Source organism: Lepisma saccharinum, chromosome 3 (genome assembly GCF_977018435.1).
Source record: "Lepisma saccharinum chromosome 3, izLepSacc3.1, whole genome shotgun sequence".
Taxonomy (NCBI): domain Eukaryota; kingdom Metazoa; phylum Arthropoda; class Insecta; order Zygentoma; family Lepismatidae; genus Lepisma; species Lepisma saccharinum.
In genome coordinates, this window is record NC_139231.1 from 86,127,307 (window position 1) to 86,402,467 (window position 275,161).

At 37.1% G+C, this 275,161-nt stretch overlaps 3 protein-coding genes across 4 annotated transcripts; 2 read left to right on the forward strand and 1 right to left on the reverse strand.

Annotated features, from left to right (window-relative positions):
• Positions 1-1,522: 1,522 nt before the first annotated feature.
• Positions 1,523-38,206, forward strand: LOC145985213 (uncharacterized). Its single transcript, XM_083118957.1, has 8 exons — positions 1,523-1,583; positions 2,067-2,110; positions 10,000-10,124; positions 12,013-12,162; positions 14,098-14,244; positions 16,631-16,828; positions 27,526-27,740; positions 37,030-38,206. Exons 3-8 carry the CDS (start codon positions 10,004-10,006, stop codon positions 37,186-37,188), a joined length of 990 nt encoding a protein of 329 aa, XP_082975083.1. The 5' UTR covers positions 1,523-1,583; positions 2,067-2,110; positions 10,000-10,003; the 3' UTR covers positions 37,189-38,206.
• Positions 38,207-38,338: 132 nt separating this feature from the next.
• On the reverse strand, positions 38,339-96,974 carry LOC145985214 (putative tubulin polyglutamylase ttll-15). Of its 2 annotated transcripts, none has more exons than XM_083118958.1 (11): positions 96,865-96,974; positions 89,881-89,951; positions 87,253-87,483; positions 85,111-85,266; positions 83,749-83,868; positions 79,928-80,157; positions 77,290-77,453; positions 68,132-68,307; positions 67,486-67,616; positions 66,481-66,694; positions 38,339-46,202 (listed from the first exon to the last, which is right to left on the reverse strand). In XM_083118958.1, the coding sequence occupies exons 2-11, from the start codon at positions 89,938-89,940 to the stop codon at positions 46,089-46,091; spliced, it is 1,596 nt and encodes a 531-aa protein (XP_082975084.1). In that variant the 5' UTR covers positions 89,941-89,951; positions 96,865-96,974; the 3' UTR covers positions 38,339-46,088. The 2 variants fall into 2 exon arrangements, with proteins under 2 accessions (XP_082975084.1, XP_082975085.1); XM_083118959.1 differs by lacking the exon at positions 96,865-96,974 and adding an exon at positions 96,753-96,806.
• A 670-nt stretch (positions 96,975-97,644) lies between these two features.
• Atg2 (Autophagy-related 2) lies at positions 97,645-240,563 on the forward strand. Its single transcript, XM_083118960.1, has 37 exons — positions 97,645-97,936; positions 133,992-134,160; positions 135,081-135,227; positions 137,318-137,420; positions 140,333-140,540; positions 145,516-145,713; positions 148,513-148,625; positions 156,884-157,035; positions 161,629-161,785; positions 167,295-167,383; positions 168,595-168,868; positions 175,980-176,136; positions 177,832-177,989; positions 180,286-180,418; positions 181,101-181,201; positions 182,618-182,801; positions 185,743-185,843; positions 186,888-187,090; positions 191,784-191,940; positions 193,977-194,146; positions 194,470-194,645; positions 197,119-197,269; positions 197,972-198,171; positions 198,935-199,122; positions 199,950-200,479; positions 201,210-201,430; positions 202,393-202,649; positions 204,211-204,319; positions 209,011-209,142; positions 209,737-209,904; positions 222,109-222,271; positions 223,867-224,077; positions 224,444-224,596; positions 226,978-227,099; positions 229,405-229,559; positions 234,353-234,499; positions 239,816-240,563. The coding sequence occupies exons 1-37, from the start codon at positions 97,769-97,771 to the stop codon at positions 240,044-240,046; spliced, it is 6,456 nt and encodes a 2,151-aa protein (XP_082975086.1). The 5' UTR covers positions 97,645-97,768; the 3' UTR covers positions 240,047-240,563.
• Positions 240,564-275,161: the final 34,598 nt, after the last annotated feature.

A 275,161-nucleotide genomic window follows, 5' to 3' on the forward strand; every position in this document is an offset into this window, starting at 1 on the left:
ATAAAGTTTATAATGCGTGACCTCTCACAAAGAAAACTATACATTTCGAGAGTTGCAGATCCATTTATTCTTTGGATTAAATGGTAGAATATAAAAATATAACCTGGTTTCTCTATTATACACTAAATTTCTTTTCGATCAAATATTTAATTCTACAAAGGATGTAAAATTAATTACAAACTATACACTATTTAAATGAGATATTTGTAGGATTTCGGGGGGGGGGGGGCTTCAGCCCCTTAGCCCTCCCCCTGGCTACGTGCCTGACTTCCTACCCTAAAACCAGCAACACAGTCATTTACAACAGCTGTCACATGGCATACAACTTCATGCTTATTGCTCTCAGAAGTATTTGAATAGCACTGTATTCCATAAATTAACATTTTGAAATTTCCTTTAATTTTATTTTACCATTACCACTCAACAGCCATGATAATTCTATGTCTAGAAAATGATGTATTTACAAATTAAGCAATACGTATTAGGAATAATTCTTACCATGAACAATGTGTATGAATATGAATTAACATTTTTGCATCATGAGTGCAGTTCGAAAAAAGGCAGAACAGATTAGAAGGAATTAAAGGATTAGAAGAAATGGACTGTTCGAACTAAATCAGGATGCCTGGGAATCTTGAATCATTCTTGTAAAACTAAAATTACCAAATACTGAAGACTGCAGCAGACTTCTCTCTCCACAACAACCCATTAATTTTTGCAAGAACAAAATGGAAATTCTTGCAAAGTCTGACAAATCATCAATGTTATTTTCGTAGATTTTTGCAGGTTCACATTAAAACGTGTAATGGTTCAAGATAAGACATGGCACCTTTACCTGTCCCCCTTGAGTATGGGCTTGATATACTTTACATGCTTACAATATGGTATGGAGCAGTAATAATTTCTTGCCCCTTACGTGCTCACATAAATACTATGGGTGGCGATATATTTTGTATATCATCTGGTAGAGTTTTCCATGTTGAAGTAAATTTGTTTAAGAGTATGTCATGTCGAATATTTGTGGTCTTAACACGAGGTGCAAACAACAACACTATATTTAAATAAATATTTATTCTATTTTGTTATTAACCTTCATGGGCATACCAAATGGGGGCAGGTGTGGGGGTTAGAATTCCCCTTCCCTTAGGCCATGTTATTTTAATGGCACAGCAGAATTTATCAATCATTGCACCCTTTTGTGGGACTTTCAATTCATCCTGTACCAAAGTTGTTGCTTGAGAATAAGAACCCCACTTTTTTCCCTTTACATTTTTCGTTTGGTTGAATCCCTCCCATAGAAAATTCCTGCACACCTTGACCAAAAATAATCTTTGAAGTTCGGGAAAATTTTTACCCATAAGCATTATGCTGTGTGACCTCTCAAATAAAAATATATTTCGTTGCATTGAGAATCCTGCAAAACATACACACAAGTTTTCCACACTATGTGGCAATTTTTTCATTTGTAGAAGAATGTGATTGGTAGTTACAAGCAACACACAAAAAAGAGAATATATATTATTGTGAAGCACACAATAAGAACATCCTTTGAACTAAAATTCAATATAAAACAAACAAAGCAGGTATGATGAACATTCAGTCTTATTTCTTCCTTGCAGTAACATCTCAGGTGTAGTAAATAAAGAACAATCTATGGAAAGAATTAACATTTCTTTTTACTATTCTCCATAACATTACTGTATTATATTAATTTGTACAGTATGGAGTATTTCACATAAATAAAAGTTTGCCTATATTTTAAAACAGTATATTCATTATAACAATAATCTTCAAAGAATATTAGCAAATAAAAAATATCAGATGGTGGGCATTGCTATAATGTAATCATGTGCAATCATGATTCATCTAAACGGGTCAGGCCATAATTCAGAAATACTTTAGTACCCTTTGTGAGACTGAGTTTCTTGTATTATTTATTTGAATTACAGTGGTAAAGAGACTACATCAATTTTGCTCGTAAAATATCAGGAACTTAGGACCAAAGATTCTTTAAAAAATTGTTCTTTATCCTTGAATGAGGTGGTTAATTATGTCTTTTGTTTTAGGGACAGAGACAGGCTTTTCTATTTCCATCTGGAGCCAAAACACAGTATGTGTAAAATTGTTACGGAAATATAATATTAAAATAACTTTCATTGTATATCAATTGTGACTACTATATTCATAAAATATTACACTTGATCTTACCATTAATACAATTGAATATATTTTCAATTGCAAATTTTCATTATGGAAAATTATGAAAATTAGTACATTTGGTACTTCATCTGGTATGACCTGTAAGCAGTGCCGGATCTACAAGCTGCAAAACCCCACAGTGCACGGGGGGGGGGGGGGGGGGGCTCAGCCATTGACATAGTAGAGGTTCGTGTATGCGTATGTAAAAAAAAAAAAACACAGTTACTCAGGGGTACAGAAACAAATACAATATATACAGGTAAAGTTAAAGTTCCCTGTGCACATACAGAGGTTGTTCGCTTTATATCCGACCATTTCCGATTCGGTGCTCCCACCTGGCGTATCATGCTGGAACTATGGGTCTGCTGGCGGGAGCAGTGTTGTGTCTGACCTTGTAGGTGCGTGAGTGTTGGTAGTGAATGTTATCAAATGGTGCCGAAAATTAACCGGTATTGGGAGGGTTACGTAATGGCCCTTTTCCATGCTAAGTTTTCATACGTACGCATTGTGAAACAGTGTCGGGAGAATGGGTTAAAACTCGGGGTGACTACTATGAAAGCTATTGTGGCCCATTACACACAACAAGCTCTCCTTGCGAAACATTCACCCACGAAAACCACCAGGAGAAGGGCTGCAAGCAAAGTGTCACCCGTAGTGCGAAGGGGGATCCGTCGATTGGTGTGCCAAGAAAATCCCCCGACTCAACATGATATGGCCCATAGATTTCACATCACACCGTCAACTGTGAACAAAACAATTTGCAAGCGCCTCAGGTTGAAGTGTGTGCGGAAGGTCCATGTACACCACCTTCTACCGCATCACATTGCCAAACGTAAGACGAACTGCAGGAACCTGGCGGGTTCCAAATGGAAGAAAGTTGTCACAATGGATGAATCATATGTCCGTCTCACTGCTGGTGGTCACATTCGGGCGATCACATACCGTGACATTGATGGCAAGGGGCGCAGCAGTTTTGTTCGTCAGTGCAGGGAAAGTTTCCCTTGTGGCTTTCTGGTTGTGACGTTATTCGAATATGAGGGTAAGTTGATGATACGCAAGGTGGACAGAAACGTGAAGGTGAATGCCAGATACTTCCAAGACTCCATTCTCACACCTATCTATCAGAGAGACATCCCACAATTGTATGGAATGGACACAAACCAGGTGATGATCCATATGGACAAGGCTTCGAGTCATACTGCCAGAACATCACTACGTTTTTATCAGGAAATGGCAGATGAATTAGGAATTCATGTCATTCCGTTTGAAGACATTCCTGTGAAAAGCCCAGATGGCAGTCCAATGGATTTTTGCGCATTTGGACTGTTGAAACGACGTCTTCAACATCGCCGCCCGCTATGGTCTATGGAAAGCTTGCAGGGAGGAGTGGGACAGAATTAGCATGCCTGTCCTGCGCCGGAGCTGGCTGCAATGGAAACTGCGATGCCGGGCAATAGTCCACAATGCTGGGGGTCCAATAGAACATGATCGGTGGTGGCGGCGTGGTATTTCTTAAGGTGAGTACCCGTCAAAAATGGTCAGATATAAAGCGAACAACCTTCTGTAGCAACGTGCCATGATAATGATATGATATGATTTATTTGCATCCAAGGACTAGAATTATGTACCAGTAGGTTCATCTGTAGTATAGGACATGTCAAATAGACGTACATGATAATAAATTTTGGTAATTTTAACATAAGATACACACATATACATTGGTGTATTATAAGCCTTGCATATAAAGATATTATACTTGACAATTTTAGTTCGATGTGCAACAGCAAGCTCTGCATACATCAAGTTCTGCATGTATGGTAACTAACCATACCTTTTAACATTTATTCTGGTTACACATACACAAGACCTGGAGTCCTTCACATTCTGTCCAATAGATATGTCTGTATGCATTCAAAAGATGAGTGTTGCCTCTGTATATTCTTGTATGCTGTAAAATGAATGTTTAATTAGCATGGTTTTGATTTCATTTTTAAACCTTTCAACTTTTGGTTCGTGTCTTAACTCTCTGGGCAACTTTGTTATACAGGTCAACTGCTGAGTTTTTAGGTCCCTTCTTGTAGAGGCATGTCTTTATTCAAATTTTATCTTTATTTCTTGTGTTCAGGCTACGGATATCTTCATTGGTTTCAAAAGTACAAATATTTTGTTCGATGTATACCAGACATTCATAGATATACAAACAGGGTAATGTCAGCAAGCGGAAGTTACAGAAGAGATTTCTGCACGAATATATTTCCCATTGACCGCTGCCACAATTCGAAGTGCTCTCTTTTGTAATTTAAACAGTATGGAGCTATGTGCCTTGTTTTCCCAGCTCATGATTCCATACCTTATTACTGATTCAAAGTTTGCTACATAGAGACTTCTGACAGACCAAAAGCTGGTAATGTTTACTATTACATGCAGTGCAAAACAGACCTTATTTACCAGGTGTATAAGCTTAAATCTGCTGTTTGCTCATAGATGGCGTTACTGAGCGTATGAAGCTACCATGGGCACGCCATACCTGGTGTTTGTATGAGTTGGACATCTGCCAACATGAATCAGTGCACATCGTCAGCACGTGCAGACAACAACAGACAGTGTTCCTGTGGTAAGCATGTCTAGTTTTGTGCCAGAAAAAGAGCATATGCGGGAAGCTCTGCTTTTCTGCTTTCATTTGAAGAAATTGGCTGCCGAATCGCATTGAATGCTTGTGGAGGCCTATGGTGACAGTGCTGTATCGGAAACAACGTGCAGGGATTGGTTTAGTCAGTTTAAAGATGGCAATTTTGACCTGAGCGACAAGAAGCGTGAAAATCGGCCCAGGAAGGTTGAGGACCATCAATTGCAGGCTCTTTTGGACGAGGATGATACGCAAATGCAAAAGATGCTTGCCGAGCAATTGGGTGTTACTCAAGCAGCCATTTCCATGCGTCTACGTGCCATGGGAAAGGTTTAAAAGATCGGAAAATGGGTGCCGCATGAGAATTTGAATTTGAAATTAAAATTTTGGGTGCGTCAGCACTAAAGCTATTGTGCACCCATCACATTATACGGGGTCCAGCCCCTTATCGTTACACATAACAACTCTAACGTTGCAGAACTAAAATCATAAAATATTAAAATCTTCTGACTTTCGTTAAAAGCTTAGGCTGTAAAGGAGCACTCAGCACAAAGAAGGACAAAACACAGGACAACACAAACAAAATTATACTGGCCATGGGGCCAGTCGCCAGAGCTTCGTTAGTCTGCAGTCCAGGGTGTACTATGTGGAAGTGAGGTTGACTATTGGGTGCACTACGTTGAAGGAGCACCCCTTACACCCCAGGTGCTGCATGAATTGACCGATCGGCAGCTGGAGAGACGCCAAAACACATGCAAAATCTTGCTTGCCAGACAAAAAAGAAAATCTTTCCTGCATCAGATTGTGACTGGCGATGAAAAGTGGATATATTTCGAGAATCCTAAAAGCAAGAAATAGTGGGTTGATCCCGGCCAACCATCAACATCTTCCTCGAGACCAAATCGCTTCGGCCGGAAGACGATGCTGTGTGTTTGGTGGGATCAACAGGGTATCGTCTACTTTGAGCTGTTGAAACCTGGTGAAATTGTCACTGCCCACTGCTACCACCAACAACTGATCAAATTGCACCGTGCTCTGTGTGACAAAAGGCCGGATTATCAACAAAGACATGACAAGCTGATTTTCCTCCACGACAACGCCCCATCGCACACGTCAAGACTGGTCCAAAACTACTTGGAGACACGCAACTGGGAGGTGCTACTCCATCCCATCTATTCACCAGACCTGGCCCCTTCCGACTACCATCTGTTTTCGTCGATGGGCCACGCCCTCGCTCAGCAGCACTTCAATTCGTATGCAGACGTCCGAAAATGGCTTGATGAGTGGTTTGCCTCGAAAGAGGACCTTTTTTTGGCGTGGTATCCACAAATTGCCCGAGAGGTGGGCAAAATGTGTAGCTCGCGAGGGCAAGTACTTTGAATAAATTTCTTGTTGCTTTCTATTAACAAACCATGTGTTTTTCTGACTACAAAACAGCAGATTTTTGTTGAAGCATGTCGATGTGGTTTGAGAATTTCAAATGTTCATCTAAAACAATACCCAGAAATGTAGTTTCTTTTGTGTGCATTAAGTCTGTATTTTGGGACTTAACATTAATATTTAAGTGTGTTTAAGGCTGTGAAATTTATGTAATTTGTTTTGCTTGTATTTAGAATTAAATTATTTCCTTGAAACCAGCTATCAAGCTTTAGCAATGTGTTGTTTACTTTATTTTTTAAGGCATGCTCACAGTGATCTGTTAATATAATGTTTGTGTCATCTGCATACAGTATAGCCTGTGCCTCATCCAAAAGTTTTGGCATTTAGTTTACATAGAGCAGGAATAGGAAAGGTCCAAGTATACTGCCTTGGGGAACTCCACAATTTATTTTTTGAACTGGAGATTGATTATATATTGTATTTCGATCAGCATTTAAGTAACATATTTCTACAAATTGTTTCATTTCATGGAGATATGATCTAAACCATTTATGTGTTATTCCTCGTATGCCATAATTTTCTAGTTTGTTTAGGAGCATTTTGTGATTGACTGAGTCAAAGGCTTTTGTCAGGTCACAGAAAATCCCAAGTGTGTGTTTGCAGTTGTCAAGTGATTCACCCCAGTAGCGGCTCGTGCCTAAAATAACAGGTGAAGAAGTATATTTATAGGCAATGAAAACAAATAGTAAGTGCCAGTGTCCCCCCCCCCCCAATTTAAAACGTCTTTTTTGTCTTCATCCGTCCATCTGGAAAATGGTGTCTGCAACAAATTACACACTAAGTCATTTACTGGGTTCATTGTAGAAACCACAGCTCAACACATGAACACAACACACGATAGGAAACGCGAAACACACACGCGGAACAAGATCTCGCGAGAACGCGAAGATTTTGCCACAAGCACTGGATGCGATGTTTTCTCTGACGAGAGAACTGCTTCATCTAGAAGGCAACACCCGTTCAAGGCCAACGCTAGGTGACGTCACCGTTGCCATGACAACCGGCTAAGTTTTCCGCAACCTAGCGGTGTTTGCTCTTGGGTTGGGACGAACTCAATACGTGCGTAGCGCCGAGCGGCGTGTTATTTGAGTATTATCGTGTGCGTTCTGCTGGGAAATAGTTTAATTTAACAAGCAAATGAAAAATGTCAATATTAATTTGAAAATTAGGTGAAAACATCTGCACTTGTTGCACTTGGCCAGCCGCCACTGATTCACCCACTTGTTCAATGAGATCAATCAGGGCTGAATTTATGCTTTTTTGCTTTGTGAAACCATGTTGTGTCATGTTGGGTCATTATTTACTTTACTTTCTGCATGAAGTAATTTTATTTTTCTGCTAGATATTTTTATTCCATTTGTTATCCAAAATTTTTCTTTATTTCTTATATTTACTTGTTTTACAGGAAAGCATTCATTGTGGAGTAGGCAAATTTGATTTAGGAGGACATTGAATTTCTTATTTGTGCAGGGTAGTTGATAAATGGCATCCCACCTTTATTCCCCTAGTTTCTGCATGAATATATCAATTGACATTTGTGTATAGTCTTTTTTGTATTTTTTGACTCAGTTATTTTCTTGTTTCTACACTCTAGTGATAGAAATTGTGCTTCATGATCAGAATGATGTACACTTACATTTTTACACTGGTATTGTTTTTGCTTCTCTGTGGATGATCATGTGGTCAATTAATGAAACTGAGTTTGGTGTTATTCGTGTAGGTGAGTTGATAACTTGTTTGAGGCCATATGTGTTTAGTGTCGTCACAAAGTGTACCTTACGCCCTGTGTCTTTTAGGAAGTCAATATTCACATCCCCACATATTATAATTTCTGATTCTAGTGTTATTAGTTCATCCAAAAGCATTGTAAGTTTTTGTATAAAAGTTGCATAATCTCCATCTGGTGTTCTATAGCAACAGATAACCAAGATTTTGAGGTCAAGGAGATGTATGATGCTGAATTCAAAGTGTTTTTCAATTGGTTGTACTTTTTTTGGGATAATTTCTTTCACTCTTACACCTTGTTTAACAAATATGCTGGTACCTCTGTGCCTAATCATTGATCTACTGGAGAAGCTTATTAATTGATAATTGTAAATTTGTGCAAATTTGATTTCATCCTTTGAGAGCCAGTGCTCCATAATGCATAGAACATGTACCATTTCAGTTTCTTCTTTTATGAGAAGATACAAATTTAGCATTTTACCTGATATACCCAGAACATTTAAATGATATACATTTACACAGTTTCTATAATTATTGTCCTTTACATAGTAACTATCTCTTATTGGTGGAATTTTGTTCTCATTTGTGCCACCTATATTATTTACCATAAAAAATTGTCACTGTACTTTTTGGGCATACATTTCTTCCTGATTGCTACTCGGGGAGTTTTTTTCCATTGGACTTTCACTGTACACTGTACACTGCGTGCCTCACATATTTTCGATGTCGGCCATCTTGGAGGTGATGTGATCAGCACCAGGCTGAGGCTGCCTGTACTCCCCCCCCCCCAAGATTTGTAGATCCAGCACTGTCTCTACACACAATACTCATCAAGTTATTAAGGTGTTTTCCACTGCAGCTTTAATCAACAAAAGGTAGAAAACTATATCTCTGAATGGTGATAGGAAGAGCTGCAGCAGTGTGCAAATTAACGAGGGGATTCCCCCACCCCCAATTAATATTCTTGCTGAAAGGAAATTATTTTTATCCCTGCCAGGGATGTTTTTATCCCCCTCCAAGAAAATGGAATTGAAAGCAGAGTACACCATTTCTTAACTATGTAACAAACATAATTGAAAAATCACCCATGTCCATTAATGATTCAGTCATCAAAGATTTTAGTGCCAAGAAGGACACCATTCTGCAAACGATCAACCTCACTGAACCGAGAATTAAGTTTTCATGTCATAGTGCTGATATTTTACATGTATTAAAGTGTTCACAAGAAACTTGTAGGTAGGTTAGATGGACGTTAAATTTGAGCTTAGCAATAGAAATTTGGTCAAATTTTCAGTGTTACTAGATCGATAGCTCTTTTTATGTATGAGTTTGGATTTTCTTAGAATGTAAATATAGTAACTGTTCCTAAATTACACGTAAATGTTATTATTTACCTAGGTTAGAACCAATGTTATAAGGTATTTAGAAGCGCAAGGCAATAGTTTAGTTTACTGACTAGTAACACATATACAAATTTTCATACCCAAAAAAGTCCTGATTAGCCTATCTGTGCATAAAATGGACTAAAGAAAAACAAACGTTGCATACGCAATGAAGACACAAATACGCCACTGAGTGGCCATCCCCCAAAAGCAAAAGTTTAATTCGCACATTCAGCAAAAAAATATTTGTTCTTGTGTCACATTAATTGGTCACTCGGACTGTGATTTTTCCATTGTTTGATGCTTACAAACTGAGTTTTCAGCCTAAATAATGAAAACAGGATTATCAAGATCAGCAATGTATGCGTGATGAAGTCTGACATTGATCAACATTTATGTTAATTTGGCAAAATTTGGAAGGAACTTGGTGAGCTACACCTGACTATGTTAGTGAACAAAATTGTTAGTGAAGTTCTCTCTATTATCTCTGTAAAGGAGACTAAATATGTTAAATTAAATTTGTATAGAGCAAAACATTCTCATTGAAACAATGCAATATCTTGTTACAGTTACTATAGTTAAAAATATGAATTCTCTTATCTTCAGAAAGGATTCAATTTCTTCTAGGAAGATGTCAAACGGAGAAGGAAGCAGATTGCCATCAATGGGGCATAAGAAATCTTCTGTAAATGGCTCATTGAAGAAGAATAGTTCAGCACGGAAACAAAGTGTATCATCACAAGAACCAACAGGTAATACGTTTAAAAAAAAATCATAAATTTCAGCTTAAATAATGAAAGCAGGATTATCAAGATCAGCACGCAAGTGTGACAAAGTATCTGGCACTGATCAACATTTTATCAAAATTTGTCAAATGTTAATTTGGCAAAATTTGGAAGGGACTTGGTGAGCTTATATCTTACTCCCTCTGTCCCATAATTATTGTCCGGTACACCTTTGTTTGTTGTCTAATAATAATTGCCGGATATTCAAACTGTGACACTGGTGTATACAGAAGAAGAACATGAAACACGGGAATGAGTCATTCAACTTTATTACTCAAGGATCAGTACAAATTGTGCTTTCCATCTGCCTCTTCGTCTGTCATTCCTGTACTACCATTTTGGCATACCGGACTATAATTATGGGACAGAGTGAACAATTCATTAGCAAAGTTCTCTCTATCATTTCTGTAAAGGAGATTTAAACTTTTTAAATTAAAAATTTGTATACGAGGTGACACACACACACACACACACACACACACACACACAGACAAAAAAAACGTGCTGAACTCATAAGTTCTGGTACTTACCGCATTAGTGCCTGTTGTAGCCATCATCTTCGAAGTAGTTCCCTTCAGCAATCACACACTTACGTATTCACTGCTGCCACTGTTGGTAACAATACTGGAAGTCATTTCCTGCGAGTTCATGTAGTAGGTCTGCCGTTTTCGACTTGACTTCTTCAACTGAGTCAAAACGTGTTCCCTTGAGGCCAGACTTTAGTTTCCGGAGGAGGGGGAGGAATTTGTCGCATGGTACCAGATCCAGTGAGTAGGGGGGGATGTTCCATGAGAGTAATATATTTACTCGACAAAAATTGCTTGACACGACACAGCCTTATGAGCCTGTGCGTTATCCTGGTGTACAATCCATCCATTTTTCCACAGTTGAGGCCTCTTTCTCCTCACTTTTTTGCAAAGTCTGGTCAAAACCTCAATGTAGTAGTGCTGATTGAATGTACTCCCAGTACGAACCCACTCAAACATTACAATTCCATGAATGTCAAATAACACAAGCAGCATTGCATTAAATTTTGAGCGTGACATGTGTGCTTTTTTTGGTCTTGGGGAACCAGGGCACTTCCACTGCATGGTAAAAATCCATGTTTCGTCGATGGTGATTACGGATTCCAACAAGTCTGGTTCATTTTCGATGCGTTGTAATATGTCTGCACACAATTCTTAAAGGCAATCTTTCTGTTCCTGTGACATATTTTTTGGCACAACCTTGGCACAGATTTTCCTCATGTTTAATTCCTCTGTGATAATCCACCGAACAGATTCCCTGTCCAAGTTCACTAGTTCAGCCACTGGACGCACACTCAATCTTCGGTCACTTCTCGTACTCTGTTGATGTTTGTGTCAGTACCTGAAAACTGTGGTCTTCCTGAACGATCATTGTCTACAATACTTTCCGTCCCCTCCGAGAAACATTTTTATGCCACTGAAAGACTTGTACTCTGGACATACAAGTATCACCATATACCTTGGTTAGCATCCGGAATGTTTCCGTTGGCGAGTTTTTAAGTTTCACAAGAAACTTTATGTTAATACTTTGTTCCACTTTCAAACTAGCCATTTTCCGCCACAGCATGGTTACACGTGTTCATGGAATGACACCTCACTCGGAACTGCTAAGGTTGGGTGAGTCCACACTTCATGCAGACGGAGGAGAGGTATGGTGCTTCAACACAACACTAACCAATTTACTGCAACTGCTTCCATTTATGAAATATAAATTCAGTACTTTTTCTTTTGTCAGACCTTATACAGTGAAATATTCTCATTGAAACAACACAATAGCTTGTTACAATCGACTAGATAATACCTAAAGATATGTATTCTCTTACCCGTAGAAAGGATTCCGGAGATTGATTCTAGCAAAATGTCAACTGGAGAAGGAAGCAGATTGTCATCCATGGGGCATAAGAAATCTTCTGTAAAAGACTCATTGCAGAAGAATGGTTCAGCACAGAAACAAAGTGTATCATCACAAGAATCAACAGGTAATTCATTTAAAAAACTCCATAAATTTCAGCCTAAATAATGAAAGCAGGATTATCAATATCAGCAAAGTATGTGTGACAAAGTTTGATCAATATTTTATGTTCATTTGGCAAAATTTGGAAGGAGCTTGGCGAGCTTATATTTTAATATGCTAGAGAACAGATCATTGGTGAAGTTCTCTCTATCATCTCTAAATTATTTCAGTGGCGTTCCCTCCATGGGAACAGAGGAAACAGGATGTTCCCTCTTACTGATTGACCCTTGTAGCTATTTAAATTATCTATATTAACATAATAAGATGCTTCTTTCTTGCAAAATCAACATTTCCAAAAGTAACGCTGAAGAAAATCTTTCACAGTGGCTGGTCGTTTGTTTACTTCACCTACCCTCATAGCATAGACAGCCTCATCTTTCCACCCTCTACTTCCCGACATCGAGTATTTCCGACCATGCACAAAGGTAAACGATCCCCACGGTCCCACACAAGATGAACTTACTAGCTGTTCCCTCCGAGAAATATAGCAGATTCCCTTTTCTTAGAGTTTCTTGTTATGTGCTGATACTTTTGATTGTAGTAAGCCCATAATTTCCTAATCTCGTTACCAACTAGTGTCCGACATTCATAATGAACTGGAAAAATCTTCTACAGTTAAAGCGCTTTCTTAATTGCTTTAAGTTACCTTGGCTAAATGCTGCAAATTAAGCTTCCAAGGGAACAGCTCCAGTCCACCTGTTCCACCAGCCCCAAGACCAAAGTTTCGATGCACGCAGCAGCAGGACAAGAAATTGAATGTTGCAAGTGTTGTATGATCGACTGGCTGAAGACGAAAGCTTTTAGTTCATTGAACTTTTCAGAAAAGACAGCAAACCAACACTTATCCTAACTGAATTAAAAACTAAAATGAAATCGTACACAAGGCATTTTCATATGAGTTACAACTCTGTAAAATGATTAACTGGATATTCTTCCAGTGGCAAATTATATTGTTGTCCTTGTTTGTTCCTGAGAAGGGAGTTTGGAACAGTTCAGGATTTGTCACATTAACAACTTCTACAAATCTAGCGTGTGTCATGAAAAAACTCAGCCATCTGTATGCCATTATTGGATTTAGGATGTTTGAATTACAAGAATACTCTACTCTTTGAAAAAAAGTCAACTTAATCTACGAATAAAGAGATGAAACAAGTTTCGACAAAACATATTTTTCTCTATCACTTATAAATTGCTTTTATTAAATTTTTCTTTGTTGCGAATCAGGTGGCCGCGGTGGCTCAGTCGGTAAAGCATCTGACTACCATGCTAAAGGTCCCGGGTTCGTTCCCCGGCCGGTTCAAATCCGGGAACTTTTCTAACGGTGGAAGCGGCCCCGGCACCCAGCCAGCGTCGAATAACATGGGTACCTAGGGGAAACCCTGGGGGGTAAAGGTGGTCAGGGGCATGATGCTGATCACATCACCCCCACTCACGACCGGATCAAGAAAGTGTGGGGCGTTACCCCCACACCCCCTATACGCCTTCATGGCGTGGTGCTATGCACAGGGGAACACTTTACCTTTTTACCTTTTGCGAATCAACGATTTTGTTTTTAACGTTTTCTTCATATTATATCATATTTGTTTTTAAGATATTATTGTCACATAATTTTAACGTGCCTCACGTTTGTCACTTCTGACAATTTGTAATATATGTATTGTATATTTATTTTGGTTCATTTCAATAAGGGTTTGAAATATACTTGGTTTACTGTATTATATTAAGACACCCACAGGGGGGGAGAGGGGAGTACAGATGCAGGTGACCTGTTCCACCTGCCTGATTTAGAACTGCACGTCACTGAATTATTTGTATAGTGAAATATTCTCATTGAAACAACACAATAACTTGTTACAGTTGACTATATAATAGCTAAAAATGTGTATTCTCTTATCTTCAGAAAGGATTCAGGATATTGCTTCGAGCAAGATGTCAACTGGAGAAGGAAGATTGTCATCCATGAGGAGTAAGTATTCTTCTGCAAAGGACTCATTTCAGAAGAATGGTTCAGTAGAGAAACAGAGTGTATCATCACAAATATCAACAGGTAATGCATTTAAAAACCTTCATAGTACATATTTTAGTGGAAACTTGAATATATATTCCTGTACTTTTTAAAAATTAAAAAAAAATGTTCTTAGTGAGAAAATATTGTGTGGTTGGGAGACGATAATAAATATAAAATGCACAGTACACAGTTGACTGAAATAAATTAACATGTTCTGAACGAAAGTCATCTCGTTAAAAATTTTATAAAATTAAAAGAAACGATAGATAAGAAATGTTGAATAAGCTAAGTCTTTCAACACATTCAGGGAAATAGAAATTGAAGGTGATTTCAAAGAAGTATGATTGAACATTGTAGAAGACAACACGTTAAGTCATTACATAACGTTCAATTTCCAAAGAAGTACATGATTTCAAATGTGTAGTTGTTCATCAATAATGTGTCCTGCACCATGGCCATGAGGTCTAGGCATCAGACTTAGGGTTTGGGATGCATGCTGGTTCGAGTCTCCTAGGGGAGGAAGTGTAATAACTTTTCTCCTGAGATTTTGTTTCAGCCTGTGTATGGGAGCAGTAGCCACACACCAATGTTAGAAATTTGGGGAGCTATGAATGAGTAGCATAACCTGGTCATGGAAACCTAGAACAATGACTGGGGGTTCATCGTCCTGACCACATGGCACACCGTAACTATTAACAGTTGGATGTTAGCCCACCTCTGCTTAGGTATGTGGGAATGGGGCCAGCAGTCGGTAGGTAAGCCATGCCCTCAAGTGCTGATGCTCTGAAGGTTTTATATTCAGTGGACTCTTTTTAATTCAAACTCCATGGGAACACACACACAAATCGAATTAACAAAAAACATAAATCATTAAAGATTATTTCAAGGGAAATAATCTTCTGTTCCAATTAAAAAGAGTTCACTGTGTGTGTGTGTGTGTGTGTATGTGTATTCTATGTGATCAAAAGTATCCGGACACACAGCGAAATATGTGTTTATCGAAGAGGGCGACACAGTGCTGCCATCTACCGCATGGAACACATGGTCAGCGATCTCAGTAGTCTGCAGGCAGGGCAAGACAGTAATATGGTATGGTCTGAGGAACTCACAGACTTTCAATGTGGTCAGGTGATTGGGTGTCACTTGTGTAAGAAGTCTGTGCACAAGATTTCCACCCTCCTAAATATCCGTAGGTCCACTGTTTCTGATGTTATAGTGAAGTGGAAACGTAAAGGTATGTGTACAACCCAAAAGTGTACAGGCCGACCTCCCATGTTGACCTCTAGAGACAGTCGAGTGTTGAAGAGGGGCATACAGTGTAATCGTCAATCATCCATTGCCACCATCACACAGGAATTCCAAACTGCATCAGGATCTACTCCCAGCACCATGACTGTTTGGCACGAGGTGCGGCAACTTGGTTTCCATGGCCGAGCAGCTGCCCATAAAACAAACATCACACACGCAAATGCTAAACTCCGCCTCATGTGGTGCAAGGAGCATTGAAACTGGACCATAGAACACCCTTGTGTGGAGAGATGAACCATGGTACATGTGGCGATCCGATGGTAGGGTGTGGCGAATGCCTGGTGAACATTATCTACCAGCCTGTATAGTGCCAACAGTGAAATTTGGGGATAGTGGGGTTACAGTGTGGTCATGTTTCTCCTAGAGGGGGGGCTTGCCCCCCTTGTTGCTTTATGTGGCAATGTCACGGCACAAGATTATGTTGACATTTTAACCTCTTTCATGCTACCTACCATCGAAGACCAGTTCGGGGATGACCATTGTCTCTTTCAACACGACCGAGCTCACTGCAGGATTGTGGGGGAGTGGTTTGATGACAACGTCCCACTAATGGACTGGCCTGTGCCGAGTCCAGATTTGAATCTCATAGAACATCTCTGGAATGTTTTGGAACGCCGACTTCGACCCACATCGATACGTCTTCTCATTTCGGCACTCGAGAGGAATGGGCTGCCATTCACTAGGAAACCTTCCGCCACCTGATTGAAAGTATGCCTGCGAGAGTGAAGGCTGTCATCAAGGCTAAGGGTGGGCCAACACTGTATTGACTGCCAGTGTTCCCGATGGAGGGTGGCCCAAACTTGTACTTCATTTTCAGGTGGGTGTTTGGATACTTCTGATTACATAGAGTAAATATGTACAGACATTTATGGGTTATGTATGATAGTATTTAATACAGAATATGAAGAATAATCACATTCATATTAAAATTAATATTTATTTAGTGTCTTCAAAAGACACAATGTATTGTACTTTAATTGTTGTAATGTTGGCTCTTGGAAAAGATGTGTGTACAGTATATTGAAGTGCTGAACATATTTAAAAAATCCAGTCATTTAAGAAATGCTTCATACTAACCAATTATTATATCAGATATATTACTTCTAATTAATTACAGGGGAAACACTCCCACATGGAAGTTCCTTTACAGACAGCATTTTAGGAAAGCCAAGTTTAGAGATGAAAAAAAGTTTTCCATTTGAGAGGTCTTCTGAAGAGGCTGGTTTATCCACACCAGAAGAGGTCCTACGTGGACAATCTTCTGAACAGGCTTATTTATCCCCAAGGTCAAGTACATCATCAGAAGTGCCACAAGGTCAGTTCCAAAGTAGTGAAACTCGATGAAAATAATTTTGTGTGTCAGCGATTCCCAACTTGATCTAAGCCAAGACTACGTAACTCCATCAAAAAGAAAAAAGTGAAACTGATTGATTTCTTTGACATTCCTTTCCTGCCTCTGTTGGCTAATCGCGAAGATCAGGATGAGTAATAATATGATAGGACACTCACAAAGAACACCCATGCCCAGTTGGGATTTGAAACTGCGACCCTTAGTATCATAGCATGCTGTGCTAACAACTCTGCCATGGATGTTGACAAAAACAAATAAATAAAAAGTTAAATAAGTAGCATAAATTCTGAGGTGAGTAGATTCAAATTTTGAATGTAGCAGAAAGTTTGTGTTTGTAATTACCATAAACATACTTGAAATCCAAAATATATTTTAAGTCCACACTGAAGGGTACAAGCATCAAAGAACATTAATAAGAATAGCTTTCATCATCCTGTTTAAGAATAGATATTTATGAGAAAAATTATACTTACTGTGCGTTAACGTAACTTATGGTGCATAACTGAATGAGTGTGTGTGTGTGTGTGTGTATGTATAAAAACAGTTTGCCTTAAATTCTGCCAGTCAACCTAATATCACTGAAACTGTGATGATACTGCATCAGAGAAAAATCAAGCAAACTGAGCAGAAGAACCATTCCTCGAAGTATGCATCCCATAAATATTTACAGTGATCAAATATAATTTTATATTACATCACTACAACACTTCATACTCAGTAAATAACAAAGTCTTGATCATCTAAGAAAAAAGAAATAAAGAGGAGTGGCCAGGATATAAACTAAAACTCTTCATTCTTGACAAAAAAAAGGATAATTGTGTGAACCTCTTACTACTGATGAAAAACTATTTACACCACCTTAATCTTTGTGGTAACAACCATGTGCTGGTGTTCCGAACGATATTTCACCACAAATCAAGGAAAAGATGCACTTTGCAGAATTGTCTGGTATTCTGCAAGTTATCATTACTGAAATTTTGCCTAATATGAGAAATTTGCCTGTTTGTGTTCAAATGTGAGGACGATTCTCTCCAGGTGAAGCAAAACCTGCTGAGTGTTTCAAACTGCACATAAATGTCTCTTTTTACAATATGATTTATTACTGGCTGATACATTCTAACTTCATGGAATGTAAGAGAATGAAAACTTTTACAAAAGCACTTTCATTTAGTAAGAAGACTTATTTCGAAGTTGGATACTCTCAGTTGGCTCTGAAGTGCTTATGACAATAAAAATAATACATTGTCATAACAACATTTGAAAATGGTTAGGCTAAGTTCAAAGTTCCACATTTGTGCAATATTTATAATAATTTAGTTATATGATTGCTCAAAATTTTATTCATATAATGCAATTAAGTGTCTGAAATTATTATTTAAACTAATTTTATTAAATATGATGTTTAAAAAAGCCAATTTGTATATCATGACAAAATTATCAAATTGTGCAATATTTTGAATTCATATTCATAACAGTTATTTTTGACTGGCAATATGAAAAACAAATATCTTCAATCATGTGTGTTCTTTCAGACAAGAAAGATATGATTCATTCAAATTTATAATTAAATTTATTGAAATTGTGTACATTTGCATCAGGCGCGGTTGGCCCTATAGCGCACAGGATCAGTGAACCCCCAGTAATATACAATAATCACCTCGAGAATGAACAATAAACAATGTCTTTACATTTCCACATTATTTCGCTAAAAATTCTACACAATAAGTCATGTATTTGTGCCCGTAATACGGCGAACTCTTTTGCTGAGAAGAAGAAACCGCGAATCGGCCGCCCTGATACAGACCCTCAGTTGAACCTCCACAGGACAGCTCTTGCCATTGTGAAAGCTTCGCGCGGGAGCAGAAGCTCGAGGAGGGTATAGGACAAAATACATGGAAGATGAGATTGCAGAACCTATGTCGACACCCAACGGTCATGCGCAGTTCGTTCTCTCGCAGAAGGCGCGGGACAAGGCTCCGATCTCGCTGCTTCCTCCCTTCCAGTGTTGCTGTGTGCGGTTCAAGTTTGAAGCGCACACATTACATATTCAATATTCTCTTTGTATCATTTTTGCACCGAACTTCTTGGAATAAATGCAAGATTGTGGCAGAGATGGATGAGTGGAAACAAATAAAAGCTGGAATTAGATGCGATGAATTAAAATAAAGGAGATACATTACCAAAATAGCTCGTGCATGCATTCAGAGGTTTTTCCTTAAAGGTGGAAACACTTCGGGTTCGCGAAAGAGAAAGAATGGCACGAAGACGTGACTCGTTGTCGCTCGGTGTCAATCGTCTCAAGTTTGTTAGTTTTTGAAGTGCTTGGATACTTGTTGGAAAGTATTAAGTGATGCTGCGAGTGAAGCGAGGGATGGACTTTACCTAGGTTATGTCATTTGATGCATTGTAGGCGTTGCTGTCTGCGCAGGTAAGAAATGACCGATAGAAATGCACATAATTAACTTAAAATAAACTTCCTTGTCCACTAAAAAAAAGCGTGTGCTGGTCGACCAGCCCCAAATTTGAACAAAGCTGTCGCGTATCAATGAAAAGGGTCTCAGGTTTGATTTCTATAATGCACATGCCATTAGTTGCCATTTCCCTTTAATAAATGTAGGACCAGTTCTGATTAATCGGCATGGACGTCCGGAAGGGGAAAAGGGGGCCGCCCCCCATGGAAATCGAAAGTAAACCAAAAATTATATATTACACGCATATAATTTAATGTCAGTCACAATAATTTTTGGTAATTATTATAAAAGCGTTGCAGCAACTTCAGACTGAAAGAGTGTTTTTTGCTCCTCCTGGGGAAAAAAAATATATTACCTGCCCCTACTTGAGGACGTCCATGACATTCCAAGAAAACTCAACTTTTTTCATAAAGGCACAATTTATTGTAGTTTCAGCCCTAAATTTATTCGCACACCCCTAATACAAAACCTTATACTCCCAGGTAAAAAAAATTCTGGACAAATCTTTTAAGCCCTCCCCCATCCTTTTGTTAGGCGAAGGAAGTCTATTTTGCGGAAACTGAATATATGTCACATGACTTCAGTGAACCCCCGGGTAAATAATGCACGAGCCAAGCCTGATTTGCATTGGCATCAAGGTTTATATACAAAGGTCAACTCTTTAAAATTGTTCAATGTATAATATGATGTCATACTTGGTATTTTGTATCAACATTCAAAAAATTGTAATTGTAATCATGAGATAAGTATATTGTGATATACATAGTAAAATAGCTGTAACAGAGCAAATATGTACATTTACTACACAAACATTCAAGCTGTTAAGCATTTATGGACAAAAATATAAAACAAAAAACAATTGTAGATAACACATACTAAAAAATCTGGTTTGCACTAGTTGCTCTAATACTAGTTGTCTGTGACTTTTGAGGAATCCCATGAGGGATGGAAGATAAGTAAAAATGTGGCTATTCGTGAAGGATTGATATTTGTATAAATCTTGATATTTTGAAAGATTATACTTTGCAAGTTAATCTTTAATAGTTTGTTTAAACTATAAAGAGACATCTTGTTCATAACAGAATCTTGAAAATGCTTTTATAATGGCATAATCTTTAAAAAAAAGATTTGGAACTTGTGAAAAGTGCCAAGTTTAAAAATTGGAAGCAGGAAATTATTATCTGCTTGCATCTGCATTATCAAGCTAGTAGATGAATAACGCATTACCTGAAATGAATGTTTTGAGAAATAAGACAAAGTGAGAGAAATATCTTCTGCAATTTTGGATGTGAATTAACCATATGTGGAGTTTTAAAAATTGAAGAATGGAAGCCATCTTGTAAACCTGGTTGAAGAAATTGACATATTGAGTATACTCAGATGTAGAACTGATGCATGCCAAAATATAAGAAAAAGACTTACTCTACCTCACAAGGAGATAATAAAGAAATATTTTCTTCATATAAATAACATTTATATGTTATAAATGTTCTTGTAAACAAATGCATAATTTGATGCTCTTGTAACTTTTATTTCTAGTTTTTTATCAATATAATAATTCTAAAAATATTTATTATTGTTTGAACATAAACACTATTCACCAGCATATGTAAGCTGGTATTCCTTTTCAACATATATCCTTAGCTTCCTACTGAGCTATAACATTGATTTTGAATTTTTGACAGGTATATACATAAAATGATGTGCCAATCAATACTTCATATATAACCGAGGACATTTATCAAAGTGATTGATTAGCTGGGAGAGATTAGACTGAATTGTCTTCTCGATATTTAGTCTCACTTTCTTCTCTTTTCATCACGTTCCATCGTCACATATGCTATGTTGCCAAATTCACAGGACTTTGAATTTTTTCAGGGCAGTCAAATAAAGTGTTACAAAGTGTACATAACCTGTGTGTTCATTGTATTCCAAAGGTGATGTCATCTTAATTTCGACTGTTAATAACATCAAAATTGTACAATACGTTCACTCTCAGGATTTGACATACAATGCCATGTCTACATCTATATCTATCTATATATAAATGTGAATGAAAGGAAGGAGGGCCAAAAGGGCTACTTAGCAAATAAGAAGGAACCAGGAAAAACCACCAGAGACTGGAAAAATTTTAAATTTTCGTGGCCACGGGGTGCATCATCCGACATGGAAAAAAATTGGCATAATTGGAAGTGAATATTCGACCTGCAAAGTTGTCAGGTCCAGACTGAATGGAGGAAGAAGAGAGAGGAAGTTATAAAACTGATGGGCCAAGATAATGACTGTTGCTAGGAAGAAAAAAGAAAGGTGGAAATAATGTAGAGCAATTAATTATACTATGAGGAAGGAAATAGTATATGAGAGGCAGCAAGTAGCTGAATTAATGTTAAAATATGAAGGAAGACAAAATTAGGACTACAAAAATTGAAATGTAGACTTGGCAGAGAAGATAGCTATAGAAACCAAGAAAAGGTAGTAGAGAGGTTGAGGAAATGGGAGTGATTGAGGGGATAAATTGAGTGTGTTGAAATAATTCAAAAGGCCAGAAATAACAAGGTTCCTCAGAACTACTTGATAACCTAGAACTAAAACAGAAATATGAATAAAAGAAGCAAGAGGTTTGCAAGAAAGTAGTGTATATACTAATGAGATGATGTGAAAATCTGGAACCTTTGCAGAATGATGGGACTGTTTCAACCGGGAGAGTGGCCAAACAAGGAGAGATGATTTCAAAAGGAAGGCGAAGAAGCAGAATCTCTACTCTTCGAGTTCTTGTTCTACAATTTCCTCTAATTCATATGAACTGAAATTAGGAAAATGACAAACTCCTGAAAGAGAACTAAGAATTGCAAGTATGAAGAATGGAAAAAAGATGAGATGTCTTGTGACTACCCAAATACAAATTGTTTCTACAAATCCTTTAGCATGTTTGGTTATAACACTCCTTATAAGTTCTCTGCTGCAAGATATTTAAAAGAACTGATAATGTACCTACATCTAATGAACATCCCTATATTTTATAGATTACAGATATTGCCCTCTCTCATGGTTGGAATGGTTAGGCATTGTTTGTTGTAAATGGGAAGTGGTGAAAAACTTTCGAACATTTCTGCACTGCCTTGAGAAAGCATTATGCCTCTACTGAGGCCAAGCAAGGGGAAATGCTGACACTGAAGAACAAAAGATATTCCAGTGGCCTGTCACTTAAAAATATTGCTGGGAAACATAATGGGTCATATTGTAATCCTGTGGATAGTGTACGTGGTTATACAACCTTAGTGACAATGAAGTTCGACCAGTCACAAATATAGGAGTGCGTTGTGAAAGAAGGAGAACACATGCATATGCTGAACATATTTTATTCAGCAGGCTACAAGGAAACCGTGGTGTGGGAATAGTGCTAGGACCACGTGTGAAACATAAAGTTATAGCAGTGCGTTATGTGGATGACAGGATTATAATGGTGAAACTTCAAGGAAAGAAGAAAGACTTAGTGTTAATTCAAGTGTATATGCCACATAGTGGGTTGTCAGAAGAAGAAGTGGAGGAAAACTATGAGAAGATAGAGGAATTGATGGAAAAAGAGAGAAAGGGTTCGTGCATTATCGTAATGGGTGATTGGAATGCTGTAGTAGGAGAAATGCAGGATGGAAGTACAGTAGGAAGATATGGATTAGGCGAGAGAAATGAGAGAGGGGAAAGCCTGGTAAATTTCTGTAAAAGAAACTCCCTAATTGTTGGAAACACACTGTTCCAACAACATAAGAGAAGGAGGTACACCTGGATATGTCCAAGAGATTGTAAAAGATACCAGATAGATTACATACTGGTACAAGAAAGATTTCGAAATTGTTTGAAAAATGCGAAGACATTGCCAGGAGCTGACATTAATTCAGACCACATCTTGCTAATAGGAGAAATCAATGTTACATTGAAGAAGATAACCCAAAACCAGGTGAGCAAGAAACCCCACTTAGAGAAGCTAAGGGAAGAAGACGAAAGACAAAAATTTGCAGAACATTTCCAAGGAAACTATAATAAGTTTAAAGCTAGTTGTAACAATAAGGATGAGATGTGGGATGGAATAAAAAGCTGCTTACAGAAGGCAGTGGATGAAACAATAGGCTACAGGGAAAGGAAAAGTGCAAAGAAACCATGGATTACTGAAAGTATGCTGGAAAAAATGGAAGAATGTAAATACAGAAGAGGGAAGACATAATTACAAGATACTGAATAACCAGCTAAGAAGAGAAACTGACAGGGCAAAAGAACAATGGATGAAACAAAAATGTGAAGAAATTGAAGAACTGGAAAAAAGAGGAAGGTATGACTTGATGTATCGTGAAGTAAACTGCTTGGGCTTCCAAAAGAAGAAATGGAAAACAATGTGGATGATAGAAGACGAGGAAGGATGTGAAATCACAGACAAAAAAGGAATATCGAATGTGTGGGGAAAGTACGTTGAAGAGATCTACCAGAAAGAGAATCGCCCAGACAGTCTGAATGTAGAAAATGAAGACGACGTGCCTGACGATGAGAAAGGATACTATATCCTGAATGAAGAATTTGAGCAAGCACTCAAAGAAATGAGGAATGGGAAAGCAACGGGCACTGATGAAATTCCTGTTGAACTTATCAAATGCCTGGGAGATGGAAAAAGAGAAATACTGCACTTATGCAATGAAATCTATGAGAAAGGGGATTGGCCACAAGATTTCACGGAGACTGTTTTGGTACCTCTGCAGAAGAAAAGCAATGCCAGAAAATGTTTTGAGTACAGGACAATCAGTTTGATATCTCACTCGGCAAAAATTCTTCTAAGAATTCTGAACAGACGCCTATACTCGAAGGTCAGTGGCGAGTTAGAGGAAGAACAGTTTGGTTTCAGGAAAGGAAGAGGTACAAGGGATGCAATTGGTTTACTGAGGACCATTGGGGAAAGATATTTAGAAAAAGGAAAGGAGGTGTTTGTAGTATTTGTAGACCTGGAGAAAGCCTTTGATAGAGTGAATTGGGTTAAACTTTTAGAAATTCTGAAGAAAATTGGTGTAGATTGGAAAGAGAGAAGACTTCTAAGCAACTTATATATGAATCAACGAGTTAAAGTGAGAACAGGAGACGAAATGACAGAAGGCTGTGAAATTGGAAGAGGAGTACGACAAGGATGCTGCCTATCGCCTACTTTGTTTAATATTTATTTAGAAGATATAGTGAAAACTTGTTTCCAGGGCACAGGAGGTGTCAAATTAGGAGGAAGAAGAATAAACTGCATAAGATTTGCTGATGACATGGCATTATTCGCTGAGGATGAAATAACCATAAATAGTATGTTAGAAGAGTTAAACAGCAGCTGTGAGCAGTATGGGATGAAGATTAATGTAAAGAAGACAAAGGCAATGGTTATAGGATGGAAACCAAGGAATATTAATGTGAGAGCAAACAGTGAAAGAATCCAGCAAGTGGATAGCTTCAAGTACCTCGGATGCACTATAAGCAGTGACATAAGCTGCAACCAAGAAGTGAAAATGAGAATCGCAATAGCAAAAGAAGCTTTCAATAGAAGAAAAAATGTTTTTTGTGGACCCATGGACATAGGTCTAAGGAAGAGATTAGTGAAATGTTTTGTGTGGAGTGTAGCACTATATGGTGCAGAAACCTGGACGTTGAGAAGAAATGAAGAGAAACGACTCGAAGCTTTTGAAATGTGGACATGGCGAAAAATGGAGAGTGTAAAATGGACGGACAAGGTAAGAAACGAAGCCGTACTGAAAAGAGTTGGTGAAAAAAGATCTATACTGGAGACCATCAAGAAGAGGAAAAGAAACTGGTTAGGACACTGTCTAAGAAGAAACTGCCTGCTAAGAGATGCCTTGGAGGGAATGGTTGAAGGAAGAAAAGTCCGTGGAAGAAAGAGATATCAGCTTATGGATGATATTAAATTAACTGGGTCGTATGCTATTACGAAGCGTAAGGCAGAGAACAGGGAAAGCTGGAGATTGCAGTGAAAAACCTGCCAATTAGGCAGAAAACAATGAATGAATGAAAAACATGGAACAAAGGAAAACATAAATTTCCGCTGCAACGCAGCAATGTATGGTGTCCACACAAAATAAAACATTTTCGTCCATCTACACGTGACATTGAAGTTCGACCACTGTTAGAGGGGATCCTGTTTACCATGGTGTGACGCCGCCCCGTCGGCGAATAACTATGGCAATGTGTCGGGGCATGCTGCGGACGAGTCGTTCAAGGTATTCCACATCGATGCAGTGCCATTCCTCCTGCAGGCAGGCAATAAGAGCAGCCACTGTCGTGGGTCCCCTCTGTTGCACACGTCGCTTAAAAACACGCCACACATTCTCAATGGGCGAGAGGTCGGGACTCCATGGTGGCCATGGCAGAGTTCGCACGTGATGGCGAGTCAACCATTCTCTTGTCAGCCGCGCTGTATGAGGTCTGGCATTGTCGTGTTGAAAGATGAGACGCCACCTGTGGAACAGGTGCCTTTGCACTGTGGGAAGATGCCGCTCCAGTATGCGTGTATAGGCGTGTGCATTCACAATGCCCTCACAGACGTGTAGTGGGCCAACCCCAGATGCCGTCATGCATCCCCATACCATCACTGACGCAGGTTTCTGTACCCGACGTGCATAACATTTTGCTTCATTCTGTTCCTCCTTCCGACAAATGACTGTTTTCCGTATTTTCCCGTACACAACAATGAAAATGGATTCGTCCGTCCACAAAACCCTGTTCCACTGCCGAAATGTCCATCCCCGGTACATTCATGCCCACCGTAGTCGATTGCCTTTGTTCAACATGGAAAGGAAGGGTTTACGTTTCGCCTTGTACACTCGGTAACCGCATCGCTGTAGGTAACGGCGAATGGTTCTGGTTGACACTTCAATGAGAAAGCGTTCTCGAGTCCACAGTCGTAATTCGGCCACAGAAACATGATTGTTGGTCTGGATATAGTGCCTAAATATCCGTAGGTCACGCACGCTCAGCAGGCGTTTTCGACCGGGGTCCTTACCTGGCTCTGTAGTACCCGTATTTTGGTGGTGTTTGATGATGCAGTGGACGGTTGACTTGGGTAAGTTCAGTTGGCACCCTATTTCCCGTTCACTGAGTCCATCCTGTTGCAAGTCCACCACTCTTCTCCTCACGGTGTTGTCAATAGGTTTACCCCTTGCCATGGTGATGATGCACTGCTGTTCCTCGGTGCACAGCACGCGCTTATATACGGCGGACTCCCTTATCGTGTCCGTGACGTCATGCTTCCGTCGAATGCACCATTATCTGGACTTTTCCGTATGGGTCTGGTGCCTGGTCGAAGTTCAATGTCACGCATATAGTTCCCCGTTTTTGTTCTTTACGTGACCTTGGGTGCAACATGCTGGGATCACGATTCTTGCCTGCTCACACGCCTCCTCTTACACACATGCGTCACTTCTGCGGGTCACCCATTCCACCGCCTATGCCTCTGTGCATTTAATCACGTATTCCTTTCTGGTCGAACTTCATTGTCACCAAGGTTGTAATTCAACTTACTCTCCGAGTTTATCAGTTGGTACTTACACGCGATCCACTCAACATCGACCAACTTACCAGTTTTTTAGGAAGGTATGAAGCCCTGGAGCAACTGGGAGGCTGGAGAGGAAAAAGTCCAAAATTCAAGGAGACCAAACCAAGCTAAAGTCAGGTAATTGATGTACTCCAGAAATCATACCAATTCCAAGGAGGTGCCTGGAGATAATTGAAGATATGCTAAAGAGAACTTTAATATGAATGCCCGTCATTGTAACATCCATTGAAGGGAAGAAAACAGAGTCTGGATCTTCAGAAGAATGCACTACGAAGGATCACAGCAGCTCTCCAGAGAAGATAGAAAAACATCATTCAGAAGTAGTAGTTTGTATGAGGATAAAAATTTCTCACCACACTATAATAGCTGGAATCAATTGGAGAAGGAAGGAAAGTGCTACGCTGTCCAAAAGTTTTGACAGTGAAGAAACTAATGTTAAACAATTGGATCTTCCTAATTGGTGAAATTGTACACCTTTCTACACTCCATGAAATATATGATTGAATTAATTTTGAAGATATATTTTGGGATACTGTAATGTAATTATCAAGATATGCTTTTACATTATGTACCCAAAAATTAATAACAACATATATTTGTTGCAGGTGCAGGACAAGACAGTGAATACCTGAAGAAGCACGTGGGGATTCCTCTAACATTGGCTTTAGCTGAAGTATGTGTTAAGAAACCAAAAGATCCCATACACTACTTGGCAGCTTGGTTGATGAAATGGAGGTGGAATGAACAAACAAGGGATGCTAAATTAAATGACATAGAGGAATTAAGATTAGAACGCACAAGGATGTTGGAGGAGGAACTAGTAAGTACATAAGCATATTTTACAACATACACACACACACACACACACACACAACACAGAGAGGAGGAGGGGGATAGATATATGGGATAAGACTAGTATATATATATATATATATATATAAATATATAAATATATAAAAGAAGGAAATAGGTTTAACACACACAATATGAAAATTTGATGTCACATCTTTCAGTTTATCTTGGTAATATTGCTAGGCTGTTCCTATTGTCTGATGAGTGTTTCCTAATTTTATATATTCACTAGCTGATTACCTGCCATTGCCCAGGTATTTAATGAATTCTAACTATAGCGTAAAATGTAATTAAGTTTATTTACAGGTATTTAAAAGCATAAGTAGAGTATACAAAATATAAAGTAATATCTTTTACAAATTCACTATAATATAAATTTAACAAAAATTTATGAACAACATTTTCAGGTACACCTCAAGGAGCAAGAATAAATAAATTGAACGGCATTGGGAGTGTCACTTCTCATCTTAGTGACCCCGAAAACTATGTATGGATTCCACACTAATATTGGTCGTTTTATGTGTCACCACCTTCCCACCCCCACTCGTAGGGGTGTTTTGGAGTTGAACGGCATTGTGAGTGTCACTATTCACCTTAGCAACCCCGAAAAACCTGGATTTCACACTAATATCAGTCGTTTTACATGTCACCCCCTTCCCACCCCCACTCCTAGGGATGTCTCTGAGTTGAACGGCATTGAGAGTGTCACTATTCATCTTAGTGACCCCAAAAACTATTGATTCCACACTAATATCGGTCGTTCCTTATTATTTTCACGTCACCCCCTTCCCCCCCTGCTGGGGGTGCCAGGGGTGTCTTGGAGTAGAACTGCATTGGGAGTGTCACTAACTTAGAAACTCCGAAAACTATTGATTCCACACTAATGTCAGTCATTTTACTTCTCACCCCTAAGTGTACCAGGGCTGTCTTGGAGTTGAACGGCATTGAGAGTATCACTCTTCATCTTATTGACCCCAAAAACTATGGATTCCACACTAATTTCGGTAGTTTTTGATTATTTATTCATGCCACCCCCTTCTCACCACCACCCCTAGGGGTGCCAGGTGTGCCTTGGAGTTGAACGGCATTGGGAGTGTCACTATTCATCTTAGCAACCCCAAAAACTATAGATTCCACACTAATATCGGTTGTTTTCAATTATTTTTACATGTCACCCCTTCCCATCCCCCCCTCCCCAGTGGTGCCAGGAGTGTCTTGGAGTTGAATGGCATTGGAAGTGTCACTATTAATCTTAGCGACCCCAAGAAATATGGATACCACACTAATATCAGTTGTTTTACATGTCAGCCCCTTCCCACCCCCACTCCTAGGGGTGTCAGGTTTTTTTTTGGAGTTGAACAGAATTGGGAAAGTCACTATTCATCTTAGCGACCCCGAAAACTATTGATTCCACACTAATATCGGTCATTTTCGATTATTTTTATATATCACCCCCCTTCCCACCCCCCACCTCTAGACAAGCCAGGGGTGTCATGGAGTTGAACGGCATTAGGAGTGTCACTCTTCGTCTTAGCGACCCCGAATACTATGGATTCCACACAAATATTGGTCCTTTTACATGTCACCTCTTCCCACCCCCCCTCCTAGGGGTGCCAGGAGTGTTTTGGGAGTTGAACGGCATTGGGAGTGTTACTATTCATCTTACCGACCCAGAAAACTAAAGATTACACTATAACATTGGTCATTTTACATGTCACCCCCTTCCCACCCCCTCCCGCAGGGGTGTCTTGGAATTGAATGGCATTGGGAGTGTCACTATTCATCTTAGCAACCCAGAAAACTATTGATTCCACACTAATATCGGTTGTTTTTGATTATTTTTACATGTCACCCCCATTCTTAGGTGTCTCAAGGGCATTTTGGAGTTGAACGGCATTGGGAGTGTCACTATTCCTCTTATCGACCCCGAAAACTATGGATTCCACACTTATATTGGTAATTTTAGATTGTTTTTACATGTCACCGCCTTCCCAGTCCCACCCCTAGAGGTGCCAGGGGTGTCTTGGAGTTGAATGGCATTGGGAGTGTCCCTATTCATCTTAGTGACCCTGAAAACTGTGGATTCCACACTAATATCGGTCGTTTTCGATTATTTCTACATCACACCTTCCCACCCCCAACCCTAGGGGTGCCAGGGGTGTCTTACCCCCACAGCATTTCTTTCCAGATTGTAAGTCATGTGTGTACCAAGTTTGGTCATCATGAATGTCACCAATTAGCTTAGCGACTCCAAAAACTATGGACTCGACACTAATCTTGGTCATTTTTGTCATTTTAATTTTCACTCCCCATCCCGATACATGATGAACGTGAAGTTGAACTGCATTAGGAGTGTCACTATTAGTCTTAGAGACTCCAAAATCTATGGATTCCACACTAATATCGGTCGTTTTAGATTATTATTACATGCCACCCCCTCCCCACCCCCAGGGGTATCTTACTCCCACAGTATTTCTTTCGAGATTGCGAGTGATACGTGTTCCAAGTTTGGTTGAAATCGCTCCAGGCATTTGAGAGTTATGCTGGAACACACATACACACATACATCCATTTTTATATATTAGAAGATTAGGGATGGGTCGATATGAAATTTTTGCTTAATAGAATTTGGCTATATCTCTCATTATTGATAAAGTACTGATTAACCTTTAGTATATGGGAAGTAAAGGTGTTTTACCAACACATGTAAACTGCTTTGGACAGCCTTACCAGCACTATGTAGCTGCCAGCAATGAACATGCTATTTGTTCAAAACTACATATGATATTTCAGTTCTGTCTTTTTTGTTCATTTGTATGCACATGAAGATATGACATACTCGAATTACATTGAAACTCCACTACTCACAAAAAGTTTGGAATATTGTTGTATTAGGCATTAGGTGATAGAGGTACAGCCTTGGAATGCAACAACACATGGTATCTGTCTGTCTGCTGGACGTTCTTGTGTTTTTGCCGACATATGCCACTGTGCCTATCACCTATTGCCTAATATAACAATATTCCAAACTTTTTGTGAGGAGTATATTATTAACAACCACAATTTGAAAATGTCTTTGTTTTCCCTGACAGAATTATGGTAGATCTTCAACCACAGCTTTTGCTGATATATTTCACTTTTACATATAATAAGAACAAAAGAATGCTTTAACAACTTACAGCAATTAAGGAACGAGCGAGAAATGCCAATTTTTGCTGAGAATTTAAACTTTCTAAAATGTTGCATATTCCCCCACCCCTTTTATTTTTCAAAATTGGTGGATGGGCATTACATGTCATCAAAGAGTGATCTTTTGTCATGCTTCCCTGCAAATTTGGTCCACCCATTATCCACAGAACCAAACCAAACAAGGAGAGTTGATTGTTCCAATGTACTAAAAATTATGACGTAAATAAATGAACGCCAATTAAAAATTAGAAAGATGTTAATGTACTAACATTTATGTATGTAACTGATGCCGGAATGTTTAAAATTTATACTCTTTAATTAACAATTATTTGTTAACTCTGAAAGATGTATCCAGTACCTTTTAGATAATTTGTCAAAGCTTACTTATGTACAAATTACACATTTTAATGTAACCCGCAGTTGTAAGAACATTCCTAAGCACAATGCATAGTATGCAGAAGAGTAACATGTTTTTTACAATACACGAATGGCGTCAAAAGGGGGATATGTATGTTACGATTGTTACGTACCCAATAGGACCAAGTAATGTGAATAGTTTGCCAAAGACGAATAGAGATGGCAGCACCAGGCGTGCAAGGTTAAGAATTGACATAATATATGTGAATAACTTTATAAATAAGAACAAAGCAAATTGGAAAGATGAAAAAGAATAGAATATATTATAAGAAGACAAAGAATAAATATGAAAGAAGTAAATTAATATATATATCTTATAAATCAAATCAATGATCACATGTAAGTTAATATGAAAATTAAGGAAGTCAAAGCACTGATACAAGTTTGTGTCTTTGAACAGATATTGCATCTGTATGATTGATTTACCATTCCTATAGGGGAAATTTTGTTTACATCAGTGGCGAGCGCGTTCTGATCGACGCCCCACAGCACTTTTTGGTTGCGCAGTTTAACTGTAGCACCTACTTGGATGCGCATGTCAATCGGCTGCACCAAGTATACACTCTGTTGTACCTAGTTAGTGGTGGCGCGTTCCAATTGCAGCCCCAAGGGAGGATATTAGTATTATTCCCAAAGCTTGGAGGAAAAAGTTAGAAAAGGATAAAGGAATTCGTAAAATAGTCAAAACCTAAATAAATTGAAATCCAGAGGGAAGTTCTCAAAGAAGATAAGAAGGAAGTCCCGATCCAGAACGTCCATTAAGAGGGAAGTCCATATCCTCCATATTAAGAAGGAAGTCTAGATCCAGACCGTCCATTGAGAAGGAAGTTCCGATCCAGGCCGTCCATCAAGAAGGAAGTCCCAACCCAGAACGTCCATTAAGAGGGAAGTCCAGACTGTCCATTGAGAAGGAAGTTTCGATCCAGATCTGCCCATTACAATGAAGGAAGAAGATTGAGATGAAAATTGACTGTAAACGAGAAAATTATAGAAGAATGTAGCTTATCATGTAAAATTCTTACTCCATGTATCCTGTGTTTAAATAATATATTCGCTTAAACGTCTCCATTGGAAGGCATCCTGTCTGGTTTCGTTGTCTACAAAGAACCCTACCCTGTAGATAAGCTAGCTGAGTTTTAAGTTTAAGGTTTATGTACCTTTGCACCAAATGAAGGTAGCATAAATAAATGGCGCCCAACTTTAGGGGCTAGAGAATTAGGAACCAGACAGTGAAGAGAGAAAGAATAATTGAAAATGGAGGAAAAGGATAAAGATGGAAATGAGAATGGAGAAGCTACAATGAAGGAGGACGGAGAAAAAAGGGAAACTTTCATTTGTTGCGGAGAGGAAGGAAACAAGGAAGAAATTATTTTCTGTGTCACATGTAAGGAAATGAAACATTGGACGTGCGAAGGAATAAGAAAGGAGAAATACATAGCAATAAGTAAAAGGGAAGAAGATTATACATGTAAGGAATGCAAGAAGGAAAAGCTAAAAGAAAAGCAGAAGAAGACAGAAGAAATAAACTTGATGGAAATGTTCCAAAAGCTGTCAATGCAGATAAATGAAAATAACAGAGAACTGAAGAAGATTGAAGAAGTAAAAGAAAAGTTGGAAGAAAATAACAGAGAAGTAAAAGAAAAGTTAGAAGAAAATAACAAGGAGGTGAAAGAAAGGCTCGATGAAAATAGTAGAAAATTAGAAGAAGTAAGAAATGAAAGCAAGAAAATGTACGAGAAAATAACCGAGACATGTGAAGAAAATAGAAGATCATTGGAAAAGAAGATAGAAGAAACAACATTGCTAATTGAAAACAAAAGCTTGGATATAAATAGGACGATCGAGGAAGAAGTTTCAAAACTTAGAGAGGAGAATATACACAGAACCAACAGTATGGAAAGAAAAATTGTTCAAAATAAATCGCAAATAGAAGCAGTATCTTCCAGAATAGAAGAAAATGAAAACAAGATAGAATTAGCCGTTTCAAGAACAGAAGAAAATGACAGCAAGACAGAAGTAGATGTTTCCAGAATAGAAGAAAACGAAAACGAGATAGAAGAAGCGAAGGTCCTGATAGAAGATAGAAGTTGGAATATGAAAGAAGAAAGGTCCAATGACGAGCATGACAGCAAGACAGAAGAAGTAGCTATAAAGTTACGAGAAGAAAACACTCAGGAACTTAAAGAGGTCAAACAAGAGGAAGATGAGAAAATAGAAGAAGAAGAAAGAGGAATAGAAAGAGATGAAAAATTTAGTTGTCAATATAATGATGAAGAAATCCATGTCAAAATGAAGATGAAAGAAGAAAGTTCCAGTGACGAGTCTCTGACGGAGGAAGAAAAGAAGCATACACATAACCGAAGATGTAAACAAAGAAGGAAGAAAAGTAAAATGAGATTTAGATATATTCACGTAAAGACATGGAAGAAGAAGAAGAGAAAGAAATTAAAAATAGAAAAGAACCTGAAGAAAGTTAAGAATATGCAAAGAAGGGTCGACATAGATCGAATGGATTTTGATTCTACTTCGCCAAAGAGAAGGAAGAAGAAGACGAGACGGAAAAGACAAGGAGAGCATGCATTTGATGAAGATGTAGAATAGAAGAAGTTTTGGCAGAAACTAGATTTGAAGAAGAGAGAAATGAAAGTAATTTCTTTATTAGAAGAAAGTTGGAAGAGGAGGAAGAAGGATCTTGAGAAGAATAGAAAAAAAGAAGAAAGAGAAGAAAAAGAGGAAGAGAAAAAGAAAACAAGATAGTGACAAGCAACGGGTATCTGGAAGAATCGGAAAGAACAAATAAAACTGACTAGTGCAAAGTAAGGAGATGTTTTGATTTACAGACTGGCAAGCGTTTCTAGAATTATTAAAGTTGTATGAAAAGTTCCAGTTCACCAGAAGAAAAATTCTTGGAATTATTAGTTTGGACAAATAGTAATGATCTATTTGAAAAAAGAAAATTTTAGTTCTTTAATGTTAGTTCCTGTAAAAAGATATACGTATATATATGATAGTCATCGTTGGAGGAAAATCTATTCTGCAAGTGATATATTAAGAAAGAATGATAACTGCTAATTTATGTCACCACTCGATTGAACAATGAGACTGATAGTGAAAGATCAAACCTGTAAAAGAAGAGATGCCAAAGAAAGTAATATGGAAAATGGATGTAAACTTTTCAATTGTACGAACAGAAGAGAAAGAAGAGAACAGTTAGGCACAGAAGGAAGTTAATCATGAAGAAAACTCTCAGGGAAAGGAGAAGAAAATATGAAAGAAGATCGAATAGTATCAGTAAAACATATTCTTTGTAAGCCTAGACGATTAAAAGTCATCGTGTATTTAGAAAAGTGCAAATGAAACTGGTTGTAATCCCAGAAGTTAAAGAAGAATCGGTTGTATTCCGAGAATCGGTCGTAATCCCAGAAAATAAATATATCTAGATACATGCTGATATGAAATTAGGCTGATGTGAAGAATTATTGTAGCTGATGGAAACACTTAGATGGTCAACTTAGAGAAGAGAGAGAGTTCTTTGAAACGGAAAAATCTGAGCTAACTGATAATCTGTAGAGAGATTGCTGAAAGAAGAAAAGTGAAACGAAAATTACTTTTTGGCAGGACATCGTCAGGCAAAGACTATATTGAAGAAATTAGACGAGCAGACTTGCAGGAGATGAACAATTGAAGAATTATATTTGGTATTTAAAAATAACTTGAGAGGTCACTAATATTTCCGGAACGGTCATAAGATATCTAGAAACGAAAATAGAAAGAAGACAGTAATAGAGAGATGAGGAAAAATGCTGCATGCCAGGAGATATAATTGCACAGAGAAAGTGAAAAGGAATGTAAGCAGTAGAAATGAGAGCCAATGAGAAGAGTCCAATGAGATGTAGTGAAAGTGGAAAAATTTATAAATTTACAAATGAATTTTCCAATATATAAATTTTTCATCCTCAACGGGGGGAATATTGTGTTACGTACCCAATAGGACCAAGTAATGTGAATAGTTTGCCAAAGACGAATAGAGATGGCAGCACCAGGCGTGCAAGGTTAAGAATTGACATAATATATGTGAATAACTTTATAAATAAGAACAAAGCAAATTGGAAAGATGAAAAAGAATAGAATATATTATAAGAAGACAAAGAATAAATATGAAAGAAGTAAATTAATATATATATCTTATAAATCAAATCAATGATCACATGTAAGTTAATATGAAAATTAAGGAAGTCAAAGCACTGATACAAGTTTGTGTCTTTGAACAGATATTGCATCTGTATGATTGATTTACCATTCCTATAGGGGAAATTTTGTTTACATCAGTGGCGAGCGCGTTCTGATCGACGCCCCACAGCACTTTTTGGTTGCGCAGTTTAACTGTAGCACCTACTTGGATGCGCATGTCAATCGGCTGCACCAAGTATACACTCTGTTGTACCTAGTTAGTGGTGGCGCGTTCCAATTGCAGCCCCAAGGGAGGATATTAGTATTATTCCCAAAGCTTGGAGGAAAAAGTTAGAAAAGGATAAAGGAATTCGTAAAATAGTCAAAACCTAAATAAATTGAAATCCAGAGGGAAGTTCTCAAAGAAGATAAGAAGGAAGTCCCGATCCAGAACGTCCATTAAGAGGGAAGTCCATATCCTCCATATTAAGAAGGAAGTCTAGATCCAGACCGTCCATTGAGAAGGAAGTTCCGATCCAGGCCGTCCATCAAGAAGGAAGTCCCAACCCAGAACGTCCATTAAGAGGGAAGTCCAGACTGTCCATTGAGAAGGAAGTTTCGATCCAGATCTGCCCATTACAATGAAGGAAGAAGATTGAGATGAAAATTGACTGTAAACGAGAAAATTATAGAAGAATGTAGCTTATCATGTAAAATTCTTACTCCATGTATCCTGTGTTTAAATAATATATTCGCTTAAACGTCTCCATTGGAAGGCATCCTGTCTGGTTTCGTTGTCTACAAAGAACCCTACCCTGTAGATAAGCTAGCTGAGTTTTAAGTTTAAGGTTTATGTACCTTTGCACCAAATGAAGGTAGCACGATACACAAATCAACTTGCGAGAATGTTTGTTTCAAGCGTCAACTTCAGGTTACAATTACTTGAGAACTATTTGATGTATTATAATGTAACAAACGCCATTCTTAATGATTTTTTTTGCCGTACTTTCAAATGAGCTGAAAATAAAATTGGTTTCTATTAAAAAAAAAAAAAAACTAAGGTGGTGCTGAAAATCGTCCTTCCTTACGTAGTTGAACGTACCTATATATCTGCGAAAACAGTTTTTCAATATTTATTGTTGTTCACGAAATATTTTCGGTGGTAATTTTAGGTGACTCACCTGGTATAGGTGTATAGTTTCTTTTCGAATGCACTGTATAATTTTCTCTCATTACAAGGTTTTTGTGGGTAAAAAAATGCCTTATTTTAAAATGTTCATATAATTTACATTTTCTTATTAAAAATTGAAATTATGAAATTGCGTGATGGAGAATTTTGAAGGTCATTTTCGCATTCTGCACCCCAAAATACATTAGAAACAGTCAATAACTTAATGGGGGCAAAAATCGTGTTCCCTAGTGTAATTAGATGAAAGAATACACACAATAACTTGCTTACTTGGCTATTTTTTCTCATATAGGCCAAAGCAGCAGCAGCAGCAAGTGAGCATGTGGAAGAGGAAGCAGCAGAAGAAGAAGCTGAAGAGGAGGAGGTGGAGGAAGAAGAAGAAGAAGGTGAAGATGAAGGAGAAGAGGTTTTACTGCCTGAAGCTTCAGAAGAAGTAGTACTTTCACCATAAATCAAAGCTACTTCTAACAAATCTGATTAATTAGTTTTACAAGAGTTCTTTTTACAGTAATGTTTGTCCTATGCAAACCCTAGATTCCAACTAACCCCACTTTTTGCTGAACCGGTAATATGACATTTTCTAGATGTTTTGATCATAAAAGTAGTAATCTTTTTCATTTAACATTTAGGCCTAATATTTATTCAATATGTAAAATTACAAATTAAGCTCACTTCTAAAAGACATATATCATCATTGAAATCAAATGTTAATAAATAAATAATAAATAATTATTAGCTATGAGCTTCTCTCTGCAAGATCATAAGATCTTGATTTTCTTGAGACTTCCTTACTTACATTAAAAGTTTGTATCATGAACATCAACAAAGAATTCTTATTTTACCATCCAAGTGAGGCAATTCTTAGAAATGTCTATTTCCTTGCAATTTGGAATTTTTTTTTGATTCATATTGCCACTAAAGTTCGTTCATTGTTGAATGATCCTCCTGAGAGTGTAACTTCTACATGTACCAAATTATTGTTATGTAGAGTGATGGTAAATATTCTGTTGTTGCGACAATACTTCATTACTGTGCAGGGAAGCAATATTGATAAGTTTCTGAACTGACAGTTTGAAAATTTTATACCATTAAACATCATTAAATAAAAAAAAGTTCTTAATCAACAAGTAGTTTTCATTTGTTGTATTTCTTTAATATTTTCTATCACTTTTTCCCACTTTTGACTAATTGCAATGATGAGGACAAATGGTGATTACCTGAAATTGATGAGAGAAAACTTACAAAGGAAAGTCCAGGCCAGGACTCGAACCTGGAAGTTTTGTTGGCGACATCACGAGTAGACCATTCATTACAATCAGGACTAACATTATGCAAATAGTTGACATGTTCATATAAATAAGATATAAATTAGTCTTAAATTGCCATTGTAGCTACAAGATGAACACTGTATAATATGTCATGAGCTTTTGTATGTACTATGTGTTAAATATCTTACTCAACCAGTTACTTAAGACCATAATTTGTCATAACATAATTGGCTAGATAAGTTAAAAGGATTATAGCTTAATTATAAAATTTATTATTTTTACAGTGAAAACATACAAAAATATTAAAAGTTTAAAACAATACAAAAGTGTCTATTTACAAACTCAACAATTAAAGCATTTGTGAAATAAATTAGAACAGTTATACAGTGTACAAATACAATGAGTTTTCAATATATATTTAAGTACTAAGTATGAAATGTTGCTGAATAATATGCAGATTATTTACACGTTTAGACTGGTAGTGAAAGCAACATTTCTTATATCCTGAGTAAAGTAAAAAGAAAACACACACAAAATTTAAATGTGATAAAACACTGGGAAACCATTCAAACAAGTTGGAAAGATTGAAGTACATTTTTTACAAAATTTGCAAGATTTACTTCTGCTCACAATTGTAAGTGAATGAGTTTGCGTACAAATAGATAAATATGGAAATATTGATATACTGAAAGAAATAATAGAAAATAATAGCTGCAAATATATTTGAGATCCTTAGAAACAACATGAACAATTATACCAGCAATCACTTTAATTTTTATTGTAAATCAGTACAGTGTCATTAAAAAGGAAGTGGCAGATTACAAATCATTATTATAGACACAAGGTGAAAGATACAAACATGTGCTATGCATCACTGAGGATGGTAAGAATCAAAGTTTTAATAACCCATGTAGAAGATCCATTGGATCCCCATGGTGGAGCTGAAGATGGTGCAAGAAACAAAACACAAGGAGACGCTGTTGTGCGTGATGGAGTTTGCTATGTAGAAAATCTGTCAGATGCTACATGACAGTGCTGGAGATGGTGTAAGCAACATGGCAACTCCCTAGGAGAAGTCGTTCTGCATGCTGGAGTTCATCATTCCATAGGGAAGTGTAATATGCATTCTGAGCTCAATTCAACAAGCAGGCACCATCCCATAGGCAAATTTGTGGAAAATGGTTAAATCTGCAAAGAGAGAAGTCCTGCTTGTCTATGCCATCCAGACAGGAACAATGAGCATATTTGTGAGTTTGCAGTAGTGTGTGGTGTGGTGTCATGTAGTGGTGTGGCACTTAATAAAAGTGCATTGAAAGAGGTGAAGGTGGGAAATACATTTCACATTTCTTGGTGTGGTTTGGAGTGTCTGGGTGATGAACTTGAGAAGTAGGGTGGTGGTTTTGGATTTCAATTTCCACTAAGATCACTTACAGGGTTGCTACGATATTTTTTATTATGAAATTCCCTGACATTTCCAGGTTTTCCAGTCCAAAAATTATTTCTTTCCAGACATATTTATCATAATAATTTTTGCTTTTGAACGTCGTGTTTTTCAATTTAATATATAGGTCTGTTAATTAATATGAATACTCACTTTCACCACTTTTTTGAATTCAAATTTCATTCTACATGCACAAAAACATGTGAAAATTCGAAGAATAATGTAAAATTACAATCGGCATCAAACGTGTTGGATGCTATAATCACCTGCATCTAAGCTTTAGGCTAAGGTAACAGAAGTAGGTATATTAAGAGGCATATTTTTAAAGTAAGTTCAGTTTTGCAATTAGGCTGCTGTAGGGTTGCACTCGCCGTTTTGCATATGCACGCTGAGGACCTGCATCTATGGCCTTGCCACAGACGGCAGTACGCAACTGTTCGCCCGAGTAGATTGTGTCCCGCGGAGTGTGAGCTACGGGCTGTCATTCGTTTTCTAAGTGCAAGAGACGTGAAAGTGGCCGAAATCCATCAGCAGATTGCAGAAGTGTATGGAGACAATGTTATGAGCGATAGCATGGTAGGAAGATGGGTGAAGGCATTTAAAGATGGCCGTACAAACATGCACAATGAGGAACGAAGTGGGTGACCGTTCGTCATTAACAATGACCTGGTGCAGCAAGTTGATGAAAAAGTGCACGAAAAGAGACGCTTTATGATTTCATCTTTCTCTATAGAGTTTTCGGAAGTGTCACGCAGAGTTCTGTATGAAATTGTGACAGTACGTTAAACGCAGATGACGATGTGAAAATGGCCGTGCAACAGTGGTTATCACATCAGGTGGTCAATTTCTATGAAGATGGCATTCAGAAGCTGGTCGTATGATACGATAAGTGCCTTAATGTAGGTGGAAATTATGTTGAAAAGTAGATGAAGGCCCGGGCTTTCATGTAAAAATAAAATTATTTCAACATGTGTCCTTGTCTTTATGTAATATCAAAATGGAACTTAGTTTAAAAATATGCCTCGTATTTCACGATAACGCATGTTTGTGATAAAAAACAACAGAAAAAGTTCATAAACAACATAATCTATATGAACTATACAAAATGTTTAACTTCTAGCAGATTTGCTACATAATTTCTACATGTAACAAAAAATTCTCCAGATGCTGTGCACTTATAAACTGTGATGAGTTTTTTCTTGCGAGATCGCAATTACGCGTATCTGAATATTACGCAATACAAAACACGTCACTGCTCTGCCCCAGCTTCTGCGAGCTGGTACGCTCCACGTCCTTTACTTGTTTGTGACGTAATAAGAAACAAGAAGTCACCAATAGAGGGCATTGCTGCACCCCCTCAGTTGATCTTTCCTCCTCCGAGAGAAAGTGAAATCACTGACCGGCTGACGCGTATACATGATACACACACTAGTCAGCGCTTCCTGCGCTTGTGTTCGTCAAGGGGGGATTGTTGGGCACGCATACAAATTGAACTTGAATTCTGCGTTGTGCAAGATATCGTGTAGGGATGTTATCTGCGACGAGATGAAGCTGGTTGAGAACTTTCCGAAGTAACGATAGAGGCATTTTTGGGACGTTTGACTTTTTGCATTAATTAGACTGTTTGCAAGAGAGTGGCAGTCTGAAAGTGAATCGCCAAGCATGTGTCATAGCTCTTTTTGAGATGATACTTTGATACTTTCATTGATATTTTGTGAATGTGATCACCAGTGGTATTTTCTGTATTATGAGTAATTTTGTTAGGTCATGTCCTTTACAAATCATTGTAGTTTATCTGTATAGATAGTGCATGACAAAAATTTGGCTGCAGGAAATTTAGTTGCACGTGCACTCCAGGCCATCAAATGCTGAAAAATTTACAGCCCTCAAAAGAGATCCAATAACATCCTCTCATGATTTGACGGAAAAAATTATCTGGATATTTCAAAATTGTAATAAATTTAATTTTAAAAAATTACAACTCTGTCATTGTCTCATTACCGGTGAAAGGAGCATCACAACTCTGAATGTAAATATAATTAACATAATCATGTCCACAAAAATGGATTTGAGTAATTGGGTAGGGCGATAGCACTTCTTCTGGACATGAGGCTCAGGTGCACATCCATAAATCCAGACCACCAGCCGTCACTTACTCAGGGAACTTCATTTTCATGCATGACGGGGCACCACTGCACTTCCACAGGAATATCTGAAGTTATGTTAACATTCCAGGATGCTGGATTGAAAGATGTGGGCACCATAACCTCCTGCATTGTTGGGGGCTGCCCAGGTCTCCTAACATCACTTCACACAATTTTTTATCTCTGGGGGTATTTAGACACTGTTTACATCCCAACTCTACCTGCAAATCTCAATGAGCTGAAGCATTGAATTGTTGTGGCTTTGGAGTCTAACTGTAGACCAGTTGAAGCTGTGTGGTACATTTTGATATTTTGTCACCTCACACATGGTGCTCATATTGAGTGCATAAAACTTTGACTCTTACTCTCTCTGGTGATGCATAGCACATGTTTGTATCTTTTACCATGTGTCCAGAATTAAGATTTGTAATCTGCTCCTCCTTTTCGAATAACCTTGTGTATGTAGACTGATTGGTATGTTTTTGCTTGAACTGTTAAGTATTACATAGAACATAACTCATGCCAAGTGCCAACATTTTTATATAAGAGTATTCACTTTTGGCATATACCTGTATTTTGACATCTGGCTTTTGCTACATCATGTGGGTTCACCAGGAGGACAGACAAATTTTAAAGACTAAAAATCATAGTAAGGGTGAAATGTTAAAATAAATAAAATTAGTTAAGTTAAAACCATTGAACTATATATAACTGGAAGGGCTGCTTTACGGTGCAAAAGTGAAGCCATTCTCTTGTTTAGTTAGCCAGGGAAGTGTGGAAGAAATGCTGAAGCAGACGAATTTTTCTATGGCGGCAAATGGATTTTTACGACTGATTATTTTTTAAATGAAAGCCATAATTTATGAGAAAACATTACAATGAGTACGTCACTATTGTCAAGCACGACGGAATTTAAGATTAAAATAACGATATCAATGTATTTTTTAAGAATTTGGTAAAAGTTGATTAACATTGTTAATTCCGCAGCTGTTGTTCACATCATGTTATAACTTGTCATAATATTATTGTTGATATCAGAGAGACACTCTGAACATGATTGGGTTCAAACCATCGAAGTAATATTGGGAAGAAAAGGAAAGTAATTATAATGCATGGATCCATATTTATTTATTTATAAATGTGACACTACATGCAAATGTCCACCCATTGTGTCTTCGAGCTGACAGCATCAAACTAATGAGAACTGTGCAAATGTATGAAATGAAAATAATTAAAAAGTACGGAATAGATTGAAAAGTACACATATAGGTACAGAAACTTCGATTTTACTCTGTATTGAGTGAGACTAAATTTTGTTTTTGTCATAAATGTATATATTTTGGACACATTAATTCTTCCTTTTACCACACGTAAAATTGCATTGTAAATCCGAATTATAATTTTTGATAGTATGCAATAATAATAATACTCTCATTGATTAAGGTAATATTATTAGGTTCTAACATATATTTATAAGATATGAAAAATTCCAATTGATTATTACAAAGTTTAATCACTTGCAACAGTGTATGAAACACGTGACTGTAAACACATTTGAAAGCTTTTGCTACATATAACATTTAATTACCATCGTCAACTTTTAATAAATACATCTAGGCATATTTTAAGAATGACACATACCCCAAAAAAAGTAGACACCCAGGCAATTATCTACACGATTTGTACATCCAAATGGTGAACATGACTGTACCATGTTCAACCCACTTAAGACTGGATAAATTGTTTGAAACAACACGTGCCAACTATTAATAGCGAAGAAACACTTAAAAAGACATTCATTTACAGCACTGAATGCATAAATATGGTTAAATTATGTTTCTTTTAGCCCTATACGAAAGCAAAAAGGAGAGTAAATACACATTAGCTTATGGAATTAACCACGTTTCCTTCCAAACTTCTCTGGAGGAACTAATCGCAAACGTGGCTTCACTTTTTGTCGCCGATCAGTGTTTGCAGCGAGCTTTGCAGTTATATATAGTTCAATGGTTATAACCAACAAGGAGTAGCCCAGTCAAACTGCCAGCCAGACATGGTGTAAACATCCTGAGGGGGCAATTCTTTCTTGGTTTTAACTTATTTAATTTTACTTATTTTAACTTTTCACCCTATGTTTTTAGTCTTTAAATCTTGTCTGATGAAGCCATATGATGCAGTGAAAGCTAGTGGTGAAAATAAAGGAACTTGCCAAAAGTTAATATTCTACTATATTAATGTTCACATCTGATTATTTGATACAATTCACTCTCTTTAGGTTTAGGATTTAAAAAAATATATATATATATGATTTCAATATAAATAAAACAAGCATGAGAAGTTTATGTAGCAATGTTTTAGCTTATAAAACTTTCACTTGTTTTGTCCATACTTAAATAAAAGTGTTAGCGATAGTAACAAGCACTATGAAGAATTTAGAAACAAAACTTGGACATATATATTAAACGTTATAAATTAATACTTGATGAGGAAATACTGAAAAACAATTTAAACCTCAAGTTGTTGCCCACTTGTTACATGCTGCATATTTATACTACACGATTAACTGCAAAGAAGATGAGAGAAGGAGTGGAACCATGTACTATACCAGCACTCAACTGGAGTAACCAAGGAAAACAATGAAAAACTTCCGTTAGTATGATTGGCCATGGAGTTTGAACACATGACCAATCTAGTGTTTCTTGTAATTAGCTGCCTTTTTAAGGATTCCCATTCTGGTACACCAAAAATTGCAGTAAACTGGCATTGCTTAATGTTCGAAGAAAATTACTGCACTGTAACTGTTCCATATCAAACTACCACACTTTTAACTTCTTATTACAAAAATAAACACAAAATCCATTATTGATTAATTGATGTAGTTTAATTTACTTCGCGTTTTGTGCCTCTTGGCTAATTTGCGAAGATGGGGATGAGTGATGAAATTGATGAATGAACATTCACAAACAACCAAGTCTGAGCGGGATTCGAACCTGGGACCCTTGGCGTAACAGCACGATGTGCTAATCACTCGGCCACAGGGTCCGGCATAAACTCCATTATTATTTACGAAATAAGTTTGTTATTTTGGCCCATTGATTTTGGTGACACTGCTGCCATTCACAGAAAAGGCTGTTTTGAGCATGGTTTAGTGTGAATTATGAAAATGATAATTTTCATGTCACTTCATTATATGTCACTTGTTTCAAGTCCTTTTTTGTAAATTTATTTTCTTTAAAACTGGTTGCCAAAACCGATGGGCATTGACAGCCTATTATGAAAGATCTTACAAGATCTCACCAGATTTTCCTGAAAATATTTAATATATTCCCTTATAGTTCATTCTGTAGTTACAAATGACTCTCAATGCATAACTTATTTGTAACTAATATTACTACATATAAATAAACATATTCTTGTATTAATCATACATCAGTGAACAGATATTACAATTAGTTCCCACAAAATCCATTTTAACCAAACAATTTTGTGTAAGTTCCATGAAAGCATTCATCCACTTTTTGCATATCTCACAGGGTACCCTCGGCCTCCAGTATCAGTGATCACCATTATATGGCTGATATTGGTACATAATGTTATGGGCACAACTTCATTTTCTATATAATTGCCTGCTAATAAGTACTGAAATGTTAGGGGAAAATTCTGTCTAAATCAGGGATCAAACTTTAATCTCTGTTATGCCATGCCAATCCTTCACCACTGAGCTACTAAGGCAACTTCTGGCTGCTGACAATGTCCACAACTCTATTTTACTTATTTCTTACAAAATTCCAAAGAGCAAATTTTGCCTGAACCATAATTTCCACAGTAATTTATATATCTATATTATTTATATTTTAGTTATATATTTTATATCATGTGTGTAATAGGCTTCTTCATGCAGTTAGTTCAATTGAATTATTTCCATTAATTGCATGTACAATGAAGTCCAATAGCAATAAGAAGTTGTAGTGTACCTGGAAATGGACACTTATGAAAACTTACACAGATCTAAATTGTGGGAAGTCAGAAATTGGCTCAATGGGAAAGCATTGGCATGGAACACCAATGACCCAGGGCTGATCCTTGGTGAAGCACATATTTCACACAACTTATCAGTTAGTTACATTTTTTCTGTGTGCCATACACTGTTTCATATATCTAGTTTAGATGATACGGAATGTCAAATTTGAAAATAAGATCCATCAGCAATTGAGTGTTAAAACATTCACAAAATGAAATGTCATCAGAAGTAATATTTAAGGCAGGAATTGCCCACAATTAGTGTCAAATAAAAATCTTCAACACAAGTTGATAATAATATTAGGAAACAGGTGCATTATTTGTGCTCTCTATCATGTCAGTGAGTGCAACAGAACTACTAACCTCATGGAAATTTCAATTTACACACAACAAAAACAAATGAAAGGATATGTGAAGATACTCCAAATCATTCACTTGGATGTTTATCTGCCCATATATGCAAATATTGCTAATGAGTAGATCATGAACACCATGACACATCCATAAGGCACTTTCCTTGAAACCACCTGATCATAAACTGGTTTTTTGGAGACAAACCTTCATGGTGAACAGTCCTATTAGCTTTACTTTGAACCTATACACGAAGAAAAAAAAGATTCTATTAAAACTTAAACCAAATTATTAGCAAGTAGTGTGTGTTTCTGTTATTTCAAGTAGAGGGAATGCCAACTAGGAAAGTGATTAGCAGAGACGTTCTAGCCAAGCGTGAGAAGCAGTTGAGACCTTCTGTCAATTCTTCACCTTTGTTTATTGTCGAGGAGGAAAAGCCACAGTTCTTGGGAGCTAGTTTGCCATTTATGTGGTGATACATTGGTCAAGATACTGGCGACAGTGTGCCCTTTCTCCAATCTTACGGCAGAATCCACAACAGCATTCTTAGTTGGCATTCCACACATTGTATTTTACTAAAATATCACCTGACACCATATGTTCTCATGCAAAACCACAACACATCATCATCATAATAATTTTTATATTTTCCTCATACTTTGTAAGTTTCACAATACATTAACATGGACGTCCGCAGTATTTTTTCCAGGGAGGGGCAAGGAAGGTATATTTTTCCAGGGGGGCCAACATGGCATATTTTCCCCAATAATAGTGTTCATCCCTCAAAAAAACATTGCTTAATTGAATTTATCATGTTCGTGCAATAATTAACACACATTATTGTGGCTGAAATTAAATTATATGTGTGAAATATGTAATTTTTGGTTGACTTTCGTTTTCCAGGTGGGGGGGGGGGCACGGCCCCCCTTCCGGACGCCCATGTACATTAACCACACACACTGACCTAATTTCAAGGTGAAACAGACATTTTGAGAGGACAAAGCCTGTTTTACTTGGGTGATATGTTCTGTTATCTTATGCTGCACTTAAGTCTGTTATTACATACTTCATGTAGCTTCTTACAGTGTTGAGATCACTGGAGATCAAATCTTAGATTGCTAATATTAAAGGTGAGAGTGATAACCACGTGATTACGTGGAAGGCTCAACCTCCAGTAAAAAAAATTAAGACCAGTTGCTTAGCTTAGTCAGGCAATCCATTTAAAGTATGGATGGGACAGTTTAATCTGTACTCTATCTAAAGTAGGGATAGGACAGATTAATCTGTATCGGGCAATATAGGTGTATCGGTTTATCGGTAAAATTACCGATTATTTTACTGATCTGATATATCCGTAAATATCTTACAATTTAGAGCAAAATTCTGCCATTTTGTTATAATTTTTATGGAAAACTTCCATGTCCTACTTTTAAAAAAAGTAAATGTCTAAATATGCAACTTCTTTTGCACTGCAGTCACCTCAAAACATGCGTTTATTAAGAAGGTCAATGATCTATTGAGGTTCCTCAAGGAACATTTGGAATGTTATATTGGATCGGTAGAATATCGGTTATCGGTAAATTTTACACTGGAACTTTATCTGTATCAGCCAAAATTTCATATCAGCCCATCCCTAATTTAAAGTATTTTAAAAAAATGTATTTTTATCATTTGCAGTTTACCAGATTAAACTATTAATTCAAGTTAGGTAATTTCATAAACTCAGATTTCTTGGTAATTCTTTCATTATACCGCTGGTTGTGAGGCAACCTAAAACATGCTTTGACTTTGTCTCATGATATGACCTAATTCATTCTCTTAACTTTAGAACAGAGAACTTGCTGGTCACTGTATCCCCATGCTAAATAATTAATTTAAAAAAAAAAAAAAACAACTACCTAATGAAAGTAGAAAGACATGGACATATGAAGGAGAAGCACAAGAAATGGGGCTAACACCCGCCCCCCCATCAACCTTGGATGATAAAAAAATTACAAACTTTCTTGTTATTAAAGTTGTAGTTTGAAATTGGAATATGCATGATTAATATTTGTCAGAAATTACTGTAAACCTGATAATTCTCTGACCTGGCTGTTGTGACATTGCCAGCAGAATTTGAATTACTGATAATTTTACAGGTCCGATATATATATATCTTTAAATAGTCTGTAACTAAGGGCAAAAAAGAACAATTTGTTGTTATTTTTATGAATAGACATATAATTCATGTGCTATAGTTACATACAATAAGTGTCTCAATAAGCAGTTTCTTTTTCAAATTCAAAACCATTGCTCCCACCTGGTTTCTTACAGTTATGGAACCACTTGTGTTCAAGGAACATTGCAATTTTATACTGAATCCGTAGATAATTAGTGCTGGTGAATTTTGTATCAATACCTTATCAGTATCTGTAAAAAAATCTTACTGGTCTACCCTCCTACAAATTAAAAATAGCAAATGAAACTCGTATAAAATGTGAGGATGCATTCTAAAGAGATAATAAACGAGGGTCACTATTTATATTTTGAGCCTTGGCAACACTGATTGAAGTTAGGTGCGATTTGACGTTTGCATGGAATCGTCTGCCATTATTGACCATAACGTACTTCAAATGTTTTGTCAATAGCTTCATTTGTGTTGTTTATGTTGCCTTGGAGATTGCGCGACAACAATAAAATGGAATTAACTCGTGAACATTTTCGTGCGATGATTTTTTTACGATTTTCGACGTGGATTATCAAGACAAGAGTGCATCGATCAACTTACTTCCACATTTGGCGATAAAGTCCCATCCTTTGCCACTGTGAAACGCTGGTATAACGAATTTAATCGTGGCCGCCATTCGCTCACTGACGAGATTCGCGAAGGTCGTCCAAAATCAGTTGTTGTTCAAGAAAACATTGATGATGTGCAAAACCTAATACTGCAAGATCGTCATGTGACATACTGTGAGATTGAGGCAACCATAGGCATTAGTTCCACCAGCATATATAAAATATTACATGATCATTTAGCTGTGAGAAAGGTATGTTCTCGTTGGATCCCACACAATTTGACAAAAACTCAAAAATACGCTCGCGTCAATTGGTGCAAACAAATGCTCAATAAATACAATCGTGGAGCTTCAAAATACGTATATAAGATTGTAACAGGTGACGAATCATGGATATATGCATATGAGTCGGAACGTAAACAGCAGTCGACTGTATGGGTGTTTCAAGATGAACCCAATCCAACAAAAGTTGTTCGCGCTCGAAGCACATCGCAACAAATGGTCGCCTGTTTTTTCAGGAAAACTGGTCATGTGGCAACTGTGCCTTTAGAGGAACGTAGAACGGTCAACTCTGAATGGTACACAACAATTTGTTTGCCAGAGGTCTTCGGTCAAATACGGAAAACAAACAAACACCGTCGGTTCATTCTTCATCAAGACAATGCCAGCTGTCACACATCTCGTCTAACAACCAACTTTATGAACAGTCAAAAAATCGAATTGATGGGTCATCCGCCGTACAGTTCTGATTTGGCACCCAATGACTTCTTCTTGTTCCCGAATGTCAAGAATAAATTTCGTGGACAACGATTTTCGTCGGCGGAAGACGCCGTTGATGCGTTCAAAAACCATATTTTGGAGGTGTCTCAAGAAGATTGGAAAAACTGCTTTGACAAATGGTTCGAACGAATGCAAAAGTTTATTGATCATAAAGGAGAATACTTCGAAAAACAATAAAGCAGTTTTCAATGCCAAATTCCTGTTTTTTCATTGTTAGGCTCAAAATATAAATAGTGACCCTCGTATATAGTTTTTTTTATAGTACTGGGTAAATTTAAAATTGATAATGATAATTACAGAAAAAGTAAACCAGTAAAAACATGAACATGTGACATGCACACCCCCTCCTGCTTCCCCATACCACTAGAAAATGCTAAAAATGCACAAATGAGAATCAGGCTACAGTACGTGCTTTACGCTGTGCCACTGCACGTGTCACACATTTACGTTTTTTTACTTGTTTACTTTGCCTGTAATTATCCTCATGAATTCTTAATTTACCCACTGAATGTATTGGGATGGCATACAATATTCAGGCCAAGCATGTCTCATTTTCAGCTACCAATAAGGTTCGTACCAGTGTACAGCCTCAACAGTGGACAGAAGGTGCAAAGTAGTGAAAATTCAAGCACGTTAGATTGAAAGTCACATATTTCCAACAACTTTTCTCCCTTTCCATTTTTCACTATGTGCACTAATAACAGAGTGGCATATGGGACCAGACTTTTGAATCATCATATATTTCTAATAACTATGAATTTAAGGATCAGCTTCATGTAGGTGAATTTAAAAAAATATTGTGTTTATATTGTATTTAATTTCTGTTAGACTTTTACTAATGAATAGAAATGTCTGTTTTGAAATTCCAGGATTTTTTCAGGTTTGTCCAGGTCTATTTATATTATTTTCCAGGTCTATATTTTTAAAACAAAGAAAAGTTGTTATTGTTAATAACCCCTATTAGAAGGCCAGTTGAGAAAAAATTGCAGTAACTAACAAAAGCAAGCTTCAGTTCTCACGTTTAACTGTCATGTAATTCATATCCCTTGGTAGTAGTATATGTTTTACATTTTGTTTTTACTACAAAACTTCCAAAAATTATTAATTTAAATTCTAAGCAATGTTAATTTATATAATTACATGTTACTGCATATTCTTCTTGGATGGGGAATGGCCAGTTACTTTATTTTTACAAAATGTACTTTGCGCTTGTACAATAATTCTGTAAGTAACAAAAACAGTGTGTTCAGATTGGAGTTCTTTGAGTACAACATTTTCTAGTATAACTTTCTTCCTTTCCTTGACATTTAAAAATATTACCAGCAGCTATAAATGAAAACATATCTTCTCATATCTAATAGAAATAAGAAATCAGGCTAGACTTAGGTGGTTAAATAACTCTGATGATACAAATCTAAACAATTATAATAGAATAAAGCGAGAAGTTAACCCCACATTTCGAAGTAAAAAAAGAGATTACTTGAAAAGCAAAATTAACGAAATTGAAACAAACAGCAAAAACAAAAATATCAGAGATTTATATAAAGGTGTAAATGAATTTAGAAAGGGGTGGCAACCTAATGTAAACTTGATAAAAGATAAAAAACTGTGATTTTCTAGCTGACCCAAGCGATATTCTAAATAGATGGAAGAACTACTGTAATGACCTTTTAAATGTCCATGTAGGAGATAAATCAGAAGTAAATGAAGTACACACAGCAGAACCTTTAGTTCCAGAACCTAACTTGACTGAAGTTAAAGATGCTATTAAAAGGCTAAAGAATAACAAAGCACCTGGCATTGATTTAATACCAGCTGAGTTAATTAAATATGGTGGAAATTCATTAATATGTCAAATTCATAAATTAATTTGTTTAATATGGAATAAAGAAGAAATCCCTCAACGGTGGAAAGAATCCATAATTGTTCCTGTGTTTAAAAAAGGTGATAAAATGAACTGCAATAATTACCGTGGAATTTCTCTACTCTCAACAACATATAAAATATTATCTAACATTCTTTTTAACAAGACTAACCCCATATGCTAATGAAATTATAGATGATTATCAATGTGGATTTAAACGTAACAGATCAACTACAGATCAAATTTTTCACATTAGACAGACACTTGAAAAAAGTGGGAATATAATCAAAATGTCCATCAGCTATTCATGGATTTTAAAAAAGCATATGATTCGGTCAAAAGACATACACTATATAATATATTAGTAGAGTTTGGAATACCTAAGAAGCTTGTTAGTATGATAAAAGTATGCACCAGTGAAACAGAAAGTAAAATTCGTGTGGGTATTAATGTGTCTGACAAATTTACAATTCATGATGGGTTAAAACAAGATGCATTATCTCCATTGCTCTTTAATTTTGCCTTAGAATATGCTGTTAAAAAGGTAAAAGAAACTAACAAAGGACTAAAATTAAACGGTGTGACTCAGTTGTTAGCATATGCAGATGATGTAGACTTATTAGGGGAGAATAATGCTAAAATATTTTTCAAAACTGCTGAAGAGGTAGGTTTGGAAGTTAACAAAGAGAAAACTAAATATATGCTTACAGGTTGAAACCAAGTAATAGGTAATAATCAAAATCTAATTATTGATAACAACTCATTTGAACTAGTTTCCAAATTGTAATATTAACAAGTGAAAATTATATTAAAGAGGAAATAAAAAGGAGGCTTAATTCAGGAAATGCATGTTACTTCTCTCTTTATAAACTTTTGTCTTCTCGTTTAATATCTAAGAAACTAAAAGTTAAAATATACAAAACAGTAATTTTGCCTGTAGTATTATATGGGTGTGAAACTTGGTCCCTTACATTGAAAGAGGAACATAAACTGAGAGTATTTGAAAATAAGATCCTTAGGAAAATGGTTGGACCTAAAAGGGATGAGGAGACAGGTGAGTGGAGAAGGTTACATAATTTAGAACTACATAATTTGTATTCATGTCCAGATATTATTAGAATAATTAAATCAAGAAGACTTAGGTGGGTAGGCCATGTGGCACGAATGGGAGAGAAAAGAGGAGTTTACAGGATTCTTGCTGGGAAACCTGATGGTAAGAGACCTGTAGGAAGGCCAAGACGAAGATGGAGGGACAACGTTGAGATAGACCTAAAGGAAATCGGTAGGGATGGAAAAGAGTATATAGATCTGGCTCAGGATAATGACAGATGGAAGGCCTGTGTTGCTGCAGCCATGAACCTTCAGGTTTAAGAAGGCTAGAGAGTTAGTTAATGTTCTCATACATGTTCACACACTGTGTAAGGCAAATAACAAATTGCAGAACAAAACCTAATAATCTTGATTCTTATACTTTAGAGTTCAACGTGGCTTTTAACTTTTCTTTTCTGCAACTGCTTCAGCTTCAGCATCAACCAGCAGCCTTTTCCTTCTTATTTTCTCTTTAAGGCTTTTCTTCTCTTGAGATTCTCTTGCCCGGTTTGCCCAACGCATGTTAAATTTTAAAGAAGTGTTAAATCAAGTTACCGATACATTAGCACATCAAGGCATTTCTCTAACCTTCGTTAAGGCTAACAGACCTCTAATGTTGTTGTTAAATCTAAAGGCACTGCTTGGCTTCATTAGCATGCTTAACAGCACGTTGTGTTGTCAGAAATAAGATGGCGGAATTGCGTGTGCCAGCTGTTGTGTTGAAAGGTTACCCCAAACCGATTTGAACACATTATTTGCATACCATCGCAAAACGTACACTAGTTCGATTTATTTCTACAGCAAAAATAATTTTCCCATTTCGTATTTCATATTATAAATTCATACTAAACTGAAATTTAATGAAAATCAGAAATCACATGTAAGTTAAATGAGAAATATTGTACTTTTTAAAGTTTTGTCAATAATGGCATCGTGATCATCACACATTATTCAAATTTTATTAATCTTGCCTGTCAGGCCAAAAATATATGCTTATATAGTTATATTACACGAACTTGATTATTTTAAATGCATATTTGGCTTTCACCTTCAATGCACTGTAACCTTAAACATAAAATATCACATGACTTTTTAAAATGATGTAACCTCCTTTTACATATTTGTATAAGGTAAAGTTATTCACCAAAATATTCTGTGTCGTCGTCCACGCTGTTTTCCAGTAGATCACATAGAAACTGGAGAAAATCGTGGTTTGTTTGTGTCTGCTTATTCCAATTTTATGTTGTTTTTTTTTAACTGAAAAATGTCAGAAGACGTAAGAGGTAAAATTAAAATGAAGCTACTGGACAGTGAAATGGGTAATGCACATCCTGTACTCTCATGTAATGTAAAATAAATCTGTGACATTACACAATGTAGCCCGCAACCTTTCAAAGTAGTAGGGTATTGTTCTTTCGAACTTTTCAAATTATTATCCACCTACTCCAATTAACATAATGAAAAAAATGATTTTGCAGTGAAGAGAATGCTCGACACAAATGTTCATCATTCTATATTCTGAATCACAGTGTGTTCAACCATGAGCAGCTAGCGACAGTTGTAGCAACCTAGAGATAAATGCTAAAATCACCAAACCTGAACTGCCTAACCTAACCTTGATTGATTTAGTTTATTTTACTTCACGTTTTGTGCCTCTAGGCTAATTTGCGAAGATGGGGATGAGTGATGTGCTAACCACTCGGCCACAGGGTCGGGCTAACCTAACCAAGTAAAGAAATAAAGAAAACCTGCCTAACCTATTTATATTTAGCTTGTAGCTGTACTTTAGTACTGTACAATAAAACATGTTATTTAATATAATGGGAGTCTTAATGTAATCACAAAATCAAAACAATTATTATGCATCATACTGAAAGTGGGCTGACTAATAACGGTGCAAATGGAAATTAAATCGTATTTGTAACAAACTGAAAGAGCACTTAAAAATTGGAAAAAAAATAATCAACCGAATAATTACGAACGACTACTATCTCATCACACGCATACACATATGTGTTTCATTAAGAAAAAAGCTTGGTCCTAAGCAGTTTCAGGTATGTAGTTTCGTGCATGGATATTGTAACATTCTGACATTGTGCAGTGACATAAAGCACACTACCATACATTCGGAAATTATTCCTTTTACGTACAAGTGGTAATGATATTTTCTAACAGTGCACTTGTTTTTTTTTTTCACCAGTTATGATAAATCATATACAGGATCAAATATAATACAAGAATATCATATTAATCAACTGTTCCACGTACAAGGTACATTTTCTGAATACCATTTCATCACATAATGAATAACCAAACATAATGTAAACTACCGTACTACACATTAAGAAAAAAAGCTTCAGATCCTAAGGAGTTTCAGGTGTTGTAGTTTCGTGCATGGACATTGCAAGAGTGTACACACTACCAACCATTCGAAAATTATTCCTTTTACATATTGTTACTGTCTAACAGTGCACTTGTTTCTACTTTACCAGTTATGATAAATCAAATATAATATAAAATATCATATTAATCAACCGTTCCATGTACAAGCTACATTTTCTGAATGACTACCATTTCATCACATAATGAATAACCCAACATACTGTAAAGTGCGTACTACACATGTATGTTTCATTAAGAAAAAAAGCTTCAGCCTTGGCTGGATGTTTGAAGGAATCGCGATTTCGAGCGTGTCGTTAGTTCCTTTCCTAACAATACTAACAATGGTACGAAGAAGTGCGAGGGAGGCGTTGGCATCGCTGTCTATGAATTTCCCTCTGTCCCTATCAGACAAATCCCATCTTCGCTGCCGACTTTCTGTAACTGGTCTCACTTATCGCACCAAATCCAAACCCCTTCTTGGTCTAGCCCCGTATTTCATCTTCTGTGCTTACGTCAGAAGATAAAATACGGTGCGTGAACAATATGGTGTTCGAATTTGGTGCGATTAACCATACCCTTACGGCAAGTTGGCCCCACGGCTACAGCGCCTTGTACCGCAGCTTTTACGATCTGGGAAGGGAAGAAAGGGGAGGGGGGAATGGCAGATGTGCCTGAAAATGTTTTCTTTCAGCTGAACCAAGCACATCGCAGATCGGCAGAAACTCACGGGGACAAGTTTCCCGTAATTACTCACGCGTCCCTCCTTTCCTCTCCCAGAAGCAACCCTCTTTCCTTTTCACGTGCTACTGTGACATAAGAAGTAAGGACTGAAAATTTTTTAATATGAATGAAATGAAAGCTCAATTGATCACGGTAAATAGAGATAAATGTAATAAATTGCATTAAATTAATTATAATCTTGGCAAAAAAAATTGAAGCACGTATCTCCATAAATCGGCAAAGAAAATGTTTAACTGCCTTTTTTTACGAGTATGAAAAAATCCCAACAATATTCCTAATTAATCATTTTAACTGTATTTCTATATTCGACATCCGGTGGAGGCACATAGTGGCTGGGATCCCACTATAAACTGTACGTCCAGTCCCGATCAGCCTTACTGTGCATAAAGTGGGCTTAAACACCAAATCAATCAATCAAATCAATCAAAATGAAATGAAATATTTAAATTAAGAGTAAAAATATTATTAATAAATATAATTCCAATGCTACTCGTTTAAGAACACTATACGTATTTGTAGAATCATTGTTAATTCCATACAATAATTATTTTATTCATTAGATTTTTACATGTTGTTTCAACCTCCGTGACGGAGTGATTAGCGCAGCCGGGTTCGAATACCGGCAAGAGCATGGATGTTCTTTGCGAGTGTGTCATATCATCAATCGTCCTTATCTTTGTGATTAGCCGAAAGTGACAGAAAAGCGAAGTAGGCCTAATATAAACCAATATTGGAGGGGAGAGTCGGGCGATCACATTAACTCTTATGCTAATTGTTCCGCAACACTCCACCCTTACCGGGCCGCTTCTGGCAGGAAAAACCCAAATAAACAACTAAATAGGCTCGTTAGTCCTGGGTTCCCATCCCGTTCCTCACCAGAGCGCTCAGAACCAAAGAATCAATCACAGGCAAGAACTTACTGAAATTAATGTTGCAGGGTGATTGCTGAAAACTCGCAGAAATGGGCTTTATACATTTATTTACAATTTAACAAAACAAGGCTCGGATTCTTCCAATAATTCTCTAAGTTACATTATTTACATTCCTCTAACGTGAGCCCCACGGCAGAACTGCCAAGTGGAAAGCTGAGCATCGGCAGAACTGCCTCGGGATGCTTTTTCTCATGGGAGTCCACTGGAGCCCGAAGATCGCTCTCCCTTCTGCTATCCAGTTCCTAAACTCACTCCCCTGTCCTCTGTCACAGGCCATATTTATACTTCCTCCCGCGTCGCATGGGGGAGGGCTGAAAGTTCAACCCTTATTGGCTCTTATAAGCTACACAGAACCATGGAAGGAACCCAAGCATACAAAATCATACACAATCACAAAATAGAAACAAAAAAAACAAATACTGTTTGTAACATAATTGATAATTTACTTTTATAACACATCTTGAGGATCAGTGTTGAATTTATGCAAATGCAGAGAAGGAGGAAGGGGGCCCCAATACTTTCTTTCTGAATATTTTAATGTTTTCTTTAAAGTGTATTCACACGAAATTACACAAATATTCGAAACTAATGACAAGCCAGTCTTCACTATCAGTATCACTGGACATTTTAGCTAAATGAAAATTGCAATAATAATATGTAAGGCGGCCACTATTGCCGCTCAACTGAAAGAACTGGGGATCGGAACAGTTTGAGTGAAAGAAGCTTGTGCGATGGTGAGTAAGCAACTTTCCCCTATTGCAAGGGGAGTCAAGTCAACAAAAAGAGAAAGTTCACTGTGCTTGTTTCACGTGAAACGGAAAATTGCTGGAAAACGAAGGTTTCATGTGCTTCCTTTGAACTAGTTTGGATAACGATAACAATAGAGGAGGGACTTCCAGATGAAATAGTGGTAACGCCTTGTAATCAAGGGATCCTGTGTTCGATACATAGTAGAGGGACACAGTAGTTTGAATCCAATTTGAAACTGTAGGTCCAGCCCCGACTGATCTATCCGTGCATAGTGCAGAACGTAGACAAAAACTCAAAAATATTACCACGGCACAAAAGTTCTCTCCGATATTTCTGTCTCTTTTAGAGAAGGTTGGCCGCCAGCATTGACTCCCTTTATCCTGATACGGCATCCGGAGTTGCAGCCCAAATAGTTCCAAATGAACACACGTTAGAGATTCCCTATATCCACCACCTGGAGGATACACCGGACAAGGGCAGGAAACATATGCATCTAGGCAAAGAAGCTAATACATCTTAGCTTTCTTCTCATTTTTATAAACACATACAATGTTTGTAATTAATGGATCTGTGAACAGCTAAATAAAACTTTCTCGTACAAGATCCGAAAAAACCTCAAAAATATTTATTTAAAAAAGAAACAAATTCCTGATATCATTATTGATATATATTTACACACACACATATATATATTCATTCATTCATACAATTTTTTTCTGCCCTTGGGCAGGTCTTTCCTTGCAACCTCCATGCTGTTCGATGTTCAGTTGCAAGTTTTCTAGGGAAAAATAGTTGCGGTAGTTTCCCATTACTTTCCGCATCCCACTCTCTCTTTTGCATCTTAGAAAGATCTAAGATCCCAGGGGGCCCTAGCAAGGAGGTGAGGAGAGTGGATTTAACTTCATTGGGCCCTCCAGACTTCACCGAAAGCATTGAAGTCTTAATACCGCAGGTAAATTTTTTGCTGGGATGAATGCAGGGCTATGTGTGTAAGTGTGTACACACGTGTTGATTTTCTTTGAACTAAAAATAGAACATATTATACAAGGAAAAGAATATTTTATTCTTTACTTTGAGTTTCAATAAATTCATATAAATTGGTACGAATGTTTGAAACATTCCCGCCTGAAAAGATTCTGCGAATTCTGGACTTTCGAAGTATTTATAATTATATGAAGTAAAAAAAATAATAAAATGTCAAAATAGAATCTCTGTCCCTTCTTTTCTACATTTTATTCAATTCGATTACTGCGTATATTTATTCCCATTATTGTGCTTAAAGTAAATATATAGAAACAAAAGTAAAGCGTTTTAATCACAGAATAATTGAACGACATAACTTGACTTCTTCCTTCGGATCAGACGCATAAACTGCCGTAATTTGTGTGACTAATAATCTTGACGATTCATTGCTTCGACTTCCAAAACTGTCTGTTTTGTTTTTTGAAAGGAGCCACTGAAGTAATGCAGTTCCCTGATTTCATAAAGGTCTGTCTCTGCCTGAACAACACAAACCCCGATGCCAAGAAAAGATAAGCTTACGAACTGGCAGGTGAAACCTATCCCCCCCCTCCTCTGGTGCTAAGTTGGGCACTTCCCGCAGACGCGAGAAATGCACGAGGAGGGTTGCGTGTTGAAAAACGACAGCAGCGCTGCAAGCGGAAAATCCTTGAACTTTCAGAAGGCGTGGGAACTAAATACCTGTATAAAATTATATAATTTCTAGTGAAAATATTGTGCAAACACTTGGAATTATCTATATAAATTCAAGACACTAAGATCCACAATACTGAACCTAAACGGTATAGAATTTTAAAACTCTTCTAACACCCCATTTAAAGCTGCTTTTCAGATCCCATTAATGCTGCTTTACTATTTTTTGTATGCTAAACTAGAACCCCAAATTGATTTTTTAGAATCTACATCACTTCGTGTATTCTACTAGAAAAGCCTTGCAGAGTATCACCGAAATTGGAAGCATATTATAGGAGATTTTGTCACTAGAAGGAGAAGCAGTTTTCAGCTGTTGAGAGAAACATCCAGCCGAGGCTTAAGGTCCTAAGCAGTTTCGTGCATGACGGACATTATAAGAAGAGTGTACATTTTTGTTTGTAAAACACACTACCATCCATTCGGAAATTATTCCTCGTACATACGTAAAAGTGTTAAGGATACTGTCTAACAGTGTACTTGTCCTTTTCTTTTACCATTTATGAAAAATCAAATATAAAATATTGTATTGTATATATATTAGGGATGGGGCCGATTAATCAGTACTCTATCGGTATCGGCCGATATAGGCATATCGGTTTATCGGTAATATTACAGATTATTTTACCGATCTGATATATCGATAAATATCTTATAATTTAGTGCAAAATTCTGCCACTTTGTTTTAATTTTTATGGATAATCTCCATGCCCTTCATTCTAAAAAAAAGTAAATGTCTAAATATTCAACTTCTTTTGCACTGCAATCACCTTGAAACACACATTTATTAAGGAGATCAATGATCATTTCAGGTTCTTCAAGGACCATTTCTAATTTTATATCGGATCAGTAGAATATCGGTTATCGGTATCGGTAAATTTTATATTGGTACTTTATCGGTATCGGCCAAAATTTCATATCGGCCCATCCCTAATATATATATATACAGGGTGATTCTAAAGGTAGGGTACAAACGAAAACCACAGATACCTCCCATGAAATAGAGACGAAAGTGCCCCTTCCACTTTGCCGAGAGATGCCTCCGTGAGGAGCTAGACAACGCCGAAAACGTGTGAAAATGAACTTCACACCGCTGTACAACCAGTACCAGTGAAGATAGAAAGGCAGAACAAAAGAAGTCAAAAGTAACACCAAAGTCATCCATCCGAAAAACACCAGGCGGCAACGCATGCGCATGGGGTTCCACAAAGGAAATAGGAGTGTCCTGCAAGACAAGTGAAGGGAAAGGGTAGCGATCGACAACGGTAGGGACAAAAGATGCAATGAAGCATGAAGTAATAATTGCACAGCGGGAAACAAACACCATGACTGAAGCAGTGCAGTCGAGAAAAGTAGTGCGGGGTTGCAGAACCACGGGAGGACGACGTAGGACGAAGAAACACACCGAGAATGCAAGCAAAGTGGTCCGTGACACTCGACAGGCAACAGACGCGTACATGCTTCGTTCGGGGCAGAAATGGCGGCACTGGCGGTGCAGCGCATGGGGAGTCCCCAAACACAGTGGGGAGACACCGCAGCAAAACAGAAAGAGGACCGGACGGGAAATGGTACCTGCCAAGGAGACAACAAATGCGGGACAAGGGATTTCCCATAGCAGCACCGAGGTGATGTCACACAGAGACATTTCTTGTCATCCCGCATTTGTTGTCTCCTTGGCAGGTACCATTTCCCGTCCGGTCCTCTTTCTGTTTTGCTGTGGTGTCTCCCCACTGTGTTTGGGGACTCCCCATGCATTGCACCGCCAGTGCCACCATTTCTGCCCCGAACAAACCATGTACGCGTCTGTTGCCTGTCTAGTGTCACGGACCACTTTGCTTGCATTCTCGGTGTGTTTCTTCGTCCTATGTCATCCTCCCGTGGTTCTGCAACCCCGCACTACTTTTCTCGACTGCACTGCTTCAGTCATGGTGTTTGTTTCCCGCTGTGCAATTATTACTTCATGCTTCATTGCATCTTTTGTCCCTACCGTTGTCGATCGCTACCCTTTCCCTTCACTTGTCTTGCAGGACACTCCTATTTCCTTTGTGGAACCCCATGCGCATGCGTTGCCGCCTGGTGTTTTTCGGATGGGCGACTTTGGTGTTCCTTCTGACTTCTTTTGTTCCGCCTTTCTATCTTCACTGGTACTGGTTGTACAGCGGTGTGAAGTTCATTTTCACACGTTTTCGGCGTTGTCTAGCTCCTCACGGAGGCATCTCTCGGCAAAGTGGAAGGGGCACTTTCGTCTCTATTTCATGGGAGGTATCTGTGGTTTTCGTTTGTACCCTACCTTTAGAATCACCCTGTATATATATATATATATATATGATAAAAGGAAGGAGGGCCACAGGGGTAAATAAAAAGTGAAAGAGGAGAGAGGAAACACTCACCGGACAAAGAAAAAATTCAAATTTTCGTGATGGTATATCACATCTTCAGGAGTAGAGAGACGTTGTATAATTAAGTGACTAGAGGGAAGAGTAAGCATGACCTGCAGTGTTGCCAGGTCCCGAAGGAAAAAAGTGTTGACAGTACCACAAAAAAATTTTTCTTTTAGTTCTTTCGCCTGGCTTGTCGAAAACTGTGAGTGGTGGGGGGGGGGGGGTTGGGAAAAGGTGGTGGTGAGGGTGAGGATAGGGGATGAGGGGCATTACTGGGTGGCCTTGTTCAGGCCTGGAGGTGTGGTTGGACGTCCACTCCTTGCCCCAATCCACCAACACCTCAATACGTAGAAGATGGGAGAGGGCCTACATATCGACCATATCATTCTCTTTGTTAAATCAGGCAGAATTCTTTGTTCTTTCACTACGTTCCTAAGTAGATTATCAGAAACCTTCAGTTCATCACATATATTTTTTCTTGACCAAGTGGTAGCAGTAAAACTGATGATTCTGACCTTTTCAACATTAGTTTTTGTTAATTTACATTTTTCTTTGTATAATTTACATAATATGATTGTACTGGCCATGCAAAGGATTGTCACACTTGCCTTCCATTTCTTCAGTTCTAATACTTTGTGAAAAGCAACTTTCCAGTTTCCTTTGCACTCCTTGTATGATGTGAATAGTTTTTCGAGGAAAAGCACTTTATTGTTTTTCTGCAATCAGCCTCCTCAGTTTTGAAACAGGAGATACATCAAAAACAGAACAGACTTCATGCATTTCCTTTAGTTTTTCTTGTGTTGGCACAAATACATCATTTCCATCTTGGCATTTAAGTGAGTCACTTTCTCCAGATATGAAAATTTTACTCCAACATGTCAGGCATATTGATTTAACTGGGGCTTACTTGATACTTTTTTGCCTTACCATATGATGCAAATTGATTTTAAAAATTCCCTTACTTAAAGAAAAAGTTAAGTGGTACTTCTGAAGATCACAACATATTTTACATACCATATAAAAAACTATTTTCAATGGTATTTGCATATTGTCTCTAAGCCATCCACCTGTAGTCTTGACCCAAGAAGTGTTTTATCATTTTCACTGAATTCGTTAAGATTAATTAGGTCTTTGGGAACCTTACCAAAGTGTATTTATGACAGTCCTCTCCAGTTAAAAATTCTACAGAACACTACATTTCCTGTCACAGATAACGAACATTCACAAGTCTCAATGTACTCTCGGCACATTAGGTAAAGGAAGAATGACAGCAGAGATTGTACATGCACAGATCAATTCCAGGCTTGCCTCACATCCCATCAAAACATGTCTCTGAATCTTCTGCTGTGCATGACTCACATCTATTTCAACGAAGGTCTTTTCTTGGAAGAAAAAAAAAGTGGAAAATAAAGGAAACAAAAGATAATATATTCTACCAGCTTTGACATTCCAAAATAAATAGCCTACTTTCAATGGAGTGCTAAGGAGGGATTTGTGGGGGTCATAACCCAATACCTTTGGCCTAGTATTCCATAAACAATTACGTCAAAGGCAGGATAATGTGGCAAAATCAGGGCTGTATACTAAAAAAGTATATGTAACCCCCCTCCCCTCCCTTTCGAAATTCCTGGGCATGCCACTGCCTATCTTAAGCTGCATGTACTGCTACATTGATAAAAATATGGGGGAAGCTCAGTTTTGGAGCTGACAATACCAACTGGTCGGTGGGTAACTAATAAATCAAACCTTTTGCAATGAAATTTCGCAGATTTTCAATTGTCATACCTTGTAATTTCAATTTCTGGTAAGTCAAGTGTTAAAACCTTATGTTACTATATTTTCTGAGCCTTTATTTAACCCAAATTTAAAAAAGAAAAAGAAAAGACTTCATTATTCTAAGTATGAAATGTAGTTTAACCTTACTTTGCAACGTCAGAAATTAGGTGACATACGTTACCTCATATTGACCGAAACGAGTTGAATCTAAAAGTTCAGATTTTTACTGTGAGTTAGGTTCATGAAGGGGTTCCTATGTGCCAAATTTCAGAATTTTTAAAGGGGACCCATCTGAGATATTTAACCCCGAAAACTGTCAAAATTCAATGAACGGCCATGTTTGAGCCCATGCTGTAAAAAAGGGGTGCATTTCTAAGCACTGATATTTTATTTACAGACACCCTGCAGGTAGGTCTACACATGAAAAAAAAAATCAATCCTTAGACTAAACCCCTTCATTAAAAAAATCGGGCTTAAATATGCAATTTTTTAACTATTGTTACCCCATTTTCCATCAAAATTTTCGTACTTACGATGCAATTTCAAGCAAAACATACCTGAATATCATGGGAAGTATACTTCATTAGCTACAAAATGAATTTTGTTTCAGGTCTCTAGCTTTAATGGTTTTTGAGATATTAAGGTTTCTGTATACTGCTACATGAGCAAAAAAAGCCATGCGCCATGTTGGAAAAATGGCTGCATCAGGAGAACTAAAGACAATAAATTTTTTTGAACATTGGTTTTGATATCTAGAAACACGTACAAACGTATGTACTAAAAATGAATTTTTTCAAAAATGGTCATGCAACCACCATTGGATGGTTTGGCATGGAATGGCCCAGCTGCAGAAAATCCAAGATCAACTAACCTAACTGGTTTTAAGATTTCCTTATCATAAACATCTAATGAGGAAACTCTTTGATGTAGCTGCACCCTTTAAAATATCTCCTTTTACGAAGTGGCTTAACAAACTCCGTATCAAGGTGTTTAAGTCATTCCAAAGAAATGGAAGCAGTGGACTGTATGTTTAGTACTTTACGAGGAATTCTTCTAGCTCCACAGATATAGAAGAAAGGAACCCCAATCTCGCAGGTAAAAGTACGTCACTGATGTGGGTCTTGACTTTACTAAAGTTTGATGTTCCAGGTGGTTTTGTTTTCACTGCATTGACATAAATTTTTAAGGCAGGAATCATGAGCATTGCACAATTAATCACTCTTGAATTTTCCACCCACCTATTGGAGCAGAACTTAAAAGGAAATGCCGGTGTTCTTGAGGCTGTAATGAAGTCTGCCCTTCTAGATGGAAGTCCTTGAATAAGTAGTACAATGATCTCAAAAACTCCATTACTTTCCAACCAGCTTTTTTGTGCGCAGTCTTGAAAGCCCCATTAACAATATGCAACGAGCATGTTTCTGTTTCCAAGAGCTGTGGACCATCACCAAATTCTCCACTCAGAAAGGTCTTCAAGTAGCTGAGAAATTTCAATTTAACACTGGGGCCATCAAGAGAAACTTGTGGTAACTTAGAATAATCGAGACCCTTTTCCTTCAAAGTGTTTAAAAATGCATTCAGCAAATCTTGAGCAGTACAATGACCAAGAAAAACTGATGTTAAATATCGCTTCAACACTTCGCAGTGACAGACTATGCTCAGGTATCCCCGTGGTCGCCATCCACGTACTCACAAAACATAAGCCCCTAAGTGAAGTGGACATATGTAGTGAAAATGGTAACTTTGAGTAATATCCAGGCTTCTGGTTAAATTCCAGGCTTTTTCCAGGTTATCCAGGTACAAAAGTAGATTCCAGGCTAATTTCAAGTTTTCCAGGTCAGTTGATACCCTGTAGAGGCACATATTTTTGGTAAATAAAAGAGCAAAATATCGGTACAAAAAGAGAGTCAATTTCGGTTCAAAAGTGGTAAATAAAATAAAATTTCGGTGTTATAGCGGTGAAAAATTGGATCAAAAGCAGTATATAAAATTACATTTTGGTTTTAAACTTTTGAATATAATCCAAAATTTGATTAAAAAACTGCACTTATTACACAAAATAAACATACCCCTTCCAATAGCACAAATATGTATTTACCAGAGTATTAAGTATATTTTTGTATAAAGGAGTCCATTTTTGTTTCTCGAATATTCACAGCAGAATTAATCAATTTTCCGTGAATTGCATAACTCACAGGATAATTCAAACTTCAGAAAGTGTTACATCGGTTAATAAACTCTAAATTTCGTGTTTATGAGTCTATTTCGCATTTTGCAGTTCATTTCACATCATTTCGTGACAAAACAGGGTAGGAAAATGCACCTCACACCTTTCAGAAACATGAAATAATTAACATTACAATGGGCTATTTTACATTCTGTGTTTTCGTCAAAAACAAAATATGCATGCCTTTCTGTTGAGTGCAAGTTCTTCAGTATGCCGAAGTGAGGAGGAAAGAATAAAACTAGATTGAAGTCACAAGCAAAAATGTGTAATTCACGAACTCAACATGATATGCATAAACAACTTACATTATAATACAGACACTACACGTCCTTTCTTTATCACGAAGGGTGATGCAGATTTGCAGCATACATGATGAAAACGAGACAACAGAGCACCGTTAGATAACATATAGTAATAAGGTCTGGCACACACTGCTGACACAGATCAGGTCTGGCATATATTTTTAGTCAGTATACGACACTCTCTATTAATGAATTATAGGAATTTGTCTATCAAAATATGTCATCATGCATTACCTAACCTACCATACATTAACCTAACCTAAATCTAACATAACTCTGGATCCCATTGGCATACAATTTTAAAATTTTGTTTAGTAATGGAGCAATATGCATGTATGACAATTTTTTAAAAGAAATTACAAGACCCGTTTTTGAGAAAATGGCTACCAAAATTTTCTTTACACCACCTTCAATTGTTTCTTTACCCTGACATACACATGCAATACTTTGTGTGAAAGAGCCATTCAAGACTTTCAAATGCCATTTGAATCACTTCTATAGCCCTGGTTGCCGAAATACTGCAATTTAAAGTTAACAAGATGTTGAAAAAAAATTGTCAAATACACACATTTTGCACCCCTGTAATTTCGGAAATACAAAAGATATGGATCTGCAACTTTGGATATTTCCCTACCTCAGGTGGGCCTTTCAGTATGCCAAATTTCAAATGAACCAAAAAATTTAAGGTTGAGGACCTTCTTCATTGGACATGGAATGAGCCATATTTGGAAAAAAGTAAATGCTTAGTTGGAGCCTTCAGAACTCCTTCATGAGTATTGTCTACTATTCACTAGTCAATACTGAGTCTGTTACTTACTATAGATGGAGGGAAGATCCTCTTGCAATTCTGTTTATTTACGTGTTCCCTGTATGCCATTTTTAGGATATCTATCCACTCTGGAGTTAAGCAAGGTCTGCACAATTGGCAATCTGCAGACTTGCAATTATTTGTACATGTACCACCTGCACATACATCGGCAAATGACACTACGTTTCTCAGGGCAACCTCCATGTCATCTTCATCTGCAGGCCTGAAAAAATAAAATGAAAATACAACTAAGCTAAAAATTACAAAAATTGAATTAAGTTCTTACATTTTCAGCAGCACAAATTCTATATATTAGGATTTGATTGATTTGCTTTATTTTACTTCCCTTTTTGTGCCACTTTTGGCTAATTTGCGAAGATGGGGATGAGTGATGAAATTGATAAATGGACATTCACAAACATCCATACCCAGGCCAGGATTCAAACCTGGGACTCCTGGCATCATAGCACGATGTGCTAACCATTCTGCCAAAGGGGCCAGCTCTATATGTTAGGAAGACATACTATTTGCTAAAATATAAATTCAGATGGAAATCTGCATGCAAAACAATTCTCTCTCCCCTCCTCCCTCCCAACCTCAATTCTGTGGTTATTTAGTATTAATCTGTATATGATGATGGTATTGGTATATTAGTGAAAATGCTGATAACTTACTATTCCAGTATTTCTATAACAGTCATTTAAATTTAAAACTTGAAAATTCTGAACTCAATCACTTCTCAATTTAATACTTTGGGAAGAAAAAACATTACCATGTTTCTTTGTATCACATAAATGACTTAACACTTATTCCAGTTAAAATGAATACTGTTGGCCTTCATGGCAGAATGGTGAGTATAATCCAAAGCCAAGGTTTGCCTTCTTCATAAGGCATTGATGTTTATCACCTCTTCTATTTTACAGATTCATCATTCATTTTCATAGTTGCATTTAACTTTGAGGAAATAGTTAAGCATTAAAATAATAGATAATAAATTGCGAATGCAGCTCTTACCTGGGCTTCAAATTATCAGAATGGACCCTTTGACCTAGGCCAACAAGGCTGAGAAGATTGAATATCACTTGTTCATAGAGTAATTTGTTGGGTGGAAAATGGCCTGAAGATAAATTTGGAGACATGTTGGCCTGGAAGAAACAAAAGTATCAACAACAGAGGGGAAATAGCAATTCTTAGAAGCAAAACATAATATTGTACAAGACCCTGAAATGCCACTACTGCGATTGCAATTGAGGAAGAAATGACTCATCATGATCTGAACTTCAGCAAATATTATCCCGATGTTCAGGAATAAGGATCTCAAAATGCTTGTGTATTAAAAGTACTTAATTATCAAAATTTTCTGTACCACAAGTATCAGAAATATCTGGGAAATAGCACTTCCCATTTCAAAAATGCAATAACAATCACTTCAGTTTGTAGAATTTGCAATTTTGTCTGAACAATTTTCACTTGGAAATATGATTTTTTTTTCTGATCCTGACCAAAATATTCCTGTCCTGCACACCCGCAATAAAATATACTTAAAAAGATAACTTGTATTCATAAAGATGATACATTTTTTTAAAGTATTGATTTATATTGTTTATAAGACCTGCCCCATTATTAATACAAACATAAAGCTGATTAGAATGAATCTTACCTCCATCACGTGAACATTTAGTTCCTCATCAATCACAAAATCAACTCGAACCATCTCGAAGAAATTTCTTGTTGATTTGTATGGAGAAGCAGCTTCGATTAGTTGATTCTCTTTACTGAGATACATGTCTCTTATAGCTTCGTTAACTCCTTCCCACACTTTTGAAGGATCTCTTCCTACAGGAATACAATATGTGTATTATCCATCCACACATGTATACATAAAAGACCACTAGAATGGATTATCACATAAAGAAAAGCTGATAAACATATATTTGTTTTACCCAGCGGCTTCAACAATTTTTTCCTTGATTCAACAGCAATAAATAGTATTTCCAAAGTGGCTATAATGGAGAAATGGTTGATTGATTTGGTTTATTTTACTTTGCTTTTCTGCCACTTTTGGCTAATTGCAAAGATGAGGAAAAGTGATGATATGATGAAATTGATCAACAGACACTCAAAAAGAACACTCATGCCCATGCCTGGATTCAAACCCAGGACCCTGGCATTGTAGCATGCTCTGCTAACCACTCTGTCACAGAGGTTGGCACATGGAGCAATGATTTCAATATTTTGTATGTATGGAATAATTAATCTATCAATATCAGTGTATTGATTTATCATTAAAATTTGCAATAATTTCACCAATCCAATAATAGCCGATAACTTGATGGGCTATGATATATATACATTTATATTCATAAAAACAATTACAAAAGGGCAGAACCATGTACTCTTGATACAAGATATTTACAATATCAGATCAGGCTACTATGACGATGGTGTCATATTTCCAGTTATTGAAGATTGTTCCTAAATTTGTAGATGCAACCAAGATGGAAAACAATAACGGGAAGAAAAGAAAGAGAGACTGAAAACAAGTGGGAAAAGTGGAAGGAAAGTGTGTTATGAACAAAAGTAAATTAATTACATTTAGTGAGTAAAGTTGCCGTTAGAGGGCAGAGAGATGCAGGTTCTTTGGAGTTTTGTGGTGGTGATACTCGAAACTGCCAACAGATGGATCTCGTGGATAATGCAGAAACAATGGTAAATTTCTCGTTTGCCGTTCCCGGTGTTAAAAATACATGATTTTCAATGTTAATTCATGCAATTAGTCATTATCATCGTGATAAATTAACGATAACATCTTACGTTGTTAATCTCATTATTATCATGAATGTTGCAATTACAGTAGTGGTCAAAACGGTGTATGTGATATTTCGTTCAGACTGACCATGTCTTACAAATTGTACATGGGTCCACGTATGCATTTGGAATGTCAATAATTTATACCTGCAATAAGTGTTGGAGAATTGGTGTTTTGTTTATGTAAGAATGTGTAAAAGGATTTTATCTTACACGTATAAGTGTGAAATGTAAAATTTCAGTTCTTAATATGTTGAAGTAGGGGGTGTGCTGGTGGAAACTAGGCACGTGAAGGGGGAAGCGGGCTAACAACATGGCAGGAGCTGGGACAAAGGTGGAAGGCAGTCCGGAAAGCTGTTGAAGCAACTGGAAAGAATCTTTAAACATCTACTTCAAGAAAGCATGGAAATGCACCTTAATGTAGTTCATCGTGATAGCAAATAAGTGAAGTCCAAACTACATATCTTCATGATATGCTCACTTGCAGGGAAACTGTTACCAAAGGAATGCCGGCATAAAAAGCAGGTTAGCTATGGACGCCGATCCGAGGTAAGAACTTTTGCATTTTTCAGTAATGAAATGTGCAGCCAAGGAATTATCTTACCTTAAAGTAGATCTACTATTCATGCATTAAAAACTTAAACATTGTATCAATGGGCAACGATTATCGATAGTAGCTATGCATAGTCGACATGCATGTGCAGTATTGTTTCGTTTTGGGTACCCATGTGGACTACACATGTTCTCATAAGCAAGATAGTTGTGAATATACTCAAAACGCGTACAATCACTTGAAAGTTTCTTGGTGATTATTGCTACATTCCATGAGGTGTTCTGGTTTGTTTAAACTATATTCGACGAAGTTGCAAGACAAGAATACTGTACAGTCGACGTAAAGCAAGTCTGAAAATAAATGTGCACAATACACATAGAGGTACCTCACGTTGTATAAACTCAATGTAAATTTGGTATACAATCGAATTTTGAATAGTTTGATAGATATAAAATCTTCCACTATTTGTCTGTATATTCCGGTTAGGAATGTATTGCGTTGTTGGATGACAAAGGTCATGTAGCTGTCAGAAAATTATAACGCAAGCAAAGGTAAAAATACCGGTGCATACATTAGCATTTCATAATTATTAGTGTGCTGTGTAAAAATCCCATATTGTTGAAAGTATAGAATTTCAAAAGAAATGCAAATTGTATGAAAAGCACAGACATTTCAGCATAATCTTCTGTATGATAAACTTTCTTGAAATGTTCATGTATTAGGGTGAATGCACACTTACTGAGGATGTCATGAGTGATAAAAATAAATTGTGAGTTTGGTTGTACCATTTGAAAGGGAGAGGAATATAACAAAGATGTGTTGGAAATATGGAGAAATGATTGTATTTCATGCTAAATCTTAATAAACCAGTGGATTGCATTTTTGAGTTACATTCTCCCTATTAAACAATGGCTGCTAGGTAGTTATAACGTAAGTAATTCTGTACTAATCATGTCAGTCTCTCTTTCAGTGCGGAAAACGTAGGTGTGCAGATTGGATAAATGAATGTAACTGCTAAGTGGTTTTAATTTGATAACCTTACTCAGAAACTTTCATAAGATTCTAACTTACAGTAAAGCATGATCAGTAGAGACTGGATGTTAGGCAAAATGCCTATTCTTTCCTGTTAGAGATATGATGAAAACGAATGTTGCGAAGGCCTGGAGGGAGAGATTAGCTTCATTTAAAGGCAATTTAATTTTGCCTATTTCATACGATATTGCCTATATTATTTCATAAATGCCAGATATTGCCTATTTTAGGCATTTTCTTTAAAATTGGGACATGTCTGAACTCGGTGCATAAAATTTCCTGTTCCCAGCATTAATTTCCGATGCTTACAAGAAATTTAAAAATAACAGTTTACAGTAGAAAGCTGAATGGCCTGCTCAAGGTTAAGCTCCACACCAATTCATTAGAAGAATGACACCAAGGGGTGATTGGCCTCTCCCCCTTGCACTACCCTGGGCTGGCTATCTGAGTTGCATTCCACAGGTGCACGTAGTCTGGAGAAAGCTCTTCAAAGGATCATTGTAGTTTTCTCTCACGTGGTTTGTGGTGGAATTTTGTGTGTATTTGTGATTTTTACTCGTAGAAACGCTCAAGGAAGCATCTTCTCTGAGAACCAAATTGAGCAACTATGTGAAAGAATTCGGGTCCAGTGTGTTTACAACTGATGGATCGGTGTTATATTGTAAGTTATGTGAAAAGTCTGTGAAATGCAAGAAAAAATATTACGTTACGCAACACTTAGAAACTGATAAACACAAATTGGTTTCTATTGAGAAGCAAAAGTCATGCGAGGTAAAACAGTCACTAATTACATCATACGCTATTTCTCCTAGGCAGTCTCAGTTTTCTGCAGATTTGTGTAAGGCATTTATAGAGGCAGACTTTCCTTTGTGGAAATTGCAGAATGCCTCTTTAAGGGGATTCCTATTGAAGTACACAGGTGAACATGTACTGAATGAGTCAACACTGCTTAAAAATTACGTCGAAGGGCATTAGACGGATGTCATTGAAAGAATTAGGGAGGAAGTTAGGGGGGAAAAATATGGGTATCTATTGATGAAACAACCGATGCTATGGGAAGGTTTCTTGCTAATGTTGTAATTGGTGTACAATGTAGAGCCCAAAATATTTCTTCTTTCATGTGAGCAACTGGAAAAACTTATAGTACAGCAATTGCTCAGTTCTTCACTTCGGCACTAAATTTGTTGGCTGGATGGTGTTAAGCATGAAGATGTGCTTTTGTTTGTAACAGATGCAGCGCCATATATGAAAAAAGCAGCAACGGCCATTAAAGTTATTTTCCCCGCTATGCTGCATATAACATGTCTCGCGCATGCTCTCCATCGAGTTGCAGAGGAAATTCGTGTTTCATTTCCCAAAATTGACTCTTTAATTTCCAATGCTAAGCAAATATTCCTCAAAGCACCATCCCGGGTTCTTTTGTTTAAAGAAACAGCCCCTGAACAGCCAATACTAACTAAGCCCCGGGACAGGTTAAGTTTGCAGCAACTTTTAGCATGTACCAGGTGGTTATAATTAAAGTGACGGTGTTCAGAGTGGTACAGCACGGGCTGTAATGAGAGTAGCAGTCTGAAACTTCAAAGATATGCTAATGAAACAATGCGCTCGCGAATTATGAAAAAAAAAAAAAAAAATAGTTCCAATTCTCACCACCAGGGTAAAAAATGGCGCTGTAAGCAGTCAAAACGTGGAATTTTCCGTAACTCTGACGTCAAAGTCTGTGACATTGCCTAACCATTGTGTGAGCTCCCTGGTTGTGGTTGGTGACGCTTGTTGCTTTTTCCTTTAGTAATGTTCATGTAATTCGAATAGTGAAATTGTAGCGATATTTTATTACAAAGAGTATTGTTTTCTGCGATTTATAGTGTTTTTCCTGTAACTATATCAAGTTTTGACTGCTTACAGTGCCATTTTTTACCCTGGTGGCGAGAATTGGAACTTTTTTTTTTTTTGCATAATTCGCGAGCGCATTGCTTCATTAGCATATCTACGAAGTTTCAGACTGCTACTCTCATTACAGCCCGTGCTGTACCACTCGGAACACCGTCACTTTAATTATAACCACCCGATATAAACACAAACGTGCGTGCAGAAAATAATTCCGCTGCAGTACTGTCGATTTTCTCACTGTCTACGATATGAACATCTCTGCGGTTGAGGCAAGACTGGTACGGAAGATTCTTAGCACCGTTCTCGTGTGGATTAATACATTAAACCTGCTGCAAACTTAATCTGTCGCGGGGCTTAGATGGATATCTGCTGCAGTATATTACGTGGCCAACTATCAGAAGGTGGCTGAAGTAATTAATTCCCTATCTGAAGATGATGCAACATCAATTCACGTAACACAGCGTCTTTTGAAAAAATTATTCAAATTTGCCAGACACTATAACATTACTGGAAGAGAGAAGTGAAACACTGATAAATTCTATGGACCGTTTTCATTCTGCAGTTGACCAAATTTGTGCTGTACCAGGTGCTAAAGGTCAGGCTGTTCGTGAGAAATGTCAGCGACTTATTGCAGCTTGGACAAATTAAGGGCAATTCAACAAGTTCTGAAAGGTGAAAATATACAAACTGAGTTAGATCCACATGTTCTTGCATGCTTTAAGTATGTTCCAGTAACATCTGTGGAGGTTGAAAGATCTTTTTCAATTCTAAAAAACGTGTTGTCCGATTGCAGACATAACTTGTCGGTTGATCACCTGAAGAAATACCTTGTTGTGATGTGCAACTGCAATTAGTGCTTCTTATTCAGAGACTGCCAAACCGTACAGTACAAACTTGAAATGCATTTAAACAGTTTCTTAGTTCGAACTGCTATGTAGAATATATAGTGTAAATTTTTTAACTGAAATAACCCTGTGTGCAGTGATAAAGTGTATATTTAAATAATTTGTGTACTGGTTGGAACTAGCCAACAATTTCTTTTTTCAGACTATTGTGTGTAGCCATTATACAATGGAAAATTTTGGGCTGATGAGCTCCTGGTTTACTTTAAGCAACTATAAAGAATGTACAGGTATGTTTCTATATTTTTTAAACACCTATTTCTTTTTGTATGTCTATCTTCATTATTTTGAGTTAAATTTTATTGCCTATTTGTATTTTAATGCCTATTTTGAAAATTATAAGTGCTTATTTGCCTGCCTATTTTATATGTTTTCAGTGCCTAAACATCCGGTCTCTAATGATCAGACATGTATTTCATACAAAGTGAAAATAAAAAAAAGGGGGAACAATTTATTGTAGTTAAAACCTTCACACCATGTTTGATAGTTCACCATGCTCAATTGGATGGTACTGGGTAGGTTTGTAAACTACCTGGCATGTTCCGGTGATACAGGGTGTTCACTAAACTCGGCGACCAAATTTAACATTTTATTTATTCATCATTTTAAACCTTGTAAGGGAGAATTCTTTATTTTTCTCTAGTTGTAAAGTAGCTCTGTGAATCTCCAAAGAATGGAAGCCAGCGCCACCACACGGTTATTACACGAAGTTTGAGTTGGCTCCAGAGAAGTATTGATCTGAGGAAGTTTTGGCCGGGAATACGTGTAACTTTTAGGATTGGGCATCCATGCCAGGGGCGGACCGTGATACTATGATGATCAGAAGACCTTAAATTTCAATTTATTGAGAAAATGAAGTATTATCACACACCATTAAGGTAATGAACATGAAACAGTTCATTTGTGGCCGCGGTGGCTCAGTCGATAACGCGTCTGACTACCATGCTAAAGGTTCTGGGTTCGATCCCTGGTCGGTTCAAATCCGGGAACTTTTCTACCATTGGAAGCGGCCCCGGTGCCCACCCAGCGTCGAATGACATGGGTACCTGGGGGGAAACCCTGAGGGGTCAGGGGTGTGATGCTTATCACACTCATGACCGGATCAAGAAAGTGTGGGGCATTACCCCCCACACCCCTATACGGCTTCATGGCATGGTGCTAAGCACAGGGGAGCACTTTACCATTTTTTTTTTTTTACATGAAACAGTTTAAAACTCCGCAGACAAAAAAATAGCACCTCTGAAGTGGAATGTCCCTAAAAGCTTAAGATGTCTGCATGAGACTGAGTGACAAGTACAGTTCGGTCTGGCATGGACTTCACGATGTTCCATATTTAGCCTGATATAACATGATCTACTACTCCATTTTGCACAAAGGCAAATTCTGGTCATCCAGTAGCTCAATGTAGCATTTATAGTTCAAATGCATTGTCACATTAAACAAAGGAGCAATTTCCACGTAATCGAGTCATCTTCGGACTAACAGAGCCACTTCCAGCTTGAACACCTTGCACACAGGTCTCATGCCATGATGCATCAAATAACTGGGATGAGTCACCAGCAAGGCTCATCTGACGAGATAACTAATTTTCAGTTATAGACAAACCATTGTTGATGTCTCCACATTCACCGTAATCATGCAGCTTTGAGAGGAGCCATTCGAAAGGGCATCTTCTCTGAGGTACCCTGCTCCAAATGTTCATGGATTGCAGTCCCCATTGGAGTGTTGATGTCTCCACATTCACCGTAATCATGCAGCTTTGAGAGGAGCCATTCGAAAGGGCATCTTCTCTGAGGTACCCTGCTCCAAATGTTCATGGATTGCAGTCCCCATTGGAGTGTTCTTTCTGAGAGGGTACCCATGATCCCAGTTGACCAAGATGTTTACCACTGTTGGCAGACATGTATGACAGTACATTCTGACACATCCACATATCTGGCAACTTTCTTTAGGTTATGTCCTGCAACATGGCCAGACTCTATTTGCCACTTGGTAATTCCTGCTATCTAACCCACTGTCCCAGAGCAACCAACAGACATACTACACACCACCCCTGTTCCTCATTCTATGAATCTCATGGCTTACAACATGGATATTTACTGGTCAATGTTCATCTGTTGTAGTTCATGATATCTTACACCAGGATGTGCCTCATTTCTTGCCTGGTGAGCCTATATTTAGGTGCAGTTTGGGATGGTGGAGAGAAGAGAATGAACTTATTATTTTATGTGACACATATTTCAGTTCATCAAGCACCACGTGAATTGTGTTAATTTGCATAAGGTAATCAAGAGGAACAATCAAAATTGGAAGAAATAAAATATGATTTGAATTTAAATTTATAGATCTCTTCCTACTTAGTCTTTGTGCCTACAAGATATACTATTTTGCACTCGTCCGGAAGGACACAATGACATAATTCTTCAATGGTTTAACCAATACAGTCAACTGATCCTACAAAAATTATAACCATTAATCGCAGAAGCTGACATCTCCTTAACCAATGCATGTACACAGATAATCCTTATAGTTACAATTGTTACAATTACAATGTTACAATTTATTCTTCTATTTGACAAGTTATCTTTGAATATTAAATGGAGAGAACAAGAGTTATTGATTTAAGTCCACTTTATGCACATATAGGTTAATCGGGAATGAACAGACATTTTAAAGTGGGATCTGAACCACTGTGCAATGTGCCTCCACCTGGAATTGAACCGGGACCCCTGGATTACAAGGTGATGACAGGAGAGAACAAGAATATTCAAAAATACTGAATATAGACACTTCTGCAATGGCGACATTTGCACAGACTGAAACTTGAGTGGAGAATCTTCATTCCAACACATGAGGTGCATTTCAAAAGAAAGCAACACACATGAGGTGCATTTCAAAAGAAAGGGCCGGTTATTTACCAAAAGTGACTGGCAACAGTGATCGGATTGAATGGGAACTTTCTGATCACTCCCTGTTAATCCGGACCTTACACCTAGTGACTATCACATCTTCCTGCACCTCAAAAAGTGACTTGCATGTCAATGATTTGCAAAAAACTGAGATGTTGAAAATGGCAGTGTTGGAGTGGCTGAACTCCCAGGTGGCAAACTTCTATGCAGGGGGTATATATAAAAAAAAATTCAATGGTACCAAAATTCCTTGGAAAATTATGGTGACCAAGTTGAGAAATGAAGTAGAGTAGATATGTATGTGTTTGTAACCACATATAAAGTGTTGCTACACTTCTTTCTTATTTGATATAACCAATTGGCCCTTAATTTTGAAATGCAGCTTGTACTTACCTGAAGAATTGGATTTCATTTCTCGTCTCCATTCACCCACTTATCTGGACTGGACCTACAGTTTAAAGTGTGATCCAACCCATTGTGCTATGTACCTCCACCAGGATTCAAACCTGAGATACTTTCATTACACAGTCATTGGGGAGGCACAAAAGGATTTAAACAGGCAGATAGCAATATGAACATACACCAATGAAAGAAGGCAATGCACCTAGTTAGGGAAATAGAACCACCACCACATGCACCACAACAGAGCTCCTATAATCAAGGTTAATAATATTATCAACAGTGAGTTAGGCCAAACTGTCCATTCATGCACACATAATTTTACCTTGAGATCTGACAAAGGCATTGAAAGATTCTTTCATGCTGAATTGAAGGTCCACGTAATATTTCTCCAATGAAGGAACTTTCCAGATGGGAAGATAGTCATCTCCTACCACATACTTATCTAAATTGTCAGGGTCAAAGGGATTGTATTTCTCAGGGCAAAACCTACAAGACATTAACTATAGTCACACACTCAGATGACAACACATGACACTCAACAACTATGATGCTATCGGCATCCTATTCAAATATGGATAACTAAGGATACAGAACGAATCAGGCTATCACCCAGTTGAATGAGGAAAAGACTAAAAATAGGGTGAGCAATTAATCAGTCACACAAAAAAAGAAGAAAAAAAGAAATTTACTTGATGTAATTGGCAACTATATGGATGGAAAATTAATTAAATTTGTATAATTTTCTGCATATACATAATATTTATTTACAAATCAATGTTCACACTTTCTCTGTACTGATTTTCATTTAATTATCAGCGCTATTTTTTTTTTTGCAATCATGATGACTAGGAACAGATCTCTTGCACTTTGACTATTTTATCTCTTTGCAGTAAAACATAGGTTTTAAGTTTTAAACTTGCTCATACTGTTTGGAGCCTAATGGTTTCAGAGGAGGGAGGGGCGAATACCCCTGAGCTCAGCACTCCAACCCCATACCACTTACCCTATAGACAAGAAGTTTCACCCTCAATATACATTTTAAGCGTTACATTTAAAGATATACTAAACATGTCTTGCAACCCCCTCCCCCCCTTGCGCTGAAGTTTTTCCATCCCATCTTTTCAGACGTTACTGAAAGTTTGTCCTTCTTGCATGTTTTTCGGAAATATGAATTCATGGACAACGAAAAGAATGGCACACAGTCTATTGATAACAGAACACTGGAGAAATAGAAAATTCCCTAAGCTATGTGGTACATTTGTTTCATTGGCATATTTACGATTCTTTTTCAGGGGCTATTATTTTGGCAGTCTACACCCTTCACGATTGCACAGCTCTAACATTCAAAGTGTAAAGACTTTTTCCAACTTGTAAATTTAAGGCTGGATCATTTTCTATTTTTTTTTCCTGCCTTGGATATAAATTGTAATGTTAGCAAATTGATAACTGTGAACATGATTAAAGAAAACTGAAATTACAAGCACGTTAGTGCTTATTTTATAATGCCTATTTAAGTATCTTCATAATTTTTGGTGCCTATTTTCCTGTCTATTTCAGAAATTTTCAATGCCTATAAATCTGCCCCCTAATGATAACATCAAAAATTTTCCAGAAGTTCTTGTAAGCAGTTAAAATGGCATGTTAAACACATTTTTCATGCATATTTAATCTTCAAAGTGATAGTTTATTACTCACAAATTTTACATTTTGCACATATTCAGTAGAAGATACAGTGGAAATCCTAAACTTCTGTTATGCGAGTTCAAGGTATTTGATAACATTTTGACAAGAAAGTATAAACTTTGTGTAGTGGTGTAGTTGAGGGCAATTTAAAAAAAAAACAAAGACAAAAGATTAGGTATAGCATCCTTTACCTGGAGTTGACCTTACTTTCTTCAGTGTCATTTGTTGATGCAGTTGAATGAGCATTAACAAAATTAAATCTGAGAATTAAATTATGGTCTATGAGAGAACATTTCAGTTCAAGGAACATGGTTTATATTAGGGCTGAGCTGATACTGATGTACTGGTTGGAATTTAATCACCGATGCCGGTCGATACTTTTCTTTAGTCTGAATATCTTACGAAGTCTGCAAAAATGCCACTTGGCTATTTTGTAAAGTCTGAATATCCTGGAAATTACGCAAAATGCATAATAATTTAATTATTTTTAAACAGTATTGTGGCAAGAATGAATTAGGTGATTAAGTGATCTTCTCACATGAAATTATGAATATTTCAAAGCAATGGTATAGTTCCATTAGAATGCTAACATAGTAAAATTAATAAACATTCTGAACAACTTCAAACTTTTACAATTTTTCAAGTATCGATATCGGAGAGAATCAGTAAGAGTACTGGCACTCGTATCAGTATCAGTTCCACTCTAGTTTATATTTTAGCAATGCAAAATGGTGTCATTTTAAAATACCTGTAAGGAGAGGGGGAAGTACATGTACTGTATATTAGAATATTAATGTGAATACGAAACCATAAACTATAATATGTTCTCACACTGTGAATTTTAGGATCTTACTACTGGAACAGTTATATTGCTTGTAAATGTAATTAATTATGTATAGTATTAAATATGAATTGAACATTAAAAAATTGCAGTTAACATGACACAACGAACAATAATCTAGAATATATATTGCGTACAATGTTATTACCTCAAATTGATTGCACGTACTATAAAATAGGGATTACTGTGATGGGAAACATTGTTTCTGATAAATGCAATTCCGATATATGAGTATTTAGTGTACAAACATTTAATTAAAACATGACTTGTATCTTGCAGCAAGATGATTTAGGTTAAATAATAAATGTATTTGACATTAACTGTGTCTTATAGGTTTTTGGGCACATAGTTGATTTTCTACAAATATTCAACTGTCTCAAACATTCAATCACTCCCAACTATCTGAGGAATAACAGAAATGGAAGAAATATTTTACCTGAAAAGAACATCAGCTTCATAGACATAAACTCGAAGAGGATCTATTGAAGTCAACACTGTATAGATTCCAATATCAAACTTGTAACCATCAACCAAAAATGGATTGCTGATGTATTCCTGCACGAAACTTCCTTCAGACTCAAGATCCAAATCCCCTACTTTATGTATGTGGATGCCACGGTGGTTGTTGCTTTTTTGCACAAACATTATTCCTGGATGTATTTTGGCCTGTAAAGATGATACATGCAGATAACAGGATGCTCAGCTTTAAAAACAAAACAAATGCCTAAAATTCATAGTCAGAACGATTCATTTTGAAGGTAAAGTGACTTTATTAATGTATGTTATAGCATTTGGAATAAAGATAGGATCATATTACTGCACTGTCTACACTCAGTTGGTGGACATTCTTATTTCCACTGTCTTGCAGCACTGGGAGATGCGGAGTGTAGGAGTGTAGGTTGAAAGTTTGAAGCACATGTGTGCTTCCTCTTGCTGCCTGGTATCTTTTGGAGTACAGGTGGGATGCACTTGTTTCTCTTCTCCTTCATGTTCTTGTTGAAGCAAACTTTTGGGCAGAGATGGCCTATGGTGTTAAGGTGCTGTGCAAGTCTAGACATTTGTTGTTTCCTTCTTGGAATCACTTAAGTGTTCCTCTATTATACTTTGCACTGTTCGACTGGTTTGAAGTTCCAGTCTGGAATTTTGGTTCGAGTGCCACTATGATATTGAATTTTTTCAGTGCCTTGGACAGCTCACCAAATAGTGTGGGAATGCAATCCATCTGGGTTTGAATTCTTGTTTTGGTCATCTCTGTGCCATGGTATGACTAATCAAGGATTGGGCATACATTCCCAAATACTAACAAAACACCACACTACTCCACTCAAGTGCAAGGCTCATTGCTACCATGGCCAAAATGCCATGGGAAACCATTTTGTTTACTAGTGATACTAGCGGAAATTAAGATTAGTGCACAAAAACCAAATGAAAGCCAAACTTCAAGTAAAAGCTGCAATTCATGGCAAAATAAGTTATTATCAACATGCCAAAGCCATTTTTCATGCATGAGCACCATGTGCTATAATTTACTTATTAGACGACACTTTAATTTATTTACGTATTTTCAAGATAACATTTGTGTAGGTGCAGAATAACCCCTTATCTTGAAAATACCATCCATTTAACACAGTTAGCATTAAAGGTTCATAAAAAAATCCAAAATCGATGTTTTTTGGTAAAAACACTCAAGAACTGAAAAAAAATCTCCATCCTAGTCTGCCACCTGGTGGCCAGACTTGGAACTACTTGATCCAAGCTACCGGTGACTTCAGTCAGCCAATGGGAAGCTTCCCAGGCTATGATGTCATGAGGAAGGTAGCAAATTCCTTTGTTATGTGTGAGGTCAGCCCTCACGCTTCTCTTCTGTGTTAGTCTCTGACCAGCGAAGGTCTTGACCAAAAAACATGATGTTGTTAAGATACGTGAGTGGGCACAATGGGACCGAACATACTATTTAACTGCTGTAATAGTAAAGTATAGTCCCTCGAGTCCCTAGTATGGGCCAAAAGAACAGATAGCATTAGGAAAAGCTATCTAGACCCAAAATCAGGACTCGGGCATGGAGGAAATTGCTCAAAACTGAAAATGTGCAGTTTGCGATCACTGTTTTTCTCGGGTATGGCCACGTGGCTATGTTAGCAGGACTATCAGTTGCAGAGCTAAGGGAATCCACTTCAATCCAAGCTCGTAGGAGCCATCCACCACCTACGATATCCTCTACAGTCAGGAGAGCTTGCAGGGCATCCAGGAGCATCTTTGTGTAGTACCGCTAAAATCTGTCCCCCCCCAAAACGAGCCATCTCCGAACATAGTGTGTGCGTGTGCAACAAAGGCCCTAAATAAGTTATAAAGTGTCCATATCTATACATTGCTGATTCCAGTTGTTGTAAGTATCAACATGTTGTTTTTATGCAAGTGCTGTGAATGTAAAAGTGCATATATGTTTGTTCGGGCCTATATTATGTCCAAATGTCTTATGTCCTAGTTGGCCAATAAATATGTCGGTCCAATGAAAGAAATCTAGTTTCATTCCTGAGTACGTAATTCTGCTAAGTTCTCCTCCACTACCGGATATTCAGGCTGAAACTTCTTTTAGACACCAGCGGGTCTACTCTGGAATACACGCTGCTAATCTGGGAACACCACACATCGCACATGGGAGATGTGTGGCTGCGTATAGTAGGCTAGGAGTTGCATTTTTAGGTACCTTTGCATTTTTGTGGTTACTGAAGTAGGTGACCGAACTGATCAAGTTCAAAAATAAAAGTACAGCTCCCCAAACCCATCGCAATAGGTGTTGGAACTCTGATTTTGTCACAAGAACAAAAACAACAACATGGAAGCAATATGGAATATTTTCCATATATATAAATCTTTATCATATCAATTCAATGCATCTTAAATATTATTTTTTCATACTATGGGAATGAGAGATGCAGTAATAGATAATTAAGGTACTCCCGTTTTCCGTGAAGCTGTTTTACATTATTTCTATTAATTTCGGTAGCTACTGCCACCATCCTCGTTGGAATTCATTGTGTTGTTGCTTGGCACGTTTCTGTTGTTTTTTCCTAAATTGCCGCTAGGTGTGCTGTTGTGGCCTGTATGTCTACTACATCCAACCAACTTTAAAAGCCCTCCGCACCTACAACATCCAAATAGCACACAAACCAAACTCCAAAATAGCTCACCAACTAAACAAACATAAACGGTACTTCCTCTGCCCCCTCAACAATCCAGGCGTCTATGATGCTGAATGAGAGTGCAAGGCTCATTACATCGGCAGAGCCATCAGTGAGATAATTCAGCAGCACCTATCAAATGCAAAAACTGCCCAACCCACCACCAGACTTGCCAACCATATCAAATTCCACAACCATAAAATTGAGAAAGTACATGTCAAATACAAAGCACACACTCACATAGACACAAAAATCAAAGAAACACACGCCATCATGCACTACAACCATGAACTGAACAGGCACACCACGCCTGGCTTCCGTTACTGCTGTAATTAACACCGGTCAACAGTAGACGACATATACGCAGACATACAGGCAACAGCAGCACACCTAGCGGCGATTTAGAAAAAAAACAACAACAGAAAAGCACCAAGCAACAACACAAGGAATTTCAACGAGGATCGTGGCAGTGGCTATTAAAATTAATAGAAACTAATGTAAAACAGCTTCGCGTAAACCGTGAGTACCTTAATTATTAAACATTATATTTGTAATAACTTGCCTGCAAAACCTAAGAAAATGCATATGTAGAAAGATTACAGGGGAACTGATTGATACCCATGTACCTGAAATTTTAAGAAACAACAGTTTTCTGGAAATGCTGCAAAAACATGCAATTTTTAACACTGTACAACAAAAACTCAATATGCTGACCAAGGCAGAAAATTTATTTTATTTTAAAACGTAACTAAACGTAACGTTTCAATCTTCTAACAAGGTCTTCTTCAGACTCTGTACCCAGTTTCTGCCTTGGTCAGCATATTGAGTTTTTCATATCATGGAAACAAGGCTTAATGGTGTTATAATTGTACAACAAAAGCAGATTTTGTGATCTAAATAGTAGCTATTTTAATGTTGTAATTATCACTCAAAGAAATGAAAACTTCATGTTTTACTAGCAATGAAATACTTATGTATTATCTTCATAATTATTCTGAACTAACTATTTCAACTGGCAGTGTGAGATCAAACCTAGGTCTTCGTGTGACTTAGGAGACAGGATTCAATTACTTACATATTCTAAGAGTTTATCTTTGTCCTGAGGAATTTTGAATGCTCGTGGAATGTACCTCGACTCTGTAGTGGCCAAGCTCACTTTGTTCGTCACATAGCCAGATCCTGGAAAATGGTTCACCTAAAAAGACAATACCTTCAGACAATAAGTACAAATGTGCCAAGGTTAACACGCTACAGTATTTATATGCTGTTTGCATTCTTGTTGACAAAATTCTTTGGACTTGTCTGTGTTACTACATGGGTAGCTTTACCAACTTTGAGTTACTCAAATAAAATAGTTATTTCTTTGAAAACAATTTTTATATTTTACTGATATTTCAAAACTGCATATTTTATATTTTTTCAAGAGATACAATTCCAACAACTGAACAATATTTAAAATGTTTAGAAAATATTTATTCTGGAGACAACAATAGTTCTTGTAAGCAGTTATCACACAAAAAAAAACATTAAAACAATTATGCATTCATGTCCAATTATAATTTCAATTTCCTTCTTATTCTCTCTTCTATCACTCCACTTGCAGGAATGGACTACATGTATCAGGATTGGTTCATCCTTTAAATTCACTCAATGCTTATATTTCCTTTGTGTATATTTATTTATTGTACTCATTAAAATAATTAACCTGAAAAAAGATGATTATTATGGAACTGCAAAATGTGAGATCACAAATGATAATGTTTATTTTAGGTGGTTGCAAAGGAAGGGAGGTTCACTTTCTATATTTTGACAAGAAATATGGGAAATATACTCTTTCACAAAATTACAGTTTATTTGCAAAGCTGACACCATCCTGAGCTAGGCAAACTCCAGTATAAATGGTTAATTCTGTGGCAAAGTTCTGGATAAAAATAGACATTTTATAAAACATGCAATTCACATGGACGAATATGTCTATTAGGGTGTATATTTATATTTTAATAATGCCAAAATGTAATTTTATATGCTGAATTCGAACTCATAATTCTGATTATTATTTACAAGTATGCTTCACTAAGTGTTATATAACTTGGGACACAAATTTATGGTAAATAAAAATTGACGAAAGCAATAAAAAATGCTAGATCTGTGGTATATAATAATGGTTAAAAACGACTGCTGTATTTTGTGTATTCTGATCTAATAAAAAATACTCACTTTGTGAAAAACAAACAAACAGGCATTTCAAGTTACCTCATGAATAAAACGTGTGCATATTTCATCACTGGGGATGAAATTATTTGCAGGATCCAAAAAAATTACATCAGTTTTCCACATTTTGTGTTTTCACAGATTCCCTATGTATAATATATGGACAATGAACCTATTAATGAATACCTACATGAAGAAACAGACGAAAAAAGCAATTTAGGATTACCTTCTGGTGAGGCAGTAAGTTTTTTAGCATAGACTGCAATTGCCGAAATGGATAATCATGTGCCCAGAGAACATCCCATGCTGAATTAGTTGAGCCTCGAGCATATCCTAGTCTCTCAAATACAGCAAAGACATGCTTTAGGTATCCAGAGTCCAGCTAGAAACGGGAAAAGAAATATTACATTATTTCAAATTCAAAATCAACTTCTTCATGTACATACTATTTTAACTTTTTTAGTGTACACATCTTTGACTTTTGTGCATTACTGTTACTATATTATTTCAGACAACACATTGAAATTTGCAGGTTCTCAAGCTTAACAGTACTTTACTGCTTGGAAGCCATTTATATATTTCATCACTTCATTACTATTAATAATAATCCATGGCGCAACAGCTCATTGAGGGGCCAGGTCTACCTACCAACTGCAGGCCTCACTCCCACCTGCTACTCACTCACTCACCCAAGGTGGGAAATTTCCTGCTGACTGGTGACACCTCGGTTTGTTGATAAATATTGTTCATAATATCTGTTACCTTCAGATGTCAAAAGTTCCATAATTTGTTCATCAAAATACAGTGTAAAAACATCCAGCGGAGTGGAGTTGGCTGAGATGTTACGAACTTTCAGTCCCGGATAGCCTTGAAACTATGGGACTGTAGGCCCCACACTGCCCGCTGCCATGTCTCTGGAAGAAATTCTTTATCCTCTGAATTGCTTGATTCATTTCCACTCGAGTCACTAACACGTTCACCTTATGAGGTCTGATACGGTCAGTTCTCTTCCATAATCATTCCGAGCACTACGATAGTAACAACCAATTACACTTTCACCCTCTGGAACAATTTCATGATGAATAATGTCTTTGCTATCATTAAAAAACACAACATTGTCTTCACCCTTGGCTTTGAGAGCTGCATTTTCTTGCCTCTTGGTAAATTTAGTGACTTCCATTCAGTGATTTGTTAGTTCGTACAAGGACCGTAGTAGTATAAATGCTCTGTTTTGTCCTCCACAACAATAGAATTCAAGAAATGTTTATTCCAGCAAGCAGTTTTCAGAATGTCCTTCATGAAACTTGATGTTCACTCGCTGCTCCATAGCTATTATGTGAAGACATCCTTGCACCTCCTTCACGACATGGCAGCATAATTCCCAGCATGCCTATCGCAAGTTCATGAGGTGTTGCCAGGTTGTGGATTATGGACCACACTACATCAGGAACACATTACTTCAGAGATAGAATGTACATGTGGGACAATATAAAATCATTCTCATTACTTAATTGTCGGTCCTCGTACGTGCACGACATTAGTGCAACGCCTCTGTGAACTGAAATGAAGCATCCTTTTAAAAATAAAAAGGACAGTCAGCTGGAAAAATTACACAATTTATTTTAGCCCTGATCCTATCTCTTACCCCCCCCCCCCCTTTCATGTTCCTTCCAAAAGAGGAGTGGTTGTCTTCTGAAGCAAGAATTATGCAAAGTCCATTTCACCCGCTGAAAAGTTATCGCAGCAAACACTTTTGACAACAATGCCCCCTCCCCCTCTGCCCATGACCTGCTTCGGCATGTTGAGAAGGAAAACATTAGACAAACAATTTCCTCATAGGTCTTTCCTGCAAGGCACGAGATTGTAAACAACCATTGTAACCAAGCATTTACAACAGTGCCAACTCACTTCTGTGAGCTTTGTCATTCGATGCCTCTTTTACTGCGCCGACAAAGAGGAGGTGTAAATTTCGCAGCTGTTGCTGACGTCATTAAGGAGCTGAAGAGCACCAGCATCGCTGTCGATGCATATTGAAACATGGTTTCAAGTTCCAGCCATTTCGAGGCATGAGCACCGAAAGTGAACAGGGTTGCAAGGCGACAAAAAAATGTTCAGTTCCATCAGTCAGCATATGACCGATCGGGACTGTGGCCAAAAATGCCATCGGTCAACATATGACCGATAGGGACTGTAAAGGTTACATATATGCAACAATATTCTTTGAATATTTTTCTGTGCCATTTTGATACCTCCTTTCTTGTTATTCATCTTTGGATTTGGCTACCACTGGAGGTTTGACAAATGCAACTAACATTAAACAAATCACAAGAACAAAACCAACTTCCCCATAAACAAACCTCCGACTTACCCTTTTCCCATATGGTACAAAAACAGGCTTTCTTTCTTGTTCTGATCCAACTCCAGCCCGATCTACAATATCCAAATGCATCACATGTTCCTTCTGCATCTGATGAAACTCGTAAATGTTGACGAGTGTAAGAAGCCCTCCAACCACCAGAACTGCTATAATTACTGCTGTTGTATTCACATTCTTCATGGTACTCATGGTGAAGCCTGAAGACTCTGCTGCATACTTTTCCTAAAGGAGAAGTATATGAAAAAAAAAAACCCGAAAGGCACACAATACTGGAGTCATGCCAAAAAGAAATGCAGAACATTATAACTAGCAAAACTTGACTTTTTCTTCTCAATTTTTTGTTAGCACAGCGCACTTTCATGCCAGGGGTACCGGGTTCGAATCACAACCTGGGCATCACCAATCTCAACAACAACAATCTCATCATATCACCGCTCATCCTCATCTTTGCCGAAAGTGGAACAGAAGCAAAATAAAATAAACTAAATCAATCATTTTTAATTTTTCTGCATTATTGATGTCTGCCATATTATATTTGCCTCGGTCACTAACATACAGTAATAAAAATCTTGCGAATGAAACTTTCATTCTTATTGTCTGCAAGCTACAGTGCCTTTCACAGCTGAGGTGGCCGTGGAGTGGCGGCTAGAAAGACGGTCAGTGAGAGCACGTCTGCCAGCAAACTGGATGGAACATTTGTGTAACTGGAACTGCTAGCTATGTAATGAAATAAGCTCATACAATTACACTGAAAGTTACAATTAAAAAGAGCACATACCTTGTTACAAGAGGTGTTGGAGATGTCCTCCTGCTTCCTCTCATTTACGGCATTTTTTTAAAGGAAATTTTCACTCTCAGTTCCTCTTCCGAAATTGCTTCAATTTCTCTCCTGATATTTTCTTTAAATTCTTCTAATGTGTGGCTTCAGGTTTAAAAGCTTGGTAACTTGCCACACAGATGTCATGAAAATGCTTCTTGTGCAATTTGCCAGAGGAATTTTTGAGGAATATGTTCCAATCGTGCTCCAACGTCGTCTAGTTTCCCTTCAGTAAGCACGCACCTTTTTTACCCTACGCTTTTTATCAAGAACAGACCCTGTTTCCCTAAATTTGTTCACAAGTATCCGAACACTGTCTCTGGGTGAAACAGGAACATCTGGGAATTTTGCTAAAATATGCCTTCTGACTTCCCTACAAGAATTCGTAATGATGGAAGAGTCGTATATAAAAATTTGTTTTAAAATGTATGAATAGCGTGGCAATATTAGACTGCAGAAAAGCACAAGCAATATGTAAATAAAACAAAACAATCTAAAACACTTGTTAACACCTTACAACTTCACAGACACTTATAAACTGGACACCGGCTATCTGGATACTGAAGCACTGACGCGTCCAGTGTCAAGGTCAGTGCACAGTTGTGGGTATAAATGCCGGCAGATGCCCTCTTACTTCCCGACGTGCTAGCCGCAGACTGTATAAATCTTAACAAACATTTAGTGTATACAGACACCAGCAAAGACAAATGAAAACATCAAAATTACAGCATGGAGAAAGAATAAAGGCATCTATTATCAAAACTTGCAAAAATCTTTTGAGACAGCATTTATGAAAATGCTTAAAAAAGTCCAATGTTTGGCACACTCATGGAAAATTAATGTTACTTATATCTATGAAGATTGTGGTTACAAGGACCATTTGCAAACACTTATATGTCCTATCAACCTATTGTAATTATTAACACTGAAATCTGTTAACATTAATCCTGTAAGGAAATGTTCATTTGTGAGACTTAAAGAGAATCATGGGGTGCTGAATACCAGAAACAAAAATGCACTTTTGAAATACTAATGAAATACAACTTCATAATTGTAATATAAATTAAAGTTACTAACATGTATAATAACGTAGGTTATTAATACACAGGCAATACTATGTCTCATAAATTTCTTACTACACGGAACAATGGCATGTGTCACATATTATCTTCCAAACCCACCTTTTGCATTTTACATTGAAAATACATGGCATTTCTGAAACAGTGTTCAACTGAAGGATAACCGGTGATAGAATCTGGTCCTAAAGAAAACACTGAAATGACTAGTCTCTTCAAGTTTGTTTCTAAGGAAGCTTTCAAACCGAAGTGACAAGCGATTTGAGGTATATCACTGAAGTAACAAGAGACAAACGACAGGACTCTCTTGCAGTCTGTAGAAAACCATTCAATGTGTACGCACCACTATTGATCAAGGTGCAAGGTGATTCGATGAATGCTGTTGAGAAAATTGTCCAATGCAAGCAGTATGCAAGCAACACGTGCATATTGCCATGTTGCTTCGGTACGAAAGGTTGCTTTTACTTCTGAAGGTTTGTTTCCAAGTGACACCTGTCGCTTTCTGTGTGTTGCTTGTCACTTTTGTCTGAAAGCTCCCTTATTGAGTTCACCGTAAGAACTACTCAATGTTGTATGTTCAGTTCATATATGATCCTGCATCTACACACATTTTTTTGGTTAAAATAAAATGTTGTTAGTTTTATTCTCACCTATACGACGTACCTTTGATAAAAAGCACTGCATATATTAAATCTACTATTACTTATTATAAGTAATGTAACATACCTTAATTTCTATATGTGATGGATGATTCTGCTTCCGATTTAATGTCCACCTCTGCATCATTCAAATGCATTCTGCAAAAAAAAAAATAATAATAATAATGGATCAGTTGCTTTTAATATCCATATTCAAAACTCTGAATCATGTAAAAAAAATAATATAAAAAAAATAATATACACACAAATAATATTTTGAGGTGTCACCTAAATAACAAGAAAACAAGGGGGAATGTAAAAATATAAACTGATACCAGACATGTAATGTTCTGCAGGGAGAACAACAACTAATATACGTAAATATACACTTTTATATTTTCCTCATAAACAATAGTTGAGCAGTTTTCTGAAATTTTCAGAAGTGCACAAATATTCAATGAGTTACGAGGCGATCAAAGATGTCCTGTTTGCTTACAAATTTGGAGAACAAAATGAGAAAAGTTCACTTCTCCATGCGATGCCCTTTATGCTTGTTCAGGGGCGGCACCAAGGGCTGTGAAGGGGTGGTTGTGCACCTCTTAATTTTCTTCCACACCCCCTATTCAAAACCTTTTCAACCAAAAATGCTAATAACTCTTGCAATGCCATATTATGTCATGTTGTCACATTGAGTGTACAAGGTTAGATATTAAATTAAGAAATACTGCTATTATTGTTTACAACAGACAAGCCTTAATCTTATTCTGAGAGAGAAGCTGCATTTACTTTTCTCAACTGGCGGCAGTCTCTACAAAGATCAGCGGCCATAGTCTTTCTTACCAAGGCAGAAATTTATTTTATTATAGAACATAAATTAAACGTAACGTTTCAACCTTCTAGCAAGGTCTTCTTCAGACTATGTACCAAGTACAAATGTAACAAGGTACAAGAACAGGACGATATATCTACACAAAATTACTCCCCTCCAGACAATTAGAAAGTTACATTCTAGCAGGTGGCTTTCTCTTGTCAACTTTACTTTCACCTGAAAGTGAATGTGGTTGTACTCTTTATCTCATGCTCTATTTCCTTCATTCTTCTTCTCTCCTCTTTCTCTCTTGTCCTTCTTGTTCCTTCAGGTGAAAGTAAAGTTGACAAGGGAAAGCCACCTGCTAGAATGTAACTTTTTAATAGTCTGGAGGGGAGTAATTTTGTGTAGATATATCGTCCTGTTCTTGTACCTTGTTACATTTATACTTGGTACATAGTCTGAAGAAGACCTTGCTAGAAGGTTGAAACGTAACGTTTAATTTATGTTTTATAATAAAATAAATTTCTGCCTTGGTCAGCATATTGAATTTTTTCCTATAGATCAGTGTGAGGAGTTTTTTTTTTTTTTGTAGCAGTAGTTTCGTATTATTGATATGAAACAGTTTTATTTCTCGCCTACTTGTTCTCCTGATTTCCTTCACCTTGCACTCCAACAAAAATTACAGTTGGTTTCAAGATATCATCAGGTCGCACTCGCGAAATTATAAATTATTTAACACAAGTTGTATCCTGATGGGTCACTTTTGTTAATACCGTACCATAGGCGGGAATCGTAGCAGGCTACATATGGTTACATGTCTATAGTGCGCGTCAAATCTCCTGCATATGGCGATAGCCAATAGCAGCGCACTGCAGCGGTGCCATGTCGAAATCTCACACGGAAAGAGACAGCGTGGTCGAGCGAAACGCCTTGTCACGGAGAGCACGGAACATTAGATAATATAACATATAATAAACATAATGGGAGAAAAGAACATACCTGATTAGGGACTGCACAATTCTTTCAATATTCTCAAGGTGGAAGTTGTAGAGCCTTTGTAAGATATTTTGTCCCGTAAAGAGTACGTTATCTTTTTGGTAGTAGAAAATTCGCCACAATCGTAAATTTCAAAGACTGTTCTACGAACTACGTCTTTTTTCAAAGTCATCTAAATTTGTCGTTCTTTTCGGTATATTAATGTGCTTTCTAGTCTAGGTTATTGAAACATTGGAGCAGGCCCCGATCCACATTGTTTTGCCCCCGAACATATCCGAGAAACGGTAGCTTGATTCACACCACACGCTTGAGCTGTTAGAGCTTGGCACTTCTTAAAGTCAATTTTACTTCTTTGTTCGTCACTCGAACACTTTTTTTTTTTTAAAAAAAATGTACACCTGAAAAATCACCTGTCGTGCCTGGCTTCGTACAACACTGTATTTTTCCCTCTTCTCTCGCCATCACTACCACTTGGTTTACTCAACGACATGCTGCACACACCCACTAAACACATGAAAAAAAAACGAACAATGACGGTATCCTCTTCGTCAACTTCTTCTGCCATCACTGGGAACGAACGTGCCCTGTTCCCTTAGCTAATCGGAAAGTTTCAGAATGCAACAGGAACGAAGGGAGAGCAAAAAGGATACAATGCAAATACGTTTATAATAACATTGCTTCTACAGAGGGAACGGTATAAGCTACAATCACGCTTGTTTTTCGTACATACTCGCAAATTCATTATCTTTCCATCTGTTGAACTACTGACACTTGAAATAATCTATTTATATCCGAGCGCCAGGTACACGATTTAGTAGCGAGGTGAAACAGCTTCTGAACTAGGCAACGCTGCACGTCCGTGATTCGCTGGTGCTGTTCAGTCGTTCAAGGTCATATGCAGGAGATTTGACGCGCACTCTAGCAAGCATACCATTTCATACATTTCTCAAAGACTTTTACGAAGAGACCCAAAATTCATGAAATTCGTTGTCGAGAACAGCGTGGCAGAATGAGATTTTTAGGGAACTACTATGCAGTTTAAGTTTTGTCCACGCATATGATAGAGAGTGGGGAACAAAGTAACGTAACATTTTCAGAATAGTGAAGCAGTCTAAAAAGTGAATTGATGATTACATGAAAGTGACTACAAGATTTCGTATTATGTGCATGTGTTATTTTCATTTTCAAATAGCAGAACTCGAGGTTGCATAGTGAACTTTTTTCACCCAACGCATACAAGTTGAACACTCAGCACTTGTCATATGAATAACGTATTTAACATTTAAATAATAACTGATTTTTGCACCTTATTGATTGTATTGCAAAGATTTTTTTAAAAAATGTGTTTTAGAAGGCAAGGATTCTTCTTGGATTCCACCACAAAGTTCAAGAAGACTGTAACTTATGCCTGAATTTTTAGTCTATGACCACTTTATTGGAGTGGATGACACAATATATGCCACTGGCCTGCCTTGAAAACAAGATTTCTTCCTTTCAAATTCCAATCATGTGGTTGTTTTGGCAAAATTAAGCAAGTCACTATATCCCTTAAATTCAGTGGCATACTGCCATAGGTGCCTATTAAAAGTTGATTGGTTGATGTAGTGACTAAAGGATGCATCATGTTTCAATTTTTCTATATTTTGAACATCACACCTCCCAAATTTCATTCCGCAGCCCCGGTGCCGCCACTGTGCTTGTTCTGATTAACCCTGCATTAGGCACATAATTTTCTGCAACATACTTAGCCATGTGGGCAACACCTGTCATTCAACTCTTCACTATCTTTAAAGTATGAAATACACCGTGAACTGTGCTGCACATTCTTTCTTTGTCTTTCTTCTAAGCTCAGCTGCATTTTTCTGCTGCACTTCTAAGTGACATAAGGTGCATGCTTGGGTAACAGTTATCACCCATGTCCCTACATATGTAACAACTGAAGCAATGTCAGGTTCGGTCTATCAATATTGTTTGCCGCTTGCCTCAGAAGGTCTGGTCATAAGGCCCCTTTTTGGCAGGTTGAGGTGGTTGTAAAACTGTGGCATCATAGGGATGAAAAGTCGCTGGGGAAGTTTGGCATGCGTTAGTTTTATCAAGGGAAATGTTTTTCTGTGTTCTTTCCTTGGTCTTGTATTTGTGTATTTCCAGTTATTTCATATGCAATTCAGATTATGTCGTCTCACTGTGATGTAAGTGCATGTCCGCACTATATCAAGAAAACAAAAAATACTATAATATTTTTTACCATATATTTCCATCCCGATGAAAAAGTTCCGAAAAATTGGTTATCAATAAGACAACATTTCAGGTTGCTAATATCTTTTACCGGAATGTTAGGAACATGATTTACAATCCGAATTAATAGGACGTGGGCACCGTACTTACATTAATAATTCCAGTTACACGTAAGCAGGTCAGTGATGATAACAGTGTTCTTGCAACACGTGTGAAGTAGGGATGGCCAAATCCGGATTATTTACTACGGAGTATATGATTGTGAAATGAAGGAGAGACAAACTTGAAATACAGCAAAGAAACAGATTTGTTAATAAATTCTACTTCAAAAATGAAAAAATTGATATAGACCTCTCTCACCGTAATTCTGATTACCCCAGAAATCTGGTAGTAAAATGTCCTAATTGAGATTTTAAATTTTCTTGGATCCAGATATTTTTTGCCATCCATAGTGTAAAAGCAAGATGTGTTAGGAAGAAGATTCTGTCTGCCCTGAGTAAGTGTCTGTAACCTCGAGAACAAAAATCTTGATCATTCGTTTGTTCATTAGAAAATGAAACAATCGTAAACACAAAATGGGGGGAGGGGGGCAAGGACAATTTACTTTCTCTTGTTAGACAATGCTTAGCATTAACAGGCCATATTGCAGGGGCAAAAGTATTGCAAAAATTGGGGGATCTCCTCCCTACTGTTTGTAAAGCAAGAACATTGTTTTCCGAATTCTATATTTGGATGGCAGGATTCAAAAAATGAAAAGGAGAAATACCATGAAGCAAACAAAATGGCTCCAGTGCTGCTCTTCTTACTGTTTATCTGACATTAACCATGGAAAAACTTACGCTTTTGCTTAGCCTACTTACTCTTTTTCTATGCACAATTGCATCCATGTAAGTTGTGTTGCCATGCTCTTCAATATGAATTTTCCTCCTTAAAACAAGAGCGTTGCATGCTTTACAATGCTGGAAATACCAGACACTCGGAGAAGTTTCATCCTGATGACATCACAGAAACCCTGTCAGGATTGGAAACAGGGACTGTAAAAAAGCCATTATGACCAGGCCTTCAAGAGCAGGGGAAACTAGAGGTCGACGGATCTTGGTCACTTTCTTCACTTACATGTTCTCCTCTTCCAAAATAACCCTACCCTATGTAACATCTGAATCTGCTAGGTGCTTCGTCTTTAGAGCCGTTGATATTTCTCCTGTTAATATTTAGGGCTGTGGATGCAACTGATGTTAACTTTATATTATTACATTGTTTCGATATGCAACAGAACAACACAGCTAAGCTTAGAACACAGCAAAGCTTAGAACAAAGACACAGAAAGAACATTCAGCTATACAAAAGTGAAGTTTAGTTCAGTGTTGAATCTTGCAATAAATGTCGATGAGTGACAGTGGACCCAAATGTGCCTAATGGAGGGTTGGCTGTTCCTTTGTTTCTCATAATAAGGTTGGTGTACATTCAATTTTGTGAGCCACTGTGCACGTAACATTATTGATATTAATCTATATTTCTTCTCTTTGCGGAAATAATTATAAGGTTTTATTCACATGTATGAAAAAGATGTCAGTTGCTGAAAATTCTGTCTACTGTTTTCAGTAGATTTATCTGTGTTTGGAAACATCTACTGTGTTCCGATTTTCAAAGAGATATAACAAGAAATTGTTAATCAGGAGGAATGAAACATTATATTTACAGCCATGTTGAGATACACACACTATATACAATATATTACATGTAATATTGAAGAAAATATTGCACTTGTAGTTCCTCTCTCATGTAGATGTACTGAAGGTGTTCAGTAGGAAACCATTTGGTATTAGTTGTATAAGCCGGAGACACATTAAACTCGTTTATTTTCAAATAAAAATCATTGCTACTTACCTCATATGGATAGCAGAACATTTTTCAAGCTGGGGATCACTTTTTTTTCCATGAAAATAGCGTTATTTTTAACATTAAAATCATTTATTGGTCGTTGCTAATTCAGCGAGCAAATTTTGACTCACGTTGTCTATCATCAGCTGATATGCAGTATCGCTCACACGTCATCTTGTAAAACTACCGCGTGGTTGCTACGCTGACAGGGGGTTACATAATCGAACGCACGGAACATTTGATTCACATAGTCGACGGTAATGGCAGCACGAGATATCGTACAAAGGAGATGCATGAATGACGAAAAATATATTACTTACAGGCCAAATAAGTTGCACGATTCGAAAAAACAATTTCCCTGGCTTCAGAAAGTCCTCAAGAACGCAATTCCGTAAGTACTTTCTCGTCTTTTCTTCTGCAAATTTGAAGAAATCCGTCTCCGACTTATACAACTGTTACCAACCATTTTGTAGTTCCTCTCTCATGTAGATGTACTGAAGTTGTTCAGTAGGAAACCATTAAGTTTCAGTAATTTCCCTGGTGTCGTCCATGGCATAGTGGTTAGCACATTGCGCTATGACGACAGGGATCCCATGTTTGAATCCCGGCCTGGATGTTTGTGAATGTCCATTCCTCAATTTCATCATATCATCAGTCATCCCCATCTTCACAATTGGCCAAAAGTGGCACAAAAGCGAAGTATAATAAAGGAAATCAATCAGTAGATTTCCGAGAACCACAGTAGGGTACAGTTGAGTTGGGAGAATATTCTCTCCACAAAACATAGTATTTGTTACACATCATACAGGTGGGAATATAAATAAGTATAATATAGAAACTTAGGACATGTGATAAAAATCATCATAGTGTTAGTGTCAAATAACATATTTTATATTTGATGACAATATTTATAATTAAGTTTTTTATGGTATGGATGAGTGCTAAGAATTGGAAAATAGCATGAAGTGGCACATAAATAAACAGTCACATTATACCACATTTATTATCTCCCAAGAAATTAAATGCTGCCACTTTACCCTGCGAAAATACATGTTACATGAACAACATTTGCACACAAATAACACAATAGTAATCAGAGAAAAAAGAATCAGTAACAGTAATGTCAAAGTAAAAATATCGTACACGTACTTTTCTCATTTTTCACGTTTCAAACACGCTGGTTCCATACAACCCAACACTCACAATGCAGTTAAGTCCTAGGATATGGTCGCACCATAACTATTTTTTGGATCAGAACATTTGAATGTACCATCTTGTTATACCTTCATTCATCGGGTGAGGTTCAGATTATAATCTTTTTTTCACGTTAATGCCAAATGCAGGTGTAGAAATATAAGAATTCATCATCTCGTGAAACCGCGACCTCATCATACAGGAGGAAAAGTGTAAAATAGATGGATAGGTTGGGAAACATGGACTGCGCTCTCGTTAAACTGTTGCGTATCTTGCTACAGAAAAAAATCCTAATGTTATGAAGCTGTTGGTCTGACTAGATGAAACAGTCATTGCTACGACAATTCCTCTTCCATTATATGACAGTGCCCAATGATTAAATAGATATATAATATTTAATACATATATATATAATGTTGCAACTTTGGCATCCTTTCCGATAACATAACAGAGAAGATATGATTGGAACAAGAATTCGGCTAAATTCTTATTTGGTATCACTGATTTGTTTACATTTTACAGTTAATTATAATTTATACCTCGCGAAAGGTTCAGGATGTAGTTATGACCGAGTACCTGGTGTTAATTTTGTGATATGAATTTAATCCTTTCTTGCAAATTTCGTATAAAATTCCAAATTATGTCCGTAATCGTCAACAGAAAATACACAGTTTCTTAGAATGTGCGTTGTGGTACAATATATGCAAACACGATTTACATATTAGATTCACCAAGATTCAGAAACAGATGTGAGGGGAAATAAACAGTAATGTGAAAGACGTAGTTGAGAGGTGTATAATTGTGGTTAATGTTACTTTATTTATCAATAGGAAGTGCGAGAGATACTTAATTTGTAACCATGCCTTGGTATCTGCCATGGTCAGAGAGCATCAAAAAGCGAGCTTCTAGATATTTGCTTCAACGATATTTGGGACAGTTCCTAAAGGAAAAATTGACCTTGGGTCAGCTGGAAGTGGATCTATACAATGGAACAGGAACGGTTTCTGACGTTACTCTTGACATTCAAGTAAGTGCCTCGTTACAAAACAGCTTTGTACTAATTACTTCTATATTGGACATGTTTAATATTAATTCCCTCTTCTTATCTTACCTAATATTGGAAGGCAAAGTAATTATTTTCCTTCATTGGGAATGCTATTGTCAGATGTCCAGTATGTGAACACTTTGTTCTATTCTATTGTTTCATTACTCTTATCAAACAATACCGTACCGAAAATTCAAAATATTGTTTACTTATTCATTCAACAAAATTCCAGCCTGAACTGAAAAGAGTTAGTTACATAAATGTAATTGATAACTGCCGTAAAAAAAATCAATGTTGACTTTCGTGAGAATGTTATTGAAATCGAATATTGGTAACATTATCGTATGGGTAAAACTGATTCCTTCAAATTTCCTTCAAATTTACAGGAGAAAGTACTTACGGAAATCATTTTCTTGAGCGTTTTGGAAGTTCCTGAATGTAGATTTGATCCATTTTAATGTGAATGCGTGTTGTTTTCTGCGAAAATCTCTGTCCGACACGCTGTTTCTGCTCACGCCATTTGCTTTTTGCATGAGAGTGCAATGTTCCGTGTGTTAAGACGATGCAACCCCGTAGCCAGTGTTTCAGCCTCGCCGTGTTTTCACTAGAACCACCTGTCGAGTTCGGAACAAGCCATTTTTCCCGAATGGGTGTCACTTATTGCACAACATTGTAGCAACATTGTGTTCCGACGTCACAGGAGAGAGCTGTTTTTATAATTTTTCTTTGTATTTATGCTAATGGAACCTAACCTAACAGGCCTAACCTAACCACGTAGGCATTCCTCGTCTGACGTCAATATTCAAGGTTGCAAGGAAGAGAATTACGAAAGAAAGATGGTTCCGACCCGAATGGGTGTCACTTATCGCACAACACTGTAGCAACATTGGGTTCTGACGTCACAGGAAAGATCTTTTTCATGTTAGGCAATACAAAGGTAACACGTCTCTTAGCGAAAATATTATTTTTTCTTTGTATCTATGCTAATGGAACCTAACCTAACAGGCCTAACCTAACCACATAGGCATTCCTCGTCTGACGTCAATATTCAAGGTTGCAAGATGGTTGTGCGTAAAGGAAGAGCATTAACCAATTTCGAAAGAAAGATGGTTCCGACCCGAATGGGTGTCACTTATCGCACAACATCCTAGCAACATTGTGTTCTGACGTCACAGGAAAGACCTTTTTCATGTTAGGCAATACAAAGGTAACACGTCTCTTAGCGAAAATATTATTTTTTCTTTGTATTTATGCTAATGGAACCTAACCTAACAGGTCTAACCTAACCGCATAGGCATTCCTCGTCTGCCGTCAATATTCAAGGTTGCAAGAGTGTTGTGCGTAAAGGAAGAGCATTAACGAATTGCGAAAGAAAGATGGTTCCGAATTGCTGTGTATGGACAATGAACGTGGTAAATCGCAAGGTTATTTTACAAGTTCTACACGTAAATGTGACATATTAGCATTATTTCAAATAGGGGCACGAAAGTAGATATTTTCCGGTGAACGAGGTTGCACCACTGCATAAACGACAAAACACTCTCAGAATGCCCCCTAAACCAGTATGCTATCACGGCCATAATGTGTTACAGATTCGAAACAACAAGTAACAGTAAGTACTCGTAAATAGAGAAAATAAACATTATCTTAGTTAGAAATGCATTATTTCGCCTTAAGAAATGTTCCGCAACGCGTTAGCAATGTAAAGAAGTCCGAAATATATGATTCGTAGGTGTTTCACCCATACGATAATAGTACCCGAATATTTTCATACAAGTAACAAAGAGGATAGCAACGTATATATACTGGAGAAGTACTAAACATTTTTTATATTTCCCTCTGTCTGATTGGATTATCTTTCATTTTTGTGTTGAACCGTTGGAGGTTTGTAGCACAATGTTAATTGTTAGTATGGTTTTTTCTCGCCAGAACTGAATTTAAAAATATGTTTTCATAGACACCTGTCAACATCTGTGTTAAAAGGTGTTTTAATTGTTTTAAGTCCACACATAATTCTATATTTTCTGTTTCACTATGCATAAATGCCAAAGTTGTGCCAGGATCTTGTGTATTAATATGAAATTTTGCTTTTTATTTTATGTTGCCCAGGATTTTCCATTCATAATATACACACACACGACCTAATATTTGTGAAAGATGACAATTGAAAAATTACTTTAGATCGAATTAAACCAGTTGGTAACAGTTTCATACATCGGAGACACATTTAAATCGGATATTTTGTCTTTCTCGTGGTTAGTACTTACCAATTATGTATTGCGGAACATAGTGGAAGGTGCCATTATGCTTTTTGCACGAAAACAAACACTTTTTTCTGCTAAAATAAACCATTTTCCTTAATGCTACGGAAAGCACGTCATGGTGCGATATCGCTTGCTTTCCGAATGATAACGCTTTTGTTTTCAAATATCAATGTTTCCAACTCTATTGTGCATGAAAGTTGTAAAAAACCGGGGGTCATGTCTGGAAATTGTACATTTTCATGAAACATTGTTCGTTAGCCCCAAAAAGCATCCACGGGTAGCCCCACAAACCATCCACGGGTAGCCCCACAAACCATCCACGGGTAGCCCCACGAACCATTCACACGAGGTTAGGTTAGGCCTGTTAGGTTAGGTTCCATTAGCACTAATTTCAGCCCTAAATTCATCGAAAAACCATTTTCCTTTCTCGACAAAAAACCGCACGTTTCTCGAAGAAAAAAAACCGCGCGATTCTCGAAGAAAAAAAATGCACGTTTCTCGAAAAAAATCACGCGTTTGGAAACCCTGATTCCACTAGCGAGATCGCGTGACTTCCGACGCTAGAGCCATCTGCAGGTACATCTTGGAAACAATGACATGATGTTGTCGATTTTCACAAAATGCGCAATATTATTACATGAAAAGTGATTATTTATTGTTCTGCTGCATTGTACGATGAAGTTTTAGGAAGAATATATATCGTCGAAGGTTGTAAACCTTGGAAAAACTTATTTCCGTAAGTAGTTTCTTGTGTAAAATTGAAGAAATGTGTCTCCGATGTATGAAACTGTTACCAAACCAGTTTGCTTCACAATAATTAGCGGTAATTGTTGCCAGAGACTTCAGTTAAAATGAGATTGTGTTCTTGTATTACTCACATTTTGGCCCAAGTTTCGTTTGTTTAATTCCGAACTAATCATGACACATTTTTTATATTGTGGCCGAATCCATCTCCAGACAGGCAGAGGGGTGGGAACCATTGTCACTAATTTTCCTGAAATTTTAATATGTGAAACTGTGAGAGAATCTCAGAAATACGTTTTTCTTATTTTTTTAAAAAAAAAGATAATTGGTAAATTTTCCGTATCCGGAAAACTGATTTCTTAAAACTTACAGGAGAAATTACTTACCGAATGCAGTTTCCTTAGATGTGTGGAAGTTCGGGGAAGAGTTTTCTCGCATCGTTCATTGAATTTTGCCGGTAAATCATGTATTTTATGATATAGATGTGTGACCGATGCACGAAAGCTGTTGCATCCATTTCCTTCCAGCCGGATGTTGCCTGTGTGTGATGATGTAATCACATTCAATCCCGGTCAGTGTTTCCAAACACGTGTTTTTGTAACTGAATAAGGTACGTTTCCGCAAATGGTTTGTGGGGCTATGTGTCAATGGTTCGTTGGGTTATGTGATAATGGTGTGTGGGGCTATGTATTTTTTTTTTTCTAAAACAATTTTTAACTACTCTAACCTAAACATGACCCAACCTAACCTTACCGGAAATGGTTCGTGGGGCTATGCGTCAATGGTTTGTGGGGCTATGTACAGGTATTTTTGAGTGGAGTGGGCTGTAAACACTGCATGCTGACTACGGTAGTGAAACTGTGACCGCCATGTAGCGTGTTACCGATGGGAGAAAGAAACTAACAAAACTTACTTCATCCGTCGACAATATAGATTATTTCCGTGAAAAAAGTGAAATCGCACCTTCAGCAATGTTTCTCAATGCAGAATACGTAAGTAGGAATGTGGAAATTGACATAAATAGTGAGTTTCAGGCGTTTTCCGGATACGGAAAATTTACCAAATAATATTCACTAGATAGTGAAAATTGACCGTTCATAGTTGACCGTGCGGCACCAATCTGGTATGTCAAATTTTTTAAATTGCAATATCTTCTCAACAAGTGAAGTATTTGTGTTTCTACATATTATAAGCAAACAATATCTCCAAAACCAACATTGGAACAGCAATTATGTTTGTCTGAAAAATTCTAAAAATATTACAGGATTTGTATATCTATGGGTACTACATATCGTGAAAAGGGGAGCATGCTTTTTTTTTTAAAATCAATTTTCCGACAAATTTGGAAGCGTGGAAATGTTACATTAACCCTTATAAATTGTTTTATGCAATATATATTATGCATCCATGCTATAAGACACTGTTTGCTGAAGCAATTAAAAAAAGCAGTTCTAATATAACAAAGACAGCCCATTATAAGCACTGAACAGTTGCTGAATAGATCTAGTTTGGAATGAACTGTTGCTGATGCACCAACAGGGACAGGAGGATCGATTGTCTTTAGAATATCATGCAACTGGATAGAACATGTGTGATGAGCTTGCTGTTTTTTGCCATGAGGCAGCATGAAGTTAACAGTAACTTCCTGTAACTCATTGCTGACCTGTGTAATTTCTGCCACCCACCATTCACCTTCATACACACAGGCCACAAACATTCCTGTATTTAAGCTTTGTAGATCATGCAGTTTAACAGCTGTTATATCCTCACTGTTGCCAAATGAAACATAGTCCATGATGCTTCCATCTGTTCTTGAAATGGAGAGCTTGTTTCCATCATAAGCCCACACATGAGATTTTTGGATTCCTTTCACTGGTCCAATTGTTTTCCAATCTTCCGCATCATCTTTGCATAAAAGTTTCAACCTGATTGCAGTAGTGTACTTTGTAATGGTTTGGACAATGTGCACTCTGTATGGCCTGTATTACAGGCTTAGATAGATTGTGTTTAGTGGCATGATGTTTCATTATACCTCTGACCCCATCACATGGCCCTTTTCCATGTCCAGTTGCACTAAATATCCATTCTGAGGGAGCTGATGATTTGAAAGTTCATAAAGTTGAAATCGGTTTTTAAAGCAGCCCTATCTGAGATTATGCTAGTTCTTGTTGGTTTAACACCAAGGTTTTCTTTGATCTTCTGAAGTGCTAATAAAGCATGAGAAGAATCGTGTCCTGTGTCATCACTAATAATTGCAAAACTTGTTGTCTCATTATTGAAATAGGTTACTGTTGTAAAAATCGATATTAGGTCATTCTGCCTGTGGTAGCCCTGTACTTCTCCTGGTAGAACAACAGACCAATCACAGTGAATGACTAAATGTTGGGCAGATGTTTTTGATTTGTCTTTAGTACGGGACATGTGTTTTCTTTGCACATTTTTCATATGAATATCGATTACGGCCTTGGGAAATTCTTGAAGAAAATAATCAATTGCCACTGTCTTTTTTTTTTACAAGTTGACAGCCTTTCCCTGGTTGCGTAGCTTACTTCATCATTCTCTTCTGATGCTTCTTCAAGATGTAAGGTTTGTAGAGTTACTCCACCCTGACCTGGACATTTGTGACATTCTTGTAATAAGCATGGTTCACTCTCCATAGGGGACACAACTAATGATAACACCTTACTCAAAAGACTGTCCGAACAATCATTTTCTTGCAACAGGTTTTTCGGGGTAAGTACACAGAGATTGAAGTTTGAACAGTACACACACACACACACACACTCACACTCACTCAACCCACTCTCTCTCTCTCTCCCCTCTCCCTCTCTCCTCCCTCTCTCCCCTCTCTCTCTATCTCTATCTCACTCAATCACTTATGATGCAAATGGAAAAGAAATTATTCTACCTATCTTTATTTCTGGATACTCATTTTTAACCTTTAGACGGCAGAGCAGGTTTACGAAAGTAACCCCGTTCTGTTCTAGGCTTCTAGGTGGGAATTTTAAATTCGAACACTCTTTGGAGGAAAATTGTTATAACTCTGGCACTATGGGAGCAATCTACTTCGTATAACTTTTATTTTGCAGCTAGAACATCAGCGCATGCAACCATGTACAATTTAGAACGCCGGACCGAGGAAGGTGGCTTGGGGGACATGACTCCTGAATTTCAATAAAAAAAACATAAAAATCTGGAGTTTGCCCCCTCTTCTCCTGCTATTTTGTGGAGAGGGTGCGAACTTTAGTATTCTTTTCAAATATGGACATTTCCAAAGAGAATGAAACATGTTTCATGTTCCTGGGTGCCATACAAGTTGAATAATAAGCCAAAATGTGAAGCACTGTTTTTTACGAAAAATAGGTACAGTAGAGCGTCGATTATCCGAACGTCGGTCAACCGAACGACCGCTTAACCGAACTGTGTACTCGCTCACTTTCAGATATCTGTAATGAAAAAAGTACGTGACTTAGCTGCTCGTAAGCGTGTAGGCTTGCTTAGACAGACCAAAATAAAGGATTTTTTTAAACGTTAATTTTGTGTACTGTGTGTATTGTTCATGCAAAATGCGTATGTAATATGTACATATTTTTGTTTAATAAACTGTACCACATACTATATATTCCTACTAAAGTTGCCTTTGTACGTTACTTTGTAATACATACTTAAAGAGATGCCTGTTTTTATGAATAAATTTACTGTACAGTACTTCTTTTTGGCAAATAAACATGTACAGTTCGATTATCCGAACAAACCAGTTTTCCGAACACCCATGTCCCCCAATTACTTCGGATAATCGACGCTCTACTGTAATTTGCATATTGCTCAGAAAATTGTTATAACTCTGCCACTATGGGAGCAATCTACTTCAGATAAGTTTCGTTTTGCAGCTAAAACATCAGAGCATGCAACCATGTACAATTCAGAATTCCGAACCAAGGAAGGGTTTGGGGGGTGCAACCCCCGAATTTCAATGGAAAAGACATGAAAATCTGGAGCTTGCCCCCTCTTCTCCCGCTATTTTGGGGAGAAGGCTCAATCCTTGTTTCCAAAGAGAATGAAACATGTTTCATGTTCCTGGGTGCCATGCAAGTTCAATAATAAGCCAAAATGTGAAACTGTTTTTTACGAAAAATAGGTAATTTGCATATTGCTCAGAAAATTGTTATAACTCTTGACACTATGGGAGCAATCTACTTCGGATAAGTCTTGTTTTGCAGCTAAAACATCAGAGCATGCAATCGTGTACAATTCAGAATGCCGAACCGAGGGGGAGGGGGGGAGGGTGATGCACTCCCCGAATTTCAATGGAAAAAGAACCATAAAAATCTTTAGTTTGCCCTTTCTTCCCCTGCTATTTTGAAGAGAAGGTGCAAACCTTAGTATTATTTTCAAAGAATGGACGTTTCTCAAGAGAATGAAACATGTTTCATGTTCCTGGGTGCCATACAAGTTGAATAATGAGCCAAAATGTGAAACTCTTTTCGGAAGTGTGGCATGGGTATGTTGCGAGAGAGATTTCCCAGGCTTGCTCCTGACCTGTGTCACAGTTTCCACCCAAACATAAGAGTATGAAGGTCCAAAAAGCACATCCATTTCATAATCAGCACCATGATACCATATGGTATCATTGGGCCAGTACAACCTTAATCATCGGGCCATTAAAGGTTAAAAAAGGCTGTATGTTTCACTAATACTCCTTGCCATATAGAGTTTTATTTTTGGAATTCTTTGACCATTTTGTAGCACAGTGACAGTATCCTTTTTATTAGCACTCTGCCTTGTACAGTCCCATTTATCATCTGTGTAAAATGATACTGCTGTCTGTATGTCTTTGTCCATAATGGGATGTCCACAGTAGGGGTCTGGAATGCCAAAAATTCCTTTCTCTGCCACCAGTCTTCGTGATTTTTCAATCATGTATTTGGTAGAATTTGGGATGTGTTCTAATATCTGCTGTTTAGTAACAGATCTGGGAAGAATAGAGATAACTTGAACCTTTTGGTTGTAAGTTGTGCATGACTCAACAGCTGTATTTATATTTTTTAACCATAATTCACAACACTCACATTCTGGAATAACATTATATTCTGCCAAAGGGGAGGTCGATTCAGCTTGAAAAATTCTGGACAGACTCCTTCCAGTTGACACATCTACCGCTGTTACAAGCTCTTTTCATTTTCTTTTTATGAGGGGAGAGTGAAAAGTTTTGAGCCTCACATGGAAGGAGTGATGCTAGGTAGTTAAGATTTTGGAGTATGTAAGGTTTGAGTTTTAGGACACACTGTGCGAACTTTTATGTAATTCAAATGTTTTCTTCTTTTGTCAGGTTGAAAATGAATGAAGTGTCAGAGAAGAGAGTAACCGACAGGTCTGTGATTCGGTACGTCTGTCGGCAAGGCCTCACTGCACAGGCTGCTTTGGTTGAGTGTGGCTTCACCGCACTTCCCCATCCACCTTATTCCCCCAACCTGCCCAGTCAGATTTTCATCTTTTCCCTGCTATGAAGAATTCACTTTGAGAACGTCACTTCCACACGGATGAAGGCGGTCATTCAGTGGTGTGAGACTCAGGACAAATCATTCTACCAGATGACTGTAAAAAAATTGCAGCACAGAATGCATAAGTGCATTGATCTGGGGAGGGGGTGATTATAGAGATTATGTTGAGAAATCATAATGAGAAACTGTAGCTCAAATACTCCTTCCCTGTGAGGCTCAAAACTTTTCACTCTCCCCTCGTACATATGATTGTGGATTGCCTTTCAGGTAACCATGCTTTCTAACAGGTGACACTCCAACTGCTGATGCTGTTGTATTTAGCTGCTGCAACTCTTCATTTTCAGAGACAAAGGGTGTGCTACTGCCATTTTCAGTTGCAACAGTAGTAGGTGGCTCGTATTCTTCATTATATAATCTATTGTAGCATTTGGAGGACAAGTGATGGTTTGGATTCACTCCATCATTTGGAAACCTCAGAAAACACATCACTTAGATCACCAACCACAATGAAGTCTGGTCTTTTGCTTGTTTTGTAACACACTTTCTTGTGCACATTTAAGTCTGTTCTGTCCCCATTGTGAAGCCAATTTTTCCTCTCAGCAGACTGGTTACAACAACTTATGAATTGGGATCCTATGTAAGCACTACGGCCTGGATTCTTAGGTTTTAACCTATTTTATTCCTTACTTGGTAATGCCACTATTCTAACATATATTTTCGTTGTAGCCATTTCTTAATGAAATACATGAACCCTATAGGTCCGAAAAACGGCTAAACGCAGATAAGATCCTAAAAAAGGCAAAATTGAACTTTTCAGCTAAATAAATGTAAAAAAATAAAAAATGTTGAAACCTTGTTTTGTTTCATCAGTGTGAAGACATTTTTAACTGTACGGCAATATGAAAACATATTCTCTGTCCCCCCATCACTCTCTCTCTCTCACCCACACACACACACAAGAGGGAATGGAAATGAGAGAAGGGAAAGGGCATGAGAAAAAAAGGGGAAGCAAAGTTGGTATTACAAAAGAAATAGCTTAACAATGACACGTTTTAATTTTTTCTGAAATTTCATTGTTGTTGTAATCCAACAGATTCCCGTTTAAGATTGTAAATGTAAGAGAAGCATTTACAGTTTAGAATAGAGAAGAGAACAGAGCTACAGTGCAGAAGGAATAACTTGGCAGTGACGTCATCTCCCACCTTCACCTCTCCTTCCAGAAGCGAATGCTCATTCGCTAGAGTGAACGACAAGGTGAGGTGCAAACCAATCGAAATCATTCCGAGAGGGGTGATGCAGGCGTGCAAACCCCCACACTGCTACATTAGTCTAACAAACCGCAGCTACGAGCGAGGGATTGTAGGCTATTTTGTTTCTTTGTTAGGGAGTTTTTTTTTGCTGGTTTTGTCATTGTTGTACAATGAGCAGTGGCGTAAAGAAAGGTAAGCCCTTGCACTGCGATGCAAGAGAAATAGTTTTCAATGTGTATAAGTACTTTGATTGCGATGAAAACAAAACCACAGCTGTCCACAGAACATCCGTGGCGACAGGTGTCAGTGAAAGATTTTAAAGACAATCAACAACAATGTCAACTCTGCATCGAAAACCTCATAACAACAAGAGAGAAAGTTGTAGCTTCTTCATCCTGCCACACTAAGGAATTTGATAGAGGTGGTTTATGTTACCCCTCGGATCACCTCCTGCAGCTTGTAAGATACCTCGAACAAGCCTTCACATCTTATTTGTCAACACACAGACTCCACAGTAGCATCATCAATGATATTATGTCTGTCTTCAAACGTCAACATGCAGGATATGTAGGGTGTACCAATCATAGAGAAACTGTCACCGCAAAACTGGTCAAATTTTACTTTGTAATGAGACTTCGGTTCTATGTAAAATCGTAGCGTTCCTCTGAACGCGGGGATCTTAAATAGGGATGTAACTTGCCCCTCCCGATTAGTACTTGTTGATGGTAGAGACAGCCCTGAATGGGCAGGTACAAATATCTAACTGTTCATTAAAATAGACTCATGATTCGTTTTTAGACTGAAGTGAGCAATGCAAATGGCAGAATGGGTGTAGACTAGCTTACCCTGTTCGGTTTAGAAATAAGACCAGTAACTCCTGCTTCTCCGATGATTCCAGATAATAAGACCTCGTGTCGCTCTCATGCGCACCTATTTAAACCTTCGCTTGGCCTCTCGTCACCTCTTGCCAAAGGCCAGTGTTCTTACCATTTCCTGTAGAAAGCTTATCCTACACATTTCTGAGCAGGAGCTGACAAGGTCTGCCAGGGTCAATATTTCTTAATCGAACAGGGCATGGTACGAAATCACTGAACAAATCAACCAATGCACAGGCAGATAAAATGAAATACTTAAAACTAAGACGTTTCAAATGAACTTCCGATGTTACCATTGTAGTAGCTCGTATAATCAATCTCTTTCATTCAATGAGCAACAGTACCTACAAATTACTTCCAAAAAGAAATTTTAAGCGAGAAATGCAGGCTCGACCGGGACTCGAGCCTGGGGGTCTGGCATACCGTGCCATTGCTCTTACCACTGAGCTACCGAGCCGGCCTGGCCTCGCCTGACTTTTCGCTATCGCTGTATTACCTGCGTGGATTCAGGTAATACAGCGATAGCGAAAAGTCAGGCGAGGCCAGGCTGGCTCGGTAGCTCAGTGGTAAGAGCAATGGCACGGTATGCCAGAGACCCGGGTTCCAGTCCTGGTCGAGCCTATACTTTTCACTGAAAATTTCTACGTAGTACATCTCCTGTATGTGCCTAATGTACAATACTTCCAAAAAGTTTTAACAATTTTAATTCACATAATTCCTTATAGTTTTTCTTGTATGTATTGCTTCCATTCTAGAATTATTTCTCTTGTAGTCTTCGGTTATTACAAGCATAAAATTAAATTACTTAAAAAAAATTATAAATAAAAAATAATGTGATCAAAATTTTTATCTGAAATAAAAATAAAACAGACTGCTTGTTTTTCACAGTTAAGTTGCTATATTTCAACAATGTAATGTTGACAACATCCATTGTATAAGATACTGATAATGTGCGAATTACTCACAATTAAATATAAACTAAAGGCTAAAAGATTAAAAATCAGCAACTTACGTGTGTGAGTATGAGATTTTTCGTACTACGTTTCGGAGGTTACACTACCTCCTTCTTCAGGTTGAAACGATGTTATTCAGACACCTGACATGGTGCCTCGTCGTGAAAGTGATGGTTAAGGATTTAGGTTAAAATGTTGCATGAAGGACACTTTCTAAAAAAGAATATAAATTACACATCTAAAACCGCGCAATACTATAAAAAACAAAAGAACGTCCAAGGCTGAAGTCGGCGAACTGCCGACCAGTGCTCGGGGTAGGCGAATGCACGGTGTCAGCCCATACCTGGAGAAAGAAAACTTCCCCTCCTCAATCCTTCCAAACTGGGGCTCGGGAGTCACCAATCCAAGGTGAAATCGACTTCCACCTCGGCGGCTTTCCTAACCTCAGGAGTAACATGGAAGTTACACGCACATTATCAGTATGTTATTGATCTCCGATACGGGGAGGAAAGTGCGCAAATTTGAAAAGTTGAGGATTAAGCTTAATAAGACCCTAATTAGGATAGGTTTCCTTAAGCATTGTAGGAAGAAGGGTTTTTTACCGAGTTTTTTAAAGTGGGGGTACCAACCCCTTAGTTTTAAAGGGCTGGATCAAAAGAGGGAAATACAGTTTAAAATGCTGGGGAAATGCATAAGGGAGGCTTATGCACAGGTGGATAGGCTCAACTCTGAATGTTACAGGTTACATTTGGAAATAGGAGGACGATTAGACCAGGTAACATGGGGGCGCATTGAGGAACGTCATTCTAGAACAGTCGAACAGGCGAAAGTAAGAGATATCGAAACAATTAGGAGAAAATTAATTAAATTGGGAATTAACGAGGGAGTTAAGGAGGGAGAGAATAGGCACAGAAAAGGGGATGAAAATAAAGCCAATATTTTAAATCTAACAAAACTTCAACCCCCTAAGGCCTTAGCGGAGATTATGAAAATGGGGCATAAGTTTGCCATTAGGGATGAAAACTTCGAAAAAGAGGAATTCGTCATAGCGGCGGAGAAAATAGTAGGAAAATTAGACGAAAAAGAAGATAAATCCAATGTCAGGGTAAAAATTCGTGACATTATAGATGAACAAATGCACCTAAGCATAAGGGAACAAGGCCTACCCGTTACCAATCATAGGGCACCAAAGGGGAAAACGGAAAGTAAGCTTAGGGGGAGTCTTCGTAATGTGAAAAAATGGTTTAAACAAAGTGACGTGTATTTGGTTAGATCGGATAAGGAAAACAAGATGGTTATTATCGGGAAAGAGGAATACCATAGTAAGTTGGAAGATAGCTTTAGAAGTAATGACTACGAAGAAATCAAAGTTAACCCCATTAGTAAAATCAAACGAGAAATCAGAAAAGGCATTGAAACCAGTTTTACCTTGGGAAGCGCGGAAAAAAAGAAATTACTTAAGGGGGTTAAGGAAGGGAATATTCCTACGGCCTTTGGGATACCTAAGACCCATAAGGAAGGGATACCCCTCAGACCCATCATCCCCATGTATGCACATCCGGGATATGGTTTAGCTAAAGAAATGATTAAGAGGATGGGAAAAATGAATATGGACACTCCGTATAGCGTCAAAAACTCTCTTATGGTCAAAGAAACTATTGAGAAACTCACCATAGAAGAACGGGACGTAATCTGTAGTTTCGACGTTATTAATCTGTACCCCAGTGTCCCCCGGGACAAAGCTGGAGATTGTTTGTATAGATGGTTGATTGACCAAAACGTTGAAATCTTGGTCGCCTGGGAGTATGTCCGGTGGTTTTTTCTCATTACGGGGTACAATTACTTCTACGTTAACGATAAAATCTTCCGACAAAAAGAAGGGTTGGCCATGGGCAATCCCATCTCTGGCCTTGTGGCCAACATCTTCATGCACTACGTCGAAAAAGCCGCTATGGAGCATGTAGGGGGGAGGGGGGGGTAAAATATTATGGGAGATACGTGGATGACATCCTCATCATAGGGAATGAAATCAAACTTGACAGCATTTTCGACCAATTGGGGAAGCAGGACCCCAGAATTGGGTTTACTAGAGAAGATATGGCCAACGGAAAGATCCACTTTCTTGACTTGTGCCTTACTAAAACCGGACAACGGATCGTAACCGGGGTCTTTCATAAACCGTTAGCTGGAGAGCTGTACCTCCATAAGAGATCCCAACATTCGAATAGGACTAAATTAAATGTTTTTCTTAACTTTTTCATTCGCGCCGAAAGACTGTGCAATGACGAAAAAGAGAAAGAGAAAGAAGGAGAATGGATAAGGAAGGTGGGGGTAAAGAATGGGTATACTATCCGCGACCTGGAAAAAGTAGCTAGGAAAGCAAAAAAGATTGTTAGACAAGAAACATCGCAAAATGACAAAGAGGAGGAAAAAACTGAGGTAGGAAACGGTGAAAAGAACACATATTTTGTCGGGATTCCGTATTTTAAGGGTGTCTCCGAGAAAATTGAAAAGTCCGTGAGGGGTTACGGGATAAAATGTGGGGTAAGAGCACCCCGGAGTATTGAAAAACACTTTACGTCTTATAAGAAAGGGAGGGGGGATAGGCGCAATAACCCTGAAGAGCGGAAGGGAGTGTACAGGATAGTGTGTGAATGCGGAAAGGAATATGTGGGACAGACCGGGAGAAGTATGCAAATTAGGTGGGGAGAGCATGATAAGGACGTAAAGGAGGGCATACCCAAAACAGGATTATCTGAACACATATTGGTTAACCGACATAAGATTGCTAAAAGGGAAGTTATTAGGGAGGTTAACAATAAATTGGACAGAAATGTATATGAAGCTGCCTATATATGCGTGAAAAATTGGAACAAACTTAATAGGGACGATGGGAATTTAGAAGACGGCTGGGTTAATTTCTTTAAAAAATGGGATAAAGCCGCAGTGAATAGGGACGAGATGGGCTTCCGTGTTACTCCTGAGGTTAGGAAAGCCGCCGAGGTGGAAGTCGATTTCACCTTGGATTGGTGACTCCCGAGCCCCAGTTTGGAAGGATTGAGGAGGGGAAGTTTTCTTTCTCCAGGTATGGGCTGACACCGTGCATTCGCCTACCCCGAGCACTGGTCGGCAGTTCGCCGACTTCAGCCTTGGACGTTCTTTTGTTTTTTATAGTATTGCGCGGTTTTAGATGTGTAATTTATATTCTTTTTTAGAAAGTGTCCTTCATGCAACATTTTAACCTAAATCCTTAACCATCACTTTCACGACGAGGCACCATGTCAGGTGTCTGAATAACATCGTTTCAACCTGAAGAAGGAGGTAGTGTAACCTCCGAAACGTAGTACGAAAAATCTCATACTCACACACGTAAGTTGCTGATTTTTAATCTTTTAGCCTTTAGTTTATCCATTGTATAAGGAATTTTCTTTTCTATTTTAAAAATTCTTAACCATTGTTATAACTGTATCTTTAGTCAAACTAAAAATAAATGTCTGATGAAGGGAGCGTGTGTTCTCCTGAAACGTCACAACGAAAAACTGTGTTTTTATGCTTGTAATAACCGTAGACTACAAGAGAAATAATCATTCCTTATTAATCTGAATGTAGGAGAGTGTAAAACATATCTGAATGTAGGAGAGTATAAAAAAATATGGCAAGTTTTTTAAAAATGAACCCAAGACAAAGTACAATCACATGTCGTGCCTTTAGTTATCTAGCTTGCTGTATGTTTCATTCTGACAGATATTCTTAGTGTATAAGATAAAAAATCACTATTTACTTCATGCTGGACAATATTGAGTAACTTAGTATTAACTGTACAACCACAAGAATAAAATTTTATGTTAAATGTATAATTTGGGAAGCAATCTCCCCATGTAAAAAATACTAACAACCAAGCATTACATGTTAAATTACACAGGTTTTCAGTTAGGTGTGTAATGGCCTTATATATACTGTATGTTTTCAGTTAAGTGTTAATGACATTATGTACATGTTTTCAGTTAAGTGTGCAATGACATTATGCATGTATATATAAATATACACACACACAAGCTTACGCCGAGATAAACATACCCATTTATATCAATTGTGTGTATGGAAGAGAGAGAGAGAGTGTACTTTTCATGGTTACTAGAAAGCCCATAGCTGTACTTGCACTTAAAAATACTCCCTTATTTCAGCAGCCATACTTCTCCTAAACTTGAAGGAAGTCCAGAAACAAAACAAGTTCACTCATAGAAAGAAAAGCCTCATTCCATCTCACTGTTTTATTGCATTGATGGGTATGGAACAGGGTTTATGTACCAAAGATATAAAATAGATAGTTGCACATATACTTCCACACTGAGATTCGATTTTGTTCTTGTACAGGGAAAGTGCTTTGAGAACATTGTTGCCAAATAATTGGAATGCTAAGCCTGTGTGCATCTTCTCATAGCAGTTTCAATTTGCATTAGATTTATGCGATGAATACTTCTAAAGTGCAGAGCAATTAGTCATGTAACATTAGCCCAGTCTAGTTGGCTGCACTTTTTGACACTTGGTGCAGTGCAGGTGTATCCAGTGTCAGGTTGGTGTAAGGGTGGTCCAAGGATATGACGTTCAACCTACATATGTGGTGTTCAAGTTCAGAATATTCAACAAATGCCTGTCTGCTGCTTTAAACAGTCATTTATTTGACCATACACCAAACATACACCGGTCCGGAAGGTAGTGCAGACACCAAATACACTACTTGACTCCAAATCAACGAACTAGGCGACTCGGTGTTGCACCTTGCAACCAAATTGACGCTTCGGTGCAAAAAGAGTCAAAAAGTGCAGCCAACTAGACGGGGCTATTGTGTCTGTTTATCTTGGTGTAAGCTTGAAAAAGTCCTGGGAAAACAGGATGAAACCTCGCAGAAAAAACACTAGCCACTGGAAATAACTATACATCTACAAGAGTGATTATGCGAACCTTTACTAAGAACATAGATGTAAAAGGTATTTTAAATATTATCCATATGATTCGCATCAGCGTGCAATATATGTCAATGGCATATTCTATCTCTGAATGGTTAATTTATGTACAGGTTTTGAAGTTAATTACACATATTATTCTAGATGTTTACTGGAGAAATGAGGAAGGTAAAATATTTCAAAGTAATTGTTGTATGTTAAATGTGACATTCCAAATAGAACAGTAACAGTACTTATTTCATCTTGAGTGTCATGTCCTGGTGTCTCTTTATTTTGTGAAATTCCTGTTCTGCATGGTACTGTGTGATATGTGGATATGGTTGAAGATAATAATTTCTCCTCTAAAATGCATTTCATTACTCGAAAGTACTTGTAAATGTCTCTTATCATTTTCTAAGCAGTGACTTTGCTTCACTTGGACCTGGAAGACACCATTAAACCAATAGACTATATTATATAGTTGTATCCAAATCCTGATGCATGTGCAAGTTTTGCAATAATGTTTTCAGCATTATTAATATATAAAGAAAAAAAACAACATGATGACGTTATCAAACTGCAGAGTTAAAGAAGCAAGATATCAACTAAAGTGTATATTATATTTTCTCACACTACCATGATGGAATTTGTGATAGCTTGTAAGAAATATTGAAAAGTTACATGCACAATGTCATTCATTATGTTGTCTCTATGTATATATGTGTAAAATAACATTATTTGTTGAAAAAAAGGCTTGTTTTAAATTCCCATATATATTACAAAGTGTTTAAGTTTAAATATATACACTAAAGCCGCAACTATTTTCACTACGTGGTGAGAATAGCATATAAGGCTATTTTCATCAGAAAAAGTAATAGCATAACCATAACATTGTATTTTATCATAATTTATTACATTCATTGGTAGTATTGGGGGCCCTCCCGATGGCATAGCAGTAATGTAAACAAGGGGTACCAGGTTCGATACCTGGTGGAGGCACATAGCGGTTTGGATCCCACTTTAAACTGTAGGTCCAGTCCAGATTAGCCTTTCTGTACATAAAGTGGACTTAAAATATCATTGGCAGTATTACTGGAGTTACTACTGAGACAATTTAAAATTACAAATTTGTGTGACAGCTATTGTCACCAGGTGGTGAGAATAGCAGAAGTCTTGAAGACCAGATATTACATGATCAGGTATTGGGAAGTATTTACAAAAATAATTTTAATGTTTTAATGCTAACAACCCTTAACCTAATAAGAAAAGCATTTAGGGGAACGACTTAAGATGACTGGACCCCTCTCTGATTTTCTTCATATTTGGCATACTCACTAATTGAGGCCTCCTAATCACGATTCTGAAGTTAAAAGTTGTCGGAAACATCTAGAAATTGCAAAATAAGCTAAAATACGGTGTTAGTTTTCGGAATGGAAACCGTCGATTTTCGCGATATTTTTTGATTAACAAGCAAATAAATATATTCCTGGTACTACCACGACACCAAATTTTAACTGTTTGCCTAACCTAACCACACGTCAATGGTTCGTGGGGCTAGCATCAATGGTTCACAATTATTTTGCAATTTCTAGTTCCTGATACTACCACGACACAAAATTTTAACTATGTTCGCCTAACCTAACCACACGTCAATGGTTCGTGGGGCTAGCGTCAATGGTTCGCAATTATTTTGCAATTTTTAGACGTTTCCGAAAAATTTTATCATCACATTCGTCATTAGCAGGCCTCAATTAGTAAGTATGCTATATATGAAGAAAATCGGAGAGGGGTCCGGTCATCTTAAGTCATACCAATTTAGGAATGTAATACCCCTCTATACTTATGTAATGCTACATTACCAGCACTAATGTGCACAGAAAATGTACTTGTTGTCCATATGAAAATAAATGCACTGCGTTTCAAGATTGATAATAGCATGCATCAACAACTAAAGAATGCACACATACATGTAGTAGGCCAGGTTGAAGATCATGTACATGCGCGGTTTAAAAATCTGGTGAAAATAGTTTGCAAGCTAACTTCACCACCTAGTGAAAATAGTCATTCCGATTTAATAGACCAGCCAGCATAGCATGTAACTGGTATCCATATAGTTTGCAGGAAATTAATATATTTATATAACTGACTGTGTACTTCCTTGTATGTGTATAACAATTTGGTTATAATCTCACCCAGTGTACTCACTGCAAGCAGCAATTAGATCTACAATATCTGGATGATAAGGCAACAATCTTGACAATATTATCAAGGCAACCTTTGCATCTTTAAAGTACAAGCATTCATTCCTATCAGGGATCAAGACCAGAACCCTTCATTACAAAAAAATATTATACAGTCCACTTTTATGATGAAAATATTGTTGGTTTTCATGGGTTATTTATTTTTAATTTTTGGGGAGATTCAAAAAGTGCAATATAAAATTCAGAACAATAACAACAATAAGAACATAGTTATACAAATAGTTTGCTTTTGCAAACTGTAATTGACTTCATTATATATCCGAGAATGTAGTTTTAGAAATTTGTGCTATTATTATATGATCATACGATGTTAAACCGGCCAGCAATTGCACTGCCTGTAAATCGTTCATAAATGCTTTCCCATAAAAAAAATTAAAAAAAAATAATCCAATGAAATAAATAAAAAATGAATAAATACAACTAACTAACTAACTCTCTAGCCTTCTTAAACCCGAAGGTTCATGGCTGCAGCAACATAGGCCTTCCATCTTTCCCTATCTTGAGCAAGTTCTATATACTCTTTTCCATCCCTACCGATTTCCCTTAGGTCCATCTCAACGTTGTCCCTCCATCTTCGTCTTGGCCTTCCTACAGGTCTCTTACCATCAGGTTTCCCAACAAGAATCCTGTAAACTCCTCTTTCCTCTCTTTCCTCTCCCATTCGTGCCACATGGCCTGCCCACCTAAGTCTTCTTGATTTAATTATTCTAATAATATCTGGACATGAATACAAATTATGTAGTTCTAAATTATGTAACCTTCTCCACTCACCTGTCTCCTCATCCCTTTTAGGTCCAAAGATTTTCCTAAGGATCTTATTTTCAAATACTCTCAATTTATGTTCCTCTTTCAATGTAAGGGACCAAGTTTCACATCCATATAATACTACAGGCAAAATTACTGTTTTGTATTTTTTAACTTTTAGTTTCTTAGATATTAAACGAGAAGACAAAAGTTTATGAAGAGAGAAGTAACATGCATTTCCTGAATTAAGCCTACTTTTTATTTCCTCTTTAATATAATTTTCATTTGTTAATATTACTCCTAAGTATTTGAATTTGGAAACTGGTTCAAACGAGTTGTTATCAATAATTAGATTTTGATTATTACCTAACACTTGGTTTCGGCTTGTAAGCATATATTTAGTTTTCTCTTTGTTAACTTCCAAACCTATCTCTTTAGCAGTTTTGAAAAATATTTTAGCATTATTCTTAATTGTATTCACATCATCCCCCAGTAAGTCTACATCATCTGCATATGCTAACAACTGAGTCACACCATTTAATTTTAGTCCTTCTTTAGTTTCTATTACCTTCCTTACAGCATATTCTAAAGCAAAATTAAAGAGCAATGGAGATAATGCATCTCCTTGTTTTAACCCATCATGAATTGTAAATTTGTCAGACATATTAATACCCAAACGAATTTTACTTTCTGTTTCACTGGTGCATATTTTTATCATACTAACAAGCTTCTTAGGTATTCCAAACTCTACTAAAATATTATATAATTTATCTCTTTTGACCGAATCATATGCTTTTTTTAAATCAATGAATAGCTGATGGACATTTTGATTATATTCCCACTTTTTTTCAAGTGTCTGTCTGATGTTGAAAATTTGATCTGTAGTTGATCTGTTACGTTTAAATCCACATTGATAATCACCTATAATTTCATTAGCATATGGTGTTAGTCTTGTTTAAAGAATGTTAGATAATATTTTATATGTTGTTGAGAGTAGAGAAATTCCACGATAATTATTGCAGTTCATTTTATCACCTTTTTTAAACACAGGAACAATTATGGATTCTTTCCACTGTTGAGGGATTTCTTCTTTATTCCATATTAAACAAATTAATTTATGAATTTGACATATTAATGAATTTCCACCATATTTAATTAACTCAGCTGGTATTAAATCAATGCCAGGTGCTTTGTTATTCTTTAGCCTTTTAATAGCATCTTTAACTTCAGTCAAGTTAGGTTCTGGAACTAAAGGTTCTGCTGTGTGGACTTCATTTACTTCTGATTTATCTCCTACATGGACATTTAAAAGGTCATTAAAGTAGTTCTTCCATCTATTTAGAATATCGCTTGTGTCAGCTAGAAAATCACAGTCTTTATCTTTTATCAAGTTTACTTTAGGTTGCCACCCCTTTCTAAACTCATTTACACCTTTATATAAATCTCTGATATTTTTATTTTTGCGGTTTGTTTCAATTTCGTTAATTTTGCTTTTCAAGTAATCTTTTTTTTTACTTCTAAACGTGCAGTTAACTTCTCGCTTTATTCTATTATAATTGTTTAGATTTGTATCATCAGAGTTATTTAACCACCTAAGTGTAGCCTGATTTCTTATTTCTATTAGATTATGACATTCATTATCAAACCATGGCTTACTTTTTCTCGGTTTATGGTATCCTATACTTTCTTTAGCTGCTGATTCTATTGCATTACGTATGTGCTCCCAATTCTTATTTACGTCTGTTTCATTTATATTTCCATCATCATTTAAATCCTGCAAACCATCAAATCTATTTGACAGTTTAATTTGGTAATCTTTCTTAATTCTTTCATCAGTAAACTTTCCTGTATCAAATTTTATAACTTTTAGATTTTGTTGCTTATGATTTATCACTGAGAGTCTTTCTCTTAATTTAGCAATTACTAAATAATGGTCACTGGCACAGTCAGCACCTCTATGTGTACGAACGTCAATTATACTAGTATGCCTTCTCTTATCAATGAGAATATGATCTATGTGATTATGAGTTTTACCATCTGGAGAAGACCAGGTATATTTATGGATATCTTTATGTTTAAAAGTGGTACTTTTCACAATTAAATTCTTTGAGGTTGCAAAAGTAATCAATCTTATACCATTATCATTACTTAATTCATGAAGACTTTCTTTACCAATCGTGGGTTTAAATGTCTCTTCTGTGCCAATCTGTGCATTACAGTCACCTAACAGAATTTTCATATCATACTGAGAAAATTTATCAAAGACCTTTTCTAACTCTGTATAAAAATCATCTTTAGTATTATCATCTTTATCTTCCGTTGGTGCATGTATGTTTATTAAAATAATTTTACACCACCTACCCTGTAAAACTGCATATGATATCCTATCATTAATAAATTCTACTGTTTTAAGAGCCGAGATAATTCTATTATTTATGAAAAAGCCTGTTTCAAAATTATGATTTTCAGTACCACCATAGAAAAAAGTATAATTTTTAGTTTTACAATTCCCTTCTCCTGGCCACCTAACTTCCTGGACAGCTACTACATCTAATTTATACTTAACTATCTCATTAACTGTACACTGAAATGCCCCAGGCCGGTAAAGGCTCAGAACATTCCAGGTGCCTAATTTAATATCCTTATTCCTAATGTAGATCTTATCCTTAGTCCAGGGACCTCCCAAAGTAGTCCCCACCCGGAGATCCGAACGGGGGACTATTTTACCTCCGGAATATTTTACCTTGGGAACATCCATGGCCTTATATTGCTGTTTCTTGACATTTTTTTTTTACAGTGCAGAGTTGTCAGCTCTACGCCTAACCTCCAATATGAATGGAGGAACTACTACACAAGACAAACATAAACACATTAGACAGCACAATTACTACACAAGATGAACTCAAACACATTAGACAGCACAACTACTACACAAGACACACATAAACACATCACAACTATAACAATATCAACAATGTGTACATACAAGAAAAACTATTGTGTTTCCATGTTGCGAATTGGACACTTTTTTTCATCTCTCACTGTTTTAATTTCGAAAACTTCATCATTGAGGATCATAAGTGGCATAAAGTACCATCATCATCTTTATTTAAATGAAGTATTGCAGTCCTAATGAATGGAGCCTGAAAACTTGTAAAGTGACTTTCATAATGGGATTTTTGTAGTGTTCAGTACACTATTTGGAGTTTGGAATTACATAATATAAATGGTTATGAGATTATGATGCCTGCATTACCTCAAATTCATGATGGGGTGAAAATAAATATATTTAAAGGGTGGTTGAATATTTCTATAATACTTAATGAAAATCACAAGAAAAGAATAGTCACCAAAAAGACATTCTCATAATTTGTAAAAAATTAAATTCAAGCACAGTATTTTATTATGGTGTGTTTTGCACTCACTCATTATTTCAATCAAATAAACATGGGTCTTCTTCAGGCAGCACCAGAAAATTCTTCAGGTACAGCCAAATGATCATGACAGATCATATTCTAGTTCTTCGATCTTGAACTACATAACTTGAAATGAAGAAATTTCTGTTTCCCTGAAGAAGACCAATGTTTATTTGGTGAACACAAAACACACTGCAATAAGATATGTTGTTTCAATTTCAGTTTTACAAATTTGTGACAAATAAGGTAACATGGATGATTGTGAAGAACTTTAGATAAAAATTAACAATTCAACTTACTCAAGGGTAAAATATGCAAATATTGATGCTCAATCAAGGATAGACTCTGACAAGCAACTTAGCTGATAGTTATTTCAACTCCTCTGTATGATTAAAACTATTCCTGCTTGAATTAATATTATGTTTCCGTACCTGAGATCCTTCCAGTTTTTGGTTGAGAAAACTAAGAAGAACTGAAATGGCTTCCATATTCATTCCTTCATACTCCAAATCTTTTGGAATATCCCTTGAATCTTTTGATTTTGATTTGATATTGGTACTATCAATTCTTCGTAACAGTTCTTTGGCATACACATTAATAAATTAATTGTGTGTGTTTGAATACAACAGTGGACTTATGTTAATTTGCGGTTTATTTTCATCAAGTACATGGTAGACATTTTACAGCCAAGTCACGAGTAAAAATGCACAGTCCTTAACACCAATGTTCTACTTACCAATCGACACGAATATAAAGCAATTTGTTGATAGAGATGACAAGGTACATCCTAATCGGCTATTTAAACTAAATTGAATATGAAATTAAATTCTTACGAATATCTGCATTTCGGGAAAATGACTTCATAATATGTACGCCACGAAACATTTTTTCTCCTTCATGACACTATTTCAATTTTATTAGTATACAAAAATAAACTTGTGTACACAATCCAACGTTTGACGTCCAGCCTCACATGCGATATGTTGATGCTCATGTTGCGTTGCACATAAAACGTATTTATGTTACTTTTCTATGTAAATTAATGCCATTTCGTGACTGCAAATCACTCCACAAATATAACTGTTTCCATCAATTCACTTACCGCCTTTCTAGAGAAACAAATCTACACAATAGATTCCAAAAACTAACTAAGCCGCATTACTTTCATAACAAAATTAGCACCGGGGTCGATCGCACTGCCATCTACTTGTCGTCGTCTCGGGGAACCAGTTTCTTGGGTCGTTTTCCACACTACGTTATTCAAGGCGCTGTACCGCCGGTCTTTCATTTACATGGATGAAAGTTCGTGAACACACACCTCACAGTCCCCAAAGTTTGGCTGGATTACAAAGATTTGTGGGTGGGTGTAAAAGTGCCAACAGGAAAGGTCCCAGGTTTATTATTGTGCATGCCGGTGGTGAAAGTGAATTTGTGGAGGGGACGAAGTTAGTGTTCCTTTCAAAAACAACTTCTGGGGACTATCATGGGGAGATGAACACTAACAATTTTATGGTGTGGTTCAAAGAACAGCTTCTTCCCAATCTTCCCCCAAACTCTGTTATTGTGTGTGACAATACTCCGTACCACAACAAGGTAGTGGAAAAAATCCCAACATCAAACAGCAGGAAGGATGAAATGAAGTCGTGGCTGTCATCTCACAATATTCCGCATCCAGAAGATTTGCTGAAAGCCAAATTATATGAAATAATTAAAAATAAATAAACATAAAATAAACATCTTGCAGTGCTAACATTAAATTGAAAATTGGTAGTTTGCACCACGATCCTTACTGCTCATACTCTTACTCATGCCATGGTTCCTTTCATAGTAGCTGGCAACGCTGACTTAGCAGGGAGTGACGTCACTGCCAGGTTATTCCTTCTCGGCTGTAGTCCAAGTTATTTCTGCTGCAACATGCGTAAAGTAAAAGCTGCAAAAAGTAATTTACTTCGACAATGGATTGTTAACGATTCCCATTTTTTCAACATATGATAAGGACATCTTTTGTCAAGTGTGTCTCTTGCATTCATAAAATCCAACTTTGCTGACTTTCCTGCTACCATTGAACACCTGGAAGGTTCATCACTTCCAATAAACGAAGTAATGAACATCATTGAAACACTTTCAAAGAAGGAAGTACCAGGGGTATTGGGCAGTGTACTCTCTTCAAAGGTCTCTAAAGTCCTGGAATGAAATCCTGGATATGTGAAGATGAAGGACATATCTGCGGCTCTCCAAGGATAACAAATAAGTGGAGAATTACCATGGGGACCTAAAGAACTTGCATCTATGAAATATGCACCAATCACTTCATGTTGTGTGGAATGAACTTTTCTCAATACAAAAATGTGTTCAGAGACAATAGAAAATCTTTCACAACAGATAATGTGGGATTGTACATGGTTGTTCATTGCAGCACTTGATCTTAAAAAAGTGACAATTTCGTTTTGTATGCTAACCTTTATTATTTTCCTGTAGTTTACGGTTATTACAAGCATAAGAAAACCGTTTTTCGTTGTGATGTTTCAGGAGAACAGACTGTCCCTTCATCAAAGTCATTGATGACTTTGAATTACCTGATGATATTTGGGATTTATAATTTTAAAAAGAAAAATAATGTGTTGAAATTTCTTTTGTCTGAAATAAAAATAAAACAGACTGCTTCTTTTCACAGTTAAGTTGCTATAGTACAACAATGTAATATTGACAATATCCATTATATAAGGGATTCTTTTTGTTTAAAAAAATTGCTAACCATTGTTATAACTGTATCTTTAGTCAAAATGAAAATAAATGTCTGATGAAGTGAGCGTGTGTTCTCCTGAAACGTCACAACAAAAAACTCTTTTCTTGTACTTGTAATAACCGTAAACTACAGGAAAATAATTCTACAATGCAAGCAATGCATACATATAAGAAAATGCTAACCTTTAACTTGGTATTTTATAAACTGGAACTTTGAGTTTTTATTATTTTCTGTATTTTCTAAAAACTGTGCTTTTTGTATGCTTTAAGTTTAGTAAACATGTAATATGTGAAGGAAAATGTGTTTGGAGTATTGATTCTCATGTAAATGGAAAAATTTGTAATTGATTTCAATAAAAATACGGGTAGGGAAAAAATCCTAAAAAGGGCTAAATCATCTCTTCGTAAAAGCGTAATATTATATCTATAAAATCCTAAAATTCCGGGCCCTAGTAATCACCTACAATGAGTAATCCTTGCACAAATGCTTTCAAGTACTGCTCTTTTTGTTTGCCTGTTGAATTCCATGTGTCCTCCCTTTTATATGCTAGACCAAACATCCTGAATTATCTGAAGAATTCAAGGTGGTTCTGTTACAATCTGGAATTATCTGGAAGGTTCCAGGCAGTTCTAGAAGATTCTGTTACATTCTGGAATTATCTAGAAGGTTCCAAACAGTTCTAGAAGGTTCTGTTACATTCTGTAAGTTTCCAGAACATTTCCATTGTTCCAAATTTGTGCAAAAATGGATTTAGAAAAGAAAATCATTAAAAATTCGAGAAGCAAGATGGCGTGCTCTCTTTTTCAGGATATGTAGTACCCTTAGATATACAACTCCTGTATAATTTTAGAATTTTTAAGATTGGTGTTTTTGAGATAAACATTTTTTGAAGAAAAATTGTTTATTTTTTAATTGCTGTTCCAATGTTGGTTTTGGATATAGTATTTGTTTATAATATGTAAAAACACAAATGGCTGCTGCACGGTCAACTTTGAACAGCTATATCTCGAGTGAAAATTAAAAAAAAAAATACTTATTTCTCAGATTTTCTCTGTTTCACATATTAAAATTTCAGGAAAATCAGAGACAATGATTTCTCCATTTTAATTTTCACTGCCTGTCTGAGATGGATTCGGCCTTGTTCGATTTCTATTCATGTCTATTAATGCATACTGCAGAGTCTTGGTGTTTACTTACTGCTTGTTTTCTGGAGCATAATTTTTTCCCTCTGTACACGTATTTGTTTGCTAGCAGAAGCCATTAATGTACTGTTGCCTTGGATACGGACTGCTGCTGGTACTATGTCACTTAATGTGAGGTGCAAGAGGGCAGATGGTTTCAAGCACAGTGGTGTATTCTCCCAGGTTACCTGGTACCAACTTTTTAAATATATTTGTATTCAAATTGCTGGAAAATTTGAAGTTGTCAAACTTCTGTTTTTGTTTTACTTGCGTGCCTGCATGGGTCTTTTATTTCTATGATATCTAATGAGTATATAATAAATAAGAATTGTTACAGTAAACCAGGTCAAATTTTCAGAATACACCACTGCAGCATGAAACCTCCATGAGTCTTACATGAAAATTACCGGAACTATGTGTCTGAGATGTCCTCCTCCGTGGCCTTGTGGTCTAAGCGCTGTGCTTTGTACTCCGAGAGCAGGATGACATGGGTTCGAGTATCCCTGTGTTCAGTCTGGATTCTCAGCCTTGGTATAGGACCGGTGGCAACCCACCATCGTGAGGAAATTGGGGAGCTACGAGTGAGTAGCATAACCCAGTCTCGGAAATCTCCTATAACGGCTGGGGATTCGACATGCTGACCCCACTCACCCCATTACCAGTTGAAGATCTACACACCTCTAGGTAGGATTGTGGAAGGAGACTGGCAGTTGGGAGGTCGGCCTAGGCCCTTCAAGGGCTGTCGAACCACAGGTTATTATTTTGTGTCTGAGACAATTGTAAACTAGGAATGTTAGCTCATTTTTCAGGAAACTTCAGGCTTTTATTTCATCCTTAATACAGTCAGAAGTTTGATAAATCTTTTTAAGTGATAGATCCAGTGGAATTTTCTGTTAAAGTAATCATTCTAACTATCATATTAAAAATGAATGGAAACAATTATTATAACTGCTGAACTGGATTCGAGTGGAAACACACCATCTTCTTATTCAGCATTGCATATACTACTTTGGTCATCTGTAGGTTCTCTGGTAAGAAGGGTAGTCAAAGTCTGTCAGTACAGTTTGATAAAATGAGGATGAGAGTTTTAGGGGCCCTCATTCCGCATTTAATTCCATATTCTTTTACTATTTTTTCTGATAACCCACGAAAATAAGGGATGCCTATGAATCTAAAATTTTCTTTCTTCTCCTTTCCATTACCTGTCTCTTTTTCGGTGTCATTTTGCAATTTATTCTTTTCTGAGTTTTTTCAACATTTTTCCTTAGTTCTTTTCTCATTTCTCGCTCTTTATACCCATTCTTCTTGCCTATTCTTATTGTCCAATTAATTTCCTTGTTCAAATTGCTTTGTTGTTACATAGCCTAAGGGCTCTAACGAAAAAGTTTTGAAAAATGTTATTTTTCGTTCATCTGGGGTGTGCCGATTCTTTATTAATGTATAACTCGCCTGCTAAGGCCTTATGATGAACGCCGGTTTCTATCCTCTTTCTTTCTTTTCTTGTGAATCGAAAGGTATAAGAAGCCAATTTTACCATTTTTCATTTCTTCTTTAGTGAATTTTATCCTATCATCTTGTTCTCCCAATATGTCAAATAGTCTCGTTAACTCCTTAGCTTCCCCAATAACCAAAATACCATCGACATATCTGCCGTTATATTTAATTTCCCTTCCCATTAGGCTTAATGTGGCTTTTTCAATGTAATGCATAAAGATACTGAGATCGTACCTGATATGGGGTTCCCCATTGCTAAGCCTTCCTTTGGAATATAAATTCTCCCATTGCAACGAAAATAGTTATAATCTGTACAAAGATTAAACCACCTAACATATTCCCAAGCTACAACTACATCTATTCCCTTGTCCATCATCCACCTTTGCAGGAAATCAGCTGCTTTGTCCCTTGGTACGCTGGGGTATAGATTTTCATCATCGAAACTCATTATCCGATCGTTATCATTGATTTCAAGTTTTTCTATTTCTCTTCCAAAGAGTTCTTTATGCTATATTCTGTTTTTTCCCTTATATTCTTGATTTTACGGACGAGTACTTTGGCTAGTCCATACCCTGGGTGTGGCTACATGGGAATAATAGGCCTAAGTGGAATTCCCTCTTTGTGCATTTTGGGAATTCCGAATGGAATACGAATTTCCCCCTTCGTACACCCTTCGATCAACACTTTCCTTTCACACCTTGACAATGTGATACTAGTCTCAATTCCCTTCTTTATTTCCTTCCAAATTTTGTTAATTGGATTTTTCTCTACGATTTTAAAGTCATTACTACAGAAGCAATCTTCTAATTTCTTTTTATAATCTTCTTTGTTCATCAGTACTACCTTGTTTTCTTTATCAGATCTAATTATATGAATGTCATTATCGTTAACCCATTTTTTAACGTTATTTGACTTCTTTTTATCTGCCCTCTGTTTCTTTTCTTTTTCATTTTTCTTCCCTTGTTTCCTTCCTACTTTAACGTTTTCTTTCCTAATCTGGTGTTGGATGATTTCATGCAGTTTGTATCTTACTTCTTTCTTGTCTTCCCTATCATCGATCATCGCCACTATCCCTTCGGCAGCTATAACGAATTCTTCCTTTTCAGTATGATTATCCTCTATCGCATACTTTCGTCCTTTCTTCAAAATCTCCTTCAACTCATTAGAGGGTTCCTTTCCCGTTAAATTTAATATGCAATCTTCCACTTCCCTTTGTTTGCCTTCCTCCGTTATACCCTTATTTTCATTCCCTTTCTGATAACCTCTCGCTATTTTCTTAAGTCTTTTTAGTTTATTTTGGACTTTCGTTCTTTGTTGGTTTTTTTACGAATTCAACGAATTTCTGGTGCCTTTCTTCTAACCTGTTCCACGTCACTCCATCAAATTTGCAGCTTAGCTCTAAATGGAGTTGCAAACATTCCCTATTCAATCTATCTATTGTCCCGTATGCTTCCCTTATACATTCGTTAATCATTTTAACTTGAAGTTTCTTTTTCTTTTCCTCCCCTCTGATTCCCAGTGGTTTATATCCCCATTTAAGAAAGTTTGGAATAATTCCCCATTTCTTACATTCTTTGAGAAACCAAATCCTATTTATGGTGTTATTGATCTTAATCCTTTTCTTCTGGAATTCTCACACTTTTTCTCCTGTACTACAATAGACGTTCATATTTACTATGTGCGAATTACTCACAAGATTAACAATATAAAGCAAATATGAACGTATACTTTCCATGTATGTTCGAGTTAACTCGGGTTAATAATTATGGAGGTTTTTTTAATAGTTTTGTGACTTTATTTGACACCAAAAATTGAATTTCATTACTGTTCCTTAATTGTCGTTATCGGGACATTACAAACACACAATAAAAAAAAATGTGTAAAATAGGGGCCATTTTTGGGAAAATAATGTGTCAGGCAAGTGGTTAAGTGAGATTCAAAGGTGGTGGTTAACTAAAATGTAGTGACCTCCTCACATACATGTATAAGGACATGAATTACCTTAATTACTTGGTCTGCAAAGTTTGTTCTTGGTCTGGAAAAGTTGGAGAATTTTGTTTTTGTGAAATTGTAGACACCCTGGTTTTTCCCACACCGTAGATAGTTGGATAGCCCCATTCTTACATAGCACTTCCATTTAGATTGCATACAATCAGGCACATATCCAGGAATTCATTTCGGGGGTGGGGGGGGGGACTGAACACCATCTATTTAAGGGGTATAGATAGAACCTCACAATTGTATGTTTAAGGCCAGTGGTGGCGATTGGGTTCCAAAACAGGAGAGCGTAAGGGGGGGGGGGGGGTTTGCAAGAAAAGTTTACTTTCTCTTGGTAGACATGGCTTAGCATTAAGATGACACAATGTGGAGGCAAAAAATGGGGAGCAACTGTCCCCTAAATCATCGCCACTGTTTAAGGCTGCCATTTTTATCAGAACGTGAAATCAAAACATTTTTTACCACTCGACTCTTCTGTTTCCATGCAGTAACATTGTGTGCCGGAACCATCTGACTATGTGTCAGATGTTTATCCATTTATTCTCATCAGGAATCAAAACAACTTTGATGTCTGAGTGTTTTCACGAAGCTGGTACACATGTATGGGATGGACAATCCAGTAGATTCAAACTGTGGGCTGCGAACTAGACACAGACAGTTCTCGAATATTTCTCACCGATTTGAGCCTGAACACCACTAATGTGTCTTGTCCTCTCATGTTTGCAGTTCTTCACTAATGTGTCTTGTCCTCCCATGTTTGCAGTTCTTATAAATAAATAAAAACCCACCAAATTGTTCATATTCAGGCCAAAGCACTCCACAAGTGTTCAAAATTGTGTCACCTCAGTCTTGTCATGTATCGGCACGAAACAAAGGAAGTCTTCTCGAATACAGTGGAGCACGAAACAATTAATGCTCAGTGAAAACCCTTCCATTCCCAACACATCTAGTGTTTTGTCTCCCAATATGATCAAATGCTTACTCATTTATCTCCAGTGACGTGCCCAAGAGAGGGTTGGCATGGTCATAAGCCCATTTGACCAAGTAGGATATTCCTTAAAAAAGAATGTCAAAGACAGGAAAAGACGGCAAAATGAGGACTGACCACAAAAAATTGTATGCATAACCCCTCTCCCTTCCAAAAACCCTGGGCACACCACTCTTTATCTCGGACACATTTTTTTAAAATCAACTCACCAGATGTTTTTATAATTTCGTATTGGAGACTTAAGTAAGATACATTCTTCCTGCAGGTTTGGATGTTATCCTTTAGGGTGCTGTCGCCTGCCTTCGCATCTAACCTTAACAAAGCCCTAATTTTCCATCCTTGTGACTTGGATCTTCAAGGCTTAGGAAGGTTTCAGACCGAAGGGACACACAATACATGTCATTTGGAATGAGCCAATCAACAGCAATGTTTCACACCGTAGCGACACGAAAGGCTGCGCTAACCTATGTTCGACTTGTGAAAACCTCAGGCGACACGGTGTGAAAACTCCCTTAGTAGGCCACCGTCATTGTCACCTCGAAGCGGCAGCTCGTGTTGACCACCATAAGAATATTGTCTCTTCAGTCGGTGGGAATGCCCCTCAGTTTTCTTCTTTATTTTCTGTGCTTGTTCGTTATACAGGCAAATCTTACAATTTGACATACACAGGACATTTTAACGAAAAATCACTCGAAGTCAAGGGTGGCTCTGTGGGACAGTATGCCAGAGCCCTGATTTGGGTCCTGGTAGACCCTGCAATTTACTCTAATATGTCTACATATGCAATATCTTGCGTTCTCTTCTCGACATTTATAAAATTTTCGGCTGTCCCTTCATATTAGTTAAGTGTTTGAGTTCAAACCCAGCAGGCTTAAATAAAAGTATGTTTTTATGCCATGAAATTCTCAGACTGCATACACGAAATTTGGTCCGGGCACAACTAAATCATCACTCAAAATTTTGATTTTCAGTTGATCTGTGCAGCTTATTTCTTTTTTAATAAACCGCTCCAATACCAGGTACTGCGGAAATATTCACTTTAGAGAGAGAGAGACCTTCGGTCTCTTCTGCCCTTGACTCAAAATAGCACTCCACTGAGGCTCCGGAAGTTCCGCTGTCGTCAATGTCTTCAGCCTTGGACCCGAACTGGAACTATAGTGGAACCACTAGGAACGAAACCTGCGCAGACCCGTGACTCCTGTGCACTGTACTCCCATGTGGAGGGGAGGGTGAGAGTGGACCATGCTTTCTTATGGCCCGAGCTGAAGGGAGGAAGGGAAAGCTACGTGGGGACTTTTCGTCCAAGGTTTTTTACCTTGTGTTCGCTCTATAGCAGTAGACTTCGTTACTTTATGGTATTTAGTCCTTTTCATTTTCGAATCACTAGATTTTATAAAGCTACCAATGGACACTTACTGATCACTAATCGACTGTATGAACTGTCACACTTATCTCATTAACCGATTCCTTGTACAGATCAACCAGGAAATTGAATCTGCATATTTATATCCTCATTATATTCTAGAACATTTCGTATATAAAACTATTCGCTAATTTGACCAGTAGTTCGACTCCGTCTCTTGTTCAAGAACGTTCCCTGTCACGCTTTCCAGAAATTAAAAATTACAACGAATTGTCCTACATGTGGTGCTAGCACTACCTTTGTTGTGCAGCTTCCAAATGCTGACAAGTCTTTACGTAGTGCTCAAGTTCGCTGCGACAATGCCGAAAGAGCAAGAAACGTTTACATGCAATATTATCAACAACAGGGTTATAGAACATTCTCCGTCTTGACTTGATAATTATTTCTCTCCTTAAATTATCGTCACATTATTTAAGAACACAAAAAACTAATTTTATGTAGTATAAACTGAAAAATTTCCTGGGGGGCCTCCAGCCACGTGATCCCCATTTTGGATCTATTAACAATATCAAGGTTATAGAACATTCTCCATCTTTTCTTGATAATTATTTCTCTCAAATTATCATCACATTATTCAAGAAGCCAAAAACCTAATTTTATATAGCAGAAACAGAAAAGTTTCGTGAAGGGGGCTCGAGCCCCCTGATCCCTATCTTGGATACGTACTATTAACAATAACAAGGTTATAGAACAATCTCAGTCTTGCCTCGATAATTATTTATCTCCTTAAATTATCGTCACATTATTCAAGAAACCAAAAAAATAATTTTATCTAGTGTAAAGTGAAAAATTTCCTTGTGGGAGAGGGGCTCGATCCTTCCTCATCCTCACCTTGGATATGTACTATTAACAATAACAAGGTTATGGAACAATCTCCGTCTTGCCAGGATAATTATTTATCTCCTTAAATTATCATCACATTATTGAAGAAGCCAAAAATGTAATTGTATCTAGTGTAAACTGAAAAATTTCATTTGGGATGGGTTGAGTCCCCTGTACCCACCTTGGATATGTGCTTTTACCGATAACAGGGTTACAGAACATTTTCCATATTGCCTCGATAATTATTTATATCCTTAGATTATCGTCACATTATTTTATTTCACCCCACAAGCAACCAAAAACCTCATTTTAGCTAGTGTAAACTGATTTTTTTTGGGGGGGGGCTTCAGCCCCCTAACCTCCCAACTTGGATACGTGCCTGCATACAATCTTAACTTCATATGGTTTCAAATGCTCTTGAATGTTGTTATGTATACTGTTTCCACCTTACTTTTGAAGGCACTTTGCTGCTTCCCTAATACAGTACAATTACTTAATTTATACCAAACTGTTATTTCTGAACATTTTCCTTATTATGCTATTTTCAAATGTTAAGAGTATATATTATATTTCTTGGTAAGAGTACATAGCACTAGCACTAATATTTATCTGAATGTTAATAATGGTAGTTCTTTATTAGCATGCAATGTTAGTTGGACATTATACATTGTCTAGTGCGTCTAATTTGACTTTTTTTTCACACTTCTCTCACCACTACCTTTCAATATTGTGTGCTATATAATTATTATTATTTTACTATTATTCACCTATTATAAGAATAAAGTTAATGTAAACAATGGCATATAACTTTTTTACTTTTATAATATTATGTCACTGGATATGAAATTAAGATCTTTATACTTCTACAACTGGAATTTTGTCAAGTTTATGAACTTGTTCTTTTCCTCTTCTCTTGCCTGAAAATGATTAATTGGGTACTTTATTTATAACCCTCCATTGGTATACGTGTTTCAGAGTAACGCAGTTGTTATATGGGTGAGCGTGGTTCTCACATAAGAATTCAGTGTTTTTTTGGCATTTTCTCAAATTGTTTTACGTTTATCACGTTAAAAATAGTTTATAAATCTATATTGCCTAACTTATATCACTTAACATGTTAAAATATACCTTATTTATTACATAATAAGAAAATGATATTCTTTTATTGTTTACTGATTACCTAATGTGAGAGACAATTTATCATGAAGAACACAACTACATTTATAATTTTATTTGGAATTTACTTTTGATGTTAACTAATTTGCACAACATTAGTAATAAATTCAATAATTTATTACGTGTTGAGAGAGATGAACATTGCTACTCCATAGTTTCATCCCACCCAATATATTGAGGGAGCCAGCCCCCGTAACTGAGTGGTTAGCACATTGTGCTACGATGCCAGGGGTCCCGGGTTCGAATCCCTGCCTGGGCATGGGTGTTTATGAGTGTCCATTCATCAATTTCACCATATCATCACGCATACCCTTCTTTGCAATTAGCCATAAAATTTTCAGAAAAGCGAAGTAAAATAAACCAAATCAGGTAGATTGAGGGAAAAGTACAAGTCAAAATTGGCTCATCGTCACAAGTAGATTGATCTGTGTTGCTATTTTTTTTTTTTTCAATTTTTCATAACTCCTCAACAACATTATCATCTCTGCCTGGAGAATCAAACACCGAGCCCAGGTCTTCTCTTTTTGTCATCACTCGGTTCAGCAAGCATTGCTCGGAACTGCCGTTGTTCATTCCTAACGAAAATCAGGTTTCAAAGTTCATTTAGCGAGAAATAATGACAAGTGAATCATCAAGTCAAATAAAATAATTATCAGAGAATCAAAACAGAAAGCAGTGATGCAACACGAATTCAGTGCACATAGAATAAAATATTCATGAGAAAAATGGTTACGTGGTTGGTGTAAGTGAGTGTGTGGCTCTCACAAAACACAGACTGTCATCAAAATGACATGTCTGCGCAGACAGAGAACAATGCCAGAACCTATAACTGGTGTCATCTGGTCATAGACATTCCAAAATACAGCTATCCTAGAACTGAAAGTGATACCATTATCTGGGCCTGAAAAACTTACAATTATGTCCCAGGGTGAGCGCCGTGCTCACACATATACCAATGGAGGGTTAATCTGTATCTAATTATATCCATTTGGCGGTTATGCAGGGGGAGAAGTAATTCACTCTAATAAGTTCACGTTTCATTTTTCCGTGAAGTTTTTGTTTGCTATCGATTTCGCCACCTGTCTGGTAACTTCGACAGGCGTGTAATCAGTGCCTAACAAAGCTACCAGACAGGTGTGATTGATCGCAAACAAGAACTGCACGGAAAAATGAAACTTGAACTTATTAGAGTGAATTTGTTTTTAATGTCTTTACTTGTTATTTTTGTTGAAATGCTTCTCTTTTTTTCCAATTACAGGCTCTAAATGAGTTAGGAGAGCAGCAGAACCTGCCCTTGGAGTTTGTTGATGGATACATCTCACAGATTTATGTTTACATCCCCTGGTCATCATTACTGAAGGAATCAAGTTATGTGGAAGTTTCAGGATTAAACCTAACTGTTCAGCCTAAGCAGAGGGCTGACAATGGTAATGCATTTTTAACATTCATGTCATGAAAGGGGCCTGTGCTCCTCCAATTGTTTTGTTTATTTTACAAGCTGCACAGGAGGAAAAATAAAGCATATTTAGAATACTGGAAACAGTGTGGGGTTTTCCATTTTTTAAGAAAAAATGCAAACCACTGGGTCTCATTTTTTCAGGTTATGCCTAAAATATATGCTTTAAAAATGAAATACCAGTTTTTCCCCCTCAGTAATATAACTGACCACTCAGTTTGTATTGTTTTATTTGACTGAAGCAGAAACTGTTTAATATTGCATGCCTTATTAGTACTTGAATAGAAAAAGTTCCAGTCTTATTTAGCCTATCTTACCAAAGAGTGGATTTTATTATAACAAGAGGGGTAGGAGGAGATGATAATATAATGAAATTTAAAATTAACAAGTTTTGAATGCAGATAGATTATGCACATAGCAATGTCGTCTTTCTAGATCTCTAGGTTAATCACACCAATGAAATAAATGATGGGACATGCGCAAACATTTAACTCAGATCCCACTTTAAACTGTTCGTCCAATCCCAATTAACTTGCTTGTGCGTAAAGTGGAATTTAAACAAAAACTCAGATTTAAACTCAAACCCAGGACCTTCAGCATCATAGCATGCTAAGCTAACAATTGTTGGCACACAAATGCATGAAAGTATATGGGATGGAAAAATTGTTGTGTGCAAAAGACGCAGTAAGTAATCAGTAAGCCCTTCTGCGTGTGTTTCTAGACATGCATAGAATTCAAATGATGTGAATAATGATGCCATAAGAATGCAGCAATCGTAAGTTAGTTCAAAAAATGAAATTAGCATTATATTTTTAGCTTTTATTTCTCTGTTTTCAGACACTTAGGATTTTTTCTTCCTGTAGACTAACTGTCCTTCATATTTAATTGCAGGGGCCTCTATGTTTGAGTCCATGTGGAATAGCATGACCACTAGCATGCAACTAGCAGAGGAGTGTTTGAAGCAAAGTGATGGGAAAGATGCTGACAACCCGCAACCTCTGGAAGGATTGGAGTTATTTGCTCAGACTATAGATTCTGGTAGGTTTGTGTTCTGGATTCTACAGAATATAGATGATAGATTGCATGGTTTTACTTTGTCCCAGATTTTTCGCCATTACTGCCCAGTTTTCTGTTATATCTAAGCTTATTAAATGCAGTTGCAGTTGGGACACCTCATTTAGACAATAGAAACAGAGATACAAGATCTCCAAACTCGGACAGGTTTTTAAAAGTTTTTCTTTCTTTGCTTTTGCTGTGTTTGTGTTGTGTATCAGAAAATACAAGTCTGAACTTTACCATCAATACTGGTTCACTAACCTTCTTACTTAGGATATGTAAAGAAACTGTGAATTTAGATATTCACTTTACTAAACTAGGGCATATGAATGTTTGATTTTGAGTTTTTGTTTTAAGTCAACTATGCACAGATAGGCTAATTGGTACTGGACCTACTGTCCAATGGACGATCTGAACCACTATGCAGCTCCACTGGGTATCTAATCTGTGACCCCTTGATTACAAGATGCCATCACTATTGCTATACCATTGGCAAGGTATAATAAATGTTTATAAACATAAAAATAATAACAAAATGGCAGAATTTTGCACTATATTACATGCTTGTAATAGATACATGGCAAGTAAAATAGAATGAAAAATCTTTGCACATTTATTATGACATAATTACTTATGATATTGTAATGCCCTGGACATTACACTGTGATTCTTTGTTGTTTAGTTGAAATGTTGTGTTTGTTCACTTTTTAATTTGGCAAATATTAATGACGTCATAGACAACTAGTGTGAGATGGACAGATAAACTACTCTTGATGTACCTGGACCTGGCAACATTTAAAAAACTGAGAGATTGATCAACAAGCTAAAATCACGATAGCAACGGGGGAATAGTGGCAGAAAAATGTCGAAAGAATTATAATATGTGGTTTAAAGTTCATTTGATAGCTGTAAGTGTGCGTTTTCAAAAACATACCTTACATTAAGGTGAAGTAGTAAGTTTTCATTTCCACGCCTTGTGATCGCTGGAGTCTTTTCACACGACATGAGGGGTGAAGGGAAAATTCTAGGTTAGACTGAAAGGTATGTAACAATATAAAACAGACAAGGTATCAATATAAAGAAAAACTTTAGAGGTTTTACTTACTTGACTTACATTACAAAGATTCCATGTGGTAACCATGTGTCATGCAGAAAATATCCAAAAAATAATATTGCTCTTGACTACAGTTTCGAAGGCACTAACAAATTGCTGTTGTAACTCTGGCAGATATTTCGCAAGGGGTGTAACATACACAGCATCCTTCACATATCCTCAAAGAATAAGTCACAAGGAGAAAGGTTAGATGACTTTAGTGGCCAATTGTGAAATGCCAGATGATCTCCAGCTGCATGGCTAATTTTGTTCTTTAATAAACACGTCATTATTCCCCGTATAAAATTACCAGCATTTCTGCTTACTTCTACCACATCAGCGAGTTTTGTTTACCTGATGACATAAGAAGAAAAGGGAAGGGGATTTCCCAATAGGAGGAAACAGGTATACATCAGTAAGGCAGGGTCAGTGCTGCATTTTCATGCAAGACACCTAATGATAATGATGTATACTAATGTCCAAAATTAAAGCAACAAACGGAAATTCTTTCCCGTGTGTCCATTTTACCACATAATACAATCAGGTGATAGTAATATTTATGATGTCATAGACAACTGGTTTAAGATAGAAAATAAACTAACCTTAATGTGCCAGGATTTATCAACAAAAAAATCACGATAGCAACTTGGCAAATTTATCAAAAAAAAAATCACACGAGGAAAGTATTTCTGTTTGTTGCTTTAATATTGGACACTAGTGTAGGTGCAGTTATTTAAAACCCAAGTCTTTTAGCCTTTTAACCACTTTTTATTTTGTTTCTTCCTTAATGTGGTTTCTGGACACTCCTGAGGAAGGATCTGGCAACAGATCTGAAATAGTATAGGATTTATTAACCACATTTAAATAGAGACTTATACTTTGTTCAAAAAAATTGCATGCTCATTTATGTAATAATGTACAAATAGAAATTTTCAGTTTACTATGGACCTTTTCTTTCTTTATTTTTTTATTATTACAGTTTTGAGCAGAGTGAAGGTGAAATTTGTGAATATCGTGATTCGTGTGGAACATGTACCGAAAGAAAGTAGCTCCGGAGTTGCAGTTGAGTTTCGCATTAAGAGGTGAGTGTCCCTTGCAAGCCTTCCTTGGAATATCTATGTACCGATTTCAACAAAGTGGATATTAACTTTGATTCGTTCATTATAGCAGTTGTGTTTCAGATCGTTAATGTTCATTTTTGGAACATACATGCATGTTTTGTGAGTTTTCTATGTATCATGTGGCTTACTCAGGAGGCTGGGCTAAAAACATGATAAAAGGTAGATATCATTAAGAAGACCAAAATGGTGGTTGTAGATTGTAATGTTTTCCTTGGTTGCAAGAGGATTGCACATGGACTGGGCCCCAAAATGAACCCGAGGAAACGTACGATCGAAGAGCACAGTTACAAAATTGATATTGCCTTAGGGTTGCCGCACCAAAACATTGACATGTATGTACATATAATTATTATTTTTCTACACCTTATACCTATCGTACTGTATCCTCAAATAATACTTGTGAAAACGTAAAACTCATTTTTACACAATCCACATTTAGTACATGAATAAGCGTAAAATACAGGCAATTTATCATGTATAGATTTTGCAGACAATTACTACAGATAAAAATCGTTGGTGCTTCATGCCCGCATACAATTGTAAATTTTGTAACGAACATGAAATAGTATCAAGAATCAAATTGCTCAATTGTAAAATCTCAACTTGACATTTAAAATATACCATTTAATTCTGACTTGTAATATTTAGATCCTCAAGGTGTCAGGTTCGTCCATTCTAGAATTGTTTTAAAAGATTAGAACAAGGGAGTGGGAAAAGGAAAAAAAATGCTCTTGTTAACTTGTCGTAAAAATCTTGAAGCATTTATTTTACTTCCTTTCAATGCTTCAATTAAGTAACTCTATTTTTGCTTTCACCATTCACACATCTAGATTCTCTAACGTTAGTGATTTATTATCTGGATAATTCGCACACATCCAATTTCTGGGACAGTTTACATATTTCGTGATACAGTGACTATCACATGTGACTGGTAATGTAGGGGACCAAAGTTTGATTTCTTTTCGCCACTGAATAGCATGTTCACGACCACGTTAAAGAAATAGTATCTAAAGGTGCACTCATAAAACACAGTTTTAACATACTTTATCCTGTCCATTGACATCCAGATGCACCATTTCATCATCATGCATCAACGGTTTAATAGGACGGTCAAATCCAGGTGTACGCACTTTCCAGGTACACCTGTCTGCTATCTCGCAATCTTGTTGGCATGGAATGGAGATGATGAAGACAGCGTAGTAAAATGCGTGTTGCAGGCACTTTGAAAACCAATCCGAGGCAGCTGATGAAACAATAGAATAATTTAGAGTGCTTTTCTTGGTCCATAGTTATCACTTGGTATCTGGAAAAACGTTGATTGACTGCGACTGGAAGAAGTGTTTGGCATCTCGTTGCAGGCAATGAATAGAGAGTGTGTGAGTTGCTGCTCGAAGAGTTGTATGTCAGTTACCGGCAGTAGAGGGCGTGATAAGAAAATACTACCTCTGCACTCTATCGGTAATTTCGAGAACGTTTAAAAATACCCTTGAAGGAGGGCAAGAGGAAAAATTACTGAAGGGAATGGTAATGATAATTATTTAAGAGTTTTGGGGAAAATTATGTTTACGCATATCATCGATGTTACAAGATGTTAAAAACAAGATAATAGTTGCCCTGTCATGACATTCATTATTACTTTTATGGCTGTCAACTGGTAACCATGAAACCTGGTTCAATTTCCATCATGAGTGATCTCGAGTGGGAATTTTGCCAACATTATCTTTGCATATGGCTCACCCAGCCTCTAATCGAAGTGTATGGGGAGGCAGCCCTGGAAGGTAAAGGGAGTCAGAGTGTAGTGCAGATGACATCACCTCCAATATTAGCCCCAAGGTGATATGGCATTGGTATTGGTGGGAATCTGTAAGAGTATCCACAGTGGAAGTTTGATGTCTGACTGAGAACCAAAAATATGTAAGTTTGCTACCTAGATCTTGCACCTTGATCCCTACCACTTTTCCTCAAACAGAAACAAACCAAGCAAATTGCTTGTCTAGGATTATGTATACAGAACCGGTGCATACCGACACATTCCTCAGGGCCAGCATACTGATAGTAAAGAAGAAATGTGAATAAAAAGATCAGCAAAGAATGGTTAAAAACAGCTTAATAGCATGTAAAATGTAAAAGTGGTGTTGATCGTAGGAAGACTGAAGACTATCTGCTGAATTAACAACTACTATGTTGGTTCTTTTGTGTGCTGAAGGCAAACGATTCCTATCAATGACTATGCATGTATTATATATATATAAATGATGTACATTATTTACATATACATTGGGGATTTGTTCATTAAGATTATCCAAGGTCTTTAGGAGATTTTGCCCAGTCTTGGATGACAGATCAGAAGAATACCAGTCAATCAAGTCAGGTGTTTCTTCCTTCCTCTCGTGAATCAAAATCTGCACATAGATTTTCCTTTACAGCTGAGATGACCAACCACTCCTGGTCTTAACCTTTGTAATACAGACCTTACAAGCGATTGCTTTCATCTCTCGTCCTAGCACTCTTGATTTTGCCCCACCTGGCAATCTGATGGACTACAGTCTCCACTGCAACTACTCTGGTTCAGCATTGAACCTGACCAACTCATTGTCCCCCCTCACACTTTCTGGGAAGCTTAAGTACTTTCTATTTCAAGCAATGAGTGAACCACCACTCATTTTAAATTTCTAAGCAATGGTCTCCCAATGGAAAGTTATCTGAGTAAAACATACAAGAAAATATATATGTAACACTAAAAACATTAATCACTTACCATTGTACAAATAAAGAAACAAAAAAAAAGAAACACACAAGTACTCTAATACAGTGTGGGAATCAGTTCAAAGTTGTATCTGCTCATGCTTAATTAATTTGTTTCCCTTCAATAGCATGGGCTACTGTGATGAGGCTGGGTCAGATGTTAATGTAAGCATTGGAGAGGAGCAGCAGCCCAACGTGTATGAAGTTGCAGCCTTCACAACAAAGAAGCTGTACATAGAAGGAATGACAGCGTACACAGACGAATTTCCATCTAGGGCAAGAACCTTCTCCAAATCTGTCATTTCTGGTTCCAGCAGCTCGTCTCCAGAATCAAAGGTTAGGAGGGTTAATGATGATGTGTTTTAATTCTAGTTTCATGGTGTAAATTTTTTAGAAGTGTTTACAGTTACCCCCATCATTGAGCCAGTGACATAAAATTTAGCATCTAATCATATCTGCGAAAAAACTTTCCTCAATTTAGTGAATAGTAGCTTCTGCGTTGCATAATCTTTAGTGCACTCATCTTTGCGTAAATCATATCAAGTTTGATACCTGCTGGGTTTGTTTGATTGATTGATTTGGTGTTTCAAGTCCACTTTATGCACAGTAAGGCTAATTGAAATTACCTACAGTTTAAAGTGGGATCCGAAGCACTATGTGCCTGAACTGGGAATCGAACCTGGGATCCCTTGATTACAAGGCTACGACACTACCACTGTGCCATAAGGGAGGCCCTGGTACCTGCTGGGAACTCCAAAATTTCAGTGTAGACTCACCATCATATGGACAGTTGGAGAGCTTCTTGACAGCAATGCTGACTCTGGTCTTGAAAACACAAAGTAGTAGCAATGGGATGTGATGTGCTGATCCACCCAAGCACCATGGGGCTAGGGGTTTGATTAGAACAGGAAATTAGGTGTTGAACAAAGTGTAGAGCATAAGGTAAACACTCACCTCAGTGTATCCATGGAATACAATCCTCACCAAGTTCACTTGGTTTCCTCAGGGTGAACATGTTGATAGTTGAAATAGAAATGTGAATAAAAATTTTCACCAAGGGATCATTAAAAAACTGCTTAAAAGCAGGTAAGATGTAAAAGTGGTGTTGATCGTTGGAAGGCTGAAGACTATTTGCTGAATTATAAGGAAGGTGGCATGTTATGTTAAAGGAGCATGATTGCCAGATGTTCAGTTCTCAATGTCGTGAGTTTGTTCTAAATATGTTGATGTACATTTGTGTTGTTTAGATATTCAGAATGTTTACCAGACAGCACTCAGGTTTCCAGCTTGATAATTACAATATTTGACTTTCCTGTGTCAATATGTGCTTTGCTTTGCTTCAGGGGTGCCCACGGGGGGGATTATGGTGCAGGTTCGCCATCGAGATTTTGGGGGGCATTTTTTCCCTTCAAATAATATAAAATTTAACATTTATATCTTTTCCAACATATATATAAAAATTTTACACCTTAAATGCACCATATTTAATCCATTAGATGAAGAAGTGAAAGTGTTTAGGGCATTATCGAAGGGGCGGGGGGAGGGGGGTATCAAACTCCTATATATTAGGCCTTAATTGACACATGGGGCCCGACCCTGTGGCCGAGTGGTTAGCACATCGCGCTGCGACGCCAAGGGTCCCGGGTTCGAATCCCGGTCGGGCTTGGTTGTTTGTGAATGTCCATTCATCATTTCATCACTCATCCCCATCTTCGCAAATTAGCCAAGAGGCACAAAACGCGAAGTAAAATAAACTAAATCAAATCAAATCAAATTGACACATGGGTTCTGAGGGGGATTCTGAATTAAACTTTGGGGGGGACAGTATCCAACTCCAGGTCTGAGATTATGGCGGGTATTTTAGTTAGAGGGAATTTGAGCATTAAATTGAGGGGTATCCAATTCTTGTGTATTACTATTGTCTTAGACTGTTGTGGAAATTCTGGTGTGGAGACTGAGAATTAATTTTTTGGAGGATGCAATATCCACTCTTCAATATCAACAGTAAGTCTAAAATTGGCATGAAAATTTTAGTGGTAGGATTGAGTATTAAATTTAAAGGGGAGATAAGAAGCTCTTGATAAAGTGTTAAATCTTAGATTGTTAAGGAATTTCTGTAGTTGAGAGAGAGTTTGAACATTAAATTTTGGAGACTGTATTTAGCGATATGGTATCCACACGTTTTCGGCTCCGAAAGTGCAAAAAGAGAAGCTGGAAAAGAGTAAATATCGTGGCATCCTAAGAAAGTATTGACACCCCATTAATATTCTTGAAAGGGATTACGATATGGTTTGAGGGCACAAATGATATGATTTGGGGGGACCCATGACATGTTTTTTTTTGGGGGGGATGGGCACCCCTGCTTTGCTTTACACAATATGTAGGTATAATTTTGATGACTCTATGTTAAATGATATGCTGTGTAATTTGCAGGAAATATTATTTTATCCAAAATTAGATATTTATCTTTATTTAACCACAGTTTATATTATCATTGCACTTCATGGCAGATAATATGTAGAGATGTTTACCACAGGCATCTAGTACAGTTGTAAGGAATCATTTTCCTGCAAAGTCCAAAACTGAGATGCATGTGTCAGCAATATGAACCTCTTCAACATTGTCTGTCTGGAGATGGATTTCCATAAGCTGCTGCCAGTAGTTCTAGCTCAATTCCTGAGCATGTTGAGTTGTCATCTCTCGATCTGGAGACCAAATTTTCCAGGTTTGGGTACTTGCCTGGTCATGGGCACTTTGGTGCCCTTATGCTAGGCCCCAGGTTTTGTAACCAAGGGGTCCCAGTTTTCATCCCTGGTGAAAGCACATTACAGTCGTTTGGGTCCTGCTTTAAACAATAGATCTAGTCCCGACTAGCCTATGTGATTGTAAAGTGGACTTAAAACAATTCCTGAACTAGTATATGTTATTGTCAGGCCATGCTTAATATTTGCACTATGCTAGTATATTGTTGGAGCCACAGTATCTAGCATATGGGCACCAACATCAGTAAACTCACCCACCATTGGCCAGTGAATAACTAACTAATTAACGCTCGAGCCTTCTTAAACCCGAAGGTTTATGGCTGCAGCAACACAAGCCATCCATCTGTCCCTATCCTGGGCAAGATCAATCCAATCTTTTCCATCCTTACTGATTTCCTTTAGGTCCATCACAACGTTATCCCTTTATCTTCATCTTGGCCTTCCTACAGGTCTCTTACCCTTCCTACAGGTGTTTTACCCCTCCTACAGGTCTCTTACCATCAGGTTTCCCAACAAGAATCCTGTAAACTCTTCTTTCTTCTCCCATTCGTGCCACATGACCTGTCCACCTAAGTCTGCTTGATTTAATTATTCTAATAATATCGGGACATGAATACAAATTGTGCAGTTCTAAATTATGTAACCTTCGCCACTTATCTGTCTCCTCATCCTTTTAGGTTCAAATATTTATATATATATATAAACTACGAGGTGTGACACAAAAGAAACGGGATTGTACATAGAATTCAGTCTACTTGCAGAATTAGTTCTCCGCAATGTTATCACCTTCAAAGTAGTCCCTTTCGACATTCACACACTTCTGCATTCGATGCTGCCATTGTTGGTAACATTTTTGAAGGTCAGTTTCAGTAAGGTTCTTCAGGAGCTTTTCCGTTTTTACCTTAACATCTTCAACTGAGGAAAAATGGGTTCCCTTAATGCCAAATTTAACCCTTGGAAATAAAAAAGAGTCACATGTGGCTAAGTCTGGGGAATAAGGAGGATGCTCCATCACAGTAATGTTTTTGCTGGTCCGAAACTGCTTGACAGATATCGCCTTGTGAGCGGGTGCATTGTCTTGATGCAAAATCCATCCATCACTCCACAACTGGGGCCTTTTTTCCTAATTTTTTTCATGAAGTATTTTCAGTACCTCAATGTAGAAGTGCTGATTTACAGTTTGACCACTGGGAACTCACTCAATCATTACAATTCCACGAATGTCAAAAAAGACATGAACATTGCCTTGAATTTTGAACGTTTTGTTCCGTAATCACAGTTCTTATGCACCCTGTACGTTCATTGCCAACCACTCTGTCCCTTCCCTCCAAACACGCATGTCCTAGACAAGGTATCATCCCTATAAGCCTCACTTAACATTTGGAATGTTTATGTTGCCGATTTCTTAAGTTTCACAAGGAATTTGATGTTGATTCTTTGTTCACTTTTCACACTAGACTTTTTTTCGGCACAACACGGTTGCAGGTGTTCACTCAATGATGCATACTCCCAACTGGCGAGACCGGGTGAGTCCAAACTTGGAGCACAGGTAGACTAGGGGTGTCACGTGATGTCACCAAAACTGTTGTTGCCAACACCTTTTTGTTTTTCACTTATGCAATCAATCCCATTTTTTTTTTGGTGTCACACCTCGTATGTATATTATATATATGACACTAGGTGATTTGTTCATTACCATTATCCAAGGTCTTCAGAAATCACCCAATCTCGTATGACATCCAGTTGGCCAGTGAATATACTTCTGTGATTGGATGATATCGTGAGTGGTTTCACAATGTAAAAACAAATTTGTCAGTAACAAATGTTGAGAATTTTGAGTGATATCTAACTAGAACAACCAGCCCAATGATTAGCACTAGGGGTGTGTGCGGGATCCCGAAAAAATTTCCCATCCCGACTTCGGGGAATGACTTTCCAACTTTTCAGGATCCCGAACAGTCTGGAAATACCGAATGGTCATTTTTAAAGTCGTTAATTCTCGACGTTTTCTGCATTGTAAGTGTGGAAATTATCGGAAATTGTAAGTTTTTATTCCAGAAATGCAAAAACAATAACTTAAGGTGAAAATGACATAGAATTCGAGATTTCCAGAGTGCAAAATTTCGAGCATTTCCAGTCCTGAAAATTTCCCGACTTTCTTGGGAAATTGCAAGTTTTTCCCATCCCAAATGTCTGGATGTAAGAGATGTCCCATCCCGATCCCATCCCAACCAAACAAAATCTGTCCTGCACACCTCTAATTAGCACTAATTTACTGAATACATTTTTTTCCTTCGCTCCCTGCTCAAGTCTCTGAAGTAGGAAATTCTAGTTCACCATCACTTTAGAACTGATATCTGAATAAATGTCTGATGAAGGGAGCGTGCATTCTCCTGAAATGTCACAACGAAAAACTGTGTTTTTATGCTTGTAATAACCATAGACTACAAGAGAAATAATTTTAGAACTGGACATGGGAAACTCTCACAACTGTGTTCAATAGTATTTTGCCAATACACTTTGTTTGAAATTCTGTTTCTTTCTTCCAGAACTCTGATGGCAACTATGGCACTGCCCCCGTAACTCCAACATCGTCAGGAGTGGGTTTTTTCACTCAGGACAATGTGACTGATAGTTCTCCATCAAATGTCTCCATGACTCCAGATCCAATCTTGTTTGGGAAGTTTGCTGGCAGGCAGGAGGTCAGATTTAAAATGAAGCAGAATGAGGGGATTCCAGGCCCTAAGGTAATATTTTGTTTTTCAGGAGATGAGAGAAGAAAATTTTATCTCTACTAGACATCCTGAAGGTGAATTTTCATGTAGCTGTTATTTATGTAATAACATGTAATAGATATCTGACAGTCTCTGTAAAATTTTTCATTTTTCATTAATTTTACACCAGTGTTGTGTGGAAAAATAGATTTTATGATTTAAAAGACAGCTATTTTAGAATAAAAATTGCAGGCCCGACCAGGACTCTACCCTGCATGTGTCACATACCGTGCCCTTCTTCTACCAACTGAACTACCAAGTTATTGACAGTGGTATGCCAGAGACTTGGGTTCGAGTCCTATTGAAGCCTGTATTTTTTGCTTAAATTTCTATGTTTATACATCTGCATGTGCCAAATTTTAAAGCTGTATTTGAAATCTGATTATCTCTTGTGAAATTATGAATTTTTGAAAACTATGCTAAATTGGTATGGATTATTTCTGATGGAATACTTCTGTATTCAAATTTATAAATATTTCCTAATGTGTTAGTTGTTAGAATAGTGAAGAGTTGATGTTGGTAAGAGTATTGGCATCGGATTCATCATTGTTGTCATGATTAATCAAAATGTAGCAAATTCAAAGAGGTGACATACCAGAAATATTATTGGTTTGTCTATTTGGTTATTAAATACATATATTTTCTGTTGTTTAAAAGTTAAGTCATAATAACAAGAATAAATTATGATGAGATGAAATAAATGAAGGAGCAGATACGATGATGTTATATTTTGTGGGACTCAAACAGCTTCAGGCAGCAAGATCATGAATCAAGCACTTAGTATTTATATTTCTAATCACTATGACGATAAACCAGGTGTTATGTCATATCTTACTGTGATTTAGGAAAATGTATAATATCACAAAATTTATTAATTTCTTATATTTCTAGTGTCAATTAACAGTCTAATTATAATCACAATGGCCTCTATTAGTGATAAGAATTGTGCTATTTTTTCTGATCCAGTGTATCAGTATCATTTTTTAAAAGATGTACATATTGCTTTGGAAATAACTTGCAAGTATTTTAATCTTTAGTATATTTTATTCCCAAATCAGGTTATATTATGCAAAAATGCTTTCTTTCACAAAATGCACTGTAACCACGTTATATGTTACCATATACAGGGTGTCTGACTTAAACTTCCAATAAAAGAGAAATTCATAACTTGAGATGTATTTGAGATATTTCTACAGAGTTTAGTTCTGCAAAAAGAGTAACTCAAAATGTTTTTTTACATACCTAGTATGTTTCAATATGTGCACTGTTTGTGGCACGACAGACATCTAATCTGTATTCTATCTCTCTCTCTCCACGTGTTGTTCAGCAGTGCAGGTGTGACATTGTTGATAGCTGCATGAATGCGATGCCGCAGATCACGTAGATCATGAACTGGTGTTCGATACACTTGATTTTTTACAAATCCCCAAAGGAAAAAATCAAGCATCATAATGTCTAGGCTTCTAGGGTGCCAAGAAATTCAATGGCTACCTCTACCAATCCAATGCCCAGGAAATTCACGGTTCAAAAAATCTCTGACAATTCCTGCATAATGACACGGCGTGCCATCTTGCTGGAATATCACATCACGAGTAAGTTGTGGCACAACGTACAAATCCTACATATCCAGGTAATTTGCTCCATTAACGGTACTGTTCTTCAACAATGCACACCAGACATTCACTTTTGGAGAGTCACGTTCGTGTTCTTTCACTACACGGAGTGGTTCCTTTCCCCAGATGCGACAGTTGTGTTTATTCACCTTCCCGGAAGTGTGGAACATACACTCATCTGAAAAACAAAGCAAATCAAGGTATGCCTTGTTTTCATCAATTTTAGCAAGAATTTCTTCCGCGAATGCTTTCTGCAGCAACTTGTCCTGAGGTTCGAGTTTCTTACAACGCTGCAATTTGTATGCCCGTAGGTGAAACCATTTATGGAGAACATCATGTACTGTCGAATTAGGTACCTGTAATTCCCTACTTGCTCATCAGATGGACTTCCTAGGGCTTCGTTGGAAGGACGTGTGAATTTCTTCAACACTAGCCTCTGAAATTGCACGCTTTGTGTGGTGGCCCGACATTGACTGCACACTGCCGGTTTCCCGAAGGCGTTTGTCCCATTTCTTGATGGCTTTAAACATGGGAACATTGTCAGTTGGTCGTAATTGATACTCACGCCGAAAGCAACGTTGTACAAGTGTTACAGACTTCAGCTCGGTGAAAGCAAGCACACAGAAAACCTTCTGGTGTGGAGTCCACATTGCTAATGGCGCGTTTGTGCTCGCCGCAAACAATGCATTGGCGTGATTTCGCAAACAATGCGGTTATGAGCATGCGTAAGTGCAGAGCATCCACACAGAAAAAAACATTTTGAGTTACTCTGTTTGTAGAACTAAACTCTGTAGAAATATCTCAAATACATCTCAAGTTATGAATTTTTCTTTTATTGGACGTTTAAGCCGGACACACTGTATAGCATGAAAATATTAGTTACATGTTTAATGTTTCAGTCTCGATTATTATTATAATTTTACTGGTGTGACATTAATGTTGTATACATTTTATTTTATGTCAATTTATATATTATGCTCACACTCCTAGCCCTAGTGTTAATATTAGGTCTTGGGTTGTGTGCAAGTGATTTTTTTCTAATAATGTATGTTGTGCTTAGGTTACTGGTACTCATTTTCTGACTCTGTGAATTGATTATAAGTCTGATTTGATTTGCTGTATAAATTCTACATCATTTACATTTTTTTTTTCTCTGCAGGTTGACATTGAAGTGAACTGTGGCTCTCTGACAACATTCCTTTCACCTCGACAGCTCCATGTGCTAATTGAATTAATGAATGGATTGGCAAGTCCGGACATGGAAGATACCAGGTAATGCTAGAGTGTGTAGTTTTTGAGCAGGAAAGTTCTGTGGTATATGATGAAAGATATTTATTTTACAATTCTTGTATAACTTCCATAATAATGTGGTTGAAAAGTTTTTTGTGTGTTTATGTAGTTTGTAGTTTATTTGAATATTCAGGAATTTAGAATTTATAATAATTTAGAGGTACATCCATGAATTTCTGCTGAATATTTAGAATATTTTATAACTGTCTATTTGCCATAGATTTTTCAACATGTGTCCGAACAAGTCACATACACAAGGAGAGGTGGCCATGGAGCGGTGGCTAGCTCGCTAGCCAACATCCGCATAACTGGAACTGCTAGCTATGTAATGAAATAAGCTTGTACAATTAGATTGACAGTTACAATTAAAATGAGCATATACCTTGTTACAAGAGGTGTTGGAAATGATGTCCTCCTGCATCCACACATTTATGGCATATTTATGGGAAATTTTCTCTTAACATGTATCGGTTCCTCTTCCGAAATTGCTTCAATTTCTCTCCCGATATTTCCTTTCAATTCTTCTAATGTATGGTTTCAGGTTTAAAAGCTTGGTAGCTCGCCACACAGATATCATTAAAAAGTCTGTTTCTTGTGCAAGGCACAGGAGGGATTTATGAGGAGTATGTTCCAATCGTGCTCCGTTGTCATCTAGTTTCTCTTCAGTAAGCACATGCCATTTTACTCTTTGCTTCTTATCAAGAACAGACCCCTATTTCCCTAAAATTGTTCACAAGTGTCTGAACACTATCTCTGTGTGAGACAGAAACATCTGGGAATTCTGCTCCAAAACGCATTCTAACTTTCCTACAAGAATTCGTAATGATGTAAGAGTCGTACATAAAAATTTGTTGTTTCAAATTGTACGACAAGCATGGCATTATTAGACTGCAGAAAAGCTCCAGTAATATGTAAACTAAAACAAAAGAATCTGGATACTGAAGCACTGGCATCCATTGGCAAGTCAGCATACAGCTGTGGGTTTAAATGCCAGCATGGCACCTCGGCCGTGAAAGGCACTAGGAATATTTTTAATAAAATTTCTGTTAGTGTATGTTATCCTTTGAGTCATGAATAGCAATCCAGTTTAACATTGAATCATAACCAGCTGTCCCACATAAAGTTTGTATTTTTTAATTTGATTCAAGAACTTAAAATAATTATAGATATATGGTACATTAAGTAAGGTTTTTTTTTAAGTTAAAGAAAATGTAATGGAACCTCACTACATAAAAACGTAAAGGTAAGGTAATCTCCGGGCATACAGCACCATACCATGAAAGCACTTTTAGGGGATGTGGAAGTAGGTCCCCACACATTCTCGATCTATGCCACTTTGGAGGTGATGTGAACAGCACCATGCTTCTGGCAACATTGCAGTGTGACTCTAGGTGACCATTCAATATCAGTCAAAATTGCGCTACTTTCGTTGGTAATGCAAAACATTTCTTGCACTGGGAGATTTCATTTTGCAACTTTATTCAGTCATGCATAGTTAAGATAAATGATTGTGCTGTAGTTCGGAGTCACGAGGGAATATACCGTATTGGCCCGAATATAAGCTGCCCCCGAATATAAGCCGCATCCTAAGATTTGAAGGAGCGAAAAGAAAAAAAGATGATACCCAAATATAAGCCGAGGGAAGAAAAGAAAATTGGTCTCTTTAAAGATCTTCTCGTTGAAAGTGCATTTTTCAGTTTTGGCTCAGCAGCAACCCAACGTCGCACATTAGATTTGTCAGGTCCATATTTCCTTCCAGCGCCCCTGTTGCTTGTGGCTTTAGCGTAACAACATAACTACGCGTTATTCCCAGGTTTGATGATGCTTTCTTCTCCACACAATCGTTCATATTGGCGACAAAACTGTAGATCCACTTCAGGAGAAATGTATAAGACTAGAGAAGAACGAACACAATCTTAATAAAATCAAAGAGTACGTTATCAAGAATGCCGACAGTTTTTACATTGCTCAGTTAGAAACAACAATGCAAACACTTTCACTGGCAGAATAAGCCGAATTGTGGCAATTAGAAACAACAATGCAAACACTTTCACTGGCAGAATGAGCCGAATTGTGGCAATTAGAAACGGTGAATATTATTTAATATTTTCTAGCAATGTTAAAATCACTACAACATACATACAATACTTATGACTCCCTTGTGATTGTAGGTGAAAACGTAATCTCTGCCAAAATCACGCAACTACAATTGGAACACAAAAATGTTTCTTGCACAACAATACCAATGTTGCTTCTACCTTGTGTAAGTAAGTAGGCATACACTTGACCTCTGTCAGAACTGCATCACTTTACATGAGAATGCAAAGCATTTCTTGCATGACAAATATTGATGTTACAACTCCCATGTGACTGTAGGTGCACACTTGATCACTGCCAAAATCAATTCACTTTGCTCAGTGAAGCAGAACATTCCCATAGAATGTGAAAATACATGGAAAACATTTATTTACATGTGGTTCTATGGAGCTGTTGGAATTGTTTCATGTATAACCTACACCATAGTTTTCTTTTGATATAAAGTTTTGATAAACATGCACATTATATATGAGTAAACATTAGGGTCAAGCAGATTCCTCCATTTGCCTATACCAATACTGATACCCTGACCGATTCATACCGATACAAATAGTTGTATAGTTCCAAGATAAAAGAGCAAAGGCTAGTACTGAGTCATACTAACTCATCACATCACAAGGCACGAATCTAGAAATGTATTTGTGGGAGGCTGTCTGAAAAGATAATAAAAGGAATAATGTAAATATTTATAATTAATATATTGAAGTGTGACTCAATTTAAGCTAGGAAATCTTAGAGTCACAAGGGGTGTAACTAATTATGCAAATGCGAGAGGTTTCATTTCTTACGATGTTGATTTGCCTTATTTTGTTAAGAAGAATGACAGCTGATTTCTCTCCACACTTACCCAGATCCGACCGTGTTGTTAACCCGTTGAAAGTCCTTGGTTCGAGGTGTATTGCACCTTAAGTTATCCGCACCTCAAATTCACACTATCCTGCACTCACTGTACTACCTTTTTTTAATACCGACCGAGACTGAGTTTTACCATGCAGGATGTTTTATACTCATTCCATAACCTTTGTTCTTGCCTCTCAATGACTGGACAAAGCCTCTATCCTGTATGGAAAATCCGCACAATGCCTTGTAATGCAAGTTCTGAGACTTTGTTCATTACTTGGCTAGATATACTCATCCCTTGGGGCAGTTAGTTATAATGGTAGAATCCAAGATTATTGATAGAAATGGCTGTAATATCCTTGGATCTTTCAGTAAGTTCTATTTGAACAGCTCTTGAGGTCTAAAACTGTGTAATATTTCTTCTCTGCTAATTCTGACAGTATCGTATTGATATCTGGTGATTGTAAAGATAACGGGAGGATATTAACATTGAGCTGTCTTAAATCAGATACGACCCTAAGAGAGCCATCTGGTTTCTTTACTAAAAGTACTGGGTGGCGATAAGGACTACCCTTACAGTGGCTGATTTCTCCTTGTTCTAAAAGCTTGTTAATTTATTTTTTCATTGAATCCCGTAGGTGGATCGGTACTGGATAGTTTTGTGTGAATGTTGGTTCTTTTGTCTTAAGTTTGATGTCATATTTTAAAATGTTAGTTTTTGTAAGTTTGTCACCTGGCCAAGATACAACGTCTGCGTATGTGTGAACGAGCCTAAGAATTTTTTCTTGTTTTTCCGGTGGGAGGTCAGGATTAATTTGGAATAAAGAAGGGTCAAATTTTTGTTGGCTTTCACTGAGTTTCTGATCTACAGCACTTTTTTCTTGACAAGTATATGAATGGGTAACATTGTTACCTGTTTCATTCCAAACTGAAGTTAGGTCAGTTCAAATTTCACAAAGTGAAATGTCACCAATGGAAGTGTGTTGCTCTAACTTTACTACTGTTTCATTTGGGTTAATTACTTTAATCACAGGGGATTCAGGATTTATTGTAGCATTCGGGATGGTAATGTCATGTTTACTCATGAATTCATTTGAAAGGTGTGAAAAGCAAATTTTGTCTTTTTACAGATGAGGGGGGGTAGGGGAGCAACATCAAACAAATGTGCATACGAGTATGCGGTAGAAGCTGAACAGTTTCTTTAAATGTAGCTTGTGTGCAAACACTCTGTTATCTTCTTTCTTGTTGTTGAGATATTCCATTTTGGAATGTGACCAAAATGATATAAAGTGAGAGTGTTGTTGTTCAGTGAAATATCACACTTTTGTGATTTTTAAAAGTCATTACCAAGGATAGGTGGTAAGTTTGTTGATTCTATAACCCAGAAGGGGTGTGAAAACTTGTGTATGCCTATAAAAAGAGGGATGACTACAATTTTGGAAATGGTCAGTTTCGAACCAGTGACCCTTTGTATGTGAGAATTTACTGTGTATGATTTTACATGAGGGGGAATTAAATGCAGTGGAATCAGGCTGATCTGGGACCCTATGTCTACAAGGAGATCAATATTTTCATGTTTTACCCTTGCATTAACAAAGTATAGTCCATTTTTTTTCAATAATAGGAACTTGAGTACATTTTCCTTCATTAGTAACTTCGTTCCAACAAATTACTATGTTTAGGCATTTAAATTAGACTGTCTATTAGGATTATAAAAGCATATAGGTGCAGCGTGATTATTCTTACCGCAGTAAATACAGTATGGTGCATTATTGTGCCCCCTTGAATTGGTTCCACGAAAATTTCGTCTTTAACCACTTCGTGAGAAACCAGGAGAGTTACCTCGGAAATTCCCTCGAAGTTTCATGTGTGCGATTAGCCCTATAATTGTAGCTGGGAGGAGTTTGATGTACCTTCCCCTCACTTTGAAAGTTATTTTCGGGGTTATGAGAGTTATTACCCTTGTTGTTAGTTTGTGCATTTTTTGCAAAATCGAGAACGCTGGTACAAAAGGAAAATACCACATCAGGCGAAGATAATTTACAGTTGCTCAGTTGAGAAGTCAAAGCATCCATTGGATTCGGATTGTTGCCGCTAGGCATCTCTGTTACTGTAGAAGAATTTGGAAGCGCAGATGCTGGCGCCACACAGTGACCATTCGGGAAAGTACTTGGGAGGTTTTGTTGCATGTAAACTGCTTGACTTGAAAGGGGGGAGGGGAGCGGGAGCTGGTGTTGTATAGGTTTGCATGTATACAGGCTGAGTCAGAGGGAGGAGTGGGGGGAGGAATTTGCTGGAAATTGTTCTGTGGACTGAATGTAGCAGCGGGTGAAGTCAAACCTGGGAATGCTGACATGTGCATTGTTTGTGTGGCACTGGGAAAAGTTGAAGGAGATGTAGAGTACAAGGACTGCAGATATTTAGCATGATTGAATGCTCGCTCTAATTCATTCAGCTCTTCCGTCCTTCGTGTCTGAATAAGGGATTCTTGTCTGTTAAAGATTTAAAGGTGGGCAATGAGATCCTCAGTTTTGGCAAATGTTTTATTGGATAGGCAGGCAATATATTTCGATCTTAATCCTGATATAATGTAAGACATAATCTGATCCTCTGTGGCCTGGGGGAACTGTTGTAAAACCATTTGCTTCTTAAAAATAACATAAGTGTAAGTCGGTTCAGTCAATGTTTGTTTACGTTCAAGCAACATTTGAACCGGCTGACTTGGCATGTAAGCACACTTGAAAAGGTTACTTATTTCTCTTTTGATCTGGTCATAGGTCGAAGTGTTGAAGTTTTATCTAGTCCGTATGTCTTGGAAGAAAGTCAACGCAATGTCAGACAAAAATATGGGTAGCATTTCTATTTTCTTATCTTCATTCCAGTTTAAGGCTGTCGCTATACTCGTAAGTTTGGCAGAAAAGTTGTCTACGTCACTAGGATTTTGACCACTGAAGGGGCTGGGGTAAAGGGCTTGTGGAATGGTAACCAACATTGTAGGGCTGAGGTTAATTTGTCTTACTTCTGGAGTACTGGTGAGAGGGATGAGTGGTTTACGGGATCTTTTAGGAGTTGTAAGTTCTTGTAAAAATTGGGGATATGCAATTTGTGCTGTTCGTGAGCGAGTTACATGGGGAGAAAATTCAGGGGGGGGGTTAGGGGTTGGGTGGGGGTTCAGTAAAAGCAGAAGCTAGTTCTAATAAGTGATCTAGAGATTGGTGAAGGTCATCATGTAAATTGAGTTGCGAACTATTCATGCATGTTGATTTTTTTAGTTTCCAATTTCAAAACACAAAGGAGAGAAAGAAAAAAATAAGGGGGTTTTAATACAAAGAAAAACACTTGCGCCAAACAAACTTCAGACTATTTATTGTAGTTTCGGGATTTTATGATCACCATGAAGTGGTGTTGGGGGATTTGTTAATAAAGAAACAGTAAAAAGTTGTATAGGGAGGGACGTAAAAATTTTAGTATTATGTACGGGAGGGTACAAAAGTTACACTAAATTCCACATTTCCATCATGAAGTCGTTAGAGAGCTATTTAAAAGCCTAAGCGGTAACTGCATCTCAGCCATGAAATGGTTGTTGGGGGATTGAAATTTATTGGTAATTTGTAATGGAGTGTACAAAATTACGATTTAGCCCAAAGCATCTCCACCTTGAAGTGTGACTTAATTTAAGCTAGGGAATCTTAGAGTCACAAGGGATGTAACTAATTATGCAAATGCGAGAGGTTTCATTTCTTACTATGTTGATTTTCCTTATTTTGTTAAGAAGAGGAATGACAAAGCTGATTTCTCTCCACACTTACCTAGATCTGACTGTGTTGTTAACCTGTGGAAAGTCCTTGGTTCGAGGTGCAACTTACTGAGGTGTCGCACATTTTAAGTTATCCACGTCTCGAATTCGCACTATCCTGAGCTCACTGTACTCAACCTTTTTTAATACAAACTGAGACTGAGTTTTACCGTGCAGGATGTTTTATACTCATTCTATAACCTTTGTTCTTACCTCTCAACGACAGGACAAAACCTCTATCCTGTATGGAAAATCCCCACAGGAAATGAGGCTGGAATTACATAGACAGTGGTATGCGGCTTGAAATAACAAAGCTATTCTCTGTGGAATGCGACATTGTCAATGAGTGGTCGGATGGTTGGTTAGAAGTGGAGAGATGAAAAAGTATAACTTTTACAGATTCGGCCATGCATCTCTCTTCAATATTAATATAATATATAGTTCTATTCATAATAATATGTAAATTAATTAATATTGTTGTTACATGAATAGTAGTAAAAATATGCTATAAAATTAGAGATATAACAGCAAATATTCATCATGTAGTTTACGTGTAATTAAGATCGCTAGCATTTGTATAAAAACAATTGTCCTGGCAAGGAAATTAATGTCAAAAGAGTAAAAAACTTAATATTTATTGAGGAAAAAGAATGATGTTAGGTCCAGTTCATGAAAAGTAAAGACCCTGATTAATATTTTATGCATATTATTATAAGAAGAAATTGGTGAATCCATTTCCTGCTTGAACGTAGACTAAACAAAGCTAATTTCTGCATTAGCGTCCTGTGATTAATGTCCACCTATCTTACCCACATGAGTTTTCTAGCAAGAATTGGTAATGAATGGTTTCTTTTATTTCCACAAAGCAGTTACATGCTTTCACAGTCATATTTGGGTTCAGCTTTCACGTTTACCCCTGCCTTTGATCTTTTCATCTGCTTCCCAATAGGGTGGGGCGTTTATTTCGCGTTTCTAGGAAAATGTATGGAACTACTTTTGCTGGCCTCCCAATTTGTCACAAGGAAGGGTGAATGAGCCTTTGAAAAGGACACAAGTGTTCAGAGGAGTTGTTGCTCCTTGCTGCTTTTCTAGCCACCTAAAATCATTGGTATCAATGGAAAAAGTTCAACCGAAACTTAGCGATACCCCTGGTATCGGCCAATACCGATGCATCAGTATCAGTATCAGTTCAGCCCTAGTAAAGATGGTACATTTTATTATTTAAGCCTAAAACACAAAAATAATAGATTTCCACTGTACTTTTAATTTTTTTAAGCACAAAAATTTGTTGAAATTTGCAAAAAGGACCTCAAATTACATTTTATGCCAAATTTGCATTATTTTGTGAAGTTAAATGAATAACAAATGTGTTCAGAACATGTTATTGCTCATACATAAACACTCTTTTGCAGCAATTAACATTTTTTTATTTTATCACATTTTCAAAAAAATCAAGGTCCCTACCAATTAGTTTCTGAATTTAGAAACAAACATTTCTTGTTTTCAGTAATGTTGCACCTCGTTCACGATGTTCTGAAAAGCCAATGCAGCCATCAGATTTTCACAGAGTAGAACAAGAACTACAGCAGCAACTCCATCCTGCAACTCTGCATACAAAAGGATTGCAGTATGCTGAAGGGTGGTCTTCTGCTCCTCTAGGTATGTAATGTAATCTTATTGTTAACCTTTTACCACTGTTCCATTCCTAACATTTCGACAGATGTGATTGACTTAAATGGATTGGTAGTACTAGAGAGTTTAAGTTGAGTGAACTAGCATATGTGATATGTATACTGTAGGACTGAGCTGATTCCCATAAGATTATGGTAATCTTACTGGTTTTCAGCAATACAGATGCTTCAACATTGTAACAAGTAGTTGTTCAGAATATGAAGTAATACCAACATAAAACTATATTATAACTATATGCATGTACTAGAGTTTTGCTTTAAAATATCAAAAAAAGTTGCAATTATTATACTAATGAAAATTGAGAAAGGTTGAATAATAATAATAAAAAAAACTTTTCTCATGTTTAAAGTTTCTCAAATATTGTAATTTTTTTCCTGTCCTGAACCTGCCTGCCTTCACCTGGAAACTTTGGTGGTGAGATGAATTAATCACTTACAGTGCTGAACCATGGAGGCATCATACACCTTATGCATGTTAAACTGTCTTGTTTAAAGTATGCAAATGTATTTTATGTGAAGAGGAGGTGTTAGGTTCTATAGTTCTACATATACAGGGAATGGACAAAAATATGGAAACACCTGCAGAAATGCACATTACCTTTATTAATATCGAGTAGGACCACCTTTGGCATGCAGAATGGCCTGCAGTCAACGTGGAATGGACAAATACAGGTCGCGTATGATTGTCAAAGGGATGTGGTATCATTCTTCCTCCAAAGCAACTGCAAGTTGTAGAGACGATGGTGGTGGGTAGCGGGCTTGCACCTTGGTCTCCAAAACCGACTACAGGGGCTCAATAATATTGAGGTTTGGCGATTGTGGAGGCCATGGCAGATGTGACACTTCATCTTCGTGCTCATCAAAGCAGTCCTGGACGATGTGATGAGCTGTATGAACAGGGGCTGTGTCATCTTGAAACACGGCATCACCATCTGGGAACAAAGTTTGCACCATGAGATACAGCTGGTCACTCAAAATGGTTACGTAGTCCCTGGCAGTGACATGTCCATGCAGGGTGATGATGGGTACGTCAGAATACCAGTAGATGGCTGCCCAAATCATCACTGAACCACTGCCATGCTTCACTCTCGGTAACAGACAGTCTGTATCGTATGCTTGTGCTGGCGTTCTCCATACGTACACTCGGCCAGCAGTTGGATCCGACCAGATTACAGTCTTCCACTGCTCCATTGTCCAGTTTTTATGGGCATTGCACCACTGTCTCCATCTAGCAGCATGGTCAACAGTCACGAGTGGTTTGGGAATTGCAGATCTGCAGGGGCATGCATATTTCGTTTTTGACGAAAAAACGAAATTTGAAAAAACACATTGTAGTGTTAATTTTTCATGTTTTTGAAAGGTGTGAGATGCATTTTGTGACCATGTTTTGTCACGAAATAATGCGAAATGAACTGCAAAAAGCGAAATTAACTCTTAAACACGAAATTTAGGGTTTATTCACCGACGCAGCACCTTCTGAGGTCTGAATTATCCTGAGAGTTATGCAATTCCCGGAAAATTGATTAATTCTGCTGTTAATGTTGGAGAAACAAAAAGTGACTCCTTTACACAGAAATAAACTTTACTCGGATAACTACATAAATGTGCTGTTAGAAGTGAAATGTTAATTCTGTGGATTAAGTGTAGTTTTTAAATCAAATTTAGGATTATATTCACAATTTTAAAACCAAAATGTCTTTTTATATACCACTTTTTATCCAATTTTTCACCACTATAACATCGATATTTTATTTTATTTACCACTTTTGAACCGGAAATTGACTAAGTTTTTATACCGAAATTTTGCTTTTTTATTTACCAAAAATATGTGCCTCTACAGATCTGCCATGAATACCCTGCTTATGGAGTTCTCTTCTGACTGTTTTGACGCTAACAGGGTTTGTAAGCACTGTATTCAGCTCAGCAGTGACTTTTGGAGCCGTGGTGATCTTCTGCTTGGTCACAATCACGCAACACACACTTGCATCCACGCTGGTGCTTCGCTGATGCAATTTTTCCGGAAGTCTCTTAGGCAGTCATGATCTTCGAGACTGTGCCTCTTGATACACCAAACAATTCCGCTACTTTCGTCACGGAAGCTTCCACCATACGCGCACCCACAATTTGCCCTCTTTGCAACTCTTGTCAGCTCAGACATGATTCATGATAACCTGCACGGACAGCTCGCTGAACTGTAACTGGCCCATTTGTCAGGTTGGCCAGAGTGTATACCTCGCAGGAAGTGCCAGTGACCAGAGCACTACCTACCATTCAGATGCAAATCGTGTTTGAAATGGCTACCTGTTTTATACCAAGTGTTTCCATATTTTTGTCCAACCCCTGTATGTTATAAATATGGAGACCACATGGTCGTAGTTCAAGTGACTACATAATTATTTCTTGATAAACTTGCTGCAAAGAAACTACTATCACATTTGCAATGTGCCAGGTTGAATAATAGTCATACAGAGTTAAAGCAACATTACAACTAGTAAATTAATTGAGTGTCTTGCCTCTAAAACTAAAAATAATGACAATTCTCTGTTAGTCTCTTCTTCACATCGTGTGGGAGAGAAGTCCAGAAATTAAATATAATTTTGTGAATGACCAGTGAAATTTTGGAAACTCAAAACAATTTTAATGTAGTTAGCCTTCTCCTCTATATTGTGGTTCCACAGGCACCTTAACTAAATGTGTACCTCTAGGAAGTACTCCTATTCATCTCTGAGTCAGAACCCAAAACATACAGCCTGCCATGCCACAATACCATACAGATGCTTTGTTCTTACATCATTGCGTGAATAATTTTGTTGGCCTCTGGTGTATCAAACTGACACAATGAAAAGGAAATATTCCAAACTGATGATTCTGCTTGTCCATTGTGAGCGCCAGTTTTATCTAATCATCATCATTCATCCATATCCTTCCGATTGGCTTACTTACACTGATACTTGAACATGTAGCAACTTCAAGTAGTTCACAATATTTATAAATATTAGGGTTGATGCAAAAATAATGGCCGATTGTAAACAGCAACTTTGAAATGCTATAACTTGGTTCAAACTTACTGTAATTAAACAAAATAAAGACCATTATAATCAACACACTTTTGCCAATAAGAAAGAAGTTTGTTTATTCTGGTAGCATAAAATTCAGGGCTTCTGGAGTTGACAAACTCTCGTAAGGCATTTTCAGCAGCATCCTGGTCGTTGAAGCATTTTTCTCGTAGGAAGTTGTCTAGATAGTTGAAGAAGTGGTAGTCGGTTGGTGAGAGGTCCAGTGAGTATTGTGGGCGAGGCAGAGTTCCATAGTCCAATTTGTTCTGCTTCTGTAGGATTGGTTGTGTGATGTGCGGTCTGGCATTGTCATGTCGAAGGTTGGGCCTTTTTTGTTGACTAATGACAGACACAGACATTTAAGTTTGCAGTGCATTTCATCGATTTCTTGACATTAATTCTCTGCTGTGATCATTTCGTCGAGATTCAGATAGTTGTAGTGGATAGCACCGGCAGCAGACCACCAGTCACCATGACCTTCTTTCAATGCAATTTTGTTCAATTCGTGCCTCATGATCTCATGCCACTTGTAGAGTTTTTTCACCTTCCTAATTTTCTTCAAATAGTGAACAGTAGTCAATTGATAACCTCTCCTGTTGTTTTGAGCGGGCCAGCTTCAATTATAGCCTTCATATGTTTGTTGTGAACTTCCAATGGACACCCACTACCCTCCTCATCTTCGAGACTCATATGGCCGGTAAGGAATTTTTCGAACCTCCTGCGCACTGTATGCTCGAAAACTCTTCCCTCACACCACCAACTTTGAACTCGTGAAGCAAAAAGATACGCATTTCTTTCTTTGACAGCGTCATTGTAAATAGCCTAGATTTGAGGTAATTCAAGCATTAGGAAAATTATTTTACAGTAGATCGATTAAGCAATAAATAAGCTTTAAAATTGTATATAACGTACAATATAATCAATGAGATATATTAGAAAAAAATATTTGCAAAAACAAAGTGAAACAATTTGGCCATTATTTTTGCATCAACCTGATAATAACATGTAAGTATTCCATTTGAACCACACCATATCAGTTTACCTTTTTGTACTTTTAAATATTCATCATTTCACACATAAGAAAACTAATATAATCACAAAATACATTTTTTAATGCAGTATGTGTGCAAAATTTAATGGAAAATTCACATGATTTCCCAGATATTTATATTCTAAGAAAATATATTGTGTGGCATTTTGCAGATCTCACAGGACATCAAAGCTGATAAAGTATCAGGTGGTATTGCTGATTAAATTCCAACTGATACTTTCCAATATTGATACCTGTGGTATCAGTCGATGCAGATGTTTTGGTATTTTAATCAGCTCAGCTAAAATTTTAACACCTGATGCATAACAGTTTTTTAGTATGTTTTTTTAACTCTGTCATTCTTTTTTCATGACCTCATATTAACTTACCTCTCAGTATTGGTATATTGGTAGTTCAAATACACACAGGAGTATCAAGCTTCTTGTAACACATACTACTAATCGAAATGTTACAGATTCCACAGAGGAGAGTGACGAAGAATTTCTCCCCATGCAGAGTAGAACTGGACTTGCTGATAGTGTAGCTTCTGAGTGTGCCAGCATGGAAGCGTCTGTGGCATCATCTCTGAGTGACAGTGGTACGAAGTCTTCTTGCTCAGGGACTACTCACAGGTACATAAAATATGCAAAGCAACTTATTTTTCTTTAATGTAATGAAGCTGTGAAATCAGATGATCACAGTTATTAATAAGAACTTTGGTTGTTTTAGTGGCTGAACTTCTTTAATTTACTTGTATTTTGATGTACTAATTATACATCTTTCTCAAGCAAGAAATGTTGAGCAAATTGATGAAGTTTGCCCACTAAAGAAACAAAAAGTTCTTATTATCAACAAAAGTGATTAGTATTCATTGATAATTCAAAACTCTCATTGTGCAGAGATCAAAGCATAAGGCTTTAACCATGTGATTTTCTTATTTTTAAAAGCTAATTTGTAACATGGCTAATGGGTGAAATAGGTCTTTCAAATATCGGAGCTGGCTTTGTGACCAAGCATGTGAAGTAGTTGACTTTACTTTTAAGTCTCGCCACCTAAGTTCCTGGGTTTGAATATCTACCTGTAGTAGGTATGGTAGAATTAGGATATGACTCAGAAGTAATTACTACAGAAATGATCTTTTGAGGTGTTGTTCATCTATTTCAGGGCAACTATTAAAAGAATGTCAAATCTAGAAACATGAGGTACAGTAAAGGGATGTAATAGATCTTGTCATGAACATTATGCAAAATACTTTTTTACCACAAAACTTTATTATGGAACTGTATGGTGTACACTTTTAGAAGGAACGTGAGTTCAGCCAATATGCAGCCAGTGCTATTGTGCTGTTTCCAAACTAAGTGCTAGCAGAAGGGAAAATGAGAATTCATTGTGTCCAATATTGAACTATTTTTATAATGCATACACAGTATATGTGAATACAGTGAAATAATACAGTGAATATTTCTACACAGCATGCAGCATGTAAGAACACAAGCTAACTCAGACCTGCAATGTTGGAGAACGTCCACGACAATGAAGGTCATTGTGTATATTGAGACGAATTTAACACCCATTGTTTTCCCAAGACATAACAAAATGTCTTAGCCCATCTTATGATGAATTTTAAAGTGGCGAGTTTTATGAAAACTTCTTCCGTGCAAGAAGAGTACAGGACACTGCATTTAACTTGCGTGCCACAGTTTCCTAACTGTACAACATCGCACTCCTGCCATTGGCTGGTTGCCAAGGACATGCTCTGCATGGCCCCACTTGATATCCCTTCTAAAACCATGCACCATATACATGGTACGTTTCGATATGTGAAGACAAAAATGGAATCTAAAAATTAAATTGTAGAAATATTAAAGTGAAAGAATTTTGCAGAAACTTATCTGCTGGCACTTTGCAACATGAATACTTTAAAATGTTTTAGTGCTTGTGAAAATACAAAGCATGTCCAGAAAGTAAGTCCTGTTTGCAATTTATGCCGCAGTGTGAAGATATTATCTGAAGTGGACCTGTTGTGACGAGAGCCACACTTATAATTTCCTATGATCTCTGCATAGAGTTCCAGTCTTTTTGCAAATACCTTTGAGAACACTTTGTATATTAGAGGAATAACAACACTTCCATAATGGAGCATCTACCTGATGAGAGTACGATGAATTTGGAAGATAGCAGTGTAATCAGCAACCCAATACGTTGTGACGATTATGTCACATAGTCATAATGTATGGCATTTATTTAACTTTCTTTTGGCAGAGATTAATCTTAAAATTTGCAAGAAGTCATACATTTCATCTTTTGGCATATTTTGCAGCATACAAATCAGAAAATTTTGTTTAAATTCGTGTCATGAATTTGGAGATATATAAATATGAACCCTTATGTTTAATTAATACATTCACAGCATTAAATAGCTGTGGTGAAAAATCTCAAGAATTCATGTTTTGATCAAATATCTCCTATGATCATTACTTACGGAATACTTTTTTTGAAGATTTACATCATTCTTAGATCAATACAACTTATTTTTATTAATACAGATAATTTTTTGTATATTAAAGGTGCTTACGTTAGCTTGTTTCCATTCTAAATTCAGTATATGATGATTGCAAGTGGTGCAAACTCGTTATAAGAAATAAAATATATTGTGATGTCATACTTGATGAGTTTTATACAGAATTTATTTTCTAAGATATACAAATTAAACACATGTTGATTTATGTCACAAAATTAATGTTTATTAATATTTTGATTTTCAAACAGTTATATCCAAGTTTACATTCAAAACGATTCTTCTAACATTTCAAATGTCCAGTCTGTGAATATGTTTTCAAGGTACTGGACCTGGCACACCTACGGACATCTCTGCGATCATGGTATCTAAAAAGATGCTTGCTCTGGGCGCAAGCGATTTTTTTTTAGGTCACATGTAATGTAATAACCATGTGAAAGTCCGTAATATTTAAAAAAGATAAATTCTTAATCTTCAAGGATCATGCCATAGTGTTTTCATTCAGTTTCCACAGCTGCAGACATAGTAAAGTATGATCTTTTGGTATATGTCAGATTCCTTGTATGGGAATGTCCATATTTATAATTAAAGAAGATATATCAGGAATCATCAGTACACAACTCTTGTCTGTTTGTGAAAATTTAGGAATTTCGTGTCCGGTTGATTTTGGAAGATGAGAAAGTGCAACAATATTGACGTTACAAACATTACTAGCATCAATGTTCGTGAATTGGTGCATCACTACTAAACATACAGGTTATGTTGATCTTGAGTTGGGATGCATCCTCCATAAGTTTTAATTGTGCAGTCTGAGATACTATATATTTCTTTATGAACTATACTTGTTTATATAAGACGTAATCGAATTACTAAAGATATATCCGCGAAACTTACTTGTAAATGTTCCATCAGATCTGTCAACGAGTGTATACAACAGCACTTAGCGGATGCAAAAAAATCCCAACCCACTACTGGACTAGCAAGGCACCTCAAGTTCAACAAACACAGGATCCAAAAAGTTTTAGGCATACATCACATACCCTAATCAACACCAAACTCAAAGAGACTCATGCAATTATGCACTTTCCGCACGAGCTGAATATCGACAGCGGGCAGGCTCATCATGTTTGGCTCCCGCTATTACAACAGCTGAAACTCATCGCTTGCAGCAGACAAAATGGCTACACCAGCAATCCTAGCGGTAGTCGAGGAAACAACAAGAGGAAGCTGAAGTCGACCTAACAGTAAAGCATTGAGTTCCCAAGTGGATGGTGGCAGAGGCCACCGAAATTAACCTTTTGGAGCCCAAGGCCATTTTCACAGGTAACCCCCTTGGTGCCTGAGCCGATTTTGAGCAAAATGCAGAGTTTCAATTAAATGAGTGTAGATCGGAGGCTAATTGCCCTAGAGAGATGAATGATATACCGTTGTACGCGATGTGGAATGAACCAGAGATTCAGACTATATAAAATTTATGCAAATTCGGCATATATGTGGTGGGAGGGGAGAACCCCCAAAATTCCAAAATTTTGGAAAACATTGGGGACCCCCCCCCCCCTCCAAGGAAAAAGTACATGACAGTGTCGACATGCACATGGAAATTATCACTGGCATGTAAGGAACACAAAAATATTTGCATTATTATTGTATGACCAATGTAACGCAAATTGTACCCCCAAAGGGAAAGGTCAGCATGCCACTGATTCAAATTTCAAAATGCAGCGTTACCTTGAACTGACTGTAGCTCAGAGGCTAATTGCCCTAGAGAGATGAATGATATACCATTGTACATGGAATGAATCACAGATTCAGACGATATAAAATTTATGCACATTAGGCATATATATGGAGGGGGAGGGGGAATCCCCCATAAAATCATTTTTTTTACAAATTGGTGCCCATTTTAGACATTTTGTCTTCATTTTTAACCGGTTTCCTGGATTTTCTTCCAACTTCAAGCAAGCGACGTCGAACAGTTGATGCATCAATGCTGATCCCAGTAGAAAGCAAATCATGTTGCAGGTCCACACTTGTTTTGTATGGGTGAATTTTACTGTTTCTTAGCAGTAACGTGTCAGTTCTAGGCATTGTTTTACGTTTTTTAGCACACTTTCCTTTTCATTTTGGAGATAAACTACCAGTTGCCCTGTAGTTTCTAATAATTTTTGACACCGCTGATTTCCCAACACCAGCCACTTCAGCGATTTGCCGCACAGTCATGGATGTGTTCTCACTCAATGTAATAATTCTAGAACGTTTTCTGGGTGTTATATCCATACTGAAAACACGTAGGAACACGGAGCACAACAAAAGCGTGTTTACTACAGCCAAGCACTCACAGAAGTCTGTTGGTTAACAATTGGCATTGCACCACAACGACAATAATGAAACAACAAAAATGCTTCAAACCTTGCAATTGTTGTAAACATGATCAAGTACGCATCAAAAAGTTATCTGATACTACTAGTATGAGTGTATGTTACGTATTTATTCGATTATCTCACATAAAGAGTAAAAAACTGATTTTTCTCTCTTTGTCCGCATTAATTTGCACAGCACTATACAACCTTGACAAAGCATCTCGATCGAGATGATCGGGCACCAAAAGGTTAATAGAACATTTACAAGTACGTTTCGCGGATATATCTTTAGTAACTCGCTTACGTCTTATATTATCAACTGTGTTGTTTATTCCCCTCAACATGAATATACTTGTTAGTTCATAACTCACTTTTTTATTGAATAATTCAGGCTGATATATTAAGATTATCTGATAAAAATCAATATGACTCATGATACTGTACCCATCTAAAGTAAATGTTTTATTCAAAGTATTAATATTAATTCAGATAGTTTAGTATGCAGCACACATCACAATATCCCAATTGTTGTGTTACTTTACTGCGTCAAATATATCGAGGCTAATTCTTAATCACACTCATTCAAATAATAAGTATTAGTGTGCTCATTCCAAATTTAAGTGACTAAACTGTCTCTTGTAAAATCAAGCCACGTTCGTAATAATGTGTGACTTCTATTAACACATGGAGATGGTTAATAAACTAGCAGACAATAGTATTTCATCTTTCAGAGATAAGATTGCCATGGGTCCAAATCCACTGAAGGCTTGCCTCACAATATGGGGAAAGTACTAATCATATCGAAGTGTTTGAATTGATTGAGAAGTTCAAAAATAGCCGAAAGGAGGAGCAGGATGCCCAATCACATCCACTACTGACAACACTGAGCAAGTGTGTGCCGTAATTCTGACAAAACTGACAAGTGACTACCCATGAAGTGGCAAGTCACCTACACGTTAGTCCCCCATATTGTGATGTAAGTCTTTGGTGGATTTTGGTCCCTAGTACACTTTCAGACCACCAAAGATGGATAACTACTTGCTGTTCTTCTTTTGGTGTAAATGGAGAGTGGCTGGCCATGTTTACCCTGCAACAACAAGAAAGGAAATATGTGAGTGTCTCTTCATCAGTTTCATCTGATCATCACTTAATCTCTTTGCAATTAACCAAAAAGTGACACTGTATAACAAAAATGCAAATACATTTAAAAAATCTGTGTAATTTTTTGCCTTTTAAAATTTATAACATTTCTATATCTTATAGGTCTACTGGTGCAGGTGTAGTTGGCTTACCTCCTCTTGAGTCTCCATTTCAACAGACTATTCCTAGCCAGAAAAGAAAGAAGTCCAAAGGTAATTATTAATAACATGTTATAATTAATAGCATCATTCAAATCTGACAAAAGCTTACTTTTTTTAATGTAAAATCTACAGCGAGTTTTTCCGTTGCTTGTGCCAAGTGTCGGTGGCCAGATGGCAACTCCCGTCAAATTGTGTGTGATGTCTCAAATATGGAAACTGCTAGCTTCGAAATGACTTCAATTTCTCAGAATTACAGTTAGAATTAAAATGAAAATAAGCATGTACCTTGTCACAAGAGATGCTGGAAATGTTGTCCTCGAGAATCCAAACATTTTTAGGAAATTCTCGTTTGCATGCAACAGTTCAGCTTCTGAAATTGCTTCAGTTTCTCTCCTGATATTCTCCTTCAGTTCTTCTAATGTGTGTGGGTTTTTTGCATAGACTTTATTTTTGTTGTAATGTGTACGTATGTGTATTAAAACTATAGCAAAACACAAATAACATTTTGAACACTAAACACTTAATAAACACTTTATGAAACAATAGAAAATCAGAAGAACACTTGTAACATGTAAACACTTTAAAAATACGACTGAAATGAAATTGTGAAGTTACTGAAATGGAATGGGGTTAAGAGATTCACAAATTATGTGCAAAGCCATGTGTTTCAGTTGCTGCTCTGGTGCCGCGAGCTGTTAAGTGCCCTTTATGAGTGTCTTGTTACCAAAGCTCCACGAAATTTCCTAAAAACATGCCAGAAATGTGTGGATGCATGAGGACAATATTTCCAATATCCCATGTGACGAAGGCACGTGCTTATTTTGATTGTAATTGTAATTCTGAGAATTTGAAGTCATTTCAAAGCTAGTGGTTTCCATAGTGGAGATATCACATGCGATTTGAAGGGAGTTGCCATCTGACCGGCCACCAAGCAGGCTGCCAACAGGTGGCACAAGCGAGGGGAAAAATACACTGTGGAATGGTTCCTGTAAAAAAAGCTGTGGACTTTCTCCCACTTTCTTGTCCTTGTTCCTTCCCCCACCCCTTCTCAGTTAACTAGCAGTAAAAATATTAGATGAGGCAACAAACTTAAAAGGAATAGAAACCTTGAAATAAGGGCATTTTGATATGTAGATTTTTGAATATCTGTATTTAATGTCTAGTCATTGTACAAGAATATTCGAGAATTAGCTTTTAAAATTATATGCCAATGTTATATTGGTGTGATGAATTAATCGGTGCCTCTTTTTCTCTAACACCAGCTAATACATCTTCATTGGATGACCCATCAGCAGAAGTCACCCACTTCCAAGTGAGGTTCAGTAGCATGGCTGTTGTGCTTCTCCACGATGACATACTCACTCTGTCTGTCGAGAGTGATGGAGGGTTAGCAAAGTCTTCCATCCAGGAAATGAAAACCACCGCCAATAATTTTTTTCAAGAGCTGGGCCACTTTGCAGTCTCGGGTTACGGGAACAAGAATTTTGATACTGCTAAGGAAATTTTCCTCAAGTCTTGTCACCTCAATCATATAAGGTAGGTTTATGAAGTGGAGTTGTTTATATCTAAACTGGGACTGAACTGATACCACTCAGATCAGATACTGATAACAATGCTGATACTCTTACTGATATCAATAAATGGAAATTGATACAATTAAAAGTAGTTTAAAAATATTTGTTATTTTTAAACTATAGTTTATATTCATGATTGGGAAAAGAGAGACGCGGTAGTATATAAATACGGAGAAACTAGTACTCACTTTTATCCGCGAAGCTGTTTTTTCTTCTTTTTCGATTAATTTCAGTGGCCACTGCCACCACCAACGAGGATGGTGGCAGTGGCCACTGAAATTAATCGAAAAAGAAGAAAAAACAGCTTCGCGGATAAAAGTGAGTACTAGTTTCTCCGTATTTATAGTTTATAATTGGAACTATACCATATCAAAATAATAGAGTTTTGCTTCACTATTTCACAAAAGTTAAATATTTAATCCAAAATTAATTCCTACTCACAATGCTATTTCCAGGTAACTAAAATTATGCATTGTGCATTTTTTCAAGGACATTTAGATTCCACAAAAGTTTAGATTCCACAAAAGTGTCATGTGGCATTATTATAGACCCTACGAGATCTCCTTACTCTGGAAAAGTATTAGTCGGCATAGGTGATTAAGTTTGAATGGATACTTTGTGGTTCCAGTACCGCTAGTATTTGTGGTAGCGTCATTGCCTTGTAATCAAGGAGTACCGAGTTCGATACCTGGTGGAGGCACCAGTGGTTCGGATCCCACTTTAAACTGTAGGTCCAGGCCCGAATAGCCTTAATGTGTATAAAGTGGACTTAAAACAGCACCTCAAACCAAAAACCAAACCACTAGTATTTGCCAAGACTGATTGAATGGATACTTTGTGGATCCAGTACCACTAGTATTTGCCAAGATTGATACATCAGCATTGGCATCAGCTCAGCCCTACTATGAACATAACATTCCTTGTACGTTATACTTGAATATATTCTCAATGTTTCGAAGTTTCAAACATGCAACTTTGTCAAGAGCTACATTGGTTATATAAGTAAACAATATATACAGGTGTAACAAACTGTATCATAGAGATAATAATGAAGCCTTTTCCTGTATCTAAAGATATCCATTTGGCAGTTACGTGGAGAGAGGTAATTCACTCTAATAAGCTTATGATTAATTTTTCCATGTAGTTTTTGTTCACAATTGATTTTGCCACCTATCAGGTAGCTCCGTCAGGGATGTACTATCTTGCCGAGGGTGGTGTAGTTCCTTTTTCTTCCACTTGCATTCATGGTGGTGCTAGTTGATGCAGATCTTTTACTTTCTGCTCCTCAAGCGTACTTACATTTGCCAGTGTAGTGTTGTGACTAATACACACATTTAGAAAGATAATTTTTCAATGATTTTTTTTGACACTTTGCTACCAACCCCTGATATACATGATCTGCATTGTTCATACAGTGTCCTCTTCCATTTGTATATTTCGAATTTTTGTCCCAATCTGCGTTCTTGTGAAAAAAAATTAGTTTTCATTATTTTTCCTTCAAGGTTACATATAATACACAGCTAGGTTTTTCTATAAGTCATTCGCCGCCTTTCAGAATAGGCCTTGCACAATAAAGTAGTTGGTTAGGATCTGAAAAATACAGTTGTGTTTCACGTGCATCAGATTATAATTTTTAATGTTGTGACTAATTGTACTTTAAAACCACAGATTAAAGCAATAATTGTGGGCAACAAGGGAACCTCAAAGTATGCTTCAACCAAAGTGCTTTTTTAGGTTAGTTTAGGTTAGGATGTTAGGTGGAGGAAAAGTAAGTTTACCACAATTAATTATTTAATTCCTTGCCAAAGATTTCAGTTGAAAATAAAATTGTATTTTTGCATTGACCATACTTTTTATTAAGCGTACTTGTTAGGAAATTTAACAGGGTGTCTACCAGTCTGGAAAACCTGGAAAAGTCAGGGAATTTTATTTTTCTGGAAAAGTCAGGGAAATTTACTATTTTTCTGGAAAAAAATTGTATTTTTGTTTCTGGGCCATACCAAAGCTAGTGACTTGCTCCTGGCATTTCAGGGAGGTGTAAAAGGTATCAATTTGAAAAATATAATGCAATATCCATGGATGGACCAACAGTTAACTGGAAATTTCTCACCTTTTTCAATTAAAACATGGCTATTATGAGCCAGAAAGTACAACGTTGCTGGAAATAGGAAGCTGCAGACTTGATGTTCTTCATGGTGCTTTCAAAGCATCTTTTTAGAGTTCTGGTTGGAACATAGTGGTATTCTTAAGAGCAGTGTACAATTTATTTAAAAATGTTCCAGCTCGGAGAGCAGATTTCACAAGAATTACAGGATCAAAAGTTTTGCCAAAAGAGTTTTGTCCAATTTGGTGGTTAGACAATGAAAGTGTGGTGAAAAAAGCACTACCATTTACCATTTCTGAAAACCTTTGCTGACAGATTTGCTGACGGAGTTTCTGGTACCAAGGAACAACCAAGGTGTGAAAACTTTAAAACTATTAAGTCGCAAGTGAGCAATCCTCTGTTACCAGTCAGGCTAGCTTTCTTTCAGGCCATTGCAGCGGATATAGAAAGAACCCTCTCTTGCAAAGTTTCAGTCTGATTCACCAATGGTGCCTTTCCTTTATGAACATTTGCTCAAGCTACTGAAGTCCCTTATGTCCGGGTTTATACAGAAGTCCCTTCTGCTTGAAGCTGTAAGTTCTGAAGATCTTTTGAAACTAAATCTAACTTATCCAGAATGTGTGTGTTCTGTAAAAGAAGTTGACATTGGATTTGCAACTCGAGCAGCATTTAGATCTGTGAAACTATCTGACGTTCAGATGTTACATTTTCGTGAAGATTGTCTGAAAATATTACAATGTTTGTGTAAGAAGATATGTATGAAATCACCATTGAAATATAGGCTCACCTATGGTGCAGCATGTCTCTCTCCAGCATCTGTTTTGGATCGAAAAGTAGGTGAAGACCAAGTAAATGTGGCATTACAAGTCCTAGTTGAAGAGCGCTATTTTTCTGGTCCTGCTGCAGATGATATAAAACTGTTCTATACTGACTTATGTAGTAATGACAGTGTGATTGCAAGAATGAAAAATTTTGACATTGCTGTTGATCGGCTGGATCAGATGTGGATGACAGTTCTTGAAGACTGTAACAACGCTGCCTTTATACTGTTTGTCCAGAAGATTTTAATGTTTTCACATGGAAATACTTCTGTTGAGCGTAGTTTCTCTGTAAATAAGCAATGCCTTGTGGATAATCTTGATGAGGACTCACTTATTGCCCAACAATGTATACATGATGCAATTGTAAGTTATTTAGGGGTTAAAAATGTCCCTATAACAAAATCTTTAATTCATGCAGCAAGAAATGCAAGTGGAAAGTAGAAGGAAGCACTGAAAAGGAAGCATGATACAACAGAAACTCAGAAGACTCATTTAGAAGATAGGAAAAGAAGTATGGCAGAACTGAAGAACTGAGTACAAAGAAAGCTAAAATCCTCGAGAGATCTACAAAGGAAATCCAAGAAGCTGATGAAAAGATGAAAGCATTAAAGAAGAAAATAGTGTAGTTGTGTTTTTTCGAGTAATGTGTTCTTTTGAAACTTTCACATGTTAATGAATGCCAATTCTACATATATGTTAGAAAAACATTTCAAGTATTCAAATTGTGCATTTATTTTAAAGGAAGAAAACTATTATACAAAATTGCATTCAGTTTATAAACTTATATATTATTTTTCTTATGACTACTGAATTGTTATGGAAATAAATTAACTCCAAAAAATTGGTAAAACTATTATTTTATAATGTGTGAGTGGATCGGATGGCTATAAGGGGTAAAGGGAGGCCATCAATAATTTCACATAATGTGATAATGAAAGCTTGCTAGTATATTGGTAAATTCCCATACATATACAGGCACAAGAGGATAAAGTATGCTTTGTGGTGAAAAGATTAATCTGATCTACTACAGTTTACGGTTTTAAACTTGAGTGTGAATTTTCATCTAAGTGCTCTCATTTTCTTACATATATCATCTTTGATGGGTGCCAGAACTTTGGGGTTGGGGCAAGGACAGTTATTTTTTTCTTGGTAGATAAGGGATAGCATTAAGAGACCATACTGTTGGGGCAATAAGTAGGGGGACAATTCTCCCCCACACACTCCCCTAATCGCTGCTACTGTTCATACATGGTCATGTACATTAATTGCCCTAATAACTTGGTCTGGAAAACCTGGAAAAGTCAGTTATGCTAGCAAATGCATTTAAAATATGATTTATATGTAAGTTATAATAGGGGTTTAATATTTTATTTTATGGAGTTATTTAAATATTGCTTCATAATTAGGATTCATGAAACAAGGAAGGAGCAAAAATAAACATAAAAATTGATTGAAAAATATAACAAAAGTGGCAAAAAAATAATGAAAATGACCTAAAAGCCAAAAAGGCTGGAAAATACAAAATAAAAATAATGTTTTCTTCTAACTAATGGAAAACTGACTACTGTCAGTTTTAGCATTGTCTTCAAGGCCCAGATGAAAATATGATTTTTCATCACTTCCTAGCCGTAGAGGTAACCTTTAGCACTTGCTGTTTCTTATTAAGTACACAATCAAAACTCATAATTAATATCCACAGTCTACTTTTAGACTGAAAACTCTGTTCAAAGTAACTAACAGTTGGGCTGAAAAGTTCGTAGGCTAACATAGTAAAAAATATTTTTTTGACAAAATTCGATTTTATTATTCAATATAGTTGCCTTCGAGGGCGATACAACAATTATAGTGGTCATACAATTTTTCGATGCCATTGTTATAGTACGATTTCTCTTTAGCCTCAAAATAGGCCTCAGTTTCGGCGATTACCTCTTCATCAGTGCTAAATTTCTTTCCAGCGAGCATTCTTTTAAGGTCTGCAAATAGGAAAAAGTCACTGGGGGCCAGATCTGAAGAATATGGTGGATGGGGAAGCAATTCGTAGTCTAATTCATATAATTTTGCCATCGTTTTCATTGATTTGTGACACGGTGCATTGTCTTGATGAAACAGCACTTTTTTGCACAGCTTTCGCATGTTCAAATATTCATGCACAATATGTCCAACACGTTCCTTTGATATTTTTAAAGTCTCAGCTATCTCGATCAATTTCACTTTACGATCATTTAAAATTATTTTGTGGACTTTTTTGATGTTTTCGTCGGTAACAGCCTCTTTGGGGCGTCCACTGCGTGCATCGTCTTCGATGCTCATTTCGCCTCGTTTAAATTTAGCAAACCACTTCTCAACGGTTGATTTTCCTGGTGCAGAGTCCGAATAATGTATATCAAGCCAAGCCTTGGCTTCAACAGTATTTTTTTTCGCCAAAAAGCAATGCTTTATTAACACACGAAATTCTTTTTTATCCATTTTTTCACAATAACAAAAGCTGCTTCACTCACAATGGTATATCTCACGAACTAATTATCCGGCAGCTGTGAAATTTATACACGTATCTTTTGAAGGTTAGTACTAAGTAAAAATCACATGGATTTAATTCTAGTAACGCCATCTATGAGTCAGCCTACGAACTTTTCAGCCCAACTGTTACTTATCACATTTCTAATTCTTGTGACCATACAGGCTATACATAGGACTGTACAGGACCATATATACAGGGTGACCCCCCAAAAGGGTAACTGAAAGTATTAAATCTTATTAAATCTTTCACTGCTGAAGCCATGACCATCCTGTGACAATACACTCTGTACTGAATAAATTATTAATTGAGTTTAATAATCCATGGCTCTACAGCCCGTAAGGGCTTTGGCCTATCTCCCAACTGCCAGCCTCCCTCCCACAGTCCTACCTAGAGGTGTGGAGTTCTTCAACTGGTAATGGGGTGACGTGCGGTCAGCATGTCGAATCCCCAGCCGTTAAAGGAGATTTTTTATGACCGGGTTACCCTACTCACTCGTAGCTCCCCAATTTCCTCACAATGGTGGGTTGCCACCAGTCCTATACACAGGCCGAAAACTCAGAGACTAAACCCAGGTGGACTCAAACCCATGCCATCCCACAGTCTGAGCCCAAAGCACAGCCGTAGACCGCATGGCCACGGAGGAGGACATTAATTGAGTTTAATTTAATATAATTCTTACCTCAGATGGTGTGTGAAGATCAAACAATATCCAGTTGTTATGAATATGACTTTATCTCGAAAATTAATAAGAACAGGCAAAATATTAATTTTACCCTTTTACCTTTGTACATCAGCATTATCTGAATCTTCACTGTCAGAACTAAATAATTGATCAAAATCTGAATGCTCATCACTTGATTCATTTGTGTTAGTATCATTGGTAGGTGCCATCTTTGACATCCCTAGGATTCCTCTAATCGCATGGTTAGTAAGGTGCATATCAACAATTGTGCTGTCACTAACATTATTTGAAACCCATTTACTGAACAACAGTTACCTTATGTTGTTTTAATTTTGTAAGTTTGGTTGTTTTCCAAGCTGAGCCTTGTGAATTCCCTGTTTACTGGGCAAGTCATTGCAGAGATTTCCTTGAAGTTTTATGTAATCTTACTCCATTTTCAAGTTTCCCCTCGGGAAGCATACAGTGATTTATTTGCAGCTTCTTATTGAGGATAGATTATGTTTTCTTAAATGTATTAACAAAGTGACGCACAGTATTTTTGTGTGTAGCAGGAACACCAAGGAATTCCCTTAAAATTGCCTCCTCACTCGTCTAAATCATTTTTTCAAATAAGAATTGTACATAAAAATTCTTACATAGCAGGCGCACAGACATAGAGGTGCCTCATTCCAACAACATGGAATCTGTTCTTAGTAACAATGACAATTCGAACTGAAAATTCTTTTTAGCACATTTGCTCTTTTCGTTCACTGTTTGTGAATGTTTCAACAACCAGAATTAGCTCTGTGGTGTGTTCTGCCATGTGCTTACCAAGGAGAAATGGATGAATGGCTTGGAAAGCAACCAAGTGTGCTATGCACAGGAGTTGGGGGTTATTTTCCTTCTTTGGTGCCACCTTTTATTAAGCATAATTGAGTGTGAATAGTTTCAAGTACTTTTCGTTTATAGGCTTCTGGCAGCCCCTGTGACAATAGAAGGCAATGAAAAGACAACAGCTGTCATCAGTTCAATTTGTGGAAGTGTTACCACAGCAAGCCTTGAGCTATTGGAGTGTCTTGTGGAAATGAAGACACCTACTCAGAAAGCTACTGTAGAATATGTTGAAGTAAGTATTCTTATTTAATTGAGCATGTATGCTCTCTGGTGTGGTGTAACTAACCATATTGAATTTGTAGAATCATTCCTGGTTCACCATTGTGATATTAGAATACAAGTCCCAGGGAGACATAAGAAATTTGGCATTGACATTGAGTTATTGAAAATACACTGAAATTTCTACATTTTGTACCCTTTATTAAAAAGAACTTTGCATAACTCAAATTTTACTGTTATTTTGGTCCTGAGCCACCAAGGGGTTGTAAATCATTGGAATTTTATGTTGTGTTTTAATTAGGGTTGAGTCCATATCATAGGCATATTGAGAATTTTTTTCTGGGGAATCACAGCATGTGCTGTAAGTGTGAGTGAGTGAGCGAGTGTGTGTGTGTGTGCGCGAGTGCATGCATGCGTGCTTGAATGAGTGAGTGTGTGCGTGCATCGTGCGTGCTTGTTTGTTTGTTACATGCACATTTAAGTTCTCTGTAAATGACAGTCATAAGGATTAAAAAAAAGCAGGAGAGGAGAACATTCAATTTCTCTTTTTAAGTTCCCATATAATCAATCCTTTTCTTATTTAGCATAGAAAATATGTAAAAATATGAGTATCATAGCATTGATTCAATTGTGAGTGGATGCCACATTTTTATCCCGATAAAATTTCGAACAACACATTGATTATTTTATAACAGATAAAGTATCACAAACTTGTTTTCATCATCAGACCCAATGGAATTAGAAGAACTTGTGTTATAAAGTACATAGTTTGCTGAATCAACATCACAATGATTAATTGTTTTGTTGACAAAGTGGACAATGTCACAGTTGCTAGATCTTCTGGTTTTATAACCTGATTGTGTTTTGTCAACAACAAACAAGTAATCGTCACACATCTGATTCAGCGAACTATTTAATCTAGAGGTTTTTTCTTTGTACACCATTGAGTCTGATGATGCAAATGATAAGTTTGTGAAATGTTAGTTGTTATAAAATAATCAATGTTGTGTTTATAAATATGTTGTGAATAATAATTTAATATTTAATTTAAGTTATTCCATATCTTTGTGGTATTTTTGGTTGGTTCGTAGTCAGGTGATGTTGTTTTTGCTCGAGCACCAAGTTAACGAAATATGGAAATATTAAATATTCTTCATCACTGTAAATCCATGAAATTTAACACAACATATCATGGTTGTTATTCTTGCAGCAGGGAGATGCAAACTGAAGACAGTATTAGAATTGTGTAATTTTGTTTGTGCAAACAGATTTAAGAGAAAACATATGGAAGGAATACTTTCATATCTTTTCTGATTCCTGTTGACAACTTTTTCACGTTACGATTGATAAAATATAATAACACAGTCACTTACACAGACTCGGAAGTTAAAAATGAATGAATTTATTTCACATGATAGCCTCCATGAGGTGCAAGGAGTATCTTCTTTTAGTATAGCCTTTTTTTAAAACCATGTGTGCATCTCTCTGTCAGTAACTACGTTGTTTTGTTTTATTAGTCTTAACACATATCCCTGAACCAAGTCCTGAGGATGGCACTCGTCAGTAGTGCTGATACATTCACAGTAACAACAAACCATCAAAGGTACCCAAAGAATTCCTCTTGCATACAACGACTGTGGTTGCATGGGAAATAAGTAAGAACTAAAAGAGAATACTATTGATACTTCTGTTTCTATCACCCTTGCAGCTGTTAAAATTCAAGAGGAGCTCAGACAATGAAAATGCATCTCTCGGTTCATTTCCTCTTAATTGCCCACCTGATCTGAAGATGCGCTTTCAGTATTCTGAGAAAGCGGTTCGTCACGGCCACACTTTGAGATACAGTCACCCACGCACTGATATAAGGTATGCCTGTAGTTGTTCTCTCTTTAAAGGTTTTTTCATGTTATGTTCTATTTAATAAAGTCATCTCAGTATGGATCATTTCAAGGGATCATTTGTTGTTCTTCAATTAACTAATTTTTCCCACACATTTCTTTAAATTCAAATTGTATAATGGGATTGAAATTAAACTTATGTGAATTTTTGTACATTTCATATTTTACATTGCTTTCCTGCCTTTATAGGCGATGAAGATGAATGATGATGAGATGAAATTGATGAAGGGGCACTTCCAAATTAACACCCACACCAGGACTCTAACCTGAGAGTTTTGATGGCAAGATCCTAAGTGCAGTGCTCAATGTGTTCAGCAGCACATATTTAAAGTGCAACTTTAATCTCATTACTGTAAATTTCATTATTTGCAGCATTAATTATATAGTTTTATTTAAGGGCCTCCCCATGGCGCAGTGGTAGTGGCATTGCCTTGTAATCAAGGGGTCCTGGGTTCGATACCATTTGGAGGCACAAGTGGTTTGGATCCCACTTTAAACTGTAGGTCCAGTCCCGATTAGCCTTACTGTGCATAAAGTGGACTTAAAAACAGCAACTCAAACCAAAGCAAGTTTTATTTAAGTACTTTAACCCTATAATGAAAAAGGGAAAACTATATCTGCTGTTTATCTAGATTTTTAACTAGTGCTTATGTGTTCTAACATGAAATTGTTGTTTGATAAATTATTCCTCAACTTTATTCATTTCCAGCTTGGTAGCCGACTGTGTTAAATGATAGACTTTCAATCCTGCCTCAGATGCTCATGGTTTAGGGTCCCAGTCTGAGCCTAAGTGTTTTTGTGGGTGTCCCTTAATCACTTTCATCTGCTTCTCAGCAGTCTTCATTGTTGGGATCAACCAAAAGAGACAGCAACATAAAATAACAAAAGATACGATACAAGATTTATTAATTGGAGGTTACTTGGTTTAGCAGATGAACGTAATTGAAAAAAAAGTATATAGGGAAACCTCAATTTTGCATTTTTCAATGTTTATGGATAAAAGGAAGGAGGGCCACAAGAGCTAAGTTACTAGAAAAAGAGGAAACACCCACCAGACACAGTAAAAAAAAAAAATTATGAAATTTTCGCAGACGTGTGCCACATCATCAGGACTAGAAAAAAGGTTCGCAAATGTAGCGACTTGGACATGTAACATATGACATTTTTCTCTACTGGGAGCATGAAAATTGAATGTATATTTGCGTAATGCAGGAAAATATAAATCTGGGAAAGTAAATTGGGATTCCACTCTGTATATATTGAAATTACTGCATGAAAGTTAAATTAGTATTCAGTATTTTCATGGGTTGTATTACCCACAATCAGGAATAATGAATAATAATGTGTTACAATTATGTTGCTGTCTTTTAATTAATATGCCATTATACAATTTTATTTAAATTGATCACTGTGAAATTCAAAGCATGTATATATATATTTATATTTTGTTCATCAGGCTTGAATGTGCATGAGATGAAATAAAGTTAGGCTTCTTCACTTAGAATTTTAGATTGTAATTAATTTCGAATTGCATAAAATTCTACTGACAATCTGAAAAGTTTCAGGTTGATGATCCAATGAAATATGGTATCCAAATAGTTCAGTGATATTGGTTTTGCTGCAATAAAAATTTCATGAAAAATTTAATTTCTTGGTGTGATTTTTTTTTTTTTTTTTACACAATAGTGAGGGAAATAAATAAGTCCGATTATAAGCCAGACTGTATGTAGCTCAAGTATGGGTGTAGTGTCAACTGTTATTTACCAAATGTTCTCCAGGTTGCAGCACCAATCAAGTGCACTGCAAAATATAATTTTGTCATTTTAAAGATGGCAGCTTCACTACACTTGTACCAGTAAAGAGCAGTGGTTTCTTGTCCTTTCGAAGCCTAATACTTTAGAAATTCTGCAATAAATGTAAATTTAATATCCCTATGCATATCTATGATTGTAACGAACCTATGATCAGAGTTGAAAGTTAGAAATTGGCATCACTTTGTGGATAGTTGGATGAAAAGACTTTCTTAGTGGTGCATAAGTGACTGCACGTACATCTCAAGTAATATTTGTTTAGGTGGCCAGGCACTTGCTGAGCACTTGAAAATATGTGTAGATCAACAATTAGACTATGTTGAAATGTGACTGGCTAACTTGCACAATCCTACATGGAAAAAGTCTAAAACAAAATGTTTTCTTTTGACTTTCTCCTGTATAAATACAAAAATGTCTGACTAATATTATAACATGCTTAATTGTACTTTCCAGCCTCTCCTTACAAGAATGCATGAGTGAAATTGATGTGTCCATTGTAGATAGAATAACAGCAGTGTTAAATCCTCAGCCATTGTGTAAAGCTGCCAGAAACAGCTTTGGTATTGGACAGATGCAAGGTTTGACAGTAGGTATTTTCCTCTCTAGATTGTTCTCAAATTCATCTTCTATAGAAGTATTTTGTTATATTTTGGCAGGAATGACTTTACTGAATGAAAGAGAAAGTTGCATGTACTATTTATGTGAGATCTTTTTACTGGAAATGTGTGCATTGAATGAAGTTGGAATAATAATTATATTCCTGCTAATAAGGGATGGGCTGATATAAAAATTACAATACCAATATTTCATGATTGGCTATAAAATTACAAATGTTCCATGAAGAACCTGAATATTTATTTTCACCTTTAATTAATGTATTTAACGGGTGGCTGCAATAGATTTTGCCTAGAAACAAGATAAACTACATATTTACAGATTTACTTTATAAAACCAGCATATATGAATTGTATCTTTGTATTTATAAAAAGTCAACAGAATGAAAATTTTGCACTGAATTACTGACTATTTACAGAAATGCTGGATTGTTAAAATTATCTACAAATCTGTGGCTCACACTATTTGTCGTGGAAAAACATGGATTATCTTGGAAGGAATGTTATCATGCTTAATGTACTCTGCATTATTACTATGCTGTATTTTGCACTGAGCAGATGCATCTTACAATATAATGATATCTATTAACAAAATCTTGCCTCTATGTATTTTCCTGTAAAAAGAAGTAGTAACATTTTACATTAATTCTTTAGGCAAAGCATTCAGGCTTCTACCAAGCTGTTGAAAACTCCTCACTGCCAGATCATAGGTTGGATTTCAAAATGTCTTCACCATCATTTACTGTCAAATTAAGGTAATGTGTTAATTTACTTGTTCTATCTGTACCATTTCCACTTTGAATATTGTGTAATTACAATTATATAACATAATGGGGTATTGAATTTTAGGGTGTATCCAGTTAGGAGGTAACATTATATATTTTATTAATCTAGAAGCAATTCATCATTGTTGAAGGGAAGTGTTTTAAGTTTAATCATTGTTGAAGAGAAATGTTTTAAGTTTAGCCACTGTATGACACCTCTGTATCCATTCTTATAAAGTATTGAACTTTAGTAGAGGAAGAGGATCATTTATATTGCAACGATACTTCACACTGAATATATATTGAACGTAAAGGATGAGCAGATTTTAACACAATTTTAAAATGAAATTGCAAGTCCTCAGCACTCAACTGGTTTTCATAATGTTATTATACTTACATTGCAAGAATTAAACAACACAACTCAACTTCCAAAATATTATTTCACTTTATTACATTTGATATAAACTCATTTTCGATTACTGACACAAGACATTTTAAGTCAATCTTCTTACATATAACAAAAACAAATCAAAATCAACAACTTAAAACAAATATCGACATTGATACAGCGTTCTTAATCTCAATAGTTCCCTGTTAATTTTATAAACTTGTACGCAATAGAAATAAAGTAAATATTAGTTATTTGTGAATGTAGAAGACAGTCACAATATGCAGTTAATTTGGAAGCAGACATAAGTGTAATATTCTCATTTAATTAGCCAGCATTAATCATTTAAATGCTTGTTCATTAGAGATTTATTTAATTTGTAAAGTGTATAGGTTTCAGAGTAAAATTTTAATTGTTATTCTCTCTCCACATATAGTTAGTACAAGTGTTTATTCAAAGTTACGTTTATTGTTAAAATTAATACTTAACTTTACACTAATAAAAATAGATTTTGTAAATTAAGCACTGTATTTTTCATTTTGGCAACTTCTGTGCAGTTCTGCCAGTGTCTTGATCAGATCAAAATGAACAAGAAATGTGCACAATTAAGTAACTATATTTAAATTTAAATCATTTTGTTGAGTATGGGGGAAGCAAATGTGCAAAGAGTGAAGATACAGGCAAGTAAGAGTAGACAGTGCAGCAACTTGAATTGGTTATTCTCATGGTTTTGTCTGCATCATGATGCCAGCATTTTTTAAAGATGATGGAGAGCATGAGGTGCAAATTTGACTGAGACAACAGATCAGAGATTTTTATTATGCGAGTGTCAGGGGTACTGGTAAAGTGATGTTCCAACTACTGGGTATTGTGTGAAGATGTAACGAGAGTATGTATTTGTAATAATAAACTCTTTTCAATTTTTTATCTGTTCTGATATATCTTTGTAGCTCTTTCTGATATATTTACTGTTTTTTTTTTTTTTACCTCATAATATTCCAAATCAAAATTTTATTTAGGTTTCCGACACCAGACCTGAGACCAATTCATGACATGGACCGTCCTCCATGGTGGAAAAGATCTGTGAGGAAGGATTTCATGATATTTGATTTGACAGATGCCTCTCTTCAGACAACAGTGGACACACATGAACCAAGTAGAACATACGAGCTTCAATGTAGCGATGTTCAAGTGTCTTTTCAGGTGGGTGCCAATCTAGCCTCTTCTTTAATATAAATAATAACTAAAAATTTTGGAAAAAATATAGCTGAGTCAATATCACTTTCAACTGATACCAGTACTGATGTGCTTACTGTTTCCATTGTAAGAAGCTTAAGAAGTCTAGCTTTATAAGCAGTAAAGATTTGCTTTGAAGTGCAGCATGAATATAAATCAATAACCTTAAGTCACTTGTTTTTTGTATTTTTTATAATACTACTGAGTATATTCTCTGAATTGATATAAATGTCCACCTTATGCAAAACTGTACTTCATACCCTTAAAATATATGTATTTAATTTGTACTGTAGCATATCAATCTAATAGATTTTGCAATTTATGCAAAATTTAAGTTTCTTTTTTATTTTGCACCAGTGTTGTTTGAAAACTGCATTTTGTGATTCCATAGCATGTATTTTAATATTCTGATTTAATTCCTGCATATTTTAAAGCTAAACTCTTGGTATAATTGCATATAAGGCACTAATATTAATCAATATTTTGAACAAATTCCAAGCATCAGTATTGGTGGGAATTTGTGAGAGTGTCAGCATCAATATGAATATCAGCTCAACCCTAATTAAAATAGGTGTAATTCAATAGCAAATTACATTTTCCCACAAAATAAAGGTGCATAGTTTCGAAAGTGTTGCATGACATTTAGCAGACTCTCCAAGACACGAGCACTTTGGTAGAGTATCAACAAGTATTGCTGATGGAATCTGATACTGATAGCACTAGTATTAGCCAATGCTGTTACATCTGGGTTGATTCAGTTCTGCTGAATATATTACAACACAGTAACAAGTTTTCATGCATATTGCAACTCATCATTGCCATTGGTCACCTACCTGGTGGAGGCACATACACATAGTGGTTCAGATCCCACTTTAAACTCTAGCAACAGTCCCAATTAGCCCTACTGTGCATAAAGTGGACTTAAACACCAACTCAATCAACCATTCGTAACCTATAGACTTGTGAACACTAGTGTTATCACTCCCTAATATGAGAGAAGAATTTCAAATTGAACTGACATGTGAATTACCTTATAGCACACAGAGAAAAAATATACCTAAGATTGGACATAGAAATAATTGGAAGTCTAAGTTGTGGTAATTGGCTTTGTTGCTCACAGGTAGGGTATTGGCACAAAATACTGAACTTCCAGGTTTGATCCCTGGCTGACATGCAATTTTCACATAACTTGTATTCTCTGCTACTATCACACAGCTACAGAAAAATGTGTGCAAGTTTGGTATTTGTACAATGTATTCTGTTTTTTATTAGCTTTATCGTCATCTTCAAATGTTGCAATGAATCGGTTCAGAACCTTTCCAAGGTTGATTTCGCTTGCATGACTATTTTGGCAGAGTCTGTGTTATGGTTTTCGTCTATAAGATGGCAGGAAAGACCTGTTCTTCTCCTCCCAAGTCTGTGGTCAGCATCATGCTTCTTGAGTCTATCATCAAGTTGGCGCTTTGTCATACCCACATACTTTCTTCCACAGTTCATGTGATCATGTAGATGCCACTTCTTGCATTGGGGTTGTTGTAATATCCTTCCCTAGCCTCCCACCTAACCCATTTCAAACTACATTACACCAACCCCAATGCAAGAAGTGGCATGTACATGATCACATGCACTTGTGGAAGCAAGTATGTGGGTATGACAAAGCGCCAAATTGATGATAGACTCAAGGGGCATGATGCTGACCACAGACTTGGAGGAGAAGAACAGGTCTTTCCTACCATGTTATAGACGAAAACTATAACTTAGACTCTGCCAAAATAGTCATGCAAGTGAAATCCACCTTGGAAAGGTTCTCAAAAGAAACCTATGCAATAGTGACCACTCCCGCCGACTTCAACACTAACCCCAGGGTCCTCAATAAAACCTGACTTCCCGATATCAGGAATATACCCACCCACCCAACTGGCTCCCCCCGCAGGACAAGAAACCAAGCACGGCCCTTAAGCATTTGCAAAAAAGCCCACCTTCGCATATGAACAAACGCCTTTCCATGGAAGCAGATGACGAGATGGAGAACCTACACCTTCAGCACCAAAACCCTGATGCGCGACAAAAGAAGGAACCACTACAACCACACCAGAACTGCAGAAAGTGAAAGAACTGCATCAACTAGTGCCGCCATGAGCACAAGCAAAAGAAGGAGGAACCACGCTGCCCGCAATAAGGCAGTACACGCCTGTCGAAGCTTCCAGACGGGTGGCGAAATCGATCACGAACAAAATGTACACGGAAAAATCAAAAGTAAGCTTATCAGAGTAAATTATCTATCTCTGCGTAACCGCCAAACAGATATCTTTAGATACAATGTATCTTTATTTTATTTACTGTGGTTCTGACTGTACATTATGCATACTTCTCTTCATTTCAGAAGTGTTTAAGAATTAAATTGAATTCAAATATTTGTGTGGCCGCGGTGGCTCAGTCGGTAACGCGTCTGACTACCATGCTAAAGGTCCCGGGTTCGATCCCCGGCCGGTTCAAATCCGGGAACTTTTCTAACGGTGGAAGCGGCCCCGGCGCCTACCCAGCGTCGAATAACATGGGTACCTGGGGGAAACCCTGGGGGGTAAAGGCGGTCAGGGGCGTGATGCTGATCACATCACCCCCACTCACGACCGGATCAAGAAAGTGTGGGGCGTTACCCCCACACCCCCTATATGCCTTCATGGTGTGGTGCTAAGCACAGGGGAACACTTTACCTTTATCAAATATTTGACAACACTGCATGTTATATGTATATTTTAAGCAATTTCTTATATAGGGTAGCCCAAGAAATGGTGACTAAAACTATTATGTAGTGATTATTTTGGTTACCTTTTTGTTTGGGACACCATTCCATTCTTAGATGTGTAACACTATTCTTATATTTAATTTTCTAACTTTTATATTCAAGGAGGCAGATACAGATACTCCAATCCCTATTGGCAGAGCTTCAGTTGATGACAAGAATGGAAATTCTCTTCCCAATAATGGTGAAGGTTTTGACTGGCCCAGGTATTATTTCTTTTACATTATTTTCAGAAACATTAATTCTAAGTATGAAATTCTTCAGTGTGTTCTTTCATTTTCCTCTATCATGCTTCAAAGAAACCTCTTCTTTTATCTTTAGATCATGAGTTATTGCAGGGGTTTATCATTTTCCATCTGGGGGAGTCCAAATTTAGGGGGTATAAGGGTAAATTTCAAGCCAAAATTACCAAAAATTGGGCCTTTGTAAGAAAATGTTAGGGGTTGAGGAAACTTTGGGGGGTGTTTGGAGGGGTGGACAAATCACTGAGTTATTGTTTGGAATATTTGAATGAGATAAGTAGGTCCTCGTCTCAAATAAAATGAAAGCAATAGAATATTCTAAAAAAATACAAGGGAGAGTCAAATGAAAAACCTTAAAAGTCCGACAAAAATTACAGAATGCATCCTGTTAAAAATCAAATTTGCCTGAGGTATCGATTGTTATTTACAAAGCGACGTCAAGGCTGCAACACTGATCAAGTGAGCTTCACAACACCATTTTTGTCATGTTAAAGATGGCACCTCATGCATGCAAATGCACCAGCAAAGAGCAGAGGTTTCTTGCCCTCTAGAAGCCTAAAACTTATAGACATTCTACAGCAAATGAAAATCCAATGTGTCTGTGCATGCAAGTTTACAAATAGAGGAGGAAATTCGACTGGCCTCAGTCTGCATGCAGATGGGTGTAAATACCTTCATGGTGGCTCATAAGTGACTGCACATAGATTCCAAAAACCCTCCTTCTGAAGGAATACAGGCACTAACTCAGACTTTAAAATATATGTGGATCAGCAATGGGGCTATGCTAAAATGCAGCAAACCTATGCAACATTGCATCTACTAGATAAGAAACAAAGAAAAAACAATTAAGGTTTTCATTTGACTGTTCCTCATAATTACTCTGGAAGTACTTGTTTTGTTTTGCTCAGGTTCAAGAATCAGCCCAAAAATCAACGACAAAGGTTGTACAACTAAATCACCTACCCAATTTTACTGATATTTACTGGTTTTTTTTTACCTCATATATAGGCTAGTAATCCACACATATCCAGTGAAACTTCCTGGAGATCTGGAAGAGAGGGGAGATGTGGAGAGAGAGGATTCAATGGCTCCTTCTTCCTTTGAGACCCTGATGAATTCGGTGCAAAAGGCTCCTTCTCCATTTAGCTCTAAGAAAGTCATTCATGAAAGTGATACTCCGCATGGAAAATCTTCCAATTATGGAGCCGAAGGTGAGGATATTTTGTCATTGTGCCATTTTGATTCCTCTTGCAAATAAAAATCTTGCTACTCATTAAAATATTGGCATAATGAGATACATTTTACTCCATTTATTGCAATCCTCCAGATTATTGTCAGTGGTAACCTCAAAAAGTAAGCACACACATTGATGTATGTGGGGCAAACCAGCTACTGTAGTGCAGCTGTGACAAGTTGTGCCAAAAAATTTGGCTCTACAATTCTGGTGTTTACCTGCATGACATACTCCGATGATTACTAGTCTTACTATTCAGTCAGTTATTTCAATCACTTCAGTGCACAGACAGGAATCAATGAAATTGACAAAGACGAGATGTTTTTTCGTATTCATTCTTGTTATTTTTTAAACTTTTTTCACTGTTTCTTTTCACTCTTGTTTTCCCACTGTATAAAGGTAAAGTAAAAAAAGGTAAAGTGTTCCCCTGTGCATAGCACCACGCCATGAAGGCGTATAGGGGGTGTGGGGGTAACGCCCCACACTTTCTTGATCCGGTCGTGAGTGGGGGTGATGTGATCAGCATCACGCCCCTGACCGCCTTTACCCCCCAGGGTTTCCCCCAGGTACCCATGTTATTCGACGCTGGGTGGGCGCCGGGACCGCTTCCACCGTTAGAAAAGTTCCCGGATTTGAACCGGCTGGGGATCGAACCCGGGACCTTGAGCATGGTAGTCAGACGCGTTACCGACTGAGCCACCGCGGCCACTTTCTACTTTCAGTTCAATCAGTTAATATTAAAGTGGCCCCCAAAGTCCCTAAAGTTTAGACTTGAACCAAATCAATATTTCTATATTGAACTGTTTTTATCTTCTTGATCATGTTTTTTTTCCTGAAAGAAGTACAGAATATCATTGAAAGAAAATTTAATTTGCAATATAAATGGTTCTGGAAGGTTATAGAATCTTTCACAAGGTTCTAGAACTATCTAAAAAGCCAGTAATGCAGCTTTCTAAGTTCAGACACAGATTTCAAGTTACAACAGGTATTTTTTGTTAAAATTTTAATGAGTTCTTGTACAACCCCCAGAGAATACAATGTCGATGGAAAGAATTCAGGAACAGAGATAAGAATAAATTAAGGGAAAATTCAACCAGCAAATTCCAACACTTTGGTCTTACACTAGATACCAAGCTGCTTCCAGTTTTATCTTGCATAGAAAAGGTTGATAAATTAGCTGTAATTGTTAATTTTCACGGCAAAGAACAATTATTAGGTATATCTGAAATTCCAACATCTACAGAATATCAAGATGTAACTATTTACCACGCAGTAGAAAATGGGGCATAGAAGAAAAAGTACAGATGTTGTGTTTTGATACAACTGCAAACAACACTGGTCAAATAAGTAGCTACTGTACAAATCTTGAGAAATATTTGATCTTCATTTACTCTAACTTCTGTGTTGACATCACATTTTCGAATTAGTCTTGAAATAAAATTTTAAAAAATATAACTATAAAATGAACAAATATAATAAAGAGCTTTAATGCAGTAATGAGTGCAACTTCTGGACCAGATGTGAATTTGCTTCAAAGATTTAAGGAGATCTGGTCGAGCATAGACAACAAAAAATACGGTAGCATGTCACCGAAGATATCTGTGTCAGTAGGCTGGAATGTCTGCAAAAACAGTTATGTCTTGTTAGAATTGGTTATGATATTCTTCGGTGCTTGGCCCCCAAAAGGAGTCTTATTTCGCTTTTTTTAGAGCTCTGAGCTAAGCTTGCTGTATGGCAAAGGCTCTTTACAACTATAAAATATATTTTTTCCAAGATCAGATTAAACAGAACAACATAGAGATTGATTTATTCCCGTGAATATGCATTTTTCTTATCAGATTCTATTTACAATTTTGATTCCTAGCACTGCTGGCTGTGAAAGCTCTTCATCTAGATTACATTTTTATTTTTTTTCAAATTATTCGAGTATAAGGTAATATGTTCAGAATTTAGATGTGCTGCTGCGAAAAAAAATTGCAAACCATTTATGGTCTCTCTCACCAGAAAATGCGACATTCGCATTCTTTGATGATTTAGTTCCACTAGGCATTAAACAACAAATAGCTGCTGCAAAGATGACTACAGAAGACAGCGATGCAGAAAATCAACTGTTTTAAAGAAAAACACTTGTATGATTTTATTTCTGCTGGATCGAAGATGATGATCTCAAGATTTTTAATCCACACAAATTTTATACAGAACTGATCATCTACTTTAGAAGATGATGTGAACTTCCAACATGGATTGGAAGCACTGAAAAACATTGTAGTTGTTTATGACATGGCAGAGAGAGCCTCCCCGATGGTGCAGTGGTAGTGTCGTCGCTTTGTAATCAAGGGGTCCTGGGTTCGATACCCAGTGGAGGCACATAGTGGTTCGGATCCCACTTTAAACTGTAGGTCCAGTCAAGATTAGCCTTACTGTGCATAAAGTGGACTTAAAACACCAAATCAACCAACCAACCAATGACATGGCAGAGAGAGGAGTGAAGCTAATTCAAGAATACCAGAACATTCTGGCAAGAGCAATACGTTGTTCAGATGGTTAGAAAACACAGAAAAAAGTATCCAGATGCTACCAAAACTGGCCTATTAAAGCAGTAAAATCTAGTATATTTTAATTGTTTTTATTTCAATTTTAGACTTTATTTTGTGAAGTATTTATTTCCTCTTTTGGTTTCAATGTTTGCTCAATATATAGGTTACATTTTTTTAGAGTTGCAAAAAAGCTGGCTTTTTGGAATGGACGGACAAGGAAGTTAAGGACAATAATGCAATTCTTTACACAATGAACCAGCAATATTATGACAAGGTGAACTTTTCAAATTTTCGAGTGTTTAACTGTTCAGAAGGAAAGAGGAATCAACTCTTGTCTGAGAATTAAATTTATGAGAGTAGATACTGGAAAAAGGAAACTTTTCTGTTATTATTTTGTACAATTGAATGTTGTATTATGTTCTGATTTGTTATTACCTGTTAGGCACAAATCTGTTTATGTGCACGTTGTTGACAAATGTCAGATAATATTGTGCATTTGTAACTTTGTTTTACTTATGTTCATAAACATATGAATTATTTGTAAATGAAAACTCCTCCTCAGTGTTTTGTAGTTTTCATTTTCCCGAAGGAGGGGAATGTGACAGTCCTGTGAATCCGCACAATATAATTATATGTTTATTGAAATTATTAATTTCATATTATACAAGTCACTTTCAAATAACAGTTAAAAGAATGTATAATAACTACTTTATACAACATCAATTATGCTTTATGTTATTTATTGCGCTATACGCTGTATAAACGAGATATTTGGAATTCTAACGTTGCAACGAAAATCAATAGTCATTATGTGGTAATGTTTGTGACAAAATGGAAATATAGGTAATAGTGAACTGCATATTGCTTAGTTATTTTAATAATACTTAGACCCATAGAAGTTGTACCTTCACCTTCGCATTATAATTTGAAATATTTATGAACGAAATGTAATCGTGCAAATGATTGACTTAGTGAACATCACAAACTTTAAAGATCAGAAATGTATTTATGAGTGCAATTATTGGGATCAGAGCACCGACTTGTAAGAGATAAATTTACTGGGCTGTGGTCTCACAAAGGTTGAGAACCACTGGAACAAGCAGCCAAAATACATCACTAGTTGCTCCGTGCCCAAGTTTAGCGGCCATTTAACCAAATTATACATGATGTACTGGAAAGCCAGAATATAAATATATTTTACTGAACACAAAATTTCATGTAAAGAGATTTGATACTAGATTTTCAAAAGGTATAACAATATTTTCTTTTTTGCTTCATGTACATATTCGTATAACAAATTCAAACATTGAAAATCATATCATACTATTAGGTTCCATAAAAAACACATACAAAACTACTCTAGTTATGTAAATATGTTTGTACTACATCGATATATTTAATAAGCGTACCGAAATATGAAGGTAACACTAGGAAAGAAGCGCCCATTCAAAAAGCCAGCTTTCTTGAAAACACTGTTTTTGTCTAGCTACGAATTTCATATTGTAAATTGTCTTTTATATTTAGAAATGAGTGTCTATTTTACAGTAGTAAGATAAACGAAAACCATGGAACAGGAAAAATACTGCCAACTCCTGAATTTTCATTCATTTGAGACACTTTTGTGAAAAAAGCCGAAAAAGCCCAACCAAAAAAGCCACGGAAAGAAACTCAGGTTTTTCTTTCCAAAAAAAGCTGTTTTTTTTTCCCGACAACTTCCAACTCTACATTTTCTTGTACATAACTGTATGCTGAAAACAGTTGTTGTCTCCCGATTACGCCTGACTATTATTTTGGTAAGATATTGAAACTAATACCTTTGGGGCCATCTTAAAATAATTCAATTGAGCTGAAATTTTGCAAGGCTCACTTTCTTATATATTGGACGAAGGTTATGAGTTGGCAGAAAGAATTCAAAAGTTGAAAAATAAGGGCTGCCCTAATGTGCATGGGTGTCATTTGTTAGTGATAGCTAAATGTGTCAGAAGTGCAACATAAAATAACAAAAATACCAACATGTGCCCATAATCATTCAGTATGAAGATCAAAGGGAATCAGCTAATTGATGTCATGTCTGATATTTTGAAATTTGGATTAAAGTGCAGAGAGATAAGTGTTTGTGCTTTCTTTGTGCAGGTGAAGGAGAGGAGCTGGTGATTCCTGGGGATAAGCAGGAAATGGCAGACTTCATAGAACACGCTTCAAGCAATAGCCAGTGCCAAATAGAGCTTAATTTGCCATGTTGCTCTGTTCAGTTGCCTTCAAAACATTTGTATGAAATAATCTACAACAGGTAAGGCATAGAACACTTGGTTTGGCACAAAAAATTATATCATTATGTATAAATGTATGTATGTATGTAGTATGGAAGTCTAGTGTCTATGAAGTTCATGCTGTCACAAGGGTAGCTAGCTATCTTCTGGAAGCAACAAGAGGTGTTAGCAATATGATATTGGAAAAGTGGTTATTGAGATGATTGATAGAGGCACATATTTTTGGTAAATAAAAAGGCTAAATTTCGGTACAAAAACTGGGTCAATTTTGGGTTCAAAAGCGGTAAATAAAATAAAATATCGGTGTTATAGCGGTGAAAAAATGGATGAAAAGTGGTATATAAAAAGACATATTGGTTTTAAAATTGTAAAAATAATCCTAAATTTGATTTAAAAACTACACTTATTCCACAGAATTAACATTTCACTTCTAATAGCACATTTATGTAGTTATCAGAGTATTAAGTTTATTTCTGTGTAATGGAGTCCATTGTTGCTTCTCCTATATTAACAGTAGAATTAATCAATTTTCCGGGAATTGCATAACTCTCAGGATAATTCAGACCTCTGAAGGTGTCGCGTCGGTGAATAAACCCTGAATTTCGTGTTTAAGAGTTAATTTCGCTTTTTGCAGTTCATTTCGCATTATTTCGTGACAAAATATGGTCACAAAATGCACCTCACACCTTTCAAAAACATGAAAAATTAACACTACAATGTGTTTTTTCAAATTTCGTTTTTTCGTCAAAAACGAAATATGCATGCCCCTAATGATTGATAATTAGGTTGATTTTTTTTAGAATTGGGAATATCATCATATTATATTATGAGGGCAAATCAAAAAGTCTTTGCACCTAATTATTTACTGCCATATTCCAAACCATAAAAGAAAAACAAGATATACACGATCTTTTACGTACTTTTAGCTATTTTTCCACCACACCTGTCCCACCGTACCACAAGTTTCGCAATGCCCGTTGCATAGAAGGTGGCTGGCTGATCACGGAACCAACAATGAACAACGTTCTGCACTTCGGTGTCCTGTCCTGTCAGGAACTTCTTCACTGGACCAAAAAGATGGTAATTACTGAGTGCTAGGTCTGGGCTGTATGGGGATGCTCCATAATCTCCCACCCCCATGACTGAAGTTTGGCAATTTGGTGTCCGCGAGGAACAATCGCTCATTTTCCTCCACATTTTCCTGTACATTTTCAAACTCCTTGCACCACCACTGCACACTTCGCACTGATAAACACCTGTCCCCATACACTGGCTCCATTTCCACGTGGATATCTGTGGCTGTTTGTCCTTTGCACCATAGAAAACTAATAACACTTTGCTGATCGTATGGCATGGACTTCCTGCACACTCCGGCCATCTTTGCCAACTGATAACAGTGCCGTGCCATGGAAGAAATCGGAAGTTACAATAGGGCCATTCCAAAAAAAGCCTACTACATCGTTCGTATATCTCGCTTTTGTAATAACACTTACAACAAGCTAGAAGAAAATTAGGCGCAAAGACTTTTTGATTTGCCCTCGCACAAGTAGCCACAGGCTTGATCCTTTTAGGCAAGCCCAAAATTTCAATGTTGGCCCAGTATCATGATTTTTAATCACAAAATTAAATTCTCTTTGCAATGTTGTTGCAAGAAAATAATGAAATTATGCATTTTGCCACGAGTCATTTTTGTGGATTCTGCGAGACACACAAACTCAGTAAAAGTATCAGCTCTTATCGGTGATTAAATTTCAACTGGTACTTTCCAGTACAGGAGCATTGGTATTGGCACAGCCCTCAACGCAACCAAAAATATAATACATTTTGGCACAGTATGAAGATTACAGTGCCAGTGCTGTATTGGTCTGTAGTAAATTTATTTTGTGTTTTTGTTTTTAATTGCAGAAATACAAAATTTGCTTACATAATTGCAATGTGAAAACTGTAGGTAAAATTTTCAAGATTACATTTGCTAGTGAAGATTATCAGAATTTTAATGTTATAATACTACATGTTTGAATGTATTATATTATATATTTTTTTCCCACATTTTCAGAATCAACACAGATTTATTTCTGTGGGAACCAGCTGCTCCAAAACCTAAGAATTTATCTACTACGGACATGTATGGTGTCAAGGGCCATGCTGGAATCGATTTGACAACCATGGGGCTGCATGAGAGCCATAATCTTTCTTTTAGTACATGCAAATCTGGCACTCAGTATGGTGAGTTCCTTTGCTGAAAAAATACATTTACATTACTGTATAACTGAGTTATGCAAGTTCAAAACTATTGCAGTTGCTCTATTAACCATTAATTTTGCACAATAGGTGATACTTTGTTGCCATTGGTTAGGTTTTATTCAATTTTTACATACTACTAAAATGGGATATTTCTACTTCAAGACTATCCTGTTTTTAGCTGCTTATTCTTTAGGTTTTGTTAAGAGGGGTTTCTTGAAGCCTTGTGCTTTACCAAAGCAGTAAATTTAATTATGATAATTTTTATGTTGAAATTATGTTGTTGTTTTTTTTTTTACCAATCTTAGAATCAGATTCAGATTCTGAGAGTACAGATGGAGTCTACTATTCAGTGTATGCACATGCGCAACGTCACAAAAGGAAGCAACAAGCAGAGTTAAAGGAGGAAGTGGATGGCCAGAGTCGTGTGACAGTCACTATTGCTATTAACCAAGGACTGTTTACCCTTTTTGCACCTGTGAGGGTAAGAAAGACAATTCCAAGATCATTTTGTAGAAATGGTTCTCATAGTTTACAATTATGTTGATTATTAGATATAAAGTAATTTCATACTTATGATCGTACTTAGATGAAGTGCATCTGCATTTTGTATCACAGGCAGTAGAATGCTCATTTTGGATATGGGTGTGGCCAGAAAATGTTGTAGGGGATGAGGTGATTGACATAAAATTAAGTAGTACTGGTCATAATATAATCAATACATAGTAGTATTCTTTTACAATAGTAATATTCTTGCACAATAGTAATATACAATTATTATATATATATTTTTTGCTTATTGGTAATTTTTAGACATTTACAGTTATTATTGCATTTTAAGCCTGCTTTACAGCTTTGCTTAACTGCATTTTACTCCTTCACTGTTTGGTGCATTTTACTTCTCTCAAAGTTGCATAAGTAATTTTTATAATTTATAAAAAAGCATGCATATATTTTAATATCAAACTTTATAGGTAAATTTTAAATAATTTTTTAAGGTTATTTTTAGATCATTAAATTGAAAGCCCTATTTACCAATGTAAAATCTGAAATTGAGGGAAGGGCAATTGCCCCAGTTTCTCCCTCCCCGTGGACGACCTTGACTTAGACATTGATTAACAGAATTATTTTCCAGTCCGAACTTATCATAACTTACTAGTGGCATACAAAACTTTTTTTATTCCTATCTAGTACACTTCACCATCATGAGTTCCGCTGTGATACTACATTAATTGTAGCCAATATTATTTACACAAATTTTTTCAGTGCCATTCATTATTATTATTATTCATTCATTTATCTTCACTTATGATGCAGCTGAATCTTGTACACACATTAAGTCAACTTTTTTTTATCAAGTTCTCTATACTGTACTATCATTGGTTGAATTTGTAACTGCACACTAGCCTATTGGATGTATTTCCTCATCACATTACCTTGCCCCGAATATGTTTACTAGTCAGCAGTAGCAACATGCCATTTCTCCAAGCTTCTTGCCACATTTCATGATGGACACACAAGACCATGTTTGTTTTACTTCAGAATTGTACTTGGGACAAACATTGATCTGTGCAAGTGCCATAAACTTCAAGCAAACCAAAATTCCTAAACATGATGACTGGTGCCTCTGGTGATGCAGAAGGGGCAGAAATCCTTTGCGCATGTGATGCTTGGCCAAATGCACTGGATTCATACATTTCAGAGCTGCTCTTTATTCTGGTTCACACTTTCTGCCATTAGAATTAGGACCTTCCCAATGACATAGTGACTTATGTTATCACCTTGTAATCAAGGGGACCAAGGTTCAGTTGCCAGTGAAGGCACTTGTACAATGGTTCAGACCACTGGCATGTGCAGGGGCCAGCTGATGGGGCTTCAGCCTTTCCCTAAATTTTAAAAAAATCAAATTTTTCAAATTAAATCCCGTTAAGAACTTGAATAAAATGACAAGTGTAAATGCAAACCCTCATTAAAATGAGCCCAGATTACCATTTTTGTCTTTGAGTACAATTTCAATAGAGTGAAAAGCTAGAAATATGCAAACTATTTTATTATATATCTCGCCACACTAGAACAAAGCTACGTACTATCCACCTTTACAATTACAGCCTCTCCCGAAAGAAAAATTATGCATGTGCCAGTGGTTCAGACCCCACTTCAAAATGTAGCTCCAATGCCAATTAGCCCATCTGAGCATAAGGTGAAGATAAAACTAACTTCTTGCCTGATTTTTTTTTTGTCAAAGTGGAACACTCAGTTTTGTTTCTCCATTTTATCCTTGCTCTTTTTCGTTGTTGTGCGCAATAAAGTTTCATGTGGAAACTAGGTTCTTCCCTTCTTATGAATTGTATTCTAATAAATAGAATACTTGTCTACCTTTTCTGGCACAGCATGCCATGTGAGTTGAATGTTTGTGTAGTGTAGTGCTAGAAAAGAACTTGTTTCATTCATAGAAAATTCCAAAAACTAACAACAAAGAATTTGAAAATAATCCAGAGTAACATGTAATGAAGCAGCCAATAATTAAGGGCAACAATTAATCAGCTGTGCACTTAATTTGTTTTAGATTTGATAGAATGTCAATCAACAACTTTCTGTGAATGACTTTTTTCTTCCCCCCAAGAAGTGGATTTTAACTGTGTTTGAGCTGTGAATTTAAATACCACAATATCCCCAGAGTCTCTTACGAAATACAATAACCACCACTTAACTGTAGAATGCACTTCTGCCACACACTGTTGCCATGAGATTAATTAAAACTGAGCTTTTTATGAAATTTGCAAAATATTTGGACTCCCTTGAAAGTGTTGGTCGGCAGAGTGTTACTTGCACTCTGGAAAAATATCTGCTGTTATTGATGACGAAAATTCAAACCGATACCTTCTGATTACTTTTTGTTCAGCCTTAACATATGTGCATGAATTAATTAGAATGTAATGAAAGATTTTGTATTACAGGATACGGCAAGCAACGTGATTCCTGGCCAGCATGGGACATTGCAAATAACTTTTGAGGAAGGCAATTTGTTCTGCGTGTCTGGATACAAAGGGAATCCTGATTTGGGTTTTGTCTGCATTCAAGCAAACAGGGCATCCTTTAATCACAACGGTATGTTGATCGAACTATTTCTCTTGAAGAGGTATATTGTTTAATCAGTTCATCTATATTTACAAAATAATACAGTACATGTTAGTATTAAAGTGTTTTTATTATTGTGGCAATGTTTTGTCACTACTGACTATCCATGTAAGGTTTTATGTATGTGTGTGTATGTTTTGCTGTCTCTCTCTCTTTCTCTCTCCATTTTTTTTTTTTTTTTGTAAAAAGATTTATTTTTTATGCTTATAAATGGTTAACCTTCACTTCTCCAGTTAAATGTTTTGCATCCATTTGTGAATCCTCCTTCAGTGAATACCAGGAACTAAAACTTTAAAATATAATGTTTTTTAAAAGCTTAAGCTTGTAAAAATAAGAATACATTCTGCACAATCTTGTTTTCTTATACATCTACGTTTAGCTATTTTAAGTCATTTTGCTTTAATTTTTTGATTCCTGGGATTCCCTGAAGAAGGATCTGCAAGTGGATCTGAAATTTTGCATTGAAGAAGTGAAGATTAATGTGTGAGTAATAAAGTTACCTGCAATAAAATTGGCCCGTGTGTTTTACTCTGCCTGAGGAAGGAGAGAGGGAGAAAGAAAATACACATTTAGATATACTTTAAGATACTAGTCTCTCTGATTTTTTGCATGTTTACTCCAGGACATTTCTAATCATTAATTGATTATCTGAATACTCATACCATCTTTCAGGTTCAGTCACTTCTTCTCCTCTTGATATGTATAATCTTCCACTCACGTCATGCCCCTCTGCCCATGGGGAGCCCACCATCTTCAAATCTGACCCTGGAGCAGCTGTTACCAGCACTGGCCCAGTAGGGGCTGGAGGCAACAGTTTGGACATGTTATCCGTGGCCATAAAAATTAATGTGGATGATAAGACTCGTTTAAAGGTAAAATTTTACTTGATATCTTGAGTAACTTTGTGATTGATTGATTGATTTAGTTTATTTTACTTTGCGTTTTGTGCCTCTTGGCTAATTTGCGAAAATGGGCATGAGTGATGAAATTATGAAATTGATGAATGAACATTCACAAACAACCAAGCCCGAGCAGGATTCGAACCTGGGACCCTTGGTGTCGCACCGCGATGTGCTAACCACTCAGCCACAGGGTCCGGCAAGTAACTTTGTGAGTTCTAATCACTGTACAAAGGTTAATGCTCGTTGAGTAGAGTGTGTTTATGAAACATAACGGGAAAATTACTTTCACTTGTAACTCCTACTTTGCATATTACTCCTTAATGAGCATTAAAGTCATTTGTTAAGATCTGTATAAACTCATAACACATGAGAAAGTCACAATAATATGCATCCATGTATTTTACCGATCCTATATATCAATAAATATCTGATAAATTAGTGCAAAATTCTGCCATTTTGTTGAAATTTTTATGGATAATCTTCATGCTCTACTTTCTAAAAAAGTAAATGTCTAAATATGCAACTTCTTTTGCACTGCAGTCACCTTGAAACAATTTATTACGGAGGTCAATGAACCTTCCAGGTTCTTCAAGGACCATTTCTAATTTTATATCGGATTGGTAGAATATCGGTTATCGGTATCAGTAAATTTTATATCGGTACTTTATCGGTATCGATCCATCCCTACTAAGAAGTAATATATATGTTACTTACTACACTCAATTATTTGCAGACATTTCAAGTGGCAACAGCAATCCGCAGTGCTACACTAAGACATCGAATGTGCTCCAACAGCCACAGTTGGTTCACTCAGTTGGTTGACTTTTTCGATGTATTGGATTATCCTGTACCTGGTTATGTGCCACCTGGAGTAATAACTGAGCTCCATCTTCATCTGTGGGACTGTGCAGTAGATTACAGGTAGGTTATATTTCCATGTGATTGTACTTCTAAAAGTGCTGCTTGCTATTGGTTTTTTTGTACCATCCTCAAATGTTATAGTTGTGGCCTTCTTTGTTTCTGCTCCTCCCTTCCCACTATCTCTTTTCTACTGTAAAATCTAAAACTCGTTGACGCAGATCCAAGATCTGTCAAACAGCTTTTCATTGTTCAATGTGTCGTCAACTCATCAAATACGACACTGCTGTTGTTTTTAGACTTTTTAGACAGAAACCTGCTACTCCTTTTCATCAAGTCCATAATTGTTCTCTCAAGGGCTGGGTCAGCAATTAAATTTTCAAACTCACAGCAGTGCTTTCAGAATTGCTCACACCAAAGATGACTGCGCTAACCATTTGGCTACATGGAAGCCCTTCTCTACCCTGCCCTTCTCCTCTGATTTCATCTTTTCTCTTTCCTTCACCTTCTATTCTCTTCTTGCCTCATGCTTTACTTTTCCCTTTCTTCTATTTTTGTTTCTTTTTTCTTCTATTCTCTTTCCTTTTTTCTCTTTTGTATACTTCATTTATCTTCTCTCCTCTCTTATCTTCTCCTCACTTCCTTTCCCTACCTCCTCTCACATTGCCTTGCCTCTTCTCTAGTATGCTATTGGGCAAACAGTCTGCATTCTTTTCTACTTATCCTACCTTTTTTTTTTACTTTTACACTTTTACATATCTAACTATATTTTTCCCTCAAATGGTTTGGCATATTATATCTTATTAATGAATTATCACCTGCAATTCGTATAGGTGTTCTGTGCTATGACTTTCATTTTGCATTACTGACATTTCATCCTCTCTTTTCAGACCATTGTACTTACCACTTACGTCTATGATCACTGTTGGTAGTTTCAGCATATCGAGTAACATTGCAGCCCAGACCAGTACATCTGTGCTACGATTCATAGCCGAAGATGCAGCTCTCTTCATATCAGACAAAATGAATGCCAAAAGCGTGGATTTAAAGAAGAATTACGTTAGTGTGATAGATCTTGGTCTTTTCGAACTGTCGTTGAGGCTTTGTGAAAGCAAGGAACCTCAAAGTCCAAAAGTGGACCTCAGGGCATCCAATAATGTCCTTCATATAAGGACTTGTTCAGATTCCGCGAAGGCCTTGACTGAGTTATTGACTTACTTTGCTTCGGATGGTGACCTCCTAGGTCACAGCTTTATGGATGAAGTGAATAGTGATGTAAATGAAGCCTTACACATGACAGACATGGTGGATAATATAAACAATGTTGCCAATTTGTCAAAGTCCCAAGTGGATCATGTGCATGACATGATGGAGGAAGCCATGAAGGAGACCAATGGTAGCAAAGCGAACAAAAGATGTTGTGAGTATTATTGTATACTTTAAGTAAACAAGGGACTGCATATTAAGTACCTGTTTTTAAATTGTAGACTGTATTTTGAGCAATTGTAGAAACGGTGAGGAGGGGGATATGGATGAAGATACAGATAACGCGATGGACTGCATTAGGTGAAGTTCATTGATGGTATTAGGGATGGACCAGCATGAAATTTTAGCTTCTTCTTCATTTAGTTCTACAACCCTTCGTGTGTATGGCTTGTTATTTGACGGTACAATGTATAAATTTCACCTTCGCTAAAAGTCCTGTTGTAGAAAAAAATAAAAAGGGGGGGAAAATGATTTCATCTCTATATGACTTTTTTTTTTTTTTTGCATGAAGTTTGAAAATTCCGATCCTGGGAGGCTATACATGCAGGAGAGGCACCATCCTCTAAAGATTAAACTATGCAGTTCCTTCTTGAAGACATCAGCTAATAGCCATATCCATTAATTAAGGATTTGACTTACTCATTCAGTTTCCTCATAAGATGTTTACATATTAGGTTAATATGATATCAATTAATGTTATTGTTAAATTTTATACTGCTCAGTCCCTATTAGTCCAAAATTTGTTTCATATTATCATGTTTCAATGCTGTCTCTGTGCAACTCGCCAACATGATTCTCAACCAATTATTTAACAAAATGTGCAGTTTTTATCAGTGTAACACATACACTATAGTCATCCGAAAATAGATTTTCCTATTTTTTAGCATCACCAGGATGGAGTGGCAAGCAGCGAGGAGTTGAGGTTTTCTTCTTCCCTGATGAGAACCACCCTATTATTAATGCTGCAAAATCTCAACCAGAGAACCAAGATTTATGCCGAAACGATATCTCCCGAACCGATATAGAGTGTTGTACAGAGGATTCAGTCGATAACACTGATGAGGAATTCTGTATTTTGGAAGACGATCCTGGTAGTGGAATTATGGTGGGTTGTAAACACTAAGCAGAATAGAACTAGTAGTATTAAATATAGTTACATTGTTATATTCGGTGTGTGTATTTTTATGTTATTTTTTATTGCACATATTACTTGTCAATTGACTTATATTTTCTCATACCCTCACCAAACAGTGAAACTAGAAGTGCCTCATTTTTAGTTCTAATGTCATAATTTCAGCTCAGCATAGATAAAAATTCTCTCCTTGTTATTTCATAATTTGTTGAATGATGGTTACTAGTGCATGACATTGGATGATTTTGCATCTTTCTTTTGAAAAGCTTGAAGGATTGCCCAAATATATAAAAATGTGTATAATGAAATAACCGGATAAATAAAGGCAATTTGCTTTTTCATTTTTGTCATTTTTGAGGGATAGCTCATTTTTTAACAGTTTTTGGGTAATTTTTAAGGATTTTTTTTATTATTTTGGGAATTTATTTATGATGAAATATGATTGTTAATGCTTGTCCACACATAAGCAAACATCATTTCCGGAAACAAAGTAGAGCTGAAGCAATAGCTCTTAATTCTATTTTCAGATTTTGTCAGGTGAGAATTTTCTCTTGCTGACTGAATTAAATCCAGTAGACATTGCTTGCTTTCATTATGCTCCAATTGCTTCATAGAGAGCTTATCCATGTAGAAGTCTTTACTAGTAGACAAGTAGTAATCATGTTTATTTGAGAATCCTGCCAAGTGTTTATTGTTCATTTTAATTTACTTATTTCCACAGTTCTGTCTTTATGAACAAATAAGTGAAGTAAAATGTGAAAGGATGATGTATCATAATTTTGATTTTGACTAAATTGTTGGCTGTTTTGTATTGGTTTAGTGTAGTGTTAGTTATCATTATGCACCCTATTAATATTTGTATCTTCCTAACATCTATCTGAATTTATTGCTGTTTACTTGAAAATTAAAAGCATCTCTTTATTTTTCTGTTACAGCCACAAAGTGGTGAACCAGAGATCAGAATTTTAACTCAAGAACCAATTCGAGTGGTAGACAATCATTTCACTGTTCCTTTGGGTAAGACAGATCTTCTGAAAGCTCCCAAGCATTTCCCCCTACCTGTATTATGTTACACTTTGCGGGAGATGACTGTTATCTGGCACATGTATGGGGGACAGGATTTTGCCATTGTGACGCCTAAACACCAGAACAAGAAGCAAGTGAAGATTGAAGATAAGCACGGCACTGATGGGTAAGAGTCTTTTTCTTTCTCTCTCTCTCTCATCTTCCTTCAATAGTCTTTTGCTAATTGTGTATTTTTAGGATGGGATAAATTAATTAGTATTCTTTTGTGATTGAGTCATGCTAGGGTATAGGGTAGTAAATGAAGATAGATTCTACGTTGGGACATTTTATCTTTGGACAACAAATTGCTGCCTTTCAGTATCACCTAATGATCTCCGCTGCATGCATTGATAATCTGGCATGTCTGGCAATCTCCCATGATCCTTGATTTTCCTGGGGTATTTATCACACCTAATTTGTCATTGCCCCTCAGGTGACTTGTTGGAACTCCCGCCAGCCAAGATGCAAACTTTCCAACAGAGGTGCACTCAATATTAGCAAGTGTCATTCACTTTCTGACTTTGCAGAACTTAGTGGAAATTTCGTACCCACTTGGTTCTGCATCTGGTGGATATTCTGAGTGATGGAACGTTTGGAGTTTAGAAAACAAACAGTTGAGAACTCCATCTTTCTCATGAAATGTCCAATTTTGTCATGGGCCTGTGGAAACTGTAGCCAGTAGCATGGTCTCCTTGGAGACCTAGAATAGCCATCAGTTTTTTTGAACATGTCAGCTAGATGTGCAAATCCAAATAATGACAGTATGTAACTCAGCTGTTCTCACTAATGTAAAAATGGTGGCCAGTGAGGGAACAATGCACTTGATCATTGAGTTTCAGCATCCTCACTGACATTTTTCCTTGAGACAACCATCCCAATTCTGGGTGAAGTAACAAGGATGTGTGAATTCTTCCCATGTCTTCACACAAATACTGGAATAAACTTGCATACAGTGGTTGCGATTTTAGAAAACTGATATTTTTGTAGCATCGTCGAGACAGTTGTAAGGTATCATTTTCGTAGCATGCTGTTCTTAATAGTGCCATCCTTGCCTGCCACTGGAGTTTGTGGCCATTATTTTGATTCATGAAACTACACCACCATGTTTCCCAATCACTGTTGTCTGCAAATGTTAATACACCTATTCCAGAATAAGCCATGTTGATGTCTCCATCCTTAGTGGCAGAGTGGTGAGTATAAATGTGATACAAAGCTAGATGTCCTAGGTTTGAAATGTAGGTAAAGTATGGATGTGTCATTGTGTTTGCCTCTTCATCCAATTAGTAAGTTTATCTTAATAATTGCAATTAACCCAAGAGGTACAAAAGTGATGTAAAATAACCAAAATAGAAAGAAAGATATGATATGGGCTTTGAAAAGGAGATTAAGGATATATATGCAGATTTTTCCAGTCAAATATGACAGTGTGAAGAGGAATTTTTCTGGAAAGCAATTTTTTTTTGGAAAGTGTTGCTGAGTCCTTGTAAAAATGCTTTCCAGAACACTGAAAACCAAGTTAACCAAAAACAGAAAAAAGAGATTGCCCAGAAGAGTAGAGGTTGTGAATATGGTAAATATTTGTTCACCTGCATGTTTTATATATTTCACTGCGTTACATGTATCTGAAAATTGCATTTTTGTCAACCTGAAATGCAGTTTCTGATTTTGCCAATTTTTTTGCTTTACAGGATTACTTCAGCACAAGCAGTTCCTTTCAGTAATGGTCCTTATGGTTATCCAAATTACAATATGCATTCTCTGGATATTGTAACATTTTCCAAGTCTAGTCCACAAGAGGTATGTACTTCTTTACATAATGGTTTTACAAACTTAACATTATTCAAGCCCAACACTCGGCTGACATCCATCATATGAAGACTATTCTTCAGTTTCATCATTTAGTTTCATGTATTCATCAATCCTGTATATTATTTATGAAATGTAATGTTGTATTTAGTTTCTGATTTCAGAGCATTTTTTTTTCTTTTGGGACAATTCATAGCAAGGCCTTGGTGGCCTCCCCGATGGTGCAGTGGTAGCGTCGTCACCTTGTATTCAAGGGGTCCTGGTTTCAATACCCGGTGGAGGCACATAGTGGTTCAGATCCTACTTTAACCTGTAGGTCCAGTCCCGATTAGCCTTTCTTTGCATAAAGTGGACTTAAAACAACAAATCAATCATAGCAAGGCCTGGTTGCTTGACCATTAAAAAGAAATGTTGTTGTTGTTGTAACCCCTATGCAACGGTACTTCAAAACAGGCATTATTTCTTTTTTATTTGAGTTAATTTAAAAATTGTGACCATTTTTGTTTCATGGCTTCTGGAATGTTTTGGCCTTTGCAGACAGTGCAGCCAGTTGTGATAAATTTATAACTCAGCTAAGAAAAATGATAGAAAGCTGGGGTAAAATACATTGTTTTCATTACATTTCAAGCTACATTTTATGTCCTCTTGAGTGCAAATAGCTGAAATCTAGGGCCAAAACTGATATTATATTTGGATAAAAAATCAATGTTTAGATTTTTTTTAAGCAGGAAAGTAATATATAATATCAGGGCTAGAAGTTGTTTTTTTTTAGAGAAAAGATCTGCATCCAAAGTTTGAACAGAAAATATTTGAAGTCTGGTACTGGCTTCCTCTTTTAGATATATCTCTTTGAAATTTTTTTCTTCCCAAAATTTGAATCTCAATATCTCTGGTGGGGACCTGGTAAAGATTTGATATTGACAAGATAAAGAGTACTGTTTGAGGGGTACCTGTTAAAAAATTGAGTTTGATATTCCATTGATAACAAAGTTACAACAGGGATAAATTGGTCAAAAAAGCCAAATTTATGTTAGTAGTTCCAAATAAATATTTGCATTTTAATAAACCAGCATATAATTAAAATTATTGTATTTAATAGTTACATCATGTGACTGGCATAGTAACCCCATTATTAACCATTATAAATAAGAAGATGTATAAGATAGAGGTTTGTTTATATGTATATATATATATATAAATATGGCTTGCTTTTAACCAACTTATTATGTCAGGCAACCAATATTTTATTTTTGGACCAATTGATATCGATTGACCTTTTCTCATATGCTCTGTTCTACACTGATAAATAGAGGCACATATTTTTGGTAAATAAAAGAGCAAACTTTTGGTACAAGAACAGAGTTAATTTCCGGTTCAAAAGCGGTAAATCAAATAAAATTTCGCTGTTATAGCAGTGAAAAAGAGGTGTATATATGACATTTTGGTTTTAAAAACTTGAATATAATCCCAAATTTGATTTGAGAACTGCACTTTCTTCACAAAATAAACATATCTCTTCTAATAGCACATTTATGTCGTTTCTAGAATATTAAGTTTATTTCTGTTTAAAGGGGTCCATTTTTGCTTCTCAAATATTTACAGCAGAATTAATCAATTTTCTATGACTTGCATAACTCACAGGATAATTCTGACTTCAGAAAGTGTCGCATCGGTAAATAAACTCTTAAATTTCATGTTTAGGAGTCTATTTTGCATTTTGCAGTTCATTTCGCATTATTCCGTGACAAAACAGTGTAGGAAAATACCCCTCACACCTTTCAGAAACATGACAATGTGTTATTTCACATTTCATGTTTTACACAAAAACGAAATATGCATGCCTCTACTCATAAAGCATTCTTCTTGACTAAGAAGTGTATTGTTTTTTTGTTCTTATGCTTCACTATACTCAATTTAATGTTTTTATGGCATTAATAGTTCGATTTTCTTATGTGTTATTTACATCATGTTGATTTCATTGAGTGTCTATTATTTACTTTCTTGCTTAGATCAGGTGGTCGCGGTGGCTCAGTCGGTAACGCGTCTGACTACCATGCTAAAGGTCCCGGGTTCGATCCCCGGCTGGTTCAAATCCGGGAACTTTTCTAACGATGGAAGCGGCCCCGGTGCCCACCCAGCGTCGAATAACATGGGTACCTGGGGGAAACCCTGGGGGGGGGGGTAAAGGTGGTCAGGGGCGTGATGCTGATCACATCATCCCCACTCACGACCGGATCAAGAAAGTGTGGGGCATTACCCCCACACCCCCTATACGCCTTCATGGCATGGTGCTATGCACAGGGGAGCACTTTACCTTGCACTTTACCTTTTACTTTTACCTTTTACCTTGCTTAGATCAGTATTAGAACTTATCCACTTACAACTAGCAGCGTGCCATGGGAAATTAATGGTTGTATTAATTTCTGTTGTTGCATATGATAATCCCATGAGTTCAGAACCCTGATTTGTTATGTAATTGTGTAGCATAAAGGGAGTAAAGGGTAACCCCTTTTGAAAGGCACCCAATTTTCAACCTCTCTTCCACATAGTACAACTGGGACTGCATTTTGCAGACTAACTAGGCTCTGGCACCTGAATCAACACGAAACACGCCCTCTCAAGAAAGGCGATTTATTATTATTATTATTATTATAACTAATTAACTCTCTAGCCTTCTTAAACCCGAAGGTTCATGGCTGCAGCAACACAGGCCTTCCATCTGTTCCTATCTAGAGCAAGTTCTATATACTCTTTTCCATCCCTACAGATTTCCCTTAGGTCCATCTCAACGTTGTCCCTCCATCTTCGTCTTGGCCTTCCTACAGGTTTCTTACCATCAGGTTTCCCAACAAGAATCCTGTAAACTCCTCTTTCCTCTCCCATTCGTGCCACATGACCTGCCCACCTAAGTCTTCTTGATTTAATCACTCTAATAATATCTGGACATGAATATAAATTATGTAGTTCCAAATTATGTAACCTTCTCCACTCATCCCTTTTAGGTCCAAATGTTTTCGTAAGGATCTTATTTTCAAATACTCTCAATTTATGTTCCTCTTTCAATTTAAGGGACCAAGTTTCACACCCATACAATACTACAGGCAAAATTACTGTTTTGTATATTTTAACTTTTAGTTTCTTAGATATTTAACGAGAAGACAGTTTATGAAGAGAGAAGTAACGTGCATTTCCTGAATCCAGCCTACTTTTTATTTCCTCTATAATATAATTTTCACATGTTAATATTACTCCTGAGTATTTGAATTTGGAAACTGGTTCAAACGAGTTGTTATCAATAATTAGATTTTGATTATTACCTAACACTTGGTTCCGGCCTGTAAGCATATATTTAGTTTTCTCTTTGTTAACTTCCAAACCTATCTCTTTAGCAGTTTTGAAAAATATTTTAGCATTATTCTTGGAGTCACACCATTTAATTCTAGTCCTTCGTTAGTTTCTTTTACCTTCCTAACAGCATATTCTAAGGCAAAATTAAAGAGCAATGGAGATAATGCATCTCCTTGTTTTAACCCATCATGAATTGTAAATTTGTCAGACACATTAATACCCACACGAATTTTACTTTCTGTTTCACTGGTGCATATTTTTGTCATACTAACAAGCTTATTAGGTATTCCAAACTCGACTAATATATTATATAATTTATCTCTTTTGACCGAATCATATGCTTTTTTGAAATCAAGGAATAGCTGATTGACATTTTGATTATATTCCCACTTTTTTTCAAGTGTCTGTCTAATATGAAAAATATGATCTGTAGTTGATCTGTTACGTTTAAATCCACATTGATAATCACCTATAATTTCATTAGCATATGGGGTTAGTCTTGTTAAAAGAATGTTAGATAATATTTTGTATGTTGTTGAGAGTAGAGAAATTCCACGGTAATTATTGCAGTTCATTTTATCAATTATGGATTCTTTCCACTGTTGAGGGATTTCTTCTTTATGACATATTAAACAAATTAATTTATGAATTTGACATATTAACGAATTTCCACCATATTTAATTAACTCAGCTGGTATTAAATCTATGCCAGGTGCTTTGTTATTCTTTAGCCTTTTAATAGCATCTTCAACTTCAGTCAAGTTAGGTTCTGGAACTAAAGGTTCTGCTGTGTGCACTTCATTTACTTCTGATTTATTTCCTACATGAACATTTAGAAGGTCATTAAAGTAGTTCCATCTATTTAGAATATCGCTTGGGTCAGCTAGAAAATCACCGTCTTTATCTTTTATCAAGTTTACTTTAGGTTGCCACCCCTTTCTAAATTCATTTACACCTTTATATATATCTCTCTGATATTTTTGGTTTTGCTGTTTGTTTCAATTTCGTTAATTTTGCTTACAAGTAATCTCTGGTTTTACTTCTAAGCGTTCGGTTAACTTCTCATTTTATTATATTATAATTGCTTAGATCTGTATCATCAGAGTTATTTAACCACCTAAGTCTAGCCTGATTTCTTATTTCTATTAGTTTATGACACTAGTTTATTTTATCACTAGTCATCCTCAGTAAAATTACATGAAGAATTTAAAACATTTTTAGGAATAATTAGCCCTCATCAAAAATGGCAGAAAAGCAAATTAAAATAAATGAAATCAATGTTTAGCATAACTACTTACTCCTGAATTTGAGAGTTATATTTCATATTTTCATAGGTGAAGTTTACTTGTCAAAGTCCAGTGCGTAGCAGTCCTCAGCCGGTGTTGATGAATTCTCCTAACTCTTGGCAGATTCAAGGTGGACCTGGTCGCCAGCACGACATCCGTGTAGAGCTGCAATTAAATAAAGTAAGTAGTCACATCTGGTGCAATTTGAAACAGATTGGTGCGATTGTTTTTTTATAATGATCGTTGAGATGACAAAGTTATATTATTCTGTATCACAAGTACAGAAAGGCTGCCTCCGTTCCTGATCAGTTTGAGTGGTAGGTTCATAATTTTGCTGTTGAAGGCTCCGGGACATAGGCGTTCATTTGGGAGAATGTTCCTTCATCAATTTCATTAATCATCATTTCATCCTTATCATTTTTTGTAGATAAACTACAGGTTTTCTGCATTTGTAGCATCAAACACAAGAGGGTTGTTCTCTTGTAGAGAATATTTCAACTGTTTTGTACTGGTAATGGTATTTACATAATTAATTTGATTTGACTGAATTTGTTCATTCCCAACAGTTTGTAATGCTCAGATTTCAAGATAATTGGTTTGTAACCTAAAACAGCATCAGAAAAGTGAAAACTTTGCATCAAAACCAAGCAAGGAACCATCAGTTACTTTTGAACTTGATACTTGAGTTTTTCATTACAGTTACAGAACAATTCCATATCCTGGGAATGTTGCCATAAATCAGACATATGAATGAACATATTTTTTTCTTTCCAGGTGAGATTCCAGCATGAAGTATATCCAGAAAATACAACAGAAGCTTCACGTCAAGTGCTCTTGATAAATGATGTAGAGATAAGGGATCGACTCGCTTCTTCAGAAATTAACAAATTCCTCTATCAGTACTCATCTGAGGCAAGGCCCAAGCAGTCACATGCGCACATGGTATGAATTAAGTTTAAATGTATATATGAATTAGGACTGAATTCATGCCATGGTTAGTCACTATGTTTTTCATTTCCCACTGGTATCAATACTCTGGACAACAGATATAAATGTTTATATACACATTATTTCACATTTTTGTCTGATGGGAGCTTGAAGTATAGATTGAAATTTTACCAGCAATATACAATATTCAATATACAATTTGCACTCAGAATTTCAGATGTTTAAAGAACCAGTGAGTCAAACACTAAGCAGTGCATACGTACAGCTATAGGCATCACAAGTTGATCCCTCCCCTGAAATTTGGCATCATTTGTTTCAAATAAATAAAAAAAAAAAGCAAAATACATACAGTCAACTCTCGATACAACAACCTTTTACAGTTCCCAGGAAAAGGGTCGTTATTTCGAAGGGGTCGTTATTGGAATTTGCACCAATTTTCAGCTTAAGCGAAGCTCAAACGGACACAAGGATTCCTAGGAGACGGTAATAATTTATCCTGGTAGTTATACAACCTGTTATGCACAGGCCACGCATTGTGAGAAGTAAAATAGAACTGCTTTTCATTGTGCACAGTCGTTGCTCTTCCATGAAATTCTTACAATACAATAGTTCATTGGAAACCTGTTTGAACTGAGACCTACGGAAAGGAAAACAATCTCTTGCTTATTGCAAGCGACACTCGAATAACTTGACACCTGTGACACTGGAGCCAGCAAAAGTCAGGAGATAATCGGGCAGAATTAATGTTGGATTTAATACGGGTCTACTAACTAGAACATTGTCTGTTACAAGATTAACTGGTAAGATAAGATCTTTCGGGAGAAACAACACAATCTTTCTAGGCACCAGACAAAAAAAAAAAAGTTGCGCTGTAAATTTCGTTCTAGTTCGGCTGTGTAAAATACATCGTAAAAAAGTCACGTTTTCTTTGCTTCAACCAACTTCTAATTCACCCCTCCCCCATTCCAGGGAGCAGTCCAAACTCTTCCTCAACTTACATTGTAATACAGCCTGAAAAAGGATACATGCAACTTGCGATCTGTTTGCACCCAATGCGTATTCTAGGACACATTGAACAGTGTCGCACTCGATAATCATTTGGGTTTGGAATTGGATTTCACTAAAGTAAAACTGTATATTTAGTCCCGATTAGCCCAAAAGCATAAAATGAACTCAAAACAAGCTTTATGAAACCTGCGCATTTTCAGATATCAAAATGGGAGATCATTATTTACTCGCACGTTAATCGATGATTTAACCTTTTGAGTCCCAAGGCCATTTTCACAAGTAAGCCTCTCGGTCCCGAGCCGATTTTGAGCAAAATGCAGAGTTTCAATTAAATGAGTGTAGATCGGAGACTAATTGCCCTAGAGAGATGAGTGATATACCGTTGTACGCGGAATGAACCAGAGATTCAGACTATATGAAATTTATGCAAATTCGGCGTATATATGGAGGGGGAAAGGGGGGAAATCCCCTGAAAATACTTTTTTTAAAATGGAGTTTTGCTCCCCCCCCCCCGCCCCTCGAAAAAAAGGATATGAAAAGTTCAAAATGCACATAGAAATTACCGCTGGCATGTAAGGAACACAAAAATATTTGCATTATTATCATATGACCAATGTAATTGAGTTGTACATCCCAAAAAGGAATGGTCGGCACGCCACTGATTCAAGCTTCAAAATGCGGCGGTACCTTGAAATGACTATAGCTCAGAAACTAAATGCCCTAGAGATATGAAAGATATACCGTTGTACGCAGAATGAATCACAGATTCAGACGATATATAATTTATGCACATTCGGCGTACGTATGGAGAGGAAAAGGGGGGAAATCCCCTCAAAAATACTTTTCCTAAAAAAATGGTGTTTCCCCCGCCCCCCCGAAAAAATGTCAAAATGCACAAAATGCAAAATTTATGCAAATTTGGCGTATATATGGAGGGGGAAGGGAGAAAACCCCCAAAAATTATTTTTAAAAATTGTTGAAATGTTTGAAATTTATATTTTTCCTTGAAAAGAGAAGTCCCTTTTCCCACCTTTTCACCTCCATTTTCATGAAGAAAAAAAAAGGTGCAAGAAACATTTCTGTTAAATACATGTGTTAGGAACAATATATAAAAAAAAATCGAAATTCTAGCCAAAAATAGAAAAGTTATAACGTAAAAACTACGACCTTGACACAGCATCTCGATCGAGACGCTTGGGACCGTTGCGATCCGCGAGACAAAAGACAGACGATAGATTCAGGAGTTGAATGGCTTCGTCTACGCGGCTGGTCCAGGGGTACGTGCCTCCAGGTTACGTTGCCGGATAATAGGATGGATGAACCTAACCTTCTCACCCACTTTGGGCTTGATTGAACCTACGAAACTACCTGGCTATGCAACCTGAACACACCTATCCCCGTGCAGCTCTACGCTGTCCTCCAGTGACCATTAACATGGAGAATGTCCCCAGTAGACCAGCATCCATTCCGAGGAATGATTGCTGGTTTATCATAGGGACTTTCAGCCTATTTATTCCGGAGCGAGTAGCACGCTTCCCGGGCTTACCCGCCCAAATATGAATTAACAAATTAAGATGTTGGAAAGACACATTTAATATTCTGGGAATTATCACATTTAACTATATACAAGCACTGCTCAAACTTATAGCTTTGTTTTTACACATAGAACCAACAAATGGGTAACATAAGCATTGTACTTACATCTTCTGCTTCCACCTCATCACACATGGGAGCTATATCACAAAGGATGGGCCGAATAATCGTGGATGTCTTTGGATACAAAGCATCATGGTTTCCTGAAGGCTCATTGTCCTCACCATGTGGTTTTGAAAATTTCCGAATTTTCATGGATATTGGTTCCATGCACTTTAAGGCACTTTAAGTGCTGTAATTCGTTCATATTATACACTACAGGACTATTTCCAAGCACTTAGTAGATATTTCACATGTGGGAACACAATGGCCACTCCATTGTTCCTCTCTCCACTAGCCTACTCTGGCCCAAAACTTGGAGCGATGTGACTGTACCAAGTATCAACACGAATTGAAATCAAGATGGCTTCCTCTCATGATAAAAGCTATCTCAGTCCTATTGTCTGGTAGCCACGCCCATGAGGCCATCTGATTGGTCCACAGCACCTTGGGTTACTTGCCTTTATCTAGTACCTAAAGAAATCCACTAGATGGCAGTCTAGTCGGGGCTAGTTCCACTGGCACTCACCAGATGGCTCTGGTGCTGTGAGACCGATTGTCTTTTGTCAAAAACATCGATTTTTTGATGTTTTTGTGGTTTATTTGTACTAATAATTGTGACTTGGAGTTATTTTCAGGGAAAGCAAGTTAATTTGTGCTTGCACAAATGTTATCCTGAAAATATCTGTATTAATAAAAAATTTGCATGAAAAGCAACATGTGCTCTCTGAATTCTGCTTATCCACAAAAGGTTGTCTTTTTGATAACCAATGAATTTTGGTCTGGGGCTTATTATTTACTTAATATTTTGATGTTTTATCATACTTTTACTAATTAGGCCTAATTTCTGTTAATCTTAACATATCTGGGAATGTCTATTCCCATTAATTTTACCTGGATTGAATTGGCCTTGTACTTTGGTTGGAGTGGAGTGCTGCCTGTATGTATTGGGGATGTATACCCAACCTTTGGTTGGTTATACCGTGAGGGTTACAGTTGGGTATCTCGATCGAGACGCTTTGGATCCAAAAGGTTAATGTTGGATTTAGTAGTATTCTGGATGTCAAACACCCGTTCCTCCAAAAGTTTTCCCCTTGAATATATATATATATTTTTAATCTGTCTATGCTTATACATTGAGCACTTCTTAAATGAATTGGTCTGAGTTTACACATTGAGCACACCCCCCCATGAATGGTCCTGAAGAAAAGTGGTGATTATATTGTGTGTATTTCCTTCCAACACTGCTCTGAGTGTTCAGGAAGTTTATTCTTGTGTCAAATGCAATATAAAATTTGCAGTTTTTTTTTTTTATCAGAAGGCACAGAACATGAATTTGTTTCAACTCTTGTTTTTCTTTCTGGAGATCGAATTTCGTTATCTTCAAATCAAAACAGCTTTGCGAGATTCAAAACGATGACTTTTGCCTTCGCGTTGGATGAGTCATTTCTGTTATCGGCAAGCGACAGCTTTGCAGATGCTAGACAAAACACTGGCGCCAGCTGCAGCGTAAAAACAAGGAAGTTCGAGCAACAGGTGGTCGAAGTGAAAATCCTCCGTATTTCAAAGATAACGCAACTGTCGAAGACTGAACTTTTATCAGCTGTGTGAAGTAGAAAGCTTTCTTTACGTTTTTCAGCTTTCTTTACGTTTTAGCAAGCAACAGACAACAATGCGGGCAATATTATACTGTATACGCATAAATACGGTATATATGTAGTACCTGTACTCTTTTTTCCCTGTGTGTATCAAAGTTTTTGCACTCGTTTTATTCGCACTCATTCCCTTCACAAGCACTCTCCGCTCGCAAGTGGTCTGATCTAAAAATAGACAACGAAACAAACAACTTGGGAGTCTGCAATTACAGTGAAACCCCGATTTTACATTCCCGCATTATACGTTTTCCCGCTTAATACGTTCATCCAGTCAGGCCCCGGCAAAAGGCCATGTTAAATAATAGGACGTTCACCCCGATCTTACGTTTGCTCTAACTCCCATTTCCCGCTTTATATGTTTTCCGAGCCATGATGATGTCTTAAAATTTCACAGAAACCTGTTCTGCTGACCACACGACCTTGAACTTCCAGATGTTAGGCTTTCATGTGAGAGAAGGGAGCGAAGAGGCATGGTTCAGTGGAGGGGGAGGCAGGGCACAACTCACATTTGTCTCTCCTTCCTTGACTGACAGGAAGGGAAAACGGCACTTCTTACATTTCCCGTAAAGATACAATGGGCCGATTCTTCTGCCTCATTATCAGACAACAAGCACACTGTTGCTGACCGATTCTTGCTAAATGGAGCTTTCCTTAGAATTCAGACAAAACGAAAGTTCACCCTCCCCCCTCCAAGTGGAAAATTAACAACAGGACTCCCGATCACCATTTGCTTCTTTGCCCCCACAGACTTACGGAATCCTTCCTAGTTGATGGGAACAAAAAAGAAAAGGGGAAGGGGGTTTGTTTGTGAGAACTTTTCCTTTCTTCTTGTCTGCAGCGTTGGAATGGAAAATATATAAGAAGGGTTTGCCTCCGCTATCCGATACCCAATGAGAACTCCACTTCTTCTTTAATGGGAAGTCGTTTAGATTCCTAAGGAAATACGATTGGTTATAGTCTATATTTCACTGTAAATTATTTTTAATCCGAAGTTTTTTCACGAATGCTATGTTTTTTTTATCAGAATGAAGCTGAAAGTGAATAAGCTAAAGTGATTATTTTTTCTATGGGCAGATGAGTGATTTTTTACTCACTGACAGGAAATTATTCTTGTCAAATCAATTGTTTGGGGGATGGGGCAAAGTTCGGACACATGTATTATTCTGCGTGGGGCAGAGAACGGTTTCTTTCATGCAGATTATGTGACACACGTGTTGTACAGTGACGGAGTCTGGAAAAATGAGTAGATAAACAAGGGGTGTGGCAATATTCTCTGGGAGCAGTAAAATTTAGTGCACGTCTGAATACCATTAAAATGCTTATTTGGGCCAAAAGAGCATATATTTATTTACTTTTTCTCATTCGCAGTGGAGCCGTGGTCGCCTAGTCTGTAGGGCATCTGACTGCCACATTGGAAACCCGGGTTCGATTTCCAGGGTGGATGATCTAAGCTGCCTCATAAAGCGGCTCTGGAGTTCACCTAGCCTCAAATAAATGAGTACCTCGGGGCAACCCTGGAGGGTAAAGGCTAGTGTTGGGCGATATACTGTCCAGATTATATATCACGATATTGAAAAAATATCGTGCAGGTGATCAACTAGACAATATATTGTCACAATATTTTGGCGATATATATATATATCATGTCGGCGATATAATGTCACAATATTTTGGCAATATATATTGTGTTGGCGATATATTGTCATGATATTTGGTGATAAATATTGTGTTGGTGATATATCGTCACAATATTTTAGCGATATATATATATCGTGTTGGTGATATATTGTCACAATATTTTAGTGATATATATATCATGTCAGCAATATATCATCACAATATTTTAACAATATATATCATGTCAGCAATATATCATCACAATATTTGATGATATATATCATGAAGATTATATATTGCCGATATCAGTATACGGAAAAAAATATCGAATCATATCATCTGTGATGATATTTTCTTGACGATATATCGCAATATCAAATTTCCGATATTGTCCATCCGTAGTAAAGGCTACCCAAGCAAGGTGCTGATCACATCACCTCCAAGTTGGCCGATATCAAAGAATAGGGGGACATAGGCAGCCAGAGCATGGTGCCTAATGACCAGCACGAGGTCATTAATCCGTCACTGGTGTGCAGGATTCGGTCAGTTTCTCTCCTTTTTTTAATGCCTATATCTGCGTTGGAAATGTTTCTTGTATGTCAGTAACAGTGATCCCCCCCCTTCTTTCTGCAACTTGACCAGGAATGACTGATCACACTTCTCATAAGACTTTTGTTCAACAACTGCATTTGCGCAGCTGCACCACCTGTTCGTCTTTACTTCCCCTTCCTCCCGTTATTGCCGGTCGGAGTGGTGTCTGTGGGCAGCGAGCAGCGGGCAAAAGGTTGTTTTGCTTTTGAAGATTATGAAACACGAGCACCAGACACAAAGCGAAGAGTTAAAAGACAAGCTATTTTTTTTCTTGTTTTACCTTTTGATAAACATCTTGAACATACAGAAGAGTGCTGGAAGGAAATGCACACAATGCTAATAATAATATACTCTATACCATTCACGTGCTGAAAATAAATCGCGAAATATTAAACGTGGGGAGGGAGACAAAAAAACACATTATTTACAGGAAAACTATTGGTGGAAGGGGTGTTTGCCCTCCCCAACACTGCTAAATCCAACGTAAATAACAATCAGTGTCATGCCCAGGGGATGCTTTGATGGGGGGTCATAACCCCTCTTTTGCAGAGTACTAAAAAAAAAAGACAAGGACATCAAAGGCAGGAAAAGACGCAAAATGAGGGATGACTATTAAAAAAGTATACGTAATCCCCCTCCTCCACCCTTTCAAAAATCCTATTATGACGTCTAAAAATGCGTAAGTTTGACAAAGCTTGCTTTCAGTTCACTTTGTGCTGTTGGGCTAATCGGGACTGGACACACATGCAGCTCAAACTGGGATCTGAAATATTCTACATATATCCACTGTGAACTGAATCCTGGACACAAAGATACTTGACGTCCAACTATAAATGATCATCCGCCCTCCAATTACCCGATACTTCTAAACTAGCAACTAATTACCAGTTTACAGACTAAATGAAGATCCCACACAATAAATGAAGATCCCACACAATCAGAAGCATAAATTGAACCTAATAGGCAGCAGATAGAAGCAGCCATCTACTGTCCCTACCCTCGAAAGTGGGTCACGTTAATCTGCCACTGATTTTCACAGCAGGTCTTGCTCTTTTGCCCTTAGAAGTTCATAACCATATTTCTTTACTGTTGTCGAGTTATTTTTGACACAATATACCCTCTAAAAGTTGATTGTGAAGTCATTTCTTACTGACACTTGAGTTTCACCCCTCCCTTATGCTTTCCTGCTTTTTACATTTCCCGCATTTTACGTTTTTTATTTACAGGCCCCTGAAAAACGTAAAATCGGGGTTCCACTGTATTGCAGTTGGGACAAAAAATACGTTACTTCAATTTTTTTCCAAATTTTTGCTTTGTGTAAGTGTTCGTATTTTGTAATGATAAAAACTTATTTGACGATTATGTACATATATGTTAACCATGTAAAAAATGGCATTAACAAATCAAAACATTAAATATTGCTAGATAGTGAAACAGACAAAAAACACATAATTTTATCAGAAAAATGAAAAGTGAACTTGCGAAATGCGAAAGTGTCAAAACTTGTTTAGGTTCAGTTTATGCTGTTGGGCTAATCGACACTGGATACCTGTATGCCATTTTTCTTCTGATTGAGTCATTGTGGTTATTAGTTGATAAGGGCAGGCGATGTTTGCCACCTATACAAAACACTGGTGCCGGGCAGTAGCAGTCTCCTGACAATCATTCTGGCTGGAAAGGAAGGGAGGGAGAAACAGGAGGTTGAATGAGTTTTAAAGGACATCACACTGCACATGTTATCAGTAAAGTGTGCTAATTTTCGAAGCAAGCTGTAGAAAAAAAAAAAAAGGAGGGTGGATCGAGTACTGCTTTACGCATTCCCATGCTGTCAATGAACACACGAGCAATGTTTCAGATGCAGAACTTGAATAAAAACCAGTGTGTGCCTTATACTGTATACGCATAAATACGGTATATACGTAGTACTCTTTTTCCCTGTGGCCTTCCTTCTGCACTGCGTTCACGATTTGATCTCTCATTTTGGGAATCGTGAAAAGTGTCGACTTCGGGATGCCATGCCACCCCGCAATCTCTGTCTTTGTCATTTTCATTTCGTCCACTTCCTGCATGATGTTGTACTTCTTTATAAACATCAAGCCTCTTTCCACTCATTTTGCTGAAATCACAAATCCATAATAAAAAGTGTGGGTCATCAAAAATCATTCATAAAATCAAATCCAAAAATACAAACAAATCGAAATATAAAAAGAGCTTAAGTCGTCAACAAGCCGTAATCAAAACCAAGAGAAATCCAAAATCAAAATCCAAGACGTAATAGCACAAGCACAAAGAGAGGGTAGCGTATTCAAGAGCAAGCAAAATCACAATGGCAAGACAAGCCTGGCACATAAGTAGCGGTCATCGCTTGCGCTTGGGGGAGGGGAGGACAGAGGTCAAGTGCTATTGCTTATCACTCAAGCGTGGTGTGGTGGTGTCTATTTTTAGATCAGGCCCACTTGCGACCGGTAGAGCGCTCGTAAAGGGAATTGCAACACAGCGAATAAAATGAGTGAAACAAACTTATTTTTCGGCTGATTTCCTTTAAGTTTTCAACTTTTTTTCCAAATTTTTCACAGTTCCCGGGAAAAGGGTCGTTACTTCAAGAGGGTCGTTATATCCGGGGTTGTAGAATCGAGAGTTGACTGTATTATTCTGATGGTCAATTAAAGAGATAGCAGTATAACCAAAAGGTTAAAAAAATGAGTTGGCTCAAGAATTTGGGAACAAAATGCAGGAAACAGGTCAATGCTTCATGTTTTCAAACTTCATCAATTTATTCAAAGATTGACTCCGTGAGTTTTCAAAATTACAAAAATCAAAATTTTGGTGAGAGATCATGCAAATAAGACATGTTGAACTTTAGGATATTCATCTCGATCTTATGTTTACTGTAACTCTAGTTTCCTGCTTTATACGTTTTCCAAGACCTGCCGATGACAAAAATTCCAGAAGCCTGTTCCCTATGCCAGGCAACCTTTCCCTTCCATCTTCCTTGCTTTTGCAGCAGTTGCATTCATTCACCATGCGACCTTGGGAACAAGCGCACTATTGCCAAACTCTCTGATAGTCACTATAAAAGCTGCTTTGTCTAGGGTTTTAATTAGGGATGGACGATATTGGAAATTTCATATTGCGATATATCGTCAAGAAAATATTGTCCCAATTATCCTTCTGTGCATAAAGTGGACTTAAAACCTTTAGCGGATGGAGCCTCGCCCTCCTGTATTCTCGTTGAAGCTGGCACCTTTTCAAGTGTGTGCTTTTCAAACTTGCAATGAAAAAAGAAGAAAAAAAGGGGCATAGCTCGGGAACTAATTGTAGTAGACAGATGATAAAATTGGTTGCTTTCTTTCCTAAAGACAGGGCTTTTAGTGGAGGTAAAATTTATACATTGTGTCTCCCAATAATTAGTGTTAAAGGAAGAAGAAGTAGAAATTGAATTTAAAGAAAAAATGGCACATGGCATGCCATAGAGTGAAGTGAATGAAGAAAATTTAGTATGTAGTGTTGGTATATTCCTATAACCATGCAAAGTTTCATTGAAATCAGACGGATACTTCTTGAGTAATAAAATACGAACATTATATAAAGTGGCAGTGTTACCAGTTTCGAGACATCTATGGATGCTGGATGAACCAAATTTGGAGGGAAGCGCGACAAAAGAATACTTTATGAGGATATGTAATGCTCGTGCTGCAACTTTAAAAGAAACTGAAATTACGGCAATTGGAAATTTTATGTAATTACACAAAATTTCGAACTTTGTGCCTTCACCCTCATTTCCCCCCTGGACCCTTAATTGTCAGATGTTATTTAAAATGTTGCTTTTTGCTCATTCTTACATTTAGGATTTAAATTTTGAGAGATGCAGTGGTTGAGCAGTTATAGCCTATTATCTTCAATTTATCCCACAGTAACAAAAGGGAAACAACTGGCTTTTTCAAATTGCACTTGCAGAAAGAAAATGCACACAATATGATCACTGCTTTTCTTTAGAACCATTCACGATAAAAATAAGTCACAGTGTTCAATAATTTGTTTTATATGCACAAAAACGTACTCCAACTTCTCTGTCTTCAACAACCGTATTATTGTTAAATATTATGTTAAAAAGACACAGCGGAACTTTTAGCCACCTGCAAGCTGCTATTGACTCCCCCTCCCTTTCTTTCTAATGTTTACGACAGGCTGAAAAGTTTGGCGCCAGTGACTTGTCTGGTTTGACAGTTTGGCGCCAGTGACTTGTCTGGTCTGACAGCTAGTCCGATCTGCTTCAGGCAGATAAGACTTGCCCATGCCAATCAAGTTCAATCCCCTGCCCTCCGATGCAAGTGACAAAAGTAAAATTCCAAGTCGATAGTCTGGTCCCATGGTTGCAGCTCATAAGAAAACCTGTTTGGGAAAGGGTGGCACATGTTATCATCACGAAATTGAACTCCAAGAGCAGTATTCTTCCGAACAAGCACAGTTAAAACCGTACAACTGAAGTATTTTCCTTGTTGGGACTAAAATCGCTTACAACTGAAGTATTTTCCTTGTTGGGACTAAAATCGCTGAACGTATAACTGGAAAAGTCATATATCTGAAAATTGTATAACTGAAATATCATAGCTCACAGCCTTATGGAAATTGGCAGGGACCTCCAGAAAAAAATGTACTAACGAGAAAAACATACTATCGTGAAATTCATAACTGTGATTTCACTGTACAAAGAAAAACAGTTGTGCTGAATATTCACTCATCTAATGTATGGAGTAGAATAATGTATTGAGTAGAAGTCTCCCTAATGATGATATAATATCAATGTAATTCTACTACTACTAATAAATTGGCAGTAATAATGATAGTTTATTATTATTATTAGTTGATAATACCAGAAAGAGCCACAGTGGTCTAGTCGCTAGGGTGTTGGACTGCCACGTGGGAGACTCGGGGTGGGTGATCTAAGGTCAGAATTTTTCCAACATTGTCCCTGCATAAAGTGGCTCTCGGGTTCACCCAGCACCAAATCAGGGCAACCCTGGGCAGGGGAGGGGGGTAAAGGCAGCCAGAGCGTGGTGCTTTATCACATCACCTCCAAAATGGCTGAGATCCAGAATATGTGGGGCCCTACAACCACATCTCCTAAATGTGACTTCATGGCACAGTGCTATATGCACGGGAATCTTTACCTTTACATCATAATACCAGAATTTGCATTGGCCAAAGCCTGAATTTGAAAATTGCCATGGTTAGTCTTATTATGTTATAACAATAGTTACTTTATCATGGTTGTCGTCGTCTCTTCCTCATCCTCTTCTACTGTTCAAAATTACATCAACTTTCTGACGATCAATAACAATTTATAGTGATGCCCTGAGAACATCTGATGCCTATATTGGCAGATACCTATAGTGGCTGTAGAGTTCTGATTAATTTGCCCATCCTTTCTTTCTACATTGTTTGTCTGAACTCCAATGTACGTTTGTTAATGCCTGTACAAGACGCACATAAATTACACATTCTGTATTTTTTCACATATGCAAGGTAACACTGTGATTCAAGTACAAAATATGGAAAATTTGGCCCAAGAAAATTATTTTTATTATTACTATTGCTATTATTATTATTATTATTATTATTTTATTTGTCATAGGTTGTGATAAAGGCTCTTCATGTTCGTCCAGATCCTAAGCTAAGTGTTCAAGAATGCTGCCTCAAGGTTTCTCTTCTACCTATTCGGTTGAATATTGATCAGGACTCCTTGCTCTTCATGTACAACTTTTTTAGTGAAATTTCTGGAGTAAAGAAACAAGAGGGTGAGATACTTTTTTCCTTACTTGGATTTGTGGCATTTTTAATTTTATTATTTTGTTTTGTTCAGCTAATATGTAGTACTGTTAAGTATGCATGCTCCTTCTGGCATGTGGTGTTTGAGTGACTCAAAAATGATAGTTTGCAGGCAATCCTTGCTGCCAAGAAATATAATAATAATCATGGAAAGAATGCAGCCTTTTCTTATGAGATTGCTGGAAATTCAGGTGTCAGAAAAAAAAAGATTTGTCCTTTGATTTTCTTATTTTGTGCCTCAGTTGCTGCTTAATGAAGATGAATGATGATGGGATGAAATTGATGAAGGGTCACCCATGCCTAGACTGGGACTCGGATCTTGATCCTTGGTAGTAAGATCGTGAGTTGATCCCGCAATGCACCAGGCTTCAAGGATGATTCGTGTATAGTAGATATGAACCAATATGAACCCATGAATGGTTCATTCATGTTCTTCCTTTACATAAATGACCAGGACACGGATGATTAGTTTTGTTTTTGAAAAATAACATCAGTATTTATACATTTATTTTACAAATTAACATAATTAATAATGTGGAACTTGATTACCTACATGAAATTTCGTGTTTCCACGTTACACAATTGGATAGTTATTTCTGATTAATTTTGATGCATCAATTGAGGCGTACTACCATCTCCGCTTCAGACACCATACCCTTAGTGAATGAAGGCAGTAAGCCTTCAAAATTAATCGAAAATAAAAGATCCTAGCCTTCACAAGTTAATGTCATGTAAGAGCATTCTTACTCAGGGGAGGGGGTGGGGTAGCTCGCTGTGAGTGTTTTTTTGAACTACATTTGAGTTAATTGTTTAGGTGTTCAGGTATTACCTGTAATGATGTGCCCAGTTTGCATAAAAAATTGTACTTACATTTAAAGCCATACTTAAAATTGCACCAATTTTCTTCTTTCATGAGTCCCCCTGGATCATGATTCTTCTTTTGGAAACAATAAGCTGAATTCAGATACAAATAATGATAATTATATCAAGAGCATTTTTTTTACGCACACAATATCAGTGGAACCTCAAGTATATGTTTTTCATATTCTAAAAAACTTTAAAATAAACAGCACTTTGCAAGCCAAGCCCTGGCAAGCAGTTGCACAATGGGTGGACAGTGCATCGACCCGCATCACTTCTGTTACCTAGACCAGATCTGCTACATTTTCAAGTATCTGTCCACTTGCCCTTATGATAGTGGACGAGTAACAATATTTTGGGAACCCCACTGGGGAAAGAAACCCACAACTGCTCATACCCGAGATGGGAGAACTAACTATTTGACTGGGCAGCAGCTTAAAAAAAAATTGAATCTTGGAAAATGTTAAGTCTTGAAGGAAAATTGTAACATTTTGTCATTTTGTTGTATTGTGATGAGGCAGATTTTAAGTTTATTGTTCAGGAAAAGATGAAATTCCAGAATGTAAGACCAGAGTCGCACTGTATATGGCCTAAGTAGTTGTTTTATTTTAAATATGGGCTCAAGGACTCAAGTGCAATAAGGTAACTCCAGTTATTTTTAAATGTGTTGATCCTGTGACTGATGATTTCCTCTTGTACTCAGATGAGGATAGTCGAACTTCTACACCGAGACATACACCAACTCACCAAGCACCTGTTATGACTGTGAATGTTGGTGGAACAAATGTAACTGCCCCTGAACCCCAGCAGCTGCTCATCATGTTGGAAGAAACTGCTGAGCAGGCACAGCAGCTCATTTCCCCATTGCAGGAAGGCTCCGATGGCAGACCACCATCTCCTCCAATTTTCTTCAGGTACAATAAATATATAACACTAGCTCTTCTACACTCTAAGACCATGATAAAATTCAAGTATAATTCCCAGTTTACAAGGCGAACTTTCCAAAAATTCAAGGGTACAAGCTGATGTTTTCTCCATTTCAACATATTAGTAGCCACCCTGTTCTAATGTATATCTGTAGTGGCATGCTATCAATTGCTTGAATTTTTACAGAACTGCTAAGCAAAGGTCAAAAAAGATGTTTTTACTTGCTTGTAAATTATTGTCGAATGATTAGAATCTTAGAAACTATGGAACTATGGAGATAATATTCTTGGTAGAATACACATGCTTTTTTTTAATTGAAATTTTTAATGTGCATTGTTTTTTTTTCTTTCTAGGAGCTTTATTTTTTCGCCAGAGGTCCCCATTAGGTTGGATTATCATGGAAAACATGTTGACATGACTCATGGTCCACTGGCTGGATTGTTGATGGGGCTTGGGCAACTGAATTGTTCAGAGTTGAGATTGAAAAGATTGTCATATCGACATGGGTAAGTGCATGCATATATAAATCTCGTATCCAGTCCCCACCAAATGAAATACTCAAATAGAGTGCAACCTTGATAATAAGTTTGTCATTGGCTTGTGGCTAGACAACTTAATAATGTGGAAATGGCTTGTGGCTAGACAACTTAATAATGTGGAAAGTGCAAAAATCAGGGAATATTACTACTATTTTGTTGTACTTGGACTAGGAAGAATAAATACATAATGTAGGAAAATGTAACATCTTGGAATGTAAAAATTGGGATTCCACCATGCAAATATAAGGCACAACACTTTTAAGTGTACTTTTGTGCATATGAGGGAGGGGGTCAGATATAGATAGTCCCTGAACACAAGATATGTATAGGGAAAGCAGTCAATATGAGAGGTAATGTCTGGGAGGATTATTTAGTTGTGACTTGAGATGTTATATTAATATAAAAATCCAAGTATAGTGGTAGGATAGCACTTAGTTCTTAGCATGTTAAAAAATATTTATAGAATGATCCGAAGTCATGGAATTTGGTGGTGCAAAATGAGTTAATACCCTGCCACTACTTTTGAAGCATTTTTTGATCTCTCAGTTCTTCCTTTCCTATAGAATTAACTTTCAGACACATACAATTTACACAAAAAAATATGGGATAGTTTGTGGTGTATTTAAACATTTCACAAATATTAGCATACACGAGTATTTGAAAATAAGATCCTTAGGAAAATATTTGGATCTAAAATGGATAAGGAGACAGGTGAGTGGAGAAGATTACATAATTTAGAACTACATAATTTATATTCATGTCCAGATACGAGGGTCACTATTTATATTTTGAGCCTTGGCAACACTGATTGAAGTTAGGCACGATTTGATGTTTGCACGGAATCATCTGGCATTATTGACCATAACGTACTTCAAATGTTTTGTCAATAGCTTCATTTGTGTTGTTTATGTTGCCTTGGAGATTGCGCGACAACAATAAAATGGAATTAACTCGTGAACATTTTCGTGCGATGATTTTTTACGATTTTCGACGTGGATTATCAAGACAAGAGTGCATCGATCAACTTACTTCCACATTTGGCGATGAAGCCCCATCCTTTGCCACTGTGAAACGCTGGTATAACGAATTTAATTGTGGCCGCCATTCGCTCACTGACGAGATTCGCGAAGGTCGTCCAAAATCAGTTGTTGTTCAAGAAAACATTGATCCTGTGCAAAACCTAATACTGCAAGATCGTTATGTGACATACTGTGAGATTGAGGCAACCATAGGCATTAGTTCCACCATCATATATAAAATATTACATGATCATTTAGCTGTGAGAAAGGTATGTTCTCGTTGGATCCCACACAATCTGACAAAAACTCAAAAAGAAGGTTGCGTCAAATGGTGCAAACAAATGCTCAATAAATACAATCGTGGTGCATCAAAAGACGTATATAAGATTGTAACAGGTGACGAATCATGGATATATGCATATGAGCCGGACCGTAAACAGCAATCTACTGTATGGGTGTTTCAAGATGAACCGAACCCAATCCAACAAAAGTTGTTCGTGCTCGAAGGACATCGAAACAAATGGTCGCCTGTTTTTTTCGGGAAAACTGGTCATGTGGCAAGTGTGCCTTTAGAGGAACATAGAACGGTCAACTCTGAATGGTACACAACAATTTGTTTGTCAGAGGTCTTCGGTCAAATACGGAAAACAAACAAACGCCGTCGGATCATTCTTCATCAAGACAATGCCAGCTGTCACACATCTCATCTAACAACCAACTTTATGAACAGTCAAAAAATCGAATTGATGGGTCATCCACCGTACAGTCCTGATTTGGCACCCAATGACTTCTTGTTCCCGAATGTCAAGAATAAGTTGCGTGGACAACGATTTTCGTCGGCGGAAGACGCCGTTGATGCATTCAAAAACCATATTATGGAGGTGTCTCAAGAAGATTGGAAAAACTGCTTTGACAAATGGTTCGAACGAATGCAAAAGTGTATTGACCATAAAGGAGAATACTTCGAAAAACAATAAAGCAGTTTTCAATGCCAAATTCCTGTTTTTTCATTGTTAGGCTCAAAATATAAATAGTGACCCTCGTATTATTAGAATGATTAAATCAAGAAAACTTAGGTGGGCGGCCATGTGGCACGAATGGGAGAGGAAAGAGGAGTTTACAGGATTCTTGTTGGGAAACCTGATGGTAAGAGACCTGGAGGAAGGCCAAGATGAAGATGGACCTAAAGGAAATCGGTAGGGATGGAAAAGAGTATATAGAGCTTGCTCAGGATAGGGAAAGATGGAAGGCCTGTGTTGCTGCAGCCATGAACCTTTAGGTTTAAGAAGGCTAGAGAGTTAGTTAGTTAGTCTTCTTTTTTTCTTCCAGCTTACTAGGATTTGACAAATTGATAAGCTATATGCTATCTGAGTGGCTTCAGGACATCAAGAAGAATCAACTACCAAGTTTGTTGGGAGGAGTTGGTCCAATGCATTCCTTAGTTCAACTGTGTACGTATAAGAGCAGAAATCAGCTCGAGTTTTTCATGTTATTTTCTATTATATGTGAATACCATATTTTAAATTTTATTATAATTAGGTACATAATTTAAAAAGAAAATACTACTATACACTAGTCTGAAAGAGCAAAGATTAGCATTTTTGTGATATTTTACATTTCAAGATATGCAAGTAAACACAGAATATAGTTTCTTTTTCATGGATACTGTTCTGGGACACAACAACCTGCCTGCAACAAAACATTAATTTTTAATATATACAGGGTGTCTCATAAGTAATAGTGCAAACTGACACAGGTGAAAGTACACGACAATAGAAGCAAAAAAGTCTCGGTAAACATGGGTTTGCAAACGAGAAGTTTTTGAGATAATCGCGAATGTGTGACTACAAGCCGTCAGTGACTTCATTGTTTGTAAACATCGTCCTAGTTGGTAAAATGCTAATAATGTGTGCGAATGTGTGGTTACAAGCCGTGATTGATTGCATTTTGTAAACACAGAGTGCTTTACTCCATGCGTGGTCTGAGGTTTGCTCTTTGTTTACAAAACAGAACATTTCCGAGAGGTGGCGTTGTAATAAAACAGGATGGATACAATCAGTACACAGTCTAATCTTACTGTGGGAGTCACGCCAGTTGTGCTGTACTGCATAGTGAAAATGGAACCTTACAGCAACGAAGAACACATTTTACCAACTAGGATGATGTTTACAATCAATGAAGTCAGTGGTGGCTTGTAACAACACATTCACAATTATTTCGAAAATGGCTCGTTTGCAGACCATGTTTACTGAAACTGTTTTGCTTCTATTATCGTGTACTTTCACCTGTGTCAGTTTGTGCTATTACTTTTGAGAGACCCTGTATATGGGCAAAAATAAACATACCAGTATTAGCAGATATAGACCTGCTGGGTGATTGATTCTGTAGAAGGGACAGAGAAATTAAGGGTGAATCTTCCTACATGGCGAGATAAATTGTGAGCGGGTCATTACATGTCAACCAATAAAAAATATTTTTGAACCTTTAAGATTCAGATTTATTAGACTTTTTGTTTATACATTGTACCTATTAAGAGGACAAAAACTGCCAAATTTCAGATTTTTTCGGCTCTTAGTTTTCGAGTTATTGACATTCAAAAGAGCAAAAATCCCAAAATTTGACAACATTTTGAAATCTTTAAACAGCTGTAGATCAAAAACTATTTGACCAAGAGAACTCAAATTTGTGTCGTTCTCTTCTGCTTTTAATGGGCTTTAATTTGAAATAAAACATGACTTGAGAAACTGTAAAAAAAAACGTTTTTTGAAAATCTCAAAAACACCATTTTTTTTTCTTTGAAAAAAAAATGTTTTGAACACATCAATTGACTATTTGTATGCAAAATTTCATAATGGGACGGCAATGGGTTCCTGTGGAAATTATTTTTTTGTATTGTAATGTGCGAAATTTGCTAAATTTCTTGACTACCATGTTAAAACAACCATAACTTAAGTTGAGTGAATGATGTTGAAGTCTTCGTATTAGTCTATTTTTTTAGTTTCTTTTATCAAGATCTTTCTGGATCACAAAGAAGTTCACATGCTTACCATTATAATTTACGTAAAAGTTTATTGTTGTAAGGCCATGGTGGCCCAGTCGGTAAGGAATCTGACTGCTATACAGGGGACATGAGTTTCATTCCTGGGGTGAATGTTCATGTTTCTCTGGCAATGTCCCTTCATAAAGTGGCTCTGGGGCTAACGTCTCTTAATAAATTGGTACCTGGGTGGGTAAAGGCAGCTGGAATGTGTTGCCTACTTCCATACCCTCTATGTGCCTAGGCATGGTGCAGTGAACAACAGACTGCTTTACTGCAGGAAATTTACAAAAGCTAATATACTTGGATTAATTTTGGAACGATTCCAATGCCAATATTTCAGTAGTTCAGATATATATTATTTTTAAACAGAAATACAGTACAATTTTAAGTTTGTATGTTAAAAATGCCATAAAAACTCTGTATATTATAAATACAGTCACGGACACTTCTGGGATGTAACAACCCTGTTGACTTTCAGTGACATAAAAACTGTATTATAAAGTGATTGAGATTTGAAAACATTTCAATAGAACACACCTTCAAAACTACTTTTCTTCGGTTTCTCTTGCAGGAGATGAGTCCAACATAGTATTACATGTATGTACAACAAGGTACAATAATGTGTCCTCTATATTCAGACTTTCAAAAGTAAGAAATAGAATATTGATATCGGACGTTGAATTTTTACAAATTTTACTAATGACGTAACTTTGTAGTTCAAGGGATTCGAGATCTTTTTTGGCTACCAATAGAGCAATACCAAAAAGATGGGCGTATAGTTAGAGGATTGCAACGAGGAGCTAACTCTTTCACCACTTCCACAGCAATGGCTGCCTTGGAATTAACCAGCAGATTAGTTCAAGCAGTGCAAGTAAGTTACATTTAGAAGTATTACTGATACAAGTTTCATTGTTCATAATGAGGTAATTGAATTTAGTAGGGACGGACTAATATATTTGCCAATTCATACAAAAGTTGCATGAAGTACCCAAATGGGCTCTACATTAATGCATGCAACCAGATGATTGCAATGGTCTTTGCCTCAGAAAAAAGAGGAGAAAACAGAACCATACTAACATTCTTGTTATCTCACCTGACTGAGACAGTTGAAATTATAACCGTACATTGCCACATACCATAAGGATATCTTTTTATTTAATTTGATGCTTATAAAACCGTTAATTGGGTGAAACAAAATCTAATATTATTGTTATTGATGTTATTTTTGTTGCTGTAGGCCTTGCATGAAAAAATCGTGCATTAATACAAAGTGTAGTAATGATAGATATTGAATGTTATGGTAATTTTTGCTTACAAAGGTACTTTTGATTGCAATGAATTGTGCATAAAAACATCGATAATTTGAATCTTATAAAAGTTGATCAGATAATTTGGGTTTATAAATGTGCGTATGCTAATTTGCAAGCACATACAACCAAGATAAACTTGTTTTTGAATGAGAATTAATCATAAATTCAATATTTTACATGGGAAGCATCTTGTGATAATCCTTCACATGAATTAAGTAATTCTTTGCAGCAAACCTTCTTCGTGAAAAAAGAATGTATAACATGTGGGAAAAACTTTTTTCCCGCTGTGGGTAAAATCTTTTGTCAATCATTTAATGATGAAAATTAAAAAAGAACATAAGTTCAAGTGATATCAATTTATTGAATAAAATATACTTAACAGCAAGAATTGTAACAAGATGTCATAAAAAATAATATTTCGTACATGCTAAAAACAAGGTTTATATTCTGTGACCATGGTCTCGAAGTATGGCAGTAGGAAACACTGAAAGACAATTTTCGGAAAAATGGCTGTCACAGTCACATTGCATTTCTAGTAGAACAACTGAAAATAGTATTTTTGGTGGTTTCAAACTACATTAGGCATACCACCGTAATGCAAAATGTACAATTATCATCAAGAATTTATTTGTGCAACAAATTGCACATTAAAATGTGAATACTTGAACAGAATCTCAATTTGAAGGGTGCAATCAAACTGACGTACCCCAAAGACAGTGTAAATTGTCTGGAATCTAGGATAAGTATTTTCGATCTCTCTTGGTGAGTACAGATGGTCATAATATAAATAAAATACTAACTTTGAGTGATAATACTCATATTGGTGAAGATTTTGTGAAAGGAACTTGAAAAGTTTTCACATAAATCCATGTTTCTGCATGACTGAACTTAGTTTCATGGATTTGTGCTGTTTGTGCTAGGAATTGGTAAAATGCGATCTTTTTTCCATAGAAAATTGTTCATAAAGACCTCAAATATAATTTGAATGAATTATTAAGTATAAAATAAATGATTAAATGTTAAAATTGTACATTTAACAGCAAATATACTTTGTACAAATGTGATGTTATGGCCATGACTAATGTAAACTCATGCAAATTTACAATATAAGTACATGAAAGTTAATATATATAAATGAATGTACAGATTATTGATGAATTAATGAAAAATTGATGAACATAAATTGCATAATTAAGGTACTCACGTTTTCCGTGAAGCTGTTTTACATTATTTTCTATTAATTTCGGTAGCCACTGCCACCATCCTCGTTGGAATTTGTTGTGTTGTTGCTTGGAGCTTTTCTGTTGTTTTTGCCTAAATCGCCGCTAGGTGTGCTGCTGTTGCCTGTATGTCTGCATATATGTCGTCTGTTGTTCACCGGTGTTAATTGCTGCAGTAACGGAAGCCAGGCATGGTGTGCCTGAACACTATCTATGTTCAGTTGATGGTTGTAGTGCATGATGGCGTGTGTTTTTGATTTTTGTGTCTATGAGAGTGTGGGCTTTGTATTTGTAACCCACTATCGGCTCCCATAAAAAACATAGTAATGCATTTGGCTGAAAAAATGCATACTCCAAACTCTGGAACTCAAATTCATCAGATATGGACGATGCGCTGATGACACGATAGTCATATACAAAAAAAAACAGAAGAGATCAACCTGTTGTTGGAAAAACTAGATAGCATCCACCCCAGACTAAAATTCACCATAGAACATGAAAAGCAGGGCAAAATCAATTTCTTGGACCTCACCATCAGCCGCGGGGGCAACAAATTCACAACCACAGTTTTCAGAAAACCAGATACAGGCAACCAATATATCTATGCACTATCCAACCATCCACCCAAGCAAAGGGCCAAAGTATGGCTAAACTTCTTCCGAAGAGCCTTCTCCTACTGTTCCAGAGAAGAAGACCTGAGGGACGAGATAGCAATCATCACGGAACTTCCATTAAAACATGCATATACTGAATGTCAATTCTCAACATGGTGCAGCAAAGCTGAAATCTAAGTCAGTCAACCTGCATCATCAACACAACCTGCTCCACCATCGCAACCAGATCCCAGTTGCAAATCCAAGTGGTTTACCTTTCCTTACCATCCAACCATATCCAACCACCCCTAAAACATCCAAATAGCACACAAACCAAACTCCAAAATAGCTCACTAACTAAACAAACATAAACGGTACTTCCTCTCCCCCCTCAACAATCCAGGCGTCTATGATGCTGAATGAGAGTGCAAGGCTCATTACATCAGCAGAGCCATCAGTGAGAGAATTCAGCAGCACCTATCAAATGCAAAAACTGCCCAACCCACCACCGGACTTGCCAACCATATCAAATTCCACAACCATAAAATTGAGAAAGTACATGTCAAATACAAAGCACACACACTCATAGACACAAAAATCAAAGAAACACACGCCATCATGCACTACAACCATCAACTGAACATAGATAGTGGTCAGGTACACCACGCCTGGCTTCCCTTACTGCAGCAATTAACACCAGTGAACAGCAGAAGACATACACGCAGACATATAGGCGACAGCAGCACACCTAGCGACAATTTAGGAAAAAACAACAGAAAAGCACCAAGCAACAAAACAAGGAATTCCTACGAGGATGGTGGCAGTGGCTACCGAAGTTAATAGAAAATAATGTAAAATAGCTTCGCGGAAAACGTGAGTACCTTAATTATCTATTATCGCATCTCTCATTCCCATAGTATGAATAAATCGCATGTTACTTTTTATTTTTATTTTTATTTGCTTTATTTTACTTCGCTTTTTGTGCCACTTTTGGCTAATTTGCAAAGATGGAGATGAGTGATGACATTATGAAATTAATGAATGGACACTCAGATATCCACACCCAAGCCGGGATTCGAAACTGGGACCCCTAGCATTGTAGCGTGATGTGCTAACCACTCCGCCACGAGGGCCGGTGCATGTTATTTGTAAAGTTGTATATATGTTGAAGTCTGTTTGAATTATAAAGTTAGTTAAAACATGATTATGATGTTTTTTAATCAATGTATTCCTACACTTTTGATGGTATCTACCTCCTGCTTTTAGGCATAAACTAAATATCAAACATATTATTATTGCATTGTGGCTGCGGTGGCTCAGTCGGTAACGCATCTGACTACCATGCTAAAGGTCCCGGGTTCGATCCCTAGCCGGTTCAAATCCGGGAACTTTTCTAACGATGAAAGCAGCCCCGGCGCCCACCCAGCGTCGAATAACATGGGTACCTGGGGGAAACCCTGGGGGGTAAAGGCAGTCAGGGGCATGATGCTGATCACATCACCCCCACTCACGACCGGATCAAGAAAGTGTGGGGCGTTACCCCCACACCCCCTATACGCCTTCATGGCATGGTGCTATGCACAGGGGAGCACTTTACTTTTATCTTTTTATTATTGCATTAATTTCCATTTTTTTTGTGTGTGTAGTATTATCTCCGAGGGTGTTGTAGAAGATTTTTTAAATTCAAACTTCAAACAATTAATGTTATAAAATATTATGATAAAAATGAGTAAGTGCCAGAAATACCAATAAAGGTAGGTGTAAAAATCATTTTTATTATCACAGGATGGCCACTATAGGACCATGATAAAATTCAAGTATAATTCCCTGTTTTCAAGGCAAACTTTCCAAAAATTCAAGGATGCAAGCTGATGTTTTCTCTATTTCAGCCTTACGTATTACCGCCTCTCAACACCCACACACACAAATATATTTATATAAAGCGTGCATGTGACTCCAATGTATTCAAAATTCTAATTCAATTAAGTGGTATATACACTAAAATATTAAATTTAAGATGTGGAGTTTACATTTGCCATTTCACATATTCAGACTCGAAATACGAGTACATCTACAAACACAAGTCACATATGTTGTGGAATACATTAAACTACGAAAAATTGTTAATTTCAAGCTCAAATTTACCTAATCAACTTCATGATTATATTATCTTGCAGTAATTTTTCTGTCAGTTAGATTGTTGTGCACAGTACACTAACACAGTAAACAGATTGAGAGAATTTTGGTTTATTTTCCTCGCAGCTTTATATTCTTTTCCTTCCTTGATAGAAAAAAAGCTAAACCGTGAAAAAATTGCCTCGGTGCATTTGTAAATTTATGAATTCATTTGAATTAATAAAAGTTGTAATTTTTCACGTCTGCGGAGAAAAATCCACGTGAATTCCCGGAGACAATAATTCACGCATAATTCCCAGAATTCAAGGAATTCCCGCTGAGGGACAAAGCACAAGGTATGTTTTAATTAAAATTATCTTGTGTTCAGGCTTTTTGTTTATTACAAAATTGTTATTTTCATTGCAGAGTACTGCTGAGACTGCTTACGACATGGTCTCCCCTGGACCCAGTGTTCGGAGACGATTGCATGGAATGCAAGGAAAGCGTCGAAGATACAACCAACCAGCTGACATACGAGAGGGCATGGCAAATGCATATCATGTAGTCAAAGAGGTTTGTACTTACTTACTTAATCCATTCTCTTCTACCTTGCAGCATAGGGGTTTTCTGTCCCTGTCCTGCACTTCTTTCCAGTCGCTGCCCCTTATTTCCACAGCTCTCCTTACATCATCTTCCCACACTTTTCTAGGTCTTCCTCTTGGTCTTGTCCCCTGCATTTTCACTTTATACATCGCCTTGGCTATGTGCATTCCAACCATTCTCTTCACCTGACCAAACCATCTTAATTGGTTATTTTATACTTTCTCTAGTAAAGGAGAAACTCTCAAACAATTTCTTATGGTTTGACTTGATCTCTTCTTGTTTTTCCTTCTATCTTACACAAGAATCTCATTTCCATTGTCTGCAGTTTATGTTAAGGACTCGCAGCTGTGCAGAATCGTGGGTATGTATACAGTTTTTAGACTGCTAGTTTTGTGGACTTTGTTATTTCCTTTTCATTGAGGAAGTTTCTCTTCAAGGCATTAAATAAGCATCCTGGTACTTGTATATTCTGCTGTTAATTTTTTTTTTAAAAAAAAATTCATTCTCCATTTTACCATCTTGCTGTAGTGTTGCTCCCAGATATTTGAAGCTATCGTATCACGCCACAGACGTGAATCGAATCTAGGACCCAGGCATCATAAATAAATAAGGTAAACACGTTATAAAAATGGTCCCGCTAAAGCATTGAAAAAGAGCTTCTTATAAGCTCTTCGAGGCAGCGTCCTTCAGCGGAGTTGGAAAAACTCCGCTGCCATTGCATTAGAAAATGAAATCAGGAATCAGCGTTCTTGCTCAGAATTGCCGTTGCCAAAGGACGCGATCGAAGCAACCGTCGTAACAGCCGATAGTTCGAATTTCACTTAAATTGGTCGCGGAAGTAAATCTCAGTCTTAGTTGTCTTCCGTTTTCCGTCAGATGAAGTAGTTACAAAAGAACTTCGTTCCTAGTTGTTTTCAGTTCACGTTGAATCCGGTTATCACGAGAGAGCTCCAAAGGCATCATAAGTTTAGAAAAAGGAGCGAACGAACGATCGGGAAGTTAAAGTTATCGTTTAAAATATCGGTCTACGAAAGTACAGAGTTTGGAGACCGGAGTTGCTCCCTCGTCCGTTTTCTTACAAAGTAGGACCACGTCGATCCAAGGACCAGCGGAGAAGAGATTGCCTTAGAACTTCAGGTAACGAACATTCCTTATATCTTTCCTCCCCCTTCCTGTTCAGTCAAAGGTAGTGTTTTTAAATATATGTCTTATTCACGGGGCTAGTCCCCTTGCACTTTGAGTGTCGACGTTGCTCTTCAGAGCTACCCCCCTTTTTTTACAACGTTCCTCTCGCTTAGTAAGCAAGTGGCTAAAGGCTGTCATAGCCCATCAACGATCCCCTTTTTGGACTTTATACGTGGTAGCTCTTTTTCAATGCTTCAGCGGTACCCTTTTTATAATGTGATTAGCTTATTTATTTATGATGCCCGGGTCCTAGGTTCAAGTCATGTCTGCGGCATGATACGCTATTAACCTGTTCTAATTCTTGATTTCCAAGGTATATTTTATGCTCTACCTCTTCTCTTGCTATTGTCATTGTCATACAGTCTGTATACAAAATGCCGTAACTATGTTAGAACTGGAAATGCTAAATCAGAAGAGTTTGAAACAACAAGAGGCTTGAAACAAGAACGATATATACTCAGTCCCCTCCTTTTCATCATATTGGTGGATGAAGTCATAAAAGAATGTAACAAAAAAGTCAAAAAGTTACAACTAGGATATAAAAACATGAGGCCAGTACAACTGTCACATTTTGCATACACGGACGATATCCTAATTTTAGGAAGCTTTGAGAAAAATTAGATGAAAATCTGGAATAAAGAACTCCTAAGATATGGAGAATAAATAACAATAAAAAAAGAGGAAAAAGGTTTGTGCTGAGTAAATTTGAATTTATTAATGCATTATTGATTAAAATAATAGTAATGTATAGGACCCGGGACTTTGTCTTATAAAACTGTAAAATATGTGTGTAATCGTATCACGCTGCAGGCGTGGGTCGAACCCAGGACCCCGGCATCATAAATTAATAAGCTAATCACTTCATAAAAAGGGCCAGTTACGAAAGAAGCTGGAAAAAGCTTCTTTCAAACACAGAACATGGGCAACCTTCAGTGGATCTTGAAAAATCCGCTGATGCAAATTCTACCAGAACTCGCAGGGTAAATAAGCAAAGACAGCTTTACGCTAAAAAACGCCATTATCGAGAGACGTGCTCGAGGCAACGGATTTAGCGATCAAAAGTTCAAATTCTGAATAAATAGTATGCGTGAGAAAAGCTCGTTCTTAGTTTCCTATAGATTTTCAGCAAATATAGTAATGGCTAGTGAGCTCCGGATTCACACTGAATTGCTATCTATTTTACATCGAATTAAGTCTTAGTAACTGAGCTCCTAAATAGTAGAAGTGAAAAGGAAAGGAGAGAAATACGAGCAAAAGTAAGGAAGCCAGGACCGCCAAGGACAAGATCTTCCAACAGCACTGCAGGTAACGAACATTACTATGACTCTTCTTCACCCTGCCCGTTCAGTCAAGTGTTTTAAATAAATGTGCGTGTTTTCTTATTTCACGGAGCACTATAAATTTTGAATACCAGGCTCTCACATAGCCTATCTACGATCCCCTAAATCTTAGACTTTAGACGTAATTATGTCATAAAAAATTAAAATGGCGGAAAAATGAAAAATATTACTAGTAAAGCCTAAAATATGCACAACAGTACTTTCGAATTTCTTATTACACGGGAAGTCAGTATCTTCCAGGGAAGATCGAGGAGCGTGGGGGTGGGGTATTAAATGAAGTCAGAATCTCTTTAATCTTTTGACTGAACAAGGACAGAGAATATTTTTCCTCAATAATGTTCGCATGGCTATTAAGTGTTGGCTGGATAAAAAGAAGGGGAAGGGGGGTCATCTGCTTTTTAATTTCTTCACACATAATTTCCTTGTCCTGCCATTTAAAATATAAACTATTCATTGCACTAAAAGTAAGAAGAATAGATTATAAATAACCAATTATATTCAAGACAACTATGAAATTATACAGAAATATGTCAAAATATGCCGTATAAAGTTTGTCTATTTCGGCTGATTTTTATCAGGTAGGTAATGACCTCACTCCAGTATTTGATCTGATGCTAAATAAAAAATATGTTATAAAGTCTCAGGCCCTAGTAATGTACAAATGTTTCTTCATAACTTTTCACTGAAGATTGGGCCATGACAATCTTATTGATTCCAGCCAATATAGATATAAACATTGTAGCAATTTAAAGTTCAAAGCATGTTTTATCATATTATAAACATCACATTCCTTTGAAATTTCTTGTTGATATTATCATGCCACATGGAAGTTGAAAGAAGAAACCAATATGACGAACTACATCTTGTTAGGATCAAGTCAAGCTGTACGTGGAACGTGACAACACTACACACAGCGATGTCCGTTGAACCGTGTAAACTGCAGGCTGGCACTGCAAGTTAATGCTTGTAGTGTTGCCACATTCCACATACAGCTTTACTCCACTGAATAAAAATCTGTATAATATCGGTTTCGTAATGTGAATTGGCATTAATATTGCATTTTAAATACAGATACAAAGAGAGAGAAGGGCCTCCCCGATGGCACAGTGGTAGCGTTGTTGCCTTGTAATCAAGGGGTCCCGGGTTCGATACCCGGTGGAGGCACATGGCACAGTGGTTCGGATCCCACTTTAAACTGTAGGTCCAGTCCCGATTAGCCTTACTGTGCATAAAGTGGACTTAAAAGAACAATTCAATCAATTCAATTCAATCAGATACAAAGAGCTTGAAAATAAGACCAAAATTGTATTTGTAGGACTACCCAGTACTAAGAAAAAGTTTCTTTGCAAAATTGAAAAGAACAATTTTTTGACAAATTTTGAAAACCTGAAAATTAATAATTGTTTAAATCCTTTCTGGCTGCACCCTGCTAAAATTTCATAACGATCGGACAACCTGTTTTTGATTTACAGATTGTCAAAGTGAGTGATCATTTGGAGAAGAAAAAAAAACATGCCCTTTTTGTTTTCACGGCGATAAAAAATATAAGGCATAGTCAAAAAAAAATTTGGTGAGCATAGATTAACGCAGAATTGAATAAGCTAAATTTTGATGTAACTCTTTTTTTATATAGATCTTCTGGTTAATTTTTAATTTGAGTCCTAATTCTAACTCTAGTATCTAAAAATTTTAATCCGACAGTAGAGCATCTTTCACTGGGACCACCAGATCTGTAACACAAGCAGTGTTTAGTTGCAGGATATTAATCCTGAGTAAGTTTCCTTTGCATGGCCCAAAACAAAACTTTTATGTTTCTCTTTCCAGTTATGTAAACTTGGAGGCAATAAAATGCAATAGTTTCAGAGATATGCTTGCTGTTTCCTTTTTCACTAGTTCCTTCCCAAATACCCTGTATGTAATTATTCCATTAGAACCATTATCGTATCAATGTACCAGAGTTTTATTTTAGTATATTTATAGTTTCACAAAAGAACTAATCAGGATATTAAAAGAGGGATCATTTAATCACAAAAAATTTGCACATTTTCCATAATTTCTAGGATAGTGAATATCGACTGAGCTCTAATCATGTTGTTATGATGAGACACTATTTTTCATTTCTGGCATGTTCCACCAATTCCAGCTCTAGACAAGATAGAATTTTGTATCACATTGAACTTGAATGCTTATAATTCCACAACTTACATGAAATGAAGTAGAAAATTCGAAATTCTAATGTACTCACCAATACATTAGTATCTAATAGAACTATAATAACTTTTCCAACATTATGAATGTAAATGCTCTAAACTTAGTTTTACATATATCTAAGAGTGAGAGATGTGAAAACATTACGAGGTAATAGAACTTGAAACTCCTAATCCTTAGTTTACTCCCATACAGAAGAAAATACAATATTATACTGATTTTTGTAAGAATGATAAACTCTCTTTTATTTAGGATATTCAAATGAGAAATTGGTATGGAATAAACAAAATTTACACTTATTGCGCAATTTCCAAGAAAGAATCCTGGGTTCGATTCCCGGTAGAGGCACATGGCACAGTGGTTCGGATCTCACTTTAAACTGTAGGTCCAGTCCCGATTAGCCTTTCTGTGCATAAAGTGGACTTAAAACAACAATTCAATCAATCAAAATCCAAGAACGAATGTTGGAGGGTGAACTATCTTATAAAATAATAAGACTATAAACTTCTATTTTTATATTTTAGGATCATCAGTGTCATATTTTATTTTCTAGGGTTTGGGAGAAACTGCACAAACAATTGTTCGTGTTGCAAGTGAAGAACACGAGCAGAAGGGTGTATCCGGAGCTGTTGGTGGTGTTCTTAGACAGATCCCACCAACCGTTGTAAAGCCTATTATTTTAGCGACAGAAGCAACATCCAATGTCTTGGGTGGGATGCGAAGTCAATTGGTGCCTGATGCTAGGAAAGAAGCTGTTGAGAAATGGAGGACAGACAAGGTGTAGTCAATTACTCTCATCTGTGATTTTTGAAATGTAAATATTGCACAGCAGATTTCTACTCGTATCTGTGAAGGCAGCAATCAAAACTGCAAATTCCCAAAGAAGTAATCTATTGTATCAAATTTGGAAAGTTTAAAGTAATAATTAATACCATTTTACTTTTGCAAATATTTTAGAGATAAACTCATGAGGTTGCCGTGTGGCTGAACAATGTAGAGAAAGGAGTGGAAAGCCTTTCACAGACTTTAAATGTTTCATAGCTCTCACGTAGAGCATTTGTATATAGATGTATTGAAGGACAATTCTGAAACTTGATTTTTATACATTTTAGTGATATAGGGGGAAAAAACTGGAGGAATTTTAATTTTAAATTGTTTTTATTTACTTTATGCTGCAGATCTTGAATTTTTCATCCAAAATAGAATGTCATTGAAATGTATCATGTTCTTTGTGCATATATTTTGTAATGTATTTTTTCTTCTTTTGTAAAGAAAATGGTATGTAACATATAAATATACAATTTTTACCATATGTAAAATTTTATTCATTAATGAAATGAACTTGCACAAATAACGGTCACTTTGGCATAGATCTCTGCTGTCCTCTAGCTTTCACCGCATCAGAAGAATGGACTAAATTTGAACTTTAAACTTGTTTAAAAGGTAACTTTAACAACCATAGAAAGAAGTTGGTGTATCATGATGAGTTGCCAACAATACATTGGAGAGTACATACACATCATGACACTGCAACTTCCTTCTTGTTTTTAACGACCTGATTTAATAATAATAATAATAATAATAATAATAATGTTTAGATGCTGTCCAGACTCCTGATAAAGCCTTATGTTGTGAAGAAAGAGTATAATAGAGTACATGCCGAAAATAATCTATTAATTGTGTGAACATGTTGAACTATGGTATAATGTCAAGATATAAAATCTAGGTCAGTCCACATGCAGTGATTTTGTGCAACAAAAATCCTGAAAAATTGTTTAGACAACTTAATGGGTATGTAGGAAGTATAATTAAATCCTTCCACAGCCAGCATCTGAAACACCAAAATTGCCAAAGGTCTTAAAGATATGAATATAATTATATGACTGGCAATTTTGGTGCTTCAGGGGCTTGCTGTGAAAAATAGTTTCAACTGGTCTACAGCTTCCGGTTAAATTCAGAGAGAAAGATTTGAAATAAAACATTCTTGACAGGTTTCCTGAATACCAGGTGTGCTGGTTAATAATTCTTAATTTTTCGAAAGGAAACAAGTGTATCTGGGGAGAAAGGTAACAAATGCTTTATTCAAAGTATGCGCCATCTCTAGCTATACATTGTGCCCATCTGTGCATCAAATTGTGGATGCCCTTCCAGTCAGCAAGCCATTGTTCGACATCTTCGTAATTGTTGAAGTGTTGCTGGGAAAGTGAGTGAGACCGATGAAAACAAGTGGTAGTCCGAAGGGGCTAAGTCTGGTGAGTATGGCAGGTGGGGCAAGAATTCCCAGCCAAGTGCAGAAATGGTGTCTCCGACGCCTTCCGCTGTGTGTGAAGAGGCGTTGTCGTGCAGCAAAATCTTTTTTACGTGTCTTGTCGCACAATCTGGGCACTTTTCGATCAATGCATGGTTCAAATTGATGAGTTGTTGACAGTAGCGAACTATGAGGGGAGAAAAAATGATGATTGCTTTTTACGGGTGGTATATTATATTGCTTTAAAGTTGGTTTTACAAAAGGTTAACTTTAAATATATAATATATCAAAAAACAGCAAAAACAAAAGAGAACCACGCTTTACGTGGCCACACGCAGACCCTATTCCACGTGTGGTGTTCCGTATAGTAACAGATATCCCTTGAGATATCTGTTAAGCAACAGACGAACTTTAGCCTAACTTTAATAATCGGTAACTAGAGGAGGGCTTAATAGGCTTATGATTCACTAAAATGATAGAAGGTCAGACACCTTTAAACGACATATTTATTCATGGAAAAGAACATCACTTGTGGCATAGCTACCACCAAACATGAGCACTTCACTGTACAAGACACAAAAAAAGATATACAAAAGATTTTGTACTTACATATCAGCCGTTTTCATACTAGATCAATCAAACCTGGGGCTTTACCCACACTTTTTCACTCTTTATCGCCACATCCCGACACATGGACAAATTTGTAATACACCACACTAAAAAATTATGATTGTGTGCTTCCTTGGTGTAACAAAGGCTTTGGGGGGTGATAAATGAATTTTCCTGGCTTTTCTGGGAAGGATGGCTAAGGACAACTTGGATATTCACTGATATCCTCTGGATGCTTCTATGGCGTCAGTCCTGCCGACCATGTGGTTTGGATTTCCACATGGGATGATGGACACAAAACTCGCTATTTTGCTGAATTTTCACTTGGATCCTTAAATGCACTTGTGGACACAATATCCCACTTGGTCACACACACTTAGGCCTGTGTTTCCTGTAACAGGACCTTAGATCCCTTTTCCCTTCATGTATCCTTTGTTGCTGGCACATGTGGCCATTCACACACTGAATTTCACCAGCAACTTCCAAGCTGACCTGCTCTGAGGTGGGTCTGTAATACAAGTGAGCTTGACTAGCAAGCTCAGAACACAATAGGCCATCTGAAAAGTCCCCTCTGTGACGTCACAGCCTTGGCGGCTTCTCATTGGCCAGCTGGAGTCTTTTGAGATCTTTCCTTGTCTTTGGGAGAGTTGCCACTTTCTCCCGCCAGATGGCAGAGTTATCAATTGCTTAAGAAGCATAAACAAAAGTGTTATTTCAGCTTTTCTGGCTTAGTTATGCCAGATAATTGCAAATGAGTTTAATTTTAATAAATTAGGCATTATTTTACCTGTGGGTGAGTGTTATCTCTGATTTTCAGTAAGGAATAAAAGATTTAGTAAACATGTGATTTGGAGCACATGGTTTTTGTTCTCCAAAATGGCTACTGTTAGCCTAACAATGGTTGGTTCTTTATAAATAAAGCATTTCTACCCCTCCCATGAGTGACAACTGGTTATTAAACATGAACCATGATCCTAATTGGGGTTGGGGGGTATAAATTTCTGGGAGAATAGCTCTCACAAGCTTTCCCTGATGCCAACCTAATGGCCCTTGTACTTAGGTTGGCTTGTGGTTATTTGTGTGTGGGCATGTATGCCCAATGCTGATTGGTCATAGAACAGCATTCACCGTTTCACCTGGTTTCAGAAGCTCATGGTACACCACACCCTTCTGATCCCACCAAATGCACAGCATTGTCTTCCTTCCGAAGCGATTCGGTTTTGCAGTTGATGTTGAAGGTTATCCTGGGTCAACCCATGACTTTTTCCATTTTGGATTCTTGAAGTAGATCCAGTTTTCGTCCCCAGTCACTATCCGATGCAAGAAAGACTTTCTTTCATGCGAAAGCAACACTTCACACACCGTTTTTCACTTTTCCATTTGTCTGTCGTTCAGATGATGTGGGACCCATTTTTCTGCCTTCTGAATCTTTCCCATGGCATGAAGACGATCAGATATGGTTTGGCGACCAACATTTAACTTCTCTGCCAGTTGTTGTTGTGTTTGCGTATCGTCTTCGTCCAACAGTGCTTGCAATTCGGCGTCTTGGAATTTTTTTGGCTGCCCCGGGCGATCTTTGTCTTTCAAGTCGAAATCACCATTTTGAATCGTCGAAACCAATGCACACACGCATCTTGTGTTAGGACATAGTCACCATACGTTTCCACAGGATACGATGGTTTTCACTCGCATTTTTCTTTTGATTGAACAAGAAAAGCAGGACGTGCCGCTCCTTATTTGGTTTGAAGGTCAACATGTTTCCCACACAAACCCAATATCACGATCAGTCGCACTTGGTTGCACATCCACGGCATTTTGACAGGTACTGTCCTGGCAACACACTGATGTAACAGTTGAGACTGTGCACCAACCCTTGCTTCCAGCGATGAAATAAGAATTATTAACTGGCACACCTGGTATAAGTGTTAAGGTATGATCAAATCCCAACATGTGGTGATATTCTAATGAGAAAAACAGCTTTGTTGGTTTCAAGAAATATTTCAAGCTGATGGTTGTCAATCTTCATGTGAAAATCTCTGTACCAGTGTTGCTTGTTTGAAAGGCTCATTGTCTGAAGTGTCTGGAATGCAAGTTATATTGAGTCATGCCATTGGTTGGATCTTCTTCCACTTGGTTGCGTGGCATGGGAGACTGCTGAATTTTACTCCATAAAATGTTCCACAGTACCAGATACCAGATGGAGTGAACTTGTATATAATTTAGATTTAGCCAAGGCTTCTGCTGTAGGATTGCATGTGTTCTTTGACTATATGTTATCAATGAGGGAGATGGTTTTTTGTGAAATAACCAGTGGTGGTTAAGTGATGTTACACTTGGTGGTTTCTTTTTTGACATTATTTGCACATGCAGCAGAATGGGAGAGCATCTGGAAGATGTCAATGAAATCCCCAATTTAGTTGTTCCCAAAGTGTGCACCACAGTACACGTGGCTGGCTTACAGGGGCACTGCGAAATGTTCCAATATTTTCACTGAGATGATATGATTGTTCCAATTATGTGCTTATTTAGTACTTTTTTACATATAATATGTTTCTGAATTTGAAATATATGTTTATTTTTTAACTTGAGGCAAGCAACTTAACCACACTGAGCATTGCAAGTGTTGCATTCAGACTTGGGTGACGTGGAAAAATCTTGAAACACTAAGCAGAACTTAAATGCTCTGGATACTCCCCATACCCTCCCTTTCACTAAACCAGCTCACTCATCAATACAACATACAAAGTAGTCAAAGAAACATATGCCATCCTACAGCAGAAGCCTGGACTAAACTAGGCAATGGACAAGTTCACTTCATTTGGTATGTGGTACTGCAGAAAATTCTGGACAGTAAAAAAGTAGTACAGAGTCCTGTGCAGTGCCCCCAGAAGTAACAGTTGGACATGATCCAACTTCTGCCAGGTAACCTGTTGCAGACATCTCAGATAATGAAAGTACTGAGCCTTTGAAATCAATACCTTTCAACTAATGTTAACACTTAAGCCTCGTTTCCATGTTAATAAAACAATAAAATGCTGACCAAGACAAAATTTATTGTAGAAAAAAAAATCCGCTAAAACGTAACGTTTCCACTCTCACAGGGTCTTCTTCAGACAACAAAGATTCACAATAATATGATCTAAAGATCCAACCATCATTTTATATATACACTTGCAGTCAATACACAAAAAAACATAAAGGTGCCAGTTCTTAGCTCGGACATTTCCTGTCAAGAATTCCTGAGAGTGGAGTCTCCTGACAGGTAATTGACACTCTACCTGAAGAGAATGAAAAGAGAGGTGGTTTGGCATAAGGAGCATGTCGATAGATTGCCATAATACCTTTTGTCAAATTAAATAACAGTGTTAACATAAATCGAATGTATTATGTCCATTTGGTTGTACAAACCTTTCACGAGCTTTCATGTCCAAGTAGTTTACATGATCATCGGTAGATGTCATCAGCATACAGACTACTATCGTTAAGGCGATCTCCTACCCCGGCGAAGGTCTGAGCATTTTCTATGTAAGCTTATGGGATATTTTCGGTATTTTGGTCACGATTATCTCGAGAACCAATCGACAAAAATTTTCCAAATTTTGATTGAACACTGAGAAAGGATGTTTCTAGAGACCCACTGATTAATATTTTCATTTTTTGCATCAACGTCCCGAAAATTAATTAATTCATTTTACTCTATTTTCACTTTTCTTGACACAGCAACCCTGCAGAGCCCAGTCGCCTGGCTCTTCACGGACCCTCGTTCACGACTAATGAGCCGGGAGGAGAAGGGAGGGAGGCCCGAGGATAACTCACCAGATGTTTTCGAGCTGTAGAAATCTGCTTCAGGTATAAATATCCGGGGAGGAAAGCTCTCGGAAGATTTAACTGAGTATTTTTGAAATTATAGGGCTAACTTGAAAATGGACAAAAGAAAGTGTTCAGGAATGCGAATAGAATCAGCACAGATATATATTCACTTAGTCTGGAGTATGAAATTTCTCGAAGTACCGGGATGGCGAAAGTATGCTGTAAAGCATTGCTGTTCTCAAGGAGGGGTTGAGGGCAGCATATTCCCCAGTATCTCAGATGTCAAGAAGAGAAATAAATTACACAATGTCCATTTCAAGAATATTTCGGCAAAAATAAAGCGCAGGTTAAGTAGTTCATGAATATCTGGATAATGAATTTCTAACAATTGTATAGATCAGTCTCCCACCCCATCCATGACCAATAGCGCGTCCCCCCCCCCCCCTTAGATCATGCCATAATTCCCATAAAGTATTTTATTGCGACACTCTCCTATTACTGAAAGTCATTTTTTAAGATTTACTGAATAATTTACTTGATCTGCCTCTTCTCCAAATTATTCCTTTTCTTCATCTTGGAACCAATTATAGTGAGTTGAATTAATTACTAATCAAGTATGTTCCTCTGCGCCTCATCACACAACGATGTCCTTTTTATACATATATTTTAGAAAAATATATTGAATTTTATGATAGTGAAAGGAAAAATATTCCTCACCAAGAATTTAGATGGGGCGGTCTGCGTCATTATCCCCTCACGTGCGAAGTGCCTAATAATCTGGGAGGAGGGGGAGACCCAAGAGAATAAAACCCAGATGCACTCGACCTGCATGCAACCGGTTTCGGGTATATGTAACAGGGGAAAGACCCCTCAAGATCAATCTTGGTATTTCTTTTTCTAAACTGTGGACGGGAAGTTTCGGAGCAAACGTTTGATGAATAGAAACAGAATAATTGCAGATAGTGTATATTCGTTTAGTGTGGAATATGAAATTACTGTGCTGCAAACAGTGCTTCCGGCAAGGAGGGGCTGCGGGAGGCGGCATATTCCCAAGAATACAGATCAATTGCGCTAAATCAATTAATTTCAAAAATATTTCAACAACGACCAATATATTGTTTTGTTCCGTGGTGGAGGATTCTCCCCGAAGGCACATTGTTAGCTTCATCGCCTTGTAATCAAGGCGTCCCTGGTTTAATAACCGGTGGAGACACATAGTAGTTCGGATCCCACTTTAAGCTGTAGGCCCAGTCCCGATTAGCTTTACTATGCATAAAATGCAATTAAATCAATGTTTCATGGTCGCAAGAGTGTAAAACATCTGAGTCACATAAAATATAACGTTGCAAATTGGAAGCCCTTTTAATACTAATCTTTTCATCACAATTTCCCTCTATTGATCGCTCTTCGGTCTGATTTTCCGTGTGACTATGATATGTACCGAGATTCCATGTAACACTTTCCTAGTCTTCCACGTTCATGACAAACATGCCGCTCTCAATATAGCAACTGCTACCGATATTTTCATTTGATACTACAAAATTTATGAGGATAATCCGAGCTTTTTCTCTTGGATAGATCGACATCTACCATTTATTCCCGGCCGGTCATTCACGCCAAAAATAGTTTAGGCCTAGAGGCCATACCAGATGCGCTGTCCTGTTGAGCGATCATATTTCACGGCATGGTCCACTGCGTTCTTTCACCTCGTGTCAGTTCAAATGTGTGTGATCTTCCTTTGAGACAAGTGTTTCGGAAAGCAGTGTCTGTCGAAGATTTGTAAAATGAAAAGTGGCGACGATATCAGCAGAAAGAGGAAACGGTGCTACTCCCGGCTCCCGAGAAAGAAATCCCGACAAGCTTCTGTACTTCGGGCATATTGGCAAACCCACAGGTAAGTGAACATTGTTAAACTTTTATTTATTACAATTGTAGCATTTTAAGAATATGGCATGGTGCAATCACGTATCAGAATTACAATTATACTAAATTCATTCTGAGAATATACAGTCACCGCAAGAATTCCCAGCAATTCAAGAACAGAATATTTACAATAAAACTGAATTCCTTGATGGAACGTGTAACAGGATGAAAATTGAGAAATCCTGGGATTTGATTCTATGTGTTCGTCCCTCATCTAATTCTTTAATTCACCATCACCATTTATTATGACTGTTGCGATCAAGACGAACACTCCATATACCTAATCAAGGGGTGGGAGGCCAACATTTTGAACATTTTTTGGTATTGAACATTTTTTGTCAAAATAGCGAGTGTGAAAAAGGAAGATACATACATGTATACTTGGAATAGAAAGGGGTGGGTGAGTTTTTTGTAGCTCTCTCTTCCGAAGGGAATGTTCGCCACTGGTTGCAATTAATCTGGAGAGGTTGACATGCGATGGGAGGTAAAAATAAAGAGCATAGTCCATTTTATCTAGGAAAGTGTTTGACTTACCTGTCAAGGACGTATTTAGGGGGGGGGGTCCAGGGGGTCCGGACCCCCCCGAAAGATTTATCAAGTACTAAAATTAAATAATGAAAAAAATATTCTTTTAGCTGTTTGTGTTTAGGATTATATTGGGATCATTTCTGCTTTGAAGGTCAAGAAGGACGTATTCAGCCAATCACTGCTTTGTATAAATAAGTCGAAATATATGATTTTCTGTTCAATTTGTAGGTTTATTTTTCGCTGTTCCTTGCACAAATTGTTATTACTTTATGTAAGTCCGAAGTTATTACAAATACTTTTTAATTTGCAGAAAGCTAACTAACTAACTAACTCTCTAGCCTTCTTAAACCTGAAGGTTCATGGCTGCAGCAACACAGGCCTTCCATCTGTCCCTATCTTGAGCAAGATCTATATACTCTTTTCCATCCCTACCGATTTCCCTTAGGTCCATCTCGACGTTGTCCCTCCATCTTCGTCTTGGCCTTCCTACTGGTCTCTTACCATCAGGTTTCCCAACAAGAATCCTGAAAACTCCTCTTTCCTCTCCCATTCGTGCCACATGGCCTGCCCACCTAAGTCTTCTTGATTTAATTATTCTAATAATGTCTGGACATGAATACAAATTATGTAGTTCTAAATTATGTAACCTTCTCCACTCACCTGTCTCCTCATCCCTTTTAGGTCCAAATATTTTCCTAAGGATCCTATTTTCAAATACTCTCAATTTATGTTCCTCTTTGAATGTAAGGGACCAAGTTTCACACCCATATAATACTACAGGCAAAATTACGGTTTTGTATATTTTAACTTTTAGATTCTTAGATATTAAACGAGAAGACAAAAGTTTATGAAGAGAGAAGTAACATGCATTTCCTGAATTAAGCCTACTTTTTATTTCCTCTTTAATATAATTTTCATTTGTTAATATTACTCCTAAGTATTTGAATTTGGAAACTGTTTCAAACGAGTTGTTATCAATAATTAGATTTTGATTATTACCTAACACTTGGTTTCGGCCTGTAAGCATATATTTAGTTTTCTCTTTGTTAACTTCCAAACCTATCTCTTTAGCAATTTTGAAAAATATTTTAGCATTATTCTTAATTGTATTCACATCATCCCCCAGTAAGTCTACATCATCTGCATATGCTAACAACTGAGTCACACCATTTAATTTTAGTCCTTCTTTAGTTTCGTTTACCTTCCTAACAGCATATTATAAGGCAAAATTAAAGAGCAATGGAGATAATGCATCTCCTTGTTTTAACCCATCATGAATTGTAAATTTGTCAGACATATTAATACCCACACGAATTTTACTTTCTGTTTCACTGGTGCATATTTTTATCATACTAACAAGCTTCTTAGGTATTCCAAACTCTACTAATATATTATATAATTTATCTCTTTTGACCGAATCATATGCTTTTTTGAAATCAATGAATAGCTGATGGACATTTTGATTATATTCCCACTTTTTTTCAAGTGTCTGTCTGATGTGAAAAATTTGATCTGTAGTTGATCTGTTGCGTTTAAATCCACATTGATAATCACCTATAATTTCATTAGCATATGGGGTTAGTCTTGTTAAAAGAATGTTAGATAATATTTTATATGTTGTTGAGAGTAGAGAAATTCCACGGTAATTATTGCAGTTCATTTTATCACCTTTTTTAAACACAGGAACAATTATGGATTCTTTCCACTGTTGAGGGATTTCTTCTTTATTCCATATTAAACAAATTAATTTATGAATTTGACAAATTAATGAATTTCCACCATATTTAATTAACTCAGCTGGTATTAAATCAATGCCAGGTGCTTTGTTATTCTTTAGCCTTTTAATAGCATCTTTAACTTCAGTCAAGTTAGGTTCTGGGACTAAAGGTTCTGCTGTGTGTACTTCATTCACTTCTGATTTATCTCCTACATGGACATTTAAAAGGTCATTAAAGTAGTTCTTCCATCTATTTAGAATATCGCTTGGGTCAGCTAGAAAATCACCGTCTTTATCTTTTATCAAGTTTACTTTAGGTTGCCACCCCTTTCTAAACTCATTTACACCTTTATATAAATCTCTGATATTTTTATTTTTGCTGTTTGTTCCAATTTCGTTAATTTTGCTTTTCAAGTAATCTCTTTTTTTACTTCTAAACGTGCGGTTAACTTCTCGCTTTATTCTATTATAATTGTTTAGATTTGTATCATCAGAGTTATTTAACCACCTAAGTCTAGCCTGATTTCTTATTTCTATTAGATTATGACATTCATTATCAAACCATGGCTTACTTTTTCTCGGTTTATGGTATCCTATACTTTCTTTAGCTGCTGATTCTATTGCATTACGTATGTGCTCCCAATTCTTATTTACGTCTGTTTCATTTATATTTTCATCATAATTTAAATCCTGCAAAACATCAAATCTATTTGACAGTTTAATTTGGTAATCTTTCTTAATTCTTTCATCAGTAAACTTTCCTGTATCAAATTTTAGAACTTTTAGATTTTGTTGCTTATGATTTATCACTGAGAGTCTTTCTCTTAATTTAGCAATTACTAAATAATGGTCACTGGCACAGTCAGCACCTCTATGTGTACGAACGTCAATTATACTAGTATGCCTTCTCTTATCAATGAGAATATGATCTATCTGATTATGAGTTTTACCATCTGGAGAAGACCAGGTATATTTATGGATATCTTTATGTTTAAAAGTGGTACTTTTCACAATTAAATTCTTTGAGGTTGCAAAAGTAATCAATCTTATACCATTATCATTACTTAATTCATGAAGACTTTCTTTACCAATCGTGGGTTTAAATGTCTCTTCTTTGCCAATCTGTGCATTACAGTCACCTAACAGAATTTTCATATCATACTGAGAAAATTTAATTGTAAAAATATGCACCAGTGAAACAGAAAGTAAAATTCGTGTGGGTATTAATATGTCTGACAAATTTACAATTTCAGCTGAGTTAATTTGCAGAAAGACTAAAACAAATTGTCATGCATTATTAAAATGTGGGAAGTAACAGACGGGATAACACAATTAACAATAGATTAGAGTGTTTTCGCCATGCTGTCGACTACTTTCCTTCCTGTTTTTTGGACTCGTTTACGGCGGAAAATGTCGTAAATCTCATATCACCTACCTTCTGACTATTCTTACAAAAGCCCCCTTTTCGTTATAATTTTCGGAATGTTCCAAAAGAACATCATCATCACCACAAGTATTAACTAAGGATGACCAGATCCAGACCACGGGTAATAATGGATCCGGATACCTACCATTGGAAACCAGGTTCTGGCCGAGCACGTATCTAGAAATGTATTTCGGGGGAAGGGGGTTGAACCAAGTTCCTAAAAATAATAATAAATTAAAACAAAAATAATTATAATTAAATTAATAAAAATAGTAATAATTAAAATATTCAAATTAACTAATACTATATTTTTATAACAGCTTGTATTCATTATGTAGCTTACGGATAGTTAAGCTCTGCAATATTTGAAAAAGAAACAACTGCCCTGTTAAGAAAATTAATGTCAAGTAGATAAAAAATATTTATCAAAAAAGGATGTTAGATCCAGTTGACGAAAAATAAAGTTCCTGGTAATATTTTATGCAATTAACATAAGTATTGATACATTTTGCATAAATCTCTTTTGGTATTGTCAAAATCGTATGATCCCAATATAATCCTTACCTTCCAACAAGTTCGGTGAAAATAAAGAAACCTTGATTAAACAACAATTAAATTTACATTATTTAATCTTAGTTGTTTCATTCTAGTACTTAGTAAATCTTTCTGGGTGGTCCGACCCCCAGGACTTCCTCTCTAAATACGTCCTTGGTAACCCCCCCCCCCCATTCTACTTTTCTCGACAACTTTTTTCTGGTTTTAGCATAAACACCGAATTACGTGATTCGTCCTCTGAAAAACTTGGTACGATACATACATTTCGCATGGTGAAAAAGTTTTCGTAAACAAATTAGAGTAAGGAAAGTGACCCACTGCTTACGCGTAACCTGATATTTCCCAGATGATTCCTGGAACTTGACCCCACGGCCATACTCCATCCACACCCCCATTTCTTCCTCTCACCCGCCTCCCACTCATGGAAATCTGTCTAAAAGGCAGCCGCGAGAGGAAGCGCTTCTGGCAGGAGGAAGAAATGTCACGAAGTGTCCATGAAAATTGCCGCGGGAATACTTCAAGAAAATAAAATAATCTTGGGCGGAGAACAGATGGACAGTAGTTGAATCCAAATGTTATTGATTGACTTGTTTTCTTGTAATTGGATTTTCTAACACTTTTGGCTAGCAGGTAAAGTTCCTCCTGCATATGGTACCGTGCCGTGAAGGCACATGTAGGGGATGTGGGGGTAGGGCCTACACTTCCTGATCTCAGCCATTTTGGGGGTGATGTGATCAGCACCACGCTCCAGTCGCCTACACCTACCCAGTGTTGCCACCAGGTACCCAGATCACCAGAGTCTCTCTTTGCGAAGACAATGTCGGAATAGGCCGGAAAAATTTCTACCATAGATCAATAGAACCCGGGTCTCCCACGTGACACGCACATTAGACTTTTTTTCAAAGGGTATACATACCACCAAGCGGTAGTATACACCATTATTGACTTTTTCCTCAGTTTTACACATGTCATATTTTAACAAATTCTCTGTTTAGTCATTTTTACAAACACAAACATCCATGTCTGGGATTCGAACCCGGTACCTCTGGCTTCGTAGCGCGCTGCGCTGACCACTAAGCCACGGAAGCCGAGAAAACTGGACCGGCCGACTAGACCACCACAGCTTTTCTTTTGGCTAATACAGGTTTTAGATAATTGAAATATGATATTAGAGTAAATACAACATTTCCTGTGTATAATGATTTATTTCAATAGTGATAAATGATAAGACCGAAACGCGAAACTATTGATCTAAGGGACTATTATTTGTCAAGGTTCACAATCCGAAATCGGGATACTTCGTTCTGAGTACCTGGTTCTCTAAGGTTTCGGATCCGGCTATTTTCGGAACTGGGTAATCCGGAACCGAAATGTTTTCCGTCACCTCTGGTGTAATTAAGCCTCGATCGACTAGCGTATATCTCTTTGGTAAAAATTTGTAGATCTATCTCAGGAAATTCAAAACGATTTGTATAGAATATATTAATTATTGGTAAACTTCTGGAATAATCTACTGCCATTGGAACTACTGCCCAGCGCGTTGAGTGCTTGGCCACAAATAAAATAGTCTTGACTCTGGATCTGGAAGCCCAGACAATCGAAAGAATTCACCACGCAGAACAAAGAAAAACATATGCTGGTGGAGATTTTCAAAATATGAGAAGTTTTTGTATTTGACAAATTGTATCTTTGTAATAATCAAAGAATAAAATTGCACTGAAAATAATGACTTTTTGTGTAAACATTGCACTTAAAAACCAGATATTCATAAAATTATTATTAATTAAATAAATATAATAATTAAAGAATAGAATTGCACTAAAGGGCGATCTTTTGTATGCACGTTGCACCAAAACAAGATTTTCATAAAATTATTATTAATTTACATTTTGGATTAGTAATTTATTAGAAACACCTAAATGTCCTAAAATGGAATTTATAAAGTTCTAAGTCTCTCTTTTTAACACCTAACATTTCGTTCTCTAGTGATAACGGAAGAACGAACCTGGAATTCATTGCTTACAAGACAAAGTTAAAATCGCGGAATACAGAAGGTCACTAAGTTCGGGGATGAACCTCTACGCTATAAAGATATAATAATAATAATATAATAAATTGTGAATATTCCTCCAAACTCTTTCGTTGATACCAACATACGGCCATATACTGATTTTCAGTGCTCCTTTATTCTTTACTAGAAAAAAACAACACCAAGCAACTCGGATCATAGCTCCAGTTTGATTTACATCAACACAGGGGTGTCCAAACTTTTTAAATGCAGGACAAGTAAGTATGCTCATTGTTAGGAGCCATGGTGGCTCTGTTGATAGGACGTCTGACTGTCACGCGGGAACCCATGTTGTTTGATTTCAGATTTTTACCCACCCTCTAATCAGTGCGTCTGTTTGAGCAACTCTGGAGATAACAGGAGCGTAGCGCTGAATACATCACCGCACTATGCCAGAGATCAAGAATGTGTGGGCCCTACGTCCCTACCTTCACACACCCTACGTGACACTATGCCATGCCGAGGAGACAACTCTTCTGTAGTCATTACTAATTTAAGACCGTAATTAATATTCTATCCCTGAAATAAATCATTTTCTGAACTTGTAGCATAATTAAATATATGCATAGTTTTCCAACTAATCGGTATTTCTCCCGCTCAGTATGTTGAATTCAACTTCAGAATTTTAAATGGGAAGGGGGTCGTGCGACATATCAAAATGGGCTAGCATTTCATGAGAAATGCAATGGTGAAGGTTTTTTCGACGTATCTGTCACCAGTAAAAAGTTATGACTGAATTCTTGTACCAATTAGCTCCTTTTCGAGGTGTTAGAAAAATGCCTTAAAATTTGTTTAGCGCATCGGTAATGCATCGAGATCAAAGTGACGTCTAGGGAGAGAAGTTCGCATGCCATTGCACACCATTTTAATCGGATACATCCATGAAGAGCTGCGCATTATGAATGGTTGTCGCGAACAATTTACAGTGTGACGCTTCCATTGAATTAAAAGTCCTTCACAGTGACAAGGCTAATGTTTATGTTCAGAAGGAAGTTTATAAACAGAATATTCGATGCTTTTTATCTGAGAACCCATTTTCGACAGATCAAAGCTGAATGGTTAGTGTTGGTAAGTTAATTGAGTGGCGTGCTGTGTGGAACACGATTGGTTAGTCAATTTTCCATAAACGGAACCTTAAATGCTTAGGGCTAATTGGATTTGTTAAATAAACAGTTTTGTTCATCCTTGCTTATGGAAGAAGGTACTTTTTACAGAGTTTTTTCAATATGGAGGAACACCAGAAACTATGGGAACGTTATGAACCAGTTTTTGTCCAAAGTTAGTTATCAGATGACAAGGGTCGCATATTCTGTTTATGAACTTCCTTCTGAACATAAACATTAGCCTTGTCACTGTGAAGGACTTTTAATTCAATGGAAGCGTCACACTGTAAATTGTTCGCGACAACCATTCATAATGCGCAGCTCTTCATGGATGTATCCTATTAAAATGGTGTGCAATGGCATGTGAACTTCTCTCCCTAGACGTCACTTTGATCTCGATGCATTACCGATGCGCTAAACAAATTTTAAGGCATTTTTCTAACACCTCGAAAAGGAGCTAATTGGTACAAGAATTCAGTCATAACTTTTTACTGGTGAAAGATATGTCGAAAAAACCTTCACCATTGCATTTCTCGTGAAATTCTAGCCCATTTTGATATGTCGCACGACCCCCTTCCCATTTAAAATTCTGAAGTTGAATTCAAGACGGCGGACATCAAGAAGGCCGTCGACCGTGTGGGTGGCGTCAATGTGGTTCCCCCTTGGCCAGGCAATGATTGGTCATCGCCATTTTCACATTCCATGCCGCAGTGGCCTTGTAATGAGGGTGTTAAGTGACTTATTGATCCACCCTGTATATATTATGGGTTATATAAATGTATAAATGTTTCAGGTCCTCTGCTACGGGACAAACAGAAATTCAAGGGCAAGATGAAGAACTTCCTCAATTGGTTGTACAACATGAAGACAATTGCATGGAGGTTCCAATAGCTAGCAGCCGGAGAATAGTGGATCTTGCGACATTTGTTGAAGATATTAGGAAAGTGGAACGTCATAGCATGGAGTGTCAGTTTGGTGGTTACTTTGTGCACTGTGCAACGAAAAATTTGGGGCTGGCAAGTGAGCTCAAATTTGTTTGTAAAAAAAAAAAAGAGTGTCCCGCAAGTATGATCATTTTTACAGCACAACCAACAGATGTAAATATGGACGCCGTGTGGGCAGGCCTTAGTGTGGGAATGGGATATTCTCAAACAGAAGAATTTTTCGCCGTACTGCAGTCACCCTACATGTCCAATGCAACATATCAAAAATATGAAAAACGAGTAGGTGATTTCATATGTGATTTAAAACTAGAAACTATAATAAAAAACATTGAACAGGAAAAGAATGCAGCAAAAATGAGTCAAGACATCACAGAGTTGGGTGAACCAAAAATTAGCGTTATTGTTGATGGTGGTTGGTCCAAACGATCTTATGGTCATGGATTTGATGCTCGGAGCGGTGTAGCTGTGGTGATTGGAGCGAAGACGAAGAAAGTGCTCTTTGCCAGCGTACGGAACAAATACTGTGTTATTTGCCAATTGGCAAAAACGAAAAATGAGTCGCCAAGGGAACACGCATGCAATGCTAATTGGAGTTCTTCCTCGTCAGCAATGGAAGCTGATATTATTGTTGAAGGCTTGACGTGGTTGCATAAGAAGCATGGCATAATATGCGATAGAATCATTGGAGATGGAGATTCGTCTGTAATGACTAAAATACAAGAAAATGTTCCATACGCCAGACTGGAAAATTTGAGGAAAATAGTGTGTTCAAATCATGCTATTAGAAATTTTCGAAGGAAGTTGCACGCATTTGCAGACAACACGAAAATGTTTCCGGGGAAAGAGGGCTTGAAGGGAAGGAAGTTACTGAAATCAAAAATAGAACACTTATCATCTCAGGCATGTCAAATCATCACCGAGTCCGGTTCAGAAGTTCTGAAAGGAGAAAAGACTGAGGATGAAATTCAGCAAAATTTCAAGAATTCTGTGAAAGCTCTCCCTTATCACGTATTTGGTGATCACAATAGATGTCCTGAAAATTGCCCGTCTTCATCCGACGATAACACAGTGCCAGTTTTGGAGAAGGCTGGGATGTTTACAATAATTGAAGAAGCAATAATCCGACTTATTGCATTAAGCGATTCGCTAATATATAACAACACAAACAATGCGGCCAAAAACTTCATGTCAACAGTTATAAAATTTACCGGGGGAAAGAGAATTGACTTTTCTCGAGGTCAAAGCTACACCAGAAGAGTATCGGCAGCTGTCTTATCCCACAGTTCACCGGGCAATGAATGGCAAAGAAAACAGTACAAGAGAATGCACAAGAAAAACCCTTCATCTCCAATGGCGAGACTTATTATTAAAAGAAGCAAAAAGCTCTTGAGAAATAAGGAACATTTCACATCAAGAAGATCATTATTTCAGAAGGGCACCAGTGACATTGTCAGTAACTTTAGTGCAAGACAAAATTTGCAAAAAAAGAACACAGAGAGAGATTTAGATTACGGTGCCTCGGACATTCCAGAACAACAGTTACGGAATCTTTGCGAAGAATATTACAATAATAAGGTTGACATTGGAAAGGACAAGATTACGGATATTGAACGACTTACCAGAGAACAATCAACTTGCAAACAATGGAAAGCAGAAAGACGGATCAGAGTAACTGCCTCAAACGTAAAGAAAATAGCTTGTAGACGAGCAGGCACTTCAACATCGCCACTCGTCAGAAATTTATTATATCCACCATTCCTCTCTGGTAATGCTATAGCTTGGGGTAAAGCCAACGAACCAATTGCCAAAGAGCAATATGAACAAAAGTTTTCAGTCTCCATAAAAAATTGTGGCCTATGCATCGACGAATTCCATCCATTTCTTGCAGCATCCCCCGATGGAGTAGTCACATGCAATCAAAATTCCTATCTCATAGAAATAAAATGTCCATATGCAGCCCGTTATTGTAAGACCATTGCTGAGGCCGCCCAAAACATCAAGAGTTTTCCATTATCTGTTAGCAACAGTGGTGATTTATATCTTCCCAGAAACCATCAATATTTTTACCAAATTCAAACACAGTTACAGTGTTGCAACATGGAAAGATGTGATTTAGTGCTGTATATCCCTAGTGATTTGAAAGTTCTGACCATAACTAGAGATAGAGATTTCATGCGACAGATTATGGACAAGTTGCAAAGATTCTACAATGAATGCTTGCTGCCGGAAATTGTAGATTCTCATGTAGAACGAGGATTACAAATCCGCGAACTAAAAACGAATGTAGTACAAACTGAGAAGAGACAAGAAAATAGCTGAACCTTGCAAGTTTTCAGTTCTTCCTATTTTAGGAACCTTTATGTCAAGTGAATAATTCAAAATGAATTTTATAGACTACACAAACTGTTAAATTCCATCAGAACTATGACATCTAGTCTTCAATATGTATATTTGTGTTTATTTCATGTTATAGTGTGTAATGAATTGTTCGGAAAGAGCCATTAAAGTGCCCCTTGCCATTTTACGAACATTTATATGAAGTAAATAATTTAAATGAATTTTATAGACTACACAAACTGTTAAATTCCATCAGAACTATGACATGTAGTCTGCAATATGTAGGCTATATTTGTGTTTGTTTGTGTGTTATAGTGTGTAATGAATTGTTCAAAAAGAGCCATGAAACTCCCTCTTTTCCATTTTACGAATATTTATATGAATTAAATGAATTCTATAGACTACACAAACTGTTAAATTTCATCAGAACTATGACATGTAGTCTTCAATATGTATAGTTGTGTTTGTTTGTGTGTTATAGTGTGTAATGAATTGTTCGGAAAGGGCCATGAAACTGCCTATTGCCATTTTACGAACATTTAGCTATATGAAGTAAATAATTTAAAATGAATTTTATAGATTACACAAACTGTTAAATTCCATCAGAACTATGACATGTAGTCTGCAATATGTATATTTGTGTTTGCTTGTGTTTATTTGTGTTATAGTATGTAATGAATATGAAGCAAATAATTTAAAATGAATTTTATAGATTACACAAACTGTTAAATTCCATCAGAACTATGACATGTAGTCTGCAATATGTATATTTGTGTTTGCTTGTGTTTATTTGTGTTATAGTATGTAATGAATTATTCAAAAAGAGCCATGAAACTGACTCTTGCCATTTTACGAACCTTTATCTGAATTAAATTAATTCTATAAACTACACAAACTCGTTCCCTCAGAACTATGACATGTAGTCTGCAATATGTATATTGTGTTTGTTTGTGTTTATTTGTGTATTATAGTGTGTAATGAATTGTATGGAAAGAGCCATGAAACTGTCCTTTGCCATTTTACGAACATTTATATGAAGTAAATAATTGAAAATGAATTTTATAGATTACACAAACTGTTCAATTCCAACCGAACTATGTCATGTAGGCTGTGACACACACACACATATTTATGGGTGTCGGAACCAGAAAACAGAGGCAATGAATTTGATGGTCTGGCTGATCATGCGTCACCCAATTAAAAAGGCAATGTGGCAGGCACTGGCCCATAGCTGTCGCACCATCGAGTTTACATATGTCTGTAGTTTTAGTTTCTGTGTGTGTGTCGGATTACGTTTATTCATCTTCCAAACCTTTGGAAAGCACTCGGCAGGAGAAACATGATACTTCGGTGGTGATTCTCGGAATTTGACCCCAGCTGGCAGGCCCTTCCAGTTTCCCCACCACTGCAAACCGGCGATCTGGTGGTAGGAGGGAAAATGCCAGAAGTAAACAATAATAGCTGCAGAAAACAGCTCGAGGTTGAGAAAAAGGATTTCTGATGTTTTACAGTCTTGCAAGAGCCGAAGTGGTCTATTTTGTCTACCCCCGTCGCGAACCTGTGAATGCAGCGCGCTGTGACGCCAGAGTCCCGGGTTCAAATCCCAGTTCGGACATGGATGTTTGTGATTGTTTGTCCTCAATGAACAAGTCGAGATTTGACATCAATTGAGATGAGTTTTGTGTGAGGAAAGCTGCCCCTTAGGGGCTTCACTTTAATAAAAAGAAAATAAAAAGGATCTGACTGCCATGCGAAAGACCCGGGTTTGATTTCCGGGTAGGTGATCTAAGGTTGGAGTTTTTCCGGCCTTGTACCTGTATAAAGCAGCTCTGGGGCTGCCCCAGCCTCAAATCAATGGGTACCTGGGGGGGGGGCTAAAAGCTGCAGTAGTATGGGGCTGATCACCACCTCCAAAATGGTCCAGTTCGAGAATGTGTGGGGCCCTATCCCCACATCCTCTAAATGTGCCTTCATGCCACAGTGGTACGCACAGGTAACTTTATCTTTTTATAGTGTTTGCAATGGAATTGAAATATTAAAATATTATACTGGCATAAATAGGCTACTTGTATTTTGTGCATGAAATGTTTCATTGCATTAGTGATAAGAGCTTTCGAAATGATTGATTTAATAGTTAATTGGTTCTAATGTAGCCATTATGTAAAATTCATACATCCACAACCCGAAATCCGGACAGTCGGGCCGACCTGCATGCGAAGTGATAGTGCTAAAACGCCGGGTGTCCTGGGTTTGAATCCCGGCCACGGCGTAGAAGTGTTTTTTGTGAGTTGCCATTCAACAATTTCATCTAATACGCATTCTTCATTATTGTTGCAATTATCCAAGTATCAGAAAGCGACGAATAATAACAAAATTAATCAGTCAATCAACGGACACTCGGTTCTAGGATCAGATCCAGGTACCCGGTTCCGGTTAATCCGAACTTTATATTGTTTGCCATCTCTAGTATATACGTATGTAATCATGTATTATTTATACGCGGATCTTCCCGATGCCGTAGTGGTTACGTCGTCGTCTTGTAATCAAGGAATCCCAAGGTCGATACCTGGTGCAGGCACATTGTGGTTCGGACTCCACTTTAAACTGTAGGTCCAGCCCTGGCTAGCCTTTCTGTGCATAAAACAAATTTAAAAACAAACTCTACATTTATTTATGCATATATAGTATGGTCCGTTATCTACATTTATAATGGAAGAATAGTGTGTTTTACAATAATAAAAATAATGTAGTAACCAGCCCTGTTACGGAAACGCCACTGCTTTAGAAACATATTTCTCTCTCAGACTCAAACTCTCGGACCAAATTCCAACTTCATATTTTTCTTGGTCCGGAACACACTTCACCAATTTCATGCCACCACTTCCAGTCCATAATTTAAAAGCTACCCAGTTAAAAGCCAAAAGACATGTTGCTTTCTTTTCATCTTCTAAACCTATTGTGTGTTGGGGCGAAACCACCCGCCGTGTTCCAAACCCTCTTTCTACAAGGTCATTAGGCGACCGCAAGCAGCTGCAGTGAATCTGCCGGCTGGCAACAGGGTTGCCCTGTCAAGAAAAGTGAAAAAAAGGTCTGATATTTCACAAATAAAATGAATTAATTAATTATGGGGACGTTGATGCAGAAAATGAAAATATCGATCAGTGGTTCTCTAGAAACATCCTTTCTCAGAGTTCAGTTAAAATTTGAAAATTATCTGTCTACTGGTTCTCGAGATAATCGTGACTAAAGTTACGCCCATAAGCTTACATGGAAAATTGCTCAAACCTTCGCCGGGGTAGGAGATCACCTTAAGGGCTGAAAGTTTTGCATAAACAACATGAGATGTCTCCCGAGCGAATCAGCTGATGGAGCGAGAACAAAGAACGCGGGAGGTTGTTGGAATTAGGTCAATGGATACCTGATGTGACATTGAAAGTGCAGATGCTAATTTTTGCATGTTTGCTGGAACTTTTGCATTGCCCGAAGAATAAATGATTATTCAGTCTGATGGGTACTTGAAGTGTTAAGTATCGGCTACAAAGAATCGAGGAAGCAGGTCTTCACCGCTGCGTTCTCAGGAGAAAAAGGTGAGCCTGGGATTCTGGTTGCCATGCAAAGTAACTGGCCAGGAAGGTAAGTTTTTTTCTTCTGGAATTTCGGTGCCGAATTGCACCCTGAAGAAACGCAGTAAGTTGAAATTTCATTACCACTATTTGATACAGAATTTCAAGTGAACTTGGTGCAATTTAGTTGTTGCTTGCAGACGTAGCGCTGCAGAAAATAATAGAAAAGAACAAAAATGGGCGACGCCGCCATCTTTAATAAAAGGTGATTTTCGAGTGTTCTCATCAATATAACTAGAATTCCCGTGTGTTACGAAGGTGCACGTTGCTCAAAACGAGTTATAAGATACATATGGGTTGTTTTAGTGAAGAAATAATTGACATATTTGAATAAAGGTTGCTTCTGCGCATTTGAATGTTCGCGTGACGCAAATTCTTGTATGCTTCGATTTTGCAACCTAACGTAAATGAGTGAATTTGTTGCTTCGCAATATCACTTGTGCAGAATGAAAATCTAACAGGTTTTCTTGGGGTTCACAAAGTAAATGGGACTGGATATGTAAATAACCCCTGGAGGCATTTATTTATGTATATTTGAACATAAATGATATATGGTTTGCCTAAACATGTGTGAATTGCTTTGCATGTATGATCTAAATATCATTGAGAGAGAAATTTTACACTAAATATTGTGTTCTTATGACAGGTATTGTCATAATACTAGACTATTTTGATGTAATTACTCTCATGCGGTAAGCATGATATAAAAATTTCATGTCCAGACAATATAAACACCTAAGCTGAGAGAATTCACGAAAGATGGGGGGCACAGATGCAAATCGCAGTCATCTCTGCTTGTGTTATTATGGGAAAATGCCCATAGATGGCATTGGCCTTCATTTTTACATGTAAAACTGAAATTATCAAGTTGTGTCTTACGTGGACTGTTATTTAAATATTAAAGTGGGTTTCATTGTTAGTTAAACTGCATTGTTACATGTTACATGTTTTGGTCTAAATTTGAATAATTCTTAGGATTTGCAAAATTTATGCAGAAAAGTATTGGGTTGGCTTGTGCTCTGGGACATTTCGAGCAACTGTAGATGTTGCCAGGTTCCGCAAACTGCACACAAACGATGATGTGTTTTAGTATACACCATATTACACTTATATGCATTACGTAATTGGATACTTATGTACAACTGTTACTTTGTTCACGACTAACAAAAATAGCATGCTAGCCTGTGATTCATGCGAAGCGAAGAAAAGTGGATAATCATCTCACTACCTACATAGCTTGTTTGTGTTGGCGGGCGACGCCATTACTGAAAAAGTTTGATCTTCTTTACAACAAAAACGTAATTTGGGTTTAAAGTACTTTGGAAATAACATAATTCAGGTTGTACGCAGTTTGTATCCCAGTTCAATTGCATAGGATTGAATAAATCTCATGTTCCTATAGAGGTCAAGGTCACATGCCCTCATATCGAAATTATCACAGCTGGTGATAAAGGGAAGTGAAACTTGAGTTGTGTATATACTCAAAGCTGAAATAATGTCAGTATATTTGCTGTTTAAAGAAGCAAGCTTCATTGCACAATCTTGTTGCAAAGCACTGGCCTGATATTTGTTTATGCAACCCATGATCATTGCAATGTAACGTTCATGTTGTTTTGTAATGCAACAGGTTCATGAGGCAGTGATGTCAATGCAAAGCATTCTCTTAGATGAAAATAATCAATTTAGTTTTCTTGAACTTTAGTATTGGTTGTTTTAGCCGGATCAGTCAAAATTTGTTTTTTTGCATTTATAAAGAATAATATGGTTCATGCTGCATAATAATGGCAATTTTGTAGGAATTTATCATAATAAACATGTTCATAGTATTGTGAGTTCCATTTCACCCATGTGTGTGTACAAGGTTTGCCCATGATATTTCTATTGGTATTGCTGAATTCATCTTTGTTATTTCCTTACAGGAGGGGAAATTCTGGATGTGTTTTGGTCAAATAAATTACCATAGTGGTGTATGTTTAATATGGTTGCTAATTAATTCAAGAACAAAAGGGAAAATTTATATATTCCACACTCACATTTTGTTTCATCATTAAGATAGAACGATTGAAACATTTTGCATGAACGTCAGACATAATTGAACAATTTATCTATATCCACCCACCAGAAGTATATTTGCGAAGCAGGTTTTGTGAAAATATGCGTGAACTGAATCTGAAGTGTTGTCTCAATTATATGAGTTTGATCCAAATGTGTGAACTAGTATTGCAGAAGAATAATACCAGTTAATTGGTGTCTTGCTATTTTCACATTAAAGAGGAATAAAAGTATAATTAATAAAGATAAATTCATTTGTAATCAAAATTTGATTTATTATCTTAGAAAACATCTTTTACAATCACAGTATTGAAACGGGTGATATTTCAGTTTGTAATTAATTTCCCATCAGCATCTCTCCAACCAGTACTTTCATCGCTCCGAGGATGACACGCGAAAGCCATTTGGAACATGCAATTTTTTAAGTAGGCCTTTTGGGGAGTAGTGATTTGGTATTAGGGACTTTCGTGATGTAAGGGCATAAGGATCATCCTCACCTCTAACGTATTGTCACATTCTAAATAGCACAAATCTGAGTGCTGTTGTAATAGCTGAGTTAGCGTTGAATTAAAATTAAAGTAAGAAATTCAGCGGTACACCACAACGTTAATTTTATTGTAAACAAATGCAATTGCTTTTCAATTAATTTCTTAAATCAAGTTCTTTCAATTTGAAATAACACTTGGGTATAATGTCACTGACTGGTGGTACAATGTCCACTCAAGAGCATACTATTCTGGGGAACATGTTTTGGTAACAAAACCGGTTATTTTGCTTTATTCTGAGTATGCCAGTGTACTTATTTAAGCATAATATTTTCACTTGTTCCTTTTTGTTTAAGTTGGATAATAATAAACAATAGTATTATGTACACTCGAGTGCATAATTCACTTGTAACAACCTGTGGTGTTTTCCAGTTGATGATTTGTATGTACTAATTTGAGAGTTCTTTGCAGCAGGGAATCCTCATGAATATCCTTGGCTTGAATGGTCATAAATGAATAAAGGCAGGAAAGCTTCACCATTTGCATAACCTATAAGGGGCAGTTTCACAAAATTTGTAAAAATTACAGTTACGGGAATTTCTCTGGATTACTTTCGAATATCCTAACTTTGGGAAGTGGGAGAAAGGTGCTCGCTTCATTCAATTCTTTGGGATAAACAGGGTGTTCTCAAAATTGTGGGTCATCTTTGAAATTATAAAGTCCACCTAATTTTTTTTTTTTTAGTTATCCGAGGAAGAATATAGTCTAATTGAAAGTTAGCATGTCCCTTTAGAACTGTAACCCTCCAGTTCGTGCTCCTGGGGCTATCTAGGGAGACGTACAAGAAACTAAAGAAAGGAAGGAAAACTTGAAGTTTGGTTGGTTTTGGGAAGGTCCGAGTTTGGATTGGGGGTTTCTTGTAACTTCTAGGGGTTTGGGTTTTACCTCACCACCAGGGTATCATCTCAGGAGTATGGGGAAAGCCACAGAAAGGACAAGCAAAGTACTGAGAAAAGTGGGCATAAGGACATACAGAAAGGGAGGGTGCAGCATTTTAAGGATAGCGAACAAGAAGAAAGAAAACAGAGAAGAGGAAGGGATTATATATGAGGTTCAGTGCAAGGAATGTGATAGTGTGTACATAGGGGAAACAAAAAAAAAAGACTAAAAGACAGGTTGAAGCAACGTAAGGATGATGTAAGACTTAGAGAGAAAAATGCTATAATCAAGCACACAGAAGAAATGGGACATGACATAGAACGGGAGAAAGCTAGGATAGGGAGGGATGGTGGGGAACTGGAAAGAGGCCAAGGAAATAAAGAAAAAAGGAGAAGACAGTATGAAGTGGAATGGTGGACTGAAGATAAACAAATAATAGAAAGGAGTATTAGAAAGATTTTAAAGGATGAGAGAAAAGAAGCAAGAACAATGAAGAAAGAGGAGAGAAGATAAGGAACCTGTCCAGGTCAGGGGCATGGTGCTGATCACATCACTCCCACTCACGACCGGATCAAGAAAGTGTGGGGCGTTACCCCCACACCCCCTATATGCCTTCATGGCGTTGTGCTAAGCACAGGGGAACACTTTCCTTTTTTTTTTTTTTTTTTTTTTTTTTACAATAAATTTTGCCTTGGTCACTAAGTCAAACAAGCAACATGAGCACAGATGTTCTGCGGAGTACTCAACATGCTTGTGCAAGCCAAGATCTAATTACATTTTTTTCTTTTAACATTGCTTTTCTGCCACTTTGGCTCAGGGTTGTTAAAGATCCAGGAATTTTAAATAAATTCAATTCCGGTCCAGGAGAGAAAATCATCAAGCATGAATTGGTTCTGGACCGTAAATAACCCTTTTATCTGAAGTAGTTCAATTCGGCCCAGGAACCTTTTTCCCCGATCATTTTAAATATGGTCCAGGAACTTTTTTTCTGAATGAATTTAAACACACTCCAGGAACCTTTTTTCCGGATAATTTAAATACGGTCCAGGAACCTTTTTTCAGAATTAGTTTAAATAGGGTCCAAGTTCAGTATTGAAATGAAACAATAAGCAACTTGGATCGAATACGGACCTGACGATAAACAATTATCTACTTGTGAGCATGAAAGGCTAATCCAGGTGCTGGCTGTCTCGAGAATCTTAGGTACAAGGTAGAATGGACGAAACGCAAACGCTGGAGACTGCAGTCACATTACCCGTCTCCATGCAGTCCCATTCTATCGCGTGCGTTCCTTCCCTTGGTTGTAGCAACACTTTCTGTGCCTGTTGTGATGTTTGCTGGGAACACATCAGCCTCACATGACCTCATCGACGGCTCCTATTGACTGTGGTTCTTGGATCGGATGCCGGAGCAAGACGTGACGGGTTTGTTTGTACTCATTGTGACACCACACTAATATAGTCCATTGTGTTATGTACAATGTACAGTAACTCTTCGACAAGGGATTATTTGAACGTGGCCCACGAGAGAACAACAGCGTTATGATTTATTTCCTGCGATATGGTTTCTACAACTGCAGTGTGACATTCCAGTGTAAACGTACTCGCGGACATTTTTAGAAGGCAACTTTTAATCTGTCAATCCTGGTCTAAGAATTGTAAATACATTCAATCCCTGACTGGAAGAGCAAACATATTTAAAGCATTTCAATTCGGTCCAGGAACCTTTTTTCCAGATTAATTTAAATTCGGTCCAGGAACCTATTTTCCAGAATAAATTTCAATTCGGTCCAGAACCTTTTTTCCGGAAGAATTTAAATTCGGTCCAGGAACAAATAAAATACAGTCCAGGAACATTTTTTCAATGAAACAATACGCAACTTGGACCGAATTTAAATTGTCTGAGAAAAAAGGTTCCGGTCCTGCTTCGGAACCCATTAGAATTTATGAGTTCCTGGACTTGAACAACCCTGCTTTGGCTGCTCGCAATGATTGCATGAAATTTATGAAGGGATTCTCAAGTCAGGACTTGAATGCAGAACCTTCAGTTCTGTTCAGTACAATGTAATTCTTAAGAAGAAAGTAGTAGACCTAAATAGAGAATTGACAAACACCAATTGGAGCTCGTGGAGCTCGGTGGGGCAGAGCACAGTTTGGTTGCACATATTCGCTTTCCCGGCACACAAGTACGACTGTGTCTTTGAAAATGTTGTAGTACAAGTGGCCCGGTACTGAATTTTCATTTGGGGCTCGTGGGGCTCGGTGGGGCAGAGCACAGTTTGGTTGCACATATTCACTTTCCCGGCACACAAGTACGACAGTGTCTTTGAAAATGTTGTAGTACAAGTGGCCCGGTACTGAATTTTTATTTGGGGCTCGTGGGGCTCGTCGTAGCTTTTTATGATGTATATTTTGAGGGGCACAGAGTTGGCGACACTGTGGGTTTTTACTGTAGCCTTTTATGAGGGGGGTTTATTGCTTTTTGTTTACATCTGGTAACACTGCCGTAGTTTGACAGCGTTGTTAACCTACTGGTTTTTTTTTCACTGAGGCTCGAATCATCATGTGGGGCTCATCGTAGCTTTTTATGATGTATATTTTGAGGGCCTAGTGTTGGCGACCTGTGGGTTTTTACTGTAGCTTTTTATGAGGGGGTTTATTGCCCTCTGTTTACATCTGGCAACTCTATTGGATGTTCCTTTTTTGAGGCTTGAAATTATTATTTGAGGCTTGAAATTATTATTTGAGGCTCGTCGGTGTTACCAACCCACTCTACAAAAATTCTACTATATGATTTTTCACTGGCTAAGCTAACCTACAAATAGGAGTTGGCAGCACTGACTTATAAACCCACTGGGTTCTCTTGGCATGTTTTTTCATGATGTGTTGCTAGACTATTGAGCATCTTGGCGTATACAATGTATATATTTTGAGAGTAGGTAAACCTACATCTAGGAACTGGCAACACTAGTTTCTGACAGTGAATTTGAAATAAAATATTAAACAAAATACATGAGTAAGCACTGTGATTACAAATAGTACCAGTGTTATGCCCCCAACTCCAACTGGACAACTGGGGAAAATAATTGTACAACAATTTGTACCTAATTGTACAATACTTGTACCTAATTGTACAACATATACACAGACATAAAAGAGAGAGCCTTCCCGTAACTTACTTCATGTAAAATTTATATGATTTTACAACTGTGAAAAGAAAGCATATGTGTTCTGTATGCACACATTTATTCTTATTTTTCGAAGTTGAATGAAAACACATGTTTTTACGCTCTCGTAATACTAATCTTGCTCCACTGATTTTAAATTGCTTCCATCCGCTTTTTTTTCTGTGTTATTTCCGCATGCACGCAATATTCGCTTTTAATAGACAGAAGGAGTGTTAGTTATAATTAATCACATATTTACCTCATGTTAATTTTGATTATTTTGATTGTAGAAATGATAAGATTTAATATATAAAATAAAACATATTTAATTAGATTTACAAACTTTTATGCTCTCCTCTCCAATCAGCTAGTTCCTCATTTCCATAGCGAACCAGGAGGAGAGGTTTAGGGGCTCTGGCTTCTTCCGAAATATTCATGAAAGTGAGAAAGAAATCTGTTTTTTTCATGAATTATTTCAAAGGGTTTTCTATATCCTCTTGAATAGGTATGTTTAAATAGAAAAACTTCTATTCTAAAGTGCCTACAGAGAAATTGGAGGTATGAACCTTCGATAACTGACTTAATTAATTTCTTATAATTTGCCTAAATGATATTCTACATGTGATCTATTCGCTATCTATTTGAAAAGGTACAATTTCTGGTCCTTACACAAAATCTATTCGTAATAATATGTTTCGTTTATTTTGTTTATCTGGATTTGTTATTTTATTAAATGTTCCATAAATAGTTTTCTGAAAATTAGTTTTACGAGGATTATTAGTTTTTCACCAATGACACCAGAAAACAATTAATTTCTCCTTCCCCTCCTTAACTCTACTAGAATATTCAAAGGTGATACATTTTTATTATTCACAATTCACAGACAATATCCATATTAATTAGGAAAGTATGTTGTATGCTAGGTTAGCTAATTGTGTCTTCTACAGCTTCACTGTATAGAGGGAAGATGGAAAAAGAGAGCTCTACGAAAACTGACGCTCTTAACAATATTGTACGCCCGTGAAAATTATATATAAATAAGACTTAAGCGTATTATCTGTTTTCATGTTAGATTTTACCAACCTGTGAGCTGTAGTGTTTAGGTGACAAGCGACCTGCTCAAATATGATACTGTTGACAATATTGTACGCCCGTGAAAATTATATATAAATAAGACTTAAGCGTATTATCTGCTTTCATGTCAGATTTTGCCAACCTGTGAGCTGTAGTGTTTAGGTGACAAGCGACCTGCTCAAATATGATACTGTTGACAATATTGTACGCCCGTGAAAATTATATATAAATAAGACTTAAGCGTATTATCTGCTTTCATGTCAGATTTTGCCAACCTGTGAGCTGTAGTGTTTAGGTGACAAGCGACCTGCTCAAATATGATACTGTTGACAATATTGTACGCCCGTGAAAATTACATATAAATAAGACTTAAGCGTATTATCTGCTTTCATGTCAGATTTTGCCAACCTGTGAGCTGTAGTGTTTAGGTGACAAGCGACCTGCTCAAATATGATACTGTTGACAATATTGTACGTCCGTGAAAATTACATATAAATAAGACTTAAGCGTATTATCTGCTTTCATGTCAGATTTTACCAACCTGTGAGCTGTAGTGTTTAGGTGACAAGCGACCTGCTCAAATATGATACTGTTGACAATATTGTTCGTATATTGTATTGTATAGGAGACTAGAAGCATATAATTTGGCGAAAAAAAAAACCCAAGTAAGGTCATAGAGAATAGTTAAAAAAAAAAATGAACAATTATATTTTGCATTGAACAGCATTGGATATTAAATAACATACCCCCAAAAATCTCTGCATTATGCGTTCTGTAAAAAATTGTCCTACGTGCCAAACTGCTGTTTTCAAAGGCACTGTCGTACTTGTGTGCCGGGAAAGCGAATATGTGCGACCAAACTGTGCTCTAAGTGTGGAAAAAATATTTCTATTGCCAACTTCAAGTTGTTTTTTTTGACACGTATATATATTATTATTTTTTTAACAGAGGAAGAAAGTCCGTGCTTCGGAAAACGCGATGATGTGCGTAATGATATCTTCCGTCTCCTGCATAGACTTGTACCAATCTACTGTGTACCGTCTTCTTCCCTGCATTGCCTCGTCCAATTCGTCCAACCTCTCATTTAATTTTTCCCCTGCAGCCGAAAGCAGAATGTTGAGATCACTGCACCTCAGACTGCTGATCTCTTGAAGATGGTTCTTGAGAACCATTTCACAAGGGATGCGAAATTCCGGCGTTGTTCTTGCTATGATTACAAGTTTCCCTACATCCTTACAATCTCCGTTTACTGCGTGTTTAAATATTTTACATAGTAGCTCGGGCGGCAAATCAGTTATACGAGACATGTTGTTATTATTATTATTTTTCACTCTATGTTAATTATATACCCTACCCCAATTTTTGTTTTGTGTTCATGGCGATGGTGGTAGAGTGCCACACACGTAAATTTACCGTTGCGTAGAAACGAATTTTCGTTTCGTCTCCCTCTCTCTTAGCATTATGTGTTCTACCCTGCTTGATAACCTTCGCTATTGTTGCCACATTGTTATTCCATTCCTGGACACACTCGTGCAAACATCATTGAAAACAATTGAATAGCGCTCCAGCTCGCGGTTCCCACCGTTCGGTAGGGACGCTAATGTGGCAATATAGCACGGCGTAGTGCTTGCTTTTTTTTATGCAGTGCATGTTCATTGGCTAGCTAGTAACTAGTGTTGCCAACTGTAATAATGAAGTACTATTTCTGTCATGGAAGGGGAAAAGGCAGGTAAAGTGGCGGTGAGTTTTGTTGGATTGGAAGCACCATATTTTTATTTTATACTAAGTATTTGACCGGTTTGACGTTGTGTGCGTGTATTGCGTGTGTGTATGTAAAAGTGTGTGTTTGCTAATGAACGTTAAATTCCATAATGCCTTCAGTTCTGTCGAAGTTGAAATCAAAAACCTTGCATAGCCAAGCTCGGGAAATTCTAAGCAACGTGCACGAGTTCATGAAGGAGGAAGCCAGTCATGGTGTTAGCATCCCAATAAAGCATTTTGGCAAGAGAGCAGCGAACAGCAGCAACAAATTGTTCATATTTCATAATTTTGGAATTATTCAAAATAAATAAATTATGTAGCTCCAACATCATTTCAACTTTGGCTCCGGCACGTGTTCTTGTAGAAATTGCATAGAGGAGGCTGTCATTTTTGCTGCTTAATGCGATACATATTGTTTTCTGTGTTAAAATTGCCATGCTTTGATGGGTGATAAGCCTATTGAAAACTGTGATCGAGCGAGATATTCTTTTGCGCTGAATAGTATTGAAATAGCATAAGAAGTCTCATTATTTATTTTATATTTTGATGTTTTAGTTAGGAATATATTGATTTTCAATTTTCCGTTGCTGCGTAATGACCGGGGGAGGTCAAAATAGAGCGGCATCTGCCGCCACCTCCCAAGGAGGCAAAATGACTAGCGCCGGCCCTGGTTTATAACAAAAGAAAAAGCCGCGCAGCTTATCGTCTAGTGGCAGTATATGTACTTGTTATTGTTGTGGAAGCCGGCATCCTTTGTAAATGTACAACAAAGGCAACTGACTGTCGCCGATCTCAGAGAGGAAATAATAATACTGCTTCAGGAGGAGTGTTATGGTGCAATTGTAGCGGTTTAACACGTTGGCATGTTATTATCTGCCGTTGCAGTTCCATACCAGTGTATACGGGTTTTGGAAGTGAAAAGTTAGAACGCCACCAGTGCATTAATGCAATGAAAAATAATATATATATTTTTTTATTTTGTTTGAAATCACTCAAATAAGGAATCGTATGAAGAAGTCTTCTTTGCAGCATTTTTGGTAATTTTACTTATGTGTTAGTTCATATTTTGCGAATTTTTAGTCCATATGTATGTAGCTACATACAAAGTCACTTGTTAGTACATATTAATCCTAGTCCTGGTATAATGCCTGACGTTTAAAACTCAACGTTAGATAGACCTGAATTCTCTAATTTTATTGTTGTACGTAACAACTGTGCATCGGCGCACTGCAGCGATTTTTCTATCTGCTCCATTAGCAACACTGCTTTTTTAGTTGTTTCGCGCATCGCTCGGCAGAATTATCTGCGCTGGACTCTACCCAGTGCGGCGACCCGTTCACCCAGCGATGCGTCTCTGCTCACGAACCTTTCCAAAGCTGCGTGCTCTAATTTTCTGTCTGCTTCGTGACGTGCATCCAGATCCGCCCGCGTTCTCGAAAAGTTTGGAGCAATCCAAATACCAGCAACTGATGAAACTGTACGATGGTCTGGACATTGCAACGTTCGTCTCGGAAATAAAAACTATTCGACGATTGTCGTGAAAATTTAGTCGTTGTGTTCGACGACGCCATCCTGGAAAATCAAAAATGAAATTCGCAACTTTTTTCACGCAAGGTTGTCACAAAAAAAAATGGATTGCTTTCTACCTAGCTCAAAACGTTTTTCCAAAAATTCCAAAAAAAAAACAGTTAGTACGCGACAAACGCTAATTTCATATGTTTTGTTTCGTCAAGATCACACCAACCTTAAGCACGCGTACGATGACTACGTAGGTGGAGACATGAAACTACAATCAATTTTCGGAACGCTGCTGCTCTACTTGCTGGAACGGTGGACGATTTTCGGATTCGCGACGATCGACATGACGAGGAAAACCCAACGACGGAAAAATACAGAAAACAAAAATCAACGACTTTCTAAACGTTGCAACGTTGTGAGAAAACGACGTTTTATTTATATATAAATAAATATTTATATATAAATTTTATATTTCCGAGACGAAACGTTTGCAATGTCCAGACCATCGTACAGTTTCATCAGTTGCTGGTATTTGGATTGCTCCAAACTTTTCGAGAAACGCGGGGCGGATCTGGATGCACGTCACGAAGCAGACAGAAAAATTAGAGCACGCAGCTTTGGAAAGGTTTCGTGAGCAGAGGACGCATCGCTGGGTGAACGGGTCGCCGCACTGGGTAGAGGTCCCAGCGCAGATAATTCTGCCGAGCGATGCGCGAAAACAAACTAAAAAAAGCAGTGTTGCTAATGGAGCAGATAGAAAAAATCGCTGCAGTGCGCCGATGCACAGTTTGTTACGTACAACAATAAAAATTAGAGAATTCAGGTCTATCTAACGTTGAGTTTTTAAACGTCAGGCATTATACCAGGACTAGGATTAATATGTACTAACAAGTGACTTTGTATGTAGCTACATACATATGGACTAAAAAATTCGCAAAATATGAACTAACACATAAGTAAAAAATTACCAAAAAATGCTGCAAAGAAGACTTCTTCATACGATTTCCTTATTTGAGTGATTTCAAACAAAAATAAAAAAAAAATATTATATTATTTTTTCATTGCATTAATGCACTGGTGGGCGTTTCTAACTTTTTCACTTCCAAAAACCCGTATACACTGGTATGGAACTGCAACGGCAGATAATAACATGCCAACGTGTTTAAAACCGCTACAATTGCACCATAAACACTCCTCCTGAAGCAGTATTATTATTTTCCTCTCTGAGATCGGCGACAGTCAGTTTGCCCTTTGTTGTACATTTACAAAGGATGCCGGCTTCCACAAACAATAACAAGTTACATATACTGCCACTAGACGATAAGCTGCGCGGCTTTTTTCTTTTGTTATAAACCAGGGCCGGCGCTAGTCATTTTGCCTCCCTGGGAGGTGGCGGCAGATGCCGCTCTATTTTCGACCTCCCCCGGTCCATTACGCAGCAACGGGAAAATTGAAAATCAATATATTTCCTAACTAAAAACATCAAAATATAAAATAAAACAATGAGACTTCTTATGCTATTTCAATACTATTTCAGCGCAAAAAGAATATCTCGCTCGATCACAGTTTTTCAATAGGCTTATCACCCATCAAAGCATGGCAATTTTAACACAGAAAAACAATATGTATCGCATTAAGCAGCAAAAAATGACAGCCTCCTCTATGCAATTTCTACAAGAAACACGTGCCGGAGCCAAAGTTTGAAATGATGTTGGAGCTACATAATTTATTTATTTTGAATAATTCCAAAAATTATGAAATATGAAACAATTTGTTGCTGCTGTTCGCTGCTCTCTTGCCAAAATGCTTTTATTGGGATGCTAACACCATGACTGGCTTCCTCCTTCATGAAACTCGTGCACGTTGCTTAGAATTTCCCGAGCTTGGCTATGCAAGGTTTTTGATTTCAACTTCGACAGAAACTGAAGGCATTATGGAATTTAACGTTCATTAGCAAAACACACACTTTTACATACACACACGCAATACACGCACACAAACGTCAAAACCGGT

Excerpts from the sequence above, each read along its gene's own strand:
- LOC145985213 (XM_083118957.1), top strand. The coding sequence starts at position 10,004 with ATGTCAAACGGAGAAGGAAGCAGATTGCCATCAATGGGGCATAAGAAA. Across the intron at positions 12,163-14,097 it reads ATCATCACAAGAATCAACAG|AAAGGATTCAGGATATTGCT; the intron begins GTAATTCATTTA and ends TCTTATCTTCAG. Across the intron at positions 14,245-16,630 it reads ATCATCACAAATATCAACAG|GGGAAACACTCCCACATGGA; the intron begins GTAATGCATTTA and ends AATTAATTACAG.
- LOC145985214 (XM_083118958.1), bottom strand. The coding sequence starts at position 89,940 with ATGATGCAGAGGTGGACATTAAATCGGAAGCAGAATCATCCATCACAT. Across the intron at positions 77,454-79,927 it reads GAAGCTGATGTTCTTTTCAG|GTTTTGCCCTGAGAAATACA; the intron begins GTAAAATATTTC and ends AATGTCTTGTAG. Across the intron at positions 68,308-77,289 it reads TGCCTTTGTCAGATCTCAAG|GAAGAGATCCTTCAAAAGTG; the intron begins GTAAAATTATGT and ends GTATTCCTGTAG.
- Atg2 (XM_083118960.1), top strand. The coding sequence starts at position 97,769 with ATGCCTTGGTATCTGCCATGGTCAGAGAGCATCAAAAAGCGAGCTTCT. Across the intron at positions 209,143-209,736 it reads TAGAGCTGCAATTAAATAAA|GTGAGATTCCAGCATGAAGT; the intron begins GTAAGTAGTCAC and ends TTTTCTTTCCAG. Across the intron at positions 229,560-234,352 it reads GATTAGTTCAAGCAGTGCAA|AGTACTGCTGAGACTGCTTA; the intron begins GTAAGTTACATT and ends TTTTCATTGCAG.